This window comes from Syngnathus scovelli, chromosome 14 (assembly GCF_024217435.2).
Source record: "Syngnathus scovelli strain Florida chromosome 14, RoL_Ssco_1.2, whole genome shotgun sequence".
In the NCBI taxonomy this organism is placed as follows: domain Eukaryota; kingdom Metazoa; phylum Chordata; class Actinopteri; order Syngnathiformes; family Syngnathidae; genus Syngnathus; species Syngnathus scovelli.
This window is the reverse complement of record NC_090860.1, coordinates 13986558-14268019: the sequence shown is the minus strand read 5'-3', so window position 1 is coordinate 14268019 and position 281462 is coordinate 13986558. Positions and strand designations below refer to the sequence as shown.

Genomic DNA, 281462 nt, shown 5'->3' with positions numbered 1-281462 from the left:
ACCCAGACTACCAGGTGGACGAGAAGAGCGAGGAGTTCCGTCTGCTCAACCCCATCGTCTCCAAAGTCAGCCAGAAGAGGAAGAAGAAGCTGCGGCTACTAGCTTCTCAGGTGATGCTGCGCTTAGCTAAACGTTGATCAGGATGCAAATGAGTGGATGCATGAATACTACAGCTTGAAATGCCTTCAAGAATGTTAATACCACCGTTTTTAGGATGCCAAGGAAGAGGAGGAGGAGGAGCAGGAGGGTCGAGTCAGCTCTGAGGAGGAAAGCTCAGATGATGACAAGAGCTGGGTGGAAGAGGTGAGGGAGCAGCGGAGATTGCTCAAGCAGGAGGACCGAGACCGCCGGCTTCAGCGAAGGAAAGACGCCGACCGCAACACGGTCTTGCTGGAGAGCAAAAGCGACGAAGGGCAGAAAAACTCCGCCGCGGCTGAGAACACGACGACGAGCCAGCCTCAGTTCTATCAGATTAAAAGCGGAGAGGAGTTCCGCGGTTTTAACGACCTCTCCCGCAAGCAGAAGCTACAGAAGTATGTCCTATTCCCTCAAGGATTTGATTCGGAAAGTCATACAAAGTTTATCAACATGAAATACTTCAAATGCGCATTTATTATCCCTGCTCAATGAAAACGTTTGTTTGTTTGTGCGTACCTCAGGACATCCCTCGAGGAACGACTAAAGTTAGAGGAGTACTCTGGAACCAGCAGCGTGGCTGACACCACAGTGGGCAGCAAGCAGCTGACTTTTACACTGAAAAAGGTAAATATATGTATGTCACAGGTTACAAAAGGACCCCGTGGTATTTACTTTGCAATGATTTGCCGTGATGCTGTTGAATGAGGGATACTTTTAGTTCGACTGGCTACATCAATTTCTCAGTGGTGAAGAAAAGGCCAAAGAGCCAGACCCAGAAGACAATCTGGCTCAAACTCTAAACCAATATTTGCCTACGTCTGCCAAGTACTTGAATAAAAACAAAACAAAATAACAAGCGCGCAACAGCGGTACAATAACAAGAGTCTCGTGTGTATGCGGCAGTCGGAACGGCAACAGAAGCAGCAGCAGGCGGAACGGGACCACCACGAAGAGAGGAAGAAGCTGAGGCGCTCGGCGGGACACCTAAGCAGCGCCCGCGGGAGGGGAAGAGGAAGAGGAAGGGGAAGGGGACGCCACTGAGCACCATCTGCAGCTGCCGGCCCGCAAGTCAAAGTCACACCAATTAAACAGATGTCTGAAATAGCGGAAGATTGTTGTTTTTAGTAGCTCTTGTGTCAAGTGACCAAGGATAAAAATGGCATTGTTATTTTATCATGGGAAACGCTTTTTGCTGGACTATCAGCATTTGCGTTTATTTTTTCAATGCATTTTTAATCATAGTATTTGTGAATCGTTTTCTAACTGACCGAGCTATATTTGGAGATTCTTCTTCTTCTTTCCTGGACTGTATATTGCAATAATTATTTGTGAATGTTTGATGAAATATTCTGTATTGTTTTCAGTGCCAAAACTAAATCCAGGCTCCTGGAGCAAGTCAAACAAATCTTTTTGCCCATTCTCTTTGCCAACCAGAGTTGGTATTCTTTGTTGCAGTTAAGCACCTACTTGCGTCAGCAGTGAAAGAAGGGGAGGAGAGAAATGTGAGTGTTTTCTCTTTTCCCCCCGTCATCAACTGCAGTTCTTGGAAACTCACTCACTGCTTGTGTCTCCTCCCCCAATGCGATGGGTGGCGTGAACTCCTTTCGTGTGCGTGAGTTGAGCGGGGGATTGTAGAACCATGCCTGGACCTCCCCTACTCACACTCATTACCATCAAGCTTAACTTGATGAGCTTGTCAATGAGGAATTCATTGCGTGTACAAACAATGGACGGTATGGACATTTGTTATAAAAGCGCCAGCTTGTAATGTAAGGTATGCAATATTGAAGTTGAACAAGAAGTGAAAATGGGTTAGTTAAGAATGAATCTAAAATATTGGGAAATTTGTTTGGTTTTCTGTGCTTCACCATGACGACAGACTGCCGTCTGCGAGAAGTGGGTCAAGCTGCACTGGCACAAAGAATATGGGAAAAGATGAGGCTTTTAATGGAATTTGGAAGTGCAGTGCACGCCATTCAACCACCTAACCTAATCAGCAATCAGGAGGTTATGTTTTGTACCGTGCTACTCGTCTAGTTCCGTAATTGAGTCAAAAAGCCATGGCATGACAACAAAAGTATAAATATTGACATCGTGACAATATCCTATGTATTTTCAAAGTAACTTGTCAAATGTCTGTGCGGGTCATCCCTGGAATTATTTTTTTTAATTTTCCCTCCACTTTTTTCAGGCCCTACTGTTCAGAGTGAAGCCGTAAAGCTGTACGTCAATCTGTGTTCTTTCTCCAAAAAGGATCAAAGCAGTCAAATGTGCTGATGTCGACAGTTTGCTGATCTTTCAGACCACCCTACCAGAAAGGCGCAAAAAATGTCTCCGTGAAAATGAGGTCAATTTTTTTTTTTCTGTCAATGCATTGCCAAGCAAACTATCTCCCAGGAACTCAACATTTAAAGGAAAGGCCAATATAATCAGTAGAAAATAAACAAATCGTTGGTACTTGATATTTATTGGAGTGAATTGGGCTGGTTGGGAAGCTTCAACTATGTCTGAAATTGATTTGAATTGTTTTTTCCCAGTTCCTACAAAGTGAACGTAAATAAAACAAAAAGAGCAACTAATTTAGCGCATTAATTGTTGGAACAACAGTTGTCACATCATAATAACAATTGTTTTCATTAAAAGCAGGGTTACTGGGAGCCAGGCAACCTATTATTAGTGGAAATAAATAGCCCTGTCATCGCAATATTTGCAGATTTAATACAACTGAACAATGGTTGGCAGTCACGTTTGCTTGTTTTTAAGAGTGGCTATCTGGGTGAAGTATGTTGTATCCAGAGAATTTTAATTGGATTAAGTTATCCGTGCGGCGATATGCTGCCTGAGGCTCTGCATGCAAATCAAGCATTCAATTCAACATGATAAATGGATCACAGTTAAAGCAGTGAGTAAACACCACGAATAACAAATTCTAATTTGAGTCCAGCGCCAGACAGACAAGTTGCCGTCTTCTAAGTAGCAGTCTGGGCCAGTCAAGTGCTTAAGTACAATCAGGTCAAGACTTACTGGGTTTTACCTGCTGTCATTTTTAACCTCTGACCTCCCTGACCGATTTAACAGGATAACCGAAGCACTCCTGACGTTGTTGACAGCCGCTCTACGGAACGTAACTAAAAGCCCATTAGACGTATCAGCTGTAAAATGTGTGTCCACTTACTCCAACAAAGGACTGTTCGTGTTGATAAGTGAGAGCTAAAAAAATGGCAAAGCCAGGTTCTGCAATATTCTTGCATTTCTCCAGGGATTGTCATCCTTGTCTTTTACGCATCCTTGCATAAGCCAGGTCTCGATCCTTACTAGCAAATGACTCTAACAAATGTTTACACAGGTCAAGACTTTAGAAGAGTTGCGAGAGCGAGAGAGGGGCGAGGGGAAACACCTCATCCTGGTTTTACTATTTATATCATTACTGGTCTTGTGATTTGAACCAAAACATACCAACGATGCGCTTGCAAATTCATTAGTGCTCAATCGTGGCCACACTTCCTGCAGACTTGTTTCACTGCAGCCACCCTCAGTTCCTGATAGAGAGCGTTGGATAACTCACTGAACTCACCACTATTGATTGTTTTTATTTCAAAACATTTGAGTTTCCGTGTGGTGTGTTTATATGTTCAATCAATCAAATGTCAAGTAAGATGATACCTTTCCAACACATGCAATGACTTCATTCTTCCCAACCACAAAACATGCCCCAAGGTTGATCCAACTCTTGCGAGATTGCGCTTACGTGCCCAAGAAAGGGATCAAGCGCAAAGTGAGAACATCTCAACACAATTTGCCAGAACGCATCACTTCATCACCCATCACAAAAAAAAAAAAAGCGATAATACATTGTTTCTCTTGTCCCCTTCTTCCACCATGCTGATGTGGGGGGGGGACAAGTCCAAACCGGTTCTAACGTGGATGGGAGGCCGGTTTCAGCTGGCTATGTTGCCATAGCAACGAGCTCCCTATAAATTCAGGACGGGACATCCGCTGCTACCAGTTCGCCTTCAGTCTCAGTCAAGTAGAGGAGTATCGCAGGCTGCGGCTCCGTTGTCTGGAGGAAAAACCTTTCTTTTTTTACACCCCAGCGGGTCTAATGGACAAACTCTTTGTAAATGCTTTTTAAGGTAAGAAGTCAAATGTGTGTGTGTGTTTTTTTTTTTTGTGGTACTTTTGTTGTACGGACATTTTAGCTAGCACGTGAGAATGAATGGGCTCTTAACACCCCCTGTGGTGACGTTTTCCCCCAATTTGAATTCGACGGCTTACTGATCATCAAACATGTTGAAATATGAGGATTAATTAGAAAGTTAAAGTAAGACTGTTACTGGGTACCTGCAGTTTGTTGCTTGCTAGTTAACCGTCAATGGACACGTATTGCGAATTAGGCGTTAACCTGATGAGGATGACGTGTTGATTTTTTTTTTTTTCTTAGCTTTCGCAATACCTTTTAATGAAGCGTGCAATGTGAGTCACGCCTAAGATCACCTCTTGTGTTAAGGGGACATCAGCCGCATGGCATAGAAAACGGAACCGGCATAGTGACGTTTACGTAATTCGTTCATCTTCCATTTGTTCGTTTTGATGTCGTTCAAAGATAAAGGGCGTGGCTTTTCGGCGATTGGAGGGAATCGATCCTGGGCGGAGCCAATTTTTTTTTATTTTTTTTTTTTTTATTTTTTTTTTTTTTTATTAATGCGTAACGGTGTCGAGTTCTACTGACTCCGTAAAGGTATTTTTTCCACTATTGCGACGTTGCATAACTCATCAGTGTACATTTGTTAGCCTTATTTGAATGGCTATTCGGTAAAACATATTCTTAGACTGCAGAAGATGTTTTCCCCCTAAAATGAGGCAATAATTGTAAAAATGTCTTATCTTTTCTCAGAATCATCACTCCAGGAGAATTCACTCTGATTGCTCAACAGGCCCTGGCCTTGAGGCTTATTTAAAGGGTTTTAACTTCACTGGTGAGCCACCTTGGGTCTCCTGCACCCAAAGAAATTCCATCTCTTTGTATTCAAGTAAGTGCTCCATTCCACTTTTTTTTTTTTTTTGCCACAAGCACAGTAGTCGACATTAACAATTACCGTAACATTCTTCCAGATTTCTGAGTGACCATTTAAAGGGCTTCTTGCAACCATGAATACGGCCGAGGTTGATTTCTCTTTCCTTGAGGAGGGCTTTTCTGCCAAGGATATTGTTGAGCAGAAGATCAATGAGTCATCCATGACGGTAAGTTCCTGTCCTGAGGATAAACATGCTTGCTTTTGCTGCCCTTATTATGCGTGTCAAACCATTGTGCTCCCTCCCATCTTGCAGGATGACAGGGATGCCTTCTATGTGTGTGACCTGGGGGATGTTTTGAAGAAACACTTGCGTTGGGCAAGGGCACTTCCTCGTGTCTCTCCTTTCTATGCGGTCAAATGCAATGACAGCAGTGTTGTTTTGACAACATTGGCGTCACTGGGAACTGGTTTTGACTGTGCCAGCAAGGTGATTATTGGGGAAAGAGGTGACATGTGGATGGATTTTTCAGCAGCATTCATAAGAGCTAGTGACAATTTGTTTGTTTCTCTTCCGCTCCCCCAGACCGAGATCCAGCTGGTTCAGTCTCTGGGAGTAGATCCGAGCAGAATCATCTACGCCAACCCTTGCAAGCAGGTGTCTCAGATCAAGTATGCTTCTGCCCACGGGGTCCAGATGATGACTTTTGACAGTGAAATGGAGCTGATGAAAGTTGCTCGCTGTCATAACAATGCCAAGTATGACTTTTACTCAACGCCGTTGAGCTTTGTGCCTTATTGGTCTCGTCCTCAACTCCTTTTTTGCATTGTTTTCCAGGTTGGTGCTGCGTATTGCCACCGATGACTCCAAGGCAGTTTGCCGCCTCAGTATCAAGTTTGGGGCCCAACTTAAAGCATGTCGAGGGCTTCTGGAGAGGGCCAAGGAACTGGCTTTGGATGTGATCGGCGTCAGCTTCCACGTCGGCAGTGGCTGCACTGATGCTGAGGCCTACAAGCAAGCTATTGCAGATGCCCGCTGTGTCTTTGATATAGGGGTGAGTGAAGACTTTAATACACTAGATATGAGATCCAACTGGTGTCAATAAGTAAAGTGAGGACCCAAAGGTTTTAAGTCTTGATGTGGCTTTTGTTGATTGAGTTAATTGTGTCCAGTGAAGTGCATTGTAAAAATGAACTCCCTACCTTTTCTAGCATGATCTGGGCTTCTGCATGAACCTTTTGGACATCGGAGGGGGTTTTCCTGGTTCCGAAGACACGGAGCTCAAATTTGAAGAGGTATCTTTCTTTTTTTGTTTCCATAGTAAAAGTTCTTGAGCGTCGACTTTGCCAAAGTTGTCTTATTTACCTGACAAAACAATCTGACTATGTAGATCACTGCGGTAATCAACCCAGCCCTGGACAAGTATTTCCCCGCTGACACCGGTGTGAGGATCATCGCAGAACCGGGTCGCTTTTACGTGGCCTCGGCTTACACCCTGGTTGTTAACATTATCGCCAAAAAGGTCCTCATGGATGACGAGTCAGGTTCTGATGGTAAGTTTGCAGATTGTTTATCCCCCCAGACATGCACTGCTATTTGTGACCTCTTGTCTCGGTGGTCAAATTGAGTTTCCTATTTTTGTGACAGAGGAAGATGAAGGTACGAGTGACAGAAGCCTCATGTACTATGTCAACGATGGAGTGTATGGATCCTTCAACTGTATTCTGTATGACCACGCTCATTGTCTGCCAACCTTGCACAAGGTAAGCTGAAAGCAAACTTGACTATTTGGCAAGAAGATGACACCAACAGTGTTATTTTTGTCTGCTATACGTTCCTAGAAGTCCAAGCCAGATGAGGCCATGTATCCCTGCAGTATTTGGGGACCAACATGCGATGGCCTTGACCGTATCGTGGAGCAGTGTAACCTGCCCGACATGCACGTTGGCGACTGGCTGCTCTTCGAGAACATGGGGGCCTACACTGTGGCGGCTTCTTCCACGTTCAATGGCTTCCAGAAGCCTGACATTCACTATGTCATTTCGCGGCCAGCTTGGTGAGTTCTACAAGCTTGAATGTATGGCGCGGTGCAGAAGCTAATTTTATCTGCGGTCATGTTGCTGTTCTAGGAAACATGTGCAGCAAATCTGCTCCCAGGGCCTGCCGGTTCCTGCGGGCACCTGCACACTTGATGTTCCAGCCTGCTGTGGAAGAGAGAGTAACTTGGAGATTCCCGTTAAGCCCCCTCAGGCTCATGTGCTTTAAAGGCAACATGATTCACAAGAAATCATTTGCTTTTAATAAAGCAACAGGTTTTTTTTTTTTTTTTTTTTTTTTTTTTTTTTTTTCTTCCGTCTTGTGACAAATCTCGGCCAGTTATTTGGAGGAGAGAGGGATATAGTGTTGTAAACATTTCTATGTGGCGGTGAATAATTAGCTGGTTGCTTGGATGGTTTTATGAAATAATGGCTGCTATTAATGCATGTTGAATGGTTCCATCTTTTTTCATGTATAAAATAAACATTACATTGTCTTACTGTTCAGGAAGTAATGTCAAGTCTTAACATTCATTGCGGACTTGTTTCCATCAAACTTCTTGCTGAAACCAATCATTTTAATTCATGTGTAGTGTGTTAAATAAATCTTAACCTATACCATTTATCCACAGGGACTCAAAAGACACTTCTGCCTCTCTTCTCCTCAGATCATTTAATTTAATTTTTGTGCTTATTTTCTGGAGAACGCAGAACATGTAGGTTGTAAAACGGATGGGATTGCAAATTCATGACGCTTTCCTATGGAAACTTGTGGAAGTTTTTGTATTTTTGTAATAAAGTGGTGCAGAACTGAATGATTTGTTGAATAAAAAATGTGTTCAAACTTCTTGATGGTTAATTCTGGCGACGTGTACAACCCTAAGGCAAATGATTGAATAGCGCCGTCTCGTGGCTGAATGGTGCAAGTGCTCCTAGGGAAACCCGTCAGTTTTGTTTTTCTTAATTCTGTTGGACCACAATTAAAATTGAACATCTAATTTCCATTGGTTGATTTTCATAGAATTTTATTTATTACCTTTTCAAACAATTGCCTGAGTCATGTTCTATCCATGATCACTATTTTTCATTAACAGAGGTGTGTGAGTTCAGATCATTTAACAAGAGCAATCCCTTTCCTCTCATAATGCTTCCTGATATATTCCACGATGGCTTTCTCATCATTTATTTCCTTCTTAAACACCATAATGTAGCACTTGGGCGCCAAGTGACAGCAAAGAATGCTGTAGCTCGAAATGAGAATGGCAGCACTCTCAATGGCTTGCTTGTATGCCCCAAACAAATTGATGTAGATGGGGATGAAGAGGATCCAAACAATCAAATACAGCAGCATGCTAACGGTGATCAAACTTGCATTTTTGTACAGATCTGGCAACTGCTTCCCTTTGAATGCAAACAGGAAACAAATCAGGGCCAATAGTGCATTGTAGGCTAACATGGCTATGAAGAATTCAATGGAGCCTTTATTGCACTGCAACAGGATGGTCCTGCTTAAATGCCTCTGTGTTGGATATGGAGGGTAAAGGCAGAGCCACGGCACACACAAAGCCACCTGGATCCCGGAGATCACGGCCACCACAGCCACCGGCTGGTTGACCTTGTTCAAACAGGACTTGGTCTTCACATTAAACTGAAAACCCACTAAGATCTGCAACAGGTTTGCCAGAATACAGGAGATGCACAGAGAAAAGGCGATTCCAAAGAGCGGCATGCCAATCATGCAGGAGGCCGCTGTGGGTTTCCCCGGAAAGCTCAAGGTAAGGCCGAAACATGTTAGCAAAGAAAAGAGCTCCAAAAAGCACAAGTAGCCTCCCACAGCCTTCACTACGGGAGTGCCACAATGCATGGCAAACAAGACGGCAAACGCAAGCGTTAGAAGAATGCCCAAGGCTTCCAAAATACTCAACAAGATAATGAAGGGATCGGACCAGACCAGGAAGTCTATTTTTTTCTTCAAGCATTCATTCCTCTGTGGAGATGAATACTCGTTGTCTCGACAGCGTCTGCACTCTGCACCTGGAGGAGCAAAAAAACAAAAAAAGTAAGTACACCGCCTTGAAAAAATTGACATGATTGTGTCCTGCATCAACATCTGCTCTGAGCATATTATTCTAACTCTTACTGAAGAAACATACGCCCTCTAGGGGTGAGACGAAACCTCTACACTTACCTTGTTCTGTGGAATATTCTCCCTCAGCACATGGAACGCAATCACTGCAGCATTGCAACTTGACATTCTGCTTCTTCAATTCTTGTCCAGGTTTGCATGTTTTAGAGCAATTGTAAGCTGTTAACTGTTTAAGAAGCCCAAAGAATCAGAAAGTAGGAGGTCTAGTCATGATTTTTGGCCCATGATAAAAACTTACCTTTACACTATGCATTTTTCGCACAATGTCCTGTGGGACCACCACTTTTCCATTTGGCCAGTATTCTCCAATGATTTGGATGATTTTATTTTGTGTCGTGTTCCAGTATAAAATGTCATATCCTAAACTGGGGTCGCCATTACTATCAAAAAATAAATGGGTTGTTTCCACAGTGAAGTTGACCTTCTTTATCGCCATGAGAAGCTATAGAAAGAAAGATGAGCAAAAGTTAAGTATTGACCTTAAAGGTTTGTGATAAGAGTCGCTCGCGTTTGCATTGACAAATGTTTTCAGTGGCATTGCTCTTGAGGAATGAATTTATCAGTTGTGCTTGAGAAGAATGAAGAAAATGTTTTTGAGAGACTTGTTGACATATTGACATTGAGAAGCCACTGGAAGGGCTTGAATTCACCGATGCTGCTTGTTATGACATCTTCCTGTTTGCTTCTTTAGCTACATAAAATCATTCAGGAAGAATTCTATCGGATGCTTGCTTTTTAAAGATATAAACAGTCGTTGTAAAATGAAAAAAAAAAATACACCCATTACCTCCAAGGCTGTGAAGTCATTTTGACGTTTACACTTTTGATGGTCACATTCCATTAAGCGTCTGATCCCCTCAACGATGACTTGTACTGCTAAATAGATATTATAAGTTTCATCTTCATCCAAATGACTGGCCAAGCATTTTATATCCACACATTGACCAGTCTCTTGAATGCTGTTTGTTAATATACAAGCTCTGTCTTCCCCTGACCCATTGGAACAAAACGGGTAATGATTCAAGTGATAATCCAGGATGCCGTTTGTTGTTCCGTTGAACATGGACATAAGGTAATCTTTAAATCCGGGCACTGCGTTCCGATTGGAGTTGAATCCAAATACCTGGCCGGCCATCTCAATACCAGGCAAAGTAGCTAGCATTGTCGAGGTGGACCAGGAATCACTTGCGATCCACGTTTTGTTCAGCTTGTGTTTTATAGCAGCCTCCAATATAATTTCAACATTGGGACCCTTGGTGAACATCACAATGGCTTCAGCAGTTGATTTGTTGATGTTATCCACAAGAGCCGCCAGCCTCTCGTGGGTTTTGGAATCGTTCTTGGAAAAATAACCGGGCAGAATGTCGATGAATTCGATGCAGACATCCTTCATCTCTCTGATGTTTTGTGAAAGGCGATCGCTACCGTACTTCCCATACTCATCGTCACTGCCTACGATGGCCACCGACTTCCAGTTGAATTGTTTCACCAGCTCGGCGATGGCTTTTGTCTGATATTCGTCGCTGGATATTGTTCGCAGAAATGTGGGGAACTTCAACTTCCTGCTGAGAAGCTCGCTCGTTGATGCATAGCTAATCTGTGTTGTGGAAGAATAATCCTTGTTAGTACGTATTGCTGTGCAACGGTGATAGTTTGAAATAAGTATTTCACTTAAAGGCTCAGGTGTCAAACTCAAAGGCCTTGGGCACCCATCTGGCTCCCGGCACATCATTTTAGTTCACCAAAACAAACCTTGTGCATCCACAATCTTATTAAATCAGTACCAAATTTGCAAATTGCCTTCCTTTCACAAATTAATAGCATTGAAATCTTTTTACTTTGGAAATGGGGCATGATTCAAACTACAATGGCGACCAACCTGGGAAACTGAAGCCAGAGCGACAATCCGTGACACTGCGATCGAGACCTCGGAAAACCTTTCACCAACCACTGCCATCACTTTAGGTTGCGTTAACGTTGCGTTTTGGGGAAGCAAACATCTTTGAGGGTCGGACCAGCCCTTCACAAGCTCCAGAGTGGCCCTGATGGCTAAGGTGACATCGGCACACGTGTCGTAGATGTGGTAACCCAACGTGATGTTTGGTAGAAGTTTGCGTTGGTTCACTTCTCGAATGGCATATATCATCACTTGAGATTGTAGAAATATTTGGTAGCTATAGCTAAAAAAGATAGAAAGAATAATCATATCCGTATAAGCTACATACATACTTCAATGAGGTTGTACTTACTGGGTGCAGGAGATAGGTCCAGGTATTGAGGTTCTGTTCGTTTCTAAGTGAATTGGAAAAAGTCCTCCAATAATGATGTCACCTGGAAGGTATGCATTTAGCAAATTGTGCTCTTCTGATGGGAGCACAGCCATTATACTCACAACTACACTAAAGAACAACATTCTAACTCATGTGCCTTTACATGTGCTTCCCTTGCTAAAATATGAACAGATTCCAGGACAAAAGCCTTTTATTGTCACTTCCTCTCTTGGTAAGACAAGGTCTTTTGTATTGCCTGAGAGACTCGGTAGCGTAATGCAGAAGTTACATAACAGGTAGCTAAACTACAGGTATCAAAATCAAGGCCCTGGGGTTACATCTGGACCGATTTAATGTGGCCCGTCAAGGGTTATATATACATACACATACAATGTATTTAATTTTTTGAATGATCTATTTTAAAAAACATCACTCAAGTGTCCAGTAGAGGTCAGAATTGAAACATTTTAAACTAAAGCAATGCAAACCATACTTTGGGGGAAAAAAATACTTTTTGCAGGCAACATTATTGATTACATCAACATTTGTTAGTTCAGGTTAGTTCAAGTGTGCTAAAACAAATCGACTCATTGCAACGTGATGGCGTCCATTCTTTCAATGCAATGCAGGGAACATTTTTTTGTCCTATTTGGAGAAATTATTAATTGAATGTTTACATGCTGTAAGTATCTTGATTGTTTAGAATTATAAAAAGGTGAACAGCAATTTCTGACAAGGTTAATGATTATTTTAAATGAATTCTAACATGATTCCTTGCCAGTGTGATAAATGGACTTTAACTGTAACATATGCTGAGAGAACAAATAGAGGCACTGCACAAAAAATACAACTCCAATATTAGTATGTCCTTCCCCAGATTCACATCTGATTAATGAAGTCATCATTTTATAACTTTAATAACTTTTGCAACATTAAGCATAGCTAATTTTAGAATCATAACTCAACATTTAGGACTAATATGACTAGTCCTGATTTTTTAAAATACTGTAGTCATATTTATTTATAGCTAAAAAGTACAAATGAAAGGAAGCTAGGTCTTGTGTGAGGTTACTCAATTTTGCACCTCCAGAAGTTTGTGCCTGCCCTTTCTCCTCCTTATCCTAGACTGGGCCTCAGATAGTCCACGCCCCATGGACCACATCCTATAAGAGGCTAAAATCAGACGGAGGTGCAGAGTGAAGGGTAAGCAGTATCGTCAGCGGGCATCATGAGATCATTCATTTGGGGACTGGCCTGTGTCATTAGCATCCTGATCTCAGGAAGCTTGGGAAAGGTATCACCACAGATGTCCCCAAGGGTCAATGGCAGCTTGGAGAATGTCACATCTACTGAGCAAGCCTCTGAGGAAGCACGAAGCATTGAAATTTCCCAAGAGGTCCAAAAGGCAGACCAAAGCGTTCGGAGGTTGCCTCGACAGGATGCACGCAACAACTACCTGCCTCAGGGACGGCGGAACCTCATCTCAGCAAGTACGTTTTCATTTATTTTTATTCATTTATTATTATTGTTTATTTTTTTACCATCTCTTGCATATTTGCTGCTTATTGCATGTTTGTTTTCTTAAAATATTGTTACGTTACAATTTGGCATGAAGTGCTTTACTGTATACAGTGTTTTTCTGTTCTTTTGCATGATCTTTCTTCTCTTCATGGCATGAGTCAAACCTGAGCTTCTGCTGCTCTAACACACCTTCCTCTACCCTTTCCCTCTTTCAAAAGCTGCTGACACTAATTCCAGGTTTTATCGCTATCGGCCCTCTCATCAGCAACACAAAGCAGAAAAGCATCATGCTTCTCAGCTGTATGCTCAACATCCCAATTCTCCTGTATCCAGCAGAAGTGCCACAGGTACCCAAAATTAGAATGTAGCGTTGTCGACCAACACAATTGCTTGTGGTATTTTTTCTTGTTATCACTCGTTGTCCGTTCCAGACTCCGCTCGTGCTCTTTTGTGTCTGGATCTTGCATGCAAAGCCAACATTTGAGGTTGAATTCATACAACCCAAATGTTTGGAACTAATGCTTCATATTGTCTGAAATTTTTTTATAAAAGCAAACATTACGTATTCCCTTGTCCTGTTTTTTTTAACATGTTTGTTTTTTCCTTCAAATGTTTTCCAGTAACGTCGTCATCAAACTGCAAGAACCGGCCAATAGATTTGGTTTTTATCGTCGACAGCTCCCGCAGCGTACGCCCCGCCGAGTTTGAAAAGGCCAAGGAGTTCTTGATAGACATGGTGGACACCCTGGAGATTGGCTCCGATGCCACCCGAGTGGGCCTGGTCAATTATGCCAGCACAGTGAAGATTGAGTTTTATCTGAACACCTATTTTGACAAGCAAGCCTTAAAACATGCATTGGCCCGCGTTGAGCCTCTGGCTTCCGGCACCATGACTGGCGTAGCCATTAAGGCGGCCATGGATAAAGCCTTTGTTGCAGAGGCGGGGGCCCGAATCGGCTCCACCAGCATCGCCAAAGTGGCCATTATACTAACAGATGGGAGACCCCAGGACCAGGTGGAAGAGGTGTCAGCGGCAGCTCGGGCGTCCGGCATTGAAATCTATGCGGTGGGAGTAGACCGAGCAGATCTGGACTCACTCCGCCTCATGGCCAGCCAGCCTCTAGAGGACCACGTCTTCTACGTGGAGACGTACGGTGTCATAGAGAAGCTGACTGGCAAATTTAGGGAAACCTTATGTGGTAAGGATGATCTGGAAAGTGTGGATATTGGTGGTTTGGAAATAACACAAACTGACAGGGAAGACGGTTACGGGATAAAAAATGAGAATGACCATAAAACAAAACACGGTATGTCAGATTTATCCCTCTTGATCAAGACTGTGATTATTAATGGGCAGCGCCATATTGTACAAGGCTCCATTTAAAGCTCAACAGTCTTCCTCTTTGTTAATTTCAAAAGGGCAAGGTAAGCGTTTGGACGGTCCTCCTGAAATGTTCACTAACAGACACACATGCTATTGTACTTCAATGCATTCATTATGTACAATGGGCCCAAGTACTAACCATCCTCCAGAAGAAGACGACGCTAGGATCACTCCTGGATCCGGCAATTTGGGGAACTTTAAAGCGGTCCGAACGGAATATGATGCTGCCTGTTAGTTTTCACAGCCTGTGCTGCTCTTGGCAAAGTGAGCTGCAGGTTTTGCCGCGTGCCCTTACTCATGCCCTGCTCATGCTCACGCTAAGCTGTGCAGGAATTAAACTCCGGCTGCTGCATTTTTTAAATCAGCCTTAATGGCTAATCCTGCCAGGCCAAATCTGTGTTTACTTAAGGTTTTACTTGAAAACTAATCTTTTATAAAATACCAAAAGCCATTGAAGTCCTCTTCCAAATTCCTTGAATTCATTTTTCAAAATAGTTTCAGCAAATTTGATGGGACCAAGTGTTGTGGGTATTATTGTTATTTGTTGTGTTAATGTTCATTAATATCCAATATGGCGATCAACGATGCCATAGATTAAGTTGTTTGTTAATCATATCAAACATCTGACCAGCCCAGCCGCTTATTAGCACCATAAATTCATGTGAGTGCTGCTACGAATTGTGAAATGGGGAAAAGACAGGCTTGATTATGTTCAAATTGACAAAAGAAAAGAAATATCAAAATAGCCAAATTGTCATTCCATAATGTAGCAGCACTCAAAATTGGTTGCTCACGCAAGTCGCTCTGCTTCCTTTGTGGTGGCGGGATTTGCTTGCGGGGGGGGGGGGGGGGGGGGTTGCATGGATTTGCATGTTTTGGGTGGGGCTGGGGTCATGTCAAATGTCTGTGTCAAATTTGACACTAACTATCTGTTGCATGTCTTTGCTGGTGAGATGGTGAAATCTCCAAAGCAACATCACCAATTTGCATGACTAATACTTATGATTGACTAATAAATACTAACTCTGAGTATAAAATCAACAGGATTTAAGCCAATCAGACATTTTCTTTCAGGAGTGGACGCATGCGCTCGCGGGCATAATTGCCAGCAGCTCTGCGTCAGCAACGGTAACTCTTACAACTGCCAGTGTTGGGCTGGTTACGTCTTGAACGCAGACAAGAGGACGTGTTCACGTAAGACTCTTCACATTTCAATGCTTGATTCAAAACAACCAGTCACAACGTGAGACCATCTCATTGCAGGTCTGGACGCATGTGCCCGAGGACACGACTGCCAACATGTTTGTGTCAACAGCGGTGACTCTTACGTCTGCAGATGCGCATTGGGATACGTCCTGAATGCAGACCAGAAAACTTGCTCACGTAAGTACATCATATTAGGTTTGATATCTTCTGGATGGCCAAATTTGCTGTCTTCTATTTCCTGCTGACCTCGACAGTTTCTGTGCATCATTTTTGACACCCCAAATAAGAGCTATTGGTTTCTATTGGCGTCATGACATGCAAATCATTGGCGTCGGGGGAATTTGCCCCACGTCTCGTTCCAGGTTCAGATCCGTGCGCTGATGGACACGAATGCCAACACATTTGTATTGACAATGGCGACTCTTACATCTGTAAATGTCATCCTGGATACACATTGAATCCAGACAAAAAAACATGCTCACGTAAGAACTTTTGATTTTAGACATGGAGATGCATCTCAGGTTTGCCTGCCTTCAAGTGAATTTGAAATACAACGGCAATGATTTGTTCGGTTCCGTCCGTCACTGAGGTGAGCATTTATGTTGCAGGTATCATAACGGATCCGTGTGCCAGAGGTAATGACTGCCAACAAATCTGTGTCAACAATGGCAATTCCTATTACTGCAGATGTCAAGTAGGATACGTACTCAACGTGGATCGGAAAACGTGCTCACGTAAGAAACTGGGAACACGTCACTTTTTTTGCATTCCTCAACTGAGCACTTGAAGTTGTCTTTTTCCCAGGTCCGGACGCTTGTTCTCTTGGACACAACTGCGAGCATAATTGTGTCAACAGCGGAGATTCGTACATTTGCACGTGTCATGCGGGATATGTTTTGAATGCAGATGGGAGAACATGCTCACGTAAGAAACTCTTTGTCATTTATGAAGTGAGAATTTCACAATTCATATGGGTTCCTCAACTTGAAGTTGGGCTGTCTTTTTTCCAGGTCCAGATGCTTGTGCTCTTGGACACAGCTGCCAGCACATTTGTGTCAACAGCGGAGATTCGTACATTTGCAAATGTCGTACGGGATACGTTTTGAACGCAGATCGGAGAACGTGCTCACGTAAGAAACTGCTTTTCATTTATGAAGTGAAGATTTGATACGTCATATGGTTTCCTCAAATGAGCCCTTTAAGTTGTGGTGTCTTTTTTCCAGGTCCGGATGCTTGTGCTCTTGGACACAACTGCCAGCATATTTGCCTCAATAGCGGAGATTCGTACATTTGCAAGTGTCGTACGGGATACGTTTTGAATGCAGATGGGAGAACGTGCTCACGTAAGAAACTGTCAAGACTGTCACTTTTTTCATATGAAGTGATGAGCACTTGAGTTCCTTAGAAGCTGGAGTGTGTCTTTTCCAGGTCCGGATGCTTGTGCTCTCGGACACAACTGCCAGCACATTTGTGTCAACAGCGGAGATTCGTTCATTTGCAAGTGCCGCACGGGATACGTTTTGAATACAGATCGGAGAACGTGCTCACGTAAGAACGTTTTCTTTTTCAACATGCAGCACTGTTACGAGATCTAAACTTTTGCTGCACATTCACCAGTCACACAATTGGTCACTATGTGTATCACAATTGCTAATTGACACAATCAAATGGATATTTTATTCAACAATATGTTGAGTACCGTTTGTATTTTGCATGATTTTTGTTTGTAAGTTGCACATGAGGGGGACACGACTGGACAATTTGACAGTGTTTGTCTTTTTGCAGTCCTGAAGAAGTGAGCAGTTTGCTGAAGCCATGACTACAATGTCCCAGCGCCACTTTATGGAGATTTTAGCACTGCTCCATAATGAAGTGGACACTAGGACTTTTGTGGTGTGACCTCATAGAGAAGACTTTAGCATTGGATTAAACTTTCTTTTTTTTTTTCCTAGCAATTTTTACAAACGTGAACTGCATTTTTAAATGATGTATTAACATGCAGTAGCCATTCAAAATGAATACTTTCAAACAGAATCTCCTAATCTAATGAATAGGATCATGTGATCATGATTGTTTCTTACCCATTCCATCGAAATGATTTTTAATATCCTGATAACTCTTGATTATTGTTTGCAGAGGCTTAAAAAGAACTGGGCTGTGTCATGTGTTTCTCTATCACGCACCCGCTGCACGACGTATTACAAGTCGACGCTGCTTTGACTGCTCATACTTTTCAAATTCTTTCAGAAGAAATGAGGAGTGAAATAACGCAAGATGCCTGCAAGTGTGAAGCTCAGATACTGTTCCAGAAAAAAGTGCAGACGACCATTCAAGACCTGACCCGAAGACATATCCTTTTGTCATCTCGTAGTTTTAAGAATGTTCTGCACTGCTTTACCTCTCCAGTTGTTTCCAGTTGTACTTTCTTAACTGTTAATCCACTGGATGACCTTTCAGAACGAATGAACCAGATTGAGGACCAGCAGCAGTATTAAGAGCTGCGATGATGTCACGGGAGCAGCGTAGAATTTGTAAACTTGATTCTTTTGTAACTTTCCAGTGGAATTATTTGAGGTCATAGAAAAAGACACTAATAGCACTTTGGTTTTATATTAAAACCCATTCATTGTTTTTTGAGCAGGTTTATTCTCAGAGGTCCACATCTGTGAGCAGAACATTGTCATTGTTGATGATTGTTCTCCTCCATTGGATCACAGCAATACTAAACCGAGAAAAGATCAAGTTGCATGTAGATGGCCTGCCTGTACATGGCTCAGTTACAGAATACTTATGGTGCATTTCTTCTGTCTCTTGTCAACTTTAGAATAAGTTTCGATATATAGTTTAGTTTTATTTATGGCTGAAGTTAAGGTAGACATTTAAAGGCGAAAGGCTGAACTTTTATTATCATCAGCCCTGTTCAATTGTTTATGTAACCTCTTCAAAGTATGCTCATTGTAAGTACTGTATTTTCTGCTTTTGTCTCTTAGATGGTTGTGAAGAATTTAGGATTTTGTACTGATTATATGTAAACTGATGCCATGTACAAGAAATGTTTTAGTGACTTGGTGTTATTGGTGCTTCTTGAATAAATATTCTTAAACCATTTATCATCATGAATTATTTGTGCGTCTCTGACATGCAATTTAGAAAAAAACACCCTCTTCTAATTCTTGCTCGTAAATACAAATCATTTTGTTGCTCATAAAACTACAAGTACCAGCAACATGGGGGCAAAAACTACAACTCCCAGAAACACACCGCGCAGTGTACGGTTGCTACGGGCGACAGGAAAAGGCTACAGCGTCCATGCTACAGCTTGGGGGAAAACGTAACAAAACAGTTGAGTTTGGACCCATTTCTCATGCATTGCAAGTGACGTCATAAAAGTAATTATTGAAGATGATCGGATCATGTCTTTTGTGTTTCGTAAACGCTCAGTTTGTTTGCATCTACTTCGTCGTGCTAGCTTAGCTAGTAGCTACCGTTCCACGATTGCAGAAATGAAGAAAAAATGAGCATGTCGAGGTCGAATTATCTTCATTCAGACATTTTTGCAAATGTATATTATGCAGCTTTCGGTGGTCCTCTTTCCGATCGAATGTCGTGCATTGCAACTACCGTCTTGTTCTTATGATCATGATTTGCACCGATCTGCCACGGTAAATGAATATTCAGCTTTTGCAATCCGAATTTTGATACGTCAGAGTTCAAAAATATAAACAACATGAATTTCGGTGCAGTACAGTCAACCACAATAATAAAAACGCTATTTAATCAATAACAATCTGAAATAATCATAACTGAAAAGGGTGCAGCGCTTGTCATAATTTGGAAGTGGTTAAAAAAGATCCATTGTAATGTTTTTTTTTCTTGTTGACGCCTGCCAGCTTGCCACACACTAAGATATAAAGAGGCTTCAAAAGGAGACCATGTTTATCTACCTCAGCAAGAAGGTGAGCGCTTACACTGAGAGTGGAAGAAATAAAAGCACAGGCTAATATAACAGATGTTTTGTCTTTTTAGATTGCTATTCCCAACAGTATTCACTTGAAATGTGTCTCTTGGAACAAAGATCAGGGCTTTATTGCCTGTGGAGGGGATGATGGCCTCTTAAAAGTGCTCAAACTTGAAACTCAGACAGGTATGATTCTTGCAACCTGCAGTACATTTTGAGCCCCCCCCCCCCCTTTTTTTTTTTTAACAATGTGCGCTATGCTTAACTTGTCAAAGCAGCCAAAGAGCAAAGTATTCCGTTTGTTGTTCACTTGCACGTTGCAAATCGACATTTAACATGCGATTAAGTTGCTTTTTGAGACTGTTATGCAAGATCCCTGTGATTGAGATTTTAGATTTTGCCAAACAATAGTTCACACAGTGTACAAGAAATCTTTTAAAACTCACCGAAAGCTTTTGGGTGCTTTCCGGGCACCTCTGTATCAGTCCCTGTAAGTACAACTGGTACCACCTCGTTCATTCCAAACAGACAAACAATAGTGAGACTCAATTCAGAAAGTATTGATGCTGACTTGGCTCCCCTTTTCTTTTCTTTTCTTTTCTTCCCCCACGTGACAGATGATGCCAAACTTAAGGGTCTTGCTGCACCCAGTAATTTGTCAATGAACCAGACTTTGGGAGGGCACAGTGGTGAGTCAACATTAGACCCAACCAAGCGGATGATGTGAGTGGGAAACGATAACACCATCTCTGGTCCATTATCAGGTGCTGTACAAGTAGTCACTTGGAACGAACAGCACGAAAAACTAACAACCAGTGACCAGAATGGACTCATCATTGTATGGATGCTGTACAAAGGTGTGCGTGTAGCTTTTTCTGATAACCTGATGATTATGGAGTTGTACTCAATCATCTTTTCTCATTTCTTCTTTTTCCAAGGCGCATGGTACGAGGAAATGATCAATAATCGGAATAAATCGGTGGTGAGGAGCATGAGTTGGAATGCTGATGGTCAAAAGATCTGCATTGTGTATGAAGATGGGGCTGTCATTGTTGGATCTGTGGATGGTAATAAAACGTTTTCAAATACAACACATACTTTGTTTTGGCAAAATCGGTGTAGCGTAAAATCCCAATTTGTCACATGACAGGGATTGTTTTGTTCCCATACTTGTGTGAGAATATGAGTTTGGATTAAGACCTTTTTTTTTTTTCTCCGTAGGTAACCGGATTTGGGGAAAGGAGCTGAAGGGAAATCAGCTTGCACATGTGGCATGGTCTCCAGACAGCAAGGTCTTGCTTTTTGGCATGGCCAACGGGGAAGTTCAAATCTTTGACAACCATGGCAATTTCATTGTGAGTATATAAACACAGCATATAAAGTGGGCCTGGATATCTTTGTGAACCCGGCGATACGATACGTTCCTCGATACACAATATGATTATCAATATTTTGAGCACACCCGGCAGAATCTCAGATTGTAAGCCCTCTGCCTTTTCCGTTTGTGAGCGTAAAAGTAGAAACACTGCAGTGCATGCACACATGGCGGCTGTGGAAGCTGTCATCTCACATGGCCTTGTGAAGCCAGCTCACCAGTTGACACGAGAGGAAGAGCAAATATTCAGGCCAAACAACATCTTTGAACAGACTTGAATTTTGTTGATGTTGATGCTCCACCCGTAAGATGAAAAATAATCAACTCACGTGTTTTACACCGGATTGGTTTGAAACCCTAACCTTGTGTCCAAAGTCAGTGGTGTTACCCAATAAGCTCTTCAGACCGCACAAATCCAATATTTAACCCAATCCACTGGGTCAAAATAATTAACCCAATTGGGTAGCGACCCCGCGGTTGGATTTGAATGATCCAGCACTTCATAAATTTGATTGTTAGTGCTAAAATGATCCTTGAATTCAAAGACTTTTTGTAGCCTGTATGTTTTTGCTAATCTTCAATCTTTTATTTTTCAGATGAAACTGACCATCAGCTGTCTGACTAACGTGACAGGAGCAATTAGAATAGCAGGTATCCACTGGTACTCAGGAACAGGCGGTTACGTCGAACCCGACTGCCCGTGTCTCGCTATCTGCTTTCAAAATGGAAGGTGTCAGATTATGCGCTACGAGACGGATGAAAGTAAGGCGCTCAAGCACAAAGACCGCAGATCTTTTTGCAGTTTGTAATGGTGACAATGAGTTATGCTGTTTTTTTTTTTTCTTCTTCTGCAGACCCTGTGTGTATTGACACCACGATGAATGTGGTCAGTATTCAGTGGAACCATTGCGGTAGTGTGCTGGCAGTGGCCGGTTCCCTCAGAGCTTTGAACTCAGACGTAGAAATCAACGTGGTGCAGTTTTATACACCTTTCGGAGAGGTGAGGACAACACGCTATTTCCGAGACAATTGCAATAAGCTTAGATGCCCCCTACGTGTTGATTTTCCCACAGCACTTGAGAACCTTGAAAGTACCTGGGAAACAGATGACAGGAGTTGCTTGGGAAGGAGGAGGCCTGCGGATCAGCCTGGCTGTCGATTCCTACATTTATTTTGCTAATATCAGACCAGATTACAAGGTAAACTAGTTCTATCCCTTCTAGCAACCTCCAAGTAAAGATGAAACTGAGCATCTCTTTGTTTTTGTTTGTTTTTCTGACCAGTGGGGCTATTGTTGCAGCACAGTAGTCTATGCCTTCACAAAGCCAGAGCGTCAAGATTATTGTGTGGTTTTCTGGGACACTAAAAACAATGAAAAATGTGTCAAGTATGTCAAGAGCCTCATGTCCATCACCACATCAGGGGACTTCTGCACCCTGGCCAGCAAGGCCGATGACACCCAGCTCCAGGTACAGCTTAAAAAAAACACCTGTGCTAGACCTAAATGAATTTGTTAGATTAATATATTTTATCAAGTAGTATGCCTTAGAAAATGTTGATTCTGAAAGGAAAGGTTGTGCCGCTAATATGTTTGGGTGGACTCATTTATGTTGAGCACTAAGCAGCTTTTACTTATTCTTTGGCATGCAGGGAAACGCTGAGCCAGACACCGAGAGTCATGCAAAGGTAATGTCACGCAAAATAAAAGCATATAATAAAGAATATAAGTTAACTTGTTGCAACAATTGCTGTTTTTCAGTATGTCCTTATTCTTTGCAACTCAATCGGGACTCCATTGGACTCCAAGTACATCGATATATGTGAGTTCTTTTGAGTGTTTTGTAACTTGAAATCACCCAAAGAGCAGGATGTTGATTAATGACTTCAAGTCAACGTTAGAGCTCGCACCTCGCGTATGGAAAAGAAAAAAAAAAGTGGCCGTCGCTCCGTCTCCTGCCGCCCACAATCCCAACTCTCACCGGCTCGCAGCAGTCTGTGGCCAATAGTCAATGAGGAGTGGGCGTCCCAAATTTTCAACATTCCCTTTCTGCGTGGCATTGCTGACTGTTTGCTGATGAGCCCAAGCCAAAAGTTCAAAGTCTGGACATTTGAAAGGCGCTCGTCAAAAATAGCTCAATCCATGAAGCAGCTCTTTCTGTTTTTCTGTTGTTGTTTTTTTTTTGCATGTGACAATGTTAGCTCAAATATATAGCACCGGCTAAACAAATATTTCCACATGTACTTCTCCGAATAAAACTGCCCACTAATTGTTTCCTTGATTAGGTCCATTGTTCGTGACCATGACCAGGACACATGTGATCGCTGCATCTAAAGAGGCTTTTTACTTGTGGCAATACAGAGTAGCAAATAAATTAACTGCCTTGGAGATCAACCAAGTAACCAGAACTAAGAAAGAGGGAAGGGAAAGGTGAGTTTATTTATTGATTTCTATTTTTTCTTACAGCACCGTCAATGTGTATCTTGAAAAGATGGCCTCGGGTTTACCTAATACACTCGTGCCAAGACTGACGGTACATACCAAGCTAGTCATGGAAAGTTACAGGAAGGCAAGATAACCACACACCTCCAGTCTGGGAGGCACTGTCTGAAATCTGAATAGAATTCATTCATCTTCATCCACTGCCACAGAGACTCCAGACAGTCACCTCAGTGCAAGCGTCTGATTTGCTCTCACTTCCTGTCTTTTTTTTTTTAGGCTGTATCACATTGACAGCAGTCCAACTGGAGTCAATGACAATGGAGAGGACTTTGCAAAAGCCTTCACAGTAAGTGACATTGGGCCTCATTCATCAGTAAACCATTCTTCTTCCACTTAAAATAGTTGTGCGCTGAATGTAAAGGTTTATTAAAATTTGCAACAACAAAAAAATCCCATCAAAAGTGCATTCATGTGTACTTGTACTTTTTTTTGAAGGCAACGAGAGATCCCATATGTTGCATCACAGCAACGGATAATACTTTGATGATGGTAGGTGCATCTCTGCTTTGGCTACAATTCACCCAATAATATTAAATGGCATCCACGACCCAGGAGAAACCAAAAGTGCCCTACAATCTTTACAAGTAAACGTAATTTGACCTCTGAACCCTTGAACGTCCAATTGTTCAGTGTTTCGGTCATCTTTGAACAACTTTTTTTCTCCTCACAAGTCGATAAAGGGCAAAGTTCACGTGTTTGATCCATAAATCGACTGCTTCATGGTTCAACAGTCAGTGCCATCTAACAACTGGTTCATGAAGCGAATTTGAAGCTTCATTTCCCCATCACTGCTGATATCACTGACTAATATTTGCGTGTGCGTTCCAGGGCCGCGAATCAGGTCTTATCCACAGATATAGCCTGCCGAATGTTGTTCTCATCCAGAAATACACCATGAACAGAGCCCATCATCTTTCTTTAAACTGCAACTCCAGGCAAGCTCTGATTGTAGTTGCTGCGCAAGAAATATTTTGACTGCGCACCGATTTCGTCAGAACTAACCGCTCTTTATTTCCTTCAGTCGACTGGCCGTTATTGACATCTCAGGCGTGCTAACTTTGCTGGACATGGAGATTCAGGCGTCCTCAGGCGATGCCCCTGGCAATCCGGTCTCAGGTGGGGATCCATCAAAGCTTGAACGCAAAGATGTTTGGGATATGAAGTGGGCAAAGGACAACCCTGATCTGTTTGCCATGATGGAAAAGACCAGGATGTATGTCTTCAGGAATTTAGACCCAGAGGTGAGTAACTGATTGCTTTTATCTATGATGAGTTTATGGTTCCTCCTAATTACTGTTCTGTTTGTCCTTTGGGAGCACAGGAACCCATTCAAACATCTGGATATATCTGCAGCTTTGAGGACCTGGAAATCAAATCTGTCCTGCTTGATGAAATCATGAAGGTAAAAAAAAATTGATTGTTCTGCTCATCAGTAATTTTACATGTCTCAACTCTTTGGACCTCTACCAATATACCAATCATTTAAATGTGGACCGGGTCTATACAGGACCCAGAGAAACCCAATAAAGACAATCTCATCAACTTTGAAATCCGTTCTTTGAGAGACAGCCGCGCTCTCATTGAAAAAGTGGGAATCACGGATGCTTCGCAGTTCATTGAGGATAATCCACACCCAAGACTCTGGTGAATATAATCATGACATTAAATGTATTTATTGTACATGATTGTTAATTTGACAAAATTCCAAATATAGAAATATATACTAATCCATGGCTTATGCCTTTCATGGACACGCCAGGCGTCTGCTGGCTGAGGCGGCGCTCCAACAACTGGACTTGAAGACGGCTGAGCAGGCATTCGTCCGCTGCAAAGACAACCAGGGCATTGAGTTTGTCAAGCGGCTGGGCAACCTGCAGAGTGAGCCCATGAAACAGGCGGAGGTGGCGGCTTACTTCAGCAGCTTTGAGGAGGCCGAGCGCATGTACTTGGACATGGACCGCAGGTACAGTATGTTTGTTGGAGTAAGACATTTTTACCTCCTCTTTATTTGATTATATTGTCTGATATCCACTTCCAGGGACCTCGCTATTAGTCTTCGGATGAAATTGGGAGACTGGTTCAGAGTGCTCCAGCTGCTTAAAACTGGCTCTGGGGACTGTGATGACACTCTCCTGGAGCAGGCCTACAATGCGATCGGAGACTACTTTGCTGACAGACAAAAATGGTACTGGCAATTTGAAAGAATTTGCTTTTTAGTGTTCTCACAATGTGTTTTGGTTAACTATAACGTAATTGAGTCAAAGCGTTGGCTTCTTCCTCTTTGAAGGGTCAACGCGGTGCAGTACTACGTTCAAGGGCGCCACCAGGAGAAGTTAGCAGAATGCTACTACATGTTGGAGGACTATGAGAACCTTGAGAAGTTGACCAATTCGCTACCAGAAAATCATAAGCTTTTGCCGGTAAGACAAATGTGAAGGCCAGACTTTGCACAAATATTTGGAGTGATGGACATTTGCCACTCTGATGCTGTAGGAGATTGGCCAGATGTTTACCACCGTGGGCATGTGTGAACAAGCCGTGAATGCTTACCTTAAATGCAACCAGGCCAAGGCTGCTGTTGACACATGTGTCCATCTGAACCAGGTGAGAGACGCCCGCCCAGCCCACTCTGGCTTCTTGCTGTCCTCCCACATACGTCCGCTTGATGAGTGATATCTCGTCCGGCCGTGCGAATGCTGCCCTTGCACATTGCCGCTAAAATGCTCGATCGATGAAGTGTGGATATAGATGGAGAATGTCAAATAATATAAAGTCTTCTTCTATTTCAGTGGAACAAAGCAGTGGAACTTGCCAGAAACCATAATATGAGGGAGATTAAACCTCTTCTGTCCAAATACGCTTCACATCTTCTTGAGAAGAACAAAATACTAGAGGCAGTAGAATTGTATCAGAAGGCTCACCATTTTCTGGATGCAGCTAAACTCATGTTTAAGGTATGCGCAGGTGTAATTGTTGTGAAAAAGTATTTGTTGGTGTGAAAATCCAGAAGATGCCCAGTGTGGCCATCTCTCAATAATGCTTTTGTGCGGTTTGTTCCCAGATAGCAGATGAGGAGGCCAAGAAAAGGACTCGCCCGCTGCGGGTGAAGAAGCTGTATGTGCTGGCTGCTCGGCTGGTAGAAAACCATCAAGAGCAGAAGAAGACGTTGCAACAGAGTAAAGCAAAGGGCAAGAAGTCAGAGGTAGAAAAATACATTTTTTTTAATCATTGTTTTGGAATTCCATGTCAAAATGTGACCCCATGGTTTATTATCAGGCAACATTTGCACTCGCCGGACTCCTCGAGGAAGACACCACGCCTTCGGACAATCGCGTTCTCGACAACGCGTGGCGAGGAGCGGAGGCGTATCACTTTTTCTTGCTCGCTCAAAGGCAGCTGTATGAAGGCTACACGGAGAATGCCATGCACACAGGTAAACAATAAGGTTCTCCTCGTCTGCGCACTTTATTCTGGATGCTGCCTTTCAAGGAAAAAGATCAGACAGTCTGACTTAAAGAGTAGCAATGCGTAAAAGGCCACTTGCCTGCTAGATTGTGGAAAGGTGAAGTTCATGTTACCTATCAGGAGGATGAGAAAATTTCATCTTGACAAGGCATGGAACAAAAAAAAATAAAAAATAAGATGGAACTTTTGCTATCATCACAATCAAGCCAAAGCGGCTTAGTTAATATTGACATCATGTTTCAAGCCCTTCATCTCCGCGAATATGAGGACATCATCCCTGCGGTGGAGATCTACTCCCTCCTCGCCATCTGCTCATCGGCCAGCCGGGCCTTCGGGACGTGCTCGCAGGCCTTCATCAAGCTGGAGGCCTTGGAGAGCGTGGACCCGGAGCAGCGGCTGCTCTATGAGGACTTGGCCTTGGAGATCTTCACCAAGCACGTGCCAAAAGACAGCCGCAGGCTGGAGCTCGACGTGGAAGGGTGAGAAAACCAAAAGTCTGTCTTATGATCTGATCCAGCTCTTTCCGTTCTTTGCATTTTCTTGTGTTACTCTTTCTGTCTTTACAGGACGTCAGAAAAGTTACCCACCTGCATAGTGAGCGGTCTTCCTATTCAGGACCGGCAGTTGTGGATGTGCAGTGTGTGCAAGCACTGTGCTCAAAGCAACGAGATCAGTAAATATAACTTCTGCCCGCTTTGTCACTCGAGTGTGGGCTGAATCTTTTTTCACAACTTTTGTCACTCAAATTTTCACCCGAGAGACTCAATTATATTTTTTTATTCATTATATGATGTATCGCAGCTTCATTTTTCTTTTTCTCCTTTTCAAACTTTGATCACAGGTGGCTTCAGAGTGTACAAAGAAATTGACTTTTTGATCCACGATTCATGAATGACAATACCAGTCACGGGCAATGAATAATTGTACAATAATGCAATGTAAATATGCTTTGTTAGAATGGAAACAAACCTCAATTGACATTTATTTCTTAAATACAGTAATGTATATACTATTATAGCTCTTTTATATAAAAATGAAATGATCAGACAAACGGAATCAATATTGAATTTGCTCTTTTTGCATCTGTTGTCCGTCTGACACTGCTTACTCTAATTTCTCACTGCACTGTCCCATCTCAAACGGCCCTTGGGTGCTATCTGCTGGCAGGAGATGGTCGCTACTGTATATTCACCGCCGAATATCACAGTTCAACGTGCTTTTATTGTCTTAGCGTCCGCAATATTTGGTGCACACACTTAAATTTGCATTTGGTGATGTGTCCATGCACTAAATATGCACTGTGTCTTATGAAGTGCTGCCTCCATGAGTGAAAATGCTTTTGCGGTGAACCTCGTTGTTTGTCATTTGCAAATTCAGACATTTGCTCACTCAATCACTAATTGCTTTTGTGCTCAGGGCAAAATGATAAAAATATTTTGGCGTCATCTCATGACATCTTAGTGCTAATGAGGCACGTATAAGTGAATTGAGGAGCTTTACTTCAACAAAGGTACCACACATACAACCCCCCCCCCCTTTTGTCATGATGGCTACGCCCCTGCGGATATGTGAGTCATGCGTAATAGATACTTGACTTGAGCTTGAGGCTCTTATTGAGCACAAACATCCTCTTGACCAAAGTGACACTTGCACCTTCAACATGCACAGGTAAGATGCAACCATTTCTACCATGTTTAATCGGGATAACCAAACTTTTAGGATGTGCGGCATCATCATATGTTCTAATATTGAGATTCAAAATGATTCAATGCTTTCACTCTGAGTGACATGCTGTGGAAATCTTTCACCTTGGAATGTTGTTCACTGCAATATGAGCGTTTTTGCTGTGGGGTAACTTAATCCATGTTCAGTCGACAATGTTCTTGGTGACTGTTCGACAAGCACCATATCACGCCCTGTTTGTACTCTCGAAAAGATGTGCCCTCTTTGAACTTAAGGGTCCTTCTGCAATTGGAGGACATGTTATGTCCCAATGCATAACATTTCAAATAGTCCCTGTGCAAAATTCAATAATGTGGGCATGTTGTGCAAAGTTAAGCTATCCTGAATGTAATTTAGTAGCTCTCGTAAGAATGATCGTAAATATGATTAAAAAAATCTGTTCCTTCCTCTCCATCATCAACTTGGGCCAACAGAAAAATTAAGTTTGAAATCTTTGATTTTTGTTGACGATATGTTGGGTTATCTATCACCTGTTCTTTAAACAGAAACCCCGAAATGGTTCATTTATTGGACCAAAAAATGTGTCCGCCTCGATTGTTTATCAATTTTGGAATCGGTACGGTAACTGTATGTACTGACCTAGTTTGTTTTTTTTAATCATCACGATCCTGTCAGTTTGTGCTTAAAGCATGTCACTCGGGTTAGGTGACAAACAGAGGCACACTAATTGTGTGTGTGTGTGTGTGTGTGTGTGTGTGTGTGTGTGTCTGTGTATGTGTAGTTAGGCAGTTCTCTGACACTCTCCTGCAGAACAAGCAAGCATCTTGTATTACACGATGGTGTACGGACAGATCCTTCACAAATGCGCCCCCAATGATTGCTTCATCGTGGTCAACGTCGGAGGTTTCCGGCAGAGGCTGGAGCATGATGTTCTCCAACGTTTCCCTCACACCCGCCTAGCACGTCTCCTCTGCTGTAGCTCCCCAGAAGCCATCCTGGAGCTCTGCGATGACTTTGTTCCCACAGAAATGGAGTATTATTTTGACCGCAATCCAATTTTTTTCTGTTATGTCCTTAATTTTTACCTGACGGGCAAAATGCACCTGGTAGACGGTTTGTGCGTGCTGTCCTTCCGCCAAGAGATCGAGTATTGGGGCATCAAGGATGGCCATCTGGACTCGTGCTGTTGCGAAAAATTCCAAGAACTTCTGGATCAGACTGAGGATCTGCGCTGGGATGAGGAGAGCGTTGACCTTCACAGCACCGGCTCATGCGATGAAGTGATTTCTGAAGTTGATTTGTTTGACGGCACCTGGTGCGCGGACGTCCGTCGCAACGTTTGGCTCCGACTCGAGAATCCAACGTACTCGGCCTCGGCCAAAGCGATTGCCGTCGCATCTTTGACTGTGGTTCTGGTCTCCATAGTGGCCATGTGTGTCCACAGCATTCCAGACTTCCGTCAGGTGGACCAAAACGATAGAGAGGTTGAACATCCGGGCCTGGCCTTCTTCGAGAACCTTTGCGTCCTCTTCTTTTCCGCAGAGTTTCTCCTCCGTCTGGCGGTGGCACCATCGGCCAGGAAGTTCTTGCGCAGCCCTCTCAACGTTATCGACTTGCTGTCCATCACGCCTTTCTACGTGACCTTGGCTTGGGATTTAGGCCCGGTGGCCGAAGATGACAACTCGGAGTTGGAGAACGTGGGCAAAGTGATGCAGATCTTGAAACTCATGCGACTGTTCCGCATCCTCAAACTGGCCCGCCACTCGGCCGGCCTGCGCTCTCTCGGCGCCACGCTGCGACACAGCGGCCGTGAGGTGGGACTCCTGGGGCTTTTCTTGTTTGTAGGAATCTCCACCTTCTCCGCCCTCATGTACTCTGTGGAGAAGGAGGCTGAGGAGTCGGAGCTGCAGACTATCCCCATTGGCTGGTGGTGGGCCACCATTAGCATGACAACGGTGGGCTACGGGGACACTGTTCCTGTTACTCTCGCAGGGAAGCTCATAGGAACTCTGTGCATTCTCTCTGGGTTGCTTATTGTGGCTTTGCCCATCACCAACATCTTCAATAAGTTCTTGACCTTCTACCAGAAGCAAGAAGACAGACAGCTTTTGAAATCAACAAGCAGCGATTGAATGGAAGGTTTGACATTATGTGTAGGTGGAGGTCATTAGTTTTGTCTGTGTCTGTGTGCTCGCCCCTCCCTTCCTGTGTCTACTCTCAACCTATGTACAAATGACAGTCACCTGCCTCTCGTTACCTGTCGCGTATATAAGTTCCGTCTGCGTGACACGCCCCTGTTTGATTGTTTGCGTCTGATGTCTTCACGTCTGATGTCTTTTCGGTTCCGTTCTTTGCCACGTCTGATGTCTTTTTGGTTCCGTTCTTTGCCACGTCTGTTTCAGTTTGCCAATTCCTGCCTGTCTGTTCCCCCTCATCTTCTCTTGCAACTCTCTTTTCCCTTCAATAAATCATATGGTCGCCCTGCTCCATTCCGCTCCATGACAGAACCTTATGAGAAGGACACAGCAGTATGCCAAAATAAGGATTTGATGTGCTTGAAATTGGGGGCCGAGCGGTTAGCGCATCCACCTGGCAGTTTCTATGTGTGCCCTGTGATTGGCCGGCGACCAGTTAGCAGTATACCTCTCTACGATCAGCCCAAATAAACAAAGGGATCGAAACCCTGACTTGGAACCCGGAGTGTAAGGAGTACCTGAAATAGGTATCGCCCAGCGCCACAAGACAGAGAGCAGACTGCCATCTCCTCGGGTCGTGCGTTGTATGGGACAGAGGAGATGGCTTCATCTGCCCCAAGTGGCGAGACCAGGATACCTTGCGGTGTTAACGAATGGTCTTTGCTGCTTAGGGGGTAAGTATGCGGCCCCCCTGGGTTCCTACTCCTGGAACAAAGCACGCAGGGTGTGGTGGTCCAGAGCGGCAGGACCTTGAACGTGGCTCAGTCTTCTATGAGGGTAGCCTCACCCACACAACAGCCCATGACTGCAATACACACGTGTAGGTTGACCAAAATGGCCAATTGGAGGACTTTGAAATTCTTAGCCCTAATATTCAACATCCCCTGGTCCAGCTTAGGTGTCCAGGCCGAGGATGCACCGGGACCTAGGTTTGGAAGATATAGAAAGTCAGCCTGCGTTTTGAAGATAGCAAGCCGTTTGGAAGGATATCAACCAGATTGGCGACCCCAACCTTAACCTTGACCTTTGAATTGACTTGCGTGTGAAAAGTCCCATGGAAAGTAAAGCCGCCTTGCCTTACTCCTTTCTGCCTCTTGACGGCAAAAGTCAGCTAAACGCTTCCTTTCAGTACTTTTTGTATGTATGTGTGGGAATGGAGTTAAAGACAGGTCAACCTAGATATGTTTGCAAAGCTGTCTAAGAAAGAATGTGCTACAACCTATCACCCCTGCTGATCTTTTGCGCTCAAGTGTTATCTATTCATGTGTCTTGTTTTCCCATGGCTGTATTTGCTTCCAATTCCTCTGTCCAATAAGTTCAAGCAAAGGTGTGCTAATCAACTGCAGTTCTGTGCATATTAATCCTTAAATAGAGGCTAAAGTAAAATACTTTATCATCTTGAGAAATGAGCAAGTTGTGTTTTGAGTTTTGTTACTGGATGATGAAGAGGTGGTGATGTCAGAGTTGGATCTTTTGACTGCAGCATTGCGAAAGGACTGCATCAGTGCTCAGGTGCAAAGTTATTGTCACTTACTGTGCCCTTATTTGGTCTCAAAGTCACAATGCAATGCACTTAGCATCGTATTCATTAAGGAGCAAAAGTCCACATCAGCAATACCGCTGGTCACATTAGTGTTCAAGGACTGCTCGCCACTGTGACAATGTGACAAAAGGACAAAGTCTAGTGCAGGGAAAAAGAACAAAGCCCACTTTGCCTTAAAATGTTAAGGAAGAATCAACATTGCATTGATTGCAAGGGACAAAAGTTTATTGTAACCCTACAAAAGACACAGGGTGAGAAAAATACAAAACAAAAATAAAATTATAGAAACGAAAAAAAAATATTCTCATTCTTACACAAGTCTCAAAATTATCCACCGTACACAAACCACAGTTTATTAATCATATTTGTAATATATCACTTTTTTTGTAATGCTGTGTACATACAAAATATAGCAAACTAAATAAGGCAAATAAATAGAGGTACAATTTACAGGAAAATGCAACATTCCTCAACGTTTTAATGGTGTTTTACTTTTATCTCAAACATCAAGAATGGTGTACAAAATACCTTTTTTTTTTCTTCCAACTGTACATTATTCTGTGAAGGGTACAACAATAAAAAATACTGACTCGTCACATTTATACAGCCTCCAAAAAGTGGGTGCAACAATTTTCAGGCGGTACAAAGTGATGTAGAACTTTAACAACTCTTTTTTTTTTTTTTTTTTTTAATAATGCAAGCAACTTCCTATTCAAAGGTTAAATTCAATACATCACACTGTGTGCACACTTCTTTGGGCATGCAGCTTGATGCCGACCGAGTGCATGTTTGGACAGAAAACTAAACACCCCCCCTCCTTTTTTTTTCTTGTTTTTTTTTAACATGCCAGAACAAATGACACAGACATGTCCTCCACAATCTCATCTCTCATCCCTCATTTTTCCAGCGGCCCAGCCGGAGTACCAATTACTTAACCTCTTTCCTCCTTTTACATTTTTTGGACACTTTTTTTTGCAGCACCCTTCGCAGTTCAAAATAGTCTACACCCTCAAAACAACATTGCAAATGGAAATGTCCCGTAATAAAAGTGCATTGAAAAAAAAAAGAAAAAAGCTACTACTGTTCCACTCCAAAATCAGCCAGTCAATGGCCTGTAATAAACATCCAAAGGTGGAACAAAAACACACATGTAATAATACTGACAAGGTTGCAGTAAATAATTGGGGTTAAAGCTCCGGATGATATACTAACGGATTAACTGGAAAGATAAAAGAGGCGCAGGAGGGGAAGGACCAGCTCAAATATACACAAGACGCTGGTTAAAGTGGTTCCCATTTCAGGGACAACACAAGTTGTTTCCTATTCAGGTGGACCACACATTCAGTTTGAACGCAAATGGGAAAGAATTTTAATAAATGACCAGGAGGGAGGGCTGGGAGACCAAAGCTCCCTTTTAAGACTCATTTTAGGATACTAAAGTGAATCCATTCTGTCCTGGGATCCAGCTACAGAGCTGCTTTTTCTTTTTTTCCAAAAATATATTTGATCTATTTTTATTTACTGCATGGGAACGCCAGCCGTGGCCAATACGTCCTGTATCAGCTGCAATTTTTTTTTTTTTTTACCTTTCGACCATCATATACTGTACATCCATTAGCAGCACCACACGGAAAGAGGAATGGTACTTGTGCGCAAACGAGGGTCAGAGGCACTTCAAGGTGAACATGTGGTCAGAAGAAGCTCACAGGATGAAGGACAACAGAACATAAAGGCGAGAAACTTCAGAAAACGCGGTGCATTCTCAAGTGCTTGTTGAGTGAAGCGCATGGGGAGGTGTGGAAAGCAGTATTGCAGTACTGTACGGGTTAGTACACTCTTGGTTATTACCACCTTGGTGCTTTAAAATAATTCTTTGTGCAAATCATATTCAATATCCACAGTAAACTACATATTTTATCCACTGGAAAATTGGCTATCCACATGAAACTAAATATTTGATCTGCTGGAAAAGATGTATTTTGGGGTTGTCAGTTTCAAAATAATCAATGAAGTTTGTGTCAAATAAAGGAGGGCATCTCACATTGTGCACGAATGTTAAATAAATGTCAGGATCATATTGTCTATTGTCAGCTTTCCTGTAGTCTCCCCATTAATGACCAATGGAAATACTGCCCTCTAGTGGTAACATAACAAACTACAACGTGTTTGCACTGAGCCCTCCACACACACACTGCAGCATTTGTCACATTTACTAAGATTTTACACATTCAATTATTTCTTGCAAAATTGTTTTAATGTATGCAGCGGCAGGTCGCTTATAAAATTGCTTCATTGACATACAAAAATGCGGAAGGAAAGATTGTTTGTCTACAATTATCTGTCGTGTGCACCATTGATAGCTAACTTTGGAATCTGTGAAGGCCAATGGCATTGCAGCAAGTGTACACATGGAATGGCAACCAGGCAGAATCTTGCTGTTAATCATCAGACTCAATCTATTTCGAAATGTGAAGCTTATTTAAGGCCCATTACCAATGTGGAGCAGGCAGAGTGGCAGCTGAGCATGGAAACAAATGCCAGTGTAGTGTCTGAAAGTAGAAACACCAAAATGGCCTTCCTTCAGACAGAGAACACACACAAACACACAAAGTGGCAACACAAGAGGAGCTGCAGTGCAAACAAAACCAACCAAAAGACATTTAAAAGTCTTTTGAAGTAAATATAAACCGAATCTCTGAATGCTTTCTGACATGTTTCTTCTGCTTTGGCACCTGTTGCTGCCAGAACAATGTAGTGGACGCTGACACATCGACGAGAACAAAGAGGTCATGTGACCAGCAGCTGCATCATTCCTCGCTGGCATTTTTGAAGCTTTCCCCGACTCGATGCTTTCCAGATGTGGCCTTTAATTCATTCCCACTCTGTTGTCTTGCGCGTGTGATCCCAGACGGGGGGATGAAGCGGTGAGAAACAGGAAGTGACAGATGGCGAGGAGTTTAAGCACAGTGGTCAAAGTCAGGTGAAGGTGTATCACAGTGGGCTGCACCGAGTGTCCCGCCCGCCCGCCTTGCGCCTAGATCGGGAGATCACGTAACATCCGGCCGGAGGGGGTGCAGGTCGCGCACATGTATAGACACAGCTGGACCATGAGAGATCCACATCAGGGCAGAGCATTGGGCTCCTGTTTTTTTTTTTTCTTCCTGACCTTCTAGTAGGTGACTTTTGTGACGGCTCGTTCTCGCCCGGCGCCTCCGCTGCCTCCGCCCTCCGTCAGCTGGTTGACGGAGCGCTTGCGGTTACGCTTGAATTTGTTCAGGTCCTTGTCAAAAACCTCGCCCGAACGCAGGGCCGACACCAGGTCGTCAAATTCCCCTCCGACCTCGTCTGAAGCGCCGCTCTTCTTGGACCGCCGCTCTCGTTCCCGCTGCTCCTTGAGCTGGAAAGCCAGGGAATTGCACTTGAATCATTTCGAAAACTGCAAGACAAAAATCGACTTTGCGTTTTCTAGTCGAAGGGCCGAGCGTCTCACCATGGCCTCCATGCGCGCCCGCCTCTCCTCCTCGTCCTTGCGTCTCTGCATGTTTTCCAGGTCCTGGCGGGCCTCGCCGAACGACTGCAAGAAGGTGTCGAAAATGCCAAAGAACTCGTCTGGCTGCATCCTCCCTTCGTCCTCCCCAAAGTGCTTCAGAGATTTGGTGAACTGTGCGGGGAGAAACATGTGACAGAGTTCAATGACCTCAGACCCTTCTTTGTTTACAGTGATGTAAGCGGCACTTCTTCAGATTTATATATATTTAGACAAAGTCAAATAAATATTAAGCAGACAAGAAATCATAGATAGAGCAGAGAAAACATGAACTTGATGTATTATGAGGCGCTTCTTTTCCGGTAATGCTGTCATTATAGGCTGCTCATCATAACAACCAAAACATCAATTTCTCTCCTCTAATTAAGTTTCTGGTTGAATGTGTTTCCTCTGCTCCATGTGCACGCAACGGAAAAGTGGAGCTCGTTAAACAAGGGACGTGCATCTGGATTGTTTGAATTCAGGCATTTGTATTGTAAATAACTTAACATTCTTGACCGTAAGAGTTTTCCATAATTATCAGTTTGCGTTCTATGAACACAGTGCCGTGAAGTCATCTAAAGAAGCGAGCCGAGATTCAAACCCAGAATATCACCTGCGAGACAGATGTGGCAACCACCACATGGGTTGCCACATTTCCAAATGTTCCAGCAATATGTCTTGTTTTATTTTTGCTCCAGTATGCGGCTTCACTGTGTGCGTCATTGACTGAAAGAATCATCTCAATGCACGCGTACATGAAAACTAACAAACACGCACATGGCCATTTGTTAACCAAAGTAAGCCTTGACAGCATTCCGGCACTGAATAATGCACAACGTAGTTTCAAATACATTACTTGCGTAATTGGAGTGCTCGAATGATAAAAGCCTGCAAGCACTTCAACAGAGGAATGAATAATGCTTTTGGTGTTACAACTCAGGCTATAGGCGGTAACAACCAATCCCACATTTAGCACCAACACTCATTTATATTTTACTACGATGTCAAACATGCATACAGTGCTTAGTGTGTGTGTGTGTGTGTGTGTGTGTGTGTGTGTGTGTGTGTGGGCGCATGTGCACGTGCTGTGAAGGATAAAGCAAACAAATCTCTCTTGATGAGAGGGAAAATCCCTTCTGTCCTCTGGAAACCTGTGTCCCAGTAACCCTTGTGACCTTAGACAAGTGTAATCCTTTGAAATGTATGTCGTCATGTCAGAAGCTGCTACTGTGTGTATCTCTTCAACCAAAACACATGCATCCATGCATGCACATAACTCACACACACACACTGCTAGTGATTAGAAATAAAGCTTTACATTTGCTTCATGAACCAGGTGTTGTATTTTTTTAACCGCTCTAGATGGCACTGTTTGATCAACATTGGGCTGACTTTTCATTTATTAAACCACTTTTTTTTTGAAAACCAACAATGCCATCTAGAGGTGGCAAAAAAAAACCAACTGGTTCATGAAACAAATTTGAAGCTTCATTTTCCCATCACGACCATCAGGGTGTGTAAACTTTATATATATATCTCAAAGGAGGAATGCAATTTTGGAAATTTCAAGTCAGACACGCATAAAGTTGCGCATGTTTAGAATCTGGCTCAGCGAACAGAGGCTCTTTTCTTTCTCCATCTGTAACTGGTGTTGTGCTCCCCTGGCTTCTTTACCCCGACATCCCAAAAGGCTGGTTTTCCCTCCAAATCCCCCACTGACAAATAATGAAGTGGAAAGGAAGCTTGACTCGGAGCCACTTCTCCCCCTCCTCATTTATCACGCACACTGATCAGGAGTGTATCGGAAAATGAAAAGGCGTATAAAAATAATTGATTGCAAAAATGTCAGCACTGAGATGCGCAAAGTCTGCAAATCATTTGAACCTGTTATTTTAGATCCACGCAAATTTCAATCAATCAGTGAGAAAGCCAGCCAACTGGAAATGCATTAGTCCCACTTGACTGAAGATGGAACTGTGAAAACAGTAAGTCAAAGAGAAGACAATGGCGGAATCCAAGATAATACTTCACTTTTGGGTTTCCCCGCCATTGTAGGCGATCATGGGATCAGACAAAAGAAAATTTTATAGTTCCTCCCTTGAGAGTGGAGTCTTTCATCATCCCTATCTAACAAGAAGGCTCGGTCAATAACACAAGAGCCAAAAGTTGCCTTTAAAATCAGCCACCTACCCACCCACACAGACTGATCAAGCACTTGGACTCCACGGCTGGCCGCTTTAGCGGTTACCTTGTCCTTGGCCTCGTTCAACTGATCCTCCAGTTCAGAGAAGCTGAAGCCAGCCACGGTGATGAAGTCACCAATCACGGGCACAAACTTATCTCCGCGTTCCCTCGTCCTGCTCTGCTGGTAGTGCAGCTCCTGGTGCAAAACAAACAAAACAGGAAACATTAAGCAAACGCTTGATGCACTTTATTAATCTGGTAAATATATAAAGTGTGTTTTCTTTTCTTTTTCCTCCCCATCTAAACAAGACATTTTGGTGTATTTTAGGGCTATCACCGCATTAAAAATTGCTGTTAATTAGTGCCCTGCCCAAAAACCTAATTACAGGGAGGATAAAAACCATCGGGAGGAATCACAACAAACTCACCGCTTCAAGAGCCTTCAGTCCATTTTTGATACTATGCACCTCTTTTTCCAACTCTGCCAAACTGGGAAGCAAAAACAGAAACGCACAAATCAACAAAGTCATTTTTGTTTTTGGTCTGTATGATTGAACTCACTTGACTTTGGCAGCTTCTGGTATGGTGTTGAGGTCCAGATGGATGTGCAGCGTGTCAGGGTAGTTTTTTTCAAAGATCATGATCAGGTAGTGCAACATGGTGATGTTCCTGACAGGTTGGGAGTGGAAAACACACAACTTATAAAGACACAAGCACAGGCAAACCTGTGTGGAGTTCATCTTGATGCTGTTATCTTAAAGGGCCACGGTGTGGAAAACCTATTTTCAGATCTATTCCATTGTTTGGTGGGTTTTAATGTCTAAATAAACTCACCTGTCTATGCTGGACTTGGTGTCTGCAATCTTATTGAGGCTGGACACCTTGAAGCCAAAAGCATTTCCTCGCTGGCCTTTATTCATGAAGTTGCCGAAAGCGAGCACAACCTCCAGGATCTGCGTCAGCCTCTTGCTCCGGATCACCTCCTTGGAAGCGTTCAGAATGGCTGTGGGAGAGATTGAGAATGAGCCAGAGAAGTGAGAGGAGAGAGTCGTCGCCGTGGTGATGGAGAGAACATTTGTCAAGCGTGTCACTTAACTTTTGAAATTCATACATTAGCTTGACATCATTTTTGTCTTTTCGGCCTGAGCTGTAGCGTTTCCACATTTCCGATGTCCGTCAGAAAGATTGAGCAACAAGGCTTTTGCACAAAGCGGGCAGCTCAATGGGGAAGCCCATCAAGTCATTATATCCACTTATAAAAATAACAGCAGGAGAAGAAGGGAAAGTTCCAAGCTCTCGTCTGTCAGCTTTCTTAGCCCCGGAGAACAAACCTCGCTGGCAAAGGGCAGGTGCTTCCCTCTCTCCGCAGAGGAAACCTCAGTGTGAATGCTAAAGCCATTACAATCCAGATTGTTATTGTTCCAGCAGTTCATTGTGCCATGAGAATCATCTCTGCTCACAATGTTTGCTGTGATGCACAACAGCCTGCCTGAACTTGAAAATTCTTCAACCAAACCAGCTGGGTGGTCCAGAGAATTGTCTCATAACACACACGGCAACGTGATTGAAAACTTAGCATGTGCGGTTTTGGGAACGTTTGGAGCCGACATCAAAAGTTTTCAAGAGGCTTGGATCCCGACCCAATCCTTACAGGATTAGGCTTCTGTTTTCTTTCCAATCCCGATGGCCAGAAACGTCACGAGATACATTCTATTTGATCTCGTTGGACAACAAATGCTGCGGCGTACACAATTAAACCTAAAATAACAACAAGCATATGAGCGCGCCGGATTGTGGACCTCGTTGGATGTCTATTTTTCTTTTTTTTCTCCTCTCTCTCTCTCTCCAGGTCTCTGAGCTTAGCCGCGGCTTTTTCCCCTCTCAACAAGGGCCAGCTTTCCAAAAGATCCCTCATGGTAACCTGCAAGCCTATTTGCAAGCCCACGCACACACACGATCTGTCCACAATGGTGACGTTGTTATTGCCAGTATTCCAGGCCATTAGCTTGCCCTCAAACATCTTCAGCTCCATTTGTGCTGAAAGATGACATTTAAATGCAATGGAGCATCCCGGAAGTTTGAGCCTACTGTAAAGATAGATTGGCTTCCTCACCTTCTACCTTTGGCTTGGTTTCAGCGAGGCGCTCTGCAAATTTCTTCTTAAAGAACAGAGCCTGCAGTCTCTGCTGGTAGTGGTCGATTCTAATGATGAGGAGGAAGAAATTGGTCAAGCGATGACTTTGATAAATGTGTTTTAAGATGAGGGAGTGAGATCTAGAAATATTATGTTGCACTGAGATATATTTTCAAAGAGTGAAACAGCTGCTGTGGTTAAATGGAAATAGAGTGGGCAGCATCAGGGTGCACACGGAGGAGGCTTTCATCTTCTTGTTGAAACAATGTAGAAGCTACTAAGTATAATTGTCAGAAAAATTGTGCAACGTGTACCTGCTCATTTCATAGAGGAAGCGATCTGCTCGGGCCATGCGCTCCAGCTCATGTTTGTGCTCCTCCAGGAGATCAATGTCACTCTTCTCTGGGACAAACTTCAGCAACTTGAAAAGAGAGCCACACAGACGCATTCTTTCAGGAGCTTGTACATGTTCAATGACGGAACCGACGTTAGCTCTTATCGACATCATTCAGTTTTTTATCTTGTTTATAGTATGTCGGTGATTTGATATCTGCGACATAAGCAATCCTGGTTTATGACTTTTGTACTTTGCTGTGCTTAGGAAATGCCATCAGGACAAACAATTATATGGGCTAAAGAGGAACGAGTCATCAGTTGATGGAAGTATTTATTTATTTTACTGTACATATCAACCAACCCCTGTTCTCTCATCACATATAAATGTATTGGGTCAAGGCTTACCTGCTCCAGCATATCCTTGGCCAACTCTTCTCGCTCATCCATCTCTAGGATTGCCCTCTTGATCTCTTCATTGCTCATTTTTAATCTAAGAAGACAACGTCATGTCAACAAGCATTTGTCTGAGTTCCTCTTGAGTTACTGTCATCGTCTTACAAAGTGCAATTATGAATCACTTGACTAACACTGAATGAACGGACGTGTGTCTCCTGAGACCACGGCCAGCTGTCCCCGGCGCCCCTGAGCAGTGTTAAGTGTGCTGACCATTGTCAGTGTGCACATGAAAGCCCGAATGACTGACCGCTGACCTTATTTTGGGTCGGGTATGGACCCCTGGCTCATGCAATATTGACACACTATTGAGTCAAGGAACCTGACTACAGATTCCTTAGACAAAGACCGGCTCCAGGAAGCCTTTGTTTATTGATGTGGAAAGTGAGAGGGGTCAGTGATCAAAGTCTCCTAAGGGTTCAGGGAAGTGCAGTGAGAAGATAAATGGAAAACATTTTCCTGAGTGGACCTTGAATGATGACAATTGATCTCCATTCTAATGGAATGGGACCACTTGGGATGTACAAACACACACATCGGTATCAGTCTTTCTTTAACATGATCTGTCAAGGGAAAACTTTGATTTTTGCCCATTTAAAACAGAAAACTGTGCCAAAAAGCTACATTTGGTGAAGGTGTGATTTTTTTTCCATGGATGAAAACCTACTTTGAAAGGAGGATGACACAGTTCTGGGCTCGTCGGCCATCGATGACTGACAGCTCCTTGACTTTCCGCGTGCTGACATGGATGTCATCCATTGAGCCGGTGTCCTTCTGCACAAACCAAAAAGGAAAAAAGAAGAGATGAACAGTTGTCAGTTGCAAGATGGGAACTCAAAAAACAACTCAAACCAATTTTCCCAATACTACAAATTATCATTTTATCCCAAAAAATAAAAAGCATTTTGCGGCCACCTGCATTGCAAGAAGAGAAGGCATTGAGACTTGAAGAAGCCTTGAACTCACCTGCTTGAAGGATTGGTTAGTGAGCAGGTCCTGCCCAGGCAGCCGGAGAGCAGAGACACAAAACACATGCAAAGATTAGCACTTGAAGCAGCGACACAGTCAGTGTGTTGGCTAATAGAGCAGAGAACTTCAACTGTGCACGCTTAAGCGCAAGATGAGAAGCCTACTCAGAGCAAAAAAAAAACCCAAGCTATTTTGAATACATATTTTTGATTGAATCATCAAACACCTGCTTTGACATGAAAACACAAGAACATGACAAATGAGCATAGTGCGGGAAATAAATCTACACAGGGCACATGTCCAGCTTGTGAAGCCAACCAAACCAACACTGCTCTGACAAATTCAAAGGAACCAGAATGTCAGAATAATTAAGGTCATTGCTTTTATATGGTTGTACCCAAAATAAACTTACATTGACCTAGTGGTTAGAGCCGGTTACAATAACGTGCTCTGTATGAATAAATGCACGTAATACATCACTGTCACCAATTTCCAATGACTCATTAACCTTTAGAACATGCGGCCGGCCGGCCGGCCGGGCTGTCAGAAAACATTTAAGCCTTACAGTTTAGGTACAAGCTCCATAATCAAATGAGATTCAATACAACCCATCCAAGAGCCCGTAAAGATCCAGACAGCTCTTTAGTATCGGTGCTCTGCTCTACAATGTGTCTTTCAGCTGCAACTTTGGCAAGTTAAATAATCACGCTGAATTAAAACCATGAATGGAACTTTGTTATGACATCAACAAATCAGTTGTGTGTATGCTCTCACTGCACAACATGAACATGCACATGTGTCATGAACATGCTTTTCCTTAAGATGGCTTTCAAAATACAAACCTGCTGTCTCTGATAGGCAGAAAACATCTTCTCGATGTCCTTCAGGTCAAGGATCTTGAAAGCTTTCAGGTCGTCGATATCATTCCAGATGGTGCCATTGATCATATGCTGATAAATACCAAAAGGGGCATTAGTGATTTTAATAGCACGAAGTGATTAAGTAAAGGACATTCTTTTAAAGACTGACCTCGCCGAGTTTAGCCCAGTTAAAAGATTTCAGCGGATGCGAGGGCTGAGGGATGGACTTGGAGCGCAGCGTGCTTGCCGAATTGAAAGAAGAGGGAATGGGGGGAGGCGGGATTCCAAAAATGGGAGGAGCTCCTGGCGGAGGAGGTGGGGCGCCAGGTGGAGGTGGTGGCGGCGGCGGGGGTGGAGGCGGGCAGCTGAAGGGCAGCGGAGGAGGTGGTGGAGGGAAGCCACCTGCCGTTGGGGCTGGAGGTGGAGCCATGGGAGCTCCTGGAGGAGGTGGAGGTGGTGGTGGGAAAGACACACTGCCCACCTGTGAGGGATGTGACAAAAAAAAGTTAGAATTGCTCTTGAATAAGTAAAGCAGGACTTCATACCGAAATGCAGTCATTGATGCGTGTTGATAGATCCAGGACTTGTTCCCTGGCTGAGCGCAGCTCAACACCCTCGCGCTGGAGTTTATCCTTCATCTTGTTCAGAGTCTTCATCATGTCCTCTTTTTCCTGGGTCTTAGTCTCGCACTCTCGCTCCTTCCTCTCCAGTTTGCCGAGCAGCTCGGCATGTTCTGAAGGGAGGAAGATGACACAAATTACAGCTACACTACCAAAGAGACATTATCATACGTATGTGCGGGCTCTCGCTGTGGTTTCTGACCTTTTCGGAACTTCTCGGCCTGGTCTCTCCACTGTCTCACCTCATTCTCATTGACCAGCCTGTCAAGTCAGAGAATGACAATGAGTGACGACAAAATGATGCAGACTGATTGGTTGATGGAAGATTTGGGAGTCAAATACAGTCAACCTGAGCCAAGTCTGGACATTTTGTTTTTTGGACCTATGTAATGTGCAACATCTCTACTGATGATCAGTCATTTTTTTTTTTGTATGGGACAAAATTCATTATTTGACCAGCTTTGACTAGGTTGCTGCAGGCTGAGCTGTCTAGTATATTAGAGTTAAAAAAAATTATCTTGCGAGATTTGAATCAGTTCAGTCAAAAAAAATAAGTTGTAAATTAGTAAATTATAAAATAATAAAGCGTAAACCTGCAGGAGTGTGATAAGTTGATGGAAGTCAAACTAAAAAAAAAAGATAATAAATAAACTTGAAGCAAAAAGCTGATAAGTGTTATTAATAAAGGTACCACAATTTGAGGGGGGAAAAGACTTAAGTAAAACCTTGAGTATCGTGAGGAGGCTTGGCTGGAGTTGAGAGAATAAAAAGCGGTCACTAACATGCCAGAAATGTACGCAACAGGATTCACATAAAAACAAAATGCTGTGATCATAACGCAGTGATTTGTATCAAGTAAATTCTTGTTTTAATAGATTTACTTAGGATCCGACACACTCCAAAAGACAAACCCTCCTTTGTTGAACATCTCAGTGGAAAAGAGGTGCGGGTCACATGTCGTCATGGTGAGCGCATCTGATGAATGACTCAATTTTTTTAACCTCTCCAACCAACCTCCACCTTCTCCCCCAAAAGCCACAGCGGCACGAGACACGTGTTTTCACCCATCAACGACGAGGGGCCCATGGGGAAATCCCACTTTACGAATATCTTTTCCAGGTAGAATTGACTTTTAAGAGCGTTTATGGAAACACAACAAGACTTTGGCAGGAGGAGAAGCTGATGGATCCCGCTTTCGTTTTATAACCAACGACTGAGCTTAGATGCGCCGTCCAAGTTTGCTGTCTCGTCGCTACTGGAAAGAATTATGCTCCAGTGTTGTAACAGAGCAAAAATAGTGACGGAATGAATACACAGCGGTAGGAGCAAATGGGACAAGGTTTACCACACCACATGTTTTATGCTTCTTTCACCGCCGAGACTGAACATTGATCTTGAGGAACAGAAATAACCTGACTGTTGAGCTTAGTCGAAATTCTGTTTGCGTTGCTCTACCTCGAAGTCGTACCAACTGCAAAACTCATGTTCACAATTACGTCAGAGTTTGTAAAACAGATCTAATATGAAACAAGGTCAATAGACGGAATCAAGGCGATAATGAAATATCGCTGTTTACGTGACCGGTAGTTCGGTGAAGACAAAAAGTCAACATCTTAAGCACATGAACAAAAGCACTGACATGAAGCCAAGTGGCTTGCGCGGCCGCACCTAAACATGGCTCACTTGCCTGACTAATACGATTAGAGTCATTTCCTTTTGATCTCGGGTTTCCTGTTTCGTGCAATTTCGCGCACGGCGCGCCGCTTCCTCGGATTTGGCCCGGGACCCCCCGCTGCTGCCACCTTTGCTTTACCTCAACCTTCCTGAGGAATTACATTCTGTCTTTTTGAAAATACAGCCTCGTCGTACGAGTAGGAATTGCTGTATTTTGACTTACATGCGAATGATGTTTTTAACATTGAAGTTATCCAGAGGTGAAAGGTCAGGGTCCTCCCCTTGGTCGTCCTGCAGGACAATCTGCTGGAGGATCCTATCGAGAAGCTGCCAGTGATGCATGCTGTTGGCGCCACGCTTATCTGAATGTGGACAATGGGACAATGTTTAGCTTTGACTATAACTCCGTTGTTTTATTTCATTACTAAACTGTCTATGAAAAACCCAAATGGCAATTTCTCAAAGCAAGTACAAGAGCAACTCACATGGCATCTGTAGGCAGTGCTGAAGGATGGAGAGGAGGTGCGGGTAGGCGTCAGAATAGCCCAGCTTCTTTTTAATCAGCTCAAACATAGCGCTGGCACTTTTGGTGTCTACATGGGTCTGTTGGGGATAATATTCCTTGCTTTATTACAAAATAAAATCACAGTCCGGCAACATCACCTGGCGTGACTTACCATGTCAAACCTTTTGGCCAATTCAGAGTCGTCCTCATTGCGTACCATCTCAAAAAAGTCCAAATGCCTGAAAAGCACAATGCAAGAAATGTTCCAGCTTCATCTTGTGCTAACTTTTGTCCCGCTTGATTGTCACTCACCGATCCAACGTGGCATTTTCGTGCTCTCGAAGCTTGTCGATGACTGGTTGGATGCCCAACATCAAGAATTCATACCTCAGGTGGAGGCGGAACTCCAGGCTTTCCTGGAGATAAAACAGCACATGGCGGAATAACATAAGATTAAGGCCAGAAATTGATCACTTGCAGCATGAAATTTTAATTACTGAATTTTCACAGTTGCAAAATCAAGGAAAAATCCATGGTGCAGCTATGCAGGAAGGTAATGGGGATTTACAGCGAACACATCCTTGGACAAATGTGAAAACAGGATGTCAAACTCTGCTCGTACATCAGTCTGCACCGCAAGGCTCAAACATCAAGCAACAATAAGCAACTCACATTTTTTTGCGTGGAGGGGGAAGCACATTTCGGAGAAACAAAATGCCAGTGCCAGAAGACTACATAGATCAAATTGTCATTGATTAGGGTATGTGCACTCCAGATGGGATCAGGGATCAATCCAACATCCACAAAAGGAAGCAATCTTATCAAAGAGCAACAGCTCAAAAAACAGTCAACATCGATGCTAATTTGAATTAATTTGATTGATTGTTTGACAGTGTCTGATCTAATATGTAGCGTATGTGTTGGAACTGACCTCTCCTGTTCCAGCGTTGAGCACAGCGTTGATGAAGGACATAATAGCGGTTTTCAAGTTGACCTCGTCCCTGTAGCGCCCCGTGCTCCTGTCCAGCTCATTCAGCAGCGTCTACAAATACATGGGAGAGTTGATGTTAAAAAAAAAAAAAAAGGTCATGACTGATATAAGGTGACACTCTGAGCGTTCAAGATTTCATTGGGCTTGCCTCACCTGAAAACGAGTCCTTTCGGCGGCGTATTTCTGGTAGTGCGCCATGGCCTGCAATACTTTCTTGTGTCCGTCGGGTACCAAACACATTGCCCCGAGAATCTCCAGGACAGCCACTTTGGTTTTCACGTTCTCCGTCCGCAAGCTCTGCGAGATGGTGTTGATGCTCTGCGGGTGAGCCAGCACGTGCGCTCGGCCCTGAGAATTGTTCATGAGAGCCTTGATGCACCCGATGACAGAAGTGTGCACGCGGCTCTCCGAGGTCTCGTAGTCCATGCTGCGCAGGAAGTTGAGCAGGCAGGTGAGGCCGTCCAGCTCGATGAAGCGCGTCACAAACCTAAGAAAGGCCAGGGTGACAATTTAGTGACTTAGCTGGCATCTATTAAGCATCATAGTCATTTTAGAACTAAGTTCATTGCTGACTTTTAATATAATCAGTTCCTCTCCTATTGTACATCCAATTAAAAAAATAAAAGACAAGGAAAATTCAAACCTCTGTGACATGTTTGCAAGAGTAGCAACTGCCAATATATATTTGACAGAAATAGACTTCTGTGGTTAGGATTTTATTTCTGTGCAAATGCCAAAGCTACATCCACTTTTTTTTTTTATTGAACTGGTTGTGATTTAGGCACACAAAGACAAGATGCTTCAATTCACACAACGGCCTCATCGCCATTGTTGTGACTCATCGTTCCTTGATGTATCAGTTGCTAAGCAGTTGCTATGTTCGGTATCTATTTTTCTTCCTTTTATGATGTAATTTAGGCCTGGTTTATCACGGTATATAAGCTCTGGTTGCTCAGTGACAAATGATCACTAGCACATATGGACACGGCCGTGTCTCGCTTGCTGGTCTGAATAGAAGAGCCGCCAGCTATTAGCATCAAGCTGACAAGCTTTGTCAGATTCCCGATGGTCATGATGAATCATTTCAGTCAGCAGGCTTGCGAGAGGGTGAGAAAAAAAAACACACACAGAATGCATAGCTGATTGCATTGTTTTGACACCACTGACCAAGCCCTTCCCTTTGACTTTTTAGGGGCATGGAAAAACCACAAAACATGGAAATCAATATTGCCCTTACATTGAGGCCAGATGTTCTTTTACGTCGACACAATCAGTTCCAGATTTCAGGCAACGGAACACACTTTACCTGGCATGACCAACAGATTCCTCAAAGAAATAAAACAAGTTGACAATGCATTTGGCTCACAGGAGCACCAGCAAACAAAGTGATTTTTTTTTTTCCTCCCTAAGGGCTGAAGACATCTATAAATACATGCACCGTATTTGACATGGTATGGCAGCCACAAGGTGGAACGCAAGCTTCACCTTCCAGCCCAGCGGTGATAAGTGAATCCAAAGACCAGGCCAAGTAGTCTAAGCCAAGAATTGCAAGACCACCTAAGCGAGAGATAATTTAGCTGGGAGAAAAAAAAAATGAAGCTGAGCAGTTGAGTAAAGAACGTATGCGGAGCAGAGGGTGAAAGATGCTTTTCTTGGGAGTTCAAAAAGGTGAAAGCAATAAACATTTGCCTTTTCTCTGTGCAGTAAGAAACATGGACATGCAACTAGACTTTGTGTGTAGCTTAAAAGAAATTAAAAAAAGCACAATATAACTTGGAATGTGTTGACACGAACCAAAAATGACAGAAGAGCACACTAGTGGATCGTTGAAGCAGGTCCAAAGAGAGCGTCATGTGCGGCAGCGTTTAAGATTATTATCTTACGGAAATGATCGTAAAGCAATAAAAAAGGATCACTTTGGATTTCAGTGGAATAAAGGAAGAGCACTTTGTCAAAAGCTCATTTAGGTCCGTAAACCTTCACACAACCCCAGCACAGCGCACTTCAATAAGAATCCCTCGATAGTCTTGAGATTTTGTTCATTTTTTGTTTGGTGTACTGATTTGCAGAGAACCACATGCAGCAGAACAGCTCATCCATGTTTTTGGTCAGGCCCAGATTCATGACTTTGTACATGTTAGCCGCATGGCCCAGCTTGTCACTTTTAACAGCTCCGTGTCAATTTATATCGTGTATATATACAAAGGGCACGCACGCACGCACGAGAAGTGTTTAACGATCGTAAGAGTTCGTATGAACTCGCCTTCACCTCGAATGCCTAAATCAGAAGTCGACTGGTGCCAAGAATGTGCGAATCGCACGGGCTTATCATAACAGGAAATGCCACGGTGGACAGAACAATCTACAAAATGTCACAATCAATAGAGCAGTAGATTTATTTATTTATCTTCGAGTCAGAAGATGATGTGTTGGCTGAGAATGCGTTCATTTATTTAAACGATCAACATACTGTCACCGAATAATGTACAACGTACGATAAGCTACTTTGTCACAAGTTTTTTTCAAAATGGAGAGTTGCTATGGCTTATCTGATAAATTTGTCAATTTTAAAAGAATAAATAATAATTAAGCAAAAGGATGTTTGTTGCAAAAATCTTTGTTTTGTTTCCTGATAGATATAAACAGCAGGGCAAATATTGATCATTCATTTGGAGCAGCTTGCATGCTGTCCACTTTAAAAAGCATCTGGTATGATGATGAGATTTTAAAGACAACAAGGCTGACGTGTTTGTATCCAGCTGTTATGTTTTGGAGTGGCTGATTGCAAGCAATGCTACTTCTGTCCTTGCCACCTGGCTCCTTGCATGGCCACCATGTGTTTTTAACTCTGCAGCCAAACAAAAAGAGGTCTGAGGGCACAGGAGGGCTTTGTCACGCCACATAGCAGCTGGCTCTCTGGCTCGCGAGGAGGGACCGCAGCCAATCCCGGCCGATCCATGAATTATAACAGATACTGCCATAAAATTGTGACACATACGATGAAGCTGAAGTCCTCTGCCACAGACATGATCAGAGAAAACATCATGAGTAAAAGTTGAAAATGAAACACGCCTCGGGGATCAATAAACTTCTGATTCAAATTCCTCATTAACTTAATCATGCAGCTGTCATCAAACCGACACACGATTTTCCAGAACACTCATTCTCGGAAATCAACCTGCTATGCTGAGCATAAAAAAACATGACAACTTACTCTAATAATGATAAGCGCAATCATAAATAATGCAGAGTCACGACAAGTTAGTTAAATAAAAGAATCGAAAACTAAATGAAAAATATCTAGCAATACATATATATATAAAATTCAAGCTCAGACTCGCACCCAAAAACCTAATGTTGCTGGGTTTGAAACTTGTGCTTCTAATTACAGAAAAGTTTTTCTTTCTGTTGGTGATTGTTCCTTTTGATCTGGAACTATTCTTTCCTCAGAAGAATAATGTGAGAATGTATTTAATTAGCATGGAGGTACATTGGTTACGCAAAGCCTGCATAGATATACACAACCCAGACATGACCCAGACACTAAGTCTACTGTGAGTATTTTCACGCTACACACAGAGGTTTGTCACATCATGGCCTCCTTAGAGAAAATACAAGCTTGCTTCCAGACCAATGCATCATTCAACTGGCCCAAGTTGAAAGACAGCAAGTGAGCAGCTGCTGATGGGGGAATAAAGTTTGTATCATTGAGGATATTGTGGCTGGACAGCTGTCCTAATGGTCTAAAAATAACACCTAAGTCATATATCTAATGATCCTCATTTCAACACATTAACAGACAATCAAATAATAATCATGTCTAAGAGTTTTCAATTAATGGCGTACATTATAGTGGATCACCACGATTTGTATTGAAAAAAAATCTATACTGTATATCTCTCTTTATTTTTATTTATTATTCAGCGTTTCACAAAACAACACCCCAAAAATATTTAAAAAATGATCTTTTTAAATATTAGTAAAAAATAAAATAAAAAATAAATCTCCAATAGATGAATTTGCAGTGGTCAATTGTATACTTCCAACAGTAAAATGGTTTCACTGCCTTAAACAAGTGACTTTTGTCTCAATTTGCTGACCTCATTGGCTGAGTCCGAAGCGCCGTCTTCAGATCTTCCACCACCTTGTTCCTCATTTCCATTTCCTCCTCATCAAAGGCAAACAGGGTCTGCATCTGGTGAGAACATTGAAAAAAGCTGATGACCATCCAGTGAATCATTCAGAATTTGGATTTCATTTACAAACAGCACTCTCTTGAGCAAGATGTTTTAGACACCGGAAAGCCACAGTTAATATTATGTCGTTTCGTTTGAACAAACTCCAGCATGACAGCAGTTGAAATCAAGATGGCGGAAAAGAGCATTGGAAAAAAAGCTCCTCGTCCAGAGTTCGATATTTTGATGTAACATCAAGGCTGCGTGTCATATCAAAGTGCTTCTCTGCTGACGTCCAACAGGACCGCAAGGTCTTCTGTTTAATTTATGGTCTTCCATCATTGAAACTACATGGACAAGTGTGTGTGTGTTTTACAAGCAAGTCACAGTGGCTACCTATTAATTGACTGAAGAGGAATGTATTTAAAAGAGGGCTCCATTTTCTTAAACAAAAGGACATCTAGGTGTAAATATTCCACAGTGAGAAAGGACATATGACCTAACAATAAGCGGCGAGCTAAAAACAGCCTCCATATGTTTGACGACTTCACAAGGCTTCTTGTCTGTCCGACGTGTGAATGTTTAATGGAGAAAGAGTTCAGTCAAAACAACCATTGTGTCGACTTAGCCCTACGTCCAGATGGTAGGAACGCTCTTCGCCAAGAAGCTCTGGCAATAAATCCTTTGTGAGTCAACGGGAAGTTAGACACAAATGTCGGGGAGACAAATGCATCCTAGGTTCACCCTGTACACAAGTCTCTTTTTGACATCTGTTATTTGTAAGTGCATTCTAACCTGGGTCCAGTCTGCACATGGGGATATGATTAAAACCGCTTGGTGCAACAGACGAGGGGATTCCACTCAACCAGTATTTTGGAGCCACAAATACTCCCTGAAGCACTGATGCTTCATTAACTGCACGAACAATGAGTACAACCAATCAAATTCTTAATTGGAACCATGTACGTGTGGAAAATATGTTTGGCAATTCCCAGTTTTAAACTGAACCGAAACTATCGATATGTCTCCATATAGCTTATTAGGAAATATGTAACATGAAGGTGCAAACAAGCTGAAGTTGATTTGGGCTGTTAACCTCTCTTCATTTCTTGTGGTTCGGAGCTCTGATGCTGAATGTACAAAGTGACGCAACGGAGTAATGGAAACCCTCATCAGAGTAACCGCAAGAACATTTGAAATATCACTCAGTGGCCATGAAGTAATTTCAGGGATGTGATTGTGACATGATTTTATGAATGAACACCAAGATGCCGGGTTGCTCGGTAATCTTGTTGGGCCTCCAAGCAAAAATGAGCTCATGCAATAACTCGGCTACTGTAGAAGGAGGTTCTCCCTGGTGAGCTCTATCTCATAGGAGCCAAGACGTGAAGTCATTGTCAAACAAATCAACTGCGAATTATTTGAACGTTCCCTTGTCAAGATGCTGCAAGGCAATGAAGAAATAATGGGAATGTGCAAAAAATAGATTGCTCAAGAGTTGTTAAAGATTAAAATGGAGAAATTGCCTTATATGCACATGTCGTTTTCTTCTTGTGTTTTGTGCAAGCTTTTTCTTTCTTAAAAACGCCCCTTGAAGTCTTTTATAATCTTGGAACATTTTCTTGTAGTCAGTCCGTCCATCCACATGGGTTCCAGCTGATGGCTCTGTGGGGCAAATTGGCCTAACGTACAATAAGACAAAACAACTATCGCAGCAGTTGTGCTCAAAATAATACTGAGAGCATGGCTGACCACTTGTTTTCATTGGCAGCCAAAAAAAAAAAAAAAAGTCACGGCTAGAAGTAATGAGCAGTTCCATCTTGGCCTCCCTCCACGTCTCCGACAGCCATTCCCACTGAGTGTTGTGTGTAAAACTGGCCTGTTTGTCATCACAGTGTGGGAGAACGCTGGGGTCGCACTGATGGAATTTGGCCATGCAGTCAGCAAAGCATGACAATCAACCCACCCTCCAAAAAAAATAGTCACTTCTTCGTCCCATACTGGAGGAAAGTGATGATGCGGTAGGACAGCTGGGATTTATCAAGAATATCATTTATTTCGGAATTCCATTGAGAAGAAGTAAGACTTACAGCAGCCATGGAGTTTATTCGGTCAATGTAGTAGTCAGGCCAGCTTGTAGCCAGCTTGTTCGGGTCTTCTTGTTCCTGTCCAGAGATAAATAAACAAAGTGTCAAACATTGATTTTTACTTTTAACGACCAAATGGAAAAGGCAAATAAACCACATCTCAAAATGTTCCACCTAGGACTGAAGACTATTGTGTGCAAGAACCAGACAACCCAAAAATCTGATTAAGACTCAGATAATTACTATAATCAGCTTGGCAATGATACCTTTAAGAACTTTGGTGTTGTCTACCGTAAGGACTTTACACTTGGATTTATTGGATACTCATCAAAGTTGCCAGACTTTCTGCTGCTGTTGAGACGGTGGTTGTCTGATCTTAAGATACAGTTCGTTAAGATAAAGTTAAATGTATCTGAATGACTGCATAAATTGTTAGAATACATTAGAAGTCAGTCAAACCGCAGACATTGCCAGACAGATCTTGAAGTTGAGATTAACCTTGGTTTGCCTCTTTCCTAAAAGCTCTTAAAAAAAAAAATTCAATGCAATTTACTCTTTCAGTTCCACAAGCAAGACTAAGTGGTGTAATTTATTGACTATTGTGTTCAAAGAATTATTTGTTATAGAGCAGGGGTGCCCAGCCTGTCTATTGTGGTTGACTAGTAGACCGCGGACTGCTCCCAAGATGACCGTGAGGAATGAATACATTTTTGTAATTTGTGTGTGTGTGTGTGTGGTGGGGGGGGTTTATAAGTAGACCGTATATTTTGTTAGTGTAGACTACAACCTGCGGACCCTGCTAGTCTCATGTCCAAAAAAAGTGAGCAAACCTTTAACCTAAAGTAGCACATGATTTCCAATTCAATACTGAGATTTGATATTCATCTGATATCAGCCCCCCTAAAAAAAAAAACAGTATCGGATTATATGAGTACATTCAAAACCTTGGATTTTAGCACTCGTATACAAAAAATCCATTAGAGACTCCGCTCCTGCTGTTCTATCCAGCAGTGACTGGCTCTCGTATACAGAGCCAGCATGTAACCCAAATGTTTGGAATAAATGGATCGTATTTTCTCATACCTACTGTTGCTGACTATCGTCAAGTCTCCTCTAACATTTCATGCCAAATGAAATATAAGCACGTGTTGATATTGATGATGTCGGTACTCTAGGCTGCAATATTGAACCGGAAGCGATTGGGGCAATCCGAGTTCGTGTCACATATGGCTATTTGAAATATACTTGATTGTAAAATGTCGGTAGTCATATTTGATTCCTTTCCTTGCAAAATAGATTCCAGTTGCATGCTCAGCTGAAACATAGGAGCAGGAAGCCCATCAGTTTCACTCACACGCAACATACATTCCACGTGTCTGGTGACATTAAATACGATTTACATTCAAAGCTGGAGCAGAGGTGGAAAGGAATCCCCGGCAGACTGTGAAGTATTCTTATTCCGAAGGATATTCTTCTCCATTTGACAACATTTTGATGGCTGTCCTGACTCAAGCTAGAATTCACAAATATTTGATTGTGCGTGTGACAGATGGTTGGATTTTCGAGCGGGACTGGGATGCAAGATTAGATGAAATTACACTTTTCAGATCCCTTTGGGTTATACAACAAGCCATTCTCAACATTTAACAGCAGGAGTCACCAATTCCGCTCCCCAGGCCGGGTCAGAGACATAAAACATGTCGGACAGCGGACCCCGAGGACCAGAATTGGTGACTCCTGTCTTGCAGTGTTTCTCCGACAATAACAGATTTCACAGACTGCAAAAGACCGACGAATCTATCTTGTAAATCAACACTGCTCTCTGTGTGTCTGCGCTGATGAAAGGTGCTGATATAAAGTCTCCAAGTTGTTCCACAGTTCAACCTTTGCGGCCCTTGCTTTGTACACAAAGCCACAGTTATGTTGGAGCAGAAAAGGGTCTTCCCTAAAATGTTCCCATGATGTAAGTTGCAAAGAATTCTTCAAATCACTTCAATATACCGAAGCTTGTGTGTCATGGATCGTGCCCAGGCAGCTACAATAGCACTTTGTTAAAACATTGCGATATTATTCTGAAATGAATATTTTGCATATTCTCCGCTCCAACTGCCACCACAACACCTTCCCGATAGGCATTGAGGGAGACTGTCCAACATTCAAAACATTCTAAATCTCCATGGGGGGAGATTTATCTACGGAAGGCTAGCTTATAAAATATCACCTAAAAAGAGAGGAAATGGACAGGATATTAAATCCTTGGACATGATGTAACACTTGCCATTGCCATTTCCTACAAGTTTCCAGCGTCACGGAATTGTACCAAGAGGGCAGCCTCAAGCAGCACATGTCTGAAAGCCTTGAAAGATATTTTACTGGTACACAGTTTCCATGTTACGCTTATTTTTGTTGAAGGCAGCTCTGAAGCCACAAAGAAACCTTTATTTGGCGTGTTTACGTGAAAACATACAAACGATCGAATTTGGACCCAATTGTTTGAACTTGACGCCAACTGGAAACTCAACTGGAATTCTTTCATGGGTAGCTACATTAGATCTTGGTTTAGTATCAAGTTAGCTGTCTTTCTGTCACCGTGTTATACAACCACAACAAGTGACGACGTCGCCAAGCGGAGGGACACAAGGCAAGTAGTGTTCGTCACGGGGAGGAAGGAACGAGTGAGCAATATTTTGCGGTCTCTATGTTCAAATGGCTGCCACGCTGTCATTCCACAGAGGACAGGGCACTACTGTGCTAAAGCCAAGCTACAAATGTGCAGTGTAACACTTGAAATTTGTGAGTCCTTGCAGACAGTATATATGGACTCCTGGATGCCGAAGCACACGTAGACAAGTGAGGTATTCTCCAATATTGCCTCCAACCATGAATGGAGTATTTGTTTAGCTCTTCTTCCAGCTTGCTGACATGGGCAAGCCCGCTTTGGCCCCTTGCTTTTCTGACCAGGACACACAGTTGTTTTATTTGTTTCACCTTTAAACATATTTCACGCCGTGTCCTCCACGAGACCTGAACAGACCTCAGATTGTTTCCCTTTTCATGGTAACTCAAGAATGTCCTAACCTGTCATGTGTTTACTCATTTATGCCATCAGAAGCACTGAGCCTTCAGGATTTAGAGACAAAAATGTTGGTTATATTAGCAAAGAGGCACAAGGGAGGGTTTAACGTCATCTGTTGAATTTTCTATTGAGAGAATGAGGAGCTCTTTTTCCTCCAAGTGCAATGTCATTTCCTGCAGAATATTTGACCACAAAGTGAGGCTGGAGTTTTTGGGAAAGGGATATTAAGCAAATGGGAGATGTTTTGGCAAGGCAACGGGGGTGAACTAGAGGGCTAACCAGAACTTTCATGGTATGTTGACTATCGTACAGCAGAGCTAGGACATAGGACACTTGCGACTTATGTCGCTAATGTTTTCCATGTAGGATATTCTGTAAGCTGGTAATTCTTGTGCGTCATCGAGCAACAATGTTTATGCCAAAGCAGAAATTAGAAGTTGGGTTTGGGCCCGACTGTGTGACTGAGCTGATTTGAAAACTGGCTCGGGTGAAAGCTGCCCTTCAATAACAAAAGAACTTACCTTCTTTTTACTGCAGTAGATTTGCCATTTCTTCTCATCTGGCAAAGCAAACATGGCCTCTCTATTCTTATCCGTCAAATCCAACTCGTCCTGTAACAAAGAAGAATTTATATTTTGAATAATTATATACGTTTATACATACAGGTCTTTTTTTTTTATTGCTATATCCATCTACAGAAACAATCGTGAATTCGCAGGGGGGAAATGAATTGTCCAATCCTCTCCCCGACCACAGAAGAGTATTTACATTCACTCTGTTGCTCTGTTCAATTCCTCAGCCGTGCACACGGAGCCTCCTTCTCCTTTTGAAATGCATATGAGCCCAGGAAATGAGTCCATGTTTGCCAAAGAGGAAAAGAAAAGTATTGAGAGGACATACATAGCTAAATGTGGAACAGGAGACAGAACAAGAAATGCCTTCATGGACAAAGAGGTAGGCAATGAATAAATCAAAAACTGTCGGACAACCAAAACATCAAGGATATGATGAGATCCTTAAGAAGCAGGGCTTTGTGCTCCAGCTAAAACTAATCTCATCATAATGGTTATGGGACCATGACGTCAACCAGAAGCACCGCGACCCCCAAGGTCCCCCTAGACTGAGGATGGCCAACAGTGCCAGGGGTAGAGGGCCCCCTTGAAACCAGCCTCGGAGCTTTTTTTTATTTAATCCATTGAGCTGAGTGAGGTGCACGCTGCGAGCCTGACACGTTAAAGAGTGACATCATCTCTCATCCATTGCTTTCAATACCAGAACCAATTATAGTGAGTTTTAAAAAGGAACAAGCTGAATGGTGTGAACTTGAAGGACATACAGATAGAAGCTTCAAAGGAGCTTGAAAATCACAGGTCCAAGAATTTTTCATTTCATAGACTGTGACTCTAACCCCAATATGCTCCTCTCAAGGTCTGTACCCACCACAGAGGTCCACCACTCATTCATTAACATTTACCGATTTTGATTTAAACCGCAAACTACTCCTCACATTCTTCGGCTAAGCAATCAAATGGGCTTGTCTCAGCGGGCCTGTCGCTTTTTTCGCCGGGTCAAAACCCTGATGTCCAAGCTGCAGCTAATTACAAGACCTGATACTGGGAGCTTGTGCGGGAATCTGTGAAAATAAGACTTTTGGATTCAAACCAGATGGGAGCTGAAGCCAATAGTTGATCTCCGGCTACTTCACTCTGCCTTAGGGCTCTCCATTTAATGTCCGAGGCAGAGGAGAGATACGGGATGTGAAAGAAGGGTGGACGCAATGAAAAACAGCCTTGAAGCATCTGCGGAATGCAGGATTCTACAGTTTAGGGGATGTTTATGTTTACTTAAGGCTTTTACGTAACACTTAAATGACTGAGTGCTTGAAATTGCAGAGTAGCAAGAGGAGGAAAAAAGAAAAGGGAGAAGAAGGGCTAACACATCCTCTAAAGCACTCACCACATTTTTTGGGTGACGTGAGGATAAGCGCTTTGGATGATGAATGAATGAATGAATGAATATTATTATGTGACTCCACTGTCAAGATCGCAATACATTTACTGTTTTTCTCATTTTGATGTCACTAAAAGCACTTTGCATTTGTCGACACAGGACCATTGGAGTTGTGTTGGACTTCATCTGAACGTAGAGCAGAGATGATGTGTGGAAATTGGGTGGGCGAAGGATTTTTTTGTCACAACAGCCAAACACAATAAAAGGATTTTTCCTTTCCTTTCCTCTACCTCCACCTCTCTTCATGTTCCCATAGCAGATTTGCATGACATGTTCTTCCCTCATGACCTTAACGCAATAGCCCAAAACATTGAATCTCCACATAGTGAAAATTCCAAACAAAAGCAAAACACATTCCGCCTGGGCTGTACAGAACCTGTGCCGCCGTACATCGCCGCCAAACACACTCCAGTTGGGAATTCATATAAACCAAAGCTAATATTGATACACCTGCTGCTCAAAAAGGGAAAATACATACCTTGGGCTACTGAGAACCTTTCAATTTTTCAACAGCCTATCGACTACGGTAATGTTACAAATCAAAACGGTTGTCACGGTGTTGATGTGTGCGGCACACTGACGGACAGGCCTTATCATTCAATTTCCTGTTTCACGAGGCCAGTTGGCTTCTCAAATGTGCTGAATAATATTGAAGACTGAGACAATGTGGAAAAAAAAGAGAGTGAGGCAATGGAGGTAAAGTCCAGAGAGAAAATGGGGGCTCTCGGTACCCCTAGTTAACTGTGAAAATTGACAAAGTGCATCAAATGTCTGAAAAAATATGTCGACAGGAAGAGCAGAGGATAACTGAGTGTGAATGTGCGGGATAAAAAAGGGAGTGGGGTTATTATCTTGAGACCACTGAGTTCGAATGTGTCAGACTCCACCTAAAGGGGAAGTGTGCGCTCCAAGAATGACATCCTGCCTGGAGGCAACGTTTATTAACCGTTATTTCAAAGGTGGCTTGAATCATATTTCACACTGGCTACCATGGGGGCATAAAATAAAACACACCCTGCAGGCATCCTGGGCAAGATGAAAGTTATATTAGGCCGTAGGGGAATCACAGAAAAAGGTTTCTGTCGGTAATTAATTATTGAATTAAATCGACATTAAATCCAAGACCTTGTTTTTGAAGTTACAATGCCCAACTTTTTGTTTTAAAGAAATTATTGTGAGCAATGGGGGTAAATTTAATTAGAAGATGGCAAGACTTATAAATAAAGGCATGAACTTGATAAAAGTAAAACATTACAGTCTCATTGGCTTAGTTCCCTTTGTAAGACATCCCCTTAAAAACTCAAAACTAGTGCCTCGAAAAAAACTTGCTTCCTGCCTCCCTCATAAACTCTAAATAAGGCTTGACCACTTCCATAATATGGTTCCACTCATAGTAACATTAAAATGATGAGTTGAAAAGCCCAGACAGACAAGTGGAAATGCCTGTTGGAGGAAAGACCAAAGGAAGTCGGCCTCATCCCAGGGCGTGCCCTGGACTGGGGCCATCAATGAAGCAAGCCACTGCTTAAATAAATGAAGTCCCACATTTTGCCAAACCTGATAGTAGAAAGACTAGTGTTCTGTTTCTTTGGCTCAGAAAGTCTGAAATTAAATAGCAAGGGCAGAATAAAATTAAAAGAATTGTGAGGGCACAGAAAAACGGCAGTCGATGTGATGATGACATCATGTTTGGGATTTGCTTGACATTGTTTCAACCTCATCAATCTTCACGCACAGTCTGAGTCAATGAGGCTGAAAGAGAACGAGGGGTGGCTCATTGGATAATTTCAAGGCCCATGCTGAAATGTCCTTGAGTCTCAGCCATGCGTTTATGAATGAATGTGTGTGTGTGTGTGTGTGGTAGTGGTTGGATTGACTAGAAAATGAAAGAAATGACATAATTACAGTCTTTTTACCATTTCATCTCAAGTGTTGAGTGGAAAAGTGGATTTCAGTCAGTTTGAAATAAAAAAAAAATATAGCGTGTATGTTGCAGCAGTGGCAGTCGTTTGGATTTGGTTTAAGAACTTGATATTGGACATTTTATTGGGGAGGCATCGAAAACCCAAATTTCCAGAATACTTATAATTTTGCGCCATCTTCACTTTGACATTTCTCAATCAGAGAGTGGACATGCGATGATTATTTTGTACTGGGACAATATTAATTGGGATCCATCTTCAAAAAAAAAAAATCAGGCATATATTTGAATTTTTTGTAAATATTTGCAAATTGAAAATCAGAATTTATGATTATAATCACTGGGAATGATCGTCAATCTTTTTGAGCGTGAGCCAAGCTTGCATCTCTGGACCCAGTGGAAGATCCCATTATGGACTCTGGAGGTGGTTTCCTCCTACACTTGGCCCAGATCTGTCGCTCCCACTCCAGAGGCTCCATTGAGTCTTATTCACCTCCTCAAGAGAGTCTTTCATAGCAATAATCCCCTCGCACTGTTGCCAAGGAAACCTGCTAATAGGCGTCTTAATTTCACCCTGTGATGCAAAGCTTATGTTACAAATATTATTGTCGAGACCATGTGACTCGTCAATCTACATTCTGGCTCCACAGGTTGTTAGACACGTGGTAGAATATGTTGGAGGTAGCCCAATCGGGAAAGCAGATGGGGAATGCCGATGATTTATCCAGATTACCATGGACGGGTAGGAGCGTTTTGTGGATTGGTCAGCAAATATGAATCAAGTTGTCACAATGAGTTATGGACTAACAGGAGCATTTTTTCACATCTCTTTTGAACGAGAACTCATAACTGCAGCACCCAATGCCGTGAAGCTTCTCAAAAGCAAAACAGAGACATGACCCCGAGCACTGAACATCTGAGCTTGCGAAAAACAAAGTGCCAATCCAACCATCTCGAGAATAATCTATTCACAATATGTGGAAGGGACCTGAGCCAATAAGATGAGAGAACGCCAAATCCTCTTTTCCTCAAGGGTCAAAATGTTGCAAGAGGTTTTGATATCAAGTACGGCTCCCGCTGTTTTGATGGCTGTTCCTCTCAGGCATCCGTGTCAGGCTCATCAGCGGAAGTTGAAGAGAAAATATTGACTCCAAAATAAGCAGCAAATCCTCCTGTCCTTGTGACATAGGAAAGTTTTGCCTTATGAAAGGCAGATTAAACATGCCGGCGATATCTTCCTCTGAGAAAAGTAGCAAATGTAAAACAAAGAAAAATGCAGCTATGCAGACACTTCCAGAGAGAATCACTCGTTGGAAGAATCGTTTCTGGGAAACCTCAGCCTTGATAACAATGAAATATTTTGCAATGTCAAAGGAATGTCTATTTCCCCTAGCTTCTCCTGAATTGATCTGGACAGCTGCAGTAATCTATTCTGTTGGCGGTGAAGTTTAGCATCCAAGACAAAGACACGAGTGTGCCAGAACACTCTTGGAGCCAAAGAGCTGAAAACATTTGGAAATGAGGATGAGATGAAGTTGGGTAAAAAAAAGCCTGATGTCAAATGTACTCAAGTATGGAGGTAGACACTTACCACCAGCTCTGAGAAGCGAGCATGCAGCTCCTCAGCGGGCGGCATGGGGGCACTGAATTCCAGTAGCTGCAAGGGCACGCTGTCCTTTAGGTTGATCTCCGGGGGCTCGCTGCTACCGAAGCAGCACAGGAACCCCAGGCCCGCCCTTGTCCTCTTCCTGGGGGGCATGGTGCTTGCGGTAACACACGTGGCAGTGGTGGAGTGGAAGCCAAAATGTTTAGGAAGGGACCAAGGGGGGGATGAAGAGGTCAAGGCTGCTATCTAGGGGGCATGATCTGGAAAAAAAGAAAGAGAGAAACATTTTATTAAGATGAGAGTTTCCACTTAATGCTAAAAATGCTTAATGGCCCCCCCATTGCAACAAAACCAAGGCTTTACATTTTCACCCCTTTATCTAAGCGGACGGGCAAAGATCAGTGCAACAAGACAACAGAGTCAGCGGGGACGTGGATGATATGCGCAGCTGTCACTTCCACTTCAACAAAGGGCCCTCTTGTCCGCGAGGTACAATCGCGCCTCGGCAGTGCGTCTGTGAGTCGTTGTTCGGACACCGAGCTGCCCTAACGCTGCCCTTTCGCTTTTCAATAGAGCAGACTGTGTGTGCCCGACTACGTGTACAGTAGTGAATAACAACAACTCGACTTGGAGTCAAGCGATGAATAGGACGTATGAACCCTGGAGGATTTCCTCGGTGCTACAAAAGGGATATGGGTGCTCACTGAATCAAGGAATAATGCAGAGTTTACACTGTATTATGTATGGCCTTTGAAAAATCCCACACACGCACACAACCACACGTTACACCCACTGCCTTTCACAAATGGCAACAGTTTACCAGCATTTTGTGACCAAAGAAGTAAATCGAGCAGAAATGTTTGGCCCAAAAGGTTCTGTTTGGGCGTACTGAACAAGAGTTGTCAGTACTGTTTGAGCTAGTGACAAGAAATCTGTTTATTGCAGTTAACTCATTCAGGGATCCTTTTTAAGTTGGCTGGCAGTAAATGAGTGAAATATTAATATCGCTTTCATATTTTCTGATGTTTATGCATCATCGACGTTTGCGAGGAGAAGTAGTACGAGTGAGATTTCTGCAAGAAACTACGATCTGCTTTATGTTTACTGAGAAGGACCGCTCGCCATTTCTCTGCTTCGCTCTCATATGCGCTGCGCTGAGGCGTTCTCATTTCGTTGACTAAAAATAGCCGGCCGCTAAATTTTTTATGAACGCGCCAGGCCTTCAGCATGAGCTTAAAAGAGAGATAAAGGGAAAAGAAAAAAAACAACAGTGGCCTTCTAACAATGCTGATTTTCTTTTTCTGCTTCCTTGCATGTGTCTTGTGTTGGCGAGAGCAGAGCTGTGCGTTCTTCATTTGGAGAACACATCACTTGTAGGTTGCGTCCTCTGAGACACATCAGGATCAAATTAACAATAGGCCTCCTCTGCTTATCGTTTCTATCTATAATGTGGTCTATACTTTTTCAATTTCCTGGCAGTTATTGAATAAGTTGAGTTGAATTGAAATTAATTGAATTACCACAAATGAGATAATAATGTTTGGGTCCTCTGAGGCTCTGGTCTACTTGCTTAATTACTGCATCTTATTGCAGGAAAGGCAAACACACACACTGTGAGGTCTTTTTTAATTTTTTTTATTCATGCAATACATTTGCACATGCGTGTTTTCACTCTCCTCCAGAGCCCCATGTGTGGTCAGTCTTCACTCAACAGCAGTCCTGCTGGCCTGCTTCCAGCCTAGGCAAAGTAGGCCGGGGACAAATATATACATGGCAGGATGTATATACAGCAGCCAACATATATAAGTAGGAATCTAATATCCTGTTACAAGATATAGTAAAAGGAGATCCAAAGAAGCGTGCACGCTCATGACTTTGTCATTGTCCAGCGAAGTCGTCATCCAAAGGCACCAAGTGACCAGGTGCACTGAACCCCCAAAAAATTTAAAATGGAATTACCTGGATTCCTGCATGAATTGGTTTTGACACCGTTTCTTTCTTTTTTGACAATCGGCAAATCTGAAGCAATATTATTTGAGCAGCAGTGGTTTTACATTTCATAGAATTGTGAACCTGACAGACATTTCTGAAGTTTTCAGCTGACATTCTGGGATTTTTCTTCTGTGCTTTGCTCTTCAAAGCATATTTAGAGGACGGCCACTTCTCGGGAGCGTGCCAACGGTACTGAACAGTGTTCAACTTTGTCGAGTGGGGGCTTCACTACGAGGTGCGCATGATGAATCTGTCCTTCAATTCACATTGTGAGATATTTGCAGTTGCATTCTTTATCGACGCTTGAGCGGCACAAGAGCCTTGATTACACTTTCTATTTTGTTTCTTATCCGCATGTCTTATCTAGATACTCGCTTTTACATGGTGGCCCGCCCGAGTGTAAACCAGGTCACTTCAAATTCTGTCCATATTGCACAGCCCATATTGTGTTTGTCTATTGTTTCTTAAATGACGTGCAGATGGCTTGCAGAAATGCAAGAAATTCCAAAGGGTTCACTGGCTTTTTTTTTTTTTTAAAAGATTAAAACGATATGGTTGGCTCAGTAGGTGAAAGTATAAGTTATTCTTGGCAGAAACAGAGAGTTCCAAGCAGCATATGAAAATACAGTCATCTCAATGTCATTGAAAATGTGGGCACAAAGCAGAACTAAAGTAAAACATCTGCTCCCAAACCATGACTGGCACTTTGAGAGTCAGTCTAGAAATGCTGAGCAGATGTGAAGGCAAATAGAACATTTGGGAGGAAAAAATAAACGGGCCTCTTTGGTTGTCCTTGGTCACACAGTCTCTATGAATGACGTCATGCGAGATGCCAGCATGTGCTCAACTAATATACATTGAGCAAGGAGTCAAAAACCCTCAAATGCTCCCTTAGGGCTCTATTCTTTCATCCACGCCAGAGCCTCTGGAGACCTTAAAAGGTTCTGCTCAAGTAATGCCGTCACGAGTGTGCGTAAATGACACATTTGAGTGGACCTGAGAATGTGCGAAGCCAGAAAACTCACTCGAGCACGTGGGAGAACGTGACCCTTAAAGTGCTTAACACATTGAATGTTCGCATACCATCTTTGACTTAAGACAGAATGTTTGATTTTCATGTTTTGCCCATCTATCTATCTATCAAACATGTAAGCATTTGATTGCACAAAAAGAACAGTAAAGTTTTTTTATATTAGTGACATATTTCTGTTATTTACAATGATAATTATTTCTCAACAAATGAGGTCGACCCTGAAATTATTATTCAATGAAAAAAAAAGGTATATATTTGAATGACTGACTGAAAAAGTCAGTTTTTGGCTTTCAAAAACTAAGTGCTAATTGGAGCCATCTTAGTGCAATGCCAGGACATCAAATTTCACTAACACACATGCACACACATCTCGTGGCAAGCGTGAAACCACAGAAGCACTTTGATGAACTCCTCGCTCATGCTGCGTGGTGCGCATACAGTCACATGTTCACACTTTCAAAAAAAATCACACACTCCCACTAGAGGCTCGGATGTGTGCACATTTTGCATACTCACACACTGTGAGCCCTGAAGTAGAGAGAGGAGCCTGCCGGCAACTCTGAGTCTTAGTCTGGAGCGTAGCCAAGCATAGCGAGAGAGACACACACACACAGGGATGTGATGCGAGGAAGGTGATGGAAGGTGGGAGGGAGCTTGAAAGGGAGATACTGCTGCTACTTCTCATTCAAGCCACTAACTCCCTGCATGGTCCCCTGTGGCTAGAAGTAGGTCAGTGCAGGAGGAGGGAGCAGCAGTGACGAGAGAGAGAGAGAGGGACGGCGTGCGTGCATGCGTGCGTGCGTGATGAGTTGTTGGGAGGGGAGTCGGCTAAGATAGAAGAGGTGTGAGTATATCCATGCACGGTGGATCAGTCCATCAAACATTTGCGCCTGGATGATTTCATTTCCTCTCCACAACATCCATCACGTCACCGTGCTTCTAGAAGCAAAGGCAATGATGTATAAAGTACATCAAGCTCCCGGTTTGGCCGTCATTGGCGTTTGGAAAGGTACGCTTGAATTGAAGCAAATATGCTTCATCATATCTGCTCCAGCCAGCTACAGTACATTTGTTGCAACATGCTCATCTGTTAAGAGATGGACTGCTTACTTTTTGCTCCATTTTACATCATGTCAATCTAATTGTGCATTGTCCAGCAGTTTCCACAATAGACTTATATAATGTTAACAAATGATACACAAATGCAGATCATACAGTTCATTAGCTATACGTCTCATTAAATCGTGGTTCACTTTTTGCAGCGTCCCTGTGTGGTATTTTTTTTTTGCAGAATATCATGGGATTTTTGCAGCCATTATTTTTCCACTCGACTTATATACCGTATTTTTCGGACCATTGGACACACAGTATTATTAGGCGCAATATCAGTGAAGGGGTCTATTTTCAAATATTTTCATAGGTAAGGCTCTCCGGGTTATAAGTCAGGAGGAATTTTAACTTTGTTTACCTCCTTGTCCGACACACTGTAATGATATTATGCAGCACTGGACTCAATGCCGCCAGTATTACCTATTTGGCATTAGGCTAGTAGGACACAATTTGCCATGATGCTTAGCAAAACATCCAACTGTGTTTAGTGGAGCAAGATGAGCAATGCTGGGTGCTTGTGCCCTAGACGTGGCCTCACCAAAATTCCCTCCCTTGTGTCTGCCTGTCTGTAGTGACTAATGGACCAAGGCTCAATTTTTGATCCCCTTACAAAGCAATTGAGTGGAGGCCAAATCACCTTAGACACAGAGAAGTCTTTCTTTCAGGGAGACCCACGGCCCACCCACGGCCCACCCACGGCTACTGTTTCAGGCCAACAACATTAGTCTAAGCTTACTGTGGTCAGAGGTCATATTGTGTGAAAACTAGTTCTAATAACGGAGAATACATGGCCATCAGAACTGAGAACCCTTTTTGTTTAAATTGTGCATACAGTAATTAAATGGTGATGATGAACAAAAGAATGTCCCACGTGCAAAACGAGACAGCACTCAAATTCCTGAGGGGTGACATCACCCAGCTATTCTGGTACGGATCTCAATGGCAGGGCAGGCAGGGTGCAACCGCCTTAAAGGACAAATGATCAAAGCTGATGGCGGAAGATGCAACATTTTTTCACAGTTGGTTTATATGGAACGCTCATTCCGAACGCATACCTTCGGAGTTCATGTCGACAGGTCAATGATTTCATGAGAATGTCTACACCAAGTGGCTTACTCACGTGTCAGATGAGTGGGACTTTGGACTTGGTTTGCAATTTGCGTATCAACTTTTTTCAATACTACAAGTAGCAACAATATGAGACCTGCTTATCTGCCCTAACAAACAACTTGGCGATTTTGATTTTGTGCCTACGTGCATCTTCCAGGAAGTTTCCAAGGATCGGAAATCCACCCTTTCCTTAAGCCACCCCCTCCATTTTTTCTTCCCACCCTAATTACAGTGCCTGTTTCAATTGCTTCCTCTTTTCAAATCTGCAATCAGATATGGGATGCTATGAAGATGACACAGTCAAAAAACCTGTTCCGCTGTTGATCTGGAAACTATGTCCTCTAACAGTGTCAGTGTAACTGTAACTTAAGGCAATTATGATATTTTCTGGAAATCAAAATTAGTTTTGCACCTGGACACAAACTTGACAAGTGGCAGATATTTTTGTGGTCTAGAAAGAACATGGAATGAGCACTTTATTCCAAAGGCCGCTAACATTCTCCATAACAAACACATTCATGAAAAAACGCAATTGATTACTAAACCAGACGACCTACTGCCGCCCGCACTTGTCATGAATAATTTTCCAATCTTTTCGAACTGACCAAAATAAAGATAATGTCCAATTTCAAACTTCTTAAAAAAAAAGTCTGCTTACTATGTGGGATATCCTGTCAATATCAAACGATAAGCCATTTAACTGCTCATTTCACAGCCAACCTTTGGAGAATTCTCTGAGGTCTAGTTGGCTTGCAGCCTACACGAAAACAAACAAGGACGTCTGGTTTTAACAAGGCCAAGAGGCACAGTAATCCACCTCGCTAATAAAAAGGAAATGCCAATACCAAACCACTGGAAAAAGACGTGTGGCTGACTATACTGTATGGTTCTAATTCTCCCGGGATGTCGTTAATAGGACTTTCATTTTGGTTTGATTCGTGAAAAGAAAAAGAAAAAGTCATTTCCTGGTGTGTGGAGTGGTCATGATTGCATAGACCACATGAGGCTTTGTGGCACTGTGCAGTTAGATCATGTTTTGCTTTGATGTGCCCAAAAATAGAATTACAAGCTTTAAATTGAACAGTTGCAGGCAAGTCTTCAATAGCTAATTAACAAGTTGTACGAAGCAAAGGCACGTGCGTTGGAAGACGGCGTGACAGCCATCAATATGTTTATGTGAGGACATTTCAAAGGGCTGCCAATGAGTTTGTTTCAGTTCAGACTTCAGATTGTGTTTTACGATCCTTCTTCCTAAATTCATCCACATGTTGCAAAGAGTTTCACGTCACCAACGGCAGCTGTTAAAAGCCTCTCGCTGCTAACACAATGCTTTGCCCTGTACTTTTTTCAATTCTCATCTATACTCATAATTCAAACCGGATTAATTTTCTTACGACTCGACATTCCAAAGGCTCCAACGTTGCCAGGTTAACACGAAATGTAATCCTTGGCATGGTTTTTCGTAAAGATCCGACGCTTGCCAGATCAAATGGTTCATATTCCAAAAGGAGGGGTCAGCACTCCAGTCATGTGTTTTCGACCTAGACAAACACCTTTTATGACATGAACATTTTGTTTGACATAAATGGAGTGTTTGAGCTGGCTACCAAGTTTGAAAGGATTCTGGGTGTCCAACAATCTAAAGGTTGTTTCAACGGAGCATGTGTGCTTTTTGCCAAATGACACACTTGCAGAGCCATCCAGCCCTTTTCTTCGCCACTCATTGTCTCGGGAGTCGATAGCGTGCAAATGGGGACTGTCAATCACAGTGCACATATAGAAACTGAAAACAAATAACAGAGTGGGAAGTTGTATGAAGCATACATTTGGGACTTGTTTTCATCATTATCCAAACTGAGTTTGCATCGCTCACCTTCTTATCCTCTATAAAAACTGTTTTTCCATGTCATAAAATGAAGAATGTAATATAGTCTGCATTCACAAAGCTATTAATATTGCTTGTATGAGGTCAACAGCTGCAACAGAGGACAAGGGGCTTCTGGGCAATCTCTGGAATTCTCTCCTAGGACAGTTATAGGCACGCAAATTGGGGTAGCCCCTATGAGGGGACCAGCACTTTTTCTTTTTAAATAGCCTGAAGTAATATAACACTGAATTGAGGCACTGATATGCTTTCACATCACAAGCCCTGGAAAGTGTGTCACTGGCACAATGACTGGACAGCATCATTTCTTCTCGTATCTATCCCAGGGTTTGGTTCTGTAAGCATTCGATGTTGAATAGAACATGGTGATAATAATCCTATCCCAATGATCTGATTGGAATATTTAAGCAGCTTTTGAGACATTTGTTTTTTTTTTAGCTATGCTAATGATAAAGGTTGTTAAGCTGCCAGTCAACAGCTGGGTTTAAAGGGTCTATAAGTGACTCTGCCTCACTCTCCCAACTCATCCTGAGAGAGCGCTTCATACATCAATAATGCTCAATAAAATATGAAAAGACCCAAGAGTGCTGACGGCAGCAGGGGACGCGGCAAAATATATGCACGCATCGTGTGAGTCCTCAACTTTAACGCTTTCTCAACATGTTGAATCTTTTAGTGGTTTTCACTGTGATTGACCCTCGTCACATAAGCGTGAATGGAGAATAAACACTCAAATTATTAGTACAATATTACAAGGACAAGACAAATACAGTAATATTTATGTTTAACAAAACAATTGTAAAGAATAAAATACAAAAGTGTTTCTTTCTGGCTTGTATTGAATATGTAAATTCAAATGCGGGCTCGGGTAAAAGCAATAGTTAAAAAAGTCAAGTTTGAGCGAAAAAGAACTGAGGTGTCTGTATGGAATGTTTTCCATCCATAAAATATCAGACTAAGGAAAACCTTACAAAGAGTATCCGTAACCAATTTCATATGTGGAAATTTGGAGTGCTGATGCATAAAACTTTCATCAGCATGCATTTGACACACTGGGAGGATTTAGCACTAAGCTGACAGTCTGACAGGGACAGGCAAAGCTTCCACATGGGACATGGCGCTTTAAAACATTGGGGAACCCTGGACAGTGTGTTTATGTTGGGGGAACTTCCATTGTGTATTTTGGCACCCCCCGGGAAACACGGAAGGAGTTAACATAAAAGTAAAATCAGCATTCAAAGCAAAAGCCAATTTTTTTTACAAGATAAGTTGAACGGGGTTCTACATTAATAGTGGCCCGGGGACATTGCTTGACTATGTTGGGCCACCCAAACTTTGCTGACAGGGCCAGTACAAAGCTTAAATACTATCAAATCAGCGTGTTCTTTAAATATTTATATTGTATTCAATGGTTTTAACCCAGAAGAGTTGAGTTGGGTCTTTGCGGATGTAGCTTGATATGTCTTTCTCATTTTTTTCTATTGTTCTAATTTAAGCCACAAAGTGACTCATCAGCGACTGGTTGCAGTTAATGATGCATTCCAGATTGCTTCAAGACGAAACAATTGACCACTCCATTACCCACAAGCGACAGAATTGTTAATGATCACGTATAATCTTAGTCTATTCCCCTAACTAATTTCCACGAGCAAAGAAGCAGGATCAAGACCCTTAAAATGATTCAATTAGGTTGACACCACAAAACTAATTAAACCGAGGGGCTAAACCAACACACCAAACAAGATTCCACCAGTACAGAAGTTTGCAAAAGTGAAATGGTCTTTTGTCCGGAACATGAGTATTAAATTGTTTTTCTGCAGCACTTACCAAACATACACATAAGCTTGGCTAAAAGTGGGAAGTCTGTTAGTCATAAAAGTGTTGTGGTTTCATACACAAGCACACAGGTAGGTAAATGCAGACATATGTCAACAGCACCGGAGAGACCATGCATGTTTCACTAGCCTGCAATTGCTACCGTTTATGACCTCCAGGCTACTCTTACAGTACCTCGTAACATAGCAACATAAAAAGTTGCAATTTTATGATGTGACTGCATGGGATTGCTACAATGGCTGAATGCATAGACAATTGCTTTTTGTAGGTCGATTGAACAGTGAGATGCGGTGCAAAGAAACTAGGTTGACCATCTGCAGCCCTTCCAGTCTGCAATCCCCTAGCGAGTAAACAGCACTACAGCATAACGTTTAGTCACAATGACCAAGTATCAGTATCAAGATCAAGTATCTCACTCACCCGCTTCAAATGCTGGAAGATGGCTCACTCCCAGGCCACATAGAAACAAGGAGAGCAAATCAAGTCTCAGATTTTACATAACCACTAGTTAGTCATTCATTATTCCTACTTTATTTTGGTCTTTCTGTCTAATTCCCAAGGCATTTTCACCCAAAACTGCGATGTTAAGTCTGCTTTCCCTCACTGAACCTCTGAGCTTAGATGTGGCTTTCAGCTGACAGGGCTGAGAGCTGAGCTGTTGACATGCTCCCTGCTTCTTCTCTGTCCCGCCCCCATTTCCAGCTCCCTCGCTCACCGTACATCTCATCTTTGGTATGGTATCCCTTTTACAGGAACCATATTAGCGTTCATTTACGGTATATGGATATATGCAGAGGCGAGCTCTGAATTTAATTTAATAGTGACCACAGAAAGACACTATTTGCATTGTTCCAGTGTACATGCATAAATGGGGACTTAATTCCCGACTAACAACACCAAGACACCCTTTTGGGACTCGTATTGGTGCAACTTTACGTTGAACTTCTCCTTCCTTTGATTTGATTTTTTCCAGACGTCAAGTGTTTACATGAATCACAGTCTGACTGACCACTCATTCGGATTTCTAATTATAAACTGTCAGGGGAGTACGTGGGGAGAGTTAGTGTACATTCCTCAAGTGCCTTGCTCAAGACCACCTCAGCTGTGATTGCGGCATGGATGATGCAAATAATCTCAAGGGAGGATGCAGAGATTTCTTTACATATGTATCATGTGTGTGTGTGTGTGTGTGTTTTGAGAGTCCAAGACATAAACAGGATATGACCCTTTGCAGCTTGCTGGCCGCCTTACACCTATACCCACAATTCCATTGGCGTGCCTCACATTCCCTTACTAAGCATCCTGTGGTTGTGTGTGTGTGTGTGTGTGTCGGGGGGGAGACCTTCACAACGCCCAACGGAAAGCCCTTTTCCTGCACGGCATCTCAACACTGGCACATGCACAAGAACACACACGGCAAAATAAGCAGATGCATGTCATTAGGACCAAGCTATCACTCACAAAGGAAGAGGATTCCCTGAAGTCAAGAGAGTTAAGTTATGCTGCAGGTTTCATACAATGAGGGGTCAGCTGCAGGATGTCATCCGAGTGACGCAATAGCTTACTCTGATAATGGAGGTCAATATATCCACAACATTTAATACATACTATCTTGGTACTGCGCGGCTTAATCTGGGGTTACAAATAAAATGCGTCATTGTTAAGCGCATCATCACGCCGGTCAGCGAGGCAAACAAACATAGGTCAGATTGATCAATTTAATCATTTCAAGACTCACTATCTTACAGCCCCGAGATGTTTTTCTTCCTTGAGTTAGTTTTGTTTAGTCTAGCCAGCACTCTTGTGAATAAAGCAAACAAAATGTTGATTGAGTTAGAGATGGTTACATAAAGACAAACAACCAGTCTTAATTTAACTGATAGTAGCTCACCTAAAATAAATAAGGCTATTTATGATAAAAGAGAAGGCCATCTTTCTCTGATGACAAAAAACGAATGTCAAACATAGATTTTGATATGCGACTCCAGCTTTCAAATACTTCCACAGAAAAACAGCCATAAAGCTAAATATAATATGCTAGTTACTTTGGCGTTTAGAGTGAAATTTCTGCTGATATTGTGTTGCCTTTAATACTTGACTCCTTCCTCCTCCTGTACAATTTGCTTCTCGCTGGTTCTCCATCCAACACAAATACCTGGTTTTATGCAGCATTAACTCCGAGTAAACAGGCATTTATTCTAGTCGTTTGCTCTGGCCAGCTCATACTGTCGCTGCATTTTTGGTGTTGTAAAAGTGCTGATGGTGTTTTTGTCCTTAATGGAGACTGGACAAAGGTCAGAGGTCAGCCAGCTGCTTGCTCCACAGTACCTTCTGCTGTCTGCTTGGACTTATGCCAGCTCAATGTTGTCACTGTGGTTTAATTTTTCACCAGAGTGACTCATGACATTTTCATAAAAGCCGGTGATGTCATGGTTTAATCTTTCGGCCTTCAATTTATCACTGCATAGTTGCAGATGAAAAGAGAACGGTCCATCAATGTTGCTTTTGTTTGCCCCTGAAATAAAAAGTGTCCAAACAATTATGCGCTAGTATATATTGCAATCATTAAAAGTATTATTATTATGAATGCAAAGATTTTTTTTTCTTCTGTGTCACCTTACATCACAGTCTGCAGACTCAACGTCGGCTTGCCTGACACATGAAGAATTTTTTTGTGGTAAATATTGCGCACCTCACACACAAGGGTAATCTTATAAGGCTATTATGTAAGATTTAAGATTATCGGGCGTTTGACATACTTAAGTGGAAAGCGGGGGAGGATAACCCGATTGGCCTTCGATACCAAATGAGACTATTGAAGGATACTAATGGAGAAAAAAAAAAGAACTGCTGGTAAAACTGAAACGAGTAGGTCTTGTTCTTTTTTTCCAGATGCTTCCATTTGAAAATATGGTTTTCATATTCCACTTTCTATGGTAAGTGGCAACAGGGGAACAGCTTCAGCTGTACGGCACTAACTACATTTCAGTGCTGACATTTATCCAACTAGTCAAAGAAAATAGCACAGACCACTTGAGAGGATCCTTGGTGACTGTAAAGTGAACCCCAAAAATATTTTAAATTCTCCATCGGGGCCTATCCAAGTGTTTTTTTTTTTTTTTTTTACAATGGTGTGAATCAATCATTAATTTTACCTCTCTCCAAAGTATTGGTTCACTTTGCGTATAATGAAGTATGTCCAGCGAGTGCACTTCTAACCAGCGTAGAAGGAATGAATACAGTAGTCGAACTCCACGACTGAACCACTCACTCCTCTTTCCACATGTCACAAGAACATCTGGGAGTCATCTGCCTGGCTAAAGTAGGCCCCCTGTGAACAGGTGCAAGACTGCACTCATGTGGTCCTGTGACCTTTTTCTTGACCTTTAGTCTGTTGTAATAGGCTATGAACTCTTCCCAAGGTTGCCATTGAACACAGACCAAGCTGTCTGAACCGGTTGTATTACCCAGAGACTATGATGCAAGCAATTGCCGTATATGTTTTGGAAACATCTCTCAAAATAAGTACAGCTACTTTTCTGAAGAATCTCTAATCAATAAGAATTTTTGATATTGAGGGATCCCAAAACAGCAGACATGGTCTAATCAGCAGTGATACGAGATCATTGGCATTATTTCTGCCTTTGTAGAAACCAATAAGGAATAACACTTTGTTCATCTCTAAATCAGAACACGGCCTAAATATGTCAAACCTAATGAGCAGCTAGAGAGGACAAGACCAAAAGATTTCAAGCAACATCTGTACATCTCAGCGAAAAGCCAGAAATGACGGTAACCGAGAGATCAACAAACAGTCAACCTTTGACCCATGAGACCCGTCAGGCCCACGTCCCTTGTGTTCCTTCCTACCACACGGAGTTGATGCAGCTGCCTCATATATGGCGAAGGTCAGACGTGTTATTCATCTGATTTACTGGCTTCCAAATAAGGAGCCCTCTGGCACATCCTGTTCATCAGAATTTTTACTACCTTTGGGTTTATATTAGCGTGCACATCACCATTAAGAATAAGAACCCCTCCACACAAACATATAAACATTCCCAGTAAGACCTCATCTTGTTAAACAATAGCGGGTCAACATTGTATTCCTTAAAATAGGAGGAAATGGAAAAAAAGAACACAAATCTGGGCTAATCGCATCAGCTTTAGCTGAATACAATCAACACACATTGTTCCAATTACATGCTACTTAAATTAAATAATCAGGTTGGGCCGACAATTGTCTCATTGCATGGCGGAACAAAAATGTGGGTCCACCCCCCCAACACACTTTTCATTCTTGCATCTTGGTTTCCTTCCTCTTCTTTCATAGGTCTGACACGAGACAATAGTTGAAAGAAGTGAGTGTTGCCGTTGACACGGCTGCACTTTGTAACGTGGAGCACTTTCTCGAAGACTTTTTTTCCCACTAAACAAAAGTCAGTAGCCATTTTCAAAGTCATGATCGATCGCTACCTCGAGAGTGAAAGGGAAGTGCAAGTCTGTAGTAGAAGAACTTTCCTTGAGGGCAACAAGATGTCTTACCGAGATTAACCTCAATCTAGGTTCACCGGATACAATGCAAATAAGTCTCTCAAATTCAAACCTAAGGGACATGTACAATCTCCAATTAACTTTTAGAAATATGCAGTGTATTGGAAAATTATTTCCAGTTGAAATTCACTGGACACCACTGGTTCCAAATGTATGATCAGTGCCTGCTTTAATACTTAGAAATCTGTCAACATGCTTCAAGTGCACACTTGTAAGCTCGCACAGCGGGACCCTTTCCTTCCATTCTGTTGCAAGATGTAATAACAGGAATAACGGGAACAATGGCACACAGTTTTTTTCCCCATCTAGTTTTCCTTCTAATGCCTATCGCCCATTATCAAGGATGGTAGCTTATTGGTGTTAAGGCAAATAGCTTTTTTAATGGACTTAAATGCACGCACAACTTACTCCAATCAAGTGGAAATCTTGTTTAATTCACATTGACTAACAGGATTTTAAACCTTGTCTGTATTAGCTCTTTCTGATTCTGGCAACCATTTGACCACACTTTATTAATGACATTTTTTAGTCCATTCAATCTCCCTTCCTTATTTAAGATTGAGGAACAATACGTAATATAGCAAGGTCACTCTGCCTTTGCTTAGTGCAGTGGATCTGTTTTGATAAAGCTGTATTATTGTCTGTAATGGGGGTGTAGCCCGTCTTAATACGGATGAGCCCCCCCCCCCCCCTCGCTTGCATGAATTCAAATACACGCGGCTAAGGGCGCATATCCATTCCGGTCAACATCCCCACCACCGCACTGCCCCTCATCCGTTTCGGCTTTCTCCAACAATCCAAATATCTTTCAGCCTGCTCATGCAACATGGCACGGCTAATCCATGCAGCTGTCACACAATGTGAAGGTATTTGCTCGGGACAGGCTTCAAAAAACATTTCGCTATTACGGTGGCTCACGGCTTGAGGATACCATTTAGGTTCAAATGCATGGATGTAAAAGTGTGTTGAAAAAGAGCAAGATGGAGTAAAGTGAGCCTTTTGGAGATGTTATGCTTGCGCTGAGTCAGATGGTTTGGCACACTCATGGCTTCGCATTCCCTCTATGATTCCATTGTTGGCAGAATGGAGCTTTCAGCACACACGCAGAGCTTGTTTTGGCTACACTGGCAATAGGAAAATTCTAGATTACGTCAAACGGAATTACAAATGGCAACGGACAACCACAGCCAGCACCAAATTAGTGTTGGTGCTTGATATAAATGGGCCTGTAACCCTTAATGACACTTTATGAACAGACTGACTAAGAACTGCCAAAACAAGACAATGGTTGGATCACTTTGGAGTGCTCCACTTGCTGCTTATGTTTGTTTACCCGCACGCTTCCTGAATAGAAATATTTTCCGCGTTTATATACACAAAAGAAAAAAACAGCCTCCATGATGTATTGTAACTACAGAAACATTGCCAAGGGTCAGCATGCAAAATCTAACAGCGTGTCAATCATACGAGGATGACAACCGCGTTAATAGGTTTTCTTGCTCCTACTTTCCTCCTTCACATCTGCAAAAACTTGTAAATGGAAATCGGGGTTAAAACGTCCATCGGGATATCTTAGGTTGATTGACAAAGGGAGGTTGAGCTCAGTGCCGAGGAACAGTAAAAAAAAAAGCAACAGCTTTATTGGGCAACAATATAAAGGCTTTATGGCACTTAGATTACCAAATGGTGCATTATAAAGTTCTAGAAATAAACACCTTGCCATGTGAAGTAATCTTGTGTGAGATCAATCTGTCTCTCCAAAGGGATAAGCGCAAAAGAAGCCATTTTAGTAAGGCTCTCCAGAGACAGGCTTCTATTCATAAGGCCTCTGAATGCTTTAGCTGTTCCCAACCACGCAGTCCTTCACTTGGTCAAAAGAAGTTCTTGGAGGGGAAAAAAAAAATGTGGTAGTGATGAAGGATCCGTGGCTCAGGTCCAACTTTCAGATCCACGTTCATCTGTTTTGGTACTCCATAGCCAAGAGACAGACCCGTTTGTCATCATTTTTGAGATCCCCACCTACGTTCACTCATCCGTCTCATTGCTTAAACACAATGAGATGACAGTTTACGCTAATGACGCATCCGATTTTGGCCGAGAGCCAGTGGAAGACAAGTCAAGGTGCCTGCCAGTCATTTTTAACCTACTTTACAATCATTACAAGACAGCGTTAACATTTTGAGATGATTTCTTCAATGTTTTGGGTTTAAACAAAGACAATCCAATAGGAAAGCTTTGTTAAAAAAAAAAAAAAAAAGCTTCAAAGTCCAGCTTTGGAGGAAAGACTTGCTCTGCAGGGATTGCAAGAAAAAAAAACATCAGTGTGGCACATTCCCCAATGGAACGTCATTGTAACTCCCATGTTTGCACATTAGTCGCCATCTGAAGTGATTAATTGGATGGGAGTGTTATTTTTTCGCGTCAAGACCTTTCATCGCGTCGCCGAGACATCTATGTAATCTCCTGCTTCTGAAAAGATAAACTGCAGTTTTGGCTCTCTAGTGAAAGCAAGTGAAAGCGGCTGGCCTTCTGCTAGCGCTCGCTAGGGGTTGCTAGGAGAGGAGACCCAAAGCAGTGATGGGGCTTGCCGTCGCTGAGAGCCAAGGGGGCCCCCGGGGAAAAGACGGTCCAGAGAGCGGGGGACTCTCACGAATGTCAGGAAATTTTCCCACAATTAAACACACAAACAGATTCACACAGGGCAGCAAAAAGGACCGAGATGACCGAAAGGAAGGAAGGGAGGGTGGAATGAGGACGAAGAGTTCATGCTCCGTCATACTGCTTGTAAACATACTTCATATGCTAACACTGGTTTGAATTGAAAATGACTTTTTAAGTGGCTCAGAAAAATAAATGAGTGGGACAGATGGAGAAGAGAAGGATTTGAGTCTTATTCATGGTGTGACGTCGGAAGGGATGAAATTTGTCCAGGAGGGCACGTATCCTTCTTCCTCCATTTTGACCGCTGTCCTTCTAAAGCGATTACACCTTAAGAAAAAAATTTGATATGCATGCCTTGTTTCCAGTGGGTGAGCGAAATTTTTCAAACTTCCTTTTATAGAAGTAACCCTCCGCCCCCCCCATGCGGGATATTATAAATAAGAAGCAGGAATGCAGAAAGACAAGAAATAAACATCCATCCAAGCTGCTGGGTTATCTACACCCAGCTGTGCAGTTTAGAAGACAATCTTTCAAGCTGATGTCATACACTGTGACAGCGTTAAAATAGATTTCCGATCATTTGACAAAGTGTAAACGCGCTAAATGTGGACCTTGAGTTCGTAAAATAGAAAAGTAAAATAGTTATCGGGCGCCAAATGCAATTAATGCTAAATGCGCACAAGTAAAAACAGAATGAGCAAGAATGTTCCACCATGAACGGGGAAACCAAGTTGTAATTTGATGTAAAAAAAAAAAAAAATCCAAGTTTCTCAAGCCAACTGGTAAATATATACAAACATGAACATTTGAAAGCATAAAAGAAATCTTAAAATATTATTGATCACAGTTAAAATCAATGTCAGATCTGGAAAGTATTGAGGAGCACTTGTCCCATGCCAGGTCCAAAGCTCATTTGGGTGGCAAACTGAATTTGAAATGTATAGGTGAAGGCAGGGGAACCTGTTGGCAAGAAAACACTGTGTGGTTGACGTTATGGAGTTTGGATAAACTATTCCATATGTGCACCAGATCCCAAGTGAAAGGGCCGCTTTGTGCTCAGCAAAGTATCAAGAGCATATGTCCCAAACGGAGCCCCACAATCACCACCACCCGTCCCGTCCCGTCCCGTCCCGTCCCTTCGCCCGTCTGTCCATCCCTGACAGAATCAACGTGGTGCTTTTTCTGTAGCTCGAGCTATTATTAGCTCGGTCGGTATGCAGGAGCTCTAAGATTAGATGTGGAGATCTCAACGTTCATCCTACTGATGGACTGACTACCTGTGACTCCAACACTTGTCAATCGTGGAAAAGCTGTGGAAATGTCAGCAAACAAAACTGTAGGAGGGGCAGCATTTTTTTTTTTTTATACAGAGAGGAGGTTGAGTGTGTGTTTTTCAAATGATTTTCAAGATTTTTGCGGCCATGCTTCTGTCAGTCACGCAAGCAGCCTGGTGGGGGGCATAGCTGGCATTTGCTGTGATTGATGGGATTTTAATTGACCTCATAGTCTGGAAATGCTTTTACCACATACGGAATAAGAAGCCAGTATCAGATTTTTTTTTTTTTTATTCAAGAACAAACCGGGACATATGACAAATGTAAATTGAACTTCCCAGCTGGTTTAGCCACATTCTCCTCTGAGGCCAAGAGGTCTTCGCCCTATCAGACATTCCTGCTATGCAGCGCTTCCTCTTGAACCCAGGTGTGGCGAGCAGAGAATAGCTTTAGGATTGTCTGAACGTTCCAGCTTCCCGTCACCTTGCATGTTATTTATTCTTTTTTTGGGGGGTTAATCCACTCAAATTTAACACGAGACATTGATGTTTAAAAATGTATATCCATTCATGCTGCTACATTTGTGGACCTCAGTGTGGCCGGGAGAGAATGGACAGGTTACAGTACGACATAATTTATGTACTCCTATTCAGACATTTGGAAGTCCAAATGCACATTATGGGAATGTATTACATGGTGCCAGAAATATGGTTGCCTCGTGCTACAAAAATAATCCAGTTTGCCATTTTTTTTGTAAGTACCATTTATGATTAAGGAGCAGTAGGAGGGGGCTTTAGGGAGCGTTGCAGGGGATCACTTTTAACAGACACAACATGTGGTGTCTGGAATAAGATTATGCCTTAACAGCTAATTACTCCCAGACTTCTTTCTTAAACCCTGTGCCAGAAATTGCAGTAAGCATGCAAGCAGGCTGCATTGCCAGCGCAGGCTGAAACCATGATTAGCAACTCGTCATATGCACGTACCGTGACTCACAATGCCGGTTCATGTCATGGAGGGAGAAGTCACAATTGACCTCCAGGTAAATTGCCAAATTGTCTGGAATGCAGCCAGCAACTCATCATGTATTTTTAATGGCAAACCTGAATTGTGTGTTCACATATTTGAGCAAAATGCCGTCCCTGCATGATGATTATTCCATCTTATGTGACAAAGAACAGGCATTTTCACAATAATGATAAAAATAACCACAGCTTTGGTGTTCCTTTAATCATCAACAGCTTGCACTATGCCACATGGGGTTGATCCCACCTGCAGACCAAAATCATGCTGAAGCAAAGTGCACCACAAACATGGCTGAACGATGATCCCGCACCACCCCTCCCTTCCCTGTGGCAGGAAAGCTTACCAAAGGCTTATAGTACTGGGCACACCAGTGTCATGTGCAGCTTGCTTGTTTACCTGCTAAAAACCCAGTATGTCATCTGAGCAAGGCTCCATCTTTCCACCTCCTCCAGTAACGTGCACACAACCCAATTGTCTATCCTCCTCAGTCAGCCAGGGTACAGCCAGAAGCAGCCCACGTCAGCCAAGGGCTTTTGTTACTCTTGGACCAGATCTATTTTTCTTTCCTCCCCCCCTTCGGAAACGCACAGGTAGCTGGATGAGGATTGCGCTTGCTAATCAAAACATTGGACCTAAAAATACTTCTGCCAAACTGCTGCAACAGCTGCTCCAGATGCACTGGAAGGCAAAGCCCATGTCTCATATGTATGATTTTACAATTTTCAAGCTTCAAACTCTTCACGTGGCTTACATTGGTTGGTAACCGACTTAGTTGGAAAACCTTGTTATCCCTTTTCTGCCGCAAACAAATTAGCCGCACAAATGTGGGCGATTTATTCCGAAATAGTTTTGTCAGTGGACACGCATAAGGATTCATGTTTTCATCGGGGGATGTTACGCTCACAAGTGACATGGTTTTGACACATGAGGTGGAATGTGGCAGATGCTCAATGCAAAGCTGTGTGGGTGACAAGGAGGATGCGGAGGGAGCAATTGAGCGCTTGGCATGGTGCACTGCTTGTAAAGCCTGCTCAGATGAGCAAGAGGACACATTACTGCATCACTGCCAGATGTGCAAAGGGATTAAAGGGCTCCATACTTCCCCATCCTCTTTGAATTACAGATTGCATTTTAAGAGCCATGGAGGCCTGGAAGTTGGTAAACAGCCACTGTGGACACAATACTGTAAATGCAGCATGTTAATTTTAGAAACTGTTGAAATTGTAGCTGCTCGAGTGATTATTGCATTAAATGATGTGATGGTATGAAATGATCCACTGGGATCAACCTTCACTTATTGCTGTGCATGTCTGTAGTATATTGTTAATAAGGAGGTAGGGCGCCCTCTGTGGGTACTCGAGCGAATCGGCGTCAAATTTGACATTTTAGTATTCTGCAGACATTCATTGAGTATCTACGTGAAGGAATCTAGTTGGCATTGTATCACATATAGGAGGGGACGACGGTGACAAATAGAATTGTGCAATAAAGTGTAAAAAGCAGCTGATGGTACTAAGACCTGACATCAAAGACGTTTTTTATTTTTTTTATTTTTTTACGACCGCACGTTGGCATCCTTTGCAAAAGAGATGTCGCGTAACATCATCTATAATGCTCTCATTTGTATTTTTCCAGCAACACAAATAGGGGGCTGCAAATATCTTGCAACAAAGATTTCACACGTTTGCCATCTCCACGCCAACGGCAGCCTCGATGCTTACTTCCCCCGGCTGATGAATGCACGGCCGGGCCGGGCCGGGTCGGGTCGGGCCCAGGCCGGGGGGTGACAGCTAGGCAGCACCATCACAACCCCGAGCACCTCATGCACATTCACCAGGTAAAATGAAATAAAATCGGTGCTTACCGCTTCGGTTCTTTACGGAGAAAGCAGGTTGTGATCGGCAATAATGATGATGATTATGATAATAATAATCCCTCTTAATGTTGTCAGCGGATAATTGCAGTGTGGGACAGTGGGAGCGAGGTCCTGCCTGCCTGGCTGCATGGAATGAGCTGCTCATTCAGCTCAATGATAGATAGTGAGTGACTGAGTGAGTGAGTGAACTGACTGCAGCGCGACTGTCAAGTCGCACCAAACAGCAGCAGCCGCACCACGCCTCCCTTCTTAAAGCTACGGCGCACGCTCCGTGTGGACGGGAGAGACATTTATTTCGGTCTGAAAGGTGCACTGCACGATTTATTTTGATTTCTGCAATTTACATTTTGCAAGGCTGTTTGAAAAGCAATGCAGTTCCCTCGGTATATTGCAGGTTATCGCAACTGTTTGCAAATTTGATGCAATTTTTTTTCCCTTTAAACTCAAGCCAAATCTCCAATTCTTTGTCTGCATCACATGGCATCTTTTTTTACACTATCAGTCAAAAGAAGTTTGCAGAGGATAGTCTTGTGTCTCTAAGCCTGCATTTACTCATCTGAAAAATGAAGAAGCCAAGTGAATGGCTGCGTTTAGATTTCCCCACAGCCCATAATCCTTCATTAATTGCCCATTCCAGGGACCCACTTTGGACCCTGTGGCTCAAGCAGACATCAAATTTAATTTGATGTGTCTGAGAAAGATCCATGTCCAGCTGTGCTATTTTGGTGCATAAGATCATTTGTAAGCATTAAGCAGTGGAAAGACATTGGGAAAAGTTGATGGTGCTCAAAATAATTTGACTTGTCACCATGAAATAAAAGCTCCGTCCCATTATAAGGACAACTTGGGTGGCTTTATTGTTGTTCCCTGTATTGTGTTGTAGTAACTATTGTTCTTAAAGTCCCACTTCACATGCCGGTGGTGGTTGGGATTTTGACGAGATTGTTTCTGTTTACAGTCAGTAATGATGACTCCATACTTTTGCCAGCCCTGTATTAGTTGCATGACCATGCATTTTTATAAATCAGTGCAATGGGATATTGTGACAAGCAATTCGATTCTAGACGCGTCAGGTGTATTGCTTGGCATTTGGGTGCAAGGACATATATTGCTGTGTGATGCACAAATACAAAAAAGCTTTCCTGAAAATTACTCAAGTACTGCTGTCATCCTGCTGTAATCGTATATTGTCTGTTTTTTTTTTTAAAGAGCAAAGATTCCGGTGTTGAAAGGTAGTGCACCAGTGGCTTGGTCTGTCATTGGCAAGATGACATTTTCCAGTGAAGGCCAATCATTTTAAACTTGGGGGGAAACCAAGAAAAAGGAAGTATTAATCCCCTTAATTTAGTCAAATCAGGTGGAGGTCATCCAGAGCAGCTTGGATTTTGTTTCCAGAAAATGATGCCCCAGAATTCTTCCCATATCTTTGTGTAAATGAGACTCTTGTTGACTATGCTATTGTTTGAAACAGACGTAAGTGACATTATATTATTCAATGAAACCTCCATGTCAGTGTGAGCCGTGTCCTCAGAGTGACACCATCATGAATGAAGTGCTTTTCCACTCAAGTCAGTCATCGGAGAAATCGGTCCAGGCCTTAGCGTCACACTGACCTTAGAGGAACTAGTGAGGAATGGAACTACGGGATTGGATCATGTTTTCACCCAGTCTTTAGTTAGTTGCAGCTATTAGACGGGATCCAGGTTTTATGAATTGACAAGGTTGGACATGAAACAATAGGACCAAAAAAATGAATGCCATTTCAAAGCACTATTTGAGTAGGCACTAATTGAGATTTTATTAGTGATGTCATAATGAGTGCATGTCATTCATATTGTTTTTTTAAAAAATGCACGTGATGTAATATAGTCGGGTGCATGTGAGGGTATTAAAGAGCATTATTCAAATATTTTGATATTCTGTATGCATGCTAAGATGCCACGTTGCAGCGCATCAGCCAACAAATATAGCAATTTAAATCCTCCATTTGCTGCGGTGAGTTTTTCTGCTATGAGTCATTCCGCAATTATGATCCGATGATGCCTCATATAAAACCAGTTTGCTGTGTTCTTAAAAACAAAAGTGTGAATTTAACGGGCACCAATAGATTTGACAAACCATTTTTTGGATCATTTGTACACATATACTGTGATTATGGTTCTGCCTGAAATTATGATCACTACCCTAAAAGAGGGTCTATAATTACCTTTGCAATATTAACTCAATTTATTAATTGCTGATTTATAGTTTTGGTAATTTGCTAGCTTGTGGCTTTAAATGCTGGGAAGTCAATTACTAAGCCTGTATTTATTTTGGCATGTCTGGAGGATACATATCCAAAATAGCAATGACATTAATCTCTGCTGTGAATTTTACCACTCAACATATACAGGTCACTTCATTAGGTACACTTCCCGTGTGCGTTTCTGTGTCGTCGCGGTCGAGTTGAAAACCTGCCATATCCTAAACAAAGAAATATTATAAAACATTTTTCATGACTTGTCCTCATTTCACTCACATTGAGCCAGACGGTGTATATTACAGCCGCACTATGATATTAAATAAGTGTAATCAACTTTGCATGTTTGTTCGGCTTCTGTTTCCTTGGCTCTTTGCTTTCTCACGAGTGACGCTTTTTATCCTTAAATTGTATTAAAGCACTCGAGTGAATTATTTTGATTTTCCACATTTGCTTCCAGTGTCAGGAGTCATCCTCTGCCACACAATCCCAAATTCCTGCCCAGACGTTACTCACTTGTGTTTGTCTTGTAGAGCCCCAGTTGAATTGTTTCCTGTTATTTAAAGCGTCTTGTTTCTCCTCACCCGACATTCTGTGAACAGCTGACCCGGCTGTGCTCTTTGACACAACACGGAGGCCCGCTTTTGTCCGTGGAACTGCATGCTCTGCTAGTTTTGTCCCAAGTCATCTGCTCTCCCATTTATTCGGCTCTGTGTAGCCTCTCTTTCATGTCGTTTGAAGTGAAGGGAGAAAGAGTCAAGGTCAATTCGTCTGATTCAAAACATCCACATTAGCTTTCACCCCGAAACAATAGGAGCTCAATTATATTTGATCTCCTTCTGGCGCTTCCTTTCTCCTTTTCCTAGATGGGATGACACGCTAAGGTCAGAACTCTTAAACTTGGCAATCCATGTAATGAGCAAAAAAATGATGATGTCATTTAAAACTATACAAGGAAACCACTGCATCTTAGCCAATATTTTTTTTAAACTCATCATACATCATGATTTGACCAAAATAATCGGATTGAGGCTTTCCCGCTCTAACCCGAGAAGAACTTTAGATGGTATGGCTGAACAACAAGAGAAAGTAGCATCCCTGCACGCACACCATCCGCCATCACTTTGCTGTGGCCTAATTCATTGTGACACATTGAAAAACGGATCAATATTTGGGCGCTCACATATCACAATCAACTAATCCAGTAGCTCGGCTTGTGTTGTTGCTATTGAGGTTGGTGAGAGCCTCACCGGACTTTCATTAGCTTTCAAGGCCCCTTGGTGGTTTCCACTCATTTTTGTAAAAGTCATCTTTTTGTTGATCACTGACATACTTTGCTTCATTTGTGTGAAATCGCAAGCATGACCAGCACACAAGCACTTTTTTTTTTTTTTTTTTTTAGAATGACTGTAACGAGGAATTTGGAGCCAACAATCCTCTAAAACAGCAGGGATTACAACGGCCTACCTCAAATTCCTTCCAGGCAGTTCCTCACTTCTTATGTAAGACTTTGTGTGCTTAACCATCACCTGGACCTGGCTCACATCACTTGCCGGCATTTGGTAGTTTTGTGACGGAAAATGTGGCAAAAGTGGATTTATTATCGGCACGTCCGGTAAGGGCTCGTGTGTGTCATTCCAGCTGCAAATATTTATCAACCCTGTCTCTCATTTCATATCCATTACTTTGCATGTTTTTTTCAGGAAAAATAGACCTTGCAAGTTTAAAACTTAGTTGTGCTTTACTTGCTATGATTGCGTTGCATCGTTTTGAAATATGACACTTGCCGAGCAAGTTTTGACATAATATGCATTACGCAATGATGACCTAGAAAATCCTCTCCCACTAAAAATACGCATCAAATGAGATGAGCTGCAGTGTATGTGTCAGATTTCTGTGGAAAATAGATGCCAGGAATAGTCATGCACGTACTTTGATGAGTATTTCCCTAGAGTAAGGAAGCCATACAATAAATGAACAGTTGCTCACAAAGCCAAATAAAAGTCAGAGTGAGTCTTGTTAGCGCCAGAAGACGCTCCAAAGCAAAAAAAAAAAAAGTTTATGTGATCGCACGACCAGACAACTGAGACAAAGTGCGGGTGTTGACTCCTGCCAACATCAAAATTGCATCATATTTAGCCTCTAGACAGAGTTGTGCAAAAAACAAAATATTGAAAACCACATTTATTTTTTCCCTGGCTTTTCTGTTCTTCTAGTAACCAAAACATTTCAGCAGAATAACAAATTGAAACAAAAGCCATCCCATGCCTCTATGCTGCTTTATCCTTATCCTCACCTTTTACTTTTGAGCCTTAAGAAAGTCATATAGGCTACAGTATTTGAGGAATGCAGACTGAAGTTTGATATGCCCTGGCCTAGCAAGAAAAACAGAGGGCAGAAGCCACAACCGAAGCCCGAAAGAATTCCCTTGGACACAAGTACTGACCAGAACCTTAAATAGCCCCCTTGGACTCTGCCGCTCTACATTGTAGAGTCTACAGTGAGGTGCAACACATGGAATGCAATTAGGCCCTACTTTATTTAATGATCATTGAAAAATAGTGCACAAATGAAACATTTCTACTCAAATGAAATATGTATCAAAAAAATAGATGTGTCTGGTTGATGACTGCATCCCACTGCAAACTCAAATCAGACACCGCAGCCTTAATTCATGTTAATAATGACAGCGGAAAACCAAATCTGTTTGGACGTTCTGCAACGGTTGAGAATTTTAGAGTCAACATGTCCATCAACATGGTTTTACAAGCACCAAATCTTATGTTTCATGTCCAAGTATGCAATGAGTGAAAACAGCATGGATCTCCTTTCTGATCATGCTTCTCGGTCAAAGAGCACTGCAGCGCGAACCCTCTGTGGCCACCCACAGCCAAAGATGGAACAACACACACACACACACACACACATGTACACACACAACCGCAAATAGCAAGTCACAGAGTGGCAGCATCCTTCTCTTCTCTGTAATATTGGCCCTCTCAAATTCAAACCGCCCTGTTTGGAAAGAACACTAAGATGCCTTCATGAGGGATTGATTAAGCAGAAGGGGGTCTGATGTTTGTTGCTCGGCGGGGTAGGTGGGTGGGTGGCACGTGCCCACACTCAGATGCAGCTATAAATATATTGCAATCACACAGAGCTTCATGACACAGAAAACCACTTGACTGTTTCACGTTTTATTTTTTAATTGATTTCTCCCAACTTGTGATTGCATTTACATCCAAATAGTTATCAGACATTCTAAGCAGCAAAAAATGTTCAGGATGTTACGTCATCTTGAAGTGGATAGTTCAAGTTAATGCAGATTTGAAAAGTGTTGCCACACCTTAGAAACTTGCTCTCTGCAACGTTCTTTGTCCTCTGGGGTGAAACCTCAGTCAGCTATTTCAGATGATATTTAAAATAAGAGTTGACAGTTCCCCAACAAGCCCAGCCCAACTCATGGTTTGTGTTTACTGCTTTTTCCTCGTGCATGTCTAACTATGCTGTATAATTGCTTTAAAGAAAGTGGATGTGGTCACTCCCACTTTTCAAGTCACTGTCACTTTTTCAGAAAGCAGCATTTTGCCCGACAACACAAAGATTGCTTTGATTGAACATTTAATGACATGTTATGGCATTAAAAAAAAAAAAAAAAAACCCTGCAGGACTTTGCCTTTGGAGCAATCCTGTGCGTACTGTGTTCAACCTGTCGTGCCATTTAAAATGGATCCCCCAAAAATGTTTTACATAATCTCTTTGATTTTTTTAAAACTCATATTATATGTGTGCTAATTTACAATTGTGCCTTTGGCTTCAAGGCGCTGCCAGTTTCAAAAACGACGTACGCAGTTGTGGGAGCTCTGGCAGGGACTCCATTTTTTTCTTTCTCAGACTTGAGTTTTCATGTTTGTCACAAAATAACGAACACTTTGAATCCCATTGTAGAAGTTCTGAATAAGAAGCGTCAACACTGCTTTTGTGTTTATATACGGTTTGCTGTGGTACTAAAACAAATGGCCTCTTTCCAGTCACTTCGCGAGCTCAGGATTCCGGGAGCATGTCTCTTGTCCAGCCAGCCAGCAGCTCTTCTGCACGTGAGCACCAACATGTCAGCAATAGTCAACTGAAAGACTGCACTGTCTCGACATAGAGCCATTGTCTCTTGCATAATACAAAATATCCCCAAAAACAAAAGTCAAGCACGAAGGAATGCAGGGCTATGCGTACCCCTATTGTCAAACACATTCTTTCCAATCGGTTATCCACACAGTCCTCTCAGCAATATTTATCCCTTTGTGGGCACTATTTAGGCGGCTTTAATATCATCTGTATGTTGACCAAATTGACTTTTTTCCGTAATTGTGTTTGTGTTATAAATTTGACGGTGGTTTGCATGAAGAAGAGGTCCACAAACCTTTGCCATGCATCTAAATGTGTCATCATGAGTAATCAAAAACAATGCATGGCCACAAAAACATGCAATATTGTTGGAAAACCAAGGACTGTGGTGGCGCCAAGGAGAAACCACACATGCTTCCTGATTCACTGCCTGGTGAACTGAGAAGAAGGCCTCCCGCTTGGTTATATTTTGACAGACATCCAGGGCTCAGGTGAAATAGAAGAAACAGCATCACATGCATATGCTGAAATTGGAGACGGGTAAAGCCATCAATACCAGCCAACAAACGCAACACGTATGGTCCTTCATTCTATAAATATGTATTATTATTATTATTATTATTATTATTATTATTATTATTATTATTATTATTATTATTATTTGTAGACTGTGATTTTGTTTTTTTACATTATTAGAATATTTACTACCATAGCAAAAGATAACTTTGATGGATGATAAATTGAATGATTCACTGGAGGCACGCACATAAACGATCTCTAAATTGTGGTGTGATTGACGGCCAGGCTTTGCCTCCACGCAAGTGTTGTGGTTTCTAATTTTTTTTTCCTTTCTCCGAGAGATCATCTTTGCATAGACGATCTCCGGCAAAACTCCTCGCGACTTTTGGTTACTATGCAACCAAGTAAAACACACAAGAGCATCCTGCCAAGTGCGGCTAGCAAGCTCTGCGGCCAGCATACAAAAGCGGAAAGTAAACAATTAGAAAGAAAATGGTAAAACAGACGATTCAGATATATGCTCGTATAAAACCCACCAAGAAAAATGCGGCGGTAAGTTGACACGTATCATAACTTGGTTCATTTTGCACATGAAACTTGCTTTTAATGTGCGTGCAAACGCAAGTAGGAATTTAAAACTTCACTATGTTTGCAGCGTGTGTAAAAAAAATGGTCTCAATAAGTGTGCAAAGATCTTGTCCTCTTTATGTGCAGAAGTTGATCTTTTTTTCCCCTTTTGCAAGCCTTTGTGCAAGATTTATAGTAAAAAAAATGAGGCAATGCAACAAACCTGTTGGATAATTAGTGGAGAGCAGGAAAATGCAAGCAGGTTGCACAACCTGCAAACATTAGCAGTAAGCGGTCATTTGTATTTAGCTGTTATTAGATCATTTCAGCTTCTATTGAATTGACAAAGTCACCATAGAGAGAAAGAAAAGTCCTCCTAAATGCAGTTTGTCTGAGCAACTGATGGCAGGAATAATCAAATGACACAGATGGTTTTTGTGGCCATTTAGCTTGCACGGACAATATTGAGCAGAATGAAATGACCACAGCCACGTCATTGCGGCTTTTTGACATTCTGCACATGTCTATGAGAAAGAACAAAACATGCATGTCAGTGAAAACAATCTAATCATTAACGTTGTATCCTTTTCCCTGCCTAAACCCCTATGGGTTTATAATTCCATTAGTGTGTAAAAAAAACATATGCCAGCACATATGTTGAAGATCAAAACCAAAGAGTGGGATTGTTCAACTTGACCCAGCTGACCTCACTTTAAATGCTATCGACTGCCTGAATCCAGTCTGTTGGTTTAATGTTCAACAGTTTTTCTTGTATCCTCCCAGGCATGATTTTGGCCTGAGTAAGCGAGTTTCTACACTGCGCTCACTACACAACAATGAAAGTTGTTTCATTTCTATAGCTTTCCACGTAGTGTGTCTTAAATTTCAGCTTTTCTTTTTTGGGGAAGACAATGACCTCACCACAAGAAGCTAAATTTGCAGTGCAGTCAACAGATTTTTGCATTTGAGGGTGGACTTCATGGCACTTTCACCATATTGACAATGTATTCTGATATGCATCACTCAATTGTCAATAGAATTTGTCTTTATTAGGGTTGCGGCTAGCTGGAGCCTGCGTCAATTGACGTGCAAAGCCCCAGGGTTCATCCTGGTTTGTTTGTCTGCCAATTGCAGGGCACATAACAATCCCGCTCACTATTTAGATTATTCAATTAACCAAGCATGCATGTTTGGAGCTGAATGATTTATTGTTTGTGGGATCAAAATCGCAATCTCATACAATGCGTTTCCATGATTGCCAAAGCTGTGTTTTTTCTAAGACTAGAATAGAATTAAAACAAACAAAAAAAATCACCAATCAGAAGCAGCATACTTTACATGTCAAATGTTTTATTTAAAAAAAAAAAAAAAAAAGATGTGTTTTCTTGGAAGTTGATTAACTCCGCTCCTTCAGGTGTACTCTATCAACAATGAGCAGCCGACAAGTGGCGCTCTGGAATTAGTGGTGCCCAAGGACATGGCTGATGGCTTTGTTAACAACAAGCGAGAGTGCTTTAACTTCAGGTACGTGGCTTTTAGAAATATATTTCAGGCTGACTAACCTTGATCAATGCAATGATTTATCTACTTAATCTCTTGAATATTGATGTGGGTGATATTATGAACTCGGCTTTTTAGTGTCAGCATTTTCTGTGCCTTCAAAAAAAGTATGTCAGTATCTGCACTGTGGAGTTTTTTTTCCTCCTATGATGTTGTCTATCATGGCACAATCTCGTCCCAATACTTCTGGATCTCACTCTAGAAATGGCTAATTTCAAGACAATGAAACATCAATCATGAGTGTGCTGGAGCCTTGGTGTGCTGAGTAAATAGCAGACAGCAAGACCGTGCCAAAATAAAGAGTTGAAAAGTTAAAATTGTTGTTTCCCAGGTTGCATATACAAAATAATCCGTTTAGCAGCTCTGTCAGTGCTGAAGCAGAACATCTGGTGGTGAAGGCTGCAGCCTTATATACCCTCTGGTCTAGGCAGGGCTCACGCCACGCTTCCAAGCCCTAAATTCACAGTTAGGGACTCAGACAGTAGTGGACACGGCGAGTCTTTGCAAACCGCAAACTCCTATAATAGCTTGCGGAGGTTCCCTTATGCCCTTGTATAAATACGATTTCCACATTTAACAGCGCTCCTGGGCGGATTCCATTCGCATCCCGCTCATCTTATTTTGTGGCCTGAAACAAGATTTGAGACTTCTTTAGAAAACATAATGACTTCTTAATCCATTTGGGAAAATAAAATACGAAACTCTGGATGCACATGTTTGTGGGTGTTGTTGGTATTTATGGAGTAATTAAAAAAAATAAAAAAAGTTGTAAACAATGTGTCATAGTTTCTTCTGTTGTCCAGGTTCCAAAAAGTGTTTGATCAAGCAACCAAACAAGAAGAGATTTTTGAACACATCGCAAAACCAGTAGCAGACAGGTAACGTGATGAAGCCATTTTTATTTTGAATATTGCTTAATTGACAAATTCAAGATCCTGCAGCTATCAGAGCTCATCCAAGATGAAGTCCAGTCACGTTAACTTGACTGCTAACAGGAAATCAGTCCAATGCAAGTGTTTTAAGATGCAAATGAGGGGTGCCTGATTTTTGGTGTACTTGACATACTTAAACCGCTAAGTGGACTCAGTTGGCAGGCAGGATGGAAAGTTCCGCCATTGTGAGTGTCAGAACTTTTACAAGCCAACAGCGCAGAGGGACACTCTCAAGATCAACTCTTTACAATGTGAGTTTTGAAATTTGTAAAAAAAAACTCAGTTGTTGTGTATTTTTAATGGTGTGTGTATTTTTTGCAAAAAAAAAATCTCCACCCAAGAAAGTTTTTTTTCATTGCTCTCCAGCCCTCACAATTCCCAAAGCAAATCTTCAGCCTTTTTAGGGATTATTGTGAAGTAGAAAAGTGGTTCAAGTTAAAGACTATCCCATTCTAGGTGGTGCGGAGGTCAGATGCCAGATGGTAACTGTGGGTACGCTTTGCTTTCCAGAATGTTCTGAAGTTTATTATTGCCTCTGCTAATATTAAAGGAAATCCCACCAAATTGCTTGGAGTAGCAGCAGTTAAATGTTTCGCTCCCTAACAACCTTTCCGCCCAAACGTCACTTTGGTCCAGCGGTTAGTCAACGCTTGCCAAATTTGCAACTTGCTCTCCAGTTGGGAAAACAGCCAGGAGAGGGAGTTTACGTGGAATTTCCTGTGTTGTCATGTAAAAAGGTGATTCCTCCTCCTCCTTCACAAACATTCATTTAGCCTCAACATCCCTTCATTGACCAGTATGACAGTGCAGAAGTATATTCTTTGCAAATGGGCCTCAGCATCATTTTCAAGTCACCAACTTTAACAATCAGATTTTTGCAAAAATAAATAGTTACATGTTTCCACCCTATGACTCAATGGGTGACCCTCCCTCGGGTTGTCCTTAAGGGTGGGTGTGTGGTATTACCCAAAGTGGTCATTTCAAGCCCGACACTAGTTCCAAAAAGCAACCATCATTAATAGTTTTATGAGAGGAAGAGCCAGTGTAGCTTTGGCAGCTACCTTCTACCCGAAAATGAGTTCAGCATTTTCTCTCTAGAGTGTAGCCAATGTCTAGGAAAGCTGAGGAATAAGCAGTGGTAAAAGCTCCAGTGTTATACTGTATTATATATCTAGACATTTTGTAATGTGGATGCCACTCACATGCTGCTTTCAATTTTTCATTTCCCTCAATTGCACCGAAATACTATTGGTTTCCATTGGCCCGATTCCGAGCCAAACCAAAATGTACCAGTTGGGTGGGTTTGCTTTCACTCACACTTGAAGACATTTTTCCTTTACCGTCGCCGTAACGTCTCTCCACTCAAGTACAGCCATCTTTTCTTGGGGATTTATATTGTCACGTTTCATTTATTTTGATTTTGCTCTTCAGGTGCTGTCGTTTGGCCTTCAGTGTTGAATACCTCGTTTGTGTTGTCAATTCAAAAAGCCACCTGACCTATTTCTGTCTTACTGTTTTGTCGCTGCAGTGTCTTGTCCGGCTACAACGGCACCATCTTTGCCTACGGTCAAACGGGCAGTGGGAAGACATTCACCATCACAGGAGGAGCAGAGCGCTACAGTGATCGCGGCATTATTCCCCGCACGCTTTCATACCTGTATGAGTGTTTCACTCAGGTAGGAAGATCAGCGCTTCCGTTTTGAATCCCTCAAGTGTGACACCAGCTATCCCATCGTGTTCCACCTTTATGTTCAGATCTCAACAAAGTTGGACAAAAGTTGTCTTACTATAGGGCAGAGCTCAGTGTAGATCAGTTACAAGACATTTTTAAATGGTCTTCTCTAGACTTTCAGTGTGAAAGGGAGAGAATGAGTCATTTCAAAAGATGCCAGATCCAAGATGTAGCTGAGGTCAAAGGTCAGGTCGGTACCTATATATTTTTTTCAGCGCCCTTGAAAATGATTAGACCACACTCCAGTGTCCAATGCAGAAATGTCAATGAGACTTGAATCAGCTTTAAATCTCTGCTTTCCACCCCGCAGGACAGCAGTACCATGTATAGTACGCACGTATCGTACCTGGAGATTTACAATGAAATGGGTTATGACCTCCTGGATTCCAGACATGAAGCATCTCGACTGGAGGACCTACCGTCAGTATGCTTTTCACACATCTTTTTGATTAGACATAAAGTTAGACTTAAATCTTATGCCAAAGTAAGTTTTAGATCACTTGGTGTGGCCGTTTTTAATCAATCTGAAAATTAGAACTATAAATCAAACAATGGACATGATTTTTTGTTTTGATCTGATTTTAGCTACTCCCACACACAGGCTTAACTGTATTCAACTGTCCAGTCTGACAATCACCCAGCAAAACTAGTGGTTAGGTTAGCAGGTCTATTTTAACAGTGAAAAAACAAATCAGCAATCATTCCATCATCATTTGAAACGTGTGGGTGTAACTGGGCCTTATTCCTCCACCGCTACTTCGCTGGCTGGAATGGATTTAGTGTGGTAAATATGGAGACGACAGGATTTGCCAGGCCAATACGGATTGCCAACAGGACGATTCAATAGCAATTAAATTGGTGATAGATTTTGCACTGAAGGGGAGAATGTGAAGAACTTTTATGGTTGTTTTTCAGAACTTGTTATTGCCACTCACCATAGTCTAGGCCAGGGAATTATCCTGATGAATTGTTTGAGCCATGTGTTCTTCTCTTCTTCTCTTTTTTATTTTTTTATTTTAGCCAATCACTTTGGTGTTTGTCCTGGTAGCATTTCCTTTTGAGGCAATTTCTCAATTTTGCAGATGATTCTGCTCAAGGTTTAGATAGCCACAAATCATAGTCTTCCGGAAATAGACAGTGCCCGACCTTAACCATGCTGCGGCTGCACTTGCTGATTCAAGGAGAAGCTGTGGCACTGTTGATCCGCCTTTCTCGTCCACTTCCTGTGTCTCATGGACTCTTCTTGTCCTTCTCGGCGGCATTCCGCTATCACCAAACAGACAAAATAATTCACTGTATCAGTGACTTTTCATTCAACAATGGATGCCTACGTTACTTACAGGCACCGTCTTGCCTATGCTAGTTTGCGCTTGTCTCTCATGCTGAGTTTTATTTCAATCATGTGTTTTCTTACAACACAATCATTTTTCTATTCCCAGAAAAGTCATGATCATGGAAGATACTGAGCAGAACATCCATCTCAGGAACCTGTCCTTGCAGCAGTCTGCAAATGAAGAGGACGCTCTCAATCTGTTGTTCTTGGGCGACACCAATCGAATGATTGCAGAAGTAAGGGCCAATCCGGAACATTGTGTCTATCTTTTTTTTTTTTTCATAGAAAAATCAAAAGATGCCAGGGCCACTTTAAATTTTCTTTGACCTAAACACAATAAAATCACTCGGTCAAGCAGTCATATCGTTTATGCTGTTGCATAATGTATTGTTTATGCTGCTCTGTCAAGGCTAAGATGATAAAACATTTTTTAGACCTTGGGGTGGGCCGTGACCCTGCAACCCTCTTGAATAGATCAGCCCCTCAACTGAACCGCAGCTGAATCAACATCTTCACATTCAGAACAAAAACAAGAGTGATTTGTAGTAAGATGGCCATTGTTGAGCACAATAACACGATACGTTCACAAATAGGACACCGAGCAGAAAGTGGAGCAAACATTTGACTTCGATTCACCTCGAGGCCGTTGCACTGGGATATCGGCGATGAAACCAAAACTGCGTTTTGACGTGAAGTGTTGATCAAGCAGCTTGATGTTTATTGGTGAGCCCCCGGCAGCCAGCCAGCCACCCACTCAGAACCTTTTGTGAACTCACCCTCACTAGGACCTATTGACAAGAAGCTTTCACTGTTCGCCTGAAGCGAACAAACAGCATCCACATTGTGGATTTGTTGCTGCCAAATTTATCCCGGGAGTCTTTTGCTCCCTATACAAGGCAGTTCCAACCAATGTGCACAGAAGATCTTCTTTCAATTCTTGCCATATGGACACACACTCAGCAAAGTATGAGCTCATTCATTTATGACAATCCCCACTACTGTTTTATTGGAAATAAAATTCCGCTTCACTACTTCTCACCTTTCTTTTGACCTAATCAGAAAATATTTCCCCTCATCTGTTTTTTTCCTTAATGTCTCATGTCACACACGACGTCTGTCTTTTGAACTTCCTGTCCTTATGTCACCTTTGTGAGGACTGTAGCTTGTTGGCTCGTCCTAACACACTTTGTGATCAACATGTCATCATTGCAGGTATAGCCAGTAAGTCATTGGACCCAATTAGACAAACTGTGGCATGCATAAAGAGAGTCCAGAGTCAGAGGATAATTTCATAATGAACGAATTTATTCAAACAGCATTATATTTTAAATGAAGCACATATCAAAGACATTGCTGCCATCTTTTTTTCATGAAGCACCATGCAAGTGTTTCACATCTTGTTTTTGTTGATACAGCTTGTTTGCGCAGAATGAATCACGTTCTATTTTTAATCTCTTCCGTGTCACAACCCACTGTAACTTCTGCTAGACTGGTGAGCATCTGAAAATCCACCTCAGCTTTTGCAAAGCTACCGCCATCTGTTTACTGCTCATTGTTTCCACATGCTGCAACGTACGTAGGTTTTAATCAGTGGAAGCAAGAAAAAGAAGGATGAAAAGAAACCCATTGGTTGTTTGAATGAAACACAGATGGAAACTCAATGTTACATATTTTTTTGTTTGTTTCCAGGCCTAATACTGTTGTTGATTCACAACATGATGTCTGTCGTTTGTACTGACTGTCCTTTCTTTTTCGATCTTTAGACCCCCATGAACCAGGCCTCTACACGCTCCCACTGTATTTTTACCGTGCACTTGTGTCGGCGCGAGCCAGGCTCTGCCACTCTCCGGCGCTCCAAGCTCCACCTGGTCGACCTGGCCGGGTCGGATCGCGTCAGCAAGACCGGCCTAAATGGCCAGTTGCTCACTGAGGCCAAATACATCAACCTCTCCCTCCATTACTTAGAACAGGTAGTTTTCTAATAAAGCCAATCAAGCAATTTATGAGCTGCTACCATCATTTAGTTTCAGAATCGTTTCCATTTTGCTTTTCTCCAGGTTATCATTGCCCTGTCGGAGAGGAATCGCTGCCATATTCCATACAGGAACTCGATGCTGACCTCGGTGCTGAGGGATAGCCTTGGAGGCAACTGCAAGACCACTATGATTGCTACTCTGGCAGTGGACCAAAGGAACCTATACGTAAGTCACATTTTTGACATCTGTCCAGATGGTGAACAAAATATCATATTTTACGTTGGTTAATCTTTCCAATTTATCTTACAAAAACCGCAGGAGTCGATCTCGACGTGTCGCTTTGCCCAGCGCGTGGCTATCATCAAGAATGAGGCAATGTTGAATGAAGAACTTGATCCTGCCTTGGTGAGACAGCTGCATACTCTTCAATACCTCACGAGTCATAAATACTATAAGTCAGACACCATTACACCACATCTGCCATTACAGCCAGGCCTTTCACTGGGCTTCCAAGGCCTAATTTGATCAGCAAATGAGTCGCTGTTACTGTTTTAGCTTCAAAATGGAACTAAGCGTAACCTACCATGTGTTTAAATGTCCTCTTTAGCAATCCAAAACCACTTTTTTCCAATGTCAGTGAGTCGCTCTAAAATAATCCCATTTTTTTTTGCTCTTCATCACATCAACGCCTGCTCCTCTTGCTATATTTCAACTATTTGCAGATTACATTTGCATTCTCTCCTTGTCTGGTTTACATGCCTTCAATTCTTTCGTGACATTATTTACCCCAGCACTTCATATCTCGAGAAAGCATCCAGCTGAGGAGTATTAAGTTTATATTGTTTCTAGAAACAACTTCTCATAAATAGAGATATCTATCTCAAAGATCCTCAATGGAATTGATGGATCAATGCCAAATTTTTTGCAGTGCTCTTCGATTGTGTTTCAGTGTTGGGTTCATCTCACATGGTAAAATATACAGTAAAAAATATTCCAGACAAGTATGGTTTCCTCAAGAGCGCTAAGGGTTGTCCCAACCCTAAATTTAAAAACGTCAATTCCGTCTAGTTTCTTCCTAAAGCCGTGACCTCAATGTTGAAATTATGGCCTCCAAAGACTCAAAGCCATACTTAAACTATCTTGAGTTAAACCGTGTCGTGATAAAAGTGCTGAAAGGTTCAAAATCATTCATTTTAAGACGTAATGACTCACCTAGAGCCCCTCCTGCAATTTTCAACACCATATCACCTATGAGAATATGCATCTATGATTAGCGCATGGCTTTAAATGCTACACAGTGTTGGCGAAGAATGGATGAACGTCTTTATTTTTGGTTGTATTTGTATTTTTATTGTATTGTGCCCCCTGCATTGGTCCAAAATGTCCATATCCTGTCATTTTGTTGTCAAAAGCTCATGTTTGGATGTTGTGGGAAAACATGCCTCTGTTTCCTTCATAAAGCCGGGCCCCCTAATTGCAGCATGTTTGTGTGTGGCAAACTACGTAATAGTTGAACTTAAGATGGAACCTGTAGTTAGGCAGGAGTGCTTACACTTTACTATGTGTGTGTGTGCTCATAATTGTTTGCAAAAACGATTTGTGTCTATTTAAGTCATGACTATTTTTGCTGCTTGTTAAATTTATTGACATTGTAAGTTTTTGACATCTCCTCAAAATAAGAGCATGAATTAATTTCCGCATCATAAATTCTGCATATAGCAACGCTGCACTAACCTGGCTATGCTGACATCATCAGTCACGCATTCTTAGTTCTTTTTCCGAGGATTTGAAATTCCGCCATGGAGTTGTGGTACCAGTGTGGGCTCTGCCCGCTGAAATAGACTATGCTGATTGTGCTGTCCGACCACTGGTGGTCAGTTGTTGAGGATGCAGCTGGGAGTCTTACATCAGACCGCAGGGTCCAAATAAAGGGACGCGCTGCAGCTTCGGACCGCAATGTCAGCTATGATATTTTAAAAAATCAAATAGAGGTGGATTACAGATGAGTATTCTTTTATACATTTAAAGAGTTGTTGTATAAACTAAACTTTCACATATTATGGGAACAAAGCAAAGAAAAAGGAGAATTTGGCAATTCATACCTTGGGAGCTAATGTGCAACAGAAGGTTTACTTACAGTATGTTTGGCCTCTTTCATTTTCATTCTTGTCGCCGTATCCAGTTGTCTGGAATCACTTAGATGTTCCTAAAAATGCATTAGCGTTCTAAACCGCAAGATTGTCTCATCACTTGGCAACGGTGACATGACCTGGATTTTCTGTGTGAACTGGAGTTTTGTGTCATATATCAAAAAGTCCATCACGTCTGCCTCGTTTTACATGTTGCATACACGCGTGTTAACTTCTGTCAAAATTCCAGTTGATTGCACGCCTGAAGCAGGAAGTTCAGTGTCTGAAGGAGGAGCTGACCATGCTGACGGGAGAAGCGAGAGATGACCAGCTAACTGTCGAGGAGATGCACAAGTGTGTGTTGTTGCTTATTTGGAAATCTGAAATGTCACTCTAATTCTAGTCCATATAAAAAAATGATAACAACCACTCAGCACTAATGATATATGTTTATGTATGTTTTATGATTTTTTTTGTTTTTTATGGCCTGCAATGCTTTCAGCACATTTGCATGAAAACTAAGGACTTGTTCAGATAGCTTGGAAAGTCGCCTCCTAGTCTTTCCGGGTGCTGCTTGGGAAACTTGAGAAACCAATGTTTGGATTATCATCCAGAGATAGTTCATCAACTGACTGGCCCTGTGTAGCTGGAGCGCCGATTTAAATAAATAGTAGTCTTTGAACAGACCCAACTTTAAAGACTAGAAACACTTTTTAAATATAAATTTGCACTTTTGAGCTGGTCCTGAGTGTGATTGATTGTACAACTTGAAAGTGCAGTGGTTTCACATTTCTTGTCTGTGTGATTTAGGTTGGAAGAGTCAGTCAAGACCTTTGTAGATGATCCCGATCCGGGCGTGACAATGACTTTGGGACCAGACATGAGAAAAATCCATCACTGCTTTCATCTGCTTAAGGTAGTAGATGAACAATATGGAACAATGCCCATTTTTATCCAGATGTGTAAGAATTCTTACAAAAAATATGGGAAATGATTTTTCTATGTTTTATAACACTCCTACATATCTATATCAGAGATACACTACAAATGGCACTTTTTCAATTGCACCTTAGCTTTTCCTATCCCAACAGCCCCAAAAAATCTGTGCAATATCTCTGTCATTAAAAGGGAAGAAAATTTACAATTTTGGTATTTTAACAAGAAACGGTAAGTTGACACACATAAATTGTCTTTGCGGGCCATATAAAATGATGTGATGGGCCAGATCTGAACCCCGCGCCTTGAGTTTGACACCTGTGAACTGTCAGTCATCGTCATCATAAAGACAGAGCTGAATTGCTGAACCCTAACGTTTCACCTCCTTTGCATAAGGTCTCATAAATGTGTTTTCTTTTTTTTGTTATTGGTGGGGTCAGACAATGATTCTTGGCAATAGAAGTGGAAAGTGCAGTCACCATGATATACAGGAGACAGCAGCAGCAGCAGCAGCAGCAGCCATACCAGAGGAAAAAGATATTCCCGAGCACCAGACTACAGAGGACGTTAACAAACTAAAGGAACTGCTGCAGCAGCGTGATCATGAAATCAGTATCCTTTTTTAATATTTGAACTGTCCTTCTTTTAAAATATTCATCCCACAATGCAAGTGGCTCTCATTGACAAGGATAAAAAAGAGCTTCTCAAAAGTTATGATGTGGTCCAGTAATATTGATCTATATTTCCTGTGACGTCTGCATGACAAATGACAAGAAAGATGGAACACAGAGATTGAATGAACAGCAGAAGCTGTGCGTGTGTGTGACCACAATATTTGTACTGAATGGCTTTTGAGGATCCAATGTGGAGCCCCACAAAGAAATATTTTTACCCAGTGCTTCAAGTTTATGCTCGTGCTTAGCATAAATGAAGATATCAGATGCCAGACATCTCCGTGATGGAAAAAAGGGACACTAATCCGAATACACCATGGGTGTAACAAATTTGTAGTGTGTTCAAAATGAATGCATAGTCAGTTAAATGAAAGACTGTGATGGATGCATCAGGCTGTTGTTCCAACTAATCCCTTTTATTGGCTGACAGCAACCTAAAGGTTGTGCCATTGCGGTGTTATTGAACATCCCAAATGTTCTGCTGACCATCACACTTTTGTGGTGTTGTCTGTCCACAGCTAGACATCTGCTTATGTCATGAACATGAGCGTGCATGAGGAACATACAAATGTGTTATTTGGGAATGTGCTTCAGTCATCAATGTGCGTACTATGGGGTAAGAAGGGATTCAAGTGCCTCAAACCCGGGAAGCCGCAGTACCTGTATAGGGGAGCCAAATAAAGCGTGTGGCAGTTCTCTTGTTCCAGACTTCTCGGGTAGCCAGCCAATGTCTATGACATACTCACGCAAGTGCACCCGGCTGGCCGGCCGGCCGGCCGGCCTCACGAGCGTTTTGACACTTGGACTCCAATAGACAAACACATACAATCTCATCAGTAGAGAAGATTTTGTGGAATCTTGGCAAAGTCCCCGCAGCCTCTCTGGCTCCCCTTCTCTTCACTGATTCTTCCCAGACCATGACATCTCCCCGAGTCTGTAATGTCTGACAGGGAGCACATGTCAGCAATCTGCCATTATTAAAAGCCTACTATTGTGCATGCCGTGAGGAAGCTAATGTGCTTTACTTTGTTGTCATTTTTGGCTCACCTCATGGAAATTTCTCTCTATAAGTAACTCATATTCATCAGTCTTGCTTTCAAGCGTATCTGCTGGCCTTCAGGTACAACATATTTTCTCATCTAAAGTATGATTCACATGAACTATGAATATTTTGTTTCGGTCTTCACAAACAAAAGACATGTTTGTTCCTTAATTCAGTGCCTATAGGTGTCCTGGTCAAGATTTTGAAGAAGGAAAAAAAAAGGGCCAACGATGCCACAATGCAGCTCGCAAGGATTTCCGATGTACAGAACACGGCCAAGAGTGATGCCAAGCCGGGAAACGATGACCCCGCCTCAACTGGGCCTGTACAGTACATGACAAGAGGTACTTAAAGTTTGTTTTTCCAGTTGTCTGTATTTGAAGGACGAAGGACAGACCTGAACATTTTCCACGTTTGTCCTTTCTTTTCATCTTTTGTCGTGTCATCAGTTAGCAAGGTTGTTCAAAAGTTGAATGGGTGTTTTCAATTAATCGATGACAGCCAAAAATATTTGTGGGTCAGTCAGGTCCAAGTTTTATTGTGGAGTAAATATGCTTAAACGGTTGTCCGTATCCTGGCAGAAGTAATCAAACATCATGAAAACATCATCACCTCACGTTCTCAGCACTTCATTGTGACTTCTCGCTGCTGTTTAGTAGTGAGAATGAGACACATGGAGCCCGCTAACAAAGGAGTTTGGGAAAATGTTTTGCAGATGTTGTCTCCTGTACAGCTGACATCTAGTTTTTCTTGCTGGACGAGACAGAGAATTTGGGATGGATTAGATGCAGACACAGCAGCCAGGTGATTTCCTTCCTATGGAATGTGGGAGCCCAAGATGATCTTTAGCGTGCGGTTTAGATTTTCTTACAAGCATCAAAAATCCTTGACAACCTGGCATCCCTCTTTTAGTCCGTCCATCCATCCATCCATCCATCCATCCATCCATCCATCCATCCATCCATCCATCCATCCATCCATCCATCCATCCATCCATCCATCCATCCATCCATCCATCCATCCATCCATCCATCCATCCATCCATCCATCCATCCATCCATCCATCCATCCATCCATCCATCCACTCATCCTTTCGTCAAATACAAACACAAATATTTGGAGGGGAAGATGGAACAGATTATTGGCATTTCCATTCATTTTACTATCTGAAGATGATTTGAAACAGGAATATTTTGTAGTTGACGGAGCAAATTAATCTCGCATCCCATGGCAAAATACTTGAATTTCCACTTTGAATTTTATACTCTGCTAAATATAGCTGCAGGACTTCTATGATAATACGTAGCATCTTAAATGTACAAGATAAATATGTTGAATTTTTCTTTTCAGTAATCGTATACGTAAATATTTTGAATAGAAATTTGCTACACAGTCATCCCATTATCTGTCAGATTGTTCCCAGATGTGTATTTGTGTTCTGAAAGTAAAACGTCATCGAACTGCCACATCCTTTCTGGAGCTTTAGATCCTAATCTAAATAGGAAAAAAAAAAAACATACCACTAGGATGCTGACGTGATGAAGACTGCAGAACAAGTAATTCCCAGTTTCTTGTGGCCGAGTCAGCGTACTTTTAACCTTACGTTGAATGCAACAGGAATGCAGATGTTAGTGAGAGTCAGGCCATGCAAGCATTGAGACACGCTACTTAGCTGGGGCAGCTGCATTTATTTGAATTTTCCTGCCTGGTTTTGTCTATAAGTAGATGATGATGAACCAGAGCCCTCATAACTAGTTCAGTCATAGCCACCGGGCAGTGGATTTTGAGCCAGCAACTCATCAAATTGAGGCTGTGCTGCTGTCTGCCTTAACCACACTTCCTCTCATTTTTGTATATCTGTGCCCAGTGTGGTAAAAAAGGCCAGTGGAGGGCTAATTGTTAACAGTGTCTCTGAAAGAGGAGCCTATTAGAAAAATAAACACACATTTGAATCCAGTCCAGACAGATGAAGGGGCGCAAATCAATCAGTGTGGTGAATGGAAGATTATGAACAATGCTCAATTTGCAGTCGTCTTTTTGAATGCTACTATGGAGCACCATTTTACCTGGTCTGACTCGTCTTTTTCTTTTTTTTCATTGCACGGAACATAAAAGTGAAGCATGTGCTGCTCTTCAACTACTAAATCATACACAGCGCTCTGCTCTATCTCGGCCACAATGAGGTTTTATGCATAATGTCCATGCCAAATCTTTCATTTAAAGCAAATACTCTAATAACATTAAAAGACAGTCATTTGATATAAGGCCTTTTTTTTTTTGGTATATTTTGTTTACGACGCATGCTTTTACATGTAGGCTACTCCAATGATCATGTTCTGGACTAAATCAGAAAATGTCTCCATCCAGTCATGGTCCACTTGCATAAATATACCTACTCCACATGAGACGTGCATGACTGACATTAAAGTCCATGTAAATGATCCAGTTGCTCCATAATCAAATCAGAGGACTCGGGTCACTCCTGTCAGTCTCTGGCACACAATGCATCGAAAAGAGTCTTTTGCACTCCAAGCATAATAAGTGACCTTGTGAACAAATTTTGCATCAAGTTAGTTTTGGCGAAGGCCACTCAATAAAATCTGAAGTACAGGCTTTGAATAATATTTTTGTACTCGTAGCTTTTCATATTTAGCGATAAACTCTATCATGAAAAATGTGTTAAATAGTAGGTGAGAAAACGGACCTTGGGACCTTGACAATGAAACAAAGTGTGCCTCATACAAACACAAGTAAAATTGCGGACACCTTCATCACCTGCCTCCAAAAAAGTTATTTTCAGACTTAGCCACTAATTACTCACATTGTTTGTGGGCCAGTTAGGTCATTGGATGATTATATTTGAGTGAAGTTTTTTCTGCGTCTGCATTCTAAAGCCTCTATTGTGATAGCGATCTTAACAGATGTCTCCGTTGAAAAACCGTAAACGTAATGATGACCTTTGCGTGGAAAGCATCGCTGCTATAATTTGCTCCGCTCTTTCCACTGCACATCCTTCTATGTCAGCTCCCAAACTTTGCCAACACATAAAACATGGCCCATAGGGAGTTGATTTTTCTTTTTGATGACCACACTGGAAGAGATCTGCACTTACTACTAAATGTTGATGTTGTCAGAAGTACAGTTCCAATGTGTTCTCTGCACGTTGCAGTCTAAACTCCTTTCCTTTCAGGTTGATTTATTTTCGTCTCTCGCAAATACAGACGAATGGTTTTTTTTTTTTGAAGATTGTTTTTGGAGCTAATGAATATACAAGGTGTTCCTGTAATAATTCAGAGCGGTGATGACTTGTTTTAGGCTTATTAGGACTGACAGGAGACTTGAGACGTCAAGACTTACATCTTACTATAAACTCTGCTAGTGTGTAATGAGATGCTGATGCGTCTAGCAGACCTTCTCCACGCAGCACGCCATCTTTGAATTAGGTTGAGGCTTTCGTGGCAGTCTACCTGTCAGAAGATTTCAAAAGAAGCAAATGTCATGTCATGTACTGAGGCAAATGCATCATTATACTTCACATCATGAAAAAAGAAAATCTGTCATCCTAACACATTCCTCTGCGGCAGTCTCACTACACGGGGGGGGCATGGAAAAGAATTAGCGAAGTTATCCATGTGATCTCATTATCCCGCAAATGATGTTAGTACAACATAAAAGATGTCATATTGAAAATACGCCCGGAATGTTGCGCCTTAAGTCGAATGAATTGCAAAAAGCCCAACTGTTGAGGTTGGCTGGGGCAACACATGCTTGCGAGATCCCTGCTGCTTTCAATCAGGACTTTCCGAAAATAACGACCGAATTCCCCACTGTCCTTATCCCACATGAGTAACTGTCCTCCGTGTCTGCTTTGTTGCAAAATTCTCCTCAATGATGCATGGAATTCATCAAAATTCGTATGAAAGCAAACTGCCAATAATGTTATTGCATCATTTGCATCATTACTGCATTTTTTAAATAATTTAGTCTGCCCTGTACTGAATATTTGATGCCAAATCAAAGAAAAAATATGTTGCTATATAATAATATTTTTTTTCTTGAACCTAACCTACAGAAGCGGTGTAAAGTGTTTCTTCCACCTTCTTTTGTATTCATGATTTTTAGTATCTTGCTAATTAGATTTCATATTCACAACATTCTTTCCATTACAAGCATAAACCCGTGTAAGCGGATGTTTACAAGTTCAATAAAAATGCTTGTTAAAGTGTATTATGAGCAACTACCGCTGGGAGGTTCCGTCCTTTCTTTGCATGTGGTAAATTGTGGTGCGGGGAGTTTCTTTCCTATACTGCTGATGTGTTCCAAATGAATGTTTGCTCTATACAGTGTTTGTGTCTCTGTTTACTGGAAGACACCAAGTTCTTTATTGTTGTTACAAGTGGGAGGTCGACAACGCCGCACATCTGGCAGCCAGACACCGATTGGGTATACCTGTGGAAGTGAATGGACTCAGATGCTGCTGAGACGTCGTATCAGTTGACTAATTTATTTCAGAAGTATAGAAAGCTAACAGCTGAAGTATTTGTGTTTTATTAGCAGGGCCGCAGCTCTCCATTGGAAAGCAGGAGGCCTTTGAGAGCTTTGTCGCAGACCATGAGGACCATCACGTCATTGAAGACAACAAGAGTCTGCTCAAACAAAGGTAGGGTCATAGATTTAATATGATCATTAATAAATAGAAAATTGGTGACTGCTGTTTAAACTTGCTGAGATTGTGTATCCTCATGAAATTGAATGATTAGAAAATAGTTAACGCCCTTATTATTTAAAACAGGTCAGCAGAAGCCAAAAAACTTGGGGAGCAACTTCATGACGCCAAACAAAAAATCAGTAAGTGTTTTTTTTTTTTAAGAAATGACAAAAATAAAAACAGATGCGATCTGCTGTGCATTAACAATTGAAATATTATTAAAAAAAACAGTCGCATGTAGAGCAGTAAATACAGCAAGCCACTTTTATTATTTATTGGTGCGTCTCCCAAAAACTGCGGCATGTCCAACTGCCAGACATCCCACTAAAATGGAAAACATACAATTGGCATGTCACTGGTGTAGGCCTTCATACGGTTCACATTTACATATTTGCCAACCACGTTTTTGACTTTGATCATACACACAATGTTTGCTTTCCTCTCAGAGGTTTACGTTTTTTTTAAGCTTTTTCCCCCTTAACAAATGTATCTGCATTTGAAGGTGTAAACGTCGATTTGATTTTCGAAAAAAAGGCAACAAACGACCGGGTTTCTGTTCAATATTACTGCATTATTAGACACATGGAGCTGCATTCCTTTTGGATGAGGAGTGTTTTTAGTGGACGGTGGTTGCCTCTTCTGGCTGGAAAGTGGTGCTGTAATATTAAGCTCCGCGTACTTGCCTGCCATCTTGGAAGCTCCGCTTGGAAAATAAATGCAATATTTGTCTCTCGGTCGATGTCGAGTGTAGAAGGAGCACAATATAGATAGAAGCTTTTTTACTGCTTTGTCTGTTGGATGCTTTCAGCATTGGGCTCCAAATCAAAGCAAGGAACAGCAGCCTCTGCAGACTTTTGTCCAAACATTTCCTTGGTTTACAGGATTATTCTTGGCCACTTTGTCCGCTTGTGGAATGGAGACTTAGCAAAGGAGCATATGCTCTGAGGCCTTCGGTCCAAAAAAGTGCACAGACATATATTTATTTTGAACCGTCGTTGGTGCACATATTGAACAGTATGCATGGCAGCAGGATATGGACAGGAACTCTTCATTTCTGCAGCAGACGTGAAGGATAATATTTATGCATTACATTCCTATGTCCAGCATATGCTATTTTGTATTTCGTTCTCCTTCGCTTGAAATATGGAAAGCATATATGTTCTTTGTATCCATTTTCCATTAGATCCAACATGACCACTGCTCATTGAGCCATTATCACCTGCTTACACATCAGTCCAATGAAAGCACAGATTGTCTGCCCAATTTTGTGGAAATAGCAATTAATTCCTTTTAAACACTTGACATGACATTTGATGCTTTAAATATCTGGGTTGAGGATTTGAAATGACAACATTTAACAGGCTATTGATTATTTTATTTTTTTCTCAAATGCACTTAAATCAACACACACAGAAACTGGATAACATTTATCATCTCGCCATGGTGCAAGTTTAACGAGCAGCATTAATGTGGCTTATAACTGGAAATTGTTGTTTTACATCCACAACATGACTTCTGAGGAAATAGCATGGGGCTTTGGGGATCCGTCTACAATGGAGGAAATGAATCTTTGATTTCTGATATGTCACAAATTGTCGTGTCTTTGTTATCCTCGCATCTCTTAGCATCATTTCATTTCCTGATTTATGAACTGACTTTGAGTTGGCTGACTGTAACTTTTGAGTTTTTAAATCCCACCATAGCCTAACTGGATCCTTTTACTTTCCACAATGTATGAGCTGAAGTTAATCATTTGCATAGCCGCCGATGTAGTCAGAGCGGTTAATTGTTCATTTGTCTGTGTTTGGAAAAGTCTTTCCCCCATGACATAAATGGAAAAAAAATAGGGACAATTTATAATCATAAATCCTCTATTAACTGCACAGACAACATTTAATAATTATTATTGTAACTGGAAAAGTCCCGGATGTGTTTTTCCACACATCTCAATGTTAACTTTTACAACTGTAATAAGAAGTTAACCACTGCTAGTACCACTAAAGGTGTAACATGTGACTCATAGAAAGAAACGGAAAAACGTGGGATGCCCGAAAGAACGATTTTGGTTTCCATAGGTGAATCCTGCTGGATAGTTTAAAGGTACCCCCGATCAAACTCACACCCCCAACAACTTGCACTTCAACTGGCTGCGGGATCGCTTAACAGAGTCATACAAATGCACCGTCTCCATGTCCGAGACTTGGGGGAGTGTAATAGAAACTCACCGCAGAAGATCCTGCCATCCAATCCCTTAAAAAGCTTTCACTCCTACACATAATTGCCTGGGTAATTTCCTTGTCTTGCTATCTGATATACTGTCCATTTCATTTCATCTGAAGCTGAAATTGCTTCCTTTCTGGTTGATATTGTTTATACCCCGGTGTTGCTAATCATGATTGAGTTCAGTCGGTTAACATTTACTCAACAGTTGTGGCTCTGAGACGTCACTCGCGTATGAAATTGAATCTTTTCATTCGAGGAATTCAAGCTTTTAATTATTGGCACAGAGTATGACAAAAAGATGACTTGGCCATATGTGTTAGTCCCACAAGTGAGGCAATTATCTAAATAGCCTTGCCCTCTCGCTCACATTCTCCCTTTGTCGTCAAAACGACAGATATGCAGATGATAAAGAAGAATATTTTTTCCCGCGTCACTTTCTCTTTGGTTCCTCTCATTTCATGGGAATTTGGGCATTGATCCTATCAGCGGTGAATGTTTTCACATTTGAGACAGTTCATTCAAAGCAGCGGTGAGTCTTGGCTCACTCGTGAATTCACTTCTCATTGCTTCCATACATAAATCGGAAGGCTAATGTTCCTGTGGTCGCGTGTGGTGTAGCACTATTGTAAGCATGTCCATACATAATTTTTTCCAATTTTTCTTCTGGATATCTTCCTTGTTATTTTGACACTCTACATGGAAACACACCCATATTTCTTAATGGCAGCTTGAACTGATGGCACCTTTGGTCAGTGTCTTGGTGGCTTCGGCATATGGAAGCAGAGCGTTACAAAAAAGCAGACATAACCCTGGGCTCACCTCTCAGGATAAATGAGTCCTGCATAAAAGCACATCCTAAGCAGCCTGGTAATCATCATCATGTAGCCTACTGTAGGTGCACACGCATGCACGCACGCACGCACGCAGCTTGTCTCTGGACAGGCATGGTCGACATCTATAAACCAGACCTGCAAATTGTGGTCAAACGAATGGACAAAACCGCAGCAGTCTCTAGTACTGCGTCTGGAGAATAATTTTGATGGAATGGCAACAGCAAGTAGGAAAAGCAATCTGCTACCTTCTCCTGCTGTGGATTAGCATGACAGAACAATGAATGTGTAGTTTGTCGTGTGTGATTAAAAATGAGACAAACAATTTCATGTAGTTTAGGATTCTATAGATTCCAAATAAAAAAATGACATTTTTTTCCATCTCACTTTGTCAGATGAATTTAAGAAGCAGTTGGAAGTGCGTCGAAGACAGAGAGCCGCTTACGGTATGTTGGTTGCACATCCCCCAAAAGAATGTTTAGCATATCTTCAGATGCATCAGATCTTCAATGCTGCATTTCTTTTTCTGCACTAGGTGTGATTGGAAATCACAAAGACGTTGGTGTGGAGGTGGATCCAGTAGAGGAAAACCTGCGGGAACACATTGAGCAAGAAAAAAAGATGTGAGCTTCATTCAACTTAACTCCATTACTGGAGCTAATGCAACATACATATGTTGTACTACTCATATCTTCCATCAGTTACAAGAGCACAGCTTGCCACTTGAAAGCATTGAGAACAGAGATCGAACACCTGCAGCTGTTGTTGGAGAGGGCCAAGGTCAAACTCCACAAGGACTTCCAGAAGTGGTGGAACGAGGAAGCTTCCAATGTGCAGGTGACTGAGCTCATCGCTCTTCTCTACCCATCTGGCAAGACCATGTAAACTCTGGCAAGGGACACATAATGGTTAAATCTCAAAACTACTCCAGAGGGCCTTAAATGTGTTTTTTTTTTTAAAACATCAATGGTGGCCTCTAAGGACATTTAAGTGCATGTAAGTTGATATGCACATGTCCCTGACTTTGAAGGCCTTTATTGCACCAGTGTGACCCTTACAACCACTGTTCATCATCATACGAGAAAGGTCCTTGGTTATTTATCATTTTTTCACAAAAAGTATTCCAGAATGCGTTCACTGTAGGATTTATGTTGAGTAAATATGAAAAACAAAATGCTTTTATTCATTAGGCTGTCTGTTTCTGATATCTGGCTTGAAAGAATTGTAATTGTAAGAATTCACAGTGAATAATAGAGATTCAAAAACACCTTGTTTTTGGATGCGCCTTTGAAATAGTCATCAAAGTCAGTGACGTTTTCGCTCATAAATTCTCTCCGTGACATGTGACATGATCTACAGGAGTCGAAAGATGAAGCCAGAGGTCATACAAAAACCCTGCATGGAACCTCACCCTCCTCCTCACCTGGCACTCCAGACTTTGAGTGAGTTTCTTTCGTTCATCTCTTAAGTCCATGTTTATGATCTTCTATAGCAGCTTTCCCCTTACGAAGGCGGCCCAGTTTTTATTTGTCATGCAGACAATACTATAAGCTGTCATATGGTATTTTTATTCTGGGTTACACTATCAAAATGCATTTTACACCTTGCCTACAATGACCCTCCATGAGCTGTCACTTTATCATGTTTGGTTCGTGTCCCAATGATCCCCGGAGATAAGTTGGATGGATGAATGGAACATTTTTGAATTCGAAAACACAGTGGTCACAAAAATCCCGAACAAAAGTAAAGTAAAAAGTGAGAGCAGAATTTGCCAAGCGGCATGATGACAAGCCACAAAGCTTTTACACATTTTTGCACATCAATCGTGGCCTCTAAGGGCACTTAAAATTTCCTATTGACAGATGGGAAAACTGGGACATTTTGGCAAGGCACATCAACTCACACAAAAATGAAGCATACCAAGAAAAGAACAATACCCCCACTGTGAAACATGGAAAAGGTTGTGTTATGTTCTGGGACTACTTTGCTGCATCTGGCACGAGATGTACAGGGCACAATGAAATCTCAAGACCATCAAGGTCTCCTAGGAAGAAATGTGCGTTGATTTAAATTCTATTGAACATCTGTGAAAAGAGCAGAAACAGACCGTGAGGAGAAAGATCTCTTCAAATCTGACACAACCTGTTGAGAAGTGACAGTTACAAAAATCTCAAAAGGTTGTGCAATAAACGTTAAGGGTGCCAACGAGCCTGTGTTTTTAAATACCACACTTGAAAAGCATCTATTATTGGTTAAGTTTAATATTTTATTCATTTATTTTGCTTATTTTATATCTGTGGGGGTGATTAGCAGAGGGGGTACCCACAATTTTGCCCATGTGTGTATGTTTGCAGTCACGCAAACCATCTTTTCAAGCTCTGCATATTTTCAACATGGGATATTAATTGGCTTTTGATGCAAAAAAACAGGGGGTGGCTGATACTGACAACAATGCTTTGTTGTAATAATTAGCATGCTTCCAGTCTATAATAACAACCATATTCTTCAGTCTCATTTTTTTAATTCTCCTTTCAAAATCATTCAGTTACGACTATTCAATATTTCATGTTTGTTTTAATATATGTTCAGTAACCAGCTAGTTTTTACATGTTGAAAGTGTCAAACCACCTTGTCATCGCAAATTTGTCTTTTTAATACAATTTCAAATGTCTTTCCATTTTAGAACCCTCATTCCCAAGCCAGCATGGTCCAATACGGTGGTGCAAGAGGAACCAGCGGCTGACTTGAGTTATTCACCAGAGTGGAAGTAAACCATTCCTTCTTAAAATCTTGCAAAATATTTCTAAAATCATATTTCAATTCTATGTTTCCTTTCATGAGTACAGACTACACCCTTTAAATTCGTCACCGAAAACCACAGAGACAGACAAACATTCACACGGCAGCAATCAATCCCACTCTATAGATTCAAGAAAGGAAAGGTCAGAAGGTCAAAATCATCTGATTCCATTTTGATGGTGCATTTAAAGCGTCACAGCAGTGATAAGCTTGCTTCACAAGGCAACCTCAAGTCTGCATTCATTATACAGACACATTTCAAGTGGCAATTAGGAGAAAATACGGCTGCAGAGCCACTTTGCATCCAAAGCTATGTTTAATCTGACGCAACCATAGTAACACCCAGGGGAAAAACAATGTATAGTGTAACATGCCACAAATGTTTGAGGTAAGCGCTCTTTTAGCCTCTAAAGCAATTACATTTCCTCCAAGATTTGTTTTCTATAGAAATTCCATTGCATATAATATTTCTAACTTTTGGAAAAAGAACAACCCGCAACCATAATGAGGATCAGCGGTAAAGAAAATGGATGGATGGATGGAGGCAAGAACTAAATCGAACAAAAGGCTTTTAAAATCTTGCCCCTTAATATAATCATACGCATTTGGAAAGTTATAGCTTACCGAATGTATGCCGCAATGTTTTTATTGAATAAAAGATATTTATGGCTGCACAGTGCAGCACAGAGTTATCACTCATACATGATACATACTTGATCTTGAAGAGTTGTAGACTAATTAATAAAAAATACAGATATTGTTAAGCCACATTAAGCTTTGCGTTTGCGTTCCAGGGCCCTTTCCAAGTCTTCTCTCTCCCCATCTTCTATCCCCCGGACTGGAGACAAGCAAACTGATGCAGACATCCTGGCCTTCATCAGAGCCCGGCAGAACCTCCTCAACAGGGCAGGTAATACACAAACACAATTAGGTCGTATTGATTCCCAACCACATTGATGTGCCTGCTACGAGGAAATGATCAAACAAACATTTTAATATTAATTAACAATCAATACTGCCCTCTAGAGGAAGCAGGAATGAGTCTTTTCCCGAGCCTGTTCCGGCACATATCTCCTCTCTGATGTAGAAGCCTGATTAGAGACCACAAATGAACTGAATATTTGTTCCTTATTTTTTTTTCTGCCAGTGCCGCATTATGTGTCTAAAAATCATACAATTTGTGCATCTTCCTGTTATCTTTTGTGTCATTTTAGTAAATCCTTCAACTTGACCGACTGAGCATAGAAAGTTTTATTGTCATGTGGTTTTTCCAGCAGATGTTCCCACGTCCTTCCACTGTCTATTTTTTTTGAGGTGACAAAAGGCTCATTTGCATGCTTGTGGTCATGGTGATTGTGCTTTGACAGCAACTTCATTTCTGGGGTTATTTTATCACTATGGTATTGGTTTTTATCCATCAGAAGCAAATTAGATGAAGGATTCGGTTTCCAAATGGGTTGAACAAGAATTTCCCTAAAAAGAGGTACGATATGTGACTTGTGTTTTCCAGGCTCTCTTCAGAACTGACCTCGAGTCGTTTGAAAGGAAACCCCATGAGACCTCAAATTGTCATAAAGGAATAAAGGGACGCATCACTACACTCATCTTGCGCGAGTCACTAGCAGCGCACTTAATGAGCAGTGGCAGGATATAAATAAAAGCCCTTGTCATCCATTTGATATGAGCAAATGTTGTTTCAAGATATGAGAGGGGAGACAACAAGAGGAAACCAGCTGACTTGAGTACGTCATGACTTGTAACATCTTGAGTGTGAATACGTGGCTGTAAATATAAGTAGCTGCCAAAAGAAGCAAAGTATTAAAGTATTTATTTTAATCCTTGCCAAGTTAAAACTCTTGTTAGGTCTTGAATCTTATATAAATAATCATCATAACCAATGTGACAGGGTGTTTAACAAACAGTTGGACTGCCTCCTTCATAATAGTCGGCATAAAAGTTCTCCGAGCTCTGAGCCGACTGACAGGTATGAACAAGACCCGGTTGTGCTATTTATCCTTTGACTTGACTCCATGAATGCAAAGTCCATCCCACAGATTCATCCCATCCGGTTGCCTGAAAGCTCCTGACTGATTCATTGCTTCTGTCAGCATCTGCGGGTCATCAAAATCAAGGCAAGACCGCCCCCTCACCCCCAAACAGAGAACAACCAAGTGGGAGCACTTTTGTTTGTATGCCTTTGCATTGATTTGTTTGACAGATGAAGCAGCTGCACAATTTGCATCAGGGTGTTAGAGTTGCCTCCAAGAACGACCGAGTCTTCTTCAAGTCATGACGTGTGTTTATTTCAACTGAAGACTCGCATTTATTCATAGCTGACTTGTTTTATGCGTTTTAAAGAAATCCATCTTGAAGCATCTTTCAACTCATCGCTTTATGGCTTGCGGTTAAGTACGACTGAGTCCAAAATATCAACCCTTCTCAATCTGGTAAAACCGTTGGAGGATTGGTCATGCAGGCATCTGGGTAGCCCCCCCCCCCCCAAAAAAAAAAAAAAAAGAAAAAAAAACTGAAGCTTTCAGACTTAATGATATTTCAAATGACTCCCCTTTGACACGTGTCAAACTGGCAGTCTGTATTATTTTGACAATTTCCACTAGGGTGTTAAATCATTTGTGGTGGATTTATATGATGTCTGGGTTTCCACTCGACTTGTCTGTGTCCTTACAGCGCGCAACTCTAGCAGCAGTCAGGTGAAATATTAACTTTTGTTCTACAGACGAGATGCTTCCTTATTAGTAGAAACGGTTGAAACGGTTGTCTGTGTGTGTGTCCAGATGTCGCCCTAATGGAGAAGAGGTGTTTAGTCATCACCCGAGCGACACATAAATCATGTCCGAGCAGATACTGGGCTTTTCTGGCCAATCAGAGGAGGAGCAGTGAGTAGGGATGCTCGAGCGTTGGAGGGCAATCCACTGGTCACGAGATGCAGCTTTACTAAAGAACAGGTACTAAGAATATACTTTTTGTTTTGGTTTTTACAATCATGGCAGCACTCTCCATGGGATATGTCCAAAGATGCTGCTGAGCTTTGCTGTCTACGTAAGGCCTTTAATGTTTTTAAGTCTCGATCCGATCACCAGCCTGCACGTCCGTTGTGGCTTAGGGGAAATTTTTCGATGGCGAGGATTCAGCTGGTGCGTGTCAAAGTGAGCTGGACGGTACTTTTGGCTCTGGCCCACCTCACCTACTTGCTGTTTGGAGCCATCATTTTCCAGATTCTGGAACGAGAGGCCGAGAGCAACAATCGGAACCACTTCCAACTGGAGAAGTTGAATTTCTTGGCAAATTACACCTGCCTGGATGGACCGGCTTTGGAGAAGTTTGTTCAGGTTTGGCTTGTATTTTCTAACTGTCTTGTTAATCTGCTGCGGAGCAAAAGTGTGATGAAAAACAGACAGCTTCATGGAGCGAGCTGTAAGCCTGTCAACAGCTTGTAGACACAAGTCTGTTTTAATCGTTGAGTAAATTTGTCATGGTTAAAAAAAGCAAAACATCAATATCATTAAAGGGTGAAGTACAGGCTAATAAAATACTTAGCGGTTGACTGGCCGACCTAATAAATCAACAATCGATCACTCCTGTCAGGGTTTTACTGTGTTTGTCTTGTACTTGTTCGTAGAACTAAATAGATTTTGGAAATCTGATTTATCCCTTCCATTTATTTTTCAGCGCAAGGTGGTCTAATGCGATTTTGGTGTATTTGATCAAGGCGCAAGCACATCCATTTATTAATATGATGCCATGAATATGAATCAATTCATTTAACTAATTATAATCCTCCATCTTGACATGGAATTTATAAGGAAACTGCAATTTCTTCTTCTGATTAAAAAAAAATGTGTGAATTGATTCACAGGTGATTTTAGAAGCCTGGGAGAGGGGCGTGAATCCCTCTGGCAATTCGACTAACCCCAGTAATTGGGATTTCAGCAGCGCCTTCTTTTTTGCCGGCACTGTGGTCACAACTATAGGTGAGAGATCCTCGTTGGAGAATTGGTTGAATTCCGACCTGTGCTGAATAACAATTCCTCCCTTGATTGACAGGTTATGGCAACCTTTCTCCCAGCACTGTGTCCGGTCAGGTGTTCTGTGTTTTTTATGCGCTGTGCGGCATCCCGCTCAACTTGGCCTTCCTCAAACAGCTGGGAAAGTGTCTCACCATTCACTTGGGGCATCTGGAGAAAGGCATGGTCTCTGTAGTCCCACACAAGGTAAGAAAAAAAAAAAAAAAGACATCCTTGAGTGTCATGTCTGATGGTGAAACGTTCAAGTATGGCTTTGCTGTGCACCTCTGTAGCAAACTGTTGAGGCGTTGGCAGTGAGCTCCTTCTTCATCACTGGTAGTCTGCTGTTCCTGGTCATTCCTCCCCTGCTGTTCAGTTACGTGGAAGGCTGGACATTTGGCGAAGGCTTTTACTTTGCTTTCATTACCCTCAGCACCATTGGCTTTGGAGATTATGTTGTGGGTGAGTAGAAAGTGCAAAAGAAGCATACATTCAATGTTTGCATAAAACATGAGGAGCTATGGGTAAGGTTTTCCAAAACACACTCAGCGTTCTCATCCATTGTTGTTCAAATCTCACTGGACCTTCTCGGAAAATTTTAATCGAGCTTACCTGTTGCGCCCTTGAAATCTAGTGTGAACTAAATCAGGACTGATTGGATTATAAATCACAGCAAAAAATAAAACGTGCTAATGTCGTCTCCAGGGTTCTCTCTGTCTGCACAAAGTAGGCAGTTTGAGTCTCAAACTAAAGACATTATTACTGATACTACAACTATGATGAATATTACATTCTACATATTTTGTAGTGTTGACAGTTGCCATGCCAATGACACACATAGACACTAGTGTTATTAAAAGCCAGTGTGCCATCAAGATAAGCAAGCATAAAATGGTCAAACTCACAAACACATATTGTTTGTTGAGGGTTTCATTATTTGACTTGGAGTTAGTGAGTTCCAGGAACTCTTCAATAAAAGTATGTCTACTCGTCCAGGGACCGATCCAGGCAAGGAGTACATCTCTCTGTACCGTAGCCTGGCGGGCATATGGATCATCTTTGCCTTGGCCTGGCTGGCTCTTATCCTCAGCATGGGATCAAGAATCATGGCACATGTGATCAGCTTGACTCATCCAAGCTTTAAGAAACAACAAGAGGAAGACAATGTGTCATCCAACAAACTGGAAGACGCCTCAAAGATCTGATAACATGTCGGATCGAGATAGGTTGGAATATTCATATGTAATGTCGTGGATTTGAAGTATGCGTTTTATTTTACCCCTAGAGGGTAATTCATTTTACATGCCGGACTTTTTATGTAGCATGCATTGCTGCTGTCACCACCGAAAATCATTGTCCACTTGAATATTGTACATCCAGTTTTGCTTAGGCGAGCAAAATGCTACTGTTTCACAAGTCTACCTCAATAAGCCATACGGAGTCATCCATCACACACTACAAACATTTGAGTCTAAGGAGGTTTGAAATTGATATGTGAATTGTGTCATTATTCTGATAGACTGAAAGTGTTTACCTTCCATTCTTCCTGTATGTACTGTTTATTGTAGGAACTCGATAGACTTGAAAAAATAAATTCTTACAAGTTTGATCCATCCAATCACCCATCCAACCAAGCGGAAAAGATTTGAGTTGTACAGGTTATATGTCGCATTAATGGTGCGGCTCGAATTCCGAATGATTGATCTCAATCTTCTTTTTTTATGGCACAAAAGCCTGGCATTTGAACAGTGTCGACTTTGTATATCCACTGTGTATACGCATTAACATGAGTCAACATCTGTGTTTGTGTGCTGACGGAAAACTCCAGTGAATAGAGCGTGTTTGGGCTATCTAAAGCAAACACATTAATCAGGATGTGAGGTAGCCTGAGAGCACATTACATGCAGAAGTGGCCCCGGGACAAAAAAAAAAGGAGGAAAGTGGCTTTGAGCTGTCTTATTTTAGAGTTTGGTTATAAAATGGACGCTAGGCTCACTTTGTGGTCTGGAGTTGACTTTTGTCAGGTCTGCGTCTTGCTCCAAATTTGCATGACAGAACTCTGTTGTGATTGCAGCACAGGTGGAGTTTGATTTGCCTTTACATTTATGCAGGCAAGTCTCATGCCTTGTTGTCCACAGGCTATCTGGAGTTTCATGCCCAGGGAACCCAGATGGGAATAAAAGAAATGTTCAGTTTGGCCCGAGTGCCTTCCATCCTTCTGTTAGGGGTGCTTTATGTCATCTACGTGCTCATTGGAGGGGTGGTATTTTGGAAGTTGGAGGGCGATCTCGGGGAGAAGGACATCGGTCTCTTATTGGTAAACAAACAGAAGCTGCTGTTGACGTACCCATGTCTGGACCGAGGCGGTCTTGAAGAGGTGGTTCAGGTAAGGAACATGGCTAATGGGGTGCATGTGAACATTGCGTCATAGGTCTGGGAATACCGTATATATGATATACGGTGGAGGGAATAGTTGGATGAGCGCACATAGAATCAACTAAAATAGACAAATTGTTGAGGATCATGTGAGAACTGCTGGAATCATTCCGAATAAGAAGACAAGGCAAGTAACGCCCGCAAATATTTGAAGGATCCTACTCAGACTAGTTTATCACCACGTGGCTTTAAATGGACGACCATGACCACCTGATTTCCATCTGACCGCTTTGCTTTTTTTTTTTTTTACTGTTTATACAATTTGCTTTCAGACTGCATGTCTCCTGTTAAAATACTTCAGCAGATGTTCTCTTAGGCTGTAGCTATGCAAAACATTTTTTTTTTGCTCTGATTCTACAGCTGCTTTATTTAATGCGCTCCAGTGAGCCTGTGAAAGAGTTTAATTTTAATGCGGCATCATATTCATTTGCAATGGGTATGTCATTATCGCAATTTCTCTAGATTGCTGCTCAGTTATTATTTACAGCATGTGACACTAAAAAGTGATAGGCCCAAAAGCTCTGACCGTGTCCTGTTCACAGTTGGGCCCTTGGGCCACATTTGAACCATCATTCACTTCCAAATGCGCACCACATCCGTGCGTTTTATTTACCGCACATCCTCGCCAAAGGAAATTTTGCTTTGGTGACGATGACAGCTAGAATAACTGCATGTCACGGTTTTACTCTCAATTTTCAGTTTTCCTTCACAGTAGTGGCCAAACTAAGACAAGTTGCCAAGTTAAAGACATCTTTCATAGTGACATTTTAATATCCACTTCCTATCATTTGCGGAATCCACATCTTATTTGGGGAAACTTGTCTAGCAATACCTATGAGGTTAAATTCACCCCCCAAAAATGTCTTTTCTTGAGACACTTAAAGACGCATCACTGTGGCTACATTGTTCATGCGCAAGTAAAAAGTCGGCTGCTGTTATCAGAAAACTAAATAGGCCTACACAAGTCAAAGCCCCGGAACAAAATCTTTTGTAGTACACTAAGCTACTGTTTTCAAAAGAATAGAGGAGGTTGTATTGCGTCATTGTTAAAGTTCTAAATCAGAAGCTCGTCCTGATTATAATTCACACATTGACGATGAGTGTTATGTAAGTCACTGATTACTGAGTTCAGAGAAGTATCTTGACCCTAACATGCACGTCAAGAACATGCTGTGTCTGCAGGCATTTTGTTTTTTCCGCTGTTGTTCTCAAACACCAGGTTATTCAAGATGCATCCAAAGTGGGCCTGAGTTTGAAAAGCAACAGCACCGCAGATGGATTTTGGAAATTCAAAAGCTCCGCTGTTTTTGCCGCCACTGTGGTCACAACAATAGGTCAGTTGGTTTGTAGGATTCAAAACACGCAAACTGTTTTCAAGTTGATTATTTGCAGGTTACGGAAACATGAGTCCCAGATCCACCAGTGGTCAGATCTTCTGTGTGTTCTTCGCCCTTTTTGGCATCCCCCTCAATGTGGTGGTGCTCAACAGGGTGGGCAAGTACATGCTCGTCCTTGAGCAAAACATCTGCGACTTCCTTGAGGGCAAAACTGGCCGACGGGTGAGGAGCTCTTTCATGATCCGTTTGGTGACGCCTCACCTCCTTTTTTTTTTTCCGCTCAGAGGTGTTCGCGCTTCTTCGTCCACTCGGTGTCCTACCTGTCCGGAGCCGTCCTCTTCTTCATTGTTCCCATGCTAGTATTCCAGCTTCATGAAGGTTGGTCCTACTCACAGGCCATCTACTACTGCTTCATCACCCTGAGCACCATTGGATTTGGAGACTTTGTGGCTGGTACATCTCAGTCATTGCTCGTCAGGTTTTACTGCCGCCATCTTTATATTCAGATGTTTCTTTCTTTGCAGATAGTAACCCGGACAAAGTGTACCCCGAGTGGTACAACGTCCTCATGGCCTCTTGGATATTCTTCGGCCTGGCCTGGTTGGCGCTTGTCATTAACCACTGCATTGACATCCTGGAGAGGTTCAACAGGTATGTCAAACTGCGGTGGGGGGGTTGCAAGCAGGAGGAACGGGAGAACCACGACACACAGCCGGAAGGGGAAGATGAGCTCAAGCAGCCGCCTTCAACTCAGTAAAGTACCAAGCAAGTGGACTTACTTATTCATATGGACATGATGTAAGTGACCTAAGAATTGTGTTTATCAACACAATTTTATGAAAATATTTCACTAATTTAACCTTATCGTTTTGACATGTTGCATAAATTTCAACATCAGTTGAGGCCTTGGATCCAGATCTTTTTCTGTGCTGTAATAAGCTCTCCCTCCACTAAGTGGTGGTATTATACAAACAGCACCTAAGGGAACCGAAACTGGAGCGTCAGCCTTCTTGTTATTGTTTTTCCCTTTTGCAATTGTATTGCAAAAGCACTTTTTCACTCGGCTGAGTTTAAATGCATTAAAATCCACATTCAACACACCGCTTACTTTTCTGGATTGAAAGAGTAAGTGTACTTTTCCCACATGGGGGAAATAAAAGATCTGGATGCTCCAAAAGGTCACAGTGGGCCTTTCAATGTACAAACTCATCGTTTTGTTTATCTCATAGAAAGTCAGCGAGGAGGAGCAATGTTAAAGGCAGATGGCGGGCAGAAGGAGCGACAGAATGGAAAATGACAAGATGCCAAAGGCCACAAATATAGAGTCGTGCAAGAGGGAGAGAATAATGTGTGCAAAATTCCCAACAGTGGAGGAGGACAGAAAAGGCATAGTTCTGTGTCTCCCCTCCTTTGCTTGGTTATGGGAAGCTATGGGGAGTGAAAGTGACTGGGTTGCAACCATTGCACAAGGAAAAAAAAAAAAACCAAACAAACATGCATGTTTTGCCATGGTTCAGTGAAGACTCATTATGCGTAATGGGAATGGTGCTTTTCATTTCCACATTTCAGTCACGAGTGATAGGCCCTGTCTGCTGAGACCTAACTTTTAGTTTACAAAAAATAAAAATTCCATAAAAATGTTCATAACGTTACACAGGAAATAAGCGGTAGGTAGATTATTCCACTATAAGGAATGTTAATGACACAAATTCTGGAGTGCCGAGGTGAAGTTGAGGTTTCACTGTCTATTGTTAGAATAATATTTCATGGCCAAAAGCACAGTGGCTGCAAACTACTCATTAGCGAGAAAAAAAGCAAGGGCTGGCTGGAATATACTAAAAAGAGCCTCAAAAAATTCTGGCAGAAGCTGGACTGCTGATGCAAAGTTTCAACTATGCAAAAGTGATGGAAAGTTTGGGAAAAGATGAAAATTTTCCTAAAGTGACTCATGACTAGATGTGTCCATTCATTGTGTACTATGAGTCTGTGGCAGCATCTCCAAATTCACATGTTGTCCTTTTGAAGTCTCAAAGGTTTCATATAACAGCTGGTTTGCAACTAGTATATTAACCAACGTGCTTTGGGTATTTTAAGTTTGTGGCATCATGTCCTCAGCATTCACGTGTCAGTCCTAGGGCCAAGGTCATTTGAAGTCTTAAAAGCCTCTATTGAGGGCTTGTTTTTTGCTTTTATGTTTTCGTAAACGCTGAATGAAAATGTTTTGTGTGGGATAGAGGAGCACGCTGCACTGGAAAGTCCAACTTTTTCCACCCTTGAGGTAAGACAGCAACTTTCATGGTTCTATTGATTTGATTCCACCTGTTCCCAAAAAAAAAAAGATGAAGCGAGCCTTAAAAAAAACTGTTACTCCAGCCAAGGTATACGTATTGCTTAAATGTGTATTTTGAAGTGGTGAATGTGAGGTTAGGGTTTGGAGATCACTTTTTCTTTTTCAGTCCTGCTTGTTAAGAACAAAAAAGGAATGAGTCTGTCTCATGAATCACTCATGAAAATTTTAATGCACTGCAGGTGACAGTTAACAGGTTACCAGGCTGGTTATTCCTTCCTTGAGTTATAGTAAATGCCTCCAAGGCAACAACGACAAAAAAACTTCCATGGAAGCCATTCAAGAGACAAACACAGCATTTTAGACACATTTAGCTCAATTCTTGAAGCTAGTTTTCCCCCCTCTTTCATATTTGCAGACGAATCTGTTTGCCCTAAGCGTGTGCCTTTCCAAGCACAATCATTGGCCCTCCGTGAACCAATAAGACAGCAAAACATTTGTGCACATTATTTGCCACCTCACTCTCATTCCCTGCAATACTGTGCACCAAATGAGTGTTCTTCACCTCCACTGACTCTTGTCCAACCTGTTTTTTTTTACTTCCATCAGCTGATGAGTGCAATCAGGCCGCTGCTGAGCTGGCGGAGTGGCACGTGTGATACCACAAAGGCGTACATCCACAGAGGAGCGTGACGGCTGGAGGCTACATTGAAGAAAAAGGCTTTTAGCCAGAGACGTGCGAAAAATCAAATCGGAGGTCAAACACGATCTTTTCTTGTTTCCTGTAAATGAAACGTGTGATGAACTAAACGCTCCTCAGCCAGCGTTTGACAAAGACCCTTAGCGTCTCCTGAATCTTAAGCCCCCGGGCAACGCCTACCTGTTTATGCTTCTAATTTTCTTTTCCTCATCTTGATGTGGTGTAGCGTTTATAAATAAGCATTTCTCCTTGAATTCTGCAAATACCGTGTAAGCAGGGCTGCTAAATTTTATTTCAAGATCTTGTGCCTAATTGGTTTAGTCTCGCAGTGAACTTCTGACACTTGTTTTCCCGTTTCCTGCAAGTTTAGACGTTCAAATGAGGCTTTTTTAAACACTGACAATAAAACACGCACACGCGCTGAGTCATGTGTTGACCAGCGTGTTTGTCGTGAGGCTACCCATCTGTGTTTATGTTAACGTCAGCATGCGACTGTTATGTACAAAACACACCCAAACGGACGTTAAGTGCAAGAAAAGGACATTGGCCAAACAGTAGCTCAAAGGTCGTAATGAAATAATTTGCGTCTCTGCAGATGCACAACACTCCCCGGTCACCTCTGACATCGCACACGTGTGTGGTTGTGCACACGGAGAGGTCAAAGCCACGGCGTTAGGGACAAGTCACTGTCCGTCTTACTACTGAACTGAATGATGGGTACAAATATGTGTCATACTTCCGTAAGTCGATTTAACAGGAATATGGGAAATGGCCACGACCTATTAACATAGCTTTACAGTATGTGCTCGTGACGCAACTGGTGTAAAAACGACACGGCGGTGCTTCAGAACAAATGCTTACACAATATTGCGGGATGGTGACATAACATAACATTAATTAGGTTGGTCGTAAATCAGCTTGTTGATATTCCTTATTTCATTTTTTTCAGAGTTTTGGATGTGGATGTACTCTGATCATTTCATTGAAAAGCAAATGTCATTGTCCTTGTTGTGCTTGAGATGCGGTACAACTTTGTTGTTCTGTTTGTGCAACTATAATACGATCTAAAACTGGAATAATAATCCATAGCATGAAAAATGATTTCACAAGCAACAATGCGAACATTTGAAAACTTAATTGCCGTAATTACAGCATTTCCAGTCTGCTAATTATTCGAAGACGCTTGTCTGGCTGAGGTGTCAAAATGACTTTGACCCTGTTCAGCATGTGTCACCGACGCACACATAGACACGCACGCGTTCACACTCGCAATCACTCCTACGGACAATTTGGGGTGGTCAGTCAGCCTACTATGCATGGTTTTGGAATGTGGGAGGAAACGGGAGTACCCAAAAGCAAGTCCAAGATCACTCCCATGGTCAAACGCTTTCTCCAAGACCACAAAACATGTTGACTGGTTGGACGTAGCAGATATTTGTTTTCTCAAGTAAAGAGTCCGTCCATCCATCCATCTATCCATCCGTCCATCCATCCTCTCACCACACACACACACATAGACACACAATGAGTGCATTCTAATGAACGAAGATGTAGGTCAACAATGTCTGTAGTGTTTTCGTAGCACACTGAAAGCTGTTGTTTTTATCCAGTGTGGTGGTGCAGCTTCTGCTCTAGGCTGTCATGCCGTTTGTCATGCAGTGGTTTGTTTTGGCAATTTGGCCTTTCCATTTCGGGCAAGAAAAATGCTGCATCCCCACGTGCAAATTGCAATACTGTCTCTCAAGTTGCAGAACCTAAAGTGACCTTGACTTGTCTAGTTGGGCAACAACCATAAATTCCAAAATACGTATCTGTGGAAAGACTTTGTTTGCCCATTTGAAGATTGTCTAGGCGCCGACAAGTATTTAGTGCCACTTCAGGGGCGTTTGGTGTGTAGACATGTAGACTGTGTGTTTAGTCTGTCCATATCTGTTTTTTATTGAGTGAAATGTGAGTATGTTTATAGGTCAGTCACTCGAGAGTATAATAGCTGACTGATTGGTAAAAAGTCCAATTATGAAACACAGATGAAAAAAACTATAGAGCTACAAATGATTTAAATTGTGGGGAAAAGGCTTCTGACTTTAATTGCCCACATGATTTTGAACTGACATTCAGAATGATGTCATATAAGACATCGTACAAAAAAAAAAAAAATCCTTTCCATACAATCATGCACTGCGGATTATAAAATTACCTCACATCATCGTGCAGGTTCTTATGTAATATTCACAAAAAGGTAATAGGCACAAGCAGAATTGGTTCGCATGACATCCTTTTAACCTGGAGCCCAATTGTTTTTGTTTTGTTTTTTTGTGGGGCACACCTACTTACATTAAAAAAAAAAAAAAAAAGAAGAAGAAAGAGGGAAAAAAAATTACATGACCGTTACTTCACCAGCCCTGCAGGATGTGCTCCTCAGGCTGAAAGATCACATGCTCGTGTTATCCCAGGGTAAAGGGCAAAGCCATCAAATGAAACCAGTGACTGCTGTCAGATGAAAGATTCATGTTGCAAAATGGTGAACATATTTTAGGAAGTAAAAAAGTGTAGTAAAAGTTGAGAAAAAAACTAAACTGCATCCATGTCTGAGTAATATGATGAAGTGTGTTCCGTCAACTTGCTTAGGTCTAAGTAGTCGAAATGAGTTATTTGTTCCATTGCCTGAAAAAAAATAAATGAATGCAGGTTCTTTCAAATGCACATTGTTGTAGGATAAGTTTTAACTTGGTTTTGTAGTAAATCTGTTGGAATTTCCTCCCAAAGTTAATGTTTTATTACAACCTTTAGCCTTGAACTGAAGAACTCAGTTTTGGTTTACTCATAAGTCACACAAACAAGATTCAGATTTATTGTTGTTGGGTTTTTTGCCTTAACCTCTGAGCAGTGACTTGAGTTCCCAGTGAGCTCTTCACAGCTCCAATGAAGTGAAAATGTTAGTAAGTTAAATTCAAGTGTCCGCCGCCGAAGACGGGAAGAGAACCTCCCACCCGCCGGCCCAGTCAGGGGACCCATCAGCCTGCTCAGCTTCTGGTGACATGAAAACATCACAACAAAAGCCATTTAACAGATTGCAGGTTTCCTTCGCGTAAAGGAAAAAAAGAATACAATACAACAAAACAAAACAATAGGTGTAGGAAGCGGTTCCTCTGTCTTTTCACATGGTCCACACACAGAGGTTAAAAATAACTCAATCAATGGAATGGCATTACTAAAGAAAACAGGAAACACACACTCTTAACAGTCAAAACATTTCAATAATGAGGAGGTACATATGCAAATAGAAAGTAATAAAACCACCACTCCATCCATTAACTGTACCGGTACTGGTACAACTGGTTGCATGACATGTCTCATGATGCCGCCTCTTTACAATTAGTTTATTTGAAGTTTACAATAATTTCCGAATTTGTCAGCACGTATACTGTTTAAAATGACAACTTTCAAGTAATATTTAACACTCCAAAATGAATAAAAATACTCAGAAATTGATTGTGTATTTGTTTTGCAGATTAACATACTGTAAATAAAGCAGTGTTTCATAAATATGATCTAATTTCTAGACTTTTTGTCACCAAGCGAAATAATGAATGGTGTGTTGTCCGATTTTGGTTGACTCTGGAAGTCCCCACCTCATTAATTCCAAAAGGACTTAAATTGGCTACTTTGATAGTTGGCATGATTGCACTGCTCATGCTGACTGCCCCAGGGGCCCAAACCAAATGCATCAATCTTGAAAATCAGATGTCATTAACAAAAAACAAATGGGAACAGACCATACATTCTCAATTATTGTAAATTGACTTAGCTCTGTGTCACATGCAAGACAATACTTGATCTTATGACGGCAGCATGCAAGGATACTTTCGCTATCGTTTTGGAACAGGAGGAGATGAATTGCTGACATACCTCAACAACTTTGAATTTGATTCGGATCCGAGTTACTTGATTACGGTTTCTAACAATTCCCAATTCTGTTTGTTTTGGGGGCAAACCAATTTTTGCTATTTTTGAGGCATCAGGTTGTTTCCAAATTGTCTATCACAGGGGTGATAACAACTTCCCGTTTCGATTCTTAATTATTAAGAGACAACACTTTCTTGTCATAGATGTTGGTTCACATGTTTGTACACAATTGTAATGAAACAATCCAGTCTAATGTGAATACAACTAAACTACAGTCTTGCACGGATCTATTTTTTGGGATACCGCTCCAACCCGACAGCAAAACCACAAATGCAACCCGTAATTCAAATCTGTTATATCAGAAAGGAGCTTCATGCAGCAGAACTGAGGTGTAGTTTTCTCAAAGAATATCAGAAGTTTCTAAGTCAGTTGTCCTCTGAACGTAGAACATGTGTAGATGCAAATGAAAGAAAAAAAAAAAGGTTGGGGGGGGAGGTTTGCCTCAGGAAAATCAAATAGCAGAGATCATGATGCAATGTCTGGCTGTCTTGCATGCCGGGAATTCCCAGAGACACAGTTTTACCACAAGCATATGTTGAAGGCTTTTCATAGTAATGATCATGTGGTTCTAACTTTGAGCTAAAGACCGGTTTACATTTGACAGTTTCATTGGAGATTTGCTGAAACTGTCTCGGTGTTATGTGCTCTTTGTTATTTACATGTAAAATACTCAGGAAGCTCTCCGGGTACCACAAAAGGTACAATCGTAAAAACACAAATGCGACTTTGAATGTGTGAAATATTTTTGCAAACCTTTGTTAATGAAGAAAAATGCAGTTTGTGGTTTCCTGGATTGTGTACTGCAATGAACAGAGTTGAAATAAAGGAACATACGTAGCTCGGGATGCCATTTAGGAGGATAGTCAACTCAAGTTACATGCAAAACTGTTGAACTTTTTGTGCAAGATAATATATTTATGCACACTTTGCTGACTGTTTTCCCATCTTAAGCACATTAAATAAAATCCTGTACTGTGGTTATAGTTTTTAGTCACATCACCCTCGATTACTGCAAAGTGTTTCCAACTCAGTTAGGCTTTTTTTTTTATAGAGCACTTTAAAAAGAAGATGGCAACAGATACAATGAAAACAATAGAGGCCCCAAAACTGAACCTTGTGGTACACCATACCAGAGTGGGGCAGAGTCTGACTAATAGCAAGTAAGTCCTGCTTGCCAAAAAAGATCTAAGCCACTCTACCAAGATTGGATGAGACGGGTGTGGGCACAGCAGGATTGCTAGTGCGTGGCTGTCCAACGTTTAACTGACGTGTAATCAATGTTTTCGTTCCTCTGGTGAGTCATTTATTATAAGCACCAGACATAAACAGCCAGAGTCCACCGTATGATTGTTCATGCCCAAGCAATTATTGTTCTCCTTGCTGCCAAGCTGAAATAGTTCAAATATTGGAATGATTGATTTAATATTTTCAGAGCATGAAGTGGGCTCGTGTAGGGATGTGCACTATAATTTTGATTGATCACAGTCGTCGAACATTAACCAACGTTATGCTTTTTTTTTTTTTTTTTTTTACATAAAGTCTTAGACTGTCCCTGCAGCAAGTCATGCATTTTTTTCTTTTCGTGTATAACTACATTTTAGTCACACCCACCCCCCTTTTATGCAAAAGTATTTGCACTTTTACTTCAATAATTTGAGTACTTTAGTCCACCCCTGTTCAGACTAAAATTACGCATGACTTTCTGACGCATGACTTTCTTGCGCGTCTCCTCACTGTGAGGCGCGCACCTGTGTAGTGGTTAAACCGGCAAAAAAAAAAAAAAAAAAGAGAGAGAGAGAGAGAAAAAAGGGCAAAAGACGAAAGCAAAAGTCGACACCCCCCACCCCTCCTCGCGGACGCTCTCCAGCCTTCTCCCTCCTCTCTTTCTGGGCGGATCTTATGAAGTCCTCCACTCCACTCCGACTTCAGCCTATTTCTCCGACTGCACGTGGAAACAATAGCAGAGTGGCTGCACTTTATCTGCTGGCGACAATATTTGACCACCCATGTTTGCCTCTTCGGCTATGTGCGAGGACAAACGCTGTCAAGTGTGGCGCGCGTCGACCTTCCATAAAGCTTGCGTGGACCAAGAAAACTCCAACATTCTCCGACAATGACTGCTTGAGCTGCACTCTTCCTACCGCTGCTGTCAAGCTCCCCCTTCCCTACTTTCATCCCCCACTTTGAGTCACTCCACACCAGTATGGTGGATAAGGGCCCATTGTTGACTTCTGCAATTATTTTCTACCTGTCCATTGGGGCAGCTATTTTTCAAGTTCTGGAAGAGCCCAACTGGAAGCTGGCCGCAAAGCACTACAAACGGCAGAAGGAAAACTTACTTAAGGACTTCCCTTGTCTGACAAAAGATGACTTGGAGAAAATATTGCAGGTATGAATAATAATTTAGCAGACATTTTTTGTGACACGTAAGACATGAATGGAGTTCACTAATGTTGAGGAATTTAGTTAAGTCATGTCAGTTCATCTTGTGGATCAATGCTGTCATTGCTTTTGTGACTGCAAGGCTTAATTTTGCAGCCCCCCGATGGTTTGCATTCACACCAACGTACCAACATCCTGTATGTATATATGTAGTATATGTATGTGTGTGTGTATAATAATGTGAGTGAAAAAAAAAAGGCCAACTGTTTATTCGTATTCCTGTTATCTGTGATCTTATGTCCATTCCATGCCAACCTAATACTTATTTTATGTTTTATGTTGGGCACTTACAAAGCTGATAGTCACTATGTGCACTTTGTACATTGTAAGCATACTATATGCACGGGTCAGCGTTTTCACGGTTGCATAAAGGAAGTTAACCTTGTGTCATTTCATCAACATGGTGTTCTATTGCAATATCCAAAGTTGCCAATGTCAGAAGTGCTGGGCTATTAAACCAGTGGCCTGTGGGTTCACCCTCTCCCTCCCTCCCTCCCGCCCTTCAATGAAAGCATTAGAAATGTAGCATTCCTCTTCCACAGGTGTTTTTCTCATAATGCGGCTCGCTTCCTTGATTTTTTTTTTTTTCCCCCAAGGTGTGGGTGCTTTTTCCTGAACCATAAGAAATTGTTTTTCCTTTTCAGTTTTGTTTTTATTTATTTTTTTTTACACTTGTTTCTTTGCAGTTTTGAGACAGAGGGAAAGCATGTCTCAACGTGTCCCCCATATGGGCCGACATCAGTATTTGGGAGATTTATTACCTTACCCATCCCCCTTTTTTTTCTTTCCTTTTTGGGGTGCTGAAAAGGATATACCCATGAACCTCCCCCCATTCATTGGACTTGAGTAATCCCTGCAAAGGCCTGAAATGTATGGGAACGTTAAGCACATAAAGATTCTGGAAGTGTAATTTAAAGCTGCTGTGGGGGAAAAAAAAAGTACGATTTTTTTTTTGTGTGTTTCCAGTACAACTCCAGACATGAAAATTAGTTTCTTCCACTGGCACGCACTTGTTGCAAAGGCAGGTGGGATCTCATCAATACGACTATTTATTAAGAAAGTTAGCCTTTATTAACTCCAAGTTGACCATTAACGTCACGTCCCTTCGAATGGTTAGTTTTTATGGTCACGTCAATGCAGACACTTAAGAAACGATCATAAAAGTTCAGCAAAGTGAGGGTGGTGTTGGTTATCTTCCTTTTGCAAATAAATGATCATTATGCAAGCGTCCTGCTTCATGCGTGAATTGTGAGCAATCAGGTTCAGGGTGCAGTTTCAAGAACTTTGAATTCAAGCATGATTTGCATATATTTCCTTAGTTTTAATTATTCAGTGAGTAAAATAGTTGGGGTTTTTTGGGGTTAAAGGAACTGCAAACCCCAAAAGCAGTGTCTTCTGAACAATGACAAGAGATCTACAATAGGGGTAGTGTCCATTCACTTCATGCATGAATTCCACAACATAATGGCCCCATAGAGGAGATACTTGAGCAACATAATGGGCAGTTCATATTGAAATGAAATCAAGAGAAAAGGGAAGATGTTTATCATGCATGCAATGATTGAGACTCTCCCACCAAGCTTTCATGATTCATTTACGATGATGCAATCTGCACTTTTTAAACATTTGTCTTTTGACACTCTTTTTAACGTGACTTTAAAAATACTTGAATGGCACATGCCTGGTTGGTCACGTTTGAGATCTGAAAAGTGTGCTCATCAATGTTGCTGTCTCATCTTTGTCCAACATGGCCCGTGGTAAGATTAAAAGTTTGACAGTGAATGAAATAGCGTACTGTTTTCTGCACGAGATTGAACTGTGTCATGTGCCTACTGTGCCGTTTAAGCTACATATCTGGCTTGAAATAGCAAAGTGTGACTTTCAATGGCATTCTTTCTTTTTTCACACATTAGTAGTTTCTGACTGAATCTTTGATCCTTGACCTTGCTTTTCTGTCATGTGTCTCTCTTCTTTTGGAAACAGACATTTTATTCAGTTCATTTCCATCTGTTAGCGAGTTCCGTTTGGTCAAATAGTGACGCTATGATCCGGACCCTAGTTCACGCCAAATAAGCCGCACCACTCTAAAAATACTGTCAAGTCTCACGTGTCACTTCACCAACTGCTGCATGACAAATGACGGCAAAAAACGTTGGCCCCGGAAAAACGGCTTTTTGAGATTACAAATGGCGTGCAGTGAACAAGTCGATGAAAGTTTATTTTGTCACGCAGCATAAGCGTAATCTGAATTTTCAAATATTTGATGAGAATATTAATAGTAAACTGTACAAGTACTATTACAAATGCAGGTTCTACCTAAGTTGGAAGGCATATTAAAGGACTCCCTGTCATTTTTTTACTTGGTGTCCACAACAAGTAAGAACAGCGACTGTTAGTTTGACAAGTCTTGTGGTCTCGTGAAATTTTACAAGGAACTTTAAAGCAGCCACTTGCAAATGTGTTTATGGTATACGTGCGGGTGTGTTCTTACTTTCTAATGTAGAAAAAAGCAAAATGGGAAATAATATTCCTATGTCTGTTCAGCAGCAAATGTTTAAGACATTTTCAAAACATTTCATATTTTTATTTGTAAGGCCCAATTTTCAATAGCACAGATACTTGTCCTTTTTGGTGTTTGCAAATTCCAATTCAGAATGATGTGAGCGAGCATGAGTTTGTGACTTCATTCATCTTGCCTACAGGCAGCTGTTGCTCCTTGGCTGCATCACGCTCATACCCAGAAGTGGAAAAATATCTTCGGGAATGGAGCGCTTGCCAGCTGCTGGATAACAAATGGTCTTGCGGTTTTCACAGTTCTTTGCTTATCACAATGGCAGCATCAGCTAGCTAAGCCTGCAATTTGGTGATGCTTTCACTTCTTTAGTGGTATCAAGGAATCCTTTCTTTGTTATTTGAGCCAGGACCTTGTTTTCAAAGTGAAACACTCATTGTTGGAAACTAGTATAACAATACCTCAAGCCACACTTTTCTATTTTGTTTATCAATGTAGAGCTTTGTTTGATATTTTTATGTCGCCCGCCCTCGTAACACGGATGGGTTACCAGAAATAAGAGCAGTTATTTACAGAAATTCCCTTCATTAATTATTAGAAATTTGTATCTCTGTGTATGTTTACACACAATTTAAACAATATGTAAATACATACCTTTACCTTTTGATTAACAACTAATAAATTTGTGCTAAGAAAATTGTGCCAAGGGAGGCAAGGTTGTCTATTATCGGGTACCCTGTTTTGTTTTTGATTAAGACGATCAAGGTCGCTGAACTTATACAATATTATGAATTTTGAGAACATGTTGACCTCTGTCTTCCATATTAGAAAGGTGGTGCTACTTTGCCCCCATTGTATTCCTGCGAATCAGTTCTTTCTTAAAACTCAGCACTTTTTTTTATCTGGCAGATGAAACGAATACATGCATTCAATGCCCTTCCCACTGAAAGAAGGTCAAACTATGCTTAGTTGGCAAATATTCAATTGTGTTGTGTCAGAAAAAAAAAAAAAAATCACACAGGTCGGGTTGCTCCACCATGACTTGTTCATGGCTCGGAGCCGTTGCGTATGCTGTGTTGAGCGGATCTTACTAAACACGTTCTGGGTTCGAGGATGGTCAAAGTTACCTAACAGTTTTTTGTGCACTTTCTGCACAACTTTAGATTTGAAAGCTGATAAGGTGCGGAGTGCACTCTCCTTTGTACGCAGCGGAAAGATTATTTGAAGCCATCAAAACAGTTCATCTTATCTCTAGTGACTCAAACTTCAGCTTTTTCTACAGGATGTATGCGGTGAAGAAGAAAATATAAGCTTTCAGCCTCACACACAAAATACAAGTCTACCAAAATTGATTATTGTCATTTTTTTTAAAGCCACTTTCCATGATTCGTGCAGACAAAGTGTATTTATCTCACATCCTTTTTGTCATGTTTGTCTCCAGATCGTTTCCGATGCTGCCGGCCAAGGAGTCACTATAACTGGCAACAAGACGTTCAACAACTGGAACTGGCCAAATGCTGTCATTTTTGCTGCCACAGTCATAACTACTATAGGTAACTACTTTTACTTCTCAATCGTTGGAACAAAATGTTCTCCAAGTTCTGTTCAGTGGTTTGAGGAATTTCCCAAAACTCTTTTTTATTTTTGTTTTTGAAGGATATGGAAACATTGCTCCCAAAACAGTAGTGGGCCGTATGTTTTGCATCTTCTATGGGCTCTTTGGTGTGCCTTTGTGTCTTACTTGGATCAGCGAGCTTGGGAAGTTCTTTGGTGGACGAGCCAAGCACATTGGTCATTTTCTCACCAAGAAAGGATTTTCACTGGTAACTTGATATTTGCTCTATTATGATGATATCAATGCAAAAGATCTCCATTTGAACAGATGTTTTGTTCTTTCCATTTCAGCGAAAGTCTCAATTTACCTGCACGGCTATTTTTCTTCTCTGGGGGTTGCTGATTCATTTAGTCCTTCCACCTTTTGTGTTCATGTCCCAGGAGGGTTGGACCTATGTTGAAGGCTTGTACTTCTCGTTTGTCACCTTAACTACGATCGGATTTGGTGACTTGGTAGCAGGTATGATTTATTTGTTATTAATCGGGGAATTGATACAATATATTGCTGCTAATGGTTTGAGTCCATTATAATGATGATTTCATATTTTGAATAGATAATTAACAAGGTTTTCAAAGTCGGGACTCTTGATTATGCTTATTTGTACTGCTTTGTGACTTTTGTTTGACAACTTTGTTCTCACCATTTCAAGCGGAAACATGTAATTGGTCTGTAATTATCCATTCATCATAATCGTCCTTTATTCAAACTGTCAAACAAGTCAGCTTAAACAGTTCAAAACATTCAATCACACTGAGACTTTGGGCTTTTATTACATTAGTTTGTTTTTCTTACAATACCTTGACATGGTTTAAACCTTTTTTTTTTTTTTTTATGTCCTTTCAGGTGTGGACCCTACCAAAAACTATCCCACTTTATACCGCTACTTTGTGGAGGTTTGGATTTATCTGGGCTTGGCTTGGCTCTCTTTATTCTTCAACTGGAAAGTGCGAATGGTGATCGAGGCTCACAAAGCGCTAAAGAAACGCCGCAAGTTACGCAAACTATCCCTGGACGAGCTGCGGCACTATAAAGAATCTCACAAAGCCGCGCCTCGTCTGCCGCCCACCCCCAATGACGTCAACATCTTCAGATTCCTGTCCAAAAAGCAGGAAGGCTACAACGACCTGATCAAGCAGATTGGCACTAAAAATGAAAAGCAACTCGACTCCAGCGCGGGGAACGCCATCAACAAGGCAAAAGCCAAAGCCAAAGATATGGCTCGCTCCAAGAGCTGCAGTGATAGCACCACCTTTAATGGCCACACCATTCTCTGCTTAGACCGTTCGCCACGGCAGAAAAGAAGATATAGCTTCAGTGATCGTGTCACAGTTGCCTTCTCCAAGTCCAAAAACTACCTCCTGGGCTCTGATAATGGTTTGCTGCTAACAGAGGAACATGGCGATAGGGATGTTGAACTCGACCAGGATCAAGTATTGGAAAACCAGCTTGACAAAGATGTGGATCAGGATGGTGGAGGTGGAGGACATTGTGGGAGAACGACTCGAAGGACATGGGCTTCTAAAGAATACCAATCTCTCACATTCCAAAATGCAAACATTACTTTCATTGATGAGGAAAACTTTCTTGGCAATAATCTAGAGGAGGAGGAGGAAGAGGAGGAGGAGGATGATTCCAAAGCAAAACTTTCTATAACAACATGCGATGAAAACATTGAAACCGTCTCCAAGGAAGAGCAAAGTTCCGAGTCGGACGGCTCGGTTTTTGCCAGTGATGTTTTTGAACACGGCTGCTCTTACGAGACTCTTGTTGAGGAATATGCAAAAGAAGACAATACAGAACCTTAGTTGTGAACGCTGATGCCGTTGAAACTTTTCTAATGTGAACTCAAAAAACCCCATTGCACTGTTGACTTTGGAAAATGATCACTTTCCAAACCAAATGAATGTTCTTTTCCTTCATTTGAATGTTCTTTTTTTTTTTTTTATAATGAATTCAAATCCCTATCATTTGGGACAGAAACAGCCTAAATGAATATTGACTTGAGACTTCATCACCTCTTGTGGAGATTTAGAAAAAGATTCATCAGGTATTGTGTTTCCAAATCGACTGTTTTTCCTTAAGTGCATTTCTTCTACATCGAATAAATTATCTATATGTTTCAACATATTAAGAAGTCGCATACGCCATATTGGTGTTTAAAATATATTTGAAATGCTGGGCATGGTAGTCGTCTGGAGCTACGCGAGTGTTTGCTTCACTCGCACCATTCCATCAAAATGAGCACAGGCCAAAGTCCATTGCAGTGCAGATGTTTGTTTTTTTTTCCTTGACCTGAGCCAAACGCTTTCTCTTTTTTGTTTTGTTTTTTTTCCAAAATCCTTGATGAGTAGCTGTCTGAGATTGTGTTTTGTTTTGACTGCATGGAAAAGACTTTGCGAAGAGTCCATCAATAAGCGATAGGGAGGTACTGTAAACCCAAATGTAAAGCTGTAAAGTAAAAAAAAAAAAAAACTTGAGCAGATAAATATTGCCGGTGTATGTAAATGATGAATGAAGTGGCCCTTTGACATGGCAATGTGACGGAAAAGTAGGAGTGAAAGTATTCTCCGCAGCACGGCTTCATTGTGTTTGTCAAGTCAATATTGTCTGAAAGCCCATCGGCAGCCACAAACACCTCACCTGAGGACGTGGCCTTGCTACTTGTTTGCTTTTGGGGGCTCGCACTGACACAGATGACTGTAGTAGCGCAAATGACGGCCAGCTAGGTTAACGCTCCGCAGATCCATACTCTCATGACGTACGTGTGTACGTGTGTGAAAAAGTTTTTTTTTTTTTGTTCACTTCCTGCTATTTGCACATGCATTTCAACACAAGAACGTTAGTGTTACTTCTTATGGGAAGATGCCAACAATTGCAGTGTCAAACAAGGCTATTGTGATTGTAATTTGGAAATCCGAGTTATTTTAAGATTGTAAATCTTTGAGAATCCATTGTTTTTGTGCGCATGGAACACCTCCTGCCTTTTAGACTGCCTTAAATAAATCCACTGCAAAGCAGGGGAAATGAAGTATAATGCTGAAATCTGTGTATATTTCACACTGGGTCTTTTTAGACATTTCTTCTTTAGGCCCCCCACCATTTTGGGTATTTGGTCACAATTTGTGTACATTTCTACCATTGTCATTTTTATAGCAGATACATTGGTGCGCCATTGTTATGCAGTCCTGGTACTTGTCAAACTTGTCCGAAGATAATTTACTTGCAAATGGTTAAACCTATTGACCTGCATTTGTGTCTTAATGTCGCTCCATTGTGTAAAAACTCCAGTGTTTGTGTAAGTTCACTTTTTTTTATGACGTTTTAAATTATTGTTTGTAGGCTGTTTGAACAACAACTGTATATTTCAAATAAAAATAAACATTCACTGAAAAATGGCTGTCTTCTTTGTTTGGCCAATTTGGAAAACATTTTTTTTGTGTATGCTGAGATGACGTGGTGAGTATTAAATCAAATTTTAGTCAGTAGCCTATTTGTTCCAGAAATTGTAGACATACTCTTTTCTATCTAATTTATTTTACCCCTTGTGATGTAGCTTTATTCAGATTTTTGTCTGATAATTTTGAGCAATTTGAAACAATTAATACAAATCTTTGTGACCTCAGTTAACTAAAAAAAAATGCTGGAAAATGGACCCTTGGTGTGATAAGCTATTGAAATTCTGCACAGATATGTTGAATAGTGTCACACAGGCCAGAAATCACAGGTAAAGATAACACATCAGTGTATCGTCAAATGCGAAAGGAAAAACACATTTATTTTGTTCAATATGAGGTACCGTGACAGCAATTCTGCTTTACCGTTGAGAGGTTTGTGTTTTTCCCAAAACATACATATCAGGTTAAACTGCAGATGTGCGCTGGAGTCGGCTCCAGTTCACCTGTGACCTCACTCAGAATAACTGCTGTCAAAAATGTAGATGGATGGGTCCCATTTAAAGCTCAGTACAGCTCCTCACAAAGAAGCCAACAATACTTCAAGAGTTTTGGAATTCTGAACCTATTATAGCGCCCTCAGAGGAATACTTTCTGCATATGCACTACACAAGGAGTCCTGAAACCAGACTCGGGTTTTCACACTACGGTATTTTCTCCAAAGTTTGTGTTTCACAGGAGTAGAGTGTACCCGTGAAGGGATTACTCCTGCAAAGTCCTTTCCGATGGTTACATAACACGTCAGTGCAGTTTCCGGATATTACAATATATAAAATGTTTTGTCTACGCAGAGTTTAACACATAACAGGTAACACATTTCTTTGGCGCTTGAGATTCTGAGAAGCATTATATGTCATTTCCCGCAAAACTGGTCAAGAGCAAATTTTAATCAGAGATGGCTTTATGTGTCCCTAAATGTATTTTTGACTGTTAAAAATAAATAAATAAATACTTTTTTCTAGCATGTAAGGTATTTCTGCTTTCAGAAAAATTCCCACCTGGTTCTGACCTTGATTCATAAATAGTACTAAATACTTATTTTATTATTATTGTTGTTGCTGTTGTTTGATTCCGGCTCCGGCCTTCCTGTGTGGAGTTCGTAAGTTCTCCCAATGCTTGCTCCAGTTTCCTTCCACATTCCTGACACAGGCATGGTAGATCGATTGAGAACTCCAGCCCGTAGGTGTGATTGTGAGGATGAATGCTTGTTCGTGTATATCTGCCCTGCACAACAAATCTTCAAGTTCTTCAAGCTCAGACGCTGAAGAGGTCCTTCGATTAAATACAAGCCACGTTTATCCAGGGACACGGTGATGCCAGTTCACTTGCTTGTCAACAAGGGAAGAAGGGGAACCAGATGGAGATTTGTTTCTGCGGCTTATAAATCAGCAGACCTAACAACAACTCTGTACCTAACGGACCAGGATGGGGAAATGTGACTGAAACCGGCCCAAGGACCTCTCTGACACCCAATTATTTCCTGAGTTTCCGTGTCTGGCTTTCCGGGCCGGAAACTTTTGGTCACCCCCAAGAGGAGAATTTGTATGTGTTTATTTATATGTGCACGCACTGTACTCTGCGCGTTTCGGATGTGGGCCTTAGTGTATTTGTTAGTGAAGATGCAGGAAGTACCCTGGTAACACGCATGCTGCTTTTTAAATGGATGAAAGGATGGGAAAGAAAGACCAATGAGACCAGCAGATGCTTATGTTGATCGTTGCATTCACAGGAGGGAAACATTCTCTTGACTTTTGACTCTGTAAGTACACGTTGGAGGGTTACAGTCATGACATAATAAAAAAATAACAATAGTGGAACCTTGAGTTGCAAATGTGCTTGTTTATGAACAATTATTTGGGATGGTGGAAAAATACTGTTTATTTAAGGACTGTTTGTAGTATATTGTCTTGGTGAGGTTTTTATTTTAGGTGTAATTTGATGTTTGTGCACATTTTGACTAACTGTGTCAATGTTATCAGCAAAATACGAGTATTTTTTTTTTTTTTTTTGCTGTGCGGATAGCATAAATATATAACCATTAAATTGCGATAAAAAAATTATTCCATCTTATTTTCATTTCCGTCTAGCTTTTACTTTGAAAAGGTTGACCTGATCGTAACCCGGAAACAAACCAATGTTATGCTAGATGCTGATGAGTTGACGTAAACAACATAGTAGACGCGTCTTAGTATTTTATGGCTATATATACAAATATTTTTCTAACGCCAATAAAAGAAAGCGATATCGTGTGAAGGGTGTCATAACACGACACCGGGGAGTTTAATCGCACCCCTAGACTGCGTTGCTCTTCTCCAAGAAGACTTTAGCACACATCAGGCTAACTGGAAATATTTCTGTCAAATTGGGTCCAGGTAGGACGGAGACGACATGTCCTGCTGCTTGTTGGAGTTTTGTCGTCTCCAAGAGCTCAAGACAGTGAGAGACTTTTTATTCCACGGTCAGACTGAGCCAGTGGAGAAGAATCAAACAGGTAATCGACATCATCATCATTGACAAACAGACTAAATCATTTTCGGATCTGGGATGAAGTGTTGCACACACAAGTATACTTAATAACAAGTGGTACGAGTCTCTTGTACACTTTGAAATTAACTGTTTGCCTTCCTCCTCCCTAGCTCAAAATGAACTATCGTGGGACACGGATGACTGGGAAACAGCCTGGGAAAGTGGCACCAACAAAGAGCAAGAAGCCACATCGGCCACATCGGTTTGTCGTTTTCTTTCATAATCATTTTTTTTCCTCCCCTGTAGCTGCACATTAGTCCATCTGCAAAAGTTAATGGAATGACAGTTGTTGTTTTTGATTGATTGATTCAGTCCATTAAACCACAGTGCAGGTGTCAAACTCTGTAATATATTCAAGCCCTATAAAAAAGGATGGAGGAAGTGAGAAATATTTGCTGTTCAGATGAAGGCCACATTGTTATTAGTGATGTTTTTCTGCTACCCTTTAGGTGGAGGAAAGCACAGAGTTAAGTGCACGGTGGATGCAGGACTGTGTGGTATCCCTGTCCCCCTGCTCAGATCTGCTTGTGGTGGCTCATGAACAAAAGGCTGTTTTTCTCTCAGGTCAGATGTGCGCACATGCCCCTATAAAAGTCAAAATCACGTTTAATTGCCGCCTGTCACAAAAGACAAAGGTAGTATTTATCCATGTAGTTACACAAAACACGTTGCCACATGTGTGAGTGCACAGTAGATAGTTAGCTGCGTGACAACTCTTTGCTGACAATCCTCAAAGAAAATGTCGATGGTACGTAAATCATTTCTTGCTAAAATGGGGCATTATATTTGGCTGATTTTTACAGCTAAGTGGCGAACAGATGATGGTGGCAGAGAAGAGATGACCCTGGCTGTGTCTTGGAGTGGAGTGCTCAGCACTGAAGAAGGGTGAGATCAGATGATTCTCATTTTGGCTAAAAAGTAGTCATGGGAAATGAAACTTTAAATTTGCTTCATGAACCAGTTGTATTTATTATGGGATTAGTTACAAGTATTCCTCTCCACAGAGAGCGTGTGAGCAGCACCATCTGTATACCACTGGCAAGCCAGAAAAGGTATGTTTTTGGTCCGCCCTGTAAGATTTGTAATACGAGTAAATGTAACATTTAGGTGGCTGTCATTTGTAGGAGTTCTACTGGGAGACCGGATTGGACATGTGTGGTTGTGGGTTTCACTTCTGGCTACGTCCGCTTCTACACAGAGGTAGAGTCATTTGAAATCCATCACCTCCATATTGCTTGCTACATCGTGATTTTTCATTAGGAACGATATGACGGTAATGTGTAATGCTTTTCATTAGAGTGGGGTTTTGCTCCTGGCTCAACTGCTTCACGAGGACCAAGTTTTAAGGCTAAAGTGTCGCACATACGAGATCCCTCGCCATCCCGGTGTAACTGAGCAGGTAGGAGATACAATTTTAAAATGGTTTTGTTTTTATCGTATTCATCTTCTTCTGCAATTTCACTAGTGATAGTAGTAACAAAGAGGTTCAACAATTGCCAAATTAATCAAAAGCTATTTTATCAATTATTTAGAGCCAATGTTTATCCTAAAATTCTTTAGCCCTAATAGTAACTTTTTCCATCTCAGCATGAAGAGTTAAGCATCCTCTACCCTGCTGCACTGGTCACCATCGATGGTTTCAGCCTCTTCCAGTCACTGCGTGCTTGCAGGAACCAGGTGGCAAGAGGTACTGCCACGTGTTTGTTTGTTTTCCCAGTGTTCTGCGCACCCATTTACTGCATACATCCCTCCCATTGACCAATGGTTTTAAAGTGGATCACGTCTCCAAGCTAAGGGGAAATTGGATAATGGAATCATTGTTTCATGGGTTCTGACAATATTGTCATTCTTTAAAGCGTTCTCATCACATCATCCCTCTTTACTTTCTACCTCTAGCGGCAGCTGCTGGTAGTGATGCAATTCAACCTCCTCCCCTGGCTTATAAGAAATGGGGTCTCCAGGATATGGACAGTAATGTAGACCACTGTAGTGTGGGTAAGTGTATCAACAAATGGTTGCAACACTCAGCAAATTGCCTAATTTCTCCCTCTTTCTGTCTGGTAGGTGTCATGACACTCAATGTGTTTGATCAGATGAAGAATGCCTCTATTTTGGGGGGGTTCAATGCTTCAATCAAAGGCAGTCCTCCAGCCATGAGCCAGTACGTCACAGTAGGAAGCGGCCCGTACACTGGCTTTTACTATGCGGTCGAGGTATACACTTGTGGAAAAATATTTACAGGCCAGCGATATATGGATGGCCTGTAATATTGAACACTTTTGTGTTCCCAGGGAAGCACCCAGCCTCATCTTTCTCATGTGGCTCTCGCTGTGGCCAGTAAACTTACATCAGCCCTATTCAGTGCCGCCAGGTATGGATGCATATAAAACAACAACAACATAACAGCTTAATTGGTAAAAATGTGAATGTCTAGTAGAACTTGTGATCCCAGCTCAATTTTTGTTATGTCTGTATATACACTTGGACACAATATCAATCGTTGACAATGCTTTTGTCTCGTCCCTTTGCTCCTCTTTCAGTGGTTGGCTAGGATGGAACAAGAACAAGAATGAAGATGAGACTGTCCAGAAACACAAGCCCAAGGTTGAACCTGCAACACCACTGGGGATCAGGTGCCTCCCATAACACATTGATTCCTTGAGATTTGGCATTCAGTTTTCATCCTGCGTTCTCTCGTTCAGATTTGGTCTCCCAGACTCTCGCCGCCATGGCGAGTCCATTTGCCTATCACCTTGCAACACGCTAGCCGGGGTGACGGATGACTTTGGTCGAGTCACTCTGCTGGACCTAAACAGAGGGATTGCAATTCGCATGTGGAAAGGTAAGGCGAAAGCAGCGGATGAAGAACCAGGCCAAAAACTGGACTACGAAATAAATACCATTGTTTCATATGAAATGAGTAACAAATCATTTTATTTCCTGAAAGGTTACAGAGATGCCCAGTTGGGTTGGCTGCATGTTCCAGAGGAGCAAGTCAGTCGGGAAAGTTCCTTCTCAACTTCGCTCCCCAGACGCCATGCACTATTTTTGGTTATTTACGCTCCCCGCAGGGGAATCCTGGAGGTATGGGCGATGCAGTACGGACCTCGAGTGGGCGCATTTACCGTGGGCAAACACTGCAGGTAGACAGAAAACTGGTGTTGTATGTCAAACAGCCAGTGTATATTTGATAGACGTCTGGATTTCTTAGGATCTCAGTGTTTGTTCACCTCCAGGCTGCTGTACGCTGGTTACCGTCTGTTAGGGGTGAACAGTGTAACCAGTCAGGGCTGGAAGATCCACACACATCAAGTGTGTTTGCTGGATCCCGTCACAGAAGCCCTGAGGACTGTCAATGTTCCCTTCCACCTGGCCCTCAGGTTAGTTCACTAAGCTAGCATGCATGTGCACACACTAAAAATAATATATAAAGCATATATACATTACAAGTTACAATGTATGGCACACATATGGCAGATCCTGACATCACTAACTCTTTAGACACAAATTCACCCACTACACATTTTATTGTTTTGCTAGTTGATAATTTGAATGAATTGTGTTCATTGCAGTGACAAGAAGAGTGAAGGAGCCAAAGATATGCATTTGTTAAAGAAACTGACAACAATACTCAAGAGCAGAGAAATGGAGCCTGGTGAGAGATTACTGACCTCTGACAAACATAAAAATGATTATTTGGTCCCCGTTGACTTAGTAATTTTGAAGGCATTTTTATTTACAAAATAATCCCGTCATAGAAGCTGTTCATTTATTTTTATGTGGGAAAATCAGCAGGGCATCAAATAATTATTTTCCTCACTTTGGTCAAGTGAGCATCACTTTTTTGGTTACACTTTGTAGAATCGCAGACATTCAATTTACTTCTCTTTTAAGATATTTTGGAGAGTGAGACCAAAAGCCTGTTGCTGGATATCAAAGATTCCTCCATTCAAAAACAGGTATGATTAAGTTACTCCCGTACTACATACATTCATACTTTAATATTGCATGTCAGCTGCACACAGCTTTATAAATGAGATCACATGTTCACAATCAAAATCACACATTTCTAACTATGATTTGTGCTCCTTCTTTTCATGCTTTGCAGGCTTTAGAGTCTTTGCTGTCCAACAAGAACATTCCTGTTTCATGTCTCACAAACATCACGCGCGCCTTACTCAGCAATCTGCAGCAGCAAGGTGGAGCGGCATGTCTGAAAGAAAGCGTTTTGACTTGAGCATTCATCATGTCTAAATTTGTATTTCTCAAACAAGCTGGTGAAGAAGTGGATCCAGTGTTAATGCAGCTGTGCTCCTCCCAGCTCAAACTGCTCCAGCTTTACACCGACATCCAGCACATGAACTCTTCTGCCGACACCGAGGAGCATCATGAACCTGTAAGCGTGCGCACAAACATAAAAGTTTGCCTTTTGAACCGAATGTCATGATTCAGACTCATATATTATGAAATAATGATTTCGCCTCCCGACAGCTGGACTCCCTTGATGGAATTGAGAGTGATTTGGCACGTGTGACTCCCACCTTGCAACGATACGCCAAGTTCAACTCCAGGCCCAGCGTTTGTTTTGTTCAAGATGCACCGGACGCACCTCTGACCGCCCAAGCCTTCCTATCGCAGATCGAATGCACAGACGACGGGCACTTGAAGCTTATCCAGTGTTCCGAAGCAGAATGGAAGCAGCTAGGTACACACGGTTATCAGTTTATTATTCATATTGTGCTAATAACCCCAATACAGCTTCTCACATGAAATCCATTCTGTGCAGGGAGCTTCATCTTCTGGGCTTGTCTATGTGGTAAAAGCTCCATACATCAAATCTGTGACAAATTGCAACAGGCTGGCATCAGTCCACAGCAGCTACTCGTAAGATGAGAGCTAAAAATATCATTTTAAAAAGAACCATTTTTAATCATCTTATCCCTTTGTCTTGTTTAAGTCTCTGTTGTTAAATGTCTGGTTGCAACGGGAAAAGGATGTGCTCCAAACCCCGACAGAATGTCTGAGAAATCTTCACGCGCTTCTGGTTCTGCTTAGTAACATGGAAGGTATGTATGATTTCCTGTATTGTGATTTTCTTTCACAACCTTCCATTTTGCCTCTTCAGGTTCCATAGAAGAGTCATGGGACCCCCAGTCTGTCTCACCTTGGTGGCAGCAGTGCCGCAACATGTTGGCACAAACGCACAACTCTGCAGCCGCCCTGCTGGCTGCTTTTGTCGCTCACCGTGCCGCTAAGGCCAGCATCACCAGCAAGGCGGACAGCAAGGTAGAACACACACACACACAGCAAAGACTATTTACTACTTATTAAAACTGCAAGTGTCGCTTAAATACAGTTACAGTCCGAGTGGGAAGCAGTGTCTTTGGAGCTGGAGCAATGGGTGGTGTGTGTTCGTCAGCTGGAAGATGTACTGATGCTGCAGACGCTACTCTTAGTGCCGCCGATTGTTGGATCAGCAGGAGGCCCTGCGTTGCTGTGTTCCATCAAAACACTGCTGGAGGGAGGCTCAGGTTCAAGTCCTGATTAGGATTTTTTTTTTCTTTCTAATTCACAAGCCTGAAATCCAATTATTGTCTCCAAAGGTGGCATCACTGACAATGTCTCCAAGTGGGTGTTCAGGCATAACCTGGCTCCCGAGCAACTAAATGAAGTCCTTCAGAAGCCAGAGGATGAAGATGTAGGAGAAGATGTGAAAGAAAGTCAAGAGAACGCAGATGGAACAGCAGGTCAAGTGAAATCAAATCAGGCTGTTGTAACACGCTGGACCTTTATTTACAATCTTCTCGGTATGCTCCCGCAGGGCTGTTGGTGGCACTGTGCAAACGCTTTCCACACTCCCTCTCGCCAAACTTGCTCTTTGCTCATTGCTGCTGGGAGTATGTGGTGCAGTGGAACAAAGATCCAGAGGTTAGAATCACACACCATTATGATTTTTCTTTCAAATGCATCATTGCTGATACTGTTTCTCCTCTAGGAGGGTGTCCACTTGTGCCGGGCCATGGAACATCTGAAGCTGGTTTCCAGTCCGCATATCCAACTAGGTGGGCTTTTCAAACATATTCCACAATGCCATGAGCTTGATTCCAAGCAGTGTGATCAGCTCATTTCTTGATCAAATCTTTCCCACAGGTATTTGCACAATGATGTGGAGTACCTTTCTTGTCAAACGTTTCTCTGCAGCAGCCTTCCTCATGGAGAAGGTAAGCTGTACCCTCACAATGACAACGAGACATTTTCCAGACCAACATGTTTTATCTCATCATTTCCAGGTGGGCAAAGCACCCAAAGATCGTCTTTGCCGACGGGTACGTATCTTTAAAAGATTGTCATTCAGTCACTTTTATAAAAGATCGATTGTGATGGGTTCTGTTTTGTTTTATTTGAAGGATGTAGGAATGGGAGACAAAGCTTTGACCTCCTTTTTGGGATGCTGTGTCCAGCTGCTGCAGGTCCTCATGGAGGTGACTGGACTCTTGGTTAAGAATCAGTGCCCATTGTCTTTTGTCAACTACTTTGTAAGTCAGAAGAGTCCACAGCACGGCATGAAGAGTGGCCAGTGGCTCGTAGCAATCTGCCCAAAGCATGAGCTGTAAATGATGCTTATCAGCTCCATTTGTGCTTTTTTTTATATACCTTCCAAAAATGTGCAAAAGGTCAGCCAGCTTTTGTGAAGGCAGCACGTGTTCACTTCCCACTCATCGATGTTGGGAATGAAAGAGTGAATTGTTGTTTGTGCATGTGAGACTGCTATTGACTGCTGACTAAGGCAGGGGGTCCCCCTGTGTTGATAAATGGACTATTGTGGCTGAAATTCACAGCATTCACATTTTACATTACAGCTTCATTTCAAAATAGAATAAAAACTGTTTTTGATATTTGCGCCTGCATATAAAAAATAATAATAATAATGATTTTTCTTTGCGTACCCTGCTCCTCTCCAGGCGGACTCCGCCGTAGCTGAGGTTCCTCCTCCGGAGCTTTTGGTGGAGGAGGTTTGGTGTGGTGCCGAAGGCCCGGCCTCCATAGCTGAACTTGCCATGGAGCAGAAAGGTGTCCACTATCCCCTGGTGCAGCACCACTGTCTGCTCGCCTCCTTGCTACATGCCGCCTTGACTTTCAGCCTCAAGGTCAAACCCCTCAGCCTGTTTGACAGCAAGGTGAGGAGAGAGGGTCCTCCATCTTCCTTCTGTTACCTGATAAATAATTTGACTCATTCTTCCAGGGTAAGAATGCTTTCTTTCGAGACCTGACCACCATTCAGCTAATGCCAAGTGGAGATATGGACCCAGCACTGGTCCTATCACGACAGGAGGTGAGACTTCTTTCCTCTTTTCTGTCTCATGTATTACTTATTGTGATCTTTAAAAAATACAAATCTTGCACACATGAAATACTCAAGAAGAAAACAGATACCAGGACTAATCCAAACTAATGCTGTGTTGTTATTGTCTTGTGTACGGTAGTCACTTGTTCATTTTCTATTCACTCTCCTGTATGCGTCAGTTCCTTCTGCGGGTGCTAACCGCCTGGGTGCAGTCCATCGACGATGCGTCCGTGGCCGACGCGAGCGCGCGGTCCCGGACGCCGCCCTCAAGCGGTCCCCGGGCCGAGTGGTGGCCCTCGCTGTGTCTGGAGCTGGGCGGGCTGCTGCAGGTCTCCCCTGACAACCTGCGACGACACCTCGTTTGCCAGCTCTACAACCAAGGCCTGGACTCGCACGCGGAAGAGGTCAGTTCGAGGACTGGCACATTTATTCATGAGCAGATAACGGGCCCACATTTCGACTGGACGTTGTTGTGCCTCTTAGGTGATGTTAGAGGTGGAAGACAAGGACGTGCTGGGCTCTCAGCTGCTGATGATCACAGGACAAAGGCTGAGCTACTCGCTGCTGCGTAGTCAGAACCAAACACAGCCTGCTATGGAGCTACTAGCCCGCCTGCCTCCAACCCTGTGCACATGGCTCAAAGCTATGGTGAGGACTCAACCACTTTCTTTTAGGATCTTTGGGTCGTCGGGGATCCGAACCAAAAATATCATCAAGAAGTGTTTTCCACAGAAATGTTTAAAAATATATGACTATAGTCCTGTATGCTTATGCAGTGTATTCTATTTATTATGTGTTTGCAGGACCCCAGTGAGCTGCGGTGCCCCCTGGTGCCTCTTCATCAGACCAGCAGGCTGGTGGGCCGCGTGATCGAGATGCTTCCAGAGAACCACGGCCAGTACAGCCTGGCACTGCACCTATTAGAAGCCGTGGATGTCCTTACAACGGAAGACTGACTCACCAAACATTGACAGTTAAATACACAAAGGACACCTTATGAGCTCCTCAAGTAAACAAAGTTCAGTAAACAAGGGTCACATTGTCTTTATTTTCCTTTGGGGTTTATGTTATCAAATGTTGAACCATGTTAATAGAGCTTAACTATTTGTTTTAATGTCCCATATTTTTGTATGTAACAAATTAGCAATGTATGATACTTGAGTTGGTGATCCTCATCTTCAATCAAGTCTGTTATTATGAAGAGAAAGAACCTCGTTTGTTTGTCTATTAATGATGTGCATTCCAGTTCTTTTAAGTGAAGAGAATCTTTACAATCAAATCACCTTATGTATTTACACATAAATACTTTCATTTGTTTGCATATGCGTACGCATACAAAGCGCGGTTCCAATTCTAAAAGCACATTTAGGTATATGCTCACACCTGGGATCGAACCAAAACCTTACTGAGCAAGAGCCCATGCCACTAACCAGTCAGCTATTTCACCCTAGTGTCCTGTGGCCGTCTGCACCTTTGTACCAGTAATGTGCATTCCAGTCTTACATAAAGTGAATCTTTAGAATCGGTTCACTCAAAAGACTTGTTCAAAAGAATCGTTCACTGAATGGTTCGCTACACTTTCTTATTCATTTATTCATTTTTTTTTTTTTTTTACCTCTTGTAGTGTACCTATTGAAGTGTCCACGAGGTGTACCTAATCACACTTGAAAATGGCGGTGTACCTAATGGAGTGTCTGTGTGATTGCCTCGTTAAGTGCAGGTGCGGGAAAACTTTTAGCTCCTTTTGAACGTGAAAGAAGCTAAAAGTTTTCACGCACCTGCGCTTAACGAGGTTCACTTGGAAAACATGTTGGAACGCGGCCCGAGGACTAGAGCTTGACACTTGTGACCTTTGACCAATATATTTCCCTAATAAAGTGGCCTGTTATTAGGCACACTTTAAAATGGCGGTGTTCCTAATGGAGTGTCCGTGTGATTCCCTCGTTAAGTGCAGGTGCGGGAAAACTTTTAGCTCCTTTTGAACGTGAAAGAAGCTAAAAGTTTTCACGCACCTGCGCTTAATGAGGGTCACTTGGAAAACATGTTGGAACGTGGCCCGAGGACTAGAGCTTGACACTTGTGACCTTTGACCATGATATTTCCCTAATAAAGTGGCCTGTTATTAGGTACACTTGAAAATGGCGGTGTACCTAATGTAGTGTCCGTGTGAGTCCCTCGTTAAGTGCAGGTGCGGGAAAACTTTTAGCTCTTTTTGAACGTGAAAGTGGCTAAAAGTTTTCCCGCACCTGCACTTAACGAGGGTCACTTGGAAAACATGTTGGAACGCGGCCCGGAGGACTAGAGCTTGACACTTGTGACCTTTGACCATAATAGTTCCCTAATAAAGTGGCCTGTTATTAGGTACACTTGAAAATGGCGGTGTACCTAATGGAGTGTCCGTGTGAGTCCCTCGTTAAGTGCAGGTGCGGGAAAACTTTTAGCTCTTTTTGAACGTGAAAGTGGCTAAAAGTTTTCCCGCACCTGCACTTAACGAGGGTCACTTGGAAAACATGTTGGAACGCGGCCCGGAGGACTAGAGCTTGAGACCTGTGACCTTTGACCATGATATTTCCCTAATAAAGTGGCCTGTTATTAGGTACACTTGAAAATGGCGGTGTACCTAATGGAGTGTCCGTGTGAGTCCCTCGTTAAGTGCAGGTGCGGGAAAACTTTTAGCTCTTTTTGAACGTGAAAGTGGCTAAAAGTTTTCCCGCACCTGCACTTAACGAGGGTCACTTGGAAAACATGTTGGAACGCGGCCCCTCGAGGACTGGAGGTCGACACCCCTGGTTTAAGGGAAAAGTGCCACACCCGCCCTCACCCCCACTTTCTGATTGGTTGGTTGATCTGTGACATCACTCGGGCACTCCATTAGGTACGCCGCCATTTTCAGGTGTACCTAATAACAGGCCACTTCCTGATTGGCTGTCTGATCTGTGACGTCACTTGGACACTCCATTAGGTACACCGCTATTTTCAGGTGTACCTAATAACAGGCCACTTCCTGATTGGCTGTCTTATCTGTGACGTCACTCGGACACGAGTGACAGCGTTGCTGCTATGCCAGCCGACACACGTTATGACGACATCGATGTTTTAATTTTGTATTTGTTGGAATGTAGTTGATGGTGTTATTTTAAGAACGTAAAACATACATTGTCATATGAAGGAGTTAACCAAATGCCAGATTTTTATGTTTTAATTGGCGGATATAATAAGAAGGAATAAAACACCAGAGAAGTTTTAACATGTTTATTTAAAAAAAAAATCATCATATAAATACATATCAAACCAGCAATCTAGTGTGAAATTACAGTAGATATATTGCATAACAATATTTAGGGGTATATATGCATACACGTTATTTAAAAACTACTATAAGTGTTATAGATTACCCAAAGAGAAGCATAATCTCCCCGTTGTTGCACAACGGCGCATCCCTTCATACAATAAAGTTAGCCATTAGCTTGGAGAAAACGTGCATAAAAGCAGTGGTCTTTCAGTGAGTGGTTCTTTCTTTCCTTGGCAAATCGTCAATCGACATTCTGGCTTCCATAGTTCACGCCGCCAGGAGGGAGACGCAACACGTTCACTGATCCGTTGATGCACGGGAAGGAAGGCAGTTCACCCATGAACTCGTTCGCGAACGGGAAAATCACGATTCGTTCCCTCACTGATCCGTTCTCTCGATGAACTGGAAATGCAAATCACTCACTCACTCACTGATCCATTCACTCATCGATCCGTCCCGTTGGTGAACGGGAGAGGTACTTCACAACTCGTTTATCAACAGGAAGTTACATCATTTTCTTCTTCGTGTTGTTTTACGGCGAGGTGACACCAGCTTGAATGCGCATTACCGACACCTACTGGTTGAACTCATATGAACGGAAAACTGTAGGCAGTAACTTTATAGAAGTTTAGCAAGTTTTTTTTTTCTTTTTTTGTTATTTACTTGTCTAGGCTGTTCTAAAACACCAGCTCGTATGCTTGCTACATATTAGATAATTTATGATTTACATGATTTATTACACAAAAGGTAGATGCCTCATGTCCTGCTGTCAATCACATAGTGATGCTTCTGTAGAGAACTCATTCTTGATATATACACAAAAGTAAAACACCCTTTGACTGGCCCCCCCCCCTTGATAGACTCAACTTCAGTGCGCTCCATTATAATATAAATACAGTAAACATCCTCAACATCATAAAGTTGTAAAGTCTTTGGGAAGCCCTTTGAGTGACCGATTGCTTAGCGTGAGGACACAAGCAGCAAGTTTCCATGGCGATGAGCTGGCTCTGATCCATTACTAAGCTTTGGCAAGAACAGTCTGACAGCGTGGGCACAGGCAATCTGGCGACTCCGCCGTGTAGCGTCGGCATCGCGGGCATCGATCGGCGCAAGTGGGCACGGCCGCTATACTGTAGGTGCCCTCCTCTCGAATAACACCACCTGATCACATGTACACGGAACAATCAGTAACAGTTTTTTGACTAGGCTTGCGGTGTGGCGTCTCACCTTCCAAATTGATGAGGAACGTGCCGCGGTTAACGAGCGTGTCGGAAGGTAGGTCACGAGGCAAGGCGCTGCTCAGGTTGACCCGAGCCGCCATCATGAGTTCTACAAGCTGCGAGGAAGTCGATGAGGGATCTTCTTGGAGAGACTGAAAGATGAAGCCCAGATCATGTTGTTGTATGATGTGTGTATACATACATACACGTAACACATACTGTTCATATACAGTGTGTGTGTGTGTGTTATTTATTTGTGATAACCTTGTTGTTTTGTCACGTCTTACCTCCATAAGTTCAAACAGTAGCCCAGGCTCAATGGCAATGGTGAGATCATACTGGGCCGCATTTTTGCCCGGAATAGAAGCCAAAAAGGAGTCCCTGATGGCGCAGGCCCCCTCCACCGCCTCCTCCAGTCCAGGTTGCTTCCACACAGAACTGGATTTGATCCAGCCGCTCCTGAATAGCGTTTCCTCTTCTGCACAAAATCCAGCAAAGACATTTTAGCCTACACACGGCTAAGCCAAACGGTTTACAGTGCGTTTTACTCACCGTCATGTCCCGGTGCATGAGTGTATACGTCTTCAGCCAAATGAGGCAAGATGGGGGCGATGGATCTCATCACCCCGTCCAAAATCTCCTCTAAGGCCGTCTGACATGATCTTCGGCCTAGCGAGTCTTCCGGATCGCAGTACAACCTAGTAAAAGAACGAGTTCAGAGTTGCATGTAGTAGTGAAAGCTCGAATTTGATGCACAATTTGTCTTTGATGTGGCGGGCCGTATCTGGCCTTGAGTTGCACACCTGTGTGTTCGGACATTACCTGTCTTTGATAATGCTGAAATAAAAGCTGGAGAGGTCTCTGGTGATGAAGGCTTGGAGGAGGCGTATGACTCGGCCAGCGTCAAACTCATTGTAAGCATCGGTTACCTTGAAAAGGATGCATCACAATTTTAATGTAAAGCAGGAAGTGCAACTTCTAAAAAAAGAGCTCGCTGCTGATGGGACATTGTGATTTCCTAGGAAAAGCAGAAAGCAATTGGAAACAAATAGCCTGCATAGAGCAGCTGACAGAGTTAAATGTTACGTAAGGTTAAAGGCTTTAGAGTTGGCCTGGGCTGACCTCTGACCTGATTCTAATCTGAAGATATTCAAGTCCAATAGCTTTAATCTCTTTACACTGCCTAGACGCATTTATCACTTGAGAGCCAAACAAATGAGAATTGTGTCACCGAGTCCAGCTTTAGTTAAGTGTTACCTTCATGCTGTACTCGCGCAGCAGGTGTAACATGTACTGGTCGATGTACATCATCTCTTTGGCGTCCACAGCCTGAGCCCGAGGGTCAAAGCCGTGCAGGTTGCCCAGCAGGAACCGCAAAGTGTTTCTGACCTGCAAGAGGCAGAGGAAAGTGAACAAATTGAGAAAGATGCAATCAGCACAAGGACCAAAATTGGGGAACACACAATAAGCGCAAGCCTAGGTAGCACCACTACCTTGTTGATGTTGTCCCGGGCTGACGTTAGGGCCGATGGTCCGATCTGAACTTCGGAAAATATGTTTGACTCTGCCACCCACCATCGCAGCACGTCTGCCCCGTATGCTGGGATGCTGCCGTCCTGGGAAATTGTCAAGGAACACAAAATTGTGTGGGTCTTCTAAGATCAGACCAAATGTTCAAAAATGGCTACCCAAAAAGATGAGTCTTTTGTTTTTACCTTCCTGCCATTGATGACTTCATCTGGATCCACGACATTCCCAAGGGACTTGGACATTTTGTCTCCCTTCTCATTGACTGCAAACCCGTGGACCACCAGTGATCTGCCCGCACACACATTAACTTTGTCAACAATAGACACATAGGGGATTTTTTTCCATCAAATAACAGAATAGTAGTTCTGAAATGTTTCTGCAGTTGATAAACATCTGTAAACCCTGTTAAAAAAAAAAAAAAAAAAAAAAAAAATCAGGTTGTGGAAAAACTCACTTGTAAGGCGCCTTGTTCCTGACGGCGACACTGGTGAGCAGCGAGGAGAGAAACCAGCCTCCGATCTGGTCCTTCCCTTCCACGTACGCGTCTGCTCGGCTGTCTGTCTCTTTAGGAAAAAAGGAAAAGAAGTCCATTGTCATGCTAGCAATAGAGCAGTGAGAGCAGCATAACGTTTTGTTAGTAATTGTCCGCAGAGCATGGAAATAAATAGAGGGCAACGGCCGTTAGCAAAGAGTGCAAAAGTGTGCCAGGTCAGAGGCAACTAGAAAAATGGCGAGACCGGCAGTCTGTCTCATCCTCGACCAGACTGAACTTTGGCAAAGATGAACAAAGCAGGAGAAGTCCTGCATGCAAAGGAGGGTGATCTGCAACCAAACCCCAAGTAAGGAAGGACGAGCATTTGGAGCGACAAGAAGAATCAAAGGTAAACAAAACGGCTGGCTAAATTGGTCCAACAACCTGCGACCAGCGGCGTGCGCAGTGACGCCGGGAGCCAGCTGAGACGAGACTCAGGCTCTTCAGAGTCAAACTCCAGCTCGTCTGGAAATCACAACCCGACAGTGGAATACTTTAATGCAACTTTTACGGCAACTGGACTTCTTAAATGGTTGGATACAAATGTTTGAATTTGTCTCTGGAGAACCTAACCATTCCACCTCAAGATAAAAATCACACAATCTCTGTGGAGAAATCATTTAAGCTGTGCATCCTGAAAGATAACAACTGATATCATTTTTTTACCTTCCAGGACAGCGGCCCATGAAGCTCCGCTGTCAAACCAGATGTCAAGCACGTCCTCCCCACGGACATAGTCGGTTACCGGTCCTGCTTTACTCTGATCATGATATCAAACGGGGAAACAGTGAACAAATGAACTACCCGTCATGTACTTTGACACGCATACCTTCTTGAGCACATCTGCTGGCAGTAAAGTGTCCATTGGAAGCTCCCACCAACAGTCGCTGCCCTTTTCCTTGAAGAGTCCGGCAATGTGGGACACCGTGCGCCTGCACAGGCAGAAAGTCAAATTTTATTTTCCCAATCTTTTTGTTCTTCGTGATGATGCTGATGTCCATCCACAGTATTACTTGTTGATGAGCGCCTCGCCAGTGTCTTTGTGGTAGAAGACGGGGATGGGGACTCCCCAGCTGCGCTGCCGTGAGATGCACCAGTAAGTGCGTTTGTCCAGCGTGGTCACAAGGCTGTTCCGTGCTGACTCTGGTAAAACGCGAACTTTTTGCAGCGCGTCCTGGACACACAAACATGGCGGCCATTGCTTACGTGCCACCACAGCAACACAGAGTGAAGGCCATTCACAAATCTTCACCTTGGCCTTGTCCTTGAGTGAGCCTGTGTTAATAAACCATTGTTTGCTGGGCCTGATAAGAACAGGTTTCTTGGTCCTCCAGTCGTATGGGTAACTATGAACGAAATCCTCTTCTTTTGCCAAAGCCCCGCAATCCTTCAGCATGTTGATCACTAACAAAGGAAGAGGCGGCAACGTACATCAGCTTGATGAGAAAACAAATCCCAGACAAAAAAATGGAATGCTACCATTTTTGGGACATATTGCTTAGTACCTTTTTCATTGCCTTCTTTAAACACAGACAAATGCTGGAGCTCCGTTCCTGCCAGCTCTGTGAACTTGCCGTCCTCATCGACCATACACTCCTTAAACAGAAGCAGAACAGTCGACTCCACGCCAAGCACCTTCGATCGTTCTCATTGAGGTTAGCCTCACTGAGATAAGACGTACCACAGGGAGCTGAAACTGAGAAGCCACGCTGTAATCGTCCATGCCATGAGCCGGTGCTGTGTGGACCAATCCTGTTCCTTTCGCCATTGTCACATGATTAGCGGGCAAGAGCGGTACTTCCTTGTCAGGAATAGTGGGATGCTTGCAGATCCCACCCTCGAGTTCCGATCCTATTAGAGGGATGCCAGATATTCACGTGTCATTGATTTCTTTATTTTCTGACAAGAGTGTGTGTGAAGTTACCGGTGAAAGTGGCGACACTCTCCAGTTCTGTTCCCAACACTGCTGCCAGAGTGACAGAACGCTCAGTGGCCATTAAGAGCAATTGGGAGTTGTCTTTTCTTCTCACCACTGAGTACCTGGAAATACATGTAACCCTCAATTACAGAAACATCTGCAAATGCCCGGAATTTTAGCACTATACTTCTTACTGGGCATTTGGCATGTAGCAGACTGCCTGGTTAGCAGGAATAGTCCAAGGCTGTGTAGTCCACACCAAGACAGAAACATCACCCTGACCTGCAAAAATTCACTGATATTAGAAAATAATCCTCCCAATAGAATTTATTTTTGGCAATACCTGTTTTCGATGCTATTTTAGGCGGCAGCGTGACCAGCGGGAATGTGGCGTAGATGGTTTTGCTGAGATGCTCAGGGTTGTACTCCAGTTCTGCCTCAGCTAAGGCAGTTCTATCAGCACAAGTATGAAATGATTGGATCAAGAAACAAAGGCTGTGCGTTTAAAAAAAGAAAAACTGAGTGCAAATGGTGAAATTTGCTGTTGCAGAAAGTACAGGAGCCATGGCTATTCTACAAATATCTTCATACCTTGATGAAGGAGACCAAAATACAGGCTTGTAATCTTGATAGATGAACCCCTAAGGGACAACGCAGAGAACATGAATACACTTGAATGAGAGAAATTTCACCAAATGTGGATGCTTTTATCCGTTTTTTTGAATGGCCTACCTTGCTGTGCATCTCCTGGAAGACTTTCAGCTGAGCGGCTTCATAGGTACCATCATAGGTGTAGTAGCATTGGCTCCAGTCGGCCATCACCCCCCAGCGCTGGAAAGCAGCCCTCTGACGCTCGATGGCCCCATTTGCAAACTGACGAGCTGCATAGAAATGAAGCAGATCCAACACCCAGGCAGGTTTAGGAGACCACTTGCATTTCTTTCCTACCTTGACGCCTGATCTGCAGAGGGCTGAGATCCACAGCGCCCAGCTCGCCCAGAGCCTTCAGCTCAATAGGAAGACCATGACAGTCCCAACCTGGGACATAGTGGACCTGTCGGCCCCTCAGCATCTCAAACCGGTTATGGATGTCTTTCAGAATCTGAATCAAAGGAATGAAGAGTTTGAATTTATGGAATGCCGCAATAAGCAATATCAAAATTGACAAAATTAGGACCTTGTTGAGGGCATGTCCCACATGTGGGTCTCCGTTGGCGTATGGGGGTCCATCGTGAAGGCAAAACTTCTTCTTGCCCTTCCTTTCGCTTTGCCAAGTGTACAGACTTGCAAAGCCACACTTCTGCAAACAAAACACACGCAGTCAATAAGGAAGTCATCAAACACCTTGATGGTTTGGGAACTGAAGGTTTGTACCTCCTGAATTTGGACTTCTCTGTCAAGTAGCTTCTGCCCCGTCAGTTTCATTGGGAACTCCGTCCGGGGAAGGATCACGGTGTCTCGGTACAGTCCCTGGGCAGAGCCCTGCTCTGCAGACTGAGCGTTGCCTTCGCCTGCAGAAACACCATGACAGCGGCTAGAGCTACACAAGAAGGATCGGTAGGGGAGGCCACCTTCTCGGTGTGACCTCCGTCCCCATCTCGTTAGCGTTCGGCTTACTGCCGAAATACGGCACAGCAGCATGGAGATGCTTTTGGGGGAAAATGTCTGCGACTTCTCTATGGAATGACAAAGATAACCTTTCACAGGTGGCGTTGTTTTGTCCGGAAGAAATAAAAAGGAGGACAACTACGGAAACCCTATAGGGTCAAAAATGTACGGAAGTGAAACAGTTTGAGAACTCTCCACAGGATGGCGCAATTGATCAACTTTCCATTAACTAATTTACTGCGTTCTGCAGCTGCTTTTCATTTTTACCACTTTAGACTAAAAGAGCAGGAGTGTTATAAATAAAAAATAAAAAAATAAATTGTGAGGTTGATGTTCTGTACACAACATAAGTGTTAGTGCACCAAATCAAATGGACTATTCAGTATATACAATTGATATATTTATACATTTCATTAAGCATGTTATTTGTTGGGCAGTGCCACACAAAACAAATTACGTACCAGAATAAAATCGGATGAGTATGTCACTCAAGTAAAATTCCATTATAATTAACGTTTTTATGATAAAGTCAATGGAAAATATAAATACATTAAGTGAAATAAATGAAAATCCGCAAGACTTCCGATAGCACCTGAATGCACCAAATCACAGCGTGACGTCTTGTGGGGTATAAATAGGGGCTGAGCCTCACTTTCAATCATCTTGCAACTAGTCGTCTACCTACGTTGACGTGCGATCACTGAGCATTCTTTACACCCCCAGCAAGATGAAGCTGTGCGTTGCTTTCTTTGGCGTTCTCCTCGTCGTTCTTGCACTTTCAACTCAGGTAAGTTCAAAACTAAATGTTTTCTTAATTTCTAGTTTAACACTTGCTTCTAACAAGCTGAAGCGGGTTGCCCTCGTTTGTAATTAACAAGGCTTTTTTTTTTTTTTCAAACAACCCAACTTTTTGGCTGCTTTTTAGAGATAAAACCTAGCACAATGTAGGCGCAAATAAATAAATGAATAAAAAAATTAAAAAAACAGTTCACCATTTCCATTTATTTTCCCCACGATGTAGGTAGAAGAGTCTGACTGGCTGTCCCTGATGACTCATAGACCGCACAAAATGATCAGCTCATGCAAAGAAACCGCAATGTTCATTTCCTTGAAATGAAAAGACTTCAGCCTAAACTAAATCTGGTCTGTGTTGCAGGTGGTCCACGGACAGAACACCACAGAGGCGCCCCTGAATACAACTTTGGCTCCACCAACCAAGATGCCAAACCCCACCACCATCAACACAACTCATAAGAATGCATCCTCCAGAATCAACGCCCCCATCTTGCTCACGCTGGCCCTCGCCCTGGCCCCTTTGCTGCACAGTTGGTGGTGCTGATATGTGCGCTCGTGGCTCCTTCACTGGTTCAACAGCCTTGCCACTTGGCTTCTCCCAAGATGACACCTGGAGTTTGATGTTCTGAATGTGCAGCTGCTGCTCTTCATGTCACGTAAAATTATTTGTGGGAGTCTTGCATGGACTGGACTATCACCAGGAAGTAACGCACTGTGTGCTATCTAATCGTTGATGTCCTTGTCTTAATGTCCAGTGATGGTTTACCCCCCCCCCCCTTTTTTTTTTTAGAGGATGCCAGTTGGGGGAAAAAAGTAAAGCTGTCTTTGTATTTTGGAGTTCTGAAAAATTGTGCATTTTAGGCCATGAAACATTTTTGTAAATTCAATAAACATTCAACTTAATGACTTTGCCTGCAGTTTTTTTTTTTTTTAGACTTTCACTTGGGTTTTGGGGTACTCCAAAATGTTAAGCTCGGTTGGTCGTGCAGTTGCGGTAAGACAACGCTTGTGTTTGTAGCGTTGGAAACTAATTGAATTGGTATTTAAGATGCTTAAGTGGACAGCTCTGGTGTCATTACATGTGTCCTGTACTAAGATCTAAGTTAAAGCTCTTAGTTTAGTGAAACTGGGCTAATAAGACGGAGAAGAAATTGAGTAGCTTAAGCTGCCCCCTTTTTGGCATGGCCCATTTTAACTTGACTACAAGTGAGGGATAATGTTTTATGGTATATATGGTCAATATTTTAAACGGCACCTGTTAGGGTTTAAAGCTCTAACCTTAGAATGAAACCCTAACCCTAGTTTTACACCCTACACTGAAACCCTGACCCTCGTCTTGTGCAACTAGCATTTGGTAAACAATTGAAACGGCCACTGTAGTGACAAAGTCAAACAAGCAGCTCCTAACAATTACCGAACCATACGACACAATGAAGGCCGTGAGCATGTGAAGCTTAATCATTGACTTTCAGCAGGTCATACTGACCAATCCAATCTTCACCTGCTGCTTGGACCTTCAAAGGGGCTCTTTCTAAGCATGACACATGGAATTCTCTAGACTCCCCCTTCGTTTGGTTCTGTGTGGAAATTGCTTCCCAATCCTCACTTTTGAGACAATGGCTTCCTTGTCCAAGCCCATCTTATCTTCTCAAAAACAGCCAGAAAATAGCCCCATCCCTCATTCCTTCCTGGTGCTACACTTACCACCATTACACAAAAAAGTTTCTTCCCCTGTGTTTTTTATATTTTGAAAGGAGAGCAACATTGGCATTCCTGCAGCTTGGTAGCAACTCTTGAATGCGGGTGGAGTGTGGTCAGGTGATGGAGACAAGACTTCTGTTTTAGTTGACCAATAGAGTGTGACCACTCAAAGGTCTTTGCTACTTTCCTTTCCCACCACTCCATACACCCCCTGAAACTTCCAGAAACCTGAGATCAGGTGCGCTAACAAAGTGGGGGAGGAACGCAAACAGGGACTGAGAATGGCTTGGGATTTATTTTTGAATCTCTCACTACATACTTAAGTCATTTTTTAAAATGATAAAATCATCAATCCATATCCAATGTTAAAGTAGATCACAAGACCATCATTGAGTAAAAAAAAAAACTACTTTACATACATCCAAATTGTGCAACTTCCTCCCTACACAATTCGAGTGCGTCACGTGCCCTCGCCGCACCACATCCTGTACCCAGAACCCGGGAAAAAAAGGTTTTATATCTTATCATGATCTCCGCTGAGTTCCTTCTTGTGTAAACGTGAGAACTATTTGTATTCCCCTAACAAATGAACATTATTGGCAAGATAATGAATACCTCCATGACATGATACTTCAATGGGCGCGGTGTCAACTTTGCTGGCGACAGATATCACATTCCACGTTACCCCCAAAATGAGATAAGGCGGCAAAAACATTTTCACAAAATATGGCCAATCATTTGACTGCCATCTGTATAGTACGTGTGCCTCTGCCGCTAGTTTGCTCTAGATAAAGTTTGCATGACCTGCTTTTGATGCAGCATGCATGTGAATAATCTGTCTGTAAATGCGCACCTCTTCTTTAAATGCTGATCTAGGACAACACTACTTTAAACCATAGAACAATCCAGTCTTAACTAGATTTGCTACAGAAAAAAAGTGACTTTAAATACAGTATATTAATTGTGTTACTCCAAGGAGTAATCTAAACCCTCACCAACAAGCTAAATGTAGCAACTGTGAGCTGGGATTTGAGGATTTAGAGTCGTACAATTTTATCTATGAGCGAAAGAGTAGTTCGTATTTAATTGGCTTAATTCAAACTACTAAAGTCTTACAACTTAGTAATCAATATCATTTGCAATGTAGAGTAGTACCTCTTTATACAGGCGATATGTATACCTCAAGAGGGCACATCCAAAATTCCAAAGAGCAACTGAAACACAGAAAAAGAAAGTGCACATTAAATACAATTTTTTTTTTATCTTCCATTGGTCACGATGTAGTGAGTCACTATAATCATTTGGAATGGATCTCTTCCTTTTAAAACTGTACTGATTGCTGTATTTATCAGCATTGAGAAGAAAAAAAATACATGATTTTCACTTGAACCCCTGAAACCACCATTCCACAAAGTTGTATGTTGCCGCTTTGTCCAACAGAAAGGAAACTAATGGTGAACTTTCAAGAGTTTTTGACTCCGCTGATTTCTTTGGTGTTCATCTCTCCCCCCCTGCAAAGCTAATATTGTAACTGGAGCTCTGCCCGTTGGATTCCTCAAAGTCACCGATGGAGGGAAACCCAACCCTCTGTTCGATCCACTGGGCAACACTAAGGAGCTTCTTGTCTCGGAAGGCGGGGCCTATGAGCTGTAAGCCAATGGGAAGGCCTCTTTTGGATAAGGTAGTTGGCACAGAAACAGCCGGGAGACCTGGAGTGAGGAAAAATCAGAGCTGAAGGACAGTTCATGGAAAGGTGGTGATTAGGATCTTAAGCGTAGTTACAGGTTAATTTGGAGAGTGATAACAAGCAGGAAGAACCGACATGAAGGTAAACATCTCAGGAAAGGTGCATTATTCAAAATATTTGCAAGTACAATAACCAACGAGAGCAAAAAAAAAAAGAAGGGCTGATCCAAAAAGCTTCCTTTTTGAGTTAATATGCAGCATTTATCTTGCTGCGTCTGTACCTGCTGTGTTGGCGGAAACAGTGAAGATATCCTCCTGCACGCTGCGTGCTCGGTTGTCCTCTCGCGTGAAGTCGGCATAACGTGCGGCATCCGAGAGCGTGGTGGGTGTCAGCAGCACGTCAACACCTGAGCCGAACACGCGCTTAAAATCGTCCGCGATCACTCGACGAACCTTCTGGGCTTTCACAAAGTAGTGCTCGTAGTTTCTGACAAAGTGGGAGGAAAAGGTTATAAAATTGGATATATACATTGGAAACATCAAAAGTTGCCGTACTGTTTGAGTAGGAAGTAGTTCCCAGATAATATCCTGCTTCTCACAACGTCATTGAAACCCTCGTGCCGTGTGGTGGCATACATGGCCTCCGTGGAACTGTCCACTTCGCTACGGTGGCCTGATCATGGGATATAAATATATAAATTATCATCAATCAGCAACATCTTCAGACTGCAGTATTGTATTTCCATCTGAGGCTACGGGGAAGTTTCCGCCTTGTTTCGAAACTCAGAAATCACATTTCCTGTGCAACCCCAACGTGGGATGTGGTATAGAAAGAAAGCGCTTTCTTACCATACTGGAGGCCATCGAAACGTCCCATGTTCGACGCCACCTCAGCACAGCACAGGACGTAGTAACATGCGATGGCATACTGGCTGTGGGGGAGGGACACTTGCTTCACACGTGCACCCCATTTCTCAAACATGTCAGCGACCCGACTCCATTGCGCGGCCACCTCCTCCGACAGTCCAGGGGTGTAGAACTCCTAATAGTAAGAAGGTACCATCAAATCTTACTTTTAGGACACAGGTTAAACACTGCTAGTATACTAATCAAGCCCCGATATAATCAAAGGCAAATCATCATTATTGGACACAAAAGGTTACTACAATAGTAAATGTTTAATTTCCAAGTCAATGAGTCTCCTACGTAAACATAAGAATGGATGAACCTTTGGAATGCCGACGCAGAGGTTCTTAACGTCAAAGTTTTCAGGCAGCTCTGCTGATGACGCAGGAGCAGGAACTGTAGTGGAGTCTTTTGTGTCGAGTCCTTGGAGGATATCTGAATGATCGATTATCAGGTTAAGTTTTAACATTTGTGTTTACAATGCAACAAATGTATCATTTCCAGGCAGAAAGTACCTAAAACAATGGCTGCATCTCTGGCACTTTTTGTCAAAATGCCTGGAACATCACAAGAGTTGATCAGCGGGATGAGGCCATGCCGCGACAGCAGTCCATACGTTGGCTTCAAAGCCACGATCCCGCACTGCGCGCCCGGGTTACGGGTGGAACCGCCTGTATCCGACCCTAAAGCGCTGAAAACAATGTTGCAATATCATCCTCAGTCACGTCATCAAGATTTTCAGACTGAAATATGTGACGCCTCACAGGTAACTGGTCAGTGAGGCCACAGCTGCTGCGCTTCCCCCAGAACTTCCTCCAGAAATGACCCAGTCAGAGTCTGATACCGCTCCTGTCTGCTCACAGTAGGGAGTAGCGTAGCCCCACGGGTTTCTCACTGGTCCAAATGCACCGTCAGTGCTGCCTGAACTGGAAGACAAAGAAGCAAAATGCTGACAAATATTTACCAATATTTCCTTAGATTGTGGCAGAATTTTATTTTTGAAATATAAAAATAGCATTAAAAGTAAAAACCAAACACATTTACACTGAAAATGATTCAAACAAAAATATTAAAATGTTAATTTTCTTGATTCAAAACAATGCTTTTACCCCATAGCAAACTCATCCATGTTGGTCTTCCCAAGAAGAACAGCTCCTTGGTCAAACAGCTTCTGTACTACTGTAGCATTGTACGGCGGAGTGTAGTCTGCAACAAGGAGCATCAGTTAATCAACAATGCTTAGAAATAATATTAAATGCACACACAACGTGCACATTTCCACATACTACCTTTGAGCATCTTCGAAGCACATGTGGTCTTAATGTTCTTTGTGCAAAAGTTGTCTTTGACTGCAAATGGGATTCCATCCAGAGGACCTTTAGAGGTCCCTACAAAAGAAATCATAAAATATTGTTGTGACGCAACAAAACAGACTTGTTACACCAGATGTAGATGCTTTTTTTTTTTTTTTTTTACCTCTTAGCAGTCTGGTCTCTGCTTCATGAGCCTGCTTCAAGGCCAATTCCTCTGTCACCGTGATGTAGGCATTTAGATGCCGGTTTTGCTTGATGCGGTCCAAACATTTTCGACACAACTCAGATGGAGAAATCTTTCCCTCTCTGAATGCAATAGAAACCTGGAAAATTGAAAAAGTACATTCTAGGTTGCTGCTTGAGTGTAAATTTCAGTCGTGAAATTGTAAAAGAAATGTTCCAATTTAAACATGAGGAACATACCTCTATGTATTTTTGGTATGGTTAAAATAAGATATAACTGTATTTAGCTTGTGATATGGTAAGTATAGTGATAGTATAAAATTCGATATTTAACATAGCCTACACACAAGCCTGGTTGCTGGACAGGCTGTTCTATCATGTTACATATAAACACAAAAACAGCAACTTTTAAACATGAAGCCGTACTAACCTCTCGTAGAGTGAGGTTGAGCATATTTATTATACGCTGGGGATTTAAAAGTCAACCTTCACAACGGTGCGCGGTGTCAGAGGGCTGCCATGTTTGTTTGGTAAGTCGTGTTGTAACAACGCTTTGTTTCATTGGCCTGTACACACAGCAACCTCTGCTCTGATTGGTTAAGCCTTCTTGTTGCAGGAAGTGGGGGGTTTTTTAAGAGAAGCGCGTCGTATTGAAAGGACACCAGAATATATTTCTTTAATATAATAATTAAAAAGGAGAAAATGCTCACATTAAGAAGGTAGCACTTTAAGAAAATTTAATAGGTCAGCGAAATGACGACTTTGCATGTCCATTTACTTACAAAGATGGAAACGTTGGTCTGATGTTTTAATAATTTAACTGTCAAGAGATGGCAACTATTAGACGCGTGGTGGACTGCAGATTGTTACTTCACCGTAACGTTTCAAGGACATCAGTTTCCAGATTTTTTAAGACCTCCAGCAGCTCCAGAACTGTCATGCCCGCATGGGTCATTGATAAGTATGGAGGCAATGATGTTCTGAGGTTCACCAAAAATGCCAGCTTCCCCGTTATTACCTACCCCAATGAGGTTATTGTCAAGGTGTTTGCTGCAGGACTGAACCCGATTGACGTCAGCATGAGAGGCGAGTGACACCTTTCTGCTCTTGATATTCAATTGTGAATCTCAAAATACTGTTTTTAGAGTAGTGGTGGTGCAAATAACATATCACTGAAGAAATATTTTGACTAGACCCCTTTAATGAGGAATACACTGATAATAGTGTGTGCACTAATGATGTCCTGCATTCGGCTAGGTGGCTATGGTGCTGCAACCATGGCCACGAAGAGAGACCCTCTGAACATAAATCAGAAGGGCAGTGAGTTCCCGCTCACCCTGGGGAGGGACGTGTCTGGGGTTATCATGGAGTGTGGCCTTGATGTGAAATACTTCCAAGAAAGGGATGAGGTAAAAACATCGCGTCATGTGTTCAGCCCTTCAAATCAATAAAGATTGAAATGATGCCTCATCAGGTGTGGGCTGCCATCCCACCATGGAAGCAGGGAAGCTTGGCTGAGTTTGTTGTGCTAAGTGCCAATGAGGTACGACTCCCGTCCTAATGATGCAATAAAGATTTTGACTTGTAAAGGTTGGCATGTGCGCGTTTCTTCTCAGGTGTCCCTCAAACCAAAGTCACTGAGCCACACGGAGGCTGCAGCCATCCCTTACGTGGCAACCACGGCTTGGTCGGCTCTCGTCAACACCGGCGGGCTCACCAAAGACAACTGTGCCAAGAAACGGTGAGGGAACACGCTTGCACGCATGTGCACATATATACACACTCACATTCTTGCTCTTCTTTTTCACAGTGTTTTGATCATCGGAGGGTCTGGGGGAGTGGGAACGTTTGCCATCCAGGTATATGTGTGACGTCTCACGTACTGTATCGTAATATAATCTCAAATAATCTTGATTATTGTTCAAGATGCTGAAAGCGTGGGGAGCCCATGTGACTGTAACATGCTCCCAGAACGCTGAGCGTTTTGTCAGGAAGCTCGGAGCGGACCATGTAGTGGACTACACGGCGGGACCTGTTGAAGTGCCGCTGGCTGCCCTGGACAAGTGAGAACAAGCGTGCACATTTCATTTCTACATGGTGCTCTTCACAGAGCTGGGAAATATGGCCTTAAAATCTTCCATTTTCTTTACGTCACTTACCTATACCTCTCTTTACTCCCACCATCCTCCTCCTCCTCATGAAGGTTTGACCTGGTCCTGGATAACATTGGAGGCAGCACAGAAAGCTGGGCGCTGAATTTGCTCAAGCCATGGAGCGGCGCCAAGTACGTCACCCTAGTGACGCCCTTCCTCCAGAACACCGACACCCTGGGGATTGCTGATGGAATGCTGAAGACGGCTGCCACTGTGGCCAGTAAGGCCCTCAAGGTAGGGAAAAACCGATTTGACACTAGACCGCTAGAGGGTGCAATACAGCATTTTACTGGTGTTATGAACAGACCTCTACAATTAACTTTACCTTTCATGTTTGCTCTGTTCTCTTGCAGCACCTTGTTAAGGGAGTCCACTACCGTTGGGGATTCTTTGCACCAAGTGGTCCAGCACTGGATGAAATCAGGGAGATGGTAGATGCAGGGCAGGTATGCGATGCGTACTCATTTTCAAACCTCAACAGAAATGCACACAGATTGAACTAACCACAGATGCAACACTCACATTTCCTGGGCTGGTTTCATTTGCAGGTCCATGCGGTTGTAGAAGAAACTTTCAGCTTTGCACAGGTTCCTCAGGCTTTTGCAAAAGTGGAGAAAGGCCACGCCCGAGGAAAGACTGTGGTCCAGATCAACGTGGGGACAGATGATGCGTAGCAGCAAATTGCAAAATAAAAATATGTCTTTGACTGCTGAAATTGAGTGTCAAGACTATTTAGAAATGTGTTTATTTTTGTCATTCTAAATTGGATTCGTTTTTTTCCTGTGCAAGCTAGCTTTTCTCACTCTAGGAATTTCCATTTAATGGAGCCAAAGTTCAAATAGTTATGCAGAGTGAGCCCAATTGCATAGTTAGACTTCACATTCAAATTCTTTACAATCATGGCGACAAAGTGCATTATACAGTTAAATGATACACGGGAACATAACAGATATTTTCTCTTTTATGTTTACATATTTACAACAGTGGATTCAAAATTTGTCTGATTGAAAATTAATCTAATCTACAAATAATATGAATCACATTCAGTGTTAAAACTTTAACAAGACTTTACAATATTATCAACAGCAGTGACGAAATATGTAGTAAATAAAATATATCTTTGGAGTTTAGAATTCATTGCGTCCATCGACATGAGATGAGGAAACAGACACCATGGAGTAAAGACGTTAACGTACCATAAAGTCAGGAGAGCCACCACATTAAGATGGGACTGACGTTTTGCTCCGAGCAATGCAACATATCAACACAATGCTAGATAAATAAGAACATACTTCTCTTGCTTATATAATACAAAAATATGAACAAAAGTGTTAAGTTAACGATAACTGTACAGAACATTGTCAGAACATGGTGACCCTCCTCCAGAAGGGTCCAAATGCTACGAGAGTGCAGTGTTTGTGCAAAGCCCCACTCAGGACTGAGTGGTTGTGTGCTCCACGAGCAGAGCCACGTTGGTGGGCCACAACATGGCCCGGAGCGTTACAAAACCTCCAGTGTCCATCTTTGGTTTGGTTTTCCTTCCACAAATGTGTTGAGGATCACTTGGTTCTGGTCGTACTGGTGACCTCCTATGATACAGACCAGAGTGTTATGTTAAGTTACTAGTCATGAAGTTATTTCAAAATGCTCAAAGGAATTTGTCACTGGCAGATCTGCACATTTACCAGCAGGTGGTGCTGTTGCATTGGAATAGGTCAAGTACGATATATACCAGGAAATAAGCCCTTAAATTAAATGGTAATAAAGTAAAAAATATCGTTAAAAGTAACTTTTAGCTTTTAATATGTATTTAATATGTGTTAAGAATATGAAAATGCTACTCAAAACACAGCCTGCCTGTACAATCTCAACAGGGGAATCTGACCTTTGACCTCAAGGACCAGGCCAGGTTGGAAGTGGGAGCGCACCACACCATCCGAGGTTATATCCCACAGCTGGTTGTCTTTTCCTCTCTCTGGAGACACGCAAAGCCGACTACCTGCCATCACCATGTCTCCTGCGGTCTGCAGGCCACAGTCCTCAGCCAGCTGCGAGCAAACGGTGCATACGACTTCGTTTTTGGGGCCATCGAGAGATATTGTAAATATTCTGAACTGATCATTCAACAATCGTTGCGAGCATTTGTTGCACACCCACAACAATCTGCTTAGTGAAAATTCAAAGACATCCTGCTCGAGAGAGAAAGCCAAAAATAGTGATTTCCTGCATACACAATGAAGTTAATAAAAAAAAAAAAAATTAAGAAGGACATTAAGTATTCAGTATTAGGCATGCTTACCTTACAGATAAGCTGACCATCTCGATAGAACCAGAGTTGCTCATCGCCACCTGTGTCTTCTATGGCATTCACCCTCATCAGGTGGACATCTTGTAGCGCCCCCGTCAATGACATCAGACATCCCGTCTCCTTGTTCCGCAAACGGATACTGATCTGTTTCTGTTGGTGAAACACATCAACATCAACTTAGTTAGCTGAACAATAGTGTCACATTGCGCAAGACAGATGATGACATTTGGCAATGAAGGTCTCTCAATACCTGCCGCAATGGCCGCAACGATCCGATTCCCTTCCATCCACTGAACGTGCACCAGTCGACGAATTGACCCGGCTGAAGCAGGAGCTGCCGACCGCGGTAGTTGCTGCCTTCGTACAACACCCAGCTGATAGGGTCAAATGTTAAACAACGCCATGAACGCCATGTGAAAAAGTCTTTGTAGTATTAATCATTCAACGACTCTATACCATATTCTGGATCATATAAAAAAACATTATTATTTGGATTTAAGTCAGCAGCAAGTCAAAACTAAGTGCTTTGATAGTAATAAATAAGTCAGTACTTACATTCCTCCTTCTACCACCAGAGAGCGTACGTGAGCAAACAATCCTGCTCGGTGCAAGTTGACTGTCCCTCGAGTCAGCACCACCCTGCGACCTGCGCAAGCCACCTTGCTGAATAGCAAGAGGGAGGGTAGAGACAACTCCTGCACAAGATAGCGGAGAGCTTTATGACTCACGTGCAATATGACACGAACCCGCCGCACAAACACAAGAAACGAAAGCACTCACATGGGCAACAGTTTGCATAGAACGGATCCTCACGTCTGAGGACGGGAAGCCCATCAACTCAGTGTCGGCATATTCTCCTTCCTCCAGCAAGTACATGTTGTTAGTGAAGTTGCCGCCTTCGTATGCAATCCAGCTGAGTGTGAAATAAACATTATTATGGACACTGCACACCACGTGTTAGTATTTGCATTTCCAATATCTTGAAAATTTACGCTGCCTCAAATATAGTTGTCACATTGCGTTTGTGTGACCTACATTATTTATATCTTGCAAATATGTAAACATTATCTGTTGGGTTGTGGCTTGCGTACCTGCCATCCAGCACCTTACAGGACCTGGGCACAAAGTCCTCATCCAAAGCTTCTGCGCTGTCCTCCAGAACCACCAGTTGACCCTTAAAATGGGGCTCAGAGAACAGCTTCACCTGGATAGAGGTTTTATACAGTTAGATTTCACACATTTAGGATTTGAAACTTCCACTATCCTCCCATTTTACAAAAAAAAAATGCATAAAAAAGTCAATTGAATACATTGTCAATAGTTGAAAATGGCTGCCTCTTTTGACCCTGGACAAGGAACGCCATAAGCCATCAAAAAACTAGCCAGATGAATTGTATTTGTTCATGTCAGCGTGACATTTGGGATAATTGGCTTTCCGCACGGAATCTGTTCTGTTCTGGCTCAAATACACACAGAAATAGCTCCGCCCTCTTGACCGACATTTGCGACCTCTGACATCACAAGCGTCCTTCTGGATGAATGGCTAGAAATTCCCACAGACCCACCCTAACATTTTGTACAATGCAATACTTTTGTTCATTTACTAGAAAGGAGGGGAAATGGTTACATAACATACCTTGAACCGAGATTCCAGTAGTGTTTCCTGTAAATTAAAAAGTGAGAGAATGTGAATGAGGGTTTCAAACAACTAAAGTGACTTCTTGATTCAAACGGGATTTTTTTTTTTTTTTTTTACATTGAAAACTGGCTGAATGGATGATATCTTGAAATTCTGGGCACCCCAGTCTTCTGGACACAAATACAGGCCTCTCTCCAGGATGTAAAGCTCGCCGCTGAATGCAGAATTCTCAAATGCCACCCAGCTGACATCAAAAGGAAAAAAAATACAATAAAAAAAAAAAAAACACATCTTATTTTGATATGTATCCTCAGGGGCTGTTTGTCTGCATCATCAAGGTGTGTCAAGTTTGAAAAGCGACAAAACTCTTCGCTACGTTTCTAAGAAGACTGGCACACACCTTAAATTCCAAGCGTCTGCATGAGAGGACAAGATCTCCAACAATTTATGTTACGCCTTAATGTTTTTACTGTCTCAATCCTCTGAATGTCGATTCTAAAGTGTACAGCGGCAGTTTTGTCCCCTTAGTCAGTACGTGGGGAGCATTTCTGTTTACAAGTGGAAAATAAAGAGCAAAATATCGTGTTTGACTTACACCCCACTCAGGACGTTGATGGATTGGGTTTTTATGGCATGGCCGATTTCCTGCATGTTGACAACGGGGCCCATTAGATCCACACTCAGCCCCCGCTCATCCAAGTTGGGCTCACTGAACAATTTAATGTGTGGGGACAGGAAATCCTGCACAAAAATATTCTTTCTCATGATCCATTCACATTCAATGAAGGCACTCAAGAATAAAATAAAGCTTACCGTCCTAATGGGCCGAAGGGATAGTAGACCATCTTCCGATCCGCCCCAATGGCTGCAGTGAGAATATTCCCCTTCCTCCAGGATGTATTGCTGACCCTCAAAATCTTCCTCTTGATAGCCAACCCAGCTACCAGACCAAAGCGCAGAGAAATGATGTCACATAGTCCAACAGTTGGACCTTTCTATTATGGCTCATATGTATCAGGAATATAAATATAATTGATCCCACCCGATTGGCATGGATGAACTCAAATACTCACAGTCCACCGAGTATCTTGATGGACCCCACTGTGGAGATTGTATTCTTCGTTCCACCAGAGCTGCTTTGTTCTGCTTCTCCCTCTTGCACACTCTGCAGTGTGTACAAGTCACCATCCACCTCTAAACACTCTCCTTCGAAATTGGCCTTCTCGAACACAAATGCCTGAACAAGCCAAGAAAGGAAATCAACTGGAATGAGTGACAGTAGATACAATTTCCAACATAATGAACAGAATGAATGCAAACCTTGACTTCTTCAGGATGTTCCACCCTTATCGCTCCCTGTAAAGATAGGCAGAGGCTGTCGGAATTCACCAATAAACAAAAGACCAATGCGATTCCATGCACAGTCAATACTTACAATTCGAAGAGGCCTGAGAGAGCCAACAAAGGGCTGAGGGAATCCCCACGTCTGCGAACAAGGAAACTCGCCTACTTCCAGCACTCCTACCAAACCTCCGAAGCCCGGATCGCTGTACACCAGCCAGCTAAACGAGACAAAGTCGATTCATAAAGACAATGCAGTTATTACCAGCGCCTAATCACTAGTTTTACCGTCTTCTCATAATAACAATCCCTTGTTGCACTCAGATCATGCAAACGACACAAGATTAGATCTTCAATCAGGCAACAGTTAACGTCCACTTACACTCCAGAATGGACCTTGATGGAACCAGTGGCTTGGGGGATTCCAAAGGAGCCAATTTCAAGAGTGTCATCGCAGTAAGATGACACCCTTCCCAAACCATTAACCTCCGTGAACAGGTCAATTCTGGGTTGGCTATAGTCCTGTAACAAATACAATATTTGCTGATTAATAATGACAAAAGTCCAGTCACACTTGAGATGGAAAACGGAAGCAATGTTTGGATAGCAACTTACGTTTACTGCCAGTCGAACAGAACCGATAGTCAAGGGTGTCTCGGATACAGGCTGACCCTTGTCGTCCAGAGTCGTTGGGGCGCCTTCGTCGGCCCAAATGTTCACTAGGTGATCTGTGTGACCTTCCTCCAGGGCAATGACACGACCCTGGAAGCCCTTGTGTTCGTACAGGAGCCAACTAAATTGAAAACAGCAGTCAAAAATGTGACGAAATAATTTACAAATTCTAAATGTAATTGATTACACTACAAAGACAAGATATTTAATGTTCCGACTAAAACGCAACTTTTGGCAAACATATCAAACAACATAAAAAAAATAGGACATGGGGGCGAAAAAGCAGCCAGCTTACCATCCTCTGATGGCCCGCACCAAGATGAAAGGAGAGAGTTTCATCTGCGTGGCATCCTCCACGTCACCACACACTTCGTAGACTTCACCTTCCAAGTTGTCGTGTTGATGTATGAAAAGCTGGAGCGGGACACAAGGGGTTACTCATCAAGAGAAATGTGCAAAAATAAAAAAAAAATCACTTATACCTTTGCAGGTCTTTTGTGGACCCCTTTGACCACAGGTGTCTGCAAGGAAATTTCAAAATGAAGGAAAACGACTGAAGTCAAGAACCTCGTTAAAATAAGCCACTGCCTACCTTTGAAGGATTCTTCGGGATGTATTTGGTGGGTGGAGGTAGCTCAGCATTATTGACTTTAGGCGTCGAGGCCTCGTCCATAGTACGAAGTGGTTCCGGATTCGACTTGCTTTCGGGTGCCCTTGTGGAGTCCTGGTCAGTATCTGACTCTTCTCTCGGTTTTGTTTGTGAAAGCAAGGGCAGAGGAGAGGGGGCGGGACTTATAGTCGATTCACGGGGCGCATCTTCGGGAGTCACGCCCTTGGTATCTGATTGATGTTCAGGAAAGGTTGAGTCAACTGTTTCCTGTTTTCCAAGTGAGGGCACATTTTTCTGTTGTTTGTTATTTTGGTCAGCGGCTGCCGTTTCCTCTTGGCTCCTCTTGGTGGAACGGGGGGAACTCAGCAAGCTCGAGAGGATGGATAACCTTTCTAATCGGGAAGATAGCTTTCCGGGCCCCTCTCCATTGTTCTGCTCAACCTGTAGCCCGACTTTGACGTTTGTTTTGTCTTTTTCCTCATCAGGTAATTCATTTTGGTCTTTATGGACCGGCTCGTGCTTTTCCATGGCCCGCGCTCGCCGGCTAGCGGCTTTTTCTTTTAACATCATGGCTGGGGATGGGTCCTTGAAAGCTTTGCTTTTCTTTCTCAAGCCAATTTGGAATTCTTCGGGATCAAAGGTCTTCTCAAAATGATCCTCCTTGATGGCCGGCATAGGGGGAATGGGGGATTTTTTACAGGGGTGCTTTTTTAGAGGTACCTGGAAGGGGATGCCACCTGCTTTAATGCTGCTGATGAAATGGTCCAAATCGTCTTCGCTGGCCGAGGCGCCCGCTTTCCGTCTGTTGTCCTTTTTCGGTTTGTGATGATGATCCACGTCTAACCAGCTGGATGGTGACTCCTTCTTCAGCGGAAGAGGGGAGAGGTCCTTAAGGAATGCTTTTATTGGCTGTTGAGAAGCTTCTTGCGTTGTCTTTTTCTTTTCTTGGGGTTTTAAACCATCAGCGGCCATGTCTTTCTTAATCAGGCTGAGCTCGGACTCATTTTTTTCTTGAGACACCGTTTCAATAATTTTGTCCAAATTTGCATTTTCTTTTACATCAATCTCACGGTCATCGATTTTGCTCGTGGACAAGTCGGCAGGCATTTCAGGATCTTTGTTCTCTATAGGTTCTGCTGTTATCTTATTTGCTTTGCTAGATTCTGCATCGTCAGTAACATCCTCAACTTCATTCTCATTTGCGGGGGGCGCTTTTGCTTCCAAAACTTCTGGGGGAGAATCATTTGTTTCTTTTTGAGTCACCGATTTGTCCAAAAGTTGGCTTTCATCAGTTGCAGTATCAGCAATTCCATCGTGTTTGTCAGCACTCTTTAATTGTACTCCAACAGGTTTCTGGTCTTCAACTTCAGAGTTGGGACTCTTGTGTGAACTTTCATTCCCCAAACCTTTGGGTGATGAAGCATTTGTTTCACTATCTTCAATTGTCCTGATTTCACTTTGCTCCTCCCCTTTGTCACTGGTGGTTCCCCCATCCTGAGCGAGCGGTACTTTGGGTTCCAGATCTTTCATTGTTGATATATTCATCGGCTCCTGAGATCCTTTAGCTGCACATTCCTTCAAAGAATCATGAACAGCTTGGTGGGAGGCCAACGTCTCGGTTGTACTCTCAGAGACTGCAGTTATTTCTTCTGAATTGTGAAGTAAATGTTCATTTTTGGATGTTAGCTGGGTCGATTGAGTAGATCGGCTGATTTCTTTCTCTGGGCTTAACGCCTTGAGCTCCCCCATGCAGTCGTTGCCCATCGCTGTTGTGTGCTTCAGCTTTTCACTGGACTTTGATTCTTGTCCCTCCTTTTGTGAAAGAGCCACTTTGTCTAGCGGACTCTCAACATTCTTGGGTGCTTCTTCATTCTCTGCGTCTATTGACTGTGTTGGTTCCTTGCCAAGCTCCTCTTTAGGTTTCTCCACTTCTGTAGTAGTTTTGACTGAATCTGTGGTCAGTGCAGATGGATGAATTGTAATTTGTTCCTGAATTTTATTTGTTTCTTCAGCAGTGTTTAGAGTTGAAGATGTTGCCAAAAGACTTTTCAGCTCAGAATGAGGCTCTTTTGGAACACGTTCAATTGGCGGTACATTTGCATTTTCTACATTTGCATTTTCTTGAGGGTGTTGAAGGTGGGGAGAGGCTGTTAGGTTGTCACCATGGGCAGTGTGAGGCACCACTGCTAAATCTTCTTCTGAATGGCCCTTTTCCAGCTTTGCGTCATTCGTGGGCCGGGCTGATTCTGAAAATACTTCTTCATCCTTTGCCATCTCGGTTTTCACTTCCGGTGCAGCGCTGTCATCTTGAAATGGCTCCAATATGGTTTTCTGTAGGTCTTCATGCTCTTTGACCTCGGAACTGGGTACCGACTCAGTCGGCGCTACCTTGGCTATTTCAATTTTTACCGGTTTAACTTTGTCTTGAAGCGTGACTGTCACCACTGTTCTATTTCCTTTGATTATCGGAGTCTTTGAAATGTTTCCTTTAGGACGAGCGAGGCCCTCTTCAGATCCTCTGGCTTTTTCTTTGGTTTGGCTGGCACAAGAATGATTTGCGAGTGTCACACTGTGCTCTTGTTCCTGCTGAGACACGGATTTAACGTTCCTGTTTTTCAAACGATCTGCATCAACAACGTCTGCAGGTTTACCAGCTGTCTCGCTATTACCGTTTGGATGTAAAGTGTCCGAATCAGCGCTTGAAGTTTGTTGATTTCTCCTGGATTTAATATTGGGGGAGCCCCTTTGGCCTCTTGTGGGGAGCTTGCTCGGAGATGGGGGAAGAGAACTTTTTAATGGAGTCTTTTGTTTGGTCATCTTTGAGTCTTTTTTATCTTGGTTGGTGACGGCGGCGGGGTTGCTTTCCTCTTGGCGTTGTCTTGTTTTAAAGGTGTCACTTAATGGTTTTGGGGAAAGTGGGCCTCCTGTTGGGCACAAAAACACAAGCAGAAATCAGCAAAGCACGTAACATGACGTGCTTCAACATTAATCCAGTTAAAAGGCCACTTTTTATGTCAAGCCATTTTGTAGGAAAGATTTTTTTACCTTTCTTGGGACTTCCAGGAGGAGGAGGAGGCGTGTCAGTAGCACCTCTTTCAATATGTGCTTCTGCTTCTTGCTGGTCTGGGCACTTCTGGGCTTGTTTGGGTTTGTCTGCCTCTCCTTGGGTTGCGGTCATTTTTTTAGCATTAGTGTCACTCAATTTAGGTAGGTCACTTTTCAACTTTTTAGGAGATGAAACAGGCAGCCGGCTCTTTGGTATTGAGGAAGCGTGTTTTTCCTGACTATCCTCTTTCACTCCATTTACCAAGTCAATATGTTGAATGACATCATCATGGTCCTTTGACAATGGCCGGCAGGATGCTTTAGTAGGAGAAATATCAGCCTTGTTTTCCTCACAACTTGGTTTCCTGACACATTTGGGAGTCACCACTGCAGATTTGACAGATTCGTGAGCTAGTTTGGGAGTTTTCTGTAGTTTGGGAATAGCTGAAGATTCATCTGCTTCTGTTGTTTTCATCTCACTATCTGATATTTGCCTTTTGGGGATTTTAGACTTTGTAGGACTACTGCTGGATTTGTCTTTTGATGGTGTGATTGTTTTTTCATTGTTTTGTTGCTTTAGTGGCGGTAGCTCACTGGATGGTGTAACTTTATTGTCCTCGGTGGAGCCCTTGGCTTTTGTTGCCGCATTTTTGGCCTTGCCTCCCGTTGCCGAGGCTCGCGCTATGCTTTCAATGGCACGCCGGTTTTCTGCTGCTACCGTTTTGGAGCCTGTTGCTTGCTTAGTCCCATTGCCTCTTATTCCATATAGTCCAGGTTGTAGTTTGGATCTGTGCATGTCAGGGGTCGTAGGGGTATCCTCCGTTTCAAATGACTCAGAGACGGAATTTTGGTTGATTAAAAGTTCTGCCGTGTTTTGGTCTTCATTTTCATCAGATGGTGTAATTGATGTCGTGTCTACGTTCCCGTTTTCATTAGATTTATGTTTTGGGAGACTTTGTAATCTGGAAGGAAAGACAAAAGAATACATGAGTAGATACATAAATATGGACAACATGGACATCTGAGTTCCCACAAAGACAATCAATTCCTCATAATGCAGTTTCTGATGAAAAACTTGTTTCCATTCTAATTGCTGCAGTGCATTTTGTTTAATTTGCATTCATTTTTGCAATGCAGAATTGTGACAACCAAAATGAGTATGATATTTTTAGAACTACTTAGAATGGGCGATGCCCTTGCAAATCCGTAGTTAATAGTACTTAGGAAATAAGTCATTTTGTAAATAATACACTTATGAACTTCTAAGATAAAGCTGTTAGGAACTTGATCCATGGTGTATTTATGCAAGTCAAAAGGTAAACAAGTCCAACTCATTTTTGACACTGACTTCATTTGCACAATCTTGCAGTCTTATAGCTGGCTCAGTGTCTATGGAGCTTCTTCACAAAAGTGCAGTAGTTGGGTTGTCCAACAAGTTTTGTAATGACTAACCAAAGACACACAGGAATGATGACGATTTACACTGTCGCAGAGTACGAAAAGTGAATGCAAGTTAATTACATCACATCCTGCGCTTTAACTGTTTTAAAAATGTCATCACTCTATTTAATGAGACTCTCACAATATAAATATTTCAGCGCCTCGGTCGGTGTCTGTTGTTCCCTTCTGATACAATAGAGCAGGAAAATCCAAAGCTCAGGTTGCATGAACCCACCTGCTTTTGTGTACTCCGTTCAAAGGAGCCTTTCAAACACAAACAATCAAAAATACTCACAAGTTGTTTGTCTGCTCCTGTCCCGTCTTCAAACAAGAATTGTCGGCGTCTTCCTCTGGCACTTGCTTATTCCGTTCCGAAGTTATCTCGGGGTTGCTGAGCACTTCACGGGCCGCGTGGTTGGGCTTTGAAGGCAGATTCACAGTCTTGCGTGTCACACAAGTTACTTTTGACCCTTGTCTCTCCTTAAAGGGGTGTTTCTTTGAGTCGCTGCCAGTGCGAGTCTCCTCGGGCTGCCGTAAAATAATTTGCAAATGCTCGGGAGTTGGCGCGGAGGAGGAGGAGGAGGAAGAAGACAATTCTGGCAAGCTGCTTGTGGCGCCTGGGCTCCCCTGAGTCATGGAGTCATTCTCTGGAAATACTGTGACAGGTATTGCTAGCACGGGAGGCGAAAGTGGTGTGGAACCCTCCTCCTCTTCTTTCATCCGATCTTCTGTTACCTCCTCCTTCCCAATTCTCTCCTCCTCTCCCAGGTAAGTATCAACTAATATGGCTTTGAAGAGATGAGTAGGAGATGCAATAGGTTGTGCTGAATTTTCCCCGCCGTCATCTGGAGGACCCTCCTGAGTTGAGATGAGGTTACTTGCGGGTAAGGGAGAGCCCAATGTTATTCCCGTTAAGGTCGTGCTGTGGACATGCTCGCCAGCTTTTACTGATGCTTTTGACGTCGCCAAGCTTATGGAAGTTAAGTTAGGTGATTTTGGAGGTGCGGCGTTAATGGGAAAGGGAATTTGAAGCGTTGGAAGCTTGGTTGGGGTATCACCCACAGGGATGTCCTCCAAACTCATATGCAGCCTTTTGCTCACCTCCTCCACCACTGACTCAGCAAATCCCATCTCTGAATTGGAGTCAGAAGATAGGGGCAGAGTGGGGCTTTCAAAGTCGAACGCAGTGGGGGTCACATTTCCTGAATTCCTTTGACTGTCGGAGGTGTCGAACACAGGAACCTCCCTCACACTGCTACAGCCACTGCTGCTGGAGTCTGAAAATCGAACAGCTTCCCCATCAGCCAATCGACAAACCACACTGGAGGCACTGGGGCTGGAGCTTTGGCTGAGGGTCTCCTCACTCTCGGAGGTCAGTCTGTAATCATTGTGCGAGGGGGTAGGAGTTTTTGAGCCATCTTCCTGCTTCAGCGGAGATGAATCTGGAGACATGGGGGACGTCGGGGAACCGGGAGAAGAGGCATTGAGTGAAGTGTCTGAAGTCTCGCTGCTTCGGCTCCTCCTCTTCTTGGGTTTGAAGAAGTGACTGAGACGGCCCAACACGCCCTTTTTCTCCTCGGAATTCTAACAAAAGACAGACACGAGATAAATGTCCAAGTGGTGAGAAAAGCATGTTGTCTCTTACAACCCTATGTAACTTGTTTAAAAGAAGAATCAAGTTGTAAACGCTTCAGATTAATCTGCTTATAAATTTAAATAGTCTGCTAATTAAAAAAAAATGATATTACAAAATCAGTAAACAATTTAGCAGTACTACTATTGAACTAGACGCCTTGAATTTATTGACTTTATGATTTTGGACATGTTTTCTTTCAAATACATATCTCAACATCCAAAGAGAATAAACAGCCAAGCTAAGGTGAATAATTAACTCTGAATATAAATATGAAACTAGATGAAAAGATCAAGGGTTATAAACTGAGGAAGGAAACAATCCCAATTGAATAAGATCCAAATCCAATATGAGGTGTCTTCACATTAGAAAAGATAAAGATTCTGTCTGATTTGAATCAATCAGTATACTTCTCAGCAAACTGACTTTCAGATGTTATGTCATAAAATTTGCAAAATGTTAGCAGCAACAGCTGTGACTAAAATGTGTATGAGAATGCAAAAAAACAAGTTACATACCATTTAACTAGCTGTAAGAGTTCTTTGCAGATTACGTTGAAAATCATTCAAAGAGCACCGACAATCTCCTTTAGAATAATCTCTTAAAAAGCATCTCTCCTATGTTGTTAGTCCTGCCCCGGACGAGTGACAACAAACAGCAGTGGTGGCGTGTGGCTCTGCTTAAGGGCACGGCCACGATAACATTTGAGCTTTTGAAAACGGCGGCAAACAAGAACGTTACAATCCGGTAAAATTGAAAGGGTGTGGGAAAAGAGGGGAAACCCCACCCTTCCTCAGCCTGAAGGGATATCACGAGAGCTGTTTTCTCTCGAGCCTACGTTATTTATGACATTTGTTCCATAACATAAAAGTTGATCTCTTTTTATATAGTGAATTCAAGCACCATTTGCCCAAGTGTGTATCACAAATCTTTTTGGAATATAAAAAAAAAGGTCAATAAACACCACAGTGTCAAATGTTACCTCTATTTGAATAAACAAACAGCCACACTTGGCTGGGATTTCCAGTTCATGTTTAAACAAAATAAAGAAAGACAGACAGACACCTATGTATGAAGTCTCGCTTAGAGCTTGAGTCCGTAGAGTAACACATCAACTTCAACACTGTTCAGTATTTGAGTCTTAACAACAGAGCGGTGTCCCCTTTGTATATAGTATATAAAAAACATTTTAAAGTTCATTGATAAACATGTGCATGCTCACACTCACTTTAAAACACACTTAAACTCTCACACAGACAAACACAACACTACCGTTACAAAATCTGCTGAATGAAAGTACAGTAACTCAAAGTTCAAAGTACAGCTTGAGTTGAACTCAATGTTAAAATTTGAAAAATGAGCGTTCTACGGCAATAACGATAATGCAAATATGGGGAAAAGCGTAGGCGAGCAGGTTTGGCAAGTTCAGGTAGTGAAAGAGCCCGAGGGACACTGACATCCCAAAGGATAATGCTCATCACTACTAGTTTGGTTATCTGACATGTTATTTTGCGCTCTCTGCCGGCTGAAATGGGTTCCCACTCTTCAACTATGACAATCAAAATAACAAAAAAATACATTGTGTCAAATAATTGCAATCAATCTGACAGATATTACTCTGAACTATGTCGTCCAAGTGAACTCTAACCTCAAAGAAAGATTCCATTTGAACTTATCAAGATGTCTACAGATTATTGCCGGTTTTACGACATTGACGGCGGCCTTTTAAATGACGACAAGAGCAGCGCATCTTATCAAGTGCTTTATCAGAAAAGCAAGTCAGACAATAGGCATAAGAGTTCCCTTCAAATGCAGCAGTTTTAAATATGCATTCATATCAAATTCAGAAACCAAACTGAGAGCATAGGATGTGCACATTTTTTTTCCAATTCAAGAACACCATTCATAGTTTGTGCGAATGAATTAAACACTGACCTTGAAGTACTTGGGTGGTAAAGAGGGATTTCCTTGCTGAGTCATGTTGATCATGGACTTGGTGTCAGAATGAAGGTCCCACTCGGATTCGGTTTGGAATGAGCACGCTGTCGAAACACTCATCTGGTCGTAACTCCTGGTAAAGTCAGGCGGGAAGCAGAAAAGGAGGGGTGGGAGAGAGAAAGGGGGGGTCAAGAGGATATGAGGTCATTAGTTTTTTTTCCCCCCTCACTGTTCAGTGGGTCTTGACAAAAGATTTCACTCAGGCTTTGCTCCTATATTTGGCACTGTCCTGTTCTCTAAGACAAAAGGAGTGTTCCAAGGACAAGGTGCAGTGACATTTAAAGTTGCATCAAAATTTTTGGCGTAAGTTTAAATGTACAAACGAAGACAGAGGAGAAATATAATAGGAGACTTGGCAGGCTACACAAGTTCAAAGTAGAAGACCACCGTGGGGGAGCAATTAGAGTGCCTTTGCAAATTCTGGCTCATGTGTGAGGCATGAGGAGCATTTTTCTGCAGCTAGAGATACCACAATATAGGGACACAACTATTACACTCTAATCCAAAAATAATATTGTGGTACTAAATGAAAATTAGAAATAATAATTTGTTAAATTTACATTCATTTGAAGTAAAGTCAGCTTGGAAGTTTTTAGACTAGATATGTCAGCAATAATGTGTTTTCTCCACAAGAGGGCGCAAGCGGTTTGTTTTTCACTAAACATTAGCCATTAAATATGGCTTTTACTCTCTAACACTTAGAATGTCAGGACTGAAAGCTGACCTGAAGATGAGCTTCCTATCACCAAGCATTTAATATGAAAAGACAAAAAAAAAAAAACCTTGTCAATCAGGGTTCTGCACACCATAGCAGAAGTGGAGATATACGGTATCATATTTACATTCTTCTCCAGGGCTGAACTTACCTCAGCACACCACACCTCACTTCATGGCATATTTTGCTCAATTATGGGCTCTTTTGTTTCATCATGAGCACCAAGTGCACAAAGCAAGGTGCATAAAGAAATGATTTGATGAGTTGCACTTGAGAACCCAGATCTCATCTCATCAAACATTTTTTGAGGTCAACTACAACCTGAGATGATTTAACCTCAACGATGGTCAACCATTGAAGAAGCGGACTGATCTCAAATATGTTATTTATCATTCAGTGGGGTCAGTGAGATGCACGTCTTGAATCAATTGAAAACAAGGAGGGGGAGCGGTCATCAATTACATAACCTTTGACACTGATGGATTCACTCAAGTTTCCAAGTGTGATCAAACGCTTGCTCAGTCAATAACTAGAACTACAGTCGAACTGATTGACTGATTTAAAGGCAATGAATTTCTGTGAAATTTAGCTCTCTGGCACAAACCAGCCCCAACTTGTCTGAATTTTGTCAGTGCACAGCAGACAAAGGGTCTGCTTGTTACTTCACTACACATGAAAACTAATGTTCACCGATAGGGCACTGATAAAGAATGCCACACAAAAATACTTCAAAGTAAATACTTCAGGAAAATCCATAGGACAAAGGGTAAAATTGAACAAAAGAAATAGGGGCCAGGTCAGTGTTGAAAAGCTGCAAGTATTCTAGGCCCCCAGTAAGTACTGTGTGACCTCATGCTGCAAACATTGCACGCACGGAAGGGCAAAATAAATGTAGCAGTTCTTTACTGGTGCTATCTCTTCTCTCCATATTTTTTTATTGTACATTATAAGACAATTGTTGTGGTTTCAACAATAAAACTGTGGGGTCATTTTAGAAAGTAATCTCTGTTCTTTGAATGTTTTTAAGATCATAATAAACCACAATTCAAGTCAGGATTAAAATATAATTGCTCAGCGCATGTCATACAGGTACATGCATGCATACACACAAGCTAACACTAAACAGCTGTCAACAGGTCCTCATCTTGCCATTATAAACAGGCAATCTGAACAAACACACAGGTCCACCACTTAATAGAGGTCCTCTCCATATATTGAAGCAATGGAGAAGAAACAAAGCACATGATTTAGTTAGAGTTAAAACCATGAGCAAACCTGTTTAATTGCAAAATATTTTCTACGACTTCCTGAATTGCTTCTGATAAGAAAAAAAGCACGCAGCAGCAAGTAATTTGTCTGATAACACAAGGCCTCAATGTTTGTTTTATAATGAGAATGTGTGTTTGGAAAATGACAGTTTGCCAGATGTTGGGTGTGTCCCGAATGCTCTGCAGACTCCAACCACTTCCCTTGGAACTAATAACCAACAGGAGAGTGGAAGGTGAACCAAAAGCATTATATCATGTGTTGAGTTGTAATGATATTTTAAACTTTGTTACGGCAACAGCTCGTAGTGAAACGCTGTATAAATAAAGATGTGGATTCTATTGTATTGTACTTATGAAGGCAAAAAAAAAATAATCAACTGCAAGAATAACATTCAAACTCAGCTGGGATATTATTTGTTTTGATATTCTGACATTTCTTGAACAATAAGACCTTTCTTCTGCTACTAAAAATGTGCTGGCCTAATCCAAATTGGACTGTGCAAAAAGCACTCCAAGCCCAGAGGTATGTTTGGCTAAGAGCTTTGCTGTTCTCGAAGTTGTGCACACCTTCAGGAAGAGCATTTGGTCTTAAATAAGGCTGCATTATCGAGGCTTAATTTAGACAATTGTCACCAAGGTGATATTGTTGCATTTTTAAAACTGTGATATGATAGAGTGACAACTTGAAACGTGTGCAGTCAGGCAAATATTGCTTAATCAATCTGGTGAGTGGACTCTGTACTGCATCACGCACGCATCGAGCAGGGGAGCTCGTTACTGAATTTTTTGCACATCAACGCATGCAAAACTGAATACGTGATCCGTTTTGCGCAATCTTGCAGGCAATATCTGGGTTAGATACCGTGGGGTCATATACAGTCTTTATCGCAAACAAGGGTTTCAGTTTTGGTTTGCGCCTGTGTGCAATCTTGCGTTCACGCCTTCCAGAACAAGCTGTACCAGTGCGGTACAAAAAAAACCCGAACCAAACACACATGATATTATTTGCTGAGCACCATAATAATGAGATCACGCTGGTTCTTTCTTATTGAAAGGCAAATGGGTGTTAACAAAGTTCAATTGGCCAGGTGTGGATACACAAATAAATGCTCACTCCTTTAGGACAAAATGACATTCGAGACAGAAGAGCAATGTGGACACCTGGATCCAGCACAGGCAAATCTCTGTGGTGTGCTAATAATGCAAGATTATATATGGTTTTCAATAATGATTGAGAAGAATCCCATGAAATCAAATCTTGCAAAAAAAAAAATTAATTGAAAGCTAATTTGAAAATTGAAGACAACATAATGATGTAAAAAGAATAAATGAAAGCAGATAATGATATCCAATATATTATTATATCATATATGCAATATATTAATGTACAGGCTCAGAGGGATATATTTTGAAATTAAGAGGAGATGCAAGACAAAGTAAGATTAAAAACAACAAAGGTTAATATTTGTCACGCAATTAAAATCTTGTCTGACTGTTTCGTCTGGAATGACTTTGTTGTTAGTTAATAAGTGGCAGAGCTAATCATGTCTGTCACGTGGTGATGAATTTGTTCTCAACTGTCTTTTGTGTCTGACATTTTGCTGAAGTGCCGCATAAAGTTGCATTTAATGATTGAGGCGTCATACCCGCATGACAGGTTTCTTTAATGCTGCTGCTGCTGCCTTCTACAAAATGTTATTGTAGGTCAACCTAAGTGACAACAGACGTGGAGGCAAAGCACACTTGAATGGACACTGATGGACAGTTAAAAATCTTATATGAACTTTTCATGCATGCTTTGAAAATGTCGGAGGAAGCCACAAACCTGCAGAAACCCCACACAAGCAGGAAGAAAGAGTGCCCTGGAAAAATATTGTGGTTGTGGTTATATTTGCCTGTCAATTTGTCACGAGGCTGCTTTTACATGTTGACGTAATAAGAATCAGTGGGCTGGGTTTAATTTCTTTCTTTCTATTTGACTTGCATATGGAAAGAAAAAACTTGCCACCCAAGACTCATTCTACCTTCTCATGATTCTTTTTCAGCATTCATGCTTAGGGTTCAGAAAGTAGGTCAATAAGGTGCTGTCAGCCATTGCAAGAATATCTATGGATCTAATCACCTTGGTGCTTTTGCATTATGTCATTTCTAGAGCATAATAGCCAAAGTTCCACAATTGCACAAGAGCATGTGAGATAAAATATGGTTAGCTCCACAACAAGTCAACATTTATCAAATGTGAAGGTGTATAATTGAGTTGATTCTTACATGTGTCTGGTGAAGCTGTCCAGTTCATTGGGGAACAAGTCATCGTCGCCAACAGCTCTGTCTTCTTTCTGCTTAGATTTCTTTCGTTTAAACCTGAACGACAACGACCGCTTCCCTTTTTTTTCCTTGGGGGAAATGAAAACGCCATCATCGGGTAGTGCAGCTGCGGCAGCTGCGGCGGCGGCTGCGGCGTCTCCGGGGCTCACCGGTGAAGTCTGCAACGTGTCTCCATCCGTGATGGAGTCCGATTGCTTGGATGCCTTGCCTTCTTTATCCGGTGACTTGACTTTGAACAAATTCTTCACTTTTAAAGAGCTCGACTTACTCATGCTGAATTGGAAAAAAACGTCAAAGAACACAAATGGATTGAAAACTTAGAGAAGAGTGGACCAAGTTGAGTCAGTTGGAGGCGTGAACGACTGGGAAAACCTGCGGGGCGGGTTACCTGCCTGCCTGCCTACCTGCCTGCCAGGTAATCAATCACGTGCTGGCTTGATCAATTCCGGTTTATTCTCAAAATAAACGGCTAGTGTTGCTTAAGGATCAAACTCGCGAAGACGACAGAATACGTGCTTATCGTCCTCAATATAATATATTAGAAATAAATCATTAACTCTTACTTTCAGTTCGTTGGAATGATAGCGCTGCCTGCTGGTCATATTGGGGAGTACACCAGGGTCACCTTTTGGGAAATGAGAAAAGGAAGTCGCATGAAATGTGATTTGTTGCAAACTTTTCTTCACAAATGAATGTTGGTTTTTTTGGGGGGGAGGGGGATCTCTGGTGGCAGGTGCCGAAAAAAATTATACAGAACATGATCAGGAAGCAGGAAGATGAAATCAGTTGAGGCCCCCCCTTTGGTCTCCTTCCTTTTTTCTTTGCTGCTTACCTCTGTGACTATAACCTCCCCTTTTTTCATAAGCAGCCAAGACATTGTGGAACTTTTTGCCAGCATTTGACACAGAAAACCATTCTTCTGAGGGTATGTTTTTGAGTTTCATGTAAATATTTTGGATTGGTTTGCATAAAAATAGAAGGCTCATAAATGAAAACTTAATTTAAAAATATTATAATGTCTAGATACATTATTAATTATTATTAATAATAATTATTCATCATAATTATTAATTGTGCTTGTCTTTTATGAAAATGAATACAGTAAAACAAACTTAGGGATTAGATATTTTGCATTTATTTAATTTGATCAAGCGATAAACTGAGCGATAATTTGCAAAAGTCGATTTCCACACATCTTTAATAATATTGGCTGTATGAATGAATAAGTAACTTCAATCAGTGTTAATGTTGCAATTCCTGGTATTAAAGTATCCTCAGAGACAATATACAGTAGTATTTAAAACACTTCTTCAAAAGGACATCTAATAAAATGCAGATTCCTCTTTTAAACTCTCATTTTGTTTTTTTCATATAGAATCCAGCTAGCACTTATTGACAAAAGGTCCCAAGTTCTGCAAAACGTTATTCAACATCTGTCAGACAGCAAACATGAAACAAAGTTTCTCAGAAGCCAGATTGCTTTCAAAACATACATCATTATTATAGTATGTATGGATGTTTGATGCTGCGCAAAAGATTTTTGGGTGATTGACAGAAAAAGCTAAATAGATGGATAGATGTTTTTGGGTGACCTGGTTTCATTTCATCTTTAGATACGTGACTTAACACGCATACGCTTTGATTCTTGTCTAAGATCATCACTGATAAGGATCAGATCAACTTTAAAGATCAAATGAAACCCTAACCTGACAAAAAACACTTAAATTGGGTCATGCACAACCAGAGGAAGAGACAAACTAGAACACTGCCTTTTATCCTTCATACAGAGTACGTGTGATATATAACTTTTGCTGACATTTGCATTGCTTATACCAGAAATATTTAGTATCACTCACCACTTGTTTTCTTCCCCAGAACCAAAACATGTCTTCAGTAGCTCCAGACTATTACAATCCCGGCACTGATGACTATACAGATGCGGAGCTGTGCAACCTGGATCCAAATCCCGCTGAAGTCATCACCCAAACCTACATGCACTCCCTCATCTGTGTCTTTGGCCTAGTTGGGAACATCCTTGTGGTGGCGACTTACTTATTCTACAAGAGGGCCAAGACAATGACAGACATCTACCTGGCCAACGTGGCGGTGGCCGACCTGACCTTTGTGCTGGCCCTGCCTTTCATCATTTACAACGAGCGGCACAACTGGGTGATGGGCACGGCCGTCTGCAAGGTGCTGAGGTCGGCCTACTGCATCAACCTTTACAGCGGGATGCTCCTGCTGGCGTGCATCAGCGGCGATCGTTACGTCGCCATTGTCCAAGCCACACGCTCTTTCGGGGCCCGCTCTAGTTCTCTCATCTACAGCCGCATCATGTGCACTGCCGTGTGGCTTTGCGCGGCTGCTCTAACGCTGCCCACCCTTATATACACCGAGCGCTTTGAGGAGAGCGGTCTGGGGGCCGAGAGCGTGCATGTGACATGTGAACTGTCTTTCAGCAACGACGAGACGGCCAAGTTAATCAAAATGCTGATCCCCTGCCTTCAAATGGCCATTGGGTTCCTGCTGCCCCTAGTGGTGATGGTGCTGTGCTACTCCAGCATCACGTGCACGTTGATACGAGCACGAAGCAGCCAGAGGCACAAAGCCATCCGTGTGGTCTTGGCCGTGGTTGTGTTCTTCATCGTGTGCCACCTCCCCTACAACGTGGCTCTGCTCAACCACACGCTTGATCTGTTTAAGCAGAGAAGTTGTCAGGGAGAAAGGCTCAATCTTCAAGTTCTGGCTGTTATGAAAACTGTGGCCTATCTCCACTGCTGTGTCAATCCCATCCTCTATGCCTTCATTGGCTCCAAATTTAGGAGCCACTTTAAGCAAATACTGATGGACCTGTGGTGCTTCGGTAAGAGGCACATCTCCTCAACCCGCTCGTCACGCGGCACGTCTGACGTCTGCATCTCGGGCTTCAGGTCTTCAGATGGTTCCAACAACTTCTCCTCATTTAGTGTTTGACTTTGACTCAACTTTATTTATTCCTTGGGATTGCTCGCTCAGGAAAATCTGGTTCAAGTAGCTTACGCAGGAATAGTAGAAAAGAGAATATTGTCTTTTAAATGTATTGTATTGTGTGCTCTCAAATGCAATCTGTTTTTTTAAATTAATGGAGCAGTTTTTTTGGGCATTAGTGAAATATACCTTTTTCTAAGTGCTAAAATGCTTTTCAAACAGACTCCATTGTTGATTTGAAGAGAGGATAACTTCTAAATGTATAGCTTTGATTTGTTGCCTTATTTGATCCTCGATGAATTCAAATCAGACCTGATTAAAGAGCAGAAGGTGGGGGAAAAAGTTTTTGCTTCTTAGTTTAGTTTCTTTGCCTATTGAAATGCATATATTCTCCTCATAAAATAAATCACAGACACCTGGCTTACGAATCATCAGTAATTGATCTGCATTAGTAATACATTTTACTTCCACTAGATAGCGGCAGTGATCTTTTGGAGTTTTGGGGTAAACTTGATTACACTGTATTAAGATACCACCACTCCATTATGATTAGAAGGTAAAAATGAAATTACATCTGTCTCCTCTGTCCATTCAGTCTTCATTGTGCATCTATCTGCTCCTCAACGCATGCATATATTCATCTGTGTGTCCTCTCACATAATATCTTGTATCTCTGTACATTGTCTAGAATTTAAAGACATTTAAAATCATCTCAAATGTGTTGACAGTTATTGCACAGTGTTCCAATCACAAAGAATGAACTGGAGGACACAGGGTGTGTCTTAAAATGTTTGAAGGTCTCTGTTGGTAAGTCTTTGTGCTCTCTGGTGAGGAATTACACCACAGGGGGATACACTATATGTCTTTTCGCATAGTTTACTGCAGTGATTTTGGGAGGTTTAAACCTTGGCCTCGTTCCAGAAAACTCTTCTGTTACGGTAACATGAAGTAACTCTTGATGGTAGCTACGGGACCTTGTTGTAACCTTCTGCTTTGAGGGGAAATGCACTCATTTTTTTAGCCTGGTTGAAATGTGTTAACCTCAACATCTGGTGTCTTATAATGAAGTCACATTTCTCGCTCTTATGTACTGTCTGATTCATTTTTGCCTTGTCAGCAATGCTCAAGAGTTTTGCCTCAACATGCTCTCACTGGATGATATGAAAACAGATTTGATTAAAGGAAGGAATTACAAAAGAATGCGACTTAAGTATTTTTTAAGGAGATGCAACCAGTTCCTTGGCGAATAGGAATTTTTATAATGAATGGGATTTTTTCTTCATCATAATTTGATACGGCACTGCTCAAAACACACCAAGGATAAAGAATGGTAGCAAACTTGATACTTCTTGGTGGGGCAGTTGAGTGTCATGCAAAAGCCCAGAAGAGTTTTCTTACCATTACGACCAGGGTTGCTCACTTCTTTGCTATACTCCTCAACTTTTCCAATCACTATTTTTACCCCAAAAGTGAATCACAACAATTTTATTTGGTGGTGTTGTTACACCCCGTATAGCCAGAATGCAAATGAACAACTCACCACTGGATTTAACTATATCCCCACTTTTGTTATTTTTACACCCCAAAAAAAAAATGGTTGCAGCCCCAATGTAATTTCATTTAACAAACCAACAAACACATGTTTCTATTTAGGCGTGTATTGAAAGCACCAGGCAATTTTGCTTGGCTGGCAAGAATTCTGGTCTTTCAGGCAACTAATGTGGCTGCCTTGTAATCCTTTTTCATGTCAAAGTGGTTCTACTTGTGCATGGCAACACATTCCTCGCCCCCAGCCCTCCACTCCACTCCACTCCTCCTATTAGTTGGCTCATTTTAGGCCCAAAGCAGAACTGATAAGGGTTCCTGGCAGTTTCAGGATTATCGTGCTGGGTCAGACTGTACCCTGCTGCTCTGCACCAAGGAATGCAAGCAAAGTAACAAGTAGGTAGGTCACGCACGAGCCTTCCCATCTGCCACTCACCCAAAGTGCAAGTGAGGCCCTCAGCCAACCTTCACAGTCCATCATCTTATCAGCGACATTTATTTGGGAGAACAGTACAGTAGCGTAAATGTGTATTTTTACACAGCTCTCTTCCCGAATTGTCTTTATGTAAGTAAAGAGAAAATACTAACCTCTTCTCTTCACATCTGTCGTCTTGGGAGGATACGCTCCGTTTTGGCAATCACATTTCATAGAGCTGGGAAACAAGTTTGGTATTTTGATACAGAGTGAGAGGCCAAGAGAGGACGCGGTGAAAATCTGATATCTGTTGAAAAATGGCAGGTGTTATTCGAGTCAGTGAAACCAATAAAAACAAGCAATGGAGAACAACTGCAGAAACACACTTGTTCTGTTGAACAAAATGTAAATATGACATTTTGAAAATATTCTTTTCAATGTGGATAAGATCAAACTCATTAGGAATACACTAAATGACTATTCTAATTGCAATGATCTGGTTTCTAATGCAATCGAGCGTCCCTCCAGTGCTCTAATGACCCATTGTGTTTGCTAATTGTGTTAGAAGGCTAATGGATGATTCGAAAACCCTCGTGCAATTCTCACAGAAAGCGCTAAATTGTCTGGGTGACTCCAAACCCTTGAACGCTTGTGCAGTACCTGTGTTCAAATAAAAAATAAATAAAAACAGAATTGAATCAAATGGCCTAAACAGGGATGGTAAGTCAACATGCTGCATGCTTTTCCATCTGCAATTGTGTAATCACATGCTAAAGTGTGTGGGCTTGTTTGTCAAGGGACTGGAAGCCTTCCTTCATCACATTTCTCTCCCACACTCTGCATTTTGCCTCTGTGGGACACAGATTCTCCTCTTTGCTCTGGAAACCAGGATGTCTTTCCACTTGCAAAGGTGAAAGACATTCCTTAAGGTCATTACAAAAAAAAAACAAGAACCAAAGTTGCTGAAATGAAATTCCCAAATGTGATAGTGGGCCGATTTGGCTCCAGAAGACCATTTCTCCAATTGCTCCATTTTTTTTTTTTTGCTCCAATAGTCTGTCCATCTTCCGGTTCAATGAACAAATTAGAGATTTTATTGTAAACACCACCTGCAACTGGGACGGATTGCTTCAGGGATGGACCGAAAGGAAAAGAAATACACATTTAGAATAGACATAATACTGAGCAAGTGATGTCCCTTACTGTGGCGGTGATAATGTCTTTTCCTGTTTAGTAAAGAGATGAAGGTTTTTATCTATGCACCAACTGGGAACTTAATTTCCTGCTCGTTTTCATTCCAGGATCTCTGACCACTCATGGGCCAAAATGGTCCTGCCAGCTTGCAGCACTGAAGCTGTTGACCATTTTTGGGAGCAGTGAAGTTGAAGCAAATTGAATGTAACATTCTTCGAAAACATTCGGGGCAGCTGGAGAAGCTGAGAGGGTAATACCGCTGACCTTTGACCCAAGGGCTCAAGAAAAGCATCTGGTGGGAAATCTGTGCCAAAACTATCACGTGAATGCTTACAGGAAAATTCCTGTCATTTCTTCTGGTATTAAAATATTCACTATTTTAAACCATCCTGATATAGATCACCCAACACTCCTTTTTAGATCCGGTACTGGCTGGTTAGTAATCTCACTAGTATGGGGGTTTTGGGAGACAGGCCAATACGCAATGAGAGGTGGAGCGGCAAGAGTCCAGCAGCAGGACGACTAACTGCTCCTCTGTGCAAGAAGCAACAAGAGTGTTGTTGCAGAGAGCTAAAAATTGATGCCAGATCCACATCTGGGGGGACAATCCCCACAAAGACCATCCATCATCTCATCAGACACGCGGCGGGCATACGGGTAGAACAAGGTCACACACCCAAGCAAGCCTGTGATCTCATCTTCCATGGGTGTAATTCTGAATCCACGCCTCGACGAGTTAACGATTTAGACTCGACGAATCAACGCGATGACAATTGCAAAATGTGATCTTCAGCCTTGCATGTTCTCAAAAGAACTAACAATGCGTATATAAAACAAATGTGGCTGATTTTTTTTTTTTTTTTTTTTATTACTGTTGAGAGGCATACATTACAGTGCAAACCATTCTTTGGCATTAAAAGCCACATTGACCACTTGTAAGGGACAGTGTTGGTAAGGCATGTTCAGTCTTGCAAAGCAGTGCATTCCATTGACACTTGGGAATGATTTGAAGCGGTGAAAAGGGGCGAGTTACTGTAAAGAAACCCACCAGGTAACGGAGACCTCGCAATGTTATGGCACACAACATTGGAAGTGGGGCCAAATTGCATTTTGCTATTAATGAGCTAAGGACATGGGCATTCAAGATTAAAATGGAAACATTGGAGCAACATATTAAAGTGGACTAGATGCTGGCGCGGGAAAGAGAAGAACTGTAAACACGTAGTTTAATGTAAAAACCCGTCCTGAATGGAACATTCCAGACAGTATTATTTCGGTTTAGTGACAGATGCTTGCTCAGGACGTTACGGCATAAAGAAAACAATGGAGGGGAACATTGCGGCTGCTTTGTCACAAAACAGGAAGACAAAGAAAGAAAACATGATTTATGTTACATAAGTGAGCCGCCGCCGCTGCTGCTGCTGCTGCTGCTGCATTGAATGGCATTTGTTTTATGTACATTATATGTGCTTTGATTGTGTGTGTATCTAAACATTCAGCACATTATTTCCTACCTCTCATATGGCTTCCATTACAGCGGAATGAGGGTCAGCGGGTTACAGAAACCTGTGCTCTCTGCAGCGTGCTTGGCTAAATGACGTAACGCAAAGTTTGGCAATGAAACACGTACAGAAAATCGCTCCAAATGTATCAGTACTAAAGAGGACCCGCAAAGGGGGGTAGGTGAAAGCAGATTTGTGTAAAAGTCGACATGTTTGACAACAGAATGCATGCAATCCAGTGCTGCAGGTCCCTGGCAGGCAGGCAAAAAAAAAAAAAGTCAACAGTAATCATTGCAGTCCTTCAAATTGTGTGAATGATGATGACAAATAGTGTGGCAGTAGATAAAACAGCACCACAGATGAAACCTCTCCTCCGACGTGGTTTCACAGTTCCATACATTCTAGATGTTAACGTTTGGCTTTGCGCACTGAGGACAATAACGGGACGGTCGCGACGTCGCGACGTCACAGTCATCGGAGAGGGCCGGCCGGCAGAGACATTTAGGAGCAGAAATCAGTAGACATCTCTCTCTCTTTTTGTCCGTTCAATTTTCGTAGGGCTTCACATTATGTTCGTTTGGATTAAAAAAACAAAACAAAAAAACATCCATTGTTATAACATGGCATGAAAGCACCTTAGATGAAAAGAAAACCTCTTTTACCTTGCATAAACTGATCTCAATTGTGATTTTAGCATAGAAAATAGGCAGATATCAAGTGGATATAGGCTGCTTTACATACAAATGGCAATACTTCAAAGGTATTTAGTGATTAATTCATTCATAAGGGATACAATAGCACCAGTTTTCGGCATCTCTAACCTGAGAAAACACTGGCCGGCCTCCTCAATCTACTTCCCTTCTCCTGCTGGCTGATGGCCACCGGCGGTGGCGGTGGCGGCAGCAGGCCCTGTGATTTGGCAAACTAAATTGTTGCACTGCAGAGGCCTCCGGGAGCAGACATGAATCCATTTCATCCCAGAGGAGGCAGCGATCCAAAAATAACAAAACATGACCCCCCCCCCCCCCCCCTAAAAAAAAAAAAAAAAAAAAAGAATACAAAAGAACAAACAAAAAACAATGAGGCTATGGGGTGTATCGAGGCCACTGGCGGGCGCCGACACCTTCAAGAGTCTCCTCCTCTCAGTGGAAGTCTGAGTGCTTCAGACACTCGAGTGTGATTAGCGGGAGGGACGTCCTGAGGATTACTCATGGCTGCCGTCTGCTTTTTGCCACTTGGCTCCATCCAAGCACATGGGGCAGCAGGCGCCTTTTAGTTTGACAGGCTGTTTGCACGGGGCCGGCAGACAGGACTCCACAAAGCAGGTGATTCTGGTGTCCTGCGGGAGGGAGGGAGCACAGAAACAACGGGTTGCTTACTTTATTAGATTAGGGAGGATTGAAAAGTTTCCCGTGGTTACAACTGGGACTTCCAGCCGACAGCAGAACAAAAGGGAGACCGACCAAACAACTGTGACACACCCTTTTTTTTTTTTTTTTAGCACTCTTATTCGGTGATTGAACATTATTTCAGGACCCCGTCGAGTCGTTGAAGTGGGCAACAACAAGTCGTGAATGTGTCAGGCGTTTTCGACACGCTGCTGGGAGCAACTTCAAAATAAAAAAACTAATACCATAAATTGAAACTATGGCATTTAAAAGCATACTGTAGAAAACCTAGTAATGAACGTGTGTTTCCAGATGAAGTGAAATACAATAATTATGATAATAATATAAGATAATAACATTAACAACACAATTATTTGAATGCACGTTGTATCTCGGTACAAATACGTGCGCAGTTCATTATTTGGCGGTTTCCTGTCCATATGTTGAACCTACTTTGCATTCACATTGAGTGCACGAATCCTGTTTCCACCGCTCTCCATCTGTCCGCTCACGCCCGTTACCGTCAACGCAGTCAGTCTTGCTCAGACGGGCTTCCAGTCGTCGAATCTGAAAAGACAAATCAAAGGTTGTTGTTTCTATGGGCAGAGACGAACGACACCATAAAGATGGACTTTCTATTGATTCGGTCTCATGCTGCTGTTCCTGATTTATGAGTTACTTCCTGTCCGAGTGCTTTTTAGATATGTAGGGAGCATGATTCCTTCAGCATAGTTCAGGGGCAGCGATGCTTGAAACGCAAAAAAAAAAGAAGAAAACCTGACTTGAATTAAAAGAAAATGCAAGGAAGAAAAGGGAAGGAACGCACCTACGGAAAAATTGATGAAAAACACATTTGCCTGACAAAAAGGCAAAAGACTCGAGTCTGACTAGAACGCTGTACAGAACATAAAACACCTGCTAATGTCCAAATTTTGGGAATTTACCTGTTTGCGTAAGCTTGTGATTGTCTTCTGCATGTCGGAGACAAAGTCTTGGAATTCACTCGTTGGGGGATCAGTGCTTTTTTTTGAGGTCACCGTAACATTGACATGTTCTGTTCTGGTTTCTTCCAAGGGACTGCAAAGCAATAAAACAATAACAAATCGGTCAAATGATACTCATGGAAACTAAAGTGTTGCTGTTTTACGACGGCGGCCGGTGCGTCACCTGTTTTCCTTGATGCCGTCAGCAGCTCTGCTGTCTTTGTAACTGTGATCAGCTGACCTGCGCCCTCGAAAGTGGTAGGACAGCGCGTTGAACTGACCTTTGGTCCTGCAGTCTAGCAAAGCGAAAGACAACAAAGCTCAATTGGTGTGCACAACAGCAAGAAAGGGACACTGACAATGTTACAAATCAAATCAAGGTTACCTTCACAGCAGTCTTGCCACATGCGCAAGTCAATGTGCGGGATGTTGTCGCAGCTGCCGTAGCCATGCGGCACCTCTGCCACCCTGAAGACGTCCGACTGCACGCGCGTGATGTTATCGCCGTTATCGCACAGCACCCGAGAAAGGGAGGCCTGCTTCAGCTGAGTCAGTTGGGCGGGCGTGAACGTTCCGGGGTTTTCGTACCAGAACCTGCACATTACAAATATTCGCCAGGTTCAGGAATAATAAACGCACGGCCCGGAATGGCTCAGTTCAGTTCAGCGTGAAATTTTGGATGTTTACATCCTCCATATGACACAGGGAAGGGGTTACCTGTCTCCATCCCGCAGACGTTTGAACTGAGAAGCCAGCAGACACATGAGGGTGGGTCCGAGCCTACTGCCAGGAACCACATCTTCAGCCATCAGGGCAGGGAACAGGTCAATGTTCAGAGGCGTACCATAAAGCCTATCACACAATAGATACGGTTTGGGTGACATAAATCCAAAGAGTATCTTCGGTTTTTCACCGGAAACGGAGCGGCAGCTCTCAAATCACCTCCGTAGCTTCTCTCTGACGTCGGGATTCTTAATCTCGTTCCTCAAGTCCTCAAAGGTCTGAGCCGAGGTCAGGTTACAATAGGTCCGGTAATCATTGTACGGCGGTATGCCGTGATCTCTTCCTCGCTGTATGTTCATGGCTGCCAGGTCCAAGGCCACAGCGTGGGCCATCGAAAACAATCTCTCGGTCAGCTCTGTATTGACTAGCTGCGAGGAGACCCGCATTTTACCCGCCACGCCATAGAGCCCGCGGAGCAGCGGGTCAATGCCACCCTCGTTCACGATGCGAAAGGGCGAGAAGAAGGCCCGATGCAGGGAGATGTGACCCTGGGGGATGGGCTGGAAGTCCTCATCTAACCTGTAGAGTATCGGGTTAATGAGGGTGTGCCCGAAGCGGAATGCCGCAGTGGCGAAAGCATTGAGGATGCCCGCGTTAATATTGGGGTCATAACCTGTGTACGGCCCCATCATCTTCATGCCTGCCTCGCCTAGGATCTAGAAAACACAAAGAGTTAGGGTTGTCCGTAACGCCGCTCCCGCCGTTCGGCCCGGGCGAAAGGAACGAATCGTTACCTTTGGCAACCAGTGACTGTACGTGATGTGTTGCATCTGGGCTCCCACTATCTTCCTGGCTTCATGGTAGATGGTGTCCCCATCCCAGTGGGGGTTCAGCCTGAGTAACTCTGTGGCTACGCGGTTGTGCTCCCTGAACCACACGGTGTGCATGGCCGTTAGGCCCAGCTGTTCGTTGGCACGGTGGTCTCCGGCCAAAAAGCAGGGAATCGGACTTTCATTCTCGTTCCTCATGCACTCGGTGGGCGGTCCCGTAGCGAAAGGCAACAGCGGCTTCCCGGTACGCTGAATGATTCCCTGCCGGAGCAAACCCCGTTGGCTGGCCAAGTCGCGGATCTCCTCGGATTCGTGCCGCGAACTACCGTAGACGTTTGAGGCGTCGATGTAAGCCGTGAGCTGGTTGATTTGCTCTCTGGGATACACGCTGTTCATGAGTAGGGACGTCATCCCGCTGCCGCACACGGGGCTGGAGCGCACAAAGAACATGCAGCGGGCGCCGCTCCTCAGCTGCCGGGGATCGTTGGGAGGGAATTGGATGGGGAAGCACGGCGGGTCATTGGTGCAAACCTGAGTGCACAGCTGTCCGTCAGAGAAGCGCGACTGGCTGAGGGCCGCCACGGTCGAGTCCAAGTCGTGATCGAGGAACTGACCCCATTGCATCAGCATGTGGGTGTAGTGATCGTCTGGAGTGATGGTCTCGGTTCCGATCAAAGTGGTGGATACAAATCTGGGCAGAGGCAACCTGTAGCTATTGTGCGCCTGCTCCGTGGCTCCCCTCGGTAGATTAAAACCGTTATCGTAGACGGATTTCAGGAGTCGTTGGAACGGGGTGAGCGAGGCCCCCCACATGGAGTGCTGCAGGTTGTTGCAAGTGCCGTCGTGAGTGCGGTACTTCTGGTGGAAGCAAATGTCGGAACAGTTGTTGATGCGGCGGTGGGCGGTGCAGCCCGAAAGGTTGGCGATCACGTCCAGAAAGTGCGGGGACACCAGGTCGTTGTAGCGAAAGTCTGCGGGAATGCAAATGGTGGGATTTATTTACTTCGTATTTATAGAATAGTAAGCCACTCAAATTCTGACATGTATCATGATAAGCGCTTTTAAGAGTGTATAAACTTCCAGTTGGACCTTCTAGAAAGAGGAACTGCCAATATTGAAGTTGTGACCTTGTGATGCTGGGCAATGATTCAGGAAAGAGCTGCGTTCTTTCACCAAATATTTGGGAGCTTTTGAAATCCTGATTTGGGTCTGTGTACGCGCCCATGTTTTTTTTATTCCCTTCTATTTTTTTAAACTGAAGACTCCAGATTGTCTTTGGGTATTGATGATGGTCAATCCATATGTGTTAGTCCTGACATTGACAGAGGAGCAAATTAGGGTGTAACCCGCCTGTCAATTTAAGTCAGCTGGGATAAGCCGCTGTTTCCAAGTAACCTGAACCAGAATAAGCAGTCAAATAGAATGAAGGAATCAATTATGAAATATGTAGCATAGATATAGAATCACCAGCGTTTATTTATCGACTAATCAGCCTCACCGGTGCCGTTGGTGTCCACCGTGAGACCCTGGTTAACGTGGTTCTGGATGAGAAGCAGGGTCTGCTCGAAGATCTCGCCAGCGCGAGCCTGCTCCACTGTGTAAGGGTCACGTGGATAACGGAAAAGTGCAAGTAGCTCTCCTGGGGTACGAGGCTGACTAGAGGGATAGGGAGATGTTGGAGGGACAAAAAAAACAAAAAAGTAAGCAACCGAGTCTTTCGGATGATTAACTTGGGTTCAGACTTTAGACAGAGGAGGAACCAGAAAACGACAAGGGTTCAAAAAGCACTTTATTGTCGATTGACTCAGGTGACTAAATCAGTTACGAGCTCTTTAACAGAGTGAGTCCGTACACTACCTGTTCAACCTTGCAAACAAAATGCCTTTGACTGTGTAAGCACAGTGATGTCATATTATGGACTGAATCCAAATCCAACATGAATACCTCATTTGGCATGCTGAGTCCTCAAACACACATTTGTCAGTCACACCTCAGTGTATATATATTTTTTCTTCATGCCTGGTCATGCAGGAATAAATATACACCATATACTTCACAACTACCGTAATAAACAGGAATGAAATGAAGGGCGTATGAGAAGTTTCTCGGAGTAACGTCGTCAACAAGAATCAGCTATTGAGTTACCTTGATTAGAATGAATTCATCTTTATATTTTTTTTTTACAACAGAGCTTTGTGAGTCAGGCATTTTTTAGTTCAACCAGCAGCCTGTGATTGCCATTTAAAACGGAGGCTGGAAATCCCCTCGTCTGATTTTTGGCTTGGCGGTTTGACTTGTGTGTATTTCTGTTCTTTGTTTATGTGTTTGTTGATGTTCACTGCATCATGCATGCGCGGGTAAGCCGAGTGCGGTGCAGTTTGTGCACGCCAAGATCAACACAACTGCTTACCACATTTTTTAAACAGGATGGAAACACTTAGGATGTGCACAGAACCTGCCAACAGTGACTAAGATCACTTCTTCTTTATCTTCTTCGCAATGAATAACTGGCCGGATGAGATCATTGGTAACCTTGATTATGATTAAACTCATTCAACTTAAAAAAAGTCTGCGGGAAAGTACGGCCAGCCAAAATATTCCAGTATAAATTTGGGAGATGTCGCTCGATTCATTTTAGGAACCCTTGATGATGTCATTTTTCTTATTAAATGTGCTGGTGTACCTAAGGTACATATTGCACGAGTCGTTCACAGCTTACCCATCAAACAGCCGTCTCCTCGTCGACTCAATGGCACTGTCCACATTTCGGATTGCCTGCTCAATGGACGTGCTCACAAAGGTGTCGCCTTCCCTGCTTACTGCTGGAACTGCAAGACAAGAAGACGTGAGAAGAAGTGCTTTAAGAGTAATTCTGGGGAAAAAAAAAGTTCCTTAGTATTATGACTTTATTTGAATATTACAACCTCATCCAGCTCTCCATGCCAACATTAACCAAATCAATAACTCAAGGATGCAATGTGGATGTGGCCAACAAAAACAGAAACACAGTGCAAGGATGGATATTCGAGCAGAATGAGAAGAGCTGACAGCAATCTGATATCACTGACTCAAACAGTCACACTTGAGCGGGTCACTCTGTGGACTCTACAATAACATGACAAGCACAGCCGGACAGGAGAAAAAAACAAATCCTGCTTCAATGTGAATTGCGGGGATAAACTTCACTACAGTACATCTTTTATTCAATAAAGTTATGGCAAACGTGGGAATAGAACCTGTGTCTTCTCACCTGTGACAGTTAGCACCATGCTTGCGACTTCATAGCCAATGGGATTGCGGGCTACGCACTCGTAGCGGCCAGCATCGGCGGTGCCCACGTCTTTTACCTCCAAATAGCCATCAGGGCTGATATGAAATTTACCACTCTCTGTCACCTGCACACCATCCTGAGAGACAAGATGATGCAGTTGGGGAGGTTCGTGATCTTGGGAGCTCGCATGTCCAAGTCATTTACATAAGATGCTAAATTAACTTTTCGGGTAAAAAGGACCAATGCTGACCAATGCAGCATTCAAACCAATCTAGAAATCCTTGAAGATGGTTTTCCATCTCCTGAGCCTCAAGGAGGTCAAGGCTACTCCTAAAAATGTCGTCTTAGCATCTAACCTTGTTCCAGGTAAGGACAGGTTGTGGCTGGCCCTGAGCACTGCAGGGAATCTGGACGTCCTCGCCAGACTCCACCGTTGCGTCCCTTGGAGCATTTGTGAAAACAGGCGTTACTGAATGAGTTGAACATACACACACACACACACACACATATGCACACGTGTTAATGATTATGTGACAGTGCAGGACAGGTAAAGTGAGAACAATCATCGCAGACAAGAAACTCAAAGTCTACAGTGACACTTAAAAAAAGAAGGATGAAAAAAAATAATGCTTTGTTTTGTAAGTGCATTTATAATTACACATCATAGAAAAAAAAATCCGTATATTAAATGTCTTTGGGTCTTGTAGTTGTTTTCACAATAATAATGCAAAAATTCCAGAAATTTACACTAAATCTTCCTTGAAAAAAAACAAAAAAAAACAGCCCATTGTTGCCTTTGTGCTTGCCAAACATAAACAAAGTGTTTTTCTATTTCCCTGCCAAAACATTGAGGTTGAAACTGTTGTGTATTGAAACTAACAAAAATGGACACATATGGTTGCAAGCAAGTGTGAATTTGAATATGACGTGTTGGTAAAAGCAGCTGCTTTCCATTCCGAGTCCATCATCAAACACTGGGTGTCCCTGAACTACGTCTTTATCATGCACACAAATGAACCACTGAACATTGCTGCACAGTGAGTCACTCTGTTTCATTGTCTGGGAGTTGAGATGACACTTGGAAAGCCAAGGTGTTAAGACATCTGACACACACACACACACGGCATGGGAAAATCCTGCTAACCTCTCACAAATACTTTGTGGTCTCGCCTAAACTGTCTACTATAAATCAGAGACGGACTTCCTAAGAACCCATTGTTCACAGCAGTCTACAATTAACTCAACACAGTCCACTATGCATGCAAACTGACAATTATTAAAAGTAAACAATTTCCTAAATGCCCCTAAAAAGAGTCTCGTCTTAAGTGCCAGAATATAATGCACGAGGCCTGTCAGTCGACATATCACATTCATCGTGATTGTGGCTTGTGTGTCATTTTAAGAGGGGAGGCATTAAACAACGTATACTTTGAGGCGTGTTACCAGCCATTACTACATGGAAAAACATGGAGTCATCTCAGAGTTATGGTCTGACATGCTTCCCTATTTAATAACAAGGCTGTCATTTCAACACCGGTCGGTTCATCCCACCGACACATGCCAACATAGGCTACACGTGATAAACAGCAGCAACAGTAAATACTTTGTGACCGCATCATAGCATATTACAACATACACGTACAAACGCAACATGAATTAGCTCAGAAGAGTGCGTCAGATTCACTCTGTTGACAACTTTGCCATCTTGCACACCCTAACTCCTCCAAAACAAAACATTAAAGCAATTTATTTATGACCAAGGCTTACGTGGACTTTCCACTAACTTGAAATCTCCACCCTGTCAACTCACCTCTCTGTTGGATGATGAGCTGCACGGCGGCGCGCACAGTCCCTACTGGGTTGACCGCCTGGCACTCGTACTGGCCCTCGTCGTGGGCCGCCACCCGAGTGATTCGAAGGGTGCCAGAAGAAAGGACCGAGTGTCGGCGGTCCAGAGGTAACGGGCTGCCTCCGCGGGTCCAGGCGATAACGGGCTGGGGGTAACCCGTGGCCTCGCATGGAAAGTCCACGGTGTGGCCGTCAAGGACGGACTGATCCTGTGGCGTGACTGTGAACTGGGGGATTGCTGGAGGCCCAGCAGAAACACAAAGACGTCAATGCACGAATATGTAATCGTATATTCAATCACGTAGCGGTGAAAGAATATTGCTAACCTACCTTGGACAATAATATAAGCTGTGGCGTGAATGGTATCAACATTATTGGAGGCAAAACAAGTGTACTGGCCTCCGTCGGCCTGGACCACATTCTGAATATAAAGCCCTCCCGATGGAGTGATGTTGATGCGAGCGTCAGTGGGCAGCGGTGTCCGATCTCCTTTGGTCCAGGAGATTCGGGGCTGTGGCTGGCCCGTGGCGCTGCATTCCAAAGTCACACTCTCACCCACCAGCACTTCAGTGTTTTGGGGCTGGATGACAAAACTTGGCCGTGCTGCAGGCAGAAAGGAACCATTAGTTGATCGGAATGATAATCGTCAGGTGCTGATAGAGAACACGACATCACATCTGTATCACAGATTGCGCTCCGTGTCCATACTTGGCCAGTAATGAGCTATGGAAAAACTGGATACAGTGAGAGCCCTGCTGTTTACAAACACCAAAGAGATGAAATGCATACCATAACATGGCCACCTATCAACCGAGGAATGACATGCTGGTTTACAAAACCCAGCCAATTTGAAAGCCATTGACGCAGTTGCGGGTTATAAAATTGATATGCGTGATAAAACATAGCCAGGGATGATTAAACTTCACTTACAAGGTGCTCCGAAATATCGCAGCGTGACCTCTGAGGTCTTGACCTCCCCGGCCACATTTTTAGCCATGCACTGGTAGACTCCCTGGTCGGTCTCTCTTGTATCCTGGATCATTAGTGTTCCATCCTCCAGCAGGTTCAGACGACTGTCATCTCGCATGTTAAGAGCATTGCTGGTGTCAGAACACAAGAGATGAACAACACAAATCATGGCTGGACAGTTTTGAACCATATTTAGTGTCACACATTCAAAAGGCTTACTTGTTGCGGAGCCAGATGATCTGCGGTTTGGGGTTTCCCTCAGCCCGGCAGGTGAAGTAGACCGTGTTCCCTGATGTAACATCTACGTCTTGAGGCTCTGAGGTAATTCGGGGTATTTCTGGAGAGAGTTTCATAATGGAAGGTTTGAGGACGGTATTATGGCATGTCTGTACATATGTACTGTATGTTCCATTACGCAACAGCTATCATCAATCAGCTTGATACTTGAGCGAGCACGCCATTCTTTTGTGGGGGGTAATTTTGTTGTCTTGCCAGAATTCAAACTCAACTCCATAAATCACAATAGCCTGGAAATCAAGACTGTAGGAGCCTGGTGTTCATCATAGTCAATTAAATACAGAAGAGTGGAGTAGACAGCGTAATAAGGTTGCATTTTATTGCATCTCTTCTGACAGATGCCTTAATTGCTGTGCATTGCATTTTATGCCTTTAGTGTGGAATGATTTCCCTGAAAAAGAACTTTTATTCCTTGTATGCACCCAAATGGAAACGGTAGTCATACACGGAGTAAAAAATATGAGGGCTGAAATGAGGCAGATTATTTAGTTGACCAAAGAAAAATACCAACACATTCCACAACTTTTTTTTTTTTTAAAGCAGCTGGATGCTTGACTAACCCAGACACAAAGAAGGGATGCACCTGTGTCTAACTCCATGTGGTCATGAGTAAGACCAAGTGACGGGCATTAACCGCCATCTGCAGGAAGGAAGCCCGACTCCATATACTATAGTCTGTTTATTGTTTGTATGCCTGTCTAGCTTGAGAGCTGTAATCCTGATGTCAACATTCCCCTCAATGCTGCACCATCCTTATTTATTTCCATATTACTTATTAATTTGTTGCCCCCCTAAGTAAAACTGGAAGCCCTTTGCACTCATCAGGAGCCAAGAAGCAGATCCCGGTTTCAATCTCTCATCTCGACTCGTTTTCATTGTGAATGTGCCTGCAGCTTTTCAATGGCATTCACGAAATTGTAATTTTCCTCCTGCTTCCTCCATACCGCAGCTGAGCTCCTCTGCCGTGAGCGTGGCCACCGATCTTCCCTGCAGGCGGCTCGGGTAGTCGCACGTGGCGGCAGCTTGGGCATTTCCTGACTCGGCGTACTGCTTTAGAAGGTCGGCCAGCCACAGCAACTCGCAGTCGCAGTTCAACGAATTGGAATCCAGTCGCCTTGACACACAACGTGCACACTCATTCAATTAGCAGTCATTGCAGGAAAATTTGATCATTCAAATAGCCAGCTGCAATTGAAGATAAATAGCCAAAACATTTCAGGCTAAATTATACTGACGTATTGATTCATAGTCTTTTTTAAAATTCTGAATATTACAAGATGGCTTGCAGTAGTGACTAAAAGCCCAGATAAGGCATAGGCGTTCTTTTTTTTACATTTTTTTTCCTCTTCTGCAAAAAAGTCAGCCAAACATGGCCAAGAATGTGCTGTGATCCTTTAGATGAAAATCATCTTGCCCCTCCCAAAAAAAAAAAAACACCCAGCAAGACCACAGTGGTGGCGTGTAACTGTAACTGATTAACACGGCCAGCTTCTCACTGGGCGACACGGTTTGGAAGGTGGACATGCATTCCCACACAGCTGTTTTAGAAGTTGACATGGAGCTTTTCCACTTACAGTCGTTTCATGGCCTGCAGATTTGAGAAGGTTCCCGGGACCAGCTGTGTGATTCTGTTATTGTGCAGAAACCTGAGGGAGAGGCACAAGCAAATTTATGAGTCTAAATAAATGCTTGAGACTGAGGGATCACTCACAGCATACCCCAAACTTTAAAAAAAACATTACTCATGATCTTTGAAGATATTTATGTGATTTTCCATCGCAATTTACTTAGAATTTTTCAACGCGAGTGTGTACCACAGAACTACTTCATCGCATTTTGTATGGTACTGCTGTTCTAAAGTTTGAATATAGCTGGCAGCAAGCAGCCCATAAAAGGGCTCAACGCTATTTAACCAAATTCCTCCGTCTGACAATACACCTTTATAGAAACGGGACATTGTGCTTCAAGTTATGTTTTGTTCATTTCAATAATGGAGCCAGGATGTGTTCTCAGTCGTCGGTCTAATCCAGGAGTTTAAGTCGCATGTCGTAATCTCTTCCTCTTCCGCTACTCTCGTTTTTCCCAGGCTGATTGTACCAAAGAGAATATTTCTGGAAGCAGATAAATAATTGGCCGAGCAATATTTCCTGACAGCTGTTGAACAAATATACAGCGGAGTGAAAGAACACTTGCATCATCTCACTACTCTGACAAGACAAATTAAACTGGCGGAGACTAAATATTGACATGACTCCACTCTTACAGTCTTCTATATTTATATGCATTATTTTTTCTTTTAATCAGACATTGTTTTCCGGCAAGTGGGATCCTGCAGAATTCAGCAGTTGTACTATTGATCTGCTGACTAAAAAGATAATAAGAGGTTCCACGTCAACGGCCAAAAGTGGACTTACAGTCGTTCAAGCTTTGGTAGGTGACTGAATGATTCTGGTTCCAGTGAGTCAATGTGGTTGAAGTGGAGGTACCTGAAGAAGAACAAATGACACATTGTACATTATTGCCAAGTCAAGAGCTCTCCTGTCATTTCTTTCATCGCTGACAATTCATAATAAATTTATAATGCAAGGAATACTGGATGGCTTTGCATATTTGATCTTAAACATGCCAGTAATAAACACTTTACATGATGGAGGACGGCTATAGAAGCGGCAATTAGACAAATACATCAAGTGCTGTGAACACATTAAAAGCCAAACAAATACTTAAACTGTACTTAACAATAACGACAAAAAAGATCAAATGGAACTGATGTAAAAAAAAAAAAAAGCAAGAGATTAATATGCGCATTTAAACAGGAAAGCAAGCGACAGCAGGCCTTGAAGTCAACAAACAACAATAATACAAATGATTTCATTAAACGACACATTTTTAGAACGGAGCTGGATGGATAAATTCAAACCCATTATTAGAACAAGCAGTGTAACATTTGCAATGGTGAATTTGAATGCCATTATCTCCTTTTCATTCCAATTTCTAGTCAACATTTTTACCCACATTTGGGATGCTTAGCTCAAATGAAATCAGTATTGGCGAGTCATGTTGGAATGTGACTTTGAATCAAGTCATTCTTCCAAAAGAAGCATGTGAGATCAGGTATTGGCATATTTATGTTGCTTTGTGGCTTGCAGTCAAAGTATTCCTTTGTATGCATGCTGGTTCAGAACTTGTCACTTGCTAATAAAACTCTATATTCTTGCGCAATTCAAAGCATCTGTTGGGCAGCGAGCCTGGTGTTGGAATGGGATTTAGTGAATTAGCCATTTGGTCTACATTAACGCAGCTAAGCCGAGTCACATATAGTCAGTCTCGCTCGGAAATTGCGGGAATCATCCACGTTGATTATAGATGATACTTAGATTTGTTTATCACAATACAAACAATGTATCAATCCACTTTGTGCAGTTAAAACCAATGTTTTGTGTGTTTTTGTGGCATTTTCTGACATGTGGACAGCAAACAACAGCAAAAGCAAGCGTAGCAAAAGAAACACTCCAGCTCGCCGCTATGACGACACTAAGAGCAGCACAAACACGGCGCTACAAGCACGGGGGGTTGGGGCGCTGTAACTGCGTCCAGACTAAACGACATGCGAGTCATGCAAAAAAAAAAAGGGGTCAAAGGGGGTCAGCGCGGTACACAAGGGTGGGTGCACACACGGCATGCACGGTGGAGGAGGGAAGGTGAATAGTGGCGCGCACTGACAGACAAATGTGCAATGCGATCATGACACTTGCCTACACAGTCATGACATGAAAGAACTCATGTTAGAACCATGTAGAACTTTCTATTCTTCATGACTTGTTGGTAGCGGCTGTTTCCAGGGCAACGGTGAGAAAGTAGGCGGGAGATGCGACGGACAACGGAAAAAAAAAAAGCTGGCGGAAAAAGATGGTCACTTACAGTTGCTCAAGAGAGACAAGCCCCTTAAATGCTTGTCTGTCAATTGATTGGATTTCATTCTTGTACAAATAGCTGGAAGGAAAGATAACCAGTAACATTAGTATCACACTCAGACATCCGCATCATCCAAATACCGCCTGGTGGTTAAGAGAGGAGGTAGACAAAATAAAGAGACTTGTTTATGTTGAAATTCTTCAGCGAGGGTGGCCTTAAGGCTGTTTCAATCGGCTCACGTACTCGCGGGGCAAACCAAGCAAACAGCTGCTTATCGACTTCTTTGTTCTCTCTTTAGCAGTAGACCACAACGCAATTACATACTGTACACACTCCAATGAATAATCACTACTATATAGTGTTTATGCAAAAAAAAAAAAAAAAGTACAAGCAACAAACATTACAATGGCACACCACAGATGTTTATAAGAAGGAACCGCATTTGGTAACAACACACCTCGTAATGGGAAAGTAGAAATTAAAAAAACTGAATTAAAAAAAATAAGAATTGTCTAGCTCCACAATTATTTTTTCAATAATTCAGAAACTCACCATATTTCAGAAAACACCCTTTAAAAAAATGACAAAGATGTTTTCAACGTCATAAATTCCTCGGGCTTTATTTCAGCTCTGCTCTGAGACAGACGCCCCCCGCCCGCCCCTCCTTCTCAACGTGTAAACGTTTCCTCTATTTTACGCGCCAAAAGAAATGTGATACAAGCAAAGCAACGGCTTGCAGCTGTCTTTCATGTCCCGGCTATTTTGCACTCTCCATCATCGCACCCACAGCTAGATATGTAAGGGGCTCCTTTGTGGCACATGTGATGTGGTGCATGGAAAAATAAACACTGCATTCTTGCATCATAGCTAAAGCGTGTCCGTGTCGGCGATATCAGCTTTCGGTTCAGGACCGAGGATAATGTTGCATGAACTGGAGGTCGGGCCGGACACCGACTCTGAGGAAACATTAGAGGCTAATCACAAGGGTCAAAACAATGGCGCAAGTTTACACCAACTGCTTTAAAAGGAGCCGACCTCTGTCATTAAAACAGCTTAATTAAAAGTAAGAAGAGTGAGGGATGTAAACAAGCACTTACACGTTTGGAAGGTCATTGAGCTGCCAAAAGTGGGGAAAACTTCCTTGAAACTCCCAACCCACTTAAATCTACTGATCCATCATATTAGGTGGAGTATTTCATTTTTTCTGGTTGATATTCGATATCAGATGGGGGATACGCCTAGGAGCAACATATGCCGACATCCAAGCAATGTCTTCTCTAGGATGTCCCTACTTATTTCAGTACGACGATGCCAAGCCGCATTCCACAACATTGTGGCTTTGCAGTAAGAGTGTGACTAGTAGACGGAGACCTCGCAGTGATGTGGACCTCAAATTGCACACCAGGCAAATTTATGAACTTGAACATTCCTTGGAGTGTATTTGATTTACATTTTTGAAAGGGATTTGCAGGTCATTTGGTTTTTATTTACATTTTACTCGACACTATCTTCATTGGAATTTGTGTATCATTATTATTATTGGACAAATAAATACCTGACAAGTACGAGATGAGTCACAAAAAATACTGCCGTGTTCTGGCGCACACCCAGAGGTGTGTGCAGCACATCCTTGTACCTCCTTTAGCTAGCACAATTAATTCAAGTCCTTGAATGTGGTGCAAAACCCAAACCAACTGGCAAAATATTTCTATCACTAAAATTCATTTAAAAAAAGTTCTCACTATGTTACGTGCAAAGGGAGAGTTTTGTTTGCAAAAATGAAAAAATAAAAAAAATAAAAGAATGATGTTTGGACAACTTACAGATATTTGAGGTTTTCAAGATCTTCAAATGCTCCTCTGGGTATTCTTCGTATATGATTGTTGTTGAGGAGGCTGCAAAGAAAGGAATTTTGAGGTTACACGTTACATAATAATAGTTTAATAGATATTAAACAAGTACGCTAAAAGACACCAAAACTTACAGTGTGTTGAGATTCTTTAATCGACTAAACGATCCCGGTTGTAAATCCTTGATTTTGTTGAATCTTAGGTCCCTGCAGAGCAAAAGAAAACAGAAATGAAATGATTAGGCAAAATTTGCGAGAAAAAAAGTGACTGTAATTGTGTCTTTTTCATTTTTCTTTTGAATATAAAAAAAAAACCCTGCACTACCCTATTTGATATTTATAATAATAAAAATAATAAGAGCCCAATAAGAAAATGAACTGCTAAGTTTGTAGGTCACTCTCTTTGTACAAGCTCAGCTCCTACACATAAGGATTCAATCAGAATTGACCGACTTTTTTTCATGCATTCACTTTTTCATTCAGAGCATGTGTATCCAGTGCGGGTGTCCTATTTCCTTTGGACCCTCCCCTAAATTGGCTATAGTGGAATTTCTAAGGTTGCCACTTCCTGTGCTAAGAACACATTTTTTTTAAAGCAAAGCCACAACCACCACGTTGTTTCTGCCGGATTTGAGAATATTATAAATGTCAGTCTGTCAAAGGTGTTTCAAGCGGTGCCAATGGTCCTCTGTGGAAAAAAGCAGGGATCACTTGCAGGGTGAGGAGAATGGCCACACTCAGGAAAACATGGTGACAGGCCCCAAGATGCAGAGTGCACTTTGCGGGCATGCTGAGACAGCTGTCTTCAGCTCTGAGGGAGGGAGGGAGGGAGGGAGGGAGGGAGGGAGCGATACATAAAGGAACTCAATGCAGGTTCAGGCTGCGGTGATTTAAACGTGCGTCTATAAGCTGTCAATTCTGCTGAGGAAAACGTTGCAGCAAATCAGAACAAAATTTAACATACCATGATTTAGGACCGTGCTTATTTCTAAGCAGTGGGTCAAGATATGCTAAATATAGAATACCTGAAAAACCTTGTGGTTCCATCAAGTTCATCGCCCCCGCTGTTTTATGCATAACTGCTGTCAAAAAGAGTCCGTGACATGTTTTAAGAGTGACACTTCAATTTTTGGGGATGAATAGGCTTGAAATATTTGTTTTCTTCATTTTTTGGGATAATCACAGGGAACTGAAGCAATTAAAGTATTACGAAATAATGAAGGAACAATCGCTTGTTTAGTTTTAATGCAATTTTAATGCCATTAATTTTTTTAATTGCGTGATCAAGGCTCATTTCGGCTTAATTAAAGAATAAAAAATGTGATTAATCGTCATTAAATACTTTCATCGTTTGACAGCACTAAAAACACAGAAGGGGAGGTTAATTTTCAGCCAATAGGAAAAATAAAGGCGTCACCGTTCCACTGCCTGAGTTAATGTTTAGTTAAAGTGAATTAAATGTTACATGTCGACCATATATTATATGGCGCTCCACTATATGCAGCATTATAAAAGCTTTTTTTTTTTAAGCACTTGCCTAGACCCAAACAATGAAAAAACCTGGATGGTACCCAATCCTTCATCTGAACACCATGTGTGAACTTCTCCCGCTTTTCTGTTTGTGGTCAAGAAAGTAGTTTAGTTCTGTCACACATGCCCAAGTCCACTTTGCCACAGACTGTGTGGGTCGGAGACTTTGTGACTCATTAATACTTAAACATTAGAGAATGGAAGAAAACTACTGAACCCGAATGAGTTAGAAAATGAATCCATCTGGATAAAAAAAAAAGAACACTGACTTCTCATTGAAAGCAGACCAAAAGATTTTGTTCATACAGCACAACAAGCAACGTTTGATCGTTGGATCTTCCAAATACAATGCGCCATAGAAATGTCATAAAATTCTCTTTTAGCAGATTAACAGTTGACATGTAAGGCTGGGGGGTGCAGAGACATGAAATTCATTTTAAAAATGGTCGTTAAAAAGAACCACAAGATTTGGCATTATTTTCAGAATCAAATTCCCCAAAACAGTATAATTCCCTTCGCTGCTGGAAGGGGCAGTTGAGTTCATTCAACAACTATCTTGGGGCCAATCTCACTGTGCAAATTAGTAAAGCTTGGGGGATTTCTGGCTTTGCATTCCATAATACTGCAGAGACTGAGTGAGTGAGTGAATGAGTGAGTGAGTGAGTGAGTGAGTGCCTCACAAGGTCTGACTGCAGCAAATTCCCAACAATGGGAGCTTCACTTTCTCTCCCTGATTCTGTGTCAATGTCAGAGCAGTCCACTGTTTGGGGCCAGAGAGGGGACATTTAACAGTCAATTTGAGACAATCCACCCTTCTGGAAACATTTCAAATGGAGAACATTTCCCATTGCAATTCATGGAATGGAACTGATAAGCATATCTCAAAAATGCATGGCCATTGCTTAGGCTGCAGAGGATAACTATTGTCTATTGTCTTGGGTCGTGACTGTTCATTTTTCTTGCCAAGCTTATTCTGATGGCTTCAGAACTGGTTACATCATCAAGCAAGAGCTTTGACTTTTCCGTATTGTCACAGGTCTCGACACACCAACACAGGTTGCCGTTGGAGTGGAGCAGAACGTGCTTGGTTGAGGATTTTCAAATGCACCCATGGATAAGGAGATAAAGAGAGCGAGGAGGAGACAGGCCAAAGCATTATAAAAAGATGGCAACTTTTAACCACACCTTAAACAGTCACAAACTGCAGAGGGAGCAGAAAAGCGCTAGACGACCGGATGAAGTTATTACCCGCAGACACGCGAATGCACGTTCACGTCAGGGTTCATCAAGTTCAGCAAAGGTCGCCAGACGTTTGCAGTTTCAATACCATGTAATACCATCAAGCCAATACAAATTCGGTTAACATGCAACTAATGAGGCAAAGTAAAAAAAAAAAAACAATATTGAAAAACTTAATTGGAAGGTAATCTTACCAGCAGTCCAGCACTGGTACAAACAGTAAAACATCCAATATAAATCTCAGAAGATATTACTTCTCTAAATCCTTGAGAAACTATACAGCTGTGTCGTTATTGTGAGAAAATATCATTTACCATCATGCCTCCAGTCAGTCCCAAGAGAAAACAGCTGAAAAACACATGGCTGCCAGAAAAAAATTCTGGGGGAAAAACATCAGCATCCCCCGCTTCAAATGTCTTGTAGCAAAGTGTTTGGAACAAAGCCTGAATGCGATAGTCCCAAGATTTTTTTTTCTTTACAAGAGCATTTAAATACAAGATTCAGGATATCTTCAAATGTCAACTACTTAATCATGCCATTAATTATTTTGTAATCATTTCCCCCCTAATTAATAAATACAAATACACTACCAAATACGGGTTGTTCTCAGAAAGTGTGGTCTACAAGTGTGCCATTACACAATAGTCCTGCGTTTTGATTTTGAGTTTAGACCACTGCACAATACATCAAATTAAGTTTAAAAATGTAAATTATTTACAAAATTTTTTAATCCATGGTACATTTTGTTACTTCCCCTGCAGAGGGTCATCTGTGTGCGGAATATCAAGCAGCTAGGTATTCATGTCCTGACCTGACGACAGACGGGAGGAGAGCTGACGAGTGGCTGTGACTTCAAAGTTTGCAAGCATGAAAGCACGCAGGAAATGACAGCGTGCACTTGTGTTCTATCAAGCCTGTAACAAATTTAGACATCCTGCTCAAACACCTAAACAATACTCTCATTGCAAAGTGGATGGGTGGGTGGGTAGGTGGGGGTGCAGGGTGTGTCAGGTTAGGACTGGACCATGAATTGACTGCACGGCAAGTCATGTAGCCATCCTGGATTTGAAAGCACAAGCCCGGTGGGCTGCTTTGGTTCAATGTGACTAAGATGCCTCTTTGTCCTACTGTTTCCTGGCAGAGTGTTACTATTAATAGGTTGGTCAGTGTATTGACAACTAGATCACAGTGCCAATTCCACACAAAGGCGGCAATGTCTTTGAGGAGTTGGCCTGATTGGTGGCCTTTTTTTTTTTTTTTTTTGCCCTCAGTGTGAAAAGGGAACCTATTCAGCTGGGCAAAAAGTACACTCAGTCAGAAAGGGGGTCAGCAGGAGTTAATTTCTGCCTTGCAAAGAATAATCGGCACCAATGTAAGATAATATTGAAGTTCAAATGACACAGTGATTTGCATTCTAATTACAATTATGTGCCATTAGCAGTTCTGTTTGAGGCTTTTCTCTCAGTCACATCACCTTTGAGAAGTACTTGACTTTTCCACAGCCTAAAGGCTTCAGGTACATTCCTAAACTGATATTATCTATACTAATGGACCCCATAGGGGTAGTTTCATGATATTAAAGGTTTTCAGGTTAGGGGCAAAAGGTTGTGTGGCTTCTTGTATTTTGGTTACCAATCCCCCATTTAAACCTTGTACTTTAGTTTGGAAGCGCTCTCCAGGAGACATTCACAAATGATTCACGATGAATGCGTACAGTCAAGCATAAAGTATTCAACAACAACAAAAAACAATTGCTCCATAACATCTCAATGACATAGTGGTTTTCAAACAAGGGTCTTCACAGCTTTCAAATTCATGCAGCCTGCAGAAGCATGCCTTTTGCCGCTCAAACAGTGGAACCCCCGCTGAGTAACTTTCACACTCCACATTGTTCCTGCAGCGCCCCTTCACCAGCTGCTTGACCCCCAAAACTGACCATTAACCCCTCCAGCCAAAGGCTTTCAAGCAGGTGTTGAAAACTTCCTAGTGCACAAGATAGCACCACTTTGAAGATCAGATTTTGTCAAAGTTCCTTTCCACAGTCCAACTCAGGAAAAAGACAATAAAGCTTTCCACCGAGCCTGCAAACTTTGGCAGGGCGGCCAATGGTTCCGTGAGCATGCACAATCTCGGCTCTCTTGTTGCTGTTGGAGTGACGGACGGACGGACGGACGGACGGCAAAAGCAAATCACGGCGCTACTTACAGAATGGTGGTCTGCGGAGAGACAGCTGGTACTGTTTCCAGATTCAGATGCATACATCGCACAGTGGTTCGGAAACATAAACAGCGACTCGGACAAGACACAACCGACTGCGGTCCGCTGGCGAGCAAAAGCCAAGCCGTGGCGAGCAGGAGACGCGCACAGAGGAGCTGGGCAGCCTGCAGCGCCATTGCTAGCTGTGAGCCCAACACCACTGAGAACTGCTCTGCACAGACAAGTTGCAGCCGACGACGCTGACGCGCAAACGCGTGCACGCGCGGGACGAGACAGACAAGCACTTTTTTGCAGTTTGTTTGCAATCTATTGCTCAGCTACTCCGGTGGTTCTCAAACTTTGCACACTCTTCTAAAATACTTCTCCAAGTACCACCATGACATTACAATACAGTGTATTTATCAAAAAACAATTGCATTCTTAAAAGCATATTTAATATACTGTAATATTATGCAGTTTGAACATTGTGCTGTTCCGGAAACTTTCAAAATTCCATATAGACCTACATGTTTTTTATAAAAAGTAGTTCTCAGACTGCTTATGAGTTCATATTTACTGATCAAGAGTCTAATCACTTTTGCATTGTCTGTTTTCCATCCTGTTTTTAAATGTGTTCTGGGGACACAACAGTGCACTGATTTCAATGAAGCACAGGAAACATCTGTGTACTCTATGTAGACTCTTCTCATTGTGTTTACTGCATCACACATTCAATAAACACGTTTATAGCCCTTTGTTACACTTTCTTGGAGTCACGGGCACTGATTCGGACAAACTGAGGTTCAAATACTCTGCAGCAATTCAGGATTTGCAAACAATTAGGCAATTGCACGTTGTAACCTTTGCATTGTCTGACACCTGCTGGTGAATTGATGTACTGACGCGCGCACGCGAGCGCAAACACACGCACGTTCAATTCCTTCAGAGAATCAAAGAATAAAAAAACGAACTATCAGTATTCTTCAAATTAGATTTGAAGGAAAAGCAAACCAAAAAGAACATGAGGCAATTTACAGGCCTCTGGCAACACATTTTCTTTATTCGAGTAAGATGTGTCCACATCCAGCATGACAAAAATTGTACAAAGTTCACAATTTATAAATGAAATATCACAGCAACTTGTGATCTCACACATTTATAGCAAAATTAAAATGTCAACAAATCCATGCTGTGTCGTACAAAAATAAATCAAACTTCAGTTCCACAGAGAGCACAATAGTTTATACAAAATCCAGTCTTTGTTCATGGTCACTGAAACCCATCTCAAAATTTAATGCTGCAAATAAAGTAACAAAATCTGATGATCTCACAATCTTTTTTTTTTTCCTTTCAATTATTATTCTTTTTAATGAAAAGTCATCATTCTAAACATGTTGCAACTTTTGTGTATTCCTTAGATAGTCACAGATAACTCTTCAGATTTGTTATTGATGAGTCGTTTGTGCTTTAATAATCCCTTGTTCCATTTGGACTGATAATGAGAATTCATCCCAAAAAGTTGAACTAACAATTACTCTACTGAAGCATCACTATATCGTCAAAAAAGCTGCAGACACAATGCCGTGGAAAAAGGCCAATGCAGTCATGGATGATGTGCAGGAGAGAGTCTTGGAAGTGGAAGGGCAAAGTTCATTTGATGACAATCAGCTCCATTCGCTCCGGACAAGGCAAATTTTGATGACGGCTTCGAGCTTGAACGACAGAATGGAAAGGTCTCGTTCCACCGGGCCTTTGTTATCTTCTGCTTTTTTTTCTTCTTTTTTTTTTTTTTTTTAAACCTTAAAATTGATTGATTACTTAATTCCTTTGTACAGTGATTAGATATAAAGTGCTGCTGGGGGATAACGTGGTCATCTTCCTAAAACATAGCAAAAATGAACATGTTTTTACAATAGCCTACAGTACAGCTGCTATGGTTATAGTCATCCTCTTCCCTGTTCTTCCTTTTTTTTTTTCTTCTCTCCGTGGTACTTATTCCACACAGTGGCTCCAAGCTGTTAGTTGCTCCAATCGTGTGCCAAAGAGGTCACCTGGAAAATTGCACGTCGCCATATCTAAGGATAATATCTTCAAGGACAAGTGCAAATAGTCTACTGGCACATACGTGGGGACAGTGACCCTGTAAGTCCTGCTGTCTATAAATACTCTTTACAAAAGCCTCCTTTTTGTCTCTCGGGTACTGCTTTTAGTTCTGTAGGAACATCAGAACATGGAAACGAAGGTGTCCCTGTGCAAAATATGACAGAAAACAGTGGAACAAACGTTTCACTTGGAGAACGCAACAATCCGATTCCTCCTTTGTTATTTTAAAAAACTTTTTGTATTAAAAGATTTGTATATAAAAAAATCACTATTTTACATAGATATATGAAAAAGATTAGTGTTGACCCACTTGGTTTATAAACAAGAAATTGCATATAGCCTATATTTTGTCCCTTTGTAGATTGTATCTCATCACTACGATACACAAATGATTTACGTTTTGTATTGCTGAAGTATTATTTGATTCTAGCAACAAAATTTGGATCGATAGGAGGATATGAATGATAGCTCTAGCTTTGTCTCTATAGTTGGAATTGAGATTATATAATGAGATGCATGTGATCGCACATGCGCTGCACAATTGTGTTCCCCTAGGAATTAATTTGGTCTCCTAAATAACGGGATTTCCACCATCGGGTTTCCGTGTAATGATGTTTACAATATAACTGCTCATACATACATTCATACATACGTCCGGTCAGTTTTCTCCATCCAGGCTCATGTACAGCACCAATTACGAACCCCCCCCAATTCAGCTACACGTATTCTTTTTTTTTTAGAAAAAGAAAACACAACATTTGTCAAGCATTGTCAAAAATAAAGTAATTTGCAAGCCAGCTCTTGCCCTTCAACACTCCACAAGCAAGACTTAAAAAAAAAAAAAGAAAATTCTAAAACCACCCGTTGAGGCAAAACAAATGTTTTTATCTTCATGTGTTTTGTTGTCCTTTTCGATCAGTGTCCAGCTCAGCTTTTATTTTGTCGTCTAAAATGCTCTGTGGTCAAGCAATAAAAAGAACTCATGGTTCCGTTAGTATCAGCTTACTGTTCAATGGTATACACTAAAATGTGCATATGTGAGCAGCTAGAAACATGACATGACACCGTCAGCTCATATGAAAACGTACAAAATGTCCTCAAAAACTATTTTGCTGTTTATGCTTGTGTGTTCTTCCTCGAAGCAAGACACCCCCCCTCCAAAAAAAAAAAAAAATTGTCTTATGTCCCTTGCTAAGCATGATACATCTCTGTGTGTTTTTTCTTTTTTAAGTATTCCGAATATTTAACACTGTACATTATATGTAAATGCTCTGCACCAAAGAGATGGAGCCTTCAGCGCTCTTGAGGATTGAGAGAGCTGGCCCACATCTTGCAGGGGGTGAACATGAGGTTGCCTTTTGTATACGGTTACACTTGGATCCCTTGGACCGCCTGCTTGATGTTGTCCAACAAGGCTTTGTTTTCCGGACTGTGGTACTGGTCTTGGGTTGTGTACATGTCCGTTAAGGAAGTGACATAGGCGTCAAAGTTTTGTTCAATGGGCTCCTGGAGGTCCAAACACAACACAACTGTTAGAAAAAAAATTCATCCTGACATGCAAATATAAATGTGGACTGAAGTTTTGAAATCACAAACGAGTAAAAACTAGCAAAAAAAAAAAAAACTAGCAAAAAAAAAAAAAGAATAGTAATAAAAATTGCAAGCTATCTGGCCCCCGGGCCTTGGGTTTAACACCCATGCTCTATATAAATCCAAGTTGTCTAAATTTCTTCTTTTATACTCAGGATAAAATTGCTGAATCATGTAGTGATTATCAGCAGTTTTCCAGATGTGACATTCCAACACACAAGGAGAGGCCTATTCCGTCATTCCGAGGGACTCTGGTTTATCTCCAAGGTGTTTGGGATGAAGGCCCCCATTGTGAAAGTCTAACTATTCCAAGGACATGTGACCAAAAGGGCAACTAGAAGAACTGCAAATATCTTGATTGTGCTCACAAGCAACAGAATTAAATCTTTAAACGTTTCACCCCACGACAAATGTATTTTATGTATTGTAAATGTCATATTGAATCATAAAGACTCACTTGCTGGTGGAGCTGTAAGCAGCTATTAGTCCGAAGAAGAGGTTCTTTGTGTGCCAGCGGTTTCTGTGGGAATAAGAAACATTCGGGCTCTTACATGGTTTTATATGAAAACAAAAAGTCAACACATTCCCTCAACAGTTAATGCATTAGAAATAAAGATGCATCTAAGTACTTTTGTGTAGCTATGGTAACTTCTTTCCGAATGAGTTTTAAACATTTCTTTTGGTAGCTGAGTGACTTTTTTTAAAAGGTGTCACAGTGTTTATCTCTCGCTGAAGGCACAGACAACATCTCAGTGGCGGGTGTGTGGACTTTCTGATCATCTCATGGAGCTGCGTTGAATGTTTAATGAGTGCCTTCTCTGAAAAGAAACTCCAGAATGCTATTCCGTCGCACGTGAGTGCTGAAAGCTCGTGCCACCGAGTCAATACACCAAAGCAAGGAATTAACTTGAGGACGTTGGGTAAATATTCATCTCATCATAGTTGAATTGCAAAATGACCCCATTTTGAAGCTGTGAGCTTTCAGCCATCTCCCTCAATAAATAAAAAATAATTAAAAAAAAAAGTCTTAACTTGTGTTCTGTGTCTTGCAATAGAGGAATTCTACTTTTCAGATTACATCGTAGCACTAATATAGATTTAATTTGAAATAAAAATAATGAAATCGTGCAGGAAAATAAACATGAAATGTATAAATGCATGTTATAATCTGATTTTATCGTGTACAGTGTTCAATTTCGTGAAACTTGATTTTTTTTTATGTCGCTTCAACAGCCTTTCTTTCAGTGTACACATGAACAACACAAATGCAAATAGATCATTGTAAACATTCACACAATCAAGTCAAGCCTCTCTGCAAGCACTAATAAGCGCAACTGTCTGGCTTGCTGCTCCTTGTGGCCCTTACCATATGGGGGAGCTGGGCATTAGCTAAACTGTTAACCAGTGACTGGCTGAGGTTGGCCAGCTCATGCAGCAGAGAGTCATTTTGCTGTTCAATCACCTTGTTTTCCTCTTCCATGGACTTCAAGTTGGACTCCATAGTGGTGATCTGGGGAGGGAAAAGCCCACAAGGCTTATCGAGATGACTTCTTGCATATCCCAGTCAGTCAGGGGAGGGGAAAAAAAAAGAAAAAAAGCCAACGCTTCAATGCGTTACCTGAGTTCTGAGTTTGATCATGTCTGCTTCCACTTGTGAATTCGAGTCACTAATGTCTTTGATCTCTTCATCCAGTTGTTTGAGCTCCTCTTCATGATCCAAGCCTGCAGAAGAGCCGGTCGCACGTTAGCGCACGGCCCCGCAAGGGTTTAAAATATTACAGCAGGCTTCATATTTGATAGGGATCATTAAAATGACACATTAAAAGTCGGCGGCAATGAATTACGAAGGACATTATGACACACCGTCTTCGCTGCTATGAAATATTTGACATGGATCATTTTAGTCAATTAAGGGAAGAAAGAATCTCAGACAACTTTGGATTATGATCTTCTCTTATCATTTACGAGCATCTAAAATTCTGTAAAGGCTAAAGTTAAGTGTCAGCACGATAGGTAGCGTAGTTAATCAATGTTAGATTTATGTGCGGGATACCTGGCGATATTTATAACCTGCTCTTAAGCAAGCCGAGTCAACATATTTTGTGAATGGAAGTTGTCGGTACCATTGTTGCTGCGCTGCTGCTTAATTGTGAGCATGTCCACTCCAGAGAGCCGGGCTTTCCTCATAGCGGAGGTGGCACGCGGACAGCCTGACAAACTGGGAACGCAATGACAGAGAAAATGTTTTATTCATGAAATATTCTGCAACAAAGATTGCAAGCTGACCCAAAGTTAAAATGCAAAAAAATGGGCCTCCGTTTTTATTGGCTTGTAAATAAAATAAAATAAAATAAAATAAAATAAAATAAAATAAAATAAAATAAAATATAGTATACCTTCGGTGTGTGAGGAAACTGCCGCTGACGTGTCCCGAGCCGTCGCAGCCCGGCGTGGGACAGGACATTCCCTCCGTCTTGCCAGACTTCCACGTGAATTGGATGCCATTTAGGTAGCCATCTTTTTGTCTCTTGGCAGCGATGGGACATCCTGACGCACTTCTGTGGGATGCATACTTTCCTGTCACATGACCCTGACCGTCACATCCAGGAACAGGACACCTGGCGGGCCAAACATTTTTGAATTTCTCATTAATGTATTGCACAATGGTTGGGAATCACTGCCTTAGAATGATTGCATTTTTTTTCAAATACATTGATCTACTGTAAGTACCATATGTCTAGGCTCAATCATAATCATTCTTAATTATGATGAAGTCTTTACACATGTCCTTTTAATGGAAGAATACAGACTTTTTTTTTTAACAGGGTAATTGATGTAGTGGTGGTACTTTTTTTTTTATCCTTTTGTTAGATTTCTTTTCTCTTTTCTCGGGGGGCCTCTCCCAAGACAACATTCAGACTTTCATTTGTATTCTGCAAGGATACCCTTTTGAACAAGGACGTTAATGTGCATTTTGGTGATTAACACTCTTATGCGACACTCAGACAAGTGCTTTAATATCTTGAAAGGTAGCTAGCTGTCTGTTACAATGTGAAATATTTGTATCCAGAGAAGCTTTTTGTACAAAGATAGTCGGAGACTAATTATAAACTGTGCTTATTGCCTCACACAAAGCAGCTGATGTTTGACATGCATAAATAAAAGACTACAAAAACAATGGAAGCTGATTTCTTTGCATAGATAATTGTCATCTCATTTGCATGTACTTTTATTGCACTGCTTATTCCAACCAGAGTTTGTTTTCTACAGAGCAAACCTTTTTGAGATTATGACATCCATATACATATCATAGCTAAAAGTCAGCCAATCATTCTAGCAGTCAAACATATGGTACAAAAGCCAGCAACAAACATTTAGCTTGAGAATAGCCCAAGTGTGTTGTTTTTGTTCTGCACCACAAGAGAAATCAATTTGGCTGCAGGAGCGAGGCCCGCAGAAGCGCACCAAGGGATTTAGGTAACGTCCAATCAATCTTTTCCTGCTTGCCCATCACTCCCCTCTCTCCTGGTGCTTCTGCAGGCAGGAGCACACCAAACACTGCAGAAAGCTCACCTTTGCTGAATGCCAACCATCTCCAAATGTATATGGGAGCAATTTCTCAAGGGTTGTGTCTACCTGATTGGCTCTTGGTCTTCTTTGTTTTCTTTGCTGTGGATGATCTTTATTCCACTTTTCCTGGCCCGTGGACACCCTGAGAGGCTGCAGGTAAAATGTTGCAAATGGTACTTAAGTACAAATATGACACTGGAATAGTCAGTTGGGGGAAAAAAAAAAGTTGTGTACCTTCTGTGAGAGGCGTAGTTGCCAGTGATATGTCCCGAACCATCGCACCCTGGTGTCGGGCACCTGGGGCAGAAAACACAAAAAGGGCTCAGGGTCGAGCATCGTCACACTATTAAAAATAACTGTACCCATTTTCATTTCTTGTCACGTGACAGAATTAGACAATTTGCTTGTTAATCCATTTAAAACAGTTTTGGAAAAAAAAGTCACGAAAAAGGTTTTAATGAGCTCCATTTAATAATGCTAATGTACGTCCTATCATTACTTTTCATCTACTGACCCTTGCACTCAGAAACACAAGTGTAAATCAGACAAGTCATCTCACGCCTTACTTGAGCTCTTGCGCATTGTTGGCCAGCATACTCCGAATACTTTTATCAGCCAGTGGACAACCTGAGAGACTGAGAAATACACCCTGACATTAGCAACAAAACAATTGGAGTCACATGAACAAATAGTTGAGAATGCAAAACACTCATGATATGTTGGGGACGTGTTGTTGGGGTCTGAACACCTGCTCAGAATGTTTCTCATGTGAAATAGTAGATTGGTGTGCATATTTTCAAAATAACGAGCGACTTGATCAAAAAAATAAGTAAAAAAAATCTTTTTAGTTGAGGGTTTATTGGTAATATTCCTTCTTAACTCAATGTCAATATTAGACTTATTTGAGGCTGTTAATTGGCCTGATGTCCATTGACAGTATCATCGAGGTAAGCTGAAAACAACAAATAGTAGGAGACCACCAGGAGAAAAGGAAGTCACACCTTCGATGTGAGGCGAAATTGCTCGTCAAGTGACCACTTCCGTCACACCCCGGTGTGGGACATCTGTCACCGAAAAAATAGACAGATTTATAAGGCCAAAGGGAAGGAGAGGAAAATGTGACAATTGCAGAAAGGAGGAGGCTGATTGGCTTTCATTGTTTCCAGTTTAGCTTCACTGTCTGGGATTCATTTCTTAGTTGGCACACCTCAGATTATATTTCTATTTTAGATGTTGCGTAAGATGGAAAGATTCAACCAAGCCTCATTGCTCACACAGGCTAGTAATTCCCTTGAGTTAATGACTTTGTACAAAAATATTTTGACTCAATGGGGGACTAATAGATAAAATGATACTGATTGAAATAAAATAGCAAACACACAGAACAGGATGGAAATGCTCTGCAAATAATGAGGATCTTTGATGGAGGATGCAGGTGTGTCCAGGTGCCTACATAAAATGGAGAAGTCATTGTAGGCTGACTCTTACGTTAGCAGGTCCTTCTTACTCTCCTTGCACTGGGCATACTTGGGCTTGGGACTGGGCATGTTTACGTCTGTGCTGTAGGAGCGGTCCTCCAGTAGATCTTGAAAGGGGTCCAGGTCATCCTGCTGGACACAAAAGTAGCAAAAGATCATGTCAAGCAAAATTTTATTTGGCTATTCCAAAAAGTTTGTTGAATTGAATGCTCTGTTGGATGTGAGTGGTCATGATGTGCCTTGCAATTGATGGGCGATAAGTCCGCTGCCTCTCGCCCAAAGTCAGCTGCTCCATCTCAACCGTGACTTAATTGATGACAAGCCGTTTGAAAAATGGATGGACGCCAGCTCAATGTGGATGTTGATATATGTGGCTGCTGAGCCTAACCTTGCTATCAAAATAGGATCTTCTTTGTGAGTTTCACTGCAGATATACAGTATTGATTTTTTTCCCATTCTTAAGAACAATTGAGGGAGTTGGCTAGGCTTCTTCTTGCAATGCATAATTCAGCCGCTAGATGGGACTGCTGTGTCGTTGCCTACACCCATAAAAGGGCCGTGCTTTGTCTGCAGTGTGTGCACTGTGCAACCAGGCCACAACGACAGTTGATACAATTCCCTGTCCTATCTTTTTTTTTTTTTTTCTCTGTTCCATGCCCGCAGTGTAAGTACAGTATGGCTTATGAACAGACAGAAGCAGAAATTGCCCCAAATGATTCGCGCATATCTAAACTGTGAGTGGGTGAGGCTGGCTCATGCAGGCCTCGCCAATTAAAGGAAGACATGACGCATGCAGGTAGCAAAAAAAAAAGTAGGCTAGCTCAAACATAGACTCAGACGCATGGAAAACAAAAGCATATAGGGAGGGAGAGGGAGAGAGAGAGAGAGAGAGAGAGACTGCACATGGGGGCGCCTGTGCACATCGACAGATGCACCCAGCAGTGGTGCATTGATTTCCAGCAGTTCTTTGATGAGATGAGCTATTCCGCCTCCCTCCCAAGGTGCTACTTTGCATAATTCATCTCAGAGAAGAGCAAAAATGTGAAGAAAAAAAAAATGTAGCATGATGTGGAGAACATGACACAAACAAGAGACACGTCAATGCATTTTTACTACTCATGTCAATCCGCTTGTAGATTTGTACGGACTGTCTCGGAAATGTTTCCGATATTACTTTTTGAGCGGTACCAAATATGAGATCCATTCAAAGAGCTAGTTTGGCCATGTGGAATCCGTACATGCAGTTTGATATGAAGCATCTGCATCATCAATCTGTGCTGTCTAAATCCAGTCAAATCTCACTGCTAGAATTTACTGTACGTGTCATTAGTCTTCATTTTCGCTATTCCATGTGGATCAGGGTTGCCTAATTCTTTCACACCAAACTCAAATATTTGTATTCCATCTTTTACCTCTTTCTCGTCCTCATCTATGTGTTTGATCTTGGTGTAGTCTACGGGCAGGTCCCAACAGTCGGCAGCGTCGCCCATGCCGTAGCAGCGGGAGCCCAGAAGGGCAGCTTGCCTCTGGGGGGACATGGGCTCTAGCGGGGTGAGCACAGAGTCGCCGCCTCCGCCGCCGCCGCCGCATAGACGCTTGCTCATACTCAGGTCCAATGTACCGTTCTCGTCAACATCCAGGCTGGGACTCTGGATGCGGTGGTTGGAGGGGGTCAAATGAGAATGGTGTTTTCCGATGCATGTGTGTGTGCGTGCGTATGTTTTCAGACCAATGACAGTGGTTGAAGGGAAATAGGAGGGAAAATAGAAAGAGAAAAGAGAGAGAGAGTTTGGGATTAAATAACAGTCAAACATACTGTACCAAACAATGACTGGATTTAATGAGAAATACATTTTTTTTTTAAATTCTGTCCTAAATAACAAATATTGCAATGAGCCAAAAGTGGACGAGGTCATCAGCGCTCAAGGACGAGCGCATCCCTCTGCCAGCATCTCTTTTCTCTCTATCTCTCTCTTTCTTTCCTTCCTTCCTTCCTTCCTTATATACGTAGTGGAATATCCATCCCATGTTCTGCTCAGTCACAAGTGGGGGGAGCGCTTTGCACGACTGCGTGTTGCACGCGTGTGACTCTAATGTGAGTGGACGTCATGGGATAGAGGTGGCGGAGGGGGTGAGGGGCTGAGAGGTTGGCTTCCAGAGCTGTGATGAGCAGCAAAGGCTGGAACTAGAGCGTCGCAAACCCCAAAATAGACACATTATATTTTTAAAAACAAGCTATATTTGAAATATTGTGCAGATAAGAAACTGTTGTGGTTGTGTCCTATCTAATCTGCATGACTCTTGATTCACATTTCTCCTCCACCTCTTCCCTTTACCCCCTCTCACAAATAATAATGCTGATTCTAGCAGACACTGTCCCAAGGGGGGCGAGGTCTCCTGGTGTCAGAAGTCCAAACCTCTGTGACGCACACACTTGATTGCATTGGGCGAGAATATTTACTTCACACGCTTGTCTCTTTGAGCATATTGTAACAAACATCTTGCCTTTTTATAGTAACGAATGTCATGTTTGACAATTCTGTGGTACATATTATTCTTCAGGGAACACGCAAGGTCCAAATAATGCTTGGATGAGTTTGGTGCGGAAGAACTCGAGAGCCTCAACCTCAACCCTTTAGTTTGTGAACCCCAATCCTTGATGCAACATTAAACCTCTAATGTCCAATTCAGATTGAGTGGCATTGTCAGTGAATGCATCACATACGACAGATCCAATGACATGACTCAACCCCGTATAATATAATCATGATAACATGAGAGGATGCGCCTTCTCTCGTTCATTGAATCCTTTCCACTTCTGCATTCAATGGCGCTGCTGCTTGACTGCAAAAGCTTGACCAATAAGCTCATTTCAACTCTTTGCGATCCGTAGCAGTTCTTTTTAAAGAAATAAAGATTCTCCAAAGCCGTGGGCTTGAAACTTTGTGCATGTTGGCCAACTGTCACAAATACTTCTCAGCAGTTTTAAAAGTACTGTACAAACAATGGTTAACACTCGCCCCGAGCGCCTACAAACAGTCCCATGAGTCATGCACTGCGCTGCTCTTTTCAAGTTGTGATAGAATTAAATATATTTTTGTAATAATCTCAACTCTTTAGCCAATTTTTCCGCGCAGGATTTTGTGCAGCAGCAATCACCTTGTCGACACGTACTCAGAGAAGCAAAGATGTTTTTTAAAATCAGCGTCAGAAATATATTTAGAGACACGTAACATCTGAATAAAATAAAAAATGCTTTTATGAATACCAAAACTAACTCAAACCTAACTCATTTGAAATACTACAATACTTGATAGATGCAAATGTCAGCAGCAGTATTTTGAAGGAGAATAATAAAAAGCAACAAGGTTTCCCTCAAGCTCCACAAGTGAAATCAATTCTCTCATGACATTCAAACACTGCATCCATTTAAATGAAGCCAATTCATTTCAAGTTATAAGTCAAATGGACTGAGCTGTAAATAATAATGAGGGCTAGATTAGCGTTTGTGAGGAGCACAGATAGTCAGAGAGAGCTAGTGTTGGGCACGACCCGAGGTGCTGAGATGAAAGAGGATGAGGAGTCAAGGAAGGAGGGGAGGGAAGAAAAAAAAAAGGCCGTGTGAAGTCTCCTGTCTTCCCATCCTGCCCCAGGAGCATCCTGCCTGTCTCCCCACCCTCAGCATAGGGCAGACAATGAAATGATTTAGGACCACAGGAAGTCCTGACTGCTTCAGGCGTTTGTTTCCACCAACTTTATTCTTTTCCTCTTTGCTTTGAAAATATGTGGCTTTTGGCTTCTCTTCCACTTCCCTTCCTTGTTTTTAATTTGACACTTCACTGTATAACTCTTTCCCCTTCTGCACTGTGGTAGTTCGAAAAATGCCGCAAAAGAACCAAACAGGAACCAAACAAGATACCTCCATTGAGCAAGTATTAGCTCTCTCTCTTTCTCAATCTCACTCTCTCTTCCGTTCTCCCGCCCGCCACCATTTTCCCGCTCAGCATCTCGGCGTAGATAATACGGAAACAGCGTCACCTTATCTTCTCAGAAATGACACATTGGGTTTATGCCATGTCAAACGACGACGCTTGGTCCTGCTCCTATCTGATCCCCAACACAGGGAGAAAAAAAAATAATGCCCTGCTGACTCCTGAGTATCAGATGCAGTCGTGGAGCTTTGTCTATATGTGTTTGTCTATTTAGTGTACAGGTGAAGTCTCCCTATCTTTGTGGGGTTTCTCAGACAGCATTTATCTAATGAAGAAAGCATGGAGATAATCTATGACTGCTACAGGAGATGGAGCATGAGGCTGCAGGATCATGTGAGGGGACATTTTCAACCTTGAGAACCTCCCAAGAATATAGATATGTATTTTTTTTTTTTTTGCTGTCATGTTGTGGTCGCCTACCTGCGAGCACAGATCTTGCGGCTTTCCTCCCATCCCGTGAGGCATCTCTCGGCAGCGCGTGGACAGGTTGAGGATGGCCGTGGCGGCCATGTGCGCGGCCTCCATGTCGTGGCTGTAGTCGAAGCTGCTCTTGCTGCAGGTGCTGCTGGCGCTGCTGCCGCCGCCTCCTCCAAGGCCCCCTCCTCCGCCTCCACAGCTCAGACTGCTGCTGCTGCTGCTTGGAGCGTAAGTGCTGGTGGTGCTGCTGGCTGAGCTGGAGTTCTTGCAGTAGCGCTTAGCTGCAGGACACATGGTAGAAACCCAAAAATGTGTTGGTCACAGGAATATTGCTAATTGACTAATGAGTCAAACAATGCAAAATAATTGAAATGCACTTAAATTATTTGTATTTATCAACCAGATGAATACCATTAAATGGAAAACATTGATTGCAAAAGAACTTTAACCTCCCTCCCTTTTGTTTGGATTATGCACATTTCTTGTTTTGTTTGCTCACAGCCCGAAATTGAAAACAGCCGGTTTGCCAGGTTGTCACAAAAATCAAGCAGACAAATGTGATATCTGCACACTACAATGCTAATATGGCCTTGGATGACAACAAGCCCCAACGCATTCTGGTTATCACTTGGCTTTCTTCTGGCTTTGATAGAAATACTTCTGTTCTCTGTGGAAATACCGCACATTTCCAAATGTCTCTGACTTTGTTTTTCCATCAAAGAGTTCTTGACTTTAAAAAGATGGAAAGTGGATAAATTTCAATCCACGCTTATTTTCATTTTCCGTGGAACAGTTGAGCTTTTTTGTTTTTTTTAAATCAGATTTACATTTTTTTAACCCGTCAAAACAACTCAAGAAAAAGGAATTTCAGATATCTATGGACTTGTAATGACTGCTTTGAATGGCTACCACATAAGATGGCCTTCTCTGATTAGATCATTTTGTATTTTGAAATATTACCGTCAAATCCTTTGGGCGAGGTATCCCTGTGCCCGTGAACCTTGGGTGCAATGGCCCGTTTGCCGTACATTTGGTGGTTGTTGGTGCCCTCGAAGGCGCTGTAGTCAAAGCTGGTCTTGGAGTACTTCTCCAGCTCCTTGGCCAGGTTGGATCGGGGTGTACTAGTGGAAACATTGTTCTTGTCACCATACTGACGATAGTCCAGTTGTTTGACTAAGCACATAGGCCTGGAAAATAAATGACGAGGGGGTGGAAGTTGGACCGAGCCGCTGAGAATTGCCCAAGGGAGGGGAAGGAAATTTGGCTTTGAGTGGGCAGACTCAAAGGAAAGCAAGTGCAGACTCTTGGCAATGCTCCAGGATTGGAAGATGGAGCCTGATGCCGTTTAAGAGAAAGGAGATTCTCTTTCTTAACCTGCACTGCTAATAAAAAATAAATTAACTTTCTTTTTATCACACTTGCTATTGTTGCTAATGGTTTCATAATTGGACACGTGTGGCCGCAATCCATGAAGTGCGACTTCTTATCATGTTTATATTCAGTCATATCTAAATAGAAAAGGTGAGATTTAATATCTGTATGACTTTAAAAGAATCTAATAAAAACAACCTGTGCAACGCCATTATAAATTCAACCGAAGGGAACGAGATTTGTCTTCAATGGTAAGTGTTTTGAAAGTATTCGCAAAAGGATAGAACATAAAAACAAAAGCACTTCAAACGTCAACAGCTTTAAGAAACACAAAGGGGAAAAGGAACAAAACTTTTCCATGTGAAAGAAATTATGGAACAAACATGGAGCTCCCTATATAACATAGTCAGAAGGTATCAAACAATCCATGCCAATTCATCAAATGGTAGAACAAATGCAAGCGTTATCTTTTTATCTGTGAAAAGTTTTGACAGCTTCTATGATTGAAGACCACCTGATGAGAAATAAGAGAAGAGAGTCGTCCGGTCCTACCTTAAGACTCTGTCAGAAGCCTGGTTGGGCTTGGAGCCGTCACAGCTTTGATGTTTCTCCTGGGCCTTGGCCAGCTTCTCAGCTGCAGCGATGGGGCATCCAGACAGACTGAAATACAAAAAAACTGTGTCCACATTGGCACCATACAATTTTCAATTCTGAGCTCAACATGTGTGTGTGTGTTATATAAAAGGTGATAATTGTTGATGTGCTTGTGTGACAAACTCATTCTCGCATGGCTGAGTCTCTGAAATAATATTAATTGTATCTTTCTTGTTTGTCTTCATACATTTTGCCACTGCAGTCTGAAGAAGCACATTCACATACCTGCTCTGGCTTAGTATAGAATACAAATGTCCTGACAACTAACTGACCAAATGTGTCAAAAACCCGCTGCCATCCTTAACCTCCATTTTCAGGCCTCACCAAATGCACTTTGACAGTGGCCCGAAGCCAATATGGAGCTGTGCTCATGAGCACCTGTCACAAATGTGTGTCTGTGCATAGAATGTGTACGGCTTTGGAGCCAAAGTGAAAGTTTATGGCTCGTGCGGATGCACGTGCCTATTTGGCGCCCGAGCCGTGTCAGTGAGCACGGTATGGGGGCACTGTGGTCTTCCCAGGTCTACACCTTTGCTGTCACCCCGTCTGAGTGGCAGAAAGGTGCTAATAGCTGCTGCTATACTCCAACTCCCTGAGCATCTGCTGTAGGTGACTCCTTTTTCACTCCCCCCCCACCCATCTGACGGCATGGCTATTTTTGTTTCCCCCTCCAAACTTGCACCTGATAGATTTTTTTTTTTCCTACCGGGGACTGCTGAATGATTTATGCTTTAGCGTGTATGAGCCAATGCATTGTAATCAGTCTCATGTGAAATATGGCATCATGATCGAGGGGAAGAACTTAAAGCCCTCAGAGAGTGAAGGCTTTTATGGCAGTCAGTTCAAAAATAAAATCAATGGGTGAACATTAGGCTATGTTAAATTTCAAAATGCTGCACGGTCGGGTTCAGATGAAAGATGCTTTGATATTTCTGATGAGACTTTGGTTATCTGTGTGCTTGTTTTTGCCCCTCTGCATTTAGCAAGTATACCCTGGCCTCCATGTCGGTGTCTGATTGTTAGCTTCATTCGCTCTCGTTGGCTTGACCTGACACTTTGGTGTCTTAGTCACTCGTCTGCCTTCCTACCCTTCCGTACTGCTCAGTCTTGCCTTGTCTTGGGTGACTCTTAAGCTTTGATTCACGCTGCAAGTCTCAGGCTCTAAATCAGATTTTTATTTTTATTTTTTACATGTGAGCAATATCCAGTATTTTTGTGTTAACAGTGTGTACTCTGCAGTTGCATTGATATAAAATTCACACCATATTTCATTCTGTTGTCCTGGTCTGATGTTTGAGAATACTGTGAATATTTATTTATTTTATAATATTTATTATTATATTTATGTATTTATTTTATAATATTTATTTGAATAATTTTCCTTCCAGGTATTGTTCACTTTGCGTGGGTGGTTTAGGTCCAACCTGCCTTAACTATTTCATTGTTGTACAATTTCATAACGTGTGTTGTCCTCACTATATGTTAATTGGAGCAAAATGACATAACATTCCAGGTGGATCAAAAAAGATGTTGCAAACAAAAACAAACACTTTGAGAAAAAAACCCAGCAGACAATGAAACCAACATAACATCGCCGATGGGGGTACTGATCCCCATCAAGCCAACAATAGGTTCATAATAACGCACAAAATAATGATTGGATGGAAGGGGAAAACGTCAAATGAAGATCTCACGTCCATACCAACTGAAATAAGATCCCACAGAAAAAAAGGGGAGATGGATCGAGCCTGTTTCTTCCGGGCAGGCCGTCCGTCACTTACCTCCGATGGGAGTTTCTGTTGCTATTGACATGGCCGCGTCCAGTGCAGCCAGGCGTAGGACACTTAAGAACGTTCTCATACATAGCCACAACTTCATAGCGACAGGAGACAGGAGTGAGAAACACGCAAGGTTAGGAGCCCCTCGAAACCACGCATGACTTCTATTAGCGTGTGAGCTTGGCATTATAAACATCATTAAGGAATGAGCCTGCGTGAACCCAAATGACCTCTTCTTCATTTTAATGAACGCAAGTTTGAAAGGGCAGGCAAGGTTTCCCACCATATTGCTTCCACTTATCCGAGCCTTTCCAATTAATATTCATGCAATCGGCACAGTCATGAATAAAAAGGAGCCATTTAGGTTCAGCAAGACGCAGAAATGGAAGGGGGGGAAGAATCGGGGCCATGCCGAAAGCAGATTCAACCGACGGCAGACAATCATGCAAAACACATGTCTTGAAATCAATAGACGATCCCTTCCCTCTGTTATTTGCGCTTTGCTATCGCCGGCACGTCGTTAGCGTGGGTAGCCTGGTCCTCAATACCGTTTACCGTTAAAACAGTCCATAACTGTCTCACGCCCCGTGGCAAGCCGCCAATTAGATTAATGATCTATGGATGTCGGAGAGGAGCTGTCGGAGCACTGCAGGCAGGGGCGGCGGGAAGGGTCGCGGCGACACCGTGGCGTGCCGGGCCAAACCCCATCGGCATCAGCTTCATCATTATCGCCCCCTTAAACTTTCACCCCTCATCATCCTCTTTGCCTTACATACTAATTGGTGTTCGGCGCAGGTAATTGGAAGAAGCCTGCCGCCGCCGCAACTTGCCACAAGCCAATACATTATGCATAGCCCGGATTTGTCCTGCCCTCTGCAAAGAGGCAGGAAATTGAAGCAGCGCAAAATAGTCTTAATCAAATTGCAAGATGGGGAGGAAAAAAAGGGGAAGGAATACGTACAAGGATGCCAACTGTTTGTGGAAGCAAACGCATTGTGCGTTACATGTGCAAATCACATTTTAAAGTAACAATCAATACTGGGGAGAAAGAAAGAAAGCAAGCTAAAAACGAGCAAATGGCGAAGGGAATTAATGAATTTGAGATATAATTTAATTGTCATTTTTCACATTTCCCAAGGAGCTGTCTGGCTGCACTGTGTGATTTCCCAATTAAATGAAACCACTGCATTAATAAAACATAATCTATCCAGCACAGCAAATGCATTAACAGCAAAAAAGAAGAGCCTGTCGCTGAGTCTGCCCTGCAGGTAGTCACTTGTGTGGCATGTTGTCATCTTCACCTTTAAACTAGTCAAGCAAAGACTCTCTCTGTCTGTGTGAGACTATTGAACACTTATTGACAGGACGTTAGCGATTGGCTGACGAGGCAGAGACCAGCCCGATGAAGCAGGTCACCTTTTCCACTGCACAGTCTGGGTGTCATCCTTGAGCACCAAAGGCAAGGGCATGTCCACCGCGATATTAGCTAGTATATTATTTGATCGATCATTTCGTCATGTTGTCATTCTTGGAGTGAAATAGTGAGAAAAGTTTTAAAAGCAACTCCATTTATCTGATATATTCACAAAACTCTATCAGCCAAGTTAACAAAACATTTTAGACAAAAGTAAGTAGGTCGATAGTAGGGACGTGCGGTCAGCAAGTGAGGCACTGCCTCACCTGTCATCATGACAAGTAAAAAAAATAATAATATGGATTAAAAAAACGAATATTAATTCATATTTGTCCACAATCGATATAGGCTATGCCGATTTCATTTGAAAAATGATTGAGTCCAGTTTCATAACCCTTCAAAAAGAGCCTACCAACCAATAATGCAATGCAGAAGTTCTGCTAAAATCTCCATTGTGATCCGCAATCTCAGATGTTTTTTCATGCAAATCACTTCTACGCTTATTAGGTTGCGCAAACATAATACTCATAAACATCTTGGCGGAGGTAATGAAACCTTTCAGCCAGTCATACATGCTGTGACAAACAATGAATCTGACCGCACAAGTGGACATTAGCAGTGTGTAGAAAGTGGGCCTCATGCAAAAACACTCATCAATTTCTGCATTGAACAGATCAACTTCCCATTTCATACCTCATCACCACGGCACACTAAGCAGGCAATCAGCGAACAAAACTATGGCTGCATGCAAAAGGTCACCAGAGAAGTGGCGCTGCAGGCCTTCACTATCAAACAGATCCACAAACACGTAGCGAGTCCGACTCAGCAGTGATCACAGGGAGGCATGCGGAGTGACATGGAAGATTGAAGGCCACGGGTTGGCTGCTGCTGCTTTGAGAGCAGATGGCTTACTTTCTGGTGGCACTCTGTCTTTGTGCGGACAGCCCGACAGGCTTCGATGGTGAGGGTACAAGCCAGTCACGTGACCCGTGCCGTCGCAGCCCGGTGTTGGGCACCGACTCTCTTTCTTGTCTGCGCGCGAAGCATCTGTGCCAAGGAAAGATCAAATGAAGCACAATTGGTCAAAGGTCAAATTAATATATTTTCAAATAGTCAGTTTTGCTGAATTCTCTTTTTTTTTTTGCATGACCTTAACCTTGGACATTCATTGAAATAATGAAAAATTCAACCTTTGGCAGTGATTGGAGAAAACATTTTTGGGTCAACACTTTGTATTACAATAATTCATTTCAAATATCAATATAAATCTATATAAGTGGTTCAGAAGTTGAATGAAAGAATATATTATTAAATGTCATCATTCCATCGAAATGTTTTGGGCCTTCATTTGAATGAAATATTTATTACTTTGCTGTCTATGAAGAAAAAAAACAATTCCAAACGGTGACTGCGTATGTACAACAGAAAGGTCGGTGACCTGCAACAAGTCTTCCAATTGTCTTTTCTTCAACAAGCGAGTGTATGACAACTGGCACAGAAAACTCCATTCTTCCTTTGCTTACTTCTTTTTTTGCAGAGCTTATCAGCTTGTGTTACCAAAATGCAGCACTATGACAGACTGCAATGTTCATTAGGCGCTACAGGCAAACCCATGCGCGGCTGATTAAAGGTTTCCAACTCTGTAACTCCTAAGGCACTTAGTGACAACCCCACAAAACCCCCAGAGGCTACGAAATAAGAACAAAGAAGAACAGAATCAAGTGAGGAGTAGGGTTAAGAAGAGGTGACATAGAGCACACCCACACTTTCACCCAAATCAAATGTCTGTGTAGAGGCGGCTGTGTGTTGTCGTTCATTTTTTCCCCTCCCTCCCTCCCTCCCTCCCTCCTCTTCTGTCTGGCTTTGATATAAAACAGTATTTTGATCATTTGACTCGTTAGGAACGGCTTCTTTCGAGGCCCTGGCTGTAATAAAATACAAATAAAAATGTTAACTGCATGCCCCGATATACCCACTTTTGGTTGCCAGCCCTTTTTGGGAGGAAGGGATATTGATTGCGGGGCTGTGTTTTGCATAGAAAATGGCCTCCATTACCATACAATGGCTAGATAATTAATGTGCAGTCAGCGGGCCTGTTGTTCCTTATCGGTCATTCGAGGAGCCCTCTATTCTCGTGGTAACCCGGTGCATCTTTTTGCCGGACCGCCTTCATCCCTGACCCCCCTCTTCCCCGCCTCAATCTCTTCCCCACGCTGCGTTTTATAAATCACCGAGAGGAACCCCGCCGAGCGAGTGTCTGCTACTATCGTCTGGCCGCTATCTAGATTATTATCAGCCTCTTTATTTCGCCGTCATTCGAGCGCAGAGCGTGCAGAAGACTCTCCAAATTAACATTTGTGTGGCATTTACGTTGCGAGATATACCTGCTGAGAATTGTGTGGCATTTGAGGTTTAATATCAGCCTGCTGTGAATTAGCATGCTCTTATTTGTGTCTCTTGTCTAAATATCCTGTGTGGGGAGAAATAATTTCGCCTAATTAAGGCAGAACATTACTGCAATAAAAAGATATTATGAGAGAAATCATTTGGAGTGAAGTGCATTCAAACAAGCCGGAATGAGTTTTGCACTTTCTCTGAACAGCCTGCAGACAGCCAGCGTAACCACAACTCATGTTTGGTTTGTCCTTCTGTGAGCTCCGCTGAAAATCCGAATCTAACAGTAGGGTGTAAGCATAGTAAAGGAATGTAGAAATTAATTCTCTGCAAAGACTTCCTCTTCCCCGAGTCCTTAAAAGTAGGTTTAAAAATAGGAGGCTTTACCCCAAGCTGCATCCCAGGGATGAATGTACGACCCTAACAGGCCGTGCAGATTGCCATTACTTATGCCTGACAAGCCTAGCCTCTGATGTTTCCATGCTGGCCTATTTTAACAACATAAGATGCTGCTGCTGCCGCTGCTGCTGCTGCTACCAAGATTCAAATTTTCAAATTGGCTTGTCCTGAGGTGATACTGAGGAAGCCAGAATGTATCTGGGTTATCTGCTGTCTGCAGAAAAGGATGGACACTAGAGAACAGTGGTCGCTAATAGATTATACTGTATTTGAGTCTTGCAATGAAGAAAAAAAGTGACCCAGACGTTGTAATGAGTACATCAAACAGCTGCATTCAAAAAGATGCTATGTATCAAAATGTTCTTTTATTTCCCGAGTATTGTTTTAATTAGCACATCTACATTACAGTCAGAAGGTTCTGTCCATATTATTATTATTATTATTATTTTACAGATTTTGTATAGTATCACACTGACAAGTATTTACTGTATATATCTATTTTGATATTATTATTATTATTCAGATTTTGTATAGTATCACACCATATTAAATTATTTAGCGTAAATATGTATGTTGAGGGATCATTTTGATCTGCGCATGGTTGTGTTCAGCACTCACCTTTATGGTAGAAAAGCTTCTTCATTCCATCAGGGAGTCGGCCTTTCCGCTCAACGGCATAGGCATGCCGTGAGCCGTGGTCGTCGTGGCCGTACCTCACGCCGTCTCTCCTCGCTGCTTCCACCTCCATTTTATCCCGCAGCGCCTTGGCACGTTGGGACTCCAGCGCAATGGCCTTTTCCAACAACGACAGGTTACCTTTTGTCATGTCAAACACTTCCTCGGACCTGTCTGACGTGACGGAGGCCGTGTCTTCGTCAAAGTCCCGGTGGTGAAAACGCTCCCCCTGCGCGCAACTGGCGAAGGCCTTGGATCGCGGGCTCAGTTGCTCCTCAAGCTTCATCAGATTGTCCATGTCGGAATAGTTTCTGTCCAGCGTTCGTCTGTCGTCCTGGCTGTGCTGGAAGTCCCCGTAGCCGTGATGCTGGGGCTGCTGGTTCATGTCCCCGCATAGGTAATGATTCTGCTGGAACGAGCCGTTGCGGTCGGCGGGTTTTGTTTCGCTCAGTTTCCGAGCAAGATCGAAGCATTGATTCCGTAGGCACTCCAGACTGCTTAGACACACTTCCTCGTCGCTGTTTTCAAATGGTCCGTTCCCAGTACTCTTATTTAGTCCGTTCCCCCCGCCGTGCACACCGACGCCGTTGTGGGAACAGTCTCCGTTTCCATCAATGCCTCCCTCGTAGTCCTGTCCTTCTAAATTGTCCGACAACACGGCACCGTGTCCCTGTGCCAGAAGTTTGAGCGAGTCCACGGTCTCTCGAACCACGTCGCTATGAACGTCCAAACTCAGATCGTTCTGATTGCCTGTTGGTGCTTCCTCGTTCTCTTCCTCTTCTTCTTCTTCTTCCTCCTCCTCTTCCTCCTCCTCCTCTTCTTCCTCCTCTTCTTCCTCCTCCTCTTCTTCCTCTTCTTCATCTTCCTCCTCTTCCTCCTCCTCCTCGTCTTCCTCTTCCTCTTCCGCACTGTGAGAGGAGTTGCTGTTCATCTCGGACTCCGTCATGGCCCGGTTGGCGGCGTCTTCCGCGATCTTGCCCAGGTTGAGCAGCGACTTGGCCACAAGCTCGTCGTAGTTCTCATACTCGTCGTTGTTGTTGTCGTCCTTCTCCATTGCGGGACCCGACTTGGCGTTCCCGCCACCTTCACCTCCTCCTCCACTGTTGACCTCACCACCGCTCATCGGCTCCTCATCTGTTTAGAAACAAAGAACAAACATCTTTTAATTTCATATACATCATCTTGTTGGAGCAGATATCTGCTTCCACTCATAACGTACTTTGAGAGTCTTGCCAGTAGCTTGTATTCTGAGTTGTGAATCAGTACAGAAAATTACATTGCGGTCTGAGATTCCAAGAAGATACGTTCCTCGGAAATGTCGCCAAGCTGTTGGCCTTTAATTTTGAATCGCAATCATAAGTGCTTTGACTGAATTCACGTCACATTTGGACATTGCAGTTCAATTACGATACAAATGTTCATGTTGTTCAAGTCAGAATTGCAAATATTTTGTTTAGCACCAAATGTTCCTATATAGACAGAGCTACAACATTCGAAGATGGGCACTACTGCTACTTCACCGCTAAGGAATGTCACAAATGTCCAGGCTGGTATTTTGACAGTCCTAGTCTTGCAGCAGAAGCCTCCTGCATTGGTACGGTTGAATTTTCCATGCTATGACACATGGCACAGGGAAGCAATTAGAGGAGCAATCACAGTACACAAAAGGAATGTGGAAGTGAAACAGATTAAGGGAGGAAACGGGACGCTAGCCTGCCGTGAATTGGCTTTGGATTAGCTACAGAGATGTACAAGCCACAGAGGAACACAGCAGAAGCTCCAGGATGTCACCTCTATTACCTTTATGTGATTGGAATCTACAATCCGGAACCGCTGTCATGTGGAGCATAATACTTGATGCATATGGAGCGATTTCTTTTGCACTTCTATGAGGGGAAAAACTGCCAATGAAATGCTGTAAGGCATTAAATTCTAATCAGGCAAATGATATTATGATTACAGAGCTCAGTGCTTAGAATGACTCGGATTAAATATTTGCCGGTAAAATACGTGGGAAGGTGAGGAGCCAGTTTGGGCGTTGAAGGCTCGGCTCGGCCGCGGGACGTAATGAATCGGTCTGGGATGGTGCTTTCACATGTCTGCGAGAAAATAAGAGCACGGCTGCTCAGGCGCCACATCAACACTTTGGGTGGGTAGAACGGAGCGTCAAACGGGGTTAACACACTTCCCCCTCAGAGCCTCACTCTTAATTGGACTTGAAGGCACTGTCAGGTCCAATCGCCATGCGGGGGTGCAAAGCAGAGTCTGCTGGAGAGAAACCTGCCAAATCTGGTGTTAGGCACGTCAAAGAAGTTAGGGGGTCGGTAGGGGGCAACATATGGGCTAGAAGTCTCAAAAATACCAGTCACAAACTACTACTTTTAGAGTCAGAGTACGGTTCTTATAAAAGTGAAGTGGTTAGCATGTCTGCTTCACAGTTAGGAAGTCTGGCTTTGAGTCTGTACGTGGAGTTTCTTGACACTCATGGTGTCCTCCAGTATTCCCAACACAAGGCCCGGGGGCTTGATCAGGCACGCCGCCTCATTTTATGTGGCCCACAAATCATGTCATCAGTTCCTAAACTGATTTCAGAAATACTCAACATCTTCATCTTAGGTGGAAACATGTTAAGGTTTTAAAAATGCCGCCATTGCATCAATGGAGTGTAATAAAAGCTTTTTTTATATATCGCCAGTAAGTAAAAAGAGTCAGGGAATGAATGAATGAATGAATCATATAAACAAACATCTCAAAGGAATATTGGATCACAGACAAGTTGTTCTTCCAGAATGTTGCTACTGATCTCATTCCTCATTCGGATGCAAAACACAATGTTTGAACATCATGTCGACCAGCCCCAAATACTTCACACAGCCCATCAAATATGGAAATACCAGCATGAATATGCAAATGATGCACACCAGCAACTTTCTTTTTTTTTTTAAATCATGATAATGAAATTCCAGCACAGTTTTCTGATGTGAATTGCAATTTACTCACCTTGCCCTTGCTCCCCTTCCTCCTCCTCTTCCTCCTCCCCCTCTTCATACTCCTCCACCGCCACGGTCTCCTCCTCTTCCTCGTCCTCCTCCACTCTCTCTTCCTCTTCCTCCACATCTACCTCTTCCTCAGCCTCCCCTCTCGCCACCTCACCTTCCTCATGCTCCATTTGCTCTTCATTGTAGTCCATATAGCCTTCAACCTCCTCCACCTCCCCCTCCTCCTCCTCTTCCTCCTCTAGCGCACCATCCTCTTCCTCCTCCCTGTCGTCCATCTCCTCTGTTCCATCCGTCTCGTAGCACTCCTCCATTGTGGAGTTGTCCATGTCGTCTAGGTAGGTGCTTCTTTTGGGGGAGGTCTCCAAGGTTTGCCTGTCTAGACTCTTTCTCTTCTTGGCCACGGGGCATCCATACACACTGCACGGGAGAGATAAGAGAGAGACGCCATTAGCGCTTAGCCTCACCTGGACAGAAATGTTCACTTTCTCTGCCGGGAGTTTCTTTGTGTCTCCGCAAAGATGTGCACATGCAGTTATGACAGCAAAAAAAAGTCTTGATATTATTTCATAATAATATTAATTATTTTATATTAATATTATTAAATATTATAGTAGTTGAATGATTGCATTCAAATTGAAATACAGTATTTTTGTTTTGAACTGAACAAAGGATTCGTTCACTTTTTTGCAGGTCAAATCAAATTGGGGAAACCAAAAGGCGAAAAAGAAAAGCACTCTCAGAGATGAACTCAGCACATCAAAAGACCACTAAGTGGCTGTCTGGAAATGTGATTAAAGGGGAAAAAGTACAACAAATCTGATTAAATGAATCTTGCCAAAGTGTGAACAATTTTAACGCATTACACTCGGTTCTCCTTTTTATTTGGAGGAGGAGAAGAAATCCAAATGAAATCACCGGTGTATTTGTTGAGGCTATCGACCTCACAGGATGAAACTTTCTTCACACAAATACCTGAGCATGTGTGTTTTCCCGTTTGGACTTTGACTAAGAGCGTGTGCACGTGTGTGGCTGTGTGCACAAATCTAGCACATTTGAACAAAAGCAACCCACACAGTCAGAATTATGATGAGCCCTGAGTGTTTTGGCCATCAAATAAAAGCCCTTTCCAAGCTTGGAGCTAAACACGTTTTGGGCACGTTCACTCGGCTGTGAAATATCCCTGGGCTGCTATTTTACAAACGCTCACACAACCTCTGGATATTTCCCTTGGCCCGGCTCTACTTTTACACACACACGGAAAAAAGAAAAAAAAATGCTTTAACTGAGTGAATGGTACAAGCTTGTGTACTGAATTTGAGAATTATAGCGATTATATAAATAGATTTTGGGGGAGTTTGTGTCTGTTGCTTCTTTGGCTTAGGAGAGGTGGCTTTGTTTTCAAATGTTTCATATTCACAGCCATAAAATCTCACTTATGAGTTAACGTCGAAAACTTTTTTTCGGTCAGACATTTTAATGCCCCATTAAGGCCTTGTGTTTAAATTTATGGATTCAACTTTTTAAGGATCTGCCTGTCAGCCATGTTCCTTCCCTTTTTTTGGATGTCCATCAGTCAGTCAGCGTCCACACTGCCTGGCAGGCTCAATCTCACTCTGCCCAGGGATTCCTTAATGGTCTGACCCCCTGGCCCCTTCTGCAACCAGGGGCCCTATTTCATTAATCCAAACCCGCATGGAAACTCATTCCCTGCCTGACAGGCAGGCCTCTGCCCCAGGGCTGCATGAGGGTCTGTGGGCCAGTGTGTGTGTTTGTGTGTGTGAGCGTGCATGTGTGTGGGGAGCAAGCTGCAGCACTGTGAGTGCTGTGATCAATAGTGTTTTCAGCCAAACACCTGAAAATCACATTAAAATGCCACTCCTCTGTTCCAGGACTCTCCAGATAAATCAAGGGCAGGTCCCAGTAAGTTAGCTGCTGCCAAGACAGGAGAGGAGAAAAGGTGAAAGGGGAATATGAATGTCCCGCACATGTTTCACCCCCCCCTCCCAAAAAGATAATAAGGTCATGCATCAAAAGATCAACCCCTAACCTTATTGGCACATAGCTTTGTGTATTTTTGCTCTTGAATTACTATTAAAAAATAAATAAAACGACGGTACTGCTGCAATTTCCACATCTAATGGATTGTGTCGCTCAGCTCTTTATTGTACCTAAAAGGATTCAAGTGCTCTTCACTCTTTGGGGTCACAATCAAAACAGAACAGGCAGTAAACATGCAGTAAAAGCCGTCTTAATATTCAACCTACAACATCATATTTGACTCCGAAAGTTCAAATGATCCAGTTGTGTTTGAAGCTACCAGAGGAAAATCTTATGTAAATGATTTTTAATCCCGCTGCGTTGCCTCTTGGGTCTCAGGTGTCCTTATGTCCCTGAGCTGTCAGCTTGTTGTGGAACTGGGAGAGGAATCCAGTATTTGCCCGAATGCTCCCGAATCTCATTGATGACTAAACACCAGGAAGCCTCCACAGCTCCATCCCACGTTCCCTGATACTGTCACTGTGTGACCTTGGATGCGACATTCCTCATCGCAGCCAAGTATCAGCCCACTCGCTCCACTTGGTGTTAAAATTGGTTAGTTTAGATCAATAAGAAATATCGTGTAAAGATTTCCAGGAAAATTGTATTTGGTTTTATTCAATTTATTTAATTTATTTCTTTATTGGGGACCCCAATTACTAATGCCTTGTGTTATAATTTTGCTCTCTACTGCTTCAAGATGTTGCGATGTCGATAGGAAAGTTTGATTGGTCAAATGAAAACACTTGTTGAGTACTAATCACAAACGGAATCAACGTCCCTCTCTGGTGTCCCCTGGGAAATCCTCAAGGATGAAAACGCAGGAGAGGTAGCAATCAAAGAGGAAACGGGCTTCCCATTGTGAAAAAGACCACTTCATATTTTATGGAGTGGCTACCCTCAGCATTCTGGGATGGAGCAAATTCTATTACACTTTGAGAAAGTGGCCCTTACATGCAGAAATAACACTTGATGCGAGGAAAGCCCATTTGTGGAGCCTTAATGTGAGACAGGAGAGGGGAGAAGCAAGAGACGGAGGGCTCCCATTTGGCTAATTTTAGGTGACAGCTGAGCGACTGGCGGAATGCGACAGCGTTGCGTGCCACCTTTATTAGCAGTCATATTAGCCGCTCTTCTCAGCAGGGGCAAAAGCTTTAGCCAGTCATTAGCATTGCATGTTATTTGTCTCCATGACATAAGGAGGAGGCTGCCTCTTCCCCCTTCTCACTGCAGATTTTTCCTCAATAATCCTCCTCTCCTGTCACCCAACTTCCTCCCAGCATATTTCTCTCCTCCCTGCATCACCTCAGCTGCTCCCATCCCTTCCCTTCCCTTCCCTCCGCTGCACAGCCTGTAGATATTTAAGAATATATATACAGTGCACTACATATCAGCCAAATCTTATCTGCTCCACACTCCCTGCTCATTGTTGTTCCTCCGTAGACCAGAGTTGCAGGGAATGAATGCAGCACCTCTGCTTGTGGCTTCTATCCAGCAGCAGGATCTATAGACACGTGTGGCAGAGCACCGTCTCCATGGTGATAGCCTCCAGAAATCCATGAGGGATTGGCTATCCTTACTGGCTGACTGTGAGGGTAGTCAGTCCCTTACAAAAAAATGGGAGGTGTAGTCAAACAAGCAAGTATCGATCTAGAGATTTTTTTTTTTTTGTCGTATTTGGGTGCATAAAGGGACAAAAGATGGTCATTTTCTGTAATTAGCACACACACACCCCAAGACACACCACCACCCAAATTCACGCTGTAGTTTAAACTACATAGCATTGTAACATTTCATGTCGATACTGTAAATTTATAGATATTAGTTATTATGGATATCATATTTACATTGCTTCGGCTATTACGTGCCATATTTTTTTTTTGGTTTACTCTTATGGCAGCCCTAAATTGGGAAGTCCATCCGCAGAACTTACGAGACCCACGGCTGTAGTGTCCTTGAGCAAGACGGGGATACTTTCAACTTCTGTCTGAGTCTCAAGGGGCTATTTAAGCACCTGGGGAGTGTCGGTGTCTTGCTCAAGGACAGCCACAGCTGTGGATCCATGGATGGACCATGTTCTAGCTGATGCCGCATCCTCTAATAATATCAAGCTAATGTGCTGTAGCATGTAAACAGAGAAATGAGGAAATTGCATTATGGAGAAATGAGAAAAGCCCCGACACACACGATCATATTTATCTTACTTATTTGGTAAATGTGTTTATGCACGTGTGTCACTTCACCGACTCATTCCCTTCACATTACAAGTCACATATGTTTCTGTGATGTGATAAGTGTTGGACATTTTATATTTAGGGTAAATGACCTGTAAAATAAAATAAAAAATCTATGCGATGAAGCTTTGCAAACACAAGTGTGCGACTGTATGTGTGTCTTAGAGAGAGAGAGAGAGAGAGAGAGAGAGGGAAAGAGAGCAGAGCGGATCATTTCAGAGCTGTCAGGCTTCTCCCGCAAGCAGGGGAGAACAAAAGAGAGTCTTGGTGCAGGAGGCTCAGCGCATGGCAGACGACGGCAATTTGGGGCGTTTTCTGGCGGCTCAGGCTCAAGCTCACATCTCAGCCACCGCGGCTCATTCTTGTGCACACAGCAGCACGCCTGTCACCTCTTACTAAAAGTAGTCAAATATGAAGGTGTACTCTCCAAATAATCCCTCATCACAACAAATGAATAGTTCTCCCAACATGTCCACTCAGGTCTTTAAAATACCAGTAATGTTTAATTATAGTCTCCTCGTGTTTGGAAAGACAACAACCAACTCAGATGTCTTGACTGCAATGTTTTTGTTGAACACAAGGTTTTGTAGCTGAGAGGAATCCAAAGCCAGCAGCAGCAGCAGCGGCAGCAGCAGTGGGCTGCTCAGCTCAGTGGCTCGATAAGCCTGTTGTTCTCATTCAATAGCACATCTCCAACATTTGTAGCCTGCAGCTAATGAGCCCTGTCGCAGCTTTAGGAAAACACTCTTGCTACACTTCTTTTTATCCATGTCACTGTAAGAGTTCTACTGGCTGCCCAGTTTGAGCTTCATAACATGAGCGAAGGTACAGCGGTAAGCAACGACTCCAGACGGGCAAGTCGTTCCAATCCATCCAGGCAAGCTTCCTACCTTTCATTCATTTTTTTTTTTTTTTTTGTTTCTCCCTGCACCATCCAGAAAGCTCAGGCGGTTACATTTATTTATTTCTTTTCCTACATCACACTTGGTGGTAAACGCCTCCACACAGGCTGTTAGTGCACCTTGCTGATACTATTCCCATCAAGGCGCTGCAGTTTAGTGGATGGGCGAACTGGAGAACCTTCTGGGGATGAAGCAGAAGCCATTAAAGACGGGATGAGATAGATTTGGGGGCTGCTGGAGTGGTGCATTGTTTTATTTTTGCAGCAGCAATTAAGGTGGACTAAAGATTGCATTACATAATATGGAGGACGGGGAAATGTTTTAATGTCAAGCCGATGCAATCCAATTAACGGAACTGGACAAATAAAAACACAAATTGACCTTCTTGTTGACATTTGCCGATATATCGCAGACAAATAAGAAAACTAACAATGATCACACAATTGCGACTCCTGCTTTGAATTTTGTAAAATATTTTTTCAATATCAGAGCTATTTTATTAAGACCACCTGATTCTTTATTAATTAGAAGAACTAAGCAAATATAAACAACGCTCAAGGAGAGTAATACAGTGTGCAGATATGGAACTGCAGTGAAATATTTGTATAGTACTTGTGCGTATCAGTCACCCGGCCGTCCTTTTGCATAATTTGGTAGTAGATTCAGAGTTCTTGAGCATGAGTAAAGCTCATCGGGCAGCCGACTGGTGTGGCGTGTAATTCAGCTATCTGTCATCCTGCAGCTTCACTCCTGGATTAGCCAGGTAAGGAGTCTCTCTACCACTGTAATGACTTCAATCAATCATGCAACTCAAACACACACACACACACACGTGCACACACAAGCACGCACGCACGGGCACAAGGCAGCAAGTTAGCGACTAGCCGAAAAGCCATTTTTGAAAGACTTCCTCCTTCCAGCGCATCCATTTATCTAAACAAATGTCACAGCGGTTGTTTGCGTGTACGAGCTGAGAGAGAAGTGTATATAGGAATAAATTAAGATAATATAATATGGAATCAAGAGACTGGGCAAAATGGGGTTTCCTCTATTCTTATGACTATTTAACTTTCAGCTAAATTGCATTTTGAGTGCACGCGTGTGTGTGTCTGTGTGAGCGTTCTGCGGTCCTCCACTTATTATGTGCTCCGACTCCCCAACAGAGGATCTTTGACATTGATGCAATTTAGTTGGCAGCAGCATGAGGACAGGTCTGGGGCTAAGGGTTTTGGGAGGTCCATGGGGTCACAGGTCAGGATGTGGAAAGCCTTGAGCATGCCCTAAGCAGCCGCCCGCCCCCTCGCCTAAACCCCCCCACACTCATGTGCCCGGATCCCCCTGGCACGCTCCACACTCACAGCACATGATCTGTTATTCCCTCTGATGTATCTCCTCGGGGAGGTGTTTGGAAAAAAAAAAAATAGAAGGGGATGGGGTTGAAAAAAAAAAAGCACAAACACCACCTGTTTGTCTCACGCCAGTTAGTGTCAGAAAGGTAATCATGTCAAAATATGCAGGATAAGCTGGCTTTAATTTTGAACGCTTTCCAAATGATCTTATGGCCTATATGCAAAAATACAGCATAGTAAGAAGTATGACAGCCAGTGTTCTCCTTTTTGATGAATGATCATATCTATTACATGCAGTCACTTCTCCGCTTCATCATATTGTTGACATTGCAACAACAGTATTGAAAACAAGACGGATGGACCTCAAGGTAATGACACAAGTGACAGATCCAATCTACACACACTGGCTCTTTTTTTGACATATGCAGCATTCTCATTAAATATGGAAATTTGCATTTGGGTGACAGATACCACACAGAGGGAGCTTGATGGCATAGACGTGCGTTTTTGGCAGAGGAAGTGGCACATTTTGATTAATGCGACCTTATCTGGTTGTGCACATGGAGACAGAGGGGAGCTTGATGGGGGCGGATGCTTGCCCTCATTTCACTCTTCTGTTTGGAATGGGTTCACTCGTTTCGGCTGTGCCTTGGTGACTTTTCTCCATTTTAGCCTCATCGCTGCTTGTGTAAATACAGACTGGCCACATTATGATGACAACAAACAACAACAAACAAACACGCAATCGACACGCTGCAAATTTGTGATTCGGCAATCCCGAATTTTGCAGGCTTTTTAAACGGAACCCTGTAACCGCAGATAAGCCAAAAAAATATTATTTTTTCAGATTTTTGACAATTTTGAAAGCAACTCACTTTCTTTTCCACCCCAGCCCACTTTTCATCTTTTTATACTTCCCTCCCACCGCAGAATTGACTGTACTTGTTTTTGTTAAAATCTTAATGTTATTATCATTTTATTTTCAAATAATCCTTTCTATGGCAACGAGCCATCCTTCTCCTCTGAGCCAGAAAGTGAGGTATAACGACGCCTCGCCCTCGCTCGCATCGTCACCACCTGGCCCACTTCCAATGCTTTTAGTGAGAGCTATCTGTCAAGCCATGAATAATACAAGCCCAAGGCTGCCACTAGCTGGCTGGCTAGCTAGCGATGTGGAATCCAAATGAGGCCCACGGCAGGAAGGGAACACTTGACTTTTAGCTCGCGTCTGCGCTGTCCCGATGAAGACAGGCAATTACTCAGCTGAAGATGTGGCGACCATAAAACACCTGAATACATGCACCAACGCGCACACACACACATGTACATGCCTGAATATACAACACAGCTGCTGATTAAAAATCGTGCATATGTTGAGTGGAAGGAAAATGTGTTACGTAAAAAGATGCACAAGAATTTGGGGTAATTGGATGTCAGTAAAAAAAATATCAAACACTAAGAAGACCGTGAAGCACTTTTAAGTTTGTATACAGATATGCCACACTCACACTAAATAAAAAAGCTGTTATATAAAGTGATTGAACAAAAAACATATTAATGAGTTGATCAAAGGCGCAGTTAGCCAACCACGAGCTGATATTTTTACGACGCTCACTCGATCTACTTCAGACTACTCTCAGCGTCCACTGGCATCAAATATTTTCAAATTTAACTTGTGTGAGATTGACGTCATGGATTTCAGCGACCAGAGTCTAATGAAAGATCCAAGTTTCTACGATTTGAAGGCAGCCTGAGCTGTCGGTGAATCACACCTCTTTGATGTCTACATGTTCATGCCCAGTTTAAAAGTCTGGATGAGGGAAGACACCAAAATAAAAGTGCACAAGTCCAGGCCTGGAAAAAAAAAAAAATCCAGGGAAACACAATTCAAGTTGCTTAAAGTCAAGTTGAAATTTACAATGATGGCTTGGGTACCATGTCATCCGCAGGAGGTTTGTAAAGTCCAAAGTCAGCCCAGCTTTTTATCAGAACCAGGAAAATATTGGAACACTTTTGACAAGTTAAATGGAGAGTGTGCTTGAATGGCCAGGAAACTGCGAACTTATGGCTGCTATCAAAGTAGCTTGGTCTTTCTTTTAACAACCTCTCAGCATTCTGAATGCCAGACTGCGATTATTCAGTAATTTATGCAAAATGTGCTCCAACCAAATATTGACTGCATGTGGATGATTCTTTTAGAAGGCCAACATTTCTAGAATAAAAAGAAATTCCTTCTACATTCTAAAAAGCTGCACGTTAGGTTAATTGAGGACTCAAAATCGTCCTTAGGTATCAATGTGAGGATGAATGGCTGTCTATATTTTCAAATGGCGGACAACCACTTCAACGTGTTTAGGGCTGAATGAATGGACTGAGAAAGATTGGGAAAAAAAATCCACCTTTACATGAAGAATTTGAAGAAATCACCTTGAATACTGATAATCTCAGTTTCAAATTCAAAGACACGGCGGGTGATCTTTTTAAATCTCGACTTTCTTATATTTTCCAACCAATTGACAGAAAAATAGAAAATGCAATCGCTGCATTTCCAACATACCGCTTTAAACTAAATAAATAAATACCAGGTCAGTGGTAGAGTGTCCGCCCTGAGACTGGAACGTTGTGGGTTCAAACCCCGGCCGGGTCATACCAAAGACTATAAAAATGGGAGCCATTTCTTCCCCACTCAGCATAAAGGGTTGGAAGCGGGGGGTTAGATCACCGAATAATTCCCGAGCGCGGCTCGCTGCTCCCCTCGGGGATGGGTTAAATGCAGAGGACAAATTTCACCACACCCAGATGTGTGTGTGTGACGATCATTGGGACTTTAAAATTCAGTTGGATTGTACTTAAGACAGCTTTAAGGCGTCTGTGGCTCTATTAATCAAAAGTTGACTTACTTCATCATCTCTTATCTGTTGATGAACAGCGCAGTGGCGTCCACCTTTATCGCACTTGTCCCACAGCTACGGGGCACAATACCGCCAGGGCCATCACATGTATCAGGTCTATGACACATGTACGTATGCTGGTGTAATTAGCTATGCGCTGAGGCATCCTACGGTGACCGTGTTAACCCATACATCATTGCGTCTAATCATTCACTGGTAGAGTGTGGGATGTAATTACATGTTGCTAGGCAACCGCAGGCTTCACAGGTAAAAATAGTCATGTAGGATAAAGCAACACCTGCATATGTTTCACATGCATTCCAGCAAGTGTTGTGGTAATGAGCCCGAGTTCTCACGTGCGTCTTATTAACAAATAATTGTTTGTTTTTTGAAACCTCTTCTTCTATTTATTATTCACGCCACACAGACTTACTCATGATTCATTTATGGCAGCATCTTGTGGAATGTACAATGCAACTTGTATCCGCCAAAACAACACATTTGACATGCACACACAATAACAACAACTATTGCCTTAACCCCTCGCCATTATTCCTGTTTTTGGATCTTGCAGGAGCCTACGCTGAAGCCATTTGGCCATTCAACCCTCAACCACCCGTGGTGAAACCACCTGACGCCCTGAATACTCTTCTGAAATTGCCAGCTTGGAGAGAAGCACTCAACTGGGAATGCTGTTCTACATGTGAAGCAGGCTGTGTGCGTGCAAAAGCTTAGCAGGTGTGTGTGTGTGTGTTGCCCTCTGTCTCTCTTACCCTCTCTGCCTCCAGGTGGAGAGCCTGTTCTGAAGGCCCTGCTCCAGTCAAGGGCTCTTCAAGCCAGGACGGCGGCACTTTAGCCAGATAGCGGTGTACCTACAGTGCACCATGCTTAGTGGCAAACACTCTGTGGACCATTAGACAGTAGCCACAAGTGATTTTGTCCGCCAGGCCATATCGCAATTCACAACATATAGTGCATAAAACAGTCGAATTTAAAAGATCAACAAGGAAAACAAAAGCAACTCCTAACACAGATAAATAATCAAGGTTACATTTAAAGATTTGTTATCGATGTTGAATCAATGTGGTTTTTCTGGAAGAATCTCTATTCATTTTGAGCATCCAATATAAAGCCAAATGTTTTGTTTTTACCATCCACATAAGATGGTGTCCTTAAGCTATTTTGTCTCACTATAGGTACACAGAAGCCATCTGTCACTCATCTTGCCTTCCTCCCGCTGCTGTTGAGCTCTTATGCCGTACATAGCCCGAGATCAGGAAACCTCTGCCACTCTACTGGTTGCTTGTTGCTCTCATATCAGTCTGAGTGCTTTGAGAGCATGAGTGAGTTGAGATGAGTGTGTGTGTGTGTGTGAGGGTGGTGGAGTAAGTAGCATCCCAACTGTAGAAATGGCATTTAAGAAGCTTTTCCATTGCACTCCAATTGTACCGCAGAGCAATTTTCTCTGTGCGTTTGTCAATATATATATTTTTGCAGGCGTGTGCATGCGCGTGTGTGTGTCAGCAGATGTATTACAGATCCGTTCCTCCAATCGTCTGTGTGCTGTGATGTGACTCACCCTCTGCCTCTCTGTTCTCATCATTTTCTCATTCATCATGCTTCCTGTCCTCTTGGCAGAGGTCTTTGCAAATGTGTAATTTAGCGCCTGCTGTTCTCTAATTTTTGCCTTAGTCAGGAGGGGGATGTCCCCTTGACACCTGGATACAATCTGTCAATCATTTCAAAGTAAGCGTAATTATTAAGTCTGCACTGTGAGGGTTGAACTAAACGCCCTCTTTGTTGGGCTGGGATGAAAATAGAAATACAGTGGCAAGGGCTAGTTGGATTTGGGGAGGTTTTTCTTATTGCAAAGAACCAGGTGATTACTCACCTTGTCTGACCTACATTTAATCTCTTAGAATTGTATGTATCTTTTTCCTTCTCACTTGAATCCTCCACAAATACTGTGCAAAGGAGTCGAGCACAACACCAGAGAAGGGAAAAAGACATTTCCTGACTTACTTCAAGGTACCTCAGTGCAGTTTGAAGAACTAAATATAGTTTTGGTCAAGGACAGTAATTCCCTGGATGTTGCGCTGCAACATTTTTGCTTCTAACAACTCTTGCCATTTCTAATTAACGTCAGCAACGGCCGCGTGCTGAAAGGAGCCCGTTCAATCGATGCCTTATATGCACTCATCTGCAATGTAATGCCAAGTGAGCCCTGTGAGAACAGGCAGATACCATGAATGACCTGCTATACTGTGTTCCATGAGTAGATAAGTCAAGTGTCATTTTCCCTCCCTTGCAATCATTCCATACGTATGTAAAAATCAATCACATGGACACTGCATGAATAGAATAAAACCTGAAGAACAAAACATTCCGAAACCAAAAAGGGTTTTAGATTCTCTATTGTGCATAAAGCAAAGTGAGCAAGCTGGTGGAGGATATGGCTTGATGCACCCACGACTAAAACTGAGCAGGAGAAAATGGAGGAGGCTAATTAACATATTAACGACCCCCACCTTCTTACGGCTTCTGTCGGCTAGTCCAAACACATTGATAAGTATGCAAATGGGAACTGTGCCATCTGAAGGGGGAATTAAGAGTACAGCCGACAGAAATGGGAAGGAAGCGAGGAAGCAAGCGAGGAAGGAAGCAAGGAAGGAAGGCCAAATACAGAAGGGGCGTATAATGAGCTGATTATTGCATTTGTTTGACATTCCTTTAATTATCTGGTGTGCAGCGTCAGCGGCCATTGATCACGATACATATTTGACGAAGCGGTAAGGGAGAATACAAAGAAAGACCTCGGCTTTTTGTTTTCTGCTGCTCCGGATCGGATCGATACGCCAGCAAGTCCTGCAGTGACACGGCGAGCGGCCGGAGGGGCTCGGGGGCAGTGGGCATGAAGGCAGAGGTGGCTGGCATTGAGCGGCGAACCAGAGCGGACCAGTACAAGTAATTATAGCTCAGACTGATCTCTCTCCCTCTCCTGTGCGTAATACAGATGAGCGAAAGCAGATGTTCTCAATGGCCAAACAAAGGAGAAAAAGAGAGAGAGGCTATCTGGAATGTGCGTGTGTAAGCGTGTGTATTAGTGGGGACACCTTGCAGACCTGGGTTTCGCTGACACGTTCATCACATTCCACAATGATGTTGAATAATTAAAATGTTTCATTAACTTGATTATTTCCTGTTCGACCGTGTTTCAGCCCTGACACCGGCAATTAAAGCTCGACTGAGGTCTACATGAGTCTCCTCTCCCCTCCCCTGGATGCTTTGCGGTTTTGGACAAGTGTGCGTCTTTGCCGTGCACAAATCCGACAGGGGAAAAATAAGAGCTCGTATTTTCCGTACTTAGCTAAGCTGCTCTCATACCAAGACTGAGCGACAAAGGAGTCTATCGTAAAGGGAGTCAGGACCACTGATGTGCAAGCTACCCCCGCCATGGGCACGACACAGATGCAAGCCAGCAGACATCAAATTCAAAATAAGAGCTCTGAAAAAAAAAGATTAAATATCCTGTAAATCACAAGTGGTCATAATGTTTTGGTTGTTTTGTTATATACAGTGCCGTTTTTTGCCATGAACAAAATATTGTTTCAAAGCAGACAATGATAGACCCGGTGCTTTTTAGAGAGCCAACAAAACAAAAATATCTTCCAAAATCTTGGTCTCTGTTCCAAATCAGGGGATTTCTTCCCCATGCATTAACACTATAATTAGCAGAAGCTGTTCTAGTTACGTAAGACGGTTCTTTTTGAATTGCATTGGCAAAGCAAAAACAATTTCTTTTCAAAGAAATGTCTTGGGGAGCAGCGGTCGTGTGGAATTATCTTCCGAGTGCATCGAATAAAGGCCGTTATAAACAGCGTCTTTCTCCACCGACCGAGCTCATGCACATATCCCCCAATAAATGTGATTAGCATGGCAGAGTGCAAATATGCAAATGCACAGAAGTGGGTGGGATTGCACGCTGCCATATCAGTTGCACACTCCCCTTCTTCTCTGTGCACGCACCCTGAAAAGCCACGCTGGAGTTTATTCAGAAGGGGTCTCTGCTGAAACCATCTCTTTTTTTTTTCGCTTCTTTCATAAAAGAGATTCAAGCATGTAATTGGAGCTCTGAATAGAATTGATGCTTTCACATCTAGTCTCTGCTGCTTGTTGTCAGCTACCACGGGCAGTCTTATAAACAACTTACATATGTATGTATACAACAGACATACATATTACATGCATACATATTCTGCTTATGTTCAATGAGCAACATGCTATATATATATTTTTATATATAATTTTATTGACTAATCATTTATTTTTTATTAATTAAAAAGAAATGCTAATAACAATTAATAAAAATAATTTCATGTTTATTTTTTAATGAATTATGAATTTTTTCAATATATATTTGGTTTTATTTGCACACTTTTATCTATTCATTTATTTTGTATTTTGGCAGTGGCTATCCTGCAATACAGAAAGAATGTTGTTCAAATGAGTGATGTTGACATTTGTGATGAGGAATGTGCATTTGTCATACGATGCAAAACAATTATAATTAGCTATACTAACGTTCAAAGTTATGATGTACGGTATTAGTTTATTTCTTGTCATCTACTGTTCTACTTCCTCTGATAACACAACTTCTCTTATCAAATGATTTTCATTTCAAGGATTGCGCTCAAGATCTCGTCTGCTTATGAGAAGAAAACCACTGCAGTTCAAATTCACTCCCTCCCTCATCTGCGTTTGTCTATGCAAAATATGAACACCGTCTCGGAGAAGCGGTCTCTGTGACCCAACCCGGGATGTTCTATCGAAAGTCAAACATATTCATCCTGGCAACGATCAGCTGTTCGGAGCGAGGGCCCATCGAGCCACATTATCGACATTATAGACGCCCCGGCGTGGAGATAGGCCTCGCATCGATCTCGTGATTAATTACTATCTGCAGGCAGCAGGAGCGTGAGCGAGGTACAAGCGAGGGAGGTGCGACCGCCTTAAATTGGGCATAGGCTCCAGAATATAGGGAATGAAGGATTGGGGGAGAGACCAGAGAGGCTACACCTCTGCTATCTACGGATATCAGCTAAAGGCAACAAAGCAGTAATCATCCAGGTGCAATATTATTTATTGATATAAATAGGTGGAAGGCCTTATCTTTGCTGCAGCATCCTAACACACAGTCAAGGACAAATGAAATTCACACATTGTAGGGGTGGAAATAACTCCCAAAGACAAGTAGAGGACACCCAAGCAGACACTTTGGAGCTGGCTAGCAGAATAGTCTTTGTAACGACGATGGAGAATACATGCCACATCTTTACATACTGCATTTTAATTCTGCCCTCTTTGACTAACTGCGGCAAGCGAGCCTCGTGTGGATTTGCAGGCTGAGTGACGACCATTAATGAAGCATACGCATCCTTTGGGCTACATGCCTCATTCTCCCAAGAGAACATGCCACACTTTATGGAACATGAGCAAATAAACTGTGACAAGACTTCAGCTAAGCCCTTTAAGGGTTAGATATGTACATTTAAATTGAATATACCGAGGACTGAGTAGGAGTCTAATTGTGGGGAATCGCTTCGTGATTTCAGACACATATAAATGTATTATATCTAACTTCTATCTGAGACTGGATAATCACAGTATTTTATATTAAAAAAAAAAGGTATGGTAAAATGTGAGAGAGGGAAAAAAAATAAATTAATGGATGTTAGCGCAAAGACATTGTACAGTTGCGCGCTGGCGCTATAGACCATGAGTAGCTGTTGCCATGGTAAAATCAGATGGCAGACAGTATCTCCTTGACGCTTTTTGAAAGTAACAATTAAAGTAAGTTATGGTGACAAAGAAAACCTTGAAGATCCACATAAAGCCAAAACATTCAACATTTCATCACTCAACTCACCCAAGAAGTTCTTTAAGGATGCACTTCAAAAGAGTTACACTGCATGGATAATGAACTGATAATTGGATATCACTTTTAACATTATCAAGCGCGTTAGACGAAAGAGAATAATTTAGGTTGCCTAGTTTAGAAGATTAAAAGCAGAGAAAAGCCAGACCTAAATATTGCATATGGTATATGTTTGTTAGTTTGCTTTGGTCCCTTTTGTGACGTGAAAGACGCCCAAGGTGCAAGACAAAGTAGCAATGACATGGCAGAAGGATATACAAAACAGACTTTACTGTCGCATTGTTTACTGCTAAAATAATTGATGATAAACAATGAACTACATAAATGCCTTCAAGTGTTTCACAAACTGAGACTGGCTTTGTGTCAAGTGTTTGATGTTGGAGCAGGTCTGTGCTTGCTTTATCTCTATGTGTGTGTGTGTGTGTGTGTCATCTTGGAGAAAAGAATACTTTTAAAATTCAACTGACCTGAAAAGCTGTGTTAATGCCGGATCCACAGGCACTGCGAGGGTGAAAGAGAAAAGTCAGTGAAGAAACAAGAAAACGTCTGATAGCCTTCTTGTGTCAAACATAAAAAGAAACCTGCTGTATATTTTATCAATGGGACTTTTTATCGCGGTAGCTTAACAATGAAATAAATCATCCAACAGGTGTAGCGTGAACTAAAAAAAAAAAAATCTTACGGTTGTCCCTTTAAATGCAGTTTGATCACGGCTTTTGGTTGATCTTAAAAATATACAGTATAATAATAATAATAATAATAATAATAATAATAGGAAACGCAGTGAGCGCAGTGCCAAATTGCCAAACAGTCCAAACAAGTCTCGCAAATCACGATGAGCCACTTTTTATGCTTGAGGGCAGCTGTGCCTTCTATGAGCACTCAATTCTAAAAACTCAGACCATAACATCTGTCAACTTAAATGGAAACAGTTATCAAACTGTTTAAAACAGGATTAATTTGTTTTCACCACAAATCAGGCTGATATTGAAAAAGTGGCTCTTCAGTTACTTTCACACAAATGCAGTGTTAATTTATGATGGCTGTGATCACGCTCACCGATATTAGTTGAAGTTGTTGTTTGTCAAAATGCCCATTTTTACAAGTCTGTGCTCGCAATTAGAAAAAGTCAGAAAAATATCCATGTTTGCCGAGGTATGCCAGCCATTTTATGGCCTTGTAGTAGAACAGAACCCATTTATTGTAATTATCCAATGGGGAACGTATCGTTAAGAAATGTCGTGCTGATGTTCTCTTCGATTTTTCCCTTCTTTGACTGACAAGATGAGGCGACCCATGGCTTCATCAAACAGAGATTATGACATGCCTACCACTTCACCAACTGATTGATTAATTTAGTGTTAGGACAAGGGTCAGTCCTTTATTTCTTGTTCTGTCGAGAATGTTTGATCGCTCATACAGTCAAAGGACAAAAAGTCTAAACCAAATTAGTCCTGTCATTATAACATAAAAAAACGTAGAGTAGGGCCACGATTTATTCCACAATTTCATTTGTAATACAAACGCGCACACAAAAAAAGTTCTGGACAGGGTACGCGGTGACGTGGGGAAACTGAAGTGTGACTGTGTGAGATGTGCAGTGGTGTGTACGATATATATGTGCGAGTGTGTTTAGCTGTTGGGGGAGTGAAGGTCACCCTGAATGGCTGTGTGTATTAGTGCGGATACCTTTGGAGCGTGTGCGGTGGCGCTTATCGTCTGCATCCACCTCCATCTGCGGAGAAGGAAGGCACAAACAAGCTGTTAAGCGCTGGCTGGCTGGCTGCAGACAGCATCACTAAATTATCTATCATTTAGATACACGGGTTCCGAACGCTATTGTATACCTGTCAAACATGCCCCGTATGTGATGTCCACCCCGACAAGAGACTTTGGGGATTTTTTCGATGATTTTAAAATCAACATCACAATGCCTGAACGGAAAGTGGGCATCAGAGGTGAACGCATTTACGTAATGTGACGTTAAAAGTCAACTCACGGAGGTGTTCGTAGTGTGCGTGCGGCTTAACACGCTGAGATAATGAGATGCGCGGTGACATCAGCGCCAACGTCTGTAGCAGCGCCAAGTGCTTTCCACACAAAGAGCCGTGGGATGTGAACGTTGGGTGTTAAGCTTGGCGCTTTGATGGCGGCTTCACGCCGCCCGCCTGCCTCTGTTACGGCATCGGACTTCTTGTATCTATCAATCTATCCATACATTGATCGTACATCTATCAATCACTTACATTCTATCCGTCCATAGCATTATAATGTATATCTTACAGTTCCATATTTAAATTAGATTGACTCTCCACATCACTTGTTCAGGGGCCTGATGACCTTTGACCTCTTTATTTTTAGATGCCCCTAAATATTCATCCAGGCTGGGTTTAGACAATAAGGGGGCCATGATCCTGTTTGGATGTCTGTTTTTTTATTAAACATGATTTATTGATACTACACTTAGGCCACCGTCGAGCCCTTCAGTCTTAATGGTGTGTTTCTTTATGAATGCCCATAAATGTTTCAACGGGAGGAAAATAAAATGATGAAAGGCAGAGATATCTTGTAAATATTAGCAGCTACGCTGGGATGAAATGACCTTAAGTCTTTGTGAGGGAGGATGAGAACATAAATATGTCTATGAACAAATGACGGACAATGATGAGCAACTGCCCAGCGAGCAAATTATTCCATATTTTGCAGGCTACATGTCTGAAAATTACGAGAGGCGTCCTTGGCTCCACTTTAGAGCAGGTGAGCTGCTGCTCTATGGCCTTGCAGAAGTTTATAAACAGTATTATAACTTTCAATTGACTTTAAAACAATAAATTGGTCACGCGCAAGGCCGCCAGTCCATTTTCTAAATAAACTTTGCCGTGATGGGAGTGGTACAGCCAAATATGTTATTATTTCTGTTTGTTTTGGATAAGTTCAGAGTTTGCAGGTGTAGCTAATAGTGTGTACAGAAAAGGTAAATTTAGAAGATACATATTCTGCAGTCAGTGTAGCCTAATACATTCACAAAATGTGTTAATTGAATTTAACACCATGATAAGACCAAGCCCAGGAATCTGTTTTAATTAAATGTGGTGGGGATGAGTCAAAACTGATTGAAGTTATATAGACCTTCATTTTTAACATTTCCAGAAGTGCTGTTGAATTACTAGAGATTTGACATTTCAACCATTTACATGCATTTGTTTATTTAGTTTTGTTTCTACTGGAATAAACCAATTCCAAAATCAAGAAAAATAGAGCATGGCTTCCACCTGCAGGACTGTGTGGGCGAGTCTGACCTTCACCTGTCAATCAAATGCGTGCCTGTTCCACGCCCCACCGGCTGCATCTGTGTGATGCCTGAGCAATGCACACTCATGAGCCATGGGCGGGCTGGGACAATTTTCCCCTCCTTTGCCTCTGTTGAAATTCAGCAGGTTGTTGGAGGAATTATGGCCAAGCGTGGGGCACTGTGAAGTGGCCTAAACAGTGCAGCCATGCACTGGATGATTTTTCTTTTTCGCCTCACGACATTGTGCCGCACAAAAACTTCTGCAATATAAATTACTAAACTAAATTAGAAAAAGTCATTTAAAGAAAGAAAAAAAAAGGTTGGTCCGCATATTCACAATAAGGAGGAAGCACACTCCATCACGTCAAGTGCCAATTACACCCGGAATAAAAGGCAGTTATAAAAGTTAAAACCAAAAAAAAAAGCACTTCACGTTAGAACCTTCTATTTGTCAACCGTTGGATATTTTATTAAGTTGAGTTTGGCTGCATTTCAAACAGTCTACAAAAAATATGTGAGCTATTCAGGCTAAAATGAATGTGGAATTTTAAAAAGGGGGAAAGTGAGCATAATATAAATAAAATGAGCTTTTGATGGACACGATTCATAATAATCTTACCATAAACGAAACATGGTAAGCTACACAGACTTTAAAATAGGACCGTGTGTGCTTAGAATTTTGTTAAAAGGGAAGGATGAAAAGAAATCTGTCAAAACATGTCTCACAATCATCACTTTGTCTTTGTTTCACCTTCAAGTTTTGGGAGAAGGTTTCACACATGGGAACCAATCCCGCCCTCTCTCAAACACACGTGCACATCCGGGCAAAAAAAATAAATAAAATACACATATTGGTATTCCATTCAAAGCAGCACGAGAGAGCCACCAAACCTCCATCGGCATGATCAAATTTCTCTGCAAATAACTGCGCCATGCATCATCTAGTGACAGCATACGTGTGCCAACCCGATGCTAAGTGCATCTGAATTAGCGTGAAAGGCTGCCGAGCTTTCCACGTCTGAGTGGGCACCGAGTGAGAACGAGACAGAGTGAGTGAACGACCGAAAAAGATGGAGACAGAAATTTGCTGTGGACTTTATAACCAGTGTGGAAATATGCCCTTCTGGGTACCACTGATGTGCTTTGGGCATGAAGCGCTCTGATCAGAACACCATCGCAACAACCTCTTTGCTGGTAATGATAGAAAATCTGTTTTTGTGGCAATTTACTACGCAATCCGAGTTGGAAAATACTGCTTGTGGAACCTTGAAAGTGGAACACCGCTGATGTTGCGCAAAAACAATTTGAGTGTGACGTCCATTGTGTCTAATGTTCAGCAAAGTATTGACCTTGTTTTGGCGTAGGAACAAGGTACATGGCACCTATTTCCTGGGTACTTAGCGAGAATAAGTTGCTAATTAAAAAAAAATACAAAATAAAATGATATCAAAATAATGATAATAAAAATAATCAATGCAATTTTTTAATTGAAAATAATAAAAATGACAAATGTTACTTCAAGAGGTGGTCAAATGAATAATAAATCATTTGTAATAATCTTTTAATCGGGCTATCAAATATTTCTAGAATCAATTATTTAATCGATTCATCAGATAGTCAGATCATATATCATTAGTTTGATAGTCGATTAGTTCAGCTCTTAAAAATTGATCCGATTGTCTTAATGCATGCACCTTGTTATAGTTGGCATTTGGACAAAATATAACAATGGAATTTTTTTGCACTCTACCTGCAATGGTTTGGCGTTGTGACACTTCTTCCCGACCTCTGCTTCCACTGTAACCTACTGCCGTTCACTTGGAGAGGAAACGCTCACCACATCTCCTCCAGACTCATTTTCTACATTGAAAGGAAAAAGAGGGAGAACATACATCATTAAAATCATTTTCACAACAATCACATTCACATGAGGCATCTGATAACGTCTTCCTCTCCTTTGACTCCAGCTCATGAATAATCATATAGCATCAGCTATGCGGCGCATGCCGGAGCCAATGCAGATTTTTACCACTGAGACAAACGCTTGTCATGTGCGATCGGCTTTGGCAACGTAGGGTAATTAGCTAGATCTATCATCTTCCGCAGGAAGTGGGGGACAAATATAGCTAATGATCCGTGCCTGCCTCCATGATTCCTCTCCAGCCTTCGCAGAGTTATACAAGGAGAGGAAATGGGAAGAGAGGGAAAGGAAAAGAGGTCGCTCTCTGTTAAAAAGGTCAAATATTCTACCAGGAAATGAAGACGTAGATAAAAAAAAAAAAAAAAAAAACGATAGAGGTGTCGTTCAAACACTGCCAGCCTGTCTGTTTCGTTGACTCAGATGCTGCTAATTGAAAGAATGTATTGAGGGAAAGCAGATGTTGCGCAGACAAACAAATTACAGCCACATTGGGAAGCTGCAGACTGGTCGTTTAACACACACACACACACGCACACACCCGCACGGTCATTCACAACACATCTCAAAGCAGCTCCAAAGAAAAACAATCATTGCTCCCGTGGGACAAACACAACTGTGGGCAAGCTGTGAGTGGGCAGAGTGCCGATTGTGTATTATGTAAAAAAAAAAAAAGTGTTGGCAGTTAAGTGGGCTTCTACTTTGGACCAGCGGGACTCGCATTTTTGCTTTTTGTCACAGAAAAGCACAAGCAGAAACATTTGTTGTTCCCATTTTGGGAAAGCAACACCTGTGACAACCATTTGATAAAAGTATCACATTGTTAGCGGATATGTTCCGTACCACTTTTTTTTTTCTTCTCCCAAACTGATACCAGTACAAGTATTCACTCTTTTAGTACACAAGATCTTTCTTTCTGAAGCAGAAAGTCTCCAGAGAAGATTTGAAACAGTTATGAATACAAAACACAAACGAGTTCTATATTGTCTACCTCACATTTCTGTCGGCTGCTGTCCCAATACTTTTGTCCAAACTGTTACATCTGTGGCCGAGAGAGAAAAATGTCTCACCCGCTTTTCTTCGCTCTCACTCAAGGCACAGGCATATGTACTGCACATATCGCTGTCCTTGGTGCTGAAAGTAGCAGTTCTAATTACAAAACACAAACAAGCTCTATATTGTCATCCTCACATATCTGTAGGCTGCTGTCCCGATACTTTTGTCCAAACTGTTACATCTGTGGCCGAGAGAGAAAAATGTCTCTCCCGCTCCTCCCTTCTGTCGCTCTCGCTCCCTCCCTCACTCACAAGGCACAGGCATCCTGGCCTCTTGGTCATTATAATCAGGGTGTAAGTGTTGGGTCTGTCCTCTGATGAAGGTCTTCATGTGGGGGCTGATGACAAATCACAGCTCTGTGACTCTTAATCAGGACACATCCCACATTCCCCTGGTGTTTTGGTCTGCATGTGCGAAATAAAAAATGCGTGGGGGCTTTTCGACAATAGCAAAGCGATTGAAAGAAAGACAATAGAAATGGATACAATACAACCTGCTGCACCCTTTGTGTAATCTACGCAAGCCACTCTGGTCATGGCTCCTGTGTGCGAGTTTCAGCACCAAGGACAGCGATGTGTGCAGTACAGAGAAGGGAATAATAGACTTCCAACTGCAATGGGGCACACCCACAGAGAAGACACACACACAGACACACACACAATCCTTCAAACACACACAGATGTACAGACAGCTGCAAACACATATGTTCAAAGCTATTCACATCCTCTTCTTTTGTTTGCAAAAAAAAAAAAAAAAAAGCAAGGTTGTACAAGAGTGTGAGCGTTTGCAACTCAATGAGTGTTCCTGGAAGAACAAGGAGCACCATGTCTGACCTTCTCTGGCCTCCCATATCTATCAAAGCCAGGAAACACACCGCAAATAGCCAGGCTGCTCCGTCATCCACAAACCAACGCAACAATGAAAGACTTTTGAATGGCTACGTTTTCCACGCTCCGTGTCGGGAGATGTGATGACTGCTGTCACATTTCCGGTGACACATATTGTACATGACAGGAGTTTAAAACACCGCCGACACACCAACTCACAGAAATCATACCCATTATTGAAATAAAACGCACATACGACACTTGAGGACAACGAGGTACACCGGAATGCTTAATTCATGCGCATACACTCTCGCACACACACGCACAATCAAACCTCGTCTCCCAGGCTCTGATAGGGACTGTAGCTGCCTGACCTACATTCTAGAAGATATGTATACAGGCAGAAAGATGAAATCTCGCTCTGTGTTCTATATCCTGTGTTCTCACACAGAGACACACACTGACACACACGCACTTGAAATGATTTCTTCGCCTGAATGTCATCATGTTCCACATGAAACTGGCAATTTTCAGAGCCCTTCCATGTGTTTGATGGATTTCTGGCCAAGTTGAGGGTCAGACTGGCATATCAAAGATCTGCTGAGTGTTGTGCAGGACAAAGATGAAAGGGGACAGATAAAAATGTGTTTTGGTGTTTGGAGCATGACCCTGTGTACAAATCCAACAACATCATTTGGGTAGGTTCATCTGATTCTCTTGATAGGCACCTTTGCATTTTTTTTTTTTTTTGTCCTCGCACTGCTCTGTTTCAATCAATAACTGTACTGCGAGCATAAAATGAGATTCAAGACAAAGCATTCAATAAAACCTGAATGAAACATGTTCTCCTAATAGCAAGAAAAAGAAGAGCTGGCCAGAGGAAAGGTCAATTACGATGATTCATGAATTACCTTTGTTGGGGAGATCTCTCCTCTCTGAGTGTTAATTCCCACTACAGGGACGATATCAAAATGAAAAGTGTTTCATTCTGTACAAATACTGATACAGCACGACAGGAAAAACAATATTTTTTTTGCACTCATCTATTCAGATCAAAATCTTCACTAATTGGCCTCATATAATTATATAAATCTGCATAAAGTGCATACATATCCACAATCAACTTAGGTCTAAGTTTTTTATATAGAAGAGAATATGCACAGATCATACAATGTCATAAAAATTAAGAAAAATTCATAGATAAGTCGCACCAGACTATAAGACTGAGTTCAAATCCACATCAGAATCCTGAAGGCAGGTGGGAAATGCACCACAATACCCCAAGAGAATTGATATTGAACCGTTTCCAAGATGAAGTAAAGACATTTAACTTGTTTCTTTGAATGTCTTCACAGTGTTTCATGTCACCCTTCACTCCTTTGATTTTCCTTTTCTGGGCCACACATTTTTATAATAATGAGCTCAAGCGGTGGAAAGATAGTCCAGCTCGGGTTCATTGAGAGGATAGCCGAGCATTTCTTTTTTTCTTATTGCTCTCCAAAGTCTAGAATTTACCAGCTTAAATTCAAGCCAGCCCTCCGATGAACTGACAAAGAGATCTACAAGCATATTTTCAATCAGCCAATCCAGCGAATGTACCCGCTGCGTGCAATCCATTCGAGCCGCCGTATGCTCGGCGACACGAAGGTGAGAGAAGCCGTCAGGTGCTGAAAAGGACTGCTGCTTTATGACCTCGCCGCTCCTATCAATAAGAAAGAGTGAACCGAGGTAAAAGCCACATTTTGACCTGCTCTTTTATTCAAAAGCAAGTGAGAGACGCAACTGACCTGCTGGACTGAACTGCCGTGACACGTAAACATGACGTCCTTGTCTGCCACTTGACACACGTAAACTCATCTGTAATGCCAACAGGGCCAAACTCAAGCGTGTCATTTGGTGGCAAAATGGCTTTAAAAAAAAAAAACACACATGCACAGCCGAGTATAAATGGAGTGAAATCCCGACCCTTCGTCTTGCCTCCTAACATTTTGGGGTAGAAATGAACGTGCAATTACCCACAGTGGGGTCATCGCCAGCGCCATACATTGTTAGTCGGCGGCTGGCGGAGACGTGGCGGAATACTCAGGTGAGCAGAGAAGCCAGACGGCAATCAGACCAGTGTGAGGAGAAACGGAGTGAGACAGAGAGGACCACTCTTTTTGATTTCCAAGGGAGAGCCAGGCTCTTAATTACTCTCTCTCTGTGTCCCTCACTCTCTCTCCCTCCCTCTCTCATCCCAATTCTCTTTCCCACTGCTGTGTGTGTGTGCAAGTAGGTGTGTGAAAGTGTGTATCAGCTTGTGTATGAGGGGCTGATTATCAGAGTGGGAAGCCTTCGTTCGCTTCACGAACCAAGATAGCGGACTAAAGCGAACATAGTAAGCATGTGTGTGTGCGAGTGTGTTTAGGAATCAGAGCAAGCAGCAACAGTACAGTGAGTTAACAGAGCCTGTACTCAGAAAAGCCACAGGACATCATTTCGTATTAAAGATCACACAATATATTTATTTTTCTTTCTTCAAGCAAGCTCTTGAGGACTCCAACACTCGGCAGCCGTTTTAATCAAGACCAAATAAAAGAAAAAATTCAGGAGCACAGACATGGTTAAAAAAAACAGTTGAGCACTCCATGGCCATTTTAGCCCATTCATCAACAACCTCGATTATTTTAATCCCCCTTTCTGGTCCACTCCACATTTTATAAATAAACTTGAGCTGCCCACATCATTACCAGAACCTCCTTCACCCCCTTACTGAGAAACCTGCACTGGCTCCTGGTCAAACGGAATTCAATATGAGTCCAAGCATAACCATGGAGCTAAATAAGATCTTTTTTTTTTCTTAAATCACAGCATAGTACATTTCATTCTATCTATGCAATACATCAAAATGTGAGAAACCATTTGAATCTTTTTACCTGAGGCTTGCAAGAGGACCAGTCAGTCACTAGTAAAACTGACTAGCCAGCTGGCAGCCTGTCAGAAGCGGCATGTTCAAAGACACCCTGTGATTCTCATGCATGGACTGTAGCAGTGAGACTATAGGAGCACAGACTCATTTTTTCCCCAGTGTGACGGATAGAATGTATATAAGCCAGGGAGCCTCCTATATCTACCCGTAGCACGCATGGTGCCACTGACTCAGTCGACCAAGAATATCCTTACTGATGTCGTACTGTGTGGATTTTCATGTCTGTATGAAGACATCCACTCGTGTGTGTGTGTGTGTGTGTGTGGTGTAACAGCACCCACGTCTAAATGCACTGAGATCTATTGTTCTCCTCTGCTTGGATTTCTCCCATCCCAAAACTCGACTTTTTCTCTCATTTCTTTCTACTCGCTCATTCTCGTTGACTTCACAAGCGGCGGTGGGAGGTTGCGATAGTGTGAATAATAAAGTTGCGCTCCCGAGGAAGCTGAATACACGTTCAGAAAATGTCTTCAATTATGGAAACGTTCATGTTGCTACGGCTAACGACAAGATGACTCTCTATAAATCTACAGCTGTCTATATTGACATCCTCCTCCATGTGGCCGGTAGAAGCGGTATTTGTTCACATTACAAATTGTGCGGCATCATAGACCAGCTTGCAAGCAACAGAAGGTTGAATCAATGAATTTTTCGTTTTATGTGTTTTGGTAAAGGCACATCATCACATCTTCCGGATAAATCTAGGCCTCCCGGTTTTGCAGCTGTATATTTCCCTTCCTTGTCCCCCACCCACATTGCTGCCGGTGTCGTCGACCTAGAATACCAATGATGCAGGCTGCAGATAGATAGGGAGGCTTGCCTGTCACATGACCCCATTTGTCCTGAGGCTTCACCCAGGGATGACAACAGAGCCAAGCAAACACACACACACACACTCACACACACAACTTTCAATGCTGTATGTCAGGATAGGCAGTGAAACACAGAGGCATGCAAACGCTCAGCATCATAGTCATTAACATTCAGAGTTGCACACACAAATGCAGGCACACACGCGCACACAGAAAAACACTCACTGATCACTGCAGGGGGGAGAGCCAGAAAGGATGAGAAAGAGAGAGAGAGAGAAAAAGAGAGAACACCCAGCTACTGTACACACATGCCATTTCTCTTTTCTCTGACACACACACACACACGATTTAAAGGTAAGGTAGGAAAACACTGCACACCCTCCAAATTGCATCTCAAATCCAGCCACACACACACACGCGCACACGTGCGTGTCTAAGTGTGTGGAGGCAGCCTACCCCTGTTGATCACACAAACACATTAGTCACTGAGGAGTCTCTACACAGTCAGTGTCTCCTGTGGCACCAAAAATAACAGCATAATAGAATTGTGAGAGAATGCCCCCTCACTCACTGCTAAATTTCAAGAGTCGGAAGAATCGGGCGTCACAAGCGCGTTTCAATTTGGAGGAAATCACCCCGTAATTCACATTAGCCAGAGATCATTTTTAGATTAATTTAAATGAGCAGATTCTCTGTTGTTTTGATTAAGAAAAGAATTTAAAAAATACAATACTTGGTTATATATATGAATGCGCAGCAAATGATCAAATATATCCTGATGACAAATGTTCAAACATTTTAATTGTCCTCAGCGTTGTTCTGCGCATCATTAAGCATGACGCTTTGAGGAATTATCTGCTACAGCTGACGTCTTCGCTGAGTGTTCAGGAAACACGTCAAGTACATCTGTTCTGTGGTCTTCAACATTTTATTGCTCAACATTCCAGTAACCACCTAATTGGGTCATTCATTTCAGGTAGTATGATAATACTCATAAAAGCGAGACATGCTTTGAATATATGGATTATTAAAGGCCAAACGATCACAAATTGCATCATTATTATATTTTATATGTTTCCTTACACCAAAGACATCCTTATTGGTCGGTATTTGCTTCTTTGAGGTTTTTCATTGGACAAAGATAATAAATTGTGCGCTCATACAAATGTGCATAGTGTTTCCTTCGCCTAGCCCACATAGTGTACGTTTCATAACACCTGTTGTGAAATATGGATCTGTGCATTTTTGGAAGGTTGTCAAAAAACTTGTTAGGTTGCGATCACCCTGCATATTGCAGCCACGGCGAGGTGACAGCTCCTGGAAAGGTGGGATGTTTTTATGCAAATGGATGCCAAAGCTTCAATGGAGCTCAAATTAGAAAGCATATTTGTTGCGGGGTTTATACGAGGAGTTTCTGCAATTATCCTTGAGCCAGTTCCTACACGCTGATCGTGTATGAAATGATGAAAACTGATTTATACAGATTTTTTTTTTTTTTGCCATGACCTGGTTGTGTACGTGGGTGCGTATACGTTAACATGAGCGCAGCTGCATGTGTGTGTGCATAAGTATGTGTGCTTGTTTTTTTGTGTGTCTCAGTGAATGAATCTGCACATGTGTGAGCAGGCTCAGGTGGATTGTGAACCCGGCAGATGGACATTTGGAGCAGCTTTGCCGCCTGCAGCAAAACGCAAAACTCCCCCAACCCGTCTCTCTCTCTCTCTCTCTCCCTCTCACTTCTTTCACACATATATGTATTTTTTTAAATGAAAGCAAGAAAGGTCCAGGATATGAAAATGCTCTGTGTTTCCAAGCGGAGGCCGCTTGATCCCCCAATTGGGTGATGGACATATTTAACAAAGTACTGCAGTGATAAGTGAAGGTAGTGAAAAACGTTCCCGTTTCCAAACCCCCGGCCATCACTCGATAGCAATCGCTACATGCATGCGGACGAAAAGTCTCCTCCAAGGCTTCGCTTTCAGTCCAGCTGTAGGAGGAGCAAAAGAGGGAGGCTGTGTGGAGCTGCTCTGTCCCTGAGGAGAATCTTCTGCCAGCCCAATGCCACACAGATCAACAATCAGCCAGCCAAGCGTGCTCTGACCTCATCCTCTCTCTCCCTCTCTGCATCTCTATTTCAGGCTAGCTGGCTCGCCCGCTCTGCCAAAGGCATTTGCTGTCCCTGCGTCTCCTTCCGCCAACTGCCTGTCCTGCTAGCAATGGTGCATGTCTGCAGCTCTGCTTTCCTGTCTTTGGTCCAGCCAGCCTGTCTATCTCTCTTCCTCCATTATCCCTCTGCTTTTGTGTCTCCGTTTCTGTCCATCTGCACGTCCGCCTGCCAGCGTCGCTTTCTGGCCAATGGTTCTCTGCCGGAAAGCAGCCAGGCTGTCCGGCGCTCGGCCAATCTGCCCGACTAGCCGCTTGTCTATTCATCATCTGTTTGCTTTCCCACCTATATATCTGCCTCTTTACCTGCTAGCGTGCCATCTGTTTTTTTTTTTTTTTGCTTTGTGTCAAGGTGCTTTATAAAAAAAAGTCCAAACATGAACTCCTCACCCTATTTTGAATGGACATGAACCATTTGAAAATAAAACTTCATTCGATGCACAATTTGTCTTATAATGACACTGCGGTCCAAATTTGGCCCACGGGCCAGATTTTAACACCCAAGGTCTAGGAAACACACCTCTCGGTAGGTCTGTTTAGATTGTTCAATAGGCATTTTCACGTTTGACCAATGAGCCGCAACCAGAGGGAGAAAAAACCCCCAAAAAACTAATATACTAACATAATGAGCCCCTAGTTAAACGGTGTATTTTATTTACTGTCTGTCGAAACAAGATTCCGAGAGCCCTAGAACGTCCACATTATCCTCCTCTAACTATAATCCTGTCTCATTCACAGCTCAATGTGGTTTGTGGAAGGTGTTTGCTCAATTGAAAAAGGCTTTCTCTTCTATTTTGACACTATCCCATTTGGACGTCTCTCCGCCCCTATTCTTGCCACAACAGGCGGGCAAAGGAGGCTTTGAATGGCTCCTCTCAACTAAAGGCTGCAATACACTCGCTTGCTCGTCAAGGACAACTTTAATGGACCTAGAACAAAAGAATAGGGGAGAGGCAGAGAGGGAACGAGAGACAGATGGAGGAGGAACAAGAACGCATGGCGCATGGGTCATGGAAATTACGCATACATTTTTGAAATAGAACTCGTGTGCCGTTGGTTGCTAGTGTGATTGGCTTTTGCCTCGTATTGTTGTCCGCAGGTGAATGAGGAGAAAAAAAATGTCACACAGATCCATAAACAAAAGAGCAACTCGCCACTGTTCATTTAGCACGTACAGAGAAGTGATAATTACGAGGGCTCAAAGTGAAGTATATTTCGGGCTGGATTTACAATTTATTTTTGAAGTGACACAATTCAGGCACAATTTTCTCTCCCATGTGATCCAGCCTTTTCAATCTATGGGGGAGAGTCAGGCCAGGCCAAACTAAATTGGATCTTCGTTAACCTCAATTGTTTGGTCAATTTTTATACGGTGCGTGCTTTGTTTTATGATTTCTCCAGCATCAAATGTTGCTATTCTCCGTGTAATGCCGAAATAGCGTTCCCTTTGTAACATCGTATTAAAACATTCCCCATGAAACGGTGTGGCGCGCAGAGGGAAGCCCATCTATCTGGTTTTGTGTCTTTCTTCTCGCTGACACCTCTGCGTGTGTTTACAGTCATTCCCACATGAAGCACGCTTCTTGCTATGCGCACATTCAAAGTCCTCTGCAGCCAGATAGCGAAATCCCTGATGTGGGTTGGCCCACTTATTGGTTCCCAGCTTTTGGAAGAGAATGCTAAAAGCGAGAGAGGAGATGGGAGGGGCGTGTGGGTATCCCTCTTTTTAGAATGATAAACCTGGCCATGTTGCTGCCACACTGATGGATGTTATCTGTGTCAGCCTTTGTTTCTTCCCCTCTCCTTCCAACAAAGTCCGTCTCTTGCTTTGCAACTTCTCAGCCATTAATTGGGTAGACACCACAAAAGCATCATGCAGTGTCCTCAATTGTAACCACTGTATCCATTCTACGATTGGAAAATGCTCATGTAAATTAATAACCAATTTCCATTATAGGCAGCCATCCCCATTTTTTTTTTTCCCACATTGTCTCTCTGCATTTTCATCCTCTGAAATGAGATAAAAGCAAGCTGCTGTCCTTTTGGGCAGGAAAACAGCCTCTTCCAGCAAGCTCCCTAATAACCAGCAATTATTGAACTGTACATCCGCAGTATATCAATAGAATGAAACCGATCATAGAAAAAGCCCAGTCTTGATGCTATTTGGCCAGGGATGCACAATCGGCCAGATTGCCCATGAAGTACTTGCCCACATAGCCCAAATGAGGTCCCTAAAGATTTTTTTTCAAGACATCATATAGAAATCAACGGATTAGACTAAGCTAAACGACAACTGTCAACAAAGAGAATGAACATCTCGTCGACTAGCTGGGGATCTCATTTAAGCTGGCTAATCAGTTGTGCCGCTGCTTTGTGCTAAGGTAGGGTCCTCCCGAGACCAAAGCTTCAGAGATAAGGGGTGCGTATCATGTGACTCTGCCGGGGAAAAACGCACCCAAACATGGGGGGAGCTGAGGGAGACGCAGGCAGGCTGTGGGAGACGTTGCTGTAATTAGGTGCCCTGAGCTTGACGCCCACACGCCATCCAGTCTTCCCTCCCTCCCTCCCTCCCGCCTGCAAATAGGCTCCCAGGCGCCTGGGCTTTCGTACACACAAACACACACGCAGACGTTTGGATCAGAAAGGCCATAGTGGGGGAAAGTAAAGGTATATGTCCTTTAAAGAAAATGACCTGGAATGACACTCAACGCAGCGCTATAGAATCCAAATTTAGATGCATGCTGAACGGAAGAACTGAAAAAAAAATTATAAATGATGTTATATAGGTATTGCAAAACACACACACACAAAAACATATACATGTATCGTGAGTCTGCAACCAAAAAGCAAAGGAAATGTTCACTCCCACAACGGCGCAAACACCCTTTTCTAGCTGTGCCTGTCTAAAAAAATCCCAAAAGAATCAAAACTCCTCCCATGCACACACTTCGACTGCACTTTGAACTGTAAGTTGCAAAATCAAACGCTGAAAACTCTTTTTCTTGATCATTGCTAATTTCTCCGAATATATAATGCGTTTGAAAATGCCAAACATGGCCAAACTTTGAATGGAATAATAAATGAAGGTAATAATAATAATAATTTAAAAAAAAAAAGCCTAAAATAATAATAAATAAACATTTACAAAGCATAGAGAGCACAGCAGAGCCCGTCTTCACATCTCCCCTGGCCCACAAGAGCAGAACACATTGGTGTGCTGGCTTTTGACCATGGCAATTTTAATCAGTCTTCTTCACACTTCATTGGGGATTCATTGCCCCCTCCTCCCTTCAAACATTGTTTGGGAGAGTTATCAGCAGCAGGCAGCATATCCGGTAATTATACATGCAAGGTAATGTTGGGAGCCCGGCTGAATATTTCAGCCAAGCGCATGTGCTGCTGAAAATCACTGGAGGGTACAACTGCTTCACAATACTTGGACGATGGCAGCCATAATTGAAGAATGACGTCTGAGAGCAACCAGGGAGCTAGATCTATTGGCTACGTGATGTGCGGGAGGTTAAAGCAGAAAATTCAACACTACAATGAATCATTTGGGCTCAGGCATTTCTCTGAAGGTTGCCGTGTGGAAAAATAAAAAAATATGCACAATGCAAAAAGAGTTTGAGGGCATCATGGATTGGGTTGTGGTACAAACACTTCTGATGGTTGAACACATTTTTTTTCCCTCTTGCCAGCTGTTAATCGAGGCCGAACACACGTGACAAAGACACATCGACAAATGAAACTACCAGTCAGACAGGGTCCTCTGGGGAAGCAGAACAGCGGAGGCATAACAGTGACTCATTCAAATGGTCACGAACACACACACACACACACGTTCTACCACAGCAGCCAGGATGTCAGATAGAATCAGAACCCAGCCTGTGGAATACTCTTGACAGGTGTGGCCCGCCAGTCACGCACACATACACACACCAGCCGGCCATGTCCTCCAAGCTAACGCATGACAGGGGGATCACATGTGATAATGTACCACCATTGGATGACTGTGTATGTTTGTGTTTGGCAAACAGGGATTATGTGAGAGGCTGCATGTTTGGTCAAAGTGCACACGTGAATCCTTGTTTTACGTGCGTGTCTGTTGTCGGGCCTTGCATACAAACACTGCCGGTATATAACGAGAGATTATCAAACAAACGTTTTGCCATGTATGTGGGATGCACACGAAATCTATATGCATATGAATCATCTCTAACGGAAGAATCCTTATTATGGGCAAGGTGGTTTGTGTGAGCAGAGGCAATAAATACAAACAACGCTGTAGTATGTACACTTGTCGAAGCTTTGGAACTTGCTAGTCACATGTGAAACTAGTCTTCGTGCAGTCCAGAGGTACAAAGCAGTCATCCAATTTAGTGGACAACACAGTATGGGCACTTTAAGAAATATATTTTCTACCTGCATAAATGTCACTGTTCCGTCGTAATTAGAATGGTGTGTGACCAATTATTTTATTATTATTATTAGGTGAGCATGTAGGCACGTGCGATGCATTCAAACATGCGAACAGATGGGCCAGCAAGATCTCGCATGCATGCAGGCAGGCAGGCAGGCAGGCAGGCAGGCACACAACAGCCACCCACACCATTGCACATTAACACACACGCGCATAAATCCAACCCACTCTCTTGCCTCTAAGCAGTCTAGTCCAGCTACTACAAAGCCCACCAAGAGGTCTTTGCAGATCAAATAATCAAGCCTTCCATCTGTTTCCATTTCTCTACATTAGCTTTGTTGAGATGCCCTACAGACCACGTTAAGAAGCACTGCTGCCATGGATAAAATAATGATTGTGCTCTCAACCCTCTACTTATTATCTCCATCTACAGCCAACGCAACAATAGAAAGTACGCACAGTACAGACTAACTCTTATTGTGGTTTTATTGTTAGCGTCTATGTCTGTTATAGCAAAAGTTGTGTTAAGAAAAATATTCATCTGGTCCTTGTGTCCTGGCTAATGTATCTGGTCCAGTTCTTCAAGTTGAGTTAACTAGTGTATGATTTGGAACAGTAAAGTTGGTCTACCGGGATAGAAATGGTCGTGTCAGCTAAGTAAACATTGTGACAGGGCATTTAGAATTCATTTTTTTCATCATCTTACTGGGAATGGCTTACAAGATTTGTAAAATGTAATGCTTGTGAGAAAGGCAGATTTAGTATTTTACTAAACTAGCGCTGAATACATTGTAAAAGAGGTACTATAAAGATGAGATGTGGAAAGAAAATGAATTCATTAAATTCAACAACTTCCTCTGTGAGGGAAGGGGTAGATATTAAGCCTGTGAGAGAGAGGATGTGCCATTTTGCTTGGGCTATGGGTGGAGGGGAGAGAGAGGAGGGGGTGTTTGGTTCCTGTTATGCAAGATGGAAATGAGAAAAGCCATGCTTTGCTGTAGCCGTTCTATTTTGGAACAGCTCATAGCAGAAAATGCTGGGCCGAGCAGGAAAATTAGGTCACTTACATGAGCAGGCCAGAACCTTGGTCGGGGAAGCGAGGGGCGGCCGGGGCTGAGACTAAAGAGCTCAAATGTGGAGTGTGTTTAATTCAGGACTTAGGTACACAGGTTCTAACACCGGAGCTCAGCACAAGGAAAAAAAAAAAAAAAAAGTTGTGTTCAACGAGGCCCTGGCAATGACCTGAATACATTTCGGCAATAAAAAAGGGGGGAGAATCCTGCTTCGATCGCGTCTATGTTTTGCGGAAAATCACCACATTCTTGTCTGGTGGGTCTGATTCATTATGCATGGGAAAGCGGGGTGCAATTGATGATCCCGGATCGGGGAGGATATGAGGAGCAATAGCAACCCGTCCTGATATCGGTAAATATGCCATCCAGCCCCCCTGGTTAACTGCCAGAAACGATGGGAACACTTCCACCGCCACCCACCACTAACAGACATTTGAGCTAATCATCTAGCAGGACAGAGGAAATCCTGCTACGGAAAATAATATAACAATAAAGATGCATGGCGGCGGCAGAAGAGCAAAATGGCTAAGGGGGGGGGTCGGGAGCTGGAGAGAAAAAAAAATAAAGAGATGCACAGGATTCTGGGAGACAGTCAGGCTGAGATAAAGGAGCTTGACAGAGGGAGCAAAGGGAGGACAAGCAAGGCGAGGGTACATGAGGATAATCGTGCATGCGTGCATGCGCCTGTGTTTAAGTGTTTGTGTCTTGGAAGGACTGAACATGAAGGCTCAAAGTTGCCTTGTCAGTGGTTTTGTCGGAGGAGGTCTCCAGGTGGCAGGTGGCTGTGCTCTACTTTGAGTCCACGCTTTAGTCACAGCAGAGACGTACTCGCCGTGACATTATGTACAGATGAATAAGATTAAAAAAAAAAAAAATGGGTTGCCTGTAGAAGGATAACAATGCTCATTTTCAATGGAAGCCAAACTGCAATGACATGGAAGAGTTCCTAATATTTTGATTTCAAATGCTACCTGTGATGTAATCCAATTTATTGCCGCTGCTGCAACTACCATAGTACCGCACTTTTGATAACCAAAATAAATGTCACGCGGAGCTGTCATTGAAGCCCATCAAGACAAATTCGCTTCTTTGAAAAATGCGCACTTAGATCACATTTTTTCAGAAGAAAAAATAACAGAGGTTCTCAGTGACACTGGCAACGTAAGATGGATGCCCTCTGCCTTCAATCCATGTGCGACAAGCAAAACTTAAGGTCAAATGTCATGACAAAATACACATCTAGAGTAGCTTCAACCAAAGTCTATCTGCATCTATCGTATCCCTGACTCGGCGCCAATCGCGGCGAGCGTTCCCCTCGTCTTGCATGCTTGTGTACATATGTGGCGGCCCATTTGCACGTTGGATTCCACGCTGGCACATGTGTGTGTGTTGGGGGAGCCGTCAGTCCTTAAGAGGGACTGTGCTGCTGTCATGCAATGACACCTCTCATTTGCTGCTGTCCTGTGAAGCGGAGCTGAAGGCAGAGGTCAGGCCACCCTCACAGAGACGCTGCGGCTCAGAGCACATCATGTCTGCCTGGCTGCCTCCTCCCAGTGCTGTCACACACACACACACCCTTACAGGCTCATGCTTGACCAAACCACTATTTTTATTTCAATTTTCATTTATTCACACGAGCTTTATGTTTGCACAGAAAATGTCACGACAGCCCAGAAAGACCGAGAGGATAATACGGTAATTCAAATCGTCTGTTTCATTGTCCGCGACAATAACAATGTGATCATAAGAATCATTTATTCCATTGTCTCTCACAATAAGCACTCGGAGTGGTGACTGAAATAAATACAGCGCACTCCAATGTCCTCTTTAGTCGATACACGGTTTGGGATTCTATTCCTTCCCATGCCTCGCTGTCCCCACTCAAATTTACATGCAAACACGATGATATCACATGAGCTCATTCACTGCCAACCCAGTTAATATCTTTGGCGTCTATAAACGGCACTGAATGAGGCTAAAAAGATACCTACACACTTTATGGCCATCCCAAAGTTCTATAAATAATTATAAATCTAACAGCTGTCTATTTCTTAGCTGAGAATGTCCACTCAGATGGAGAACATTGATGTTCAAGCCCCCTGTCGGTCGTGGGCGCTTATAATCGTTTGTATTTTCCTTCTCTTACCGGTGACTGGATCCCCACTTATCTGTCGTCTCGCCTGACTCACCTTCGGTACAACCCCTCCCCCCGACTGCTCCCATCGAGCGTACATTCGTCTTGACCGCTGTCGCATGCCATCGTCAATTACCCATCAAACATCGTAATATTCACCCAATATTGCAGATATGACGGAGCGAGAGATCAAAAGTGACAAATCAGATTTATGGAGCAAGCATAAATAAGGAGATTGTGACCTCTCGTGAATAATGGATGCCTGTTTAGTAATCATTTGCTATTATCAGTCCATGTTCGCTTGACTCGCTGAGCTGAGATGTAGGCAGACATAAGGGTCAGTTTGTGGATAATAGTATGATGCTATTCATCTTTTATTTGTTTACATTCAGGTTGGGCTTGCTAGAATATTTTTGTATATTAAATTGAAAGGAGAACAACAGAACACAGTGCCACAAAAATGGAACCACCTGATTGAGCAACTTTTTTTTCCTAACGTGACTTGAATGGCAAAGCTTCTTTTCATTCTAAAATAAATAAATAAATAAAAAGCAAAATGTAACGGCCCGAAAACAACTCACGCAGTCCCGAGGTCAGCGCTTTGAAGATATCATAGCGACACTCAAAACGGCGACTCGGGTGCTCTTTACAACAATCTCCAAGACGCCGTTTGTGTTTCTGATGGGAAAAGGCTAAACCAGGTTATGAAAATCCTTATTTACAGCTGCCTGGCTGTGTGAAGTAGGTCACAGCAGCTTCTGAAATGGAATGAATCCCCTCACACATACTCTTTAATAGTTTGCTTTTCAAGCGGCCTTACTTTAGAACCGGAGGGCAAAGATACAAAAACTGTGTTTTCATTTGTATATAGCAAGGGCGCCTTAAATAGTATACGTGTCAAGTTTGCGACAAACAACCCGACACATCCAGAAAGCATATCAAGGGATTGAGTCGATCGTTTTGCTATTTTCCTGAGTATGAGTTTGTTCCCCCCCACCCCAGAATGCAAATGGTACAGTTCAGTTGCAATACTCTCAAGATGGACAAAACTGCAGAAATCGTTTTCTGCAGTTTGAGGTTGCCATTTGTTCCTTTTCGTTACAAAAAAAAATCATAAAATATTTTTATATAAATATTTGACTTTTCCATTGTAAAGACAAGCTCTTATGTTTCCTGGAAGTTCATTGCCATCTACTGAGCTGCTAATCGAAACTGTCGCTTGCCACAATACTAAACACAGATAACCATCACAATATTTTTTTTCCCCACTTTTGTTCCTTAAACATATTTTTCAGTTTGCAGTACACTTAATGTACAGCTGTATTGAATAACATTGTCCGCAAGCTCTTATTAAAAGTAAAATTCATTTGCCACTATCAAAATAATCAGTCGGATGTAAAACCAAATGAATTTTCTTGTCATGAAAAACGTTGTTTTTTTTTTTGCATTGGATCTTGCAGTTGTCCCTGATGTTGTGGTCAGCGAGTGTACGTACAGTCTATTGCACAGTGGCAGCGAGTGGCATGTAGGAGAGCCTTGTCCCTGAGGGTGATGGATGCTGGTGGGAGGCTGTTATGCCACAAGGTGAAAGTGTCCATTTATCAGGCCCACTTCCACCACTGTGGCTTTCCCATTACCAGCGCACTTCATGCAGCCTGATTGGTTTTTAATTGGCCTGCCCGCCAGGAGATAGATCATGTTTTCCCCGAGGAGAGTCACGGCCGTGTGTGCGCATGGTGGACTCCCGCGCTATCTCAAGAGGGATACCCACATCAAAATTCCTGTCTGGCTACGGACGTTAGATGCAAATAACGGGCAGATGCGATGATAATCCCCGCATTAAATATTTAGGATCAGTCCCGATACCACCCCTTTTGTCTCTTCTCTGCACCAGAACCGAGGTGTTTTGCAATTCACCCAAACGTTCAAGGAAAAGCGACAAAATGGGTGACGCTTAAACACGAAGGCAGAGCCGAGACGACAAGACAATTTCTTTTTTTGATTGTAATGACACGTGTGTTTGGATGTTACAGGTTCCGTACTTTGCTCAAAGTTGTTGGTGAACACTTGCCATCTCAAATGGCGTCGAAGCAAATTAGTCTGCTTATAACAAACAGCACACAGCTCCCAGTGATGATGTCACAAGTTTAGTTTATTCCCAATTTGCGTTTTTTGTTTATCCACTGAAAGGAAAATTGTTTTGAGACAGCAAACACTGTACCACAAAAAAGGCCAAGCAATGCTAGTTTGGAATTTGTAGATGGCAGCATGTTTGATTTTTGTCATTTCCATTCAGTCATGTCAAATCCACGTCAAGAAAGTAGAACAGTTTGGCTTTCGTCAGAGAGAATATTTTAGCTGTGTGACATTTGAATTTTTTTTGTAATTGTTTGATGTTCAAACATTCTAATTGTTAATTAATGTCATTTTTGGGGTAAGAATAAGAGTAAATCGAGTTCAATGATGAAGGCGGCTTAATTGATGGCGGCTATATATCAAACGTTGCAGGGAGATTTCAGTGAAGGACACGAGAGCAACCACATCTCACACTGAGCAGACATCAGTATTGACATTGTGTCTGCTCAGATGGATCAATCCCTGCTCTGCCCTTGCCTAACCACGTCATTGAGAAGACTGGAAGAGCAAGTTGATTCCCCAGGTACCTTGTCGAACTTTCTCAAGAATTTGTCTTGCATTATTCTTTGCCGTTTGTCAGCTTCTCGTTGCCTCCGCTGATTGGTTAGCCAATCGGACGCCAAATATTCACGGATGTCTACAAGTATACAACGATAACATTAAAAATCAAACAAAATAAAGTTCAGTTGACATATTGAACAAAATGGTCAATTTTGAATGTCTCAAACACAAAAGTTAATCTACAGACTGAAACACACATTTTTTTTAACAACTCTTCGGGGCTAATGAACACATTCGTCATCTACACCACCAACCACTAGCATTCACTGCTATTTGCATGCAGGAGATCCCTGAGGGCTTTTTGCAATTCATTAGGCTGCAGTAGAAGGGAGTGGACTCACTTTTTCCGCCATCCTGAGACTGGAGTAAAGACTGTCACTGATTGTCTATCTTCTACTAAACTTGTCTCGCTTATCACCAAACAGTGTTTGGATAAAAATGTTTGATTAAAATATCAACGGCCAAAGTGGAACTTTAAGGGAAGTGATATACATGTATTGCAGCTCTGACCAGACAGTTGAGTGAGGGAGAAAGAGGGAAAGAGAGAGACAGAGAGAGAGAGAGACAGCGAGAAAAGGAGCAGAAGAGAGCAAGAGAGAGAGAGAGCGAGAGGGCTGAGGGGCAGTGGTTGGCTGGGGGTCCCCGTGTAATGTTGCTCTCAGTACAAGCAGGGTAGCGTGATTTCCCTCTCTAATTGAATCAGTGGGGCCTGTCTTCCTGTCCGCCCGCCCGCCGCAAAGCACATCAGGCACCGTAGTGGTGCGACACATTCGCCGGCCGCCGCACGATAACACCAGTCTCCTCTTAACAAGCAAAGATATTAGCAGAGGAGGAAGACCCCAAAGAACATGCTCTCACTTTATGCCAAGTCAGCTGTCCCCACCTGGTGACTGTGCAAAGAAAAATGGACACAATTTCACAGCATCCTCTTTGTTTGAGGAGAAGAGGATGAAACATATTGTTTTGTAGCCAATTAATTAGTTGACTAATTATTGCGCAATATTGTGCTCATATTGATAGGTTTACATATGATTTCTATAACTCTTCTTCCTGTTTTATGAGCACAATTAGAAGTCTTCATAATAGTTAATGCATGTTGCATTGGAACAATTTGCAGGGTGAGGTAGCAAAAATATAAGGAGCTCTCTTTGTTTATCTTTTTTTTTTTATATGTCTTGAGTTATATTTGCAGGCACTCACAGCTCTGTCCAAAACAAATGCAACAATATCCTTGCATCCTCTCAGATGACAACTAAAGCAACCCCTTTAAAAAATATCAAAGTGCGAAAAAAACACTAATTCTGCAAACTGTCATTTATAAAGAACATCCCAAATGCAGAGCATTTGCATAGAGTTATTCACTTACCCACTATAAAAAAAACTTTGAAAACAAACTTTTAAATGTGCATTGCATTATTCAGATCATTTTCAAGTCAACATGCGAGAAAGATCAACTATCCACACACAACAATAGGCCAACCATGTGTTGCTTTCTGTCCAAAATGTAAATATTGCTTATCTTTATGAGAAGTGCAAGTTACCTACCAAGCTGCAGTCTTCTGGTTCAACTTTTCTCCAAAATGTGCTTCCTTGTCTTTCTTTCTTTCTTTCTGACAGCCTTCCCTTTACTTCTCCCCCGATTCATTTAATGCGCTCAGTGCAAACTTCTGCTCCCGCATTGCACGCAAACTCATTTTATTTTACGACTTCGGAGATGACTGGGAATGGGAGAAGGCAGAGCGGAGGGAGACAGGATGACAGAGGGCTGGACGAGTGGAGATAATGGTTGGAAGGCGGGCGACCAATGGGCCCGGAGCCTAATGGAAAAAGGGAATCAGGACACACCAATGAGGCACAGCCTGGAGAGAGGGAGCGGGGAGGGGGAGAGCGAGAGAGAGAGTCGAGGAAGCGGGGATGGGGAGAGCACAGTTGGGAGGAGACGGTGTCAAGCAGACTGAGAAAGAGGCTGAGGAAGCAAGAGATGAGAGCTTGGTGGAGCTCACAGGCGATGGAGAGTAGCAAGCATGAAGAAAGACAGGCAAGGCAAGGCAAGGCAAGGAAGGAACGGACTTACCCGGCCGGCTCCCGTGAGCTGCATCCTTTCCATACACTGCCCGGTAGACTCCAAAAAACACAAAACACCCTCCCCAACGAAAGTGGCGCACGCCACGCTGCCGCCGAGACTAACCAATAGCTGAAACAACAAAGGGGAGGAATTGCCAAAGCCGACTGGTATACCCTAAAGCAATTCTGCCTGTGTGTGAGTGTGTGTGTGTGTGTGTCTATGCATATGTGTGTGTCAGGGAGAGAGAGAGTCGGAGTGTGTGTGAGCATGTGTTTTCTCGGAGGAGGAGGAGGAGGGATGTGAGTTGAAACCCCAAATGCTCCCTCTTTGCTTTGCTTTCCTCTCCCCTCCTAGTTCTGTAGCTCTCTCTGTACACTGTGCAATGTATGTCCTCCACCACTCAGTATGTGCTCCCTCCCTCCCTCCCTCCCTCCTTCCTTCCATCCCTTCATTCGCTCTCCCTTGCTCCTCTGCCTGCTAATGTGCCCTCCCTTCCCCTTCTCCCTCTTATACATATATTTAGGGCTGCAGACTGTCTGCTCCCAGAGTCTGCTCTTCCCACGGGCCCTGGGATGTGATGGAGGGAGGGAGGGAGGGAGTGAGGGAGCGAGGGAAGGCGAGAGCGGCAGACGAGAGATGATGGGGGGGCGGGCAGGCGGGCTCATGCGAAATATGTGCAGTGCATTTAATCCCGAGACACGTTTTGGTGTGTCCTTAAAGCGGCTCCCGCATACTGGTATTATTTTTATGCCGTATATAAAAGAGATGCAGGCGTATAAGTCAACCTTTCTTTATCATTCTTAGGGGCTGAATAAAGAATACCCAAGGTGAAATAGTAGGAAAAAGATGCAGTTGCCGTCTGGGGATGCGCCGTTTACAAACACGGAACCTCAAACAAGGCTCATAGAATTTGGAATTTTCTGGAAAAAAAATACAGCTGTGTGCAAAAGCGTCCAAGTTGAAATTGACACCTTGCATGATGTCACATCGCTGACCTCTGCGATCACAGTGTTTTGATTTTAAAACTGTGATCCGTCACAATAAAACGGGGTAAGAGAAGAACATGGCCAATAAAAAGAAAGGGGAAATTATTTCAATCTTCCTCATGACAAAATAAAATGGCATACCACTGTTTTTTTTCCTTTCTTTGGAAAACAAACAGCTATTTGCAACAATGCTGCCAGGCTATTGAGGAAGACATGATAACTACTCTGGTGGGTTGGGACACACAGACACCCTTAGGGCATCCGATACTGTATTAGTAAATTCCACTTCTTATTTGGCTATGTTAATGCCAATTCAGCATGATTAATTCATTGTTAAACCAATAAACAAAAGTGGAGCAATGTCCACTAATGACAAATTTCATTAATTATCGTATACTCCTTGGACTCTTCATTAGGTACGCCATCTCAGTACACGGTACTTTCCTTTGTTTACTGAATCTCGTTCTTTCATCAAACTCAGGGTTCACAGTCATTTGTGTCAAGGCGTAAGTGCCCTGTCAATCAAAATAGTTCTTATTATTGGCTTGAATTTGATTTTGTCAAGGCTTTTTACTGTCACTTGGCACAGTTCATGTACGTCTAGCGCTCGGTGTTGTTTCGAGAGTGTACAGAAAATGAAGGACGAGATGGTTGCGGTGGGGGGGGGACGGAGAGAAAGAGATGTTACCGAGTTTGGAGATGTGGATGTTGCAGAGTAAAAAGCGAGTTGCAGCAGGGAAGGGAAGGAGGAGGAAAAAGTGTAGTGCGAAACTCGAGATAATAGCGTGGGAGAAGGTGAAGACTTGTTGTTCACTGGGATTGAGGGAGACGAGCTGCTGGGAGAAAAGGGAGCGCGGGAAGAGTCAAATCTTCAGGGAGGAGAAACTGCATTGCTGCTGCATTAGGAGGAAGACAGCAGGAATAACAAGCTCATATCATCATTTGCTTCCATGTGTGTGTGTACTTGGTCGTGTGTTAAAGAGTGTGGAATGACAAATATGACATGAAAGAACGGCACACAAATTGACAAACACACACACATACATACGCATTCATTGGATGAATACATTAGTGCCCTCGCAATTGAATAGTGCCGTTGCGAGGACCTCGACCAGGAAACCAGGAAAGAAGCACTCACCTGTGCTGTGATCTAAACACCACAGATAAAAAGCTCTTTATGGCAGACGTAATCACCATTTAACCTTTTGACATACAGTGTCAAGAAGAGGCAACTTGCAATTACAGTGCTTAACAAATTTGTGAGCCGCCGAAGCAAAATGAGTCTGAACTTGCTCAGGTAGCTTTCGAGATGCGGGGCAATATTGCTTGGGTTGGTCAAGCTTCAAACCAATTTCATTTCCTTTAAAGTGTCATGAAACACACACCGTGAAGCGTTCGAAAAAATGATCTGCATAAATATAATCACCATAAACTAGCATAGTAACCATTGCTTTGTAAATACTGCCCTCTGATTGGTCGATTGCTGTTCATAA

General features: G+C 42.5%; 19 protein-coding genes and 1 long non-coding RNA gene across 50 annotated transcripts in view; 13 read left to right on the top strand and 7 right to left on the bottom strand.

Annotated features, from left to right (window-relative positions):
• nol10 (nucleolar protein 10) overlaps positions 1-1543 on the top strand; it is a 6545-nt gene extending 5002 nt beyond the window's left edge. The window contains exons 18-21 of the mRNA XM_049740151.2: positions 1-110; positions 214-533; positions 660-762; positions 1042-1543. The exon at positions 1-110 is cut by the window's left edge and continues 49 nt beyond it. Of these exons, the coding sequence (XP_049596108.1) occupies positions 1-110; positions 214-533; positions 660-762; positions 1042-1179 (671 nt within the window). The 3' untranslated portion in view covers positions 1180-1543. The remainder of the gene's footprint in view (positions 111-213; positions 534-659; positions 763-1041) is intronic.
• A 2559-nt stretch (positions 1544-4102) lies between these two features.
• Positions 4103-8031, top strand: odc1 (ornithine decarboxylase 1). Its single transcript, XM_049740152.1, has 11 exons — positions 4103-4271; positions 5033-5168; positions 5251-5379; positions 5467-5640; positions 5737-5909; positions 5989-6205; positions 6363-6446; positions 6542-6704; positions 6799-6914; positions 6993-7207; positions 7281-8031. The coding sequence occupies exons 3-11, from the start codon at positions 5287-5289 to the stop codon at positions 7414-7416; spliced, it is 1371 nt and encodes a 456-aa protein (XP_049596109.1). The 5' UTR covers positions 4103-4271; positions 5033-5168; positions 5251-5286; the 3' UTR covers positions 7417-8031.
• Positions 8032-8195: 164 nt separating this feature from the next.
• On the bottom strand, positions 8196-11767 carry LOC125980712 (G-protein coupled receptor family C group 6 member A). Its single transcript, XM_049740150.2, has 6 exons — positions 11583-11767; positions 11213-11513; positions 10121-10930; positions 9572-9775; positions 9376-9499; positions 8196-9221 (listed from the first exon to the last, which is right to left on the bottom strand). The coding sequence occupies exons 1-6, from the start codon at positions 11744-11746 to the stop codon at positions 8299-8301; spliced, it is 2526 nt and encodes an 841-aa protein (XP_049596107.1). The 5' UTR covers positions 11747-11767; the 3' UTR covers positions 8196-8298.
• Positions 11768-12610: 843 nt separating this feature from the next.
• LOC125980515 (matrilin-3-like) lies at positions 12611-18822 on the top strand. 4 transcript variants are annotated; one of them, XM_049739737.2, is made up of 13 exons: positions 12611-13093; positions 13343-13471; positions 13745-14323; positions 15583-15702; positions 15772-15891; positions 16077-16196; positions 16323-16448; positions 16519-16638; positions 16725-16844; positions 16938-17057; positions 17143-17262; positions 17965-18063; positions 18157-18822. In XM_049739737.2, exons 1-13 carry the CDS (start codon positions 12832-12834, stop codon positions 18207-18209), a joined length of 2088 nt encoding a protein of 695 aa, XP_049595694.1. In that variant the 5' UTR covers positions 12611-12831; the 3' UTR covers positions 18210-18822. The 4 variants fall into 4 exon arrangements, with proteins under 4 accessions (XP_049595694.1, XP_049595695.1, XP_049595693.1 ...); XM_049739736.2 differs by having other exon boundaries at positions 12711-13093; positions 17962-18063; XM_049739738.2 differs by lacking the exon at positions 16077-16196 and having other exon boundaries at positions 12710-13093; positions 17962-18063.
• A 141-nt stretch (positions 18823-18963) lies between these two features.
• On the top strand, positions 18964-27889 carry wdr35 (WD repeat domain 35). Its single transcript, XM_049739735.1, has 29 exons — positions 18964-19056; positions 19605-19670; positions 19741-19858; positions 20290-20361; positions 20437-20529; positions 20611-20739; positions 20894-21027; positions 21644-21809; positions 21902-22047; positions 22121-22246; positions 22331-22516; positions 22698-22733; positions 22807-22867; positions 23331-23475; positions 23764-23833; positions 23983-24036; positions 24376-24482; positions 24569-24788; positions 24869-24949; positions 25055-25191; positions 25307-25510; positions 25586-25732; positions 25835-25967; positions 26041-26151; positions 26337-26501; positions 26609-26749; positions 26824-26980; positions 27257-27491; positions 27579-27889. Exons 2-29 carry the CDS (start codon positions 19647-19649, stop codon positions 27727-27729), a joined length of 3549 nt encoding a protein of 1182 aa, XP_049595692.1. The 5' UTR covers positions 18964-19056; positions 19605-19646; the 3' UTR covers positions 27730-27889.
• A 311-nt stretch (positions 27890-28200) lies between these two features.
• LOC125980513 (potassium voltage-gated channel subfamily S member 3-like) lies at positions 28201-31179 on the top strand. Its single transcript, XM_049739734.2, has one exon. The coding sequence runs from the start codon at positions 29532-29534 to the stop codon at positions 30825-30827; it is 1296 nt and encodes a 431-aa protein (XP_049595691.1). The 5' UTR covers positions 28201-29531; the 3' UTR covers positions 30828-31179.
• Positions 31180-32636: 1457 nt separating this feature from the next.
• daam2 (dishevelled associated activator of morphogenesis 2) lies at positions 32637-82122 on the bottom strand. 3 transcript variants are annotated; one of them, XM_049739730.2, is made up of 26 exons: positions 81909-82122; positions 61549-61823; positions 56548-56637; positions 52954-53028; positions 50789-50883; positions 46842-47175; positions 46629-46739; positions 46010-46113; positions 45870-45936; positions 45678-45795; positions 45416-45554; positions 43721-43779; positions 43444-43631; positions 43068-43379; positions 42881-42988; positions 42036-42065; positions 41737-41843; positions 41022-41106; positions 40595-40701; positions 40260-40348; positions 38981-39149; positions 38708-38815; positions 38575-38635; positions 38211-38342; positions 35924-36094; positions 32637-35830 (listed from the first exon to the last, which is right to left on the bottom strand). In XM_049739730.2, the coding sequence occupies exons 2-26, from the start codon at positions 61714-61716 to the stop codon at positions 35603-35605; spliced, it is 3255 nt and encodes a 1084-aa protein (XP_049595687.1). In that variant the 5' UTR covers positions 61717-61823; positions 81909-82122; the 3' UTR covers positions 32637-35602. The 3 variants fall into 3 exon arrangements, with proteins under 3 accessions (XP_049595687.1, XP_049595689.1, XP_049595690.1); XM_049739732.2 differs by lacking the exon at positions 81909-82122 and adding an exon at positions 70950-75746; XM_049739733.2 differs by lacking the exon at positions 42036-42065.
• A 6868-nt stretch (positions 82123-88990) lies between these two features.
• On the top strand, positions 88991-114082 carry kif6 (kinesin family member 6). Of its 5 annotated transcripts, none has more exons than XM_049740587.2 (22): positions 88991-89352; positions 90782-90891; positions 91731-91805; positions 93388-93535; positions 93902-94011; positions 95031-95160; positions 96688-96894; positions 96982-97125; positions 97219-97305; positions 99280-99383; positions 99840-99945; positions 100406-100577; positions 101867-102025; positions 106239-106341; positions 106474-106529; positions 109838-109888; positions 109978-110065; positions 110144-110279; positions 110802-110884; positions 112126-112209; positions 113036-113151; positions 113752-113918. In XM_049740587.2, the coding sequence occupies exons 1-22, from the start codon at positions 89293-89295 to the stop codon at positions 113766-113768; spliced, it is 2346 nt and encodes a 781-aa protein (XP_049596544.1). In that variant the 5' UTR covers positions 88991-89292; the 3' UTR covers positions 113769-113918. The 5 variants fall into 5 exon arrangements, with proteins under 5 accessions (XP_049596544.1, XP_049596545.1, XP_049596543.1 ...); XM_049740586.2 differs by having other exon boundaries at positions 88993-89352; positions 106236-106341; positions 113752-114082; XM_049740588.2 differs by lacking the exon at positions 91731-91805 and having other exon boundaries at positions 88992-89352; positions 106236-106341.
• Positions 114083-114218: 136 nt separating this feature from the next.
• LOC125980926 (potassium channel subfamily K member 16-like) lies at positions 114219-117875 on the top strand. Of its 4 annotated transcripts, XM_068653004.1 has the most exons (8): positions 114219-114373; positions 115037-115207; positions 115366-115396; positions 115478-115591; positions 116119-116233; positions 116307-116473; positions 116560-116728; positions 117263-117875. In XM_068653004.1, exons 2-8 carry the CDS (start codon positions 115149-115151, stop codon positions 117469-117471), a joined length of 864 nt encoding a protein of 287 aa, XP_068509105.1. In that variant the 5' UTR covers positions 114219-114373; positions 115037-115148; the 3' UTR covers positions 117472-117875. The 4 variants fall into 4 exon arrangements, with proteins under 4 accessions (XP_068509105.1, XP_068509103.1, XP_068509104.1 ...); XM_068653002.1 differs by having other exon boundaries at positions 115366-115591; XM_068653003.1 differs by having other exon boundaries at positions 115037-115396.
• A 136-nt stretch (positions 117876-118011) lies between these two features.
• On the top strand, positions 118012-121185 carry kcnk17 (potassium channel, subfamily K, member 17). The gene is made up of 5 exons (XM_068653005.1): positions 118012-118652; positions 119922-120036; positions 120095-120261; positions 120324-120492; positions 120564-121185. Exons 1-5 carry the CDS (start codon positions 118437-118439, stop codon positions 120794-120796), a joined length of 900 nt encoding a protein of 299 aa, XP_068509106.1. The 5' UTR covers positions 118012-118436; the 3' UTR covers positions 120797-121185.
• Positions 121186-128856: 7671 nt separating this feature from the next.
• kcnk5a (potassium channel, subfamily K, member 5a) lies at positions 128857-136954 on the top strand. The gene is made up of 5 exons (XM_049740554.2): positions 128857-129381; positions 133388-133499; positions 133603-133769; positions 133852-134020; positions 134405-136954. Exons 1-5 carry the CDS (start codon positions 129196-129198, stop codon positions 135364-135366), a joined length of 1596 nt encoding a protein of 531 aa, XP_049596511.1. The 5' UTR covers positions 128857-129195; the 3' UTR covers positions 135367-136954.
• A 2171-nt stretch (positions 136955-139125) lies between these two features.
• Positions 139126-148115, top strand: rab3gap2 (RAB3 GTPase activating protein subunit 2 (non-catalytic)). 2 transcript variants are annotated; one of them, XM_049740511.2, is made up of 35 exons: positions 139126-139504; positions 139650-139732; positions 139989-140103; positions 140343-140424; positions 140544-140591; positions 140664-140739; positions 140837-140938; positions 141127-141226; positions 141436-141534; positions 141604-141752; positions 141831-141910; positions 142080-142172; positions 142242-142381; positions 142487-142682; positions 142776-142919; positions 143112-143194; positions 143434-143498; positions 143648-143738; positions 143814-143935; positions 144031-144244; positions 144326-144423; positions 144497-144605; positions 144665-144825; positions 144896-145070; positions 145143-145286; positions 145361-145467; positions 145535-145601; positions 145690-145760; positions 145830-145865; positions 145947-146021; positions 146502-146717; positions 146783-146872; positions 147064-147288; positions 147368-147532; positions 147688-148115. In XM_049740511.2, the coding sequence occupies exons 1-35, from the start codon at positions 139402-139404 to the stop codon at positions 147838-147840; spliced, it is 4077 nt and encodes a 1358-aa protein (XP_049596468.1). In that variant the 5' UTR covers positions 139126-139401; the 3' UTR covers positions 147841-148115. The 2 variants fall into 2 exon arrangements, with proteins under 2 accessions (XP_049596468.1, XP_049596467.1); XM_049740510.1 differs by having other exon boundaries at positions 139650-139741.
• A 2777-nt stretch (positions 148116-150892) lies between these two features.
• On the bottom strand, positions 150893-157119 carry iars2 (isoleucyl-tRNA synthetase 2, mitochondrial). 2 transcript variants are annotated; one of them, XM_049740528.2, is made up of 24 exons: positions 156751-157119; positions 156554-156676; positions 156325-156478; positions 156109-156257; positions 155968-156017; positions 155720-155829; positions 155571-155658; positions 155383-155498; positions 155140-155309; positions 154964-155054; positions 154711-154862; positions 154472-154632; positions 154288-154390; positions 154125-154218; positions 153843-153923; positions 153381-153489; positions 153112-153214; positions 152890-153012; positions 152654-152785; positions 152219-152325; positions 151949-152094; positions 151684-151874; positions 151404-151548; positions 150893-151337 (listed from the first exon to the last, which is right to left on the bottom strand). In XM_049740528.2, exons 1-24 carry the CDS (start codon positions 157015-157017, stop codon positions 151195-151197), a joined length of 3108 nt encoding a protein of 1035 aa, XP_049596485.1. In that variant the 5' UTR covers positions 157018-157119; the 3' UTR covers positions 150893-151194. The 2 variants fall into 2 exon arrangements, with proteins under 2 accessions (XP_049596485.1, XP_049596486.1); XM_049740529.2 differs by lacking the exon at positions 153843-153923.
• A 55-nt stretch (positions 157120-157174) lies between these two features.
• Positions 157175-158682, top strand: LOC137840923 (uncharacterized). Its single transcript, XR_011088098.1, has 2 exons — positions 157175-157771; positions 158141-158682. It is a non-coding gene; the product is annotated as an uncharacterized lncRNA (long non-coding RNA).
• Positions 158683-159756: 1074 nt separating this feature from the next.
• On the bottom strand, positions 159757-164137 carry qrsl1 (glutaminyl-tRNA amidotransferase subunit QRSL1). Its single transcript, XM_049740534.2, has 11 exons — positions 163999-164137; positions 163549-163708; positions 163362-163460; positions 163182-163278; positions 162837-162998; positions 162588-162763; positions 162395-162507; positions 162016-162208; positions 161722-161839; positions 161448-161653; positions 159757-161189 (listed from the first exon to the last, which is right to left on the bottom strand). The coding sequence occupies exons 1-11, from the start codon at positions 164020-164022 to the stop codon at positions 160978-160980; spliced, it is 1560 nt and encodes a 519-aa protein (XP_049596491.1). The 5' UTR covers positions 164023-164137; the 3' UTR covers positions 159757-160977.
• Positions 164138-164174: 37 nt separating this feature from the next.
• rtn4ip1 (reticulon 4 interacting protein 1) lies at positions 164175-166436 on the top strand. Its single transcript, XM_049740537.2, has 9 exons — positions 164175-164654; positions 164826-164977; positions 165043-165111; positions 165185-165309; positions 165379-165427; positions 165495-165631; positions 165772-165955; positions 166075-166167; positions 166270-166436. Exons 1-9 carry the CDS (start codon positions 164399-164401, stop codon positions 166393-166395), a joined length of 1191 nt encoding a protein of 396 aa, XP_049596494.1. The 5' UTR covers positions 164175-164398; the 3' UTR covers positions 166396-166436.
• A 228-nt stretch (positions 166437-166664) lies between these two features.
• crybg1a (crystallin beta-gamma domain containing 1a) lies at positions 166665-184987 on the bottom strand. Of its 2 annotated transcripts, XM_049740507.1 has the most exons (23): positions 184659-184987; positions 180345-180480; positions 177072-178360; positions 175337-176298; positions 172274-175215; positions 172164-172202; positions 171977-172095; positions 171625-171802; positions 171392-171531; positions 171104-171230; positions 170989-171024; positions 170742-170905; positions 170482-170608; positions 170264-170409; positions 169786-169912; positions 169666-169692; positions 169121-169233; positions 168810-168942; positions 168585-168724; positions 168280-168403; positions 168021-168179; positions 167607-167769; positions 166665-167310 (listed from the first exon to the last, which is right to left on the bottom strand). In XM_049740507.1, exons 1-23 carry the CDS (start codon positions 184985-184987, stop codon positions 167222-167224), a joined length of 7809 nt encoding a protein of 2602 aa, XP_049596464.1. In that variant the 3' UTR covers positions 166665-167221. The 2 variants fall into 2 exon arrangements, with proteins under 2 accessions (XP_049596464.1, XP_049596465.1); XM_049740508.2 differs by lacking the exons at positions 180345-180480; positions 184659-184987 and adding an exon at positions 178928-179143.
• Positions 184988-185005: 18 nt separating this feature from the next.
• On the top strand, positions 185006-188864 carry ccr6b (chemokine (C-C motif) receptor 6b). Of its 2 annotated transcripts, none has more exons than XM_049740540.1 (2): positions 185006-185130; positions 186591-188864. In XM_049740540.1, the coding sequence occupies exon 2, from the start codon at positions 186600-186602 to the stop codon at positions 187686-187688; it is 1089 nt and encodes a 362-aa protein (XP_049596497.1). In that variant the 5' UTR covers positions 185006-185130; positions 186591-186599; the 3' UTR covers positions 187689-188864. The 2 variants fall into 2 exon arrangements, with proteins under 2 accessions (XP_049596497.1, XP_049596496.1); XM_049740539.2 differs by lacking the exon at positions 185006-185130 and adding an exon at positions 185302-185640.
• Positions 188865-192045: 3181 nt separating this feature from the next.
• Positions 192046-214289, bottom strand: LOC125980882 (peroxidasin). The gene is made up of 23 exons (XM_049740509.2): positions 213386-214289; positions 208547-208618; positions 208386-208457; positions 206569-206640; positions 205062-205133; positions 204222-204293; positions 203592-203761; positions 202570-202687; positions 202312-202481; positions 201712-201984; positions 201344-201619; positions 199890-200002; positions 199513-199669; positions 198982-199090; positions 197761-197918; positions 196227-197233; positions 195652-196148; positions 195427-195561; positions 195095-195303; positions 194894-195005; positions 194671-194803; positions 194180-194293; positions 192046-193677 (listed from the first exon to the last, which is right to left on the bottom strand). The coding sequence occupies exons 1-23, from the start codon at positions 213571-213573 to the stop codon at positions 193543-193545; spliced, it is 4434 nt and encodes a 1477-aa protein (XP_049596466.1). The 5' UTR covers positions 213574-214289; the 3' UTR covers positions 192046-193542.
• Positions 214290-214406: 117 nt separating this feature from the next.
• myt1lb (myelin transcription factor 1-like, b) lies at positions 214407-279386 on the bottom strand. 15 transcript variants are annotated; one of them, XM_049740518.2, is made up of 23 exons: positions 278464-278966; positions 258601-258710; positions 255248-255293; positions 254026-254059; positions 238212-238627; positions 235155-236345; positions 232656-232790; positions 230333-230423; positions 228450-228557; positions 227487-227713; positions 226530-226807; positions 223530-223766; positions 222128-222249; positions 221641-221703; positions 221206-221274; positions 220874-220936; positions 220706-220789; positions 219466-219687; positions 219193-219287; positions 218688-218791; positions 218436-218579; positions 217527-217589; positions 214407-216985 (listed from the first exon to the last, which is right to left on the bottom strand). In XM_049740518.2, the coding sequence occupies exons 3-23, from the start codon at positions 255291-255293 to the stop codon at positions 216848-216850; spliced, it is 3930 nt and encodes a 1309-aa protein (XP_049596475.1). In that variant the 5' UTR covers positions 258601-258710; positions 278464-278966; the 3' UTR covers positions 214407-216847. The 15 variants fall into 15 exon arrangements, with proteins under 15 accessions (XP_049596475.1, XP_049596479.1, XP_049596470.1 ...); XM_049740522.2 differs by having other exon boundaries at positions 218532-218579; XM_049740513.2 differs by lacking the exon at positions 278464-278966 and adding an exon at positions 278993-279386 and having other exon boundaries at positions 220706-220936.
• Positions 279387-281462: the final 2076 nt, after the last annotated feature.

Bases quoted from the DNA above. Each gene is read 5' to 3' on its own strand.
- LOC125980515 (XM_049739736.2), top strand. From the start codon at position 12,832: ATGAGATCATTCATTTGGGGACTGGCCTGTGTCATTAGCATCCTGATC. The intron at 14,324-15,582 runs GTAAGGATGATC...ATTTTCTTTCAG, and splicing joins ATTTAGGGAAACCTTATGTG to GAGTGGACGCATGCGCTCGC. The intron at 17,263-17,961 runs GTAAGAACGTTT...AAATTCTTTCAG, and splicing joins AGATCGGAGAACGTGCTCAC to AAGAAATGAGGAGTGAAATA.
- rab3gap2 (XM_049740510.1), top strand. From the start codon at position 139,402: ATGTCCTGCTGCTTGTTGGAGTTTTGTCGTCTCCAAGAGCTCAAGACA. The intron at 141,535-141,603 runs GTAAGTGTATCA...TCTGTCTGGTAG, and splicing joins TGTAGACCACTGTAGTGTGG to GTGTCATGACACTCAATGTG. The intron at 145,468-145,534 runs GTTAGAATCACA...TTTCTCCTCTAG, and splicing joins AGTGGAACAAAGATCCAGAG to GAGGGTGTCCACTTGTGCCG.
- rtn4ip1 (XM_049740537.2), top strand. From the start codon at position 164,399: ATGGCAACTATTAGACGCGTGGTGGACTGCAGATTGTTACTTCACCGT. The intron at 165,112-165,184 runs GTACGACTCCCG...GTTTCTTCTCAG, and splicing joins TTGTGCTAAGTGCCAATGAG to GTGTCCCTCAAACCAAAGTC. The intron at 165,632-165,771 runs GTGAGAACAAGC...CTCCTCATGAAG, and splicing joins CCGCTGGCTGCCCTGGACAA to GTTTGACCTGGTCCTGGATA.
- LOC125980712 (XM_049740150.2), bottom strand. From the start codon at position 11,746: ATGTTGTTCTTTAGTGTAGTTGTGAGTATAATGGCTGTGCTCCCATCA. The intron at 9,500-9,571 runs GTAAGTTTTTAT...CTTCTTAAACAG, and splicing joins GAAAAATGCATAGTGTAAAG to TTAACAGCTTACAATTGCTC. The intron at 9,222-9,375 runs GTAAGTGTAGAG...TTGCTCCTCCAG, and splicing joins AGAATATTCCACAGAACAAG to GTGCAGAGTGCAGACGCTGT.
- kcnk5a (XM_049740554.2), top strand. From the start codon at position 129,196: ATGGTGGATAAGGGCCCATTGTTGACTTCTGCAATTATTTTCTACCTG. The intron at 133,500-133,602 runs GTAACTACTTTT...TTGTTTTTGAAG, and splicing joins CACAGTCATAACTACTATAG to GATATGGAAACATTGCTCCC. The intron at 134,021-134,404 runs GTATGATTTATT...ATGTCCTTTCAG, and splicing joins ATTTGGTGACTTGGTAGCAG to GTGTGGACCCTACCAAAAAC.
- iars2 (XM_049740528.2), bottom strand. From the start codon at position 157,017: ATGCTGCTGTGCCGTATTTCGGCAGTAAGCCGAACGCTAACGAGATGG. The intron at 154,391-154,471 runs GTAATACTGTGG...CTGCCTGTGCAG, and splicing joins GGCGAGGCGCTCATCAACAA to GCGCACGGTGTCCCACATTG. The intron at 153,924-154,124 runs GTAAAAAAATGA...TGTGATTTCCAG, and splicing joins ATGGGCCGCTGTCCTGGAAG to ACGAGCTGGAGTTTGACTCT.
- crybg1a (XM_049740507.1), bottom strand. From the start codon at position 184,987: ATGAGTAAGTCGAGCTCTTTAAAAGTGAAGAATTTGTTCAAAGTCAAG. The intron at 180,481-184,658 runs GTAAGAATCAAC...TGACTTTACCAG, and splicing joins GACAGCTTCACCAGACACAT to GAGTTACGACCAGATGAGTG. The intron at 171,025-171,103 runs GTAAGTATTGAC...CTATCTTTACAG, and splicing joins CTCTCAGGCCTCTTCGAATT to GGAGCGATAAGGGTGGAACA.
- odc1 (XM_049740152.1), top strand. From the start codon at position 5,287: ATGAATACGGCCGAGGTTGATTTCTCTTTCCTTGAGGAGGGCTTTTCT. The intron at 5,380-5,466 runs GTAAGTTCCTGT...CCCATCTTGCAG, and splicing joins TCAATGAGTCATCCATGACG to GATGACAGGGATGCCTTCTA. The intron at 7,208-7,280 runs GTGAGTTCTACA...TTGCTGTTCTAG, and splicing joins GTCATTTCGCGGCCAGCTTG to GAAACATGTGCAGCAAATCT.
- LOC125980513 (XM_049739734.2), top strand. From the start codon at position 29,532: ATGGTGTACGGACAGATCCTTCACAAATGCGCCCCCAATGATTGCTTC.
- ccr6b (XM_049740540.1), top strand. From the start codon at position 186,600: ATGTCTTCAGTAGCTCCAGACTATTACAATCCCGGCACTGATGACTAT.
- daam2 (XM_049739730.2), bottom strand. From the start codon at position 61,716: ATGCCCCCCAGGAAGAGGACAAGGGCGGGCCTGGGGTTCCTGTGCTGC. The intron at 43,380-43,443 runs GTATGAAGTCCT...CATCCCTCACAG, and splicing joins GCATCAATGACTGCATTTCG to GTGGGCAGTGTGTCTTTCCC. The intron at 41,844-42,035 runs GTGAGTTCAAGG...TGGTTTGTGCAG, and splicing joins CTAACCAATCCTTCAAGCAG to AAGGACACCGGCTCAATGGA.
- LOC125980882 (XM_049740509.2), bottom strand. From the start codon at position 213,573: ATGGCGCTGCAGGCTGCCCAGCTCCTCTGTGCGCGTCTCCTGCTCGCC. The intron at 201,620-201,711 runs GTAGGTTAGCAA...CTGGGCCTCCAG, and splicing joins AGCTTATATTATTGTCCAAG to CAATCCCCCAGTTCACAGTC. The intron at 195,304-195,426 runs GTAACCCCTTCC...TGTAATGTGCAG, and splicing joins CGTCTGCGGGATGGAGACAG to GTTCTGGTACGAAAACCCCG.
- kif6 (XM_049740586.2), top strand. From the start codon at position 89,293: ATGGTAAAACAGACGATTCAGATATATGCTCGTATAAAACCCACCAAG. The intron at 102,026-106,235 runs GTACTTAAAGTT...GTGTTTTATTAG, and splicing joins TGTACAGTACATGACAAGAG to CAGGGCCGCAGCTCTCCATT. The intron at 106,530-109,837 runs GTAAGTGTTTTT...TCACTTTGTCAG, and splicing joins TGACGCCAAACAAAAAATCA to ATGAATTTAAGAAGCAGTTG.
- kcnk17 (XM_068653005.1), top strand. From the start codon at position 118,437: ATGGGAATAAAAGAAATGTTCAGTTTGGCCCGAGTGCCTTCCATCCTT. The intron at 120,262-120,323 runs GTGAGGAGCTCT...TTTTCCGCTCAG, and splicing joins AGGGCAAAACTGGCCGACGG to AGGTGTTCGCGCTTCTTCGT. The intron at 120,493-120,563 runs GTACATCTCAGT...CTTTCTTTGCAG, and splicing joins ATTTGGAGACTTTGTGGCTG to ATAGTAACCCGGACAAAGTG.
- qrsl1 (XM_049740534.2), bottom strand. From the start codon at position 164,022: ATGCTCAACCTCACTCTACGAGAG. The intron at 163,461-163,548 runs GTAAAAAAAAAA...TTTCTTTTGTAG, and splicing joins AGAGACCAGACTGCTAAGAG to GGACCTCTAAAGGTCCTCTG. The intron at 161,654-161,721 runs GTACGGCAACTT...CCACTTTGTCAG, and splicing joins AACTACTTCCTACTCAAACA to AAACTACGAGCACTACTTTG.
- wdr35 (XM_049739735.1), top strand. From the start codon at position 19,647: ATGTTTATCTACCTCAGCAAGAAG. The intron at 21,810-21,901 runs GTAAGGCGCTCA...CTTCTTCTGCAG, and splicing joins GCGCTACGAGACGGATGAAA to ACCCTGTGTGTATTGACACC. The intron at 26,152-26,336 runs GTGAGAGACGCC...CTTCTATTTCAG, and splicing joins CATGTGTCCATCTGAACCAG to TGGAACAAAGCAGTGGAACT.
- LOC125980926 (XM_068653001.1), top strand. From the start codon at position 115,268: ATGTCCAAAGATGCTGCTGAGCTTTGCTGTCTACGTAAGGCCTTTAAT. The intron at 116,234-116,306 runs GTGAGAGATCCT...CTTGATTGACAG, and splicing joins CACTGTGGTCACAACTATAG to GTTATGGCAACCTTTCTCCC. The intron at 116,474-116,559 runs GTAAGAAAAAAA...GCACCTCTGTAG, and splicing joins TCTCTGTAGTCCCACACAAG to CAAACTGTTGAGGCGTTGGC.
- myt1lb (XM_049740513.2), bottom strand. From the start codon at position 255,293: ATGGAGGTGGATGCAGACGATAAGCGCCACCGCACACGCTCCAAAG. The intron at 230,424-232,655 runs GTAAGCCATCTG...GTCGCTATGAAG, and splicing joins AGACAGAGTGCCACCAGAAA to TTGTGGCTATGTATGAGAAC. The intron at 228,558-230,332 runs GTAAGTGACGGA...TTTGTATTTCAG, and splicing joins AACAGAAACTCCCATCGGAG to TCTGTCTGGATGCCCCATCG.